Genomic DNA, 288358 nt, shown 5'->3' on the forward strand with positions numbered 1-288358 from the left:
GTCGGAGTATGTTTGAAGGGTGGGTTGGGAGAAAGGCATTTCCTCATTGTCCTAAATCAGTATGAATACTATATGCTTATATCAAAACCAGAAATTTGCACAGGTAGGAATTCTCTCACTTGTGGATGGGAGAAGCTGCCCCCGGAATCTGTGAGGATGGTATTCCGTGGAGCCTAGCTTTGAAAGATTTAGTTATTAGGTAGAAAGAGCAGGGGCTGAGGAAGAGGGAAGTTGAACAGAAACCCGGATTCACGTGTATGTCCTAGTCCTAGCAGAGGACACGGTAACTCCAGACTCGTCCCCGCCATCTGTCGCTGGCCCCGGGCTCCCCTTCCTTTTAGGCATTCCTTAACGCTCTTTGATGGGAACCCAGAACGCTTCTCACGTCCTGCTGCAGACACTCTAGCTGATGTCTGAGAGCCGCATCAGGGTGCGCGGTGCAAACACGATTCAGTTATGAATTCACACAGTGACACTGAAATCCTACAGACCAAAACCAGTGCGTCAGCAGGAGCGGTGGCCCGGGGCCCAGTGCCAGCGCTCGCTCCTCTGGCTCATCCGAGGGCTGCCGTGTCGGGCGAGGAGAGCCAGGCCAAGGGTCCAGGCTGCTTTAGTCCATCTGAATCCCACTCGGTTGGGGACAGATGGTTTTTCTTTATTGTAAAATTGTGGACTTTTAAAACCTGTTGACTAAACAGTAATTAATTTATATTTGTGAAAAATGCCACTGTCCTAGTGATTTCTGATGTAAATAATGTTGTTTATATAGTATGTATTAAATTTTCCTACATTGTAAAACTGCTGTACTTTTGATTCTTGTATATTAAAAAGTGTTACTAAGGATTTTTAGAATTGGGCGAACACGTTGCATTGCATTGGCGTGACCCGCGACTGTGCATGCCTCCTCGTCTCCCTTCCCTTGGTTGCTGGGTCAAGATTGACAGCTTGCGAAATGGAGCCTTTTAAAGTTGCGTCTCTTCCCCCTCCCCAGGCCCAGTTGTGTTGTCGGGTCCAGGTGCTTTCACCACACGTTCTAGATTTTCTCTGAGTAGCTGAGGCTGACAGTCCCCCGGCCCAGCAGCAGTCGTCTTAGCCCGAGTCCCTGCACTTGATGAGGAGTTGTTGCCAGTGGCTGAGCAGAGCCGCCTTCAATTTCCCACGTTGGTCGTGCCGGGCGGGGAGGATCCCGGGGAGACCCGTGCCGGTCAGGTGCCCATCAGCAGCGGTCCCGCAGCCCCCCCATCAAGAGGAAATCAGAACACCGGGTCCGCCAGCCTGCAGCCTTGAGGGTAGTTTTACGGTTGGGCTGCATATTCTTGAAGGGGGGAAAAGAGCACATTATAATGGAAACACTGACACAAATGTTAACTTGAGCATTTGGCACGAGGCTGGCCCAGCTCCTGCGAGCCCCAGACAGAGGAAGGGTGGCACAGCCGTGGCTGACGAGCCGTCTGAATAGGAGGCGGAGAAGTTTGCCAGACCCAAAGGGTTTTGCTAATACTTAGGTGACTCTGGAACCGAACTTCAGTCTTTGTGAAGGTCTTAATTGCTAATAACCAAATAAACCCGTGTGTCTGCTCAGGGCTGAGGGCTTAACTCCTGTGACTGTCAGCCCAGGACACGTGGCTGCAGGGAGCCTCGCCCGCCTGGTGGTGCCGGGGTTTTAGTGCATGCAGTGGGAGTCAGAGACTCAAGAGCTGAGGGGTCTTCCTGCCTATAAACTTAGCTCACAATCGTGTTGCAACTCACAGCTCGGCTGGAACAACTTTGGGAAATTTTAAGAACAAGTGCAATAATCAGCTTATGATTTACAATAGCAACCAGGCTTCTAAACTGACCGCTGCCAAAAAACGCCTGCGTTTTACTGGAAGGAGCAGGCCCAGGCCTCTCCCCGCTCCCTGGCAGGGCCTCACACATCTGGCATCAAGGCAAGTCCTTCTCAATTAGCGCCAACAGAAAGGTCACTTATTGAAACACAAGGCCCCGCAGTTTGCCAGATCTGTGGCTCTGGGTTCCAACCTGTGGCTCTTAAAGGAGCAGGACCAGGTTTGTCTTGGAGGCAGCCTTTCCATCACGTTTTGAGACTGGAAAACTACGGGGCTCATGTCACCTCCCAACCTGCATTTGTTCTGCTTTGGGAAGTGGGGAAGAGACATGGCTCATCGGAATAAATGCTTCTTATCCTGTAGAAACCAGGGCCCTGGTGGGTCTGCCTCTGCTGCTGGTGGTGGGGTCCTAATCTGGGCTGGGTCTTGGGGATTCCTGGTCAGTTCTGTGCCGTGTGACCGGGCTTTATGTGGAACACGGGCAAGTCTCTGACCTACAGACTTCCGACCTCGAAGATGGGCAGAATGACAGCCTCTTCCTGGGGCCAGAGCTGCCCCGCAGAGGGTTCATACGTGCTGTCTTTTTCTTAATGTCTTTCGTGATCCAAGAGGGAATTGTCATCACTAAAGCATGGTCCCCACTGACCCCATGCACTGGGTTGGCCTTGGGGGGCAGGGATGGTCTAGGAGGCGGGCAGGGAAGTCGGTGCCTTGTCTACTTTGGTCCTTCCCTGTGTGCAGTAGGGCAGGTGGATTTTTCACCTTCATTTGCACACGAACCAGGCAGCTCCTAGGGTTAATGTAGTTTGTAAGTGAGAGCTCCAGCTGTGGGAAAGGAAGAGGTTTGCAAGCCCCGGGGACCACCTGGAAGGAGACAGCATCCATCACTTCTCGGCTGGGGAGGGTGCAGGTAGAGGAGGGGAGGTCAGGGGTACCTAGGATGTAGCAGCCCTCACCCTGGAGCCGGCCAAATAATTGGAGCTGCCTGTCCTGGGAGCCCGGGAAAGGGGCTTCTGCAAAGCCTGCTCTGGGCGATTAAACCCAAGGAGGAAGGCCCAGCAGGGACTGGAACCATCTAAACACAGAGACAAGGCTCCCAGTCTGGTGGGGGAGACACAGCTGGGACTAGACAGTCATGAGAGAGAGGTTCTCCCTGTGGGCCGGGCCCTGTTCTAGGTGGTGTGGACACGCACAGGAAGGACGGGGCCCTGCCCTCTTTGAGTTGATTTCCTAGCTGGGGTGATTGGGGAGGCAGACCCTAGGCAAGCGAACAATAAGAGGACACAAGGTCTGACAAATACCGGGGAGAAAAGAGCCAGGAGATGAGTGGAGGGCAGGGGTCCAGGGAAGGTGTGAGGACCAATGGGAGGCGTGGGTCTGTGAGCTGCACAGACTTGGCTTTGAACCAGATGGCGTTCTCGGGCGACCTTGCTGCCTCTCCAAGCCTCAGACTCAAAGTCCGCATGAGAGCCCTTGGTCAGGCTCTGGTGGCCTGAGTGAGGTCCCTGATGGGCTCGGCACCTGTCGATATTATCAAAGGGGGATGTTGGGACATCCTGCGGTGCTGGGAACTGCACCTGGGAGACGATTCTTGCCACCCAGCTGGGGTCTGCGTTGTGTGTTTTGGGATCAGCTCCCGTTCTTTGATGGAGGGCCCTGAGCAAGTATGGTTCTAGAACTTTCCTGCAGGGGGCAGCAGATTTCCACTACAAACGGCCTGTCTCCGCCACCACCTGAACCCAACCCTGGGAGGGCTCAGCCGTCACTCCCCTGCCCCCTGGGGGCTGTTCTCCTTGGTTGTGAGCCCACACTGGAGCCAGAGACCTGGAGGCACCTTGTCCCTGCCGGAAGTGCGACGGGGCGGGGACACAGGAGAGGGCTAGAGGCTGCAGGGAGAGGCTGGCCTCACCTGCCTACACCAGCAGGAGGCCTGGGGGCCGTGCTGACCGCCACCACCCAGCCTCAGGAGGGGCCTCAGGCAGCCGGGTGGGCTCTCTGCCCCCCAGGGTTGACGGGGCAGGCCTGCTTCACGGTTACCTCCAGTCATCCTTCAGGGATACACAGGCTCCTCCCAGGTCCAGCCTCTCCTCCCTCCCACCTCCGTGTGGCAGGAAGAGGGTCCGCCCTGAGCCACAAGGCCCAGGCATCGCTCTGCTGCTCCCCCGTGACCTTCCCCTTAGCTCTAAGCTCACTGGTTTGGGTCTGAGGCCATGGGCGACAACTTGCCCTGCTGGCCACGCTCATCTTCTCTGTCTCCCTGAGCCCCCGGCTGCAGCCAGCCCAGATGTTTGAGGGTCTGCTTCTAGGCCACTGTCCCCCTTTTCTCCACCTCCTTCACCTCCGCGTGCCTGTGAATCCTGTTCAACCTCAAGATGCAATTCAAGCTTGGTTTCCTCTGAGCAGCCTCCTCTGACCCTGCTGTCCCTGTCCCGTTTCTGTCTGTCCCTTCCCAGTGCCCACAGATGCCATCAGAGCCCCTGGCATACTCTGTTGCCCCCATGTTCTCGTAGCCACCATGCCCCCCTGGAAAAGTGGGGCTCCCAGCGGGGACCAGGTTTCCTTCACCTCCAGCTCTGAGTCCTGACTTTGCATGGGCCCTGTGGGTGCTGAGCTCGAAGCCTTCTCTTGTGAGGTGCCCAGAGAGGGGACCCGGGGAGAGGAGGGCCGGGGTGCTCCCTTCCCTGGAGGATGAGCATGCTGGGGGCTCGGGCCAGAGTTCAGGTCCCAGTCGGCAGGCCTCCTGGACCAGGGGGACATTTAAAGCAGTTAGAAGCCAGTTCTGGGCAGTAGAACAACTTCCCCAAGGCTTCCTGGCCTGCCGGGCATTAACCCTTCATTTGCTGGATTTTTAGAATCTCCAGGGAACGGACTGGAAGCATGACGAGGCTTTAGAAGCCTGGGGCAAATATTAAGTAGAGGCAATTTACTAGCCCTGATGGTATTATTTCAGCATCGTAGCTCCTGGAAGGGTGGCTATGCTGCGGCAGGCATGCGGGTTCCTGGTTTCCGGCTGCCTCACCTGCGGAGGGAGGTACCCAGGCCCGGCCTGGAGCTCACTGTACCAGGCAGGAGGGTGAAAGAGGCAGCAAGGTCTGCGGTGGCAGTAGCAGGGTGGAGAGCCTAGTGGACTCACACAGGAGGGCCCCAAGGCCCGGGGAGGAGATCCAGGGCCCTCATAGCAGTCTGGCTGACAGCATGGGTACCAGAGAGAACATCTCGCTTCAGATCAGGCTGCACCCCGACTGCTGTGGCCTGGGCCAGGTGTTAACCTCTCGGGGTGGGGGTGGGAAGTGTCACCCACTTGATGGAGGAGCAGTGCCCGGCCGTGCTAAGTGCCATGCAGGGGGAGCCTTAACTGCTGTGGCCAACTCCTCGGGGCTGCTGGTCCTCAGCATGGACCAGCCTGGCCTGGGCCTGGTGATCTGGTCTGTCCTGAGGCCCAGCCCACTCCCTGCCCTGGAGAGGCTGGAGATTAAGGCTCTGCAGGCCTCCCTGCCTCCTTTTGGGGCCACCTCTTCCCACATTGCTCTGGGCTCCTGTGGTCCCCAACCCCCCACCCGGGGCCTCTCTGCCTACCCCTCTGAGCCCCGTGTCACGTCACTCTGTCCCCTGCACGGAGCCTCACAGCCCCCTTCACCTCCTGAGTTCTGCTCTGACAGTGGGTGTGGCTGGGAATCAGATTAGCTAACTGTCACCCAACTAGGTCCTAGTTCAGTGTTTCCTGAACTTGGAGCCAACAGATGTATGGTGGGGAGGGTTGTCCTTGGAGATTTCTAGAAGAATTGAAATTTTTGTATATTTTCATATTGATGGACATCTTTTTCAATCAACTGAAGCGAATCCTGGGTCATTGGGAAGGGCAGGAGGGAGAAAGGAAGCCGGGACTGGAGGGGTGTATTGGAGCCAAGGAATCAGTGCTAATTCCCCGGGGGGACAAGGGAACTCACACCCGAGACGGCCTTCCCAGGGTCAGAAGACTGAAAGGCAGGGGGACAGATGACAGGCAGCTGAGCTGGGGAGAGCCTGGCCTGGACGCTCCCACCTCCGCCCCCCTCCATCGCACGGAGAGGGCCCACTTAGGGTCTGCAAAACATCACGCATTTCTTAAATTAATGCTGTCCCTTTGCGTTTTATTGGTTTTGTAGTTTTGTATGGGCTTAATTAATAAATGTCTTGATTTTATAGTTGAAAGGAGCTATAATACAAAGATTCTCTCCCTAAACTCATAAATTACACAATGAACTCCAGCCCTGGAGGGCCTGGGGAAATATTGGCCCCTAGAAAGCATCCGTATGTCATGTACCTTTGGGAACCCCGAGCTGGTCCCGGCCTTGACTTGGGTGTGAGTGAATAAAGCAGCTTGAGTGATAGGCCCGTGAGCAGAAGCCACCACCTACAGAGGGTTGGTTACTGGGTGCCAGGCTCTGGGCCTGTTTATTGTGTTTTCTCGTTGAGTCCTCACAAAATTGCCATGAGGTCGGATTTATCCCCATTTTCCAAGTGGGGATCCTGAAGCCCAGAGACTTGAAGTAACTTGCCCAAGATCACACAGCTAAATGGTGGAGCTCAGATTCCAACGCAGCTCCTCCTGCCTCTAAAGGCCGAGCTTGTCCCTGCCTTGTTCAATGGCTTCTCCGACTGTCACCCAAGTGCCGTTGACTGGTATTATCTTATTCTCCCGACGGCCCTGTGACCCAGGACTAGAGAGAGAGGCTCAGGGGCAGCGTGTGGCTGCCTCAAGGCCAGAGAACAAGGTGAGCGACGTGAGGACCAGCGCAGGGCCATTTCCCGCCGCCATTCTCATCCCCTTCCTACTCTATTACACCCTCTGTAAGTCATCTGGGGAGGGCGGCCACACTCATCTCCTGGAGCACTGCTGTGTCCTCAACACGAAGCACAGCCCCAGACACGGCACAGGGCCTCAGTGAATGTGTGTGGACTAAATGAATGTGTCCCCAAACCCACACCATGACCGGACCCACAGGGGAAGCACCAGCTGGTGTCTGTGCAAGGACTGAAGAGAGAGAGAAGGGAAGGTCAGCACCCAGAGGGAGGGGCCTGGGTACTTCCTGGAGGGATTCACCGCCCACTTCCACCCTGACCATTAGCAAAGGGCAGGATGTGTCAACTCACCAAGGCAGATGCTGGAGTTGCGCTGCCCGGCTCCCCTTGGCATTGGTCCCTGGTGGTCCAGGCCCCCGGCCTTGACTTGAGGGCCACCTGGGAGCCCTGTTGACCAAGCCCCTCTGATGGAGCCCAGGATTCCAGTCCCCTGAGCGGCGGGAAGGGGGCTCCGCTGTGACAAATCAGTCCTTGGATCAAACACTTGGCAGGGCGCCTGGCACACGGCAGGTGTCCAGAACAGGTAGCTGTCATGGCACTGGCTGGAGACTCCAGTCCCCATGCATTTGGGAGTGGGGTCCACGCCAGCAGCTGGATCATGTCTGGGATTGCCAACAAGGCTGACCCCAACCTGGGAAAGCTGATGGCCGCCCCTGGACTGGGGTGACCCAGCCGAGACCCCACAGGCAGCCCGGGCTGTCTCCTCCTTCGACCCCAAGCCTCTCAGGCTTCAGGCCTGGCATACCTTCTTTCCCATCCTCTTTCACTTCAGGGTCTGTTGAGGTCCCCCTACCTGCCCAGACTCCAGATGGGGGTCTGGTCCCCTGCTTCCCCCAGGACCAGAGCGTTGGCTTGATGCTAGCCCCGTTTTGGGGCTCCTCAAGGGAGGAGCAGGTGGGTGGCATGGGGTTCACCTGGAAACCAGGTTGATGGCATCTGCCTGGTAGGGCTGTTGTGAAAATGGTCAAAGGAACTGCAAGTTCAGAGCAGGTGTGGGCGTCGCATTTTGTCTGCAGGAAGACCACGTGAGGACACGCGGTCATCATCCCTCGTGGCTGGGAGAGCTGAGGCTGACCACACGTCACCCCCAACCATGAAGATGAGGCAGGTACGTGATTCTCCCAACACAGGACTACTCCATTTAAATTATTTGACTGTTTCATTGAAAGTTCTCAAAATTCCTTGGAAGAATGTTTGAAGAGTTTAAAATCTTCACTCCCTCATTTCCTTACGTCACACAGTTAGTAGGTGGGTGACAGGGCTGGGATCCTGGGCCAGGTCTGGTCCTGGAGCCTGGGCTCTTCCCTCTGCCCGGGTGTCCCCCTGCCCACACCACTGCCCAACCCTGGTCATCCAGGCCCACCCAACCCAAGGCACACACCCCCTGCCCCCAGGTGAGGGCTTGGCCTTGGGCAGGGTGGGGCTGGTCCAATGGACCAAGCACTTGCACTGCCTCCTTGAGGGCGTGCTTTGGGGACGGCCTCTCCACCCATTTCTAGCCCTCTCACTCCCTTTAGAGGCCTGCTTTCAGGGGTGTCCCCCTCAGCCCCAGCCAGGTCATCCACGTTAATAAAGTGCCCAGCCCCGGAGACAGCGGCTACTGTGGCTGGACTTGTGCACAAAAGGAGCTTGGAGTGAACTTGAGACCCAGGCCCCAGACCTTTTCCAGCAGACCTTTCCGAGCATGTCTTTGTTCTCCCCGCCGGCAGATCTGCTTGGCCAGACAGTTTGCTCTGGCTAAAGGGGCCGGCCTGGGGAGGGCTCTGCTTCCTGCGGGAGGGAGGCATGAAGTGGCAGGAGGAGTTCAAATGCGGAAGAATCTGTGAGCCTTCCCAGCACTGCTCTGGGCAAGGATGGAGTGATGCCCAGCGACACGCCTGCCTCGGCCTCAGGGATCCAGGCTGCCTGGGATTGCGTCCCCCAGTTCCAGAGACACCCTCGCCCCCAGCACATCATGCCTTGCACACCTGCTGCCTGTTGCAGTTTCTTAATTAAGTCCATCCTTCTGGGACCTTCCAAGCGTGTTCATTTCTGTTCCTCTCCTTCAGGGCTCTTGCACCAAACCCACGTCAGAGGCAGGAAAGGATTAAATGGTCAAAGGTGCCGAAAAGCCTGGAAAGGTGGGGAAGGTAGCTAAGAGGGAGCTGTGGAATCAGGTGGTAGAGTCTTTGGTCCCACTGATTCAGGAGGTGATGATTTCCCAGGGACAACGGGCACCTCCCTGGGATTAGGGGTCCTTGGACTCCTGATTGGTGCTGGGGCTTCCCCCTGACCACTGGCCAGAACACCAAGCTTCTTCAGCCCGTGTGGGAGCTGCATGAAGAGCTCTTGAATTGTTTTAAGGCCAATCAGACCAAAGAGATGTGATTCCTGGGCCATATTCAAGAGATGAGCACATGGTAAATGACCGTGAACCAAGCAGGGTCCCCACCCTGAGTGTCTGGTGGGAGACAGGTATGTGAGGCTAAGGGTGGGCCTTTCCTTCAAGGCGCCCTCTCTCCGGATCTCATCGGTCAGCCGGGGAGTGGGCGGGTGCAGGGGCCCTCCTGGTGTGGGAGCGGCCCCGAGCAGGCTTACTGGAGGAGGGAGTCCGTGAGGTGGTGTGAGCTGGGGGCATGAGATGGGGAGGGGCTGACACTAGTGGGGGTCTGTGGTTTCGTTGGTGCTTCCTTCCGTGTTCTCTCTCATTTTTGTCTGTCTTCCCAAGAACCTCTGCAGCAGGACCACCGGCTTCATTTTGCAGATGAGGAAACAGGCCACAGGTCCCGCGGCCAGCAAGTGGCTGGGCCACCACTTGAAGCGGACTTGTTCCAGCCCAGAGGGGCTCCAGCACATCGTCTGGTAGCTGTGGGGAGTAAGTATGCGCCTCCCAGGCTTCCCTCCTATTCTTTTAACTTCCTTTTTTTCAAATTTTAGCATTGCTGTCCTCATCAGGATCAGAACTTTGGTCCATGCGTAATTGGGTGTTTGCCGTAAAGCCCAGTCTTAGTGAAGCCAGCTGTCCTGGGCCACCCAACCCACCAGGTTCCCAGGATTCTGTTGGGTCGTGGCCTTCAGGTGTCTTTATCCCCTGAGTGACAGCCGGGAGACCCCTGCCAGTCCTCTTACCAACCACGGCTTTGCAATCGGCTCATTCAGATGTAACACATTTCCCTTTGGGAGGTTTATTCTGTGAGCGTTGCACTTCTTAAGAAGTTTTTCTTGGAAGTTTTGTCATTTACATTTAAAAATTAAGAACAACCCAGCTGCGTGTGCTTTCTAACGTGTCCTAAAGTAAGATCTGGATGTCGGGGTCCCGGACCTGCTCCTCCTGTGGTCCTCCCGGGCTCGGTAAGTGACACCACAGCTTCCCCGGGTGCTGAGCCCACACACCTGGAGGCAACACCTTGGTCCGCTCTCAAGTCCTCTCGTGCCCCAGAGCTCCACCTTCACAGTGAACCCCAAAGCCCGTCACTCGTGCCACCTCTGGCTCTGCCACTGCCCTCCCACTTCTGGCTGGCTTTGTGCCGCACCCCCTGACGGCCTTTCTTCCCCGCAGTGATCTCGCTCTTTGCTGGAATGATTCCTTTAAAACCAGAGTCCAGCCCGTCTCCCCATGCTCAGAGCCTGCTAGCAGCTTCCTGTGGCAGCTAGAATAACAAGGCCTGTCCTGCTCCAGCTGCCTGTGACCTCACCCTGCACCCTGATCCATGCACCTGGCTTCCTGCGGTCCACACCCTCTGGGCTGCTGCTGTGCCAGGGCGTCTGCACTCACCGTTCCCTGTGGAGAACGCTCTCCCCAGATCTTTGCACGGCCCATTCTCTGGATTCACGCAGGTGAACCAGTGCGAGGTCCCCGCTGACCCTACCGGAGAGGAAAGCTTCTCCCCACCACCCCCCGATCCGGGGTGCATCTCTCTCGGGTCCTTTGACCCATGAACCTTTCCTTCATGTTGCTGTCACATGGGACATTCGCTGATGTAACTGCTTGGTTAGGGACCCGTCTCGCCCACAAGAATGCAAGGGAGCGTGTACAGATCTCTGTCGCATCCCCCCAGCACCCGCAATCACGAAAGAGTTATCCAATGAATCAAGGAACACGGGCAGTTGCAAAGGGAGGAGATGGCCATTTCTGGTGGCCTCTGCATGCTGCCAGGGCGCCAGGGCTCTGCGTGCAAGGCAATTTATGAGCGTTAGCGCATTGGATTTCTGTCATGGCCTTGGGAGGTAGGTACTCCTAATTCCATTTTACAAAGAAGGAATCCAAGGTTCAAAATATCCAAGGGAGACCACACAGCGACGGGCAGAGCCAGTTTGGATGCCAAGTCAGCCTGCCGTCTGAGACCAGGTGCCCCCACCCCCCGGCCCCAGTCCGTGCAACCTCTGGCTCCACCCTGCGCGCCGGCATTGCTCTGACAAGCCCCATTCTGGCCTGGCTCAGATGGGTTCTCGGTAAGCGGGGGTGGTGGAGCGCGGAGAGGGGCCCGCAGCTCCATCTGCTAATGCGTTTACCTCCAGGCTGACTGGCCTCGGCTGAGCTGGCACAGAAGCATCTCTGCTCCAAACCCAGCCTGCGGAGTAAGATGAAGCTGCTTCTTGGGAATCGTTTAGCTCACGACTCTGTGTTCCATATTCATGATGAAATGCAAATTTCCATGTTCACTGAGGGCAACTAGTAGCATGGTACTTGGAAAAGAATTCCAGCTGGTTAAGTTTAGGGTCCTGAACAAATTTCAAACCAAGTCTCTTTTCTGGCCAGTGCCGCAGCTTTTCCATCTGATGGTGAACGAGATTTTTTTTTTCTCTCCCGTGTGCCCTGGCCCTGGCTTCTCAATAATCTGTTCTTCTGCGCTGGCCAAGTGCCAACAGCCCTCGTTGGTTCCCCACCCCCTGCATGAGTATTCATTTCATCCCACTTTCTAGGGAGGCTAAGAGGACTATCAATTTGGGTGACTGGGTAAGATGCGTGGGGATGTCCCAGCCTTGTTTCGTCCCTTCCAGGATGGTTCTTCCTCCCAAGGCCCGGACTCCTGTGTTCTCTCTGGGAGCCTGCTTAAGAACAGGGCTCTAGAAAGTTCTCCCTTCCTATTTTTAGCTTCCTCCTCGGCTTGGGATTGGTGTACATGCTCACTCTCTGGTTTTCTCGGTTCACCTCCCCGCCGAGCTTCCAGGGTCCACGTGGCCCTCTCCCCTGTCCTTTCACCCACCGTCTCACTCAACCCCTCTTGCTTTGGGATACTAGTGACACCAACACTGGACACTCACTGTGTGCCAGGCCCTGTCCTTAGTACTTCACAGGAATTAACTCACTGAATCTTCAAACAACCCTATGGGATGGACACTCCCCACTTTACAAAGGAGGGGATGCAGGCTCAGAGAGGTTGACTTGCCCAAGGTCACAGAGCTAGGAAAGTGGAGTAGCTGGGACGTGGCCTGGCTTAACTGGGCTGCTATTCTGCTGCCTGGCGTTTAGTATGAACAGCAGGGACTTTGGGGGCAAAACAGGCCTAGGTGTACATGTTGGCCCTGCCCTTGCTAAGGAACCCTAGGCCAGTCAGTCCATCTCCCCGAGTCTCTCTTTTCCCATCCGTAAAACGGGCATGCATTTGTTCCTGACTCACTGGATAACTTTATTTTTATTATTTTTTTATTATTATTCATTATTATTATTTTTTTAATTTTTTGCGGTACATGGGCCTCTCACTGTCGTGGCCTCTCCCGTTGCGGAGCACAGGCTCCGGACGCGCAGGCTCAGCGGCCATGGCTCACGGGCCCAGCCGCTCCGCGGCATGTGGGATCTTCCCGGACCGGGGCACGAACCCGTGTCCCCTGCATCGGCAGGCAGACTCTCAACCACTGTGCCACCAGGGAAACCCTGGATAACTTTAAAAGATGAAATGTGAAGACCTGAAGCAAGCTTCAGTCCTGTGCACACTGATGGACCCTCTGCAGTGCCACCACCCTTTCCCTGGGCTGCAGGCAAGGAGGGGGACCTTTGGGGAGGGAGGCAGCCACAGTTCCAGATTTGGGGTCCTAGACTGATGGACTCCTCCCGGATCTCAGGCCAGCCCACCCAACCTCGCCCCAGAAGGCCCTTCATGTCCCTCCCTCCACGTGACCATCTGTCTCCAAGACGGTTCCAGCTTTGCAAGGGAACCTGGACCCCTCAAGCCCCAAAGGCAGCTCATCACAAGGAGAAAAAGTAATTTTAGAGAAGCAGGGGGCTTTGGTTGTTTAATTGCTTCTCCTTCTGCAGGCACTCACAACACTCAACTCACACACACACACAGACACACACAAGCGTGCGTGCGCTGCCCGCTCCCCTTTCTCTGGTAGATACACTGTAAGGGGGCAGCCACCACCAAAGTCAACCCTCCACCCCGAAAGGAACCAAAGTCCGTTCAGATAACAAACTCCAACACGTAGTCCAAAAGAAAGTAACAAAACAAAACTCCCAAACTTTACTTGCATTTAGCCATTAATAAATAATTTACAGTATGTACACGCGGTGACACTCCACACAGGTCGCAGACACGGGACACAGTGAGGGGCCCCCACTTCCAAGCAGAACGTGATCAAACACAACCAAAATAAAGTGCTTCACTTTTTACTTCCAACATAGGGACCATCTAAAAACCAGCAGGGAGGGGCTGGGGCTGCGCCTCCCACCCACCTGCCCGCCTAGCCCACGGCTTGGCAGAGAGAGGGAACCTCTCGGAGGGGGAGGCAGGGACCAGTCCGCAGCCTCCCGGGCCAGTGTATGAGAGGTCCCTGGGCAACAGCAGAGGGACGGTCGGGGACAGTGGGGCCTGCGGGGCTTCTGGGAGGATCGCCCTCCGGGACACGGCCGCGCTTTTAGGAGTGGAGCCCAGCTCGGTGCTGGTCCCCAGGGTTCTCTGAAACAGCAGCAGAGGTGGGACTGGTTCGGGGCTCCTCGGATGGGCAGCTTGGCTGACGTGAGGTGGGAAAGTCTCCTGGCTGTGTGGCCACGGGGCTTAAGAGAAAGACCTAGAAGGAGGAGATCCTGCCAGGGATGCTAAAGGCTGAGACACCTTCCAGGCCCTGCTCCTCTCCCCAGAATGCAGACCTGGGTGGACAGGGCAGGGAGCAAGGATCTGGGGGGCAGGTGAGGAGAAAGCAGAGGATCAGGGCAGGCCAGCTGGCCCCATCCGCTGAGTCTCCAGCCCGCACCCTGCGGCCTCAGTTCCCCTGCTCACCGCCTCTTGCCACCTGCTGGGGAGGAAGGAACAGAAATCAAGGGGGTGGCTCTCTGTTTAGACATTTAGAAGCAAAGACTCGACTTCCAAAGAACAGTGGGGACCGGGGGACAGGAGGATGGGCAGTGGGGGAAGGCGCCAGAGCAGGCATTGCTCAGAGCACGTGCCGACGACATGTGTCGTCCCCCACCTGCGGGGCCTGGTAACTGGGGCCTGAGCCTGTGCCCAGCCAGGGCGCACACGGTGGTCTCTCCTTGGCTCGCAGGGAGGCCACAGGCAGGAAGGCACCAGGAGGACACAACTTTTTGGCCGAAGGGTTACGTTAGTTTTCTAAAGATGCCAAGCAGCACCCCGGGGGTGTCCTGAAGCCCAAGAAGAAAGGATGCCCTGGCCAGGGGTCCAGCCTCGAGGCTACCTCCGCCCCCCGTCCTTGTGTGTGCGAGTGTGTACGAGTGTGTGTGCGTGGGGTGGGCGCAGGTGGCCCGGGATGCGCGTGCAGCAGTCAGCCGGGCCTGTTTCAGTGCATTGCAGGGGTGAGGGCAGGTCGACTCTGCCCACGCCCAGTGTCTCTGTTGGGGTGAGGGCTTAGGCCTGAGGGGCTCTGATTTGCACATTCACACGGCGGGGCAGGTGGAGAGGGGCAGCTCTCCCTCTGCACAGCTCTATGTCACAAACGTCACAGCACTGGTCACCACAACCTTGTCCCGGGCCCCGGGGGAGGGGAGGGGACGTCCCACGCCCCCAGCCCTTGCCAGCAGGCAGCCCAAGGCAGCGCGGAGATGCGTGGCCGCCGGGGCTCCGGACCCCTGCAGGGACTGCGGGGCCACCGGGAGGCCACCACCGGCCCTCGTGCAGCCGCCGACCAGTTCGGTGACGCCTCGCTCTCGGTCCTAGGTGGCCTCCAGCAGCAGAGGAAGCAGGGGCAGGAGTAGAAGGCTGCCGAGGAGGGGCCAGGGGGCCGGGGGCAGCCCTGCGGCGGCCGCCCGGCCCGGCGGCTCCCGAGTCCTCTCGTACAGGTGCAGCTTGTCCTTGTTGGAGTGGAGCATCTTGACGTCCTCCAGGGCGTAGTAGGCGGCCAGTGTGAAGTTCACGTCTCCTGTGGTGAGCAGGTCGAAGACGCAGGCCTGGTAGTAGAGGTCCTCCACGGGCAGCTTCTCCTTGCACTTGGCCACGGCCGTCTCGTATGGGAAGGTGTCGGGGGCTGAGGGGGCGGGGCTGGCGGCTGGTAGCCTGTGGGCGCCGGGGCTCTCGGCGCCGGCTCGGAAGGCCTGGAAGTCGATCTGCTGGTTGAGTGGGCAGCCCCTCAGGCAGAGGTAGAGGCCCTGGCTGTCCCGGTCTTCCACGGCGTTGACTACCTCCTCGGGCATGCGGACCGCGAAAGTCAGGTAGCCACCCACCTGGCGGACCACGATGGTGGTGCCGATGTACTTGGCCTGGATCTCCACGTGCTGGCCCGACACCTTCTCGGTGATCTTCAGGCTGTTGGCCCCGTGCTTGTCGCCGCCGTTCTTGGAGCCGTCGGCGAAGGCGGCAGGGAGCTCGTCCATCTCGGCCTGGTACACCTTCTGGTCCACGCACTCCTGGAAGTTCTTGAAGATGATGGTGAGCTGTGGGGCAAGGGGGCAAAGAGAGGGGGTGAGGCAGTACCAGGAACTGTGGAGGGGACAAGGCCCAGCCCCAGACTTACAATGCTCTGGACTGAGCGGAGGGATGGCAAGAGCCCCCAGGATGTCCCAGACCGCCCCTTCCCCACTGTGGTCACTGTGCAGTGCCACCTGCCCTACTCATTTAATATTTTTCTTTAAAACAATTTGCATTTTTGCTTAAAAATTTTTTTGACTTAGGGAACTTTATACTCCTCTCCTAAATAGAAAACCAGCTCATTTACTATATACAGAGAGGAAACATAACGAGAAAAGCATGGCTAGTTAAAAATGAAAGGTCGTTACCCACTGTAGTAGGCTGAAGAACGGCCTCCAAGATATCAGGCGCTAATCCCTGGAACCTGTAAATGTTACCTTATATGACAAATGGGAGCTTGCAGTTGAGATTAGGTTAAGGATACATTATCCTTAACTTATTAAGGATAAGAAATTATCCTGGTGGGCCCTAAATGTAATCACACGTGTCCTCATAAGACGGAGGCAGAAGAGAAGGCGGGGTTTCCACAGAGGCAGAGACCAGAGGGTTGTGGCCACAAGTTGAAGGATGCTGGCCACCAGCAGAGGCCTGGAAGAAGCAACAAACAGACTCTCCCCTGAAGCCTCCAGAAGGATCAGTCCTGCTGACACCTTGATGCTAGCCCCTTAAGACTCATTTCAGACTTTTGCCTTCAGAGGTATGAGAATAAATTTCTATTTGTTTGAATCACTTAGTTTGTGGTACTTGTTACAGCAGCAATAGGAAACGAATATGGACCACAACCAAAGGACCATAAGCCACAGGCCGAACGTAACAGCAGGTGGAAGAGACTGATGTTCAAAGAACGAACGAGCAGGCAAAATCCATGCAGGCAGGCAGGCAGAGGTCAGCAGAGGCCACCGCAGCAGGGCTGCCCTGCGGGGTCTCCCACCAGGCCTTGGCAGTAGCAGGAGGAAGAGGGAGGGGAGGGAGGTGCCAGTCAGCAAAAGGGAGACGGGGGCTCCAGATTAACGGGCAGCCCTGGCCAGGGGAGCAGCGAGGCACATTTCTGCTGGAGCCTGCAGCCGGGGTGAGGGGCTGCGCTGAGCTACTGGAGAAGCAGAGGGCTAAGCGGCTCCATCAGTAACCGTCCTCCTGCAAACCACAGACTTGCTGCATTTTTTACTCCTGGGCCTGTGCGGCGCTGCAGGGAAGGTGACATTACCTCGGATTTATAGACAAGGAAATTCGGGTTCAGAAAGTAAAGTGACTTGCCCAAGGTCACACAGCCAGCAAGAGGCAGAGCTGGGATTAGGCTCTTGGTTTCCAGTCCCTGGGCATTTTTGGCCAAAAAGTCATAGGGTGGGAGGCCTGGGAGAAGGACAAGAGACCAACAGTCCGGGGAGTGATGTGTTTCCCCTGTCACCCTGGGTGAGACGTCTGGCTGTTCTTTCCTCCGTAACCCTAACCAGGAAGATGGGGTAGAGACAGGAGTGAAACTGGGAAACTCGCCCCCGCCCTGTTCCTGCTGGACTCTCAGCCTGAAGCCAGGAAAGGAGGTGGGGCGATGGGGGCAAGATGGTGCCCAGGCATCTTGGGACCTCCCGCTAAAAGCACCCCCCTCCGGCCCGGCCGCAACCTCTTCACGGCCCCCAGCCACCATTCCCAGGCCCTGTCCCCTCATCCCCGCCACCAAGCCTGGAGAAGAAGGGCCTCACCAGCTGGGGTACCACACCTCCTCATAACGTCTGTAGGCCGAAGGGGCTCTAGCAAAGGGCGGGGGGCTGCTGACGACATGTATGGTCGGCCGTGGCTGAATTCTCTGCCTGGGCACCCCAGGGGGACGTGGCAGTTGAGGGACATGATGATGGCCTGGACAGCTCTCGGGGTTGAGGGCAATGCAGCAAAGCACTAGGGGAATTACTGGCCGAACAGTGGGTGTATGACAAAGGCGAGGCCCCAGACTTGCTAGAAACCAAAGAGGAAACCCAAAGCAGCTCCGATGGGGAAGGGAAGGCGGGGAGAGCTGCCACAGGACCTCAGCTCAGGCAGGAGGGTCAGGGAGAGGCCGGCCAAGACAGGCGGAGGGGGAGGTGCCGGTGGGGCATGGGCCAGGGAGTGTCTGGCTGCAGTTCCGGGGTGGCTGGGGACACAGCCAGGAGGGGGAAGCCGGCAGGGAGTGGCCTTGGCTGGGGGCCCCAGGAGCAGGTGCTGAGATGCCTAAGGACTGGAGAGGGGCAGCCTAGGGGCTGCAGAAAGTTCTAGGCTGAGCAAACCCACAAAGTAGCAAGAGCTGGGCTGGAGGTGTCGCCGGCTCTGTTTCACGGCTGCTCTGCGCGTCCCCTCACGCCAGTATAAAGCTCAGGGGTGACCAGGCAGGGAGTGTACGAGGGGCCCTCAGAGGGAACGCAGAGAAGACCCCAGCCCTTCTCACCCCGTTCCTGAGAGATGTAAGGATGAGAGGAAGTCTGAGAGGGGCAGGCCACAGTATGACTTTGGGGAACTCCAGGGCACCTGGGCCTTGCTGGGTCCCTTCCTCCGTCAGAAACATTAAAAACTACATTCGTGGCGGAGATTGGGATTGACATATACACGCTACTATATATAAAACAGATGACTAATAAGGACCTGCTGTGTAGCACAGGGAACTCAATACTCTGTAACGACCTATATGGAAAAAGAATCCAAAAAAGAGTGGATATATGTATAACTGACTCACTTTGCTGTACACCTGAACCTAATACAACATTGCAAATCAACTATAGGCCAGCAAAACTCTTTTAAAAGAAAGACGCTACATTTTGGGACTGCATTGGCGTAAAGATTAATAGTCTAGGTTGGATCATGTTGGCTTTTTCCTTCTGACTTTAAAAGGAAGGAAAGCCTTCTCGTGGCCCTAGAAGTCTTGGGGCCAAGGCACCGCGCCTGTGGGGCCTGACGGGTGTGCAGGGGGCACTCTGCGCGGTCTTCATGGGACACGAGGAGGGGCTGGTGCTCTGAGGTCGAGAGCCGGAGGCCCCGCCAGAGGCCACAGCGGGCTACAGCGGGAGGCCCGCGTGCACAGCTCCCTGAGCCCGGGGCTCTGCTTCCCCGTCTCCTCCCTGGAGGTCACAGGCTGGTCCCGGGACGAGGCTCTTCTGCTTCGCTGTGGGATGTCCAAGGTGGCTGCAGCCCCTCCATCCTGCCCCTAGCCCCACGCATCATCGAACCCCACGAAACTGCCGCTCCTTCACTGCCCAGACCTACGAACGTGGCGACTTCACAGGGATCCTCCTCCTGCTGCTTCCTGTCTCCATCCTAGGCTCCTGCCCTGATGAGGCCGCCCGCCTGCCTGCTTGCCTGCGGGGGGCCGGGAGGTGGGCCAGCCGGGGTGGTCTGGGCAGTGGGTGGTCCTGCCATGGGGGGAGGGGTGTGCAATGAGGGGCTCTGGTGTCCCTGCCTGGTGTGCAGGGCCACACAGACACTGGGGGCGGGGGAGTAGGGGGGTGGCGTTCCCAGTGCCATCGGCCTCCCTGGAACAGGAAAGGCTGGTTTCGCTCTAACCGCCATCTCTTGCGGAGACAGTCTCCTGGAAGGCTGACAGGCTGCTTGACTCTTCCTGGCACCGGTGCCAGGGACTCAACCACAAGGAACAGCATGAAGGGGGCCTGTCGAAAGCCAGGCGGCTCACTGCCCACACAGCCGCAGGCGTGGCTGCCGCTCCCGCCTCGGCTGCCCCCCTTCCCCGAGGGGCTCGTGCCCTCTTCACTGCTGGGCACAGGGCAGAGCCCGAGTGTCATCAGAACTATTCGTGGAGCGCCAACTGTGTGCCAGGCCTGGGGCTGGGGGCTGTGTCCACATGAGGGGAGGAAACAGCCCAAGACCCCTGTCCTCACGGTGCTCACACTGCGGGGGTGGAAGGTGATGTCACAGACTAAGCGGATGAAGGATGCCGTGTGATGGAATGGAAGTGCAACGGGGAACATGCGAGGGGGCCGCCGTGGGGGGAGGCACCGAGATCCGAGCTCCTCTCCTCCCTGAGGCTCAACACGGGGTGCCCCCAGCGCAGCCAGAAAGAGGAAGACAGAGCAGGGGGCGGGCATGGGAGGCAGTCCCACGGGAACAGGAAGTTGAAAGGTCAGCTTGGGCTGGAAACACTAGATCTCGACCCTCCACAAGAACAGAGGGCTAGGCAGGGTTGGACAGTGAGAATACCGTGCTCCTGGGCAAGGCACCACGGCTGAGGGGATGGGAAATCACAAAAGCCCAGGTTCCACCACCTCGGGGATAAGAGCCCACACTCTGCCTGGCTCTGCTGCTGCCCCTCCCGTCCTGTCCTTCGGGGGCAAGCTCAGGGCAAGGGCAGGCAGGAGGCCTTCTCCGGTGCTCTGTGCAGAGCCAGTGCCCCGCCCCAAGACCCTCAGCATCCTGCTGCCCCACCCAGCGCCCATCACCAGCATCCTGTGGCTATCTCTGTGCTCCACTATTAGCCTGGGAGCTGCTGAGACGGAGGCGTCGCCGAGCACAGAGGCTGGCACAGAAGAGCTGTTTGGTCAATGTTTTCTGAATCAGCGAAGGAACACACACACCTGAGTAATGGAGGCCCAAGAGAACAGGCAGAGGCAGGCCGAGGGCACTTGGGAGCCAGCCACCCATGTCTCTCACCCGGGTACCATGAGACCCCAGTCGGCCCTGAGGCCTGAAGCTGGCTTGGCCACAGACACGGACTCACTGCCCGGCCTCCAGCAGAGCCTGTGCTGCCTCCTGGCTGATGGGGCGATAAGAGAAGGCTGCTAAAACTCTTCACCTGCTGGGAAGATCAAGGTGGCCCTAGGTCACCGCAGCAATGGGTTGACTTGATCAAGGGGCTCTGCTGCAGAGCCCCAGACCCTTCTGGAAGCTTCATGCTGGGACAGGAAGGGAGGCGCTCCCATGCCTACTTGGGCAGTTCTGCTGGCCAGTGCCCAGCAGCGAGCCTGAAACAGAGTGAGCATTTGAAAAATGTGGGCTAAGTGAATGAATGGAATACAAGAACAAATGAATGAATAAGCCGTTTGGTTTGTGGACGGCCTCGCTGAGCTCAGGGTCCCACTGTGTGCCAATAGAGAGCTGAGGGTGGTAGCCAGGGGTTCTAAGCCCAGGCACCTCACCCCGGCCTGCAGGACCCACTAGTATGTGACCCAAAGGCTCCTTCTCTAGCTTTCACCCCCAGTCAAAGGGGCCAGCAAGCTCCCCTTGCTGGTCACTAACCACAACTCCTCCCGGGTCTGTTATCACATCTGATGCTTACACCACCCTCGTCAGGAGGGGTAGGCCTCCTGAGGTCCACAGCCCCCTCACGCCCTCAGACCTCCTGTGTGCCCCCCTGCCAGCTGGGGACAGGGAGGCGGGGTCCCCCTTCCCACAGTGTGTTTGCTGCTGAATTTGGAAGCCGCGGCCTCAGGCTCCAGACATTCATTTATCTTGGCTCTAGGGAGGGAGGCGGGTAGGTGAAGGCGGTCGCTGCACAGAAGGCGGCCGGCACCTTGATTCAGGCCCCCTTAGTCTGTGGAGGGCTGAGCGGGGGGAGGGGGAGGAGGGAGCCCTGGCCGCAATTTGCTGCCCACTGGGCTTCATGGCCTGCTGCCAAAGGCCTGTAAGAGCATCCATGGGGCTAAGGCCTGCTTGTTTCCTACCCAGCAGCTGGTCCCGGGAAGAGACCCCTGTGGGCACGCAAGGGCCACCGGAGCAGAGGGAGGTGGCAGGAATTTTCCTGGCTGCCAGGTCACCTCAGTGTCCTCCTCTGGGGCATGGAGGGACGAGAAGGAACAGAAACGCCCTTGTGGGCCAGCCTGGCACTACCCCACACACTGCCTTGCAACGTGCTCTTCCTGGGAAAACAGACCCGCTGCCAAACCGGAAACTCCAGGGGCTCTGGTGGCCCAGGCCCCGGGGAGGTAGAGTTGTCCCCACGGCCTGGACTCTAATCATCCACCAGCCTCCTGGACCTGAGACCACGTTCTCCGGCCGAGTCTGAATGTGAGGTCACGGGAGACCCTCCTGCAAAAATGGGAGGGAGAATCTGGAGTGGACAGGAATGTCCCATTGCCTGGGCCATGGGCCACGTCATGGCTGCCTCTGGCTGTGGCTCTGTGAGTAGGACTTGAGTCCTGCCACCCAGACACTGAAGCCTCCTTGGGTCAGAAGATGATTGGCTCTCGGTGGCCTCCGGGGCTCCAGATGGGAACCTCCTCTCCTGGCAGTGAGAACACGCTGGGCTCTGGAGTCCCCTGGCTCCGGTGAAATCCCAGCTTGGTTCTCAGCCGAATGCACTTTGGGTGGGGAGGCCACTTTCCCTCTTAGAGCCTCAGGTTCCGGAGCTGCCCTGGACAGACGGGCTGCATGGGTGGCCCTGGGTGTGCTCAGTGGGCTGATGCCCTGTCCTCACTTGTTCCATCTTCCCTGTGCCCAGACACCACGGCCCTCTCTGCTCTGAGGCTGCAGCCTTCCTGTGTGGGTGTGGGACAGAGACAAAGGGCAGGATGGTACCCTGCAGCCCCGACTGGCACCAGCAGCATCCAGCAGCCGTGGCCTCCAACCGGCGTCCTCAACGCCCTCCATGCTCCAGAATCACTGGGGGTTTTAAAAAAAGAACGCATCTGACCCCCACCCAGAGATGTGGTGTCAGAGCGGCCTGGGGGGTCCAGAACCATTATCTTCTAAAATCCGCTCGGTTCGTAAACGTGCAGCTACAATGAGAACCCCTGGGCAGGACCGTCACCTCCAGGAGGCTGTTGGGTCCGCTTGTCTGGGGCGGGGTTTGACTCCCACTGGACAGTAAGCTCCGCGATGATAACGACAGAAACATACCTGCATATCGGCTCCCCTTTATTGGGATTTGACACTGGAGTTCTACGAAAATATAGTTTGGGGCAAGAAAAGACTATCCCAGAAGTTTGAATGCTCTGGGAGTGTTTTTAAACTTTCTGGACCATTAACCCTAGTAAGAAATCCATCTTACTTATAGCTAGACCCAACGTGCACGCACGTGAACAAACGCACACAACAGAAACTAAGTTTCCTAAACGTTTACTCTTGCACTGGGAAAGCATTCACAAACTGCCTTAATATAGGCTAGGTTTGGCTATCCTGTTCTACCCTGCGCCCCGCAACCCAGACCCACCCCCAAACTATGCCTGTGTGCTAGCTTCTGACGCCAGAAGGCTGATTTCAAAGACCCCTAGTGGATGGTGTACAGCAGCAGTTTGAAAAACACCGCACTCTGGGCAAAGGGCAGAGGTGGCTCCAGGGTAGTTCACCTGACGACAAAGGACGTGCAGGACATTCCTTCCTAAATAATTTGCTCAGTGACCGACGAGAGGAACATGGCGGGTCAGGGGGCGTCTGGGTCGGGGGGAGGAAAGTCCGGGCCCTCCTGACGGCAGGGCCTGGTGCCGTGACCTGCCTCACCACCCCCGGCCCCGCCTCACCACCCCCGGCCCCCCTCCCCCGTACCTTGCTGGTGGCGGTGGCGGCTGAGCCAGGCAGCACCGGTGTGTTGGTGACCTGCACGTTTAGGTAATTATTGTCGATGAGCGGCCAGGCGCCCTGCACTTTGCAGGTCTGGAAACGGTCTGTGAAAGTCCGGAGGTGCGGGTCCCCGAAGAGGCCGCAGTGCGTGTAGTTGGGGGTGGCCGCGCGATTGTGGAAGCTCTTCTCGTAGTGGCAGATCTCGGGGCTGTCCGAGCGTTCCTGGCTGTCCCCCGCTGGCGGCGGCAGCGTGCGTAGGTGCGGCTGCGACGTGGGGCCATCCTTGGAGCAGTTGTGCTGGCTCATGAGGTCTTCGATGCCATGGACGGCAGAGTGGTAGGCCAGGTCCCCCCGGCAGGTGCGGGCTGTGCGCCGCGTGCACAGAGCGTAGGTGCGCAGCGCCGCGCAGAACTCGGGGGCGTCGTCCGGGGCCGGCGCGTGGCTGCCCGACGTGGCGCTCCAGAACTCAGAGTTGCACTTGAGGATCTTGCACGAGGAGGTGGCTGCGGATACAGGAAGGGAGGTGCTGTCACGTTGGGAGTGGTGAGCCCAGGCCTCCTCCACCCCCGTGGGCCAGGGCTGCGGGACACGTGCAAGGGACAAAGGACGCCTCATCTCAGGCGTTGGAAGAGTTCCTGCAGGCGTGGAACCTGCCTTTCCCACTTTCCTGATTCTTCTGTGCAGCCGTAATGACCCCGAGTGGCTAGGCCTGCGGACCTGCAGGCTGAAAGGCCTGGCGGAGGACTACCGGCGCCCCCCCCCCCGCCCCCCCCCACCCGCCGCAAGCTCTCCGCCCACCCTTGGGCCTTTGGCGTCTGTTGACACTTTCACAACTACCGCCAAGAATTTCGGCACAGCAAAAGAAATCTGGCAGGGAATTAAGCCCCACTATTCAGTATGTGTTCTGATCTCTGCCACTGTGTGACCTTGTACAAATCACTTAACTTCTCTGTGCCTCATTTTACTTATCTAGAAAACGGGGTAATATAGTATCCACCCTATGAGGTTGCTGAAAGTGTTAAAGGACTTATCCCGGCACCGGGCACAGAGCAGAAGCTCAATGAACGTTGGCTAGTGTGATCATTATATTAGCCCTGGTCACAGAGGGCCTGGTTCTGTCCCTTCGTCTGCAGATGAAAGGCAGCTTCCCTCTTGGTCTCCGGAGCTCCATCCCCCATTATTCTGCTCAGGAGAGCAAGCTGGGAGGCAACTGAGTGGCAACCTTGGATCGGCTCTAATTCATGTTTTTTTTTTTTTTTTTAAGGTCACTTTAAGCGTTGAGACCTTAGTGATAATTAGCTACAGATAATTATCATGCCTGAGAACTGTGACCTCAACACACCTGCATCTTGTACCTAGACACATGGAATCTGCCCTTTCCCGGCCTCCTGGATTCCTCTGCACGGCCCATAGTGACCACAAGTGGCAGCAGGAGGGACGTTTCTAAACAGGCTTCCAGGTGCGAAGGGGCCAGCAGACCAGCTGCGAGGTGCAGCTTTCGGTGTCTCAGCCCAATCAACAGAGGGGAAGGAGGCGCTTGCTCCAGCCACTCCTGGCTCGGCCACTCATCTGGCTCTTAACCTTGGAAAAGTCAGTTTACTTCTCTGTTACTGGCTTTTTACCTATAAAATCAAGTTGTGCCTGAAAGCAGGGACAGAAGTATATGAGGGCAGGCTAGCAAAAGAACCATCCAGGCAGCTGCCCTGCGAGGCCCTGGTCTGTGCTGCCAGGCCCCGTACCTGGATGCCTGGGCCACCGAGCTCAGGGAGCTCTCCCACCTCTGCAGGTGCGGGCGCCGTTCTCCTGGAACTGGTGTGACTTGCCCCAAGTATATCTGGTAAACACGGTGCTTGTCCTAAAATTCAGGCTTTTCCCCTAACTTGACCTGTATTTGTCACACCTCTGGTAAACAAGGTCATTTCAGGAGGTATCTGGGTGAGCATTTTTCTTTCCACTTGAGAAGTCACATACTTAAATATGTGTTAGGAAAAATAAAACAGATTTGATAGAAGAGCTACAGACTTCCCATTTTAAGTGGAAGCAGCATGCTGACCTAGAGAAGCAGACCTGGTAAACGATAGGGGGTGACCGCTGTGAAGAGGTGCCCGTCCGGGGAGACCCCCTGTGTGGTCGCCCTCCCAGAGCCATGTTCCTGGCCCAGGTCTCCTTTGAAAGGCGGCTAGAAGATTCTCCGGCCCCGTCATCTTCATGATTTCCCAACCTGTAGAAGATGCCCAAGGGCCTAACATCCCTGTGGGCGGCAAATGCTACTGTGCCCTGAGTGGGAGACGGTAAAGGGGGCCTCGAGGTGGGGGTGTGTGTGGAAAGGATGCCGTGGAGAACGAGCAGTGTGGAGGAACACAGGTCAGGGGAACTGGCCGCTGCAGCTGCCAACCCTCCACCTCTGGTCTGCGGCCTCCCCGTAATGCCCACTCCGGTAGCCTCGGTGATTACAGGCGAGCTGACCTGCCATTCTGCTTTCTCAGAATTCTGGAGGTAGGCATCTCAGAGGAAACTACCCCAAAGGGACTCGGGCCTCATGCTGAGTGGCAGCTACCTTGGCTCTGCCCACTGCCCACTGGCCCACCAGCCCTGGGTCCCCCTCTGGCCTTCACCTTGCCCAAAAGACAGAAAAGACAGTGCCCGTCCCTTTACAGCCAGACCACTGCAGCACACGCAGGGCTGTGCTGGCCTCAGCTCTCCACCAGAGCCAAGCTGGGGTGGCACAGACTGAAGTCCCAGCTAACTGACTCTGTTCCAGGCTCAGTGGCCTGGGCCCTGCAGGCCTCGCCTCATTCAGGGCCCCGGGCAGCCTCACAGGTGGGCACTACAGCCTCCCCGCCTCCCAGAGAGCAGAGCCAGGCTCAGCGAGACGGACTGAGGTTCCACTGTGAGGAGGAAGCAGGATGTGAATCGAGCCCCTCAGACCTGAGAGCCCAGGCCCTTGGCGATGCCAAGACCTCGGACAACCTTGGTGCATTCACGATTCCCTCCACCGGCCGCTGGGTGGTTCAAAGGCACACTCCGCCACAGGTGGGCTACAGCCTCTCCCTGAGGACCCCTCCCGCGACGCTGAGAGACTGCCACCCGCCAGGAGGCCCATGGTCCACACGCTCCGCGGCGTTGCCTCCACAGACTGGTTTCCAGGGCCTGTTTCTCAGGGTGCAGCCAGGGGTGGGCAGGGGCTTGAAGGCTGGGGTCGGGACGCTGCCCAGGGCAGGGCCAACCTGCACACAGCGTGGGACGCGTTGGGGGTGTCCCATTCCCGACCCCCGTCATGCGTGGCTCTATTCCCCCCAAACGGGCGACAGGGGGTCTGCTGTCTGCACAGCCTTGACACCTGGGCTCAGAGCAGTGTCTCAGCTAAAGAGCTCTCTGGTGTGTCTGGAATGCATGACCGAAATCCCACTCCGGTGCCCTCAGAGAGAGTCCCCGAAGTGCCCTGGGGTCATCGAGTGGATCTGTTCAGAGCCGCGCTCCTCGAATGGGCCCACCAACCACCGGGCTCTGCCTCCGCCGGGCCCAGTGGGCCTGAGGTCTGCACCGCTGTCAGGTGCTCTGTGGGTCATTTTCTCTTCAACAGCCCGTCACAGAGGGGCCAAGTTGCCCGTCACCCCCCCGGCTCCCCCGCAGGTCTGGAATGTGTGAACGGGGCATCTTCTCGGGGGGTGGGGGGCGGGGGGGCTGCAGGCAGAGAGGGCAGTGAGGAGACCGGCCTCCCGAGGAGCAAGCCCAGCTGCGACCCAGCTGCCAACACTGAGCAGCCCGTGGCACTCAGGCTGTCAGCGCTCGGAGACAAGGCCTTTCATCTCTCTGTTCACCGTGGCTCCGCCCCTTGCTCCCCCCGCCCCCTCCTGAGCCACAGGTAGCAACCGGCCACCCCCTGAGGGCGCATGGCAGCTCCGCCCACCACCCGCAGGCGGCGACAGGGGTTGCTCTCCCGCTGCCCTCGCACCCAGGGCCTCCCTCCAGCCTCCATCCCGGCGGGGCGGTGGCGGTAGAGGGGCTGAGCTTGAAGTCCTGCCAATCCCATTTCTCAACCCTCTGGAGAACATTCTCGATGCGATCGTCCAGGGCTGGGCCAAAAGTGGGGAAGTCTGAAGGCGACGCTGGTCGCGTGGGATGGCGGGCAGAGTGTGCGCCGGAGGGAGGGTGTCTGGCCCAAAGTCCCACTCTGTCCCCTACGAGTAGTTGTGGGAATTGGACTTGACCTCAGTTTCCTTAGCTGTGAAGTGGAGGTAACACCCACCTCAGAAGCTGCTGAGGATCGAGATGTACTTGGCATGCCTGGGACCCAGTGGGCACTCAACAAATAAGGTCCCCGACAAAGGTCTCAGAGGGGGACAGATACAACCCCCCTGTGAGGTCGGAGGTTAAGTCACCAGGCAGGGGACGGAAGGGCATTGGATGGGAGCCAGCCCCTCCCTCTGCCTCTTCCCTAGCGAATCCCAGGGACTGCTCCCAGCCCTCTACCCTCCTCCTCGGGTTAGGGCCCTGGCTGGCGCTCCGACTGCCCTTCTGCCTTGACTCAGATCAGCTGGGTCTGGCCAGCTCTTCCTGCCCACTGCCCACTCACACCCAAAGGCCCAGCCCCAAAGCCCACCTGGATCAGTCCAGGACCATGATGTCTGGGCCCACATTTCCCTGATGTCCTGGGTTTCCCCAGCTGTCCCGAACCCTTGGGCCTTGCACATCTTCCTAAGGGTCTAAGAGGAACCCCAGGCGCTCCCATCATAAGGGAGAAGCTTCAGATCAGGGTGGGGGAATGGTGTATAAGAGGCCACTGAGAGTAACGAGAGCTGGGACCAGAATTGGGGGATATCCCCTCTGCCCTCTCTCCAGGTGGTAACGCAGCTCTCCCAGGCCCGTCTGCCATCATTTCCTGGGGGCCTTAGGGAAGGGTGCCGGGGATGCCAGGGCTGGACAGTCCCCACGGGTGGCGAGCCAAGGGGCCCTAACCCCCAGGGCGGCAGGAGTCATCCTGCCGCCCTGTGTTCCACTCCAGTAAATCATAGACTGAAGGCTCCCCAACCCAGGTCAGGGACCTGAATGTAACCTGGCCCAGCATCAAAAGGAAGAGCTCTGGACTGTGGCGTCACCTGCCAAAGAGACCCCAGAGGGGCTGATTTTTATGTGCTGTATCTTAAAAAAAAAAAGAAAGACAGACCTGAATTCCAGGCAGTAAACCTTGGGCTTTTCTGATGTGAGTGTTCAAGAAAGAAGGAAGGAGAGGAAAGTCCGAGAGTTTGAAACATCTTACTGCAACTCGTATGAGTGGGAAGAGGTAGCAAGCTTTTCTGAGCGCGGCTTCCTTGGTGCTTTCAGTGCGACAGAAGGCGGCCTGCTGCCCTGTTCCTGCCTGGCGCCTGCAGACGGCCACCTCGCCACGGTGCCACGGCAGCCCATGTGCGCACGGCCAGGTGATTAAAGTTCTCCTGAGCTCCTATTTCCATCTCAGACGCTGCGTCCTCAGGCACCGGGGGCTCTCAAAGGGCCCCTCCTGACCCTTGGTACCTGGAGCTCCACCTCAGACACCCAGGAAAATGCAAAGACCCTTGCACAGACCTCATGCTCCTCGGAAGCCTGTTAGGCACGTTTGGATTTGACTCAAGTCTCTTGAGACGTAGAACTTCTGGGATTAGCTACTAGGGAACAAACAGAAGAGAATGCAGAGGCTGCAAAGACAGCGGCCAGCCAGACTCACCCCCAGGAATCCCGATTCCCTCCGGCGCCCCGTGATGCCGGACACTTGGCTCAAAAGGTGGGGTGCAGGCTGGGACCCTGGGCAACCACTGGACCCGCTCGCTCCCAACTTGTGCGGTTAGGGCCAGGCCTCCCACGTCTCTGTGCAATTGACTTTGTTAAGATCACTTTATCTAATGATCACCTGGCGACCAAACTCCATGTGGGCTTCCCGAGGCGCACCATGGAATTTTAGAACCTGGGGCCTGAGGGATGCCACAGGTCACCAGTTTGTACCTCCAGCCAGCCCCCATGGCAGGAAATCTGCCTGCAGCATCCCTGCCCGGTGGGCGTCCGGCTTCCACTGCCATTGGGACTCTGCTGGGCAGGGCTGGCCCCTCCTGCTCTGGACAGCTCCAGCTGTGGACCCACAACTGCCCCCCAGGGAGATCCGTGGGGCTTTGGCCCTTCTCTAGAGCCACACAGAAAAGGCTCAAATGTAACCCTGCAAATACTGGAGATGGCCCCTTGGCTTCCCTGTGTCACCTTCTTTGGTCTCACCCTCTGGCCACTCCTCTCTGTGGGGCTCACTGAACTGTCAACCATCGACGCCCCAGCTAGGGTGCCACCTCCTCCCTGAAAATCCCGAGAATCCTCTGACTCCCACACTCTACGCTCAAAGCATCTGTGCTCCGGCACCCCACATCTGTAACCTTTCACTTCTGCAGGAGGTGGGCTCCAGACTGCCTTCCTCACGGTCTGAGATGCAGCAGAGAGAAATCACAGCCACACACGGCTTGTCTGACTTAATTCTCTTCCTTTAAATAGCAACCCAGCTCCTCTCCGAGCAGAAAGACGGGGGAGGGGGTGGGCGGCGGCAGCCAGGAGCTGGAAGCTGCAGCTGTACCAACCCAGGCAGGATGAAAATATTTATGCACCAGCGCGGCATTAGCCGCTTTCAGAGACCTCCTTTGAACTGTTAATCAAGCCCAATCTTTCAGAATAATAGCCTGATTATTACCGGTTTGTTTGCATAACAAAGAAGCCCAATAAAACTTATTTTGCTGAGCGCCACGGGGTGTGAAGGCTCGGCCCTGAGAAAGGAGTCTTAGGAATGCAGGAGCCGTTCCTCAGCCCGAACCCAGGAATAAAGACAATGCAATTTGCCACCAAGAAAAGCCCAATAGACCAATAAATTACCCTCGTGCAAAGGGATTAGATCAGGTTTCAGTTGCCGGGTCGGAGGGGTGGGGTGAGCCGGGAGACAGAAAAACCTGCCTCTTCTTAAAGGAGTATACGGCTCGTTTGAAGGCAAGCCCCACAGTCACGTTGGTTTTGCCTCCGTGGTTCGCAGGGTCCCTGCCTGGATTCATGGACTTGCTGAAGGTTCTGGAGCCCACAAGGTGCCCGGCACGGTGCTTCCTGCCATTCCTCGAACAAGCCCCAGTTGGTTTCTGTGCTCAGGTGGAGTCAGCTACACAGACCCCCGGGATGCAGGGAAGAAGACACGGTTCATTTGAACACAGACTTAAGGATGGAGGCGTAGAGGGTATCAGGGAAGCAGCCTTTCCACCAGGTCCTGAAGGGCAGTGGGATTTGACAGGTGATGCAGGGCAGAGGTCCAGAAGCCCAAGTGGCTCCGGAACTGCTGGGACTGGCCGGAGGTGAAACGCCGGATGGTTGAGCGTGTGGCCGCAAGTTTGGGGCCAGGCACGGAAGCCCCGAGTGAAAGCCGGCGATGAAGCAAATGTCGTTCAGCTTCAAACTGCTTTTCTCCGCTCTGCGTGGGGCTGGGATGCAGCAAACCCCGGTTCCCCGTTCACCCAGCTCCCTGTTAGATTGCACCACCGGAGAGCACTAGACGAGGCCCAGCCAGGTTAATCTCAGCACCACCACCCAGCCCTGGCCCTTCTTCCCCTCCAGCCGCTGCTCCGAAGTAGCCAGACCAGCCAGGTAGCGGCCCTCCTCCGAGCCCTGGGCCCCCAAGGTCCTCTTCCCTTTGTGCCTCCAGCCCCAGGAGTGGAAGTCGCTTCCTGCAACTCTGTGTGTGCCTCCGTGGTCCCTTGTGGCCTCTTCCGTCCTCCCACGCCCATCTAGACACAATCCCCTGTATCAGGTTCCCTCTGTGGCAATACCCCATGTGGTTTCTGTTTTCCTGACTGGACCCCAATACGCCAGCCTAAGGATTTCAGACCAGATCCCGCTGACCGTGGGGAGTCCGCTGGATAACCTTCAGTAAGTACCTGGCATGATGAGAACACTATTTTAGGAAGTGGCATAACATTAAGAGGCGATGGCTTTAATTAGGACAGAAGCAGGCAGAGCAGAGGGAGGGCAGCTTCAAAGAGAATTCACTGCACAGCCTCTGAGGAAGGAGCAGCACAGAAGCCTGAGACGCCCCCTGTCCTCACTGCCCACCTGTCCCAGGCAGCGCCGATGCTGGGGCTCGCCTCTTAGCAACGAGTTGGGATGTGGGTCCCAAAAGAGGTGGGAAATGTGCTTGCGCCCCGTGGGAGACCCAGGCTGGGCACCAGCAGCAGAAGCAGTGGACAACTCTCCACCCTCTCCTGTCCCTTAGCACCGAAGCTGGGAGGGCACAGTGGATGGATCTAGCGCCAGAATTTGGCAAGCTCTTGCCGGGCCAGTGTTCTGGAGTCTCTTTGCTTGAGAGATGCCTGTGGCTGCCGGGTTTGTGTCGCTCCATCCAGGTGTCTGGCGTCAGATACCGAGAGGAACACACCCAGGTGAGGGACTGGATTTTTCACCAGGTGCAGCCGACCCTACCTTACTTCACCCACAGGCAGCCAGAAGCGATCAGCTTTCCTCAGAGGCATTCCTCCCAGTTCAGCCTAAGAACGTTCCAAGGAACCGACCTAGCCCGTGACTCCAAAGCGTCTCTCGCCCCTTGAGAGCACTGGGACTTTTCTCAGGGGCTTCCTATAGGGACCTGCCTACCCGAGAAGAAAGCCCGGGGCAGGAGGAAGCTTCTCAGAGAATCTGCATTGGCTTAGGGAGTGGAGGAGGGGAGATGGGGGAGCAGCGGTTAACTCACTGCTAAGTGTGGGCACAGGTGGCCGAGTGCCACTCACCAAGCTGAGGCAGGAGGCGCTGCCCCCTCGTCACGCCCAGCCAGGCTGCTCTGTCCCAGCCTCCACACGTGCCAAGTCGCTGCAAGAAACCAGGCCGAGTGCCAAGGAAAAGGGCACACCCACCGGGGCCACACAGAGCCAGATCAACAGCCACAGCTGAGAGGACGTTAGAAAGCACATGTGCTCACCCTCGGGCCCCAAGGCCACAAGCAGCCCTGCAGTCAGGCAGCTACGGGCTCCTCTGGGTTAGAAGGGCCCATGGCGGGCAGGAGCCAGGCACAGGATTCCATGCCCAGACCACCCTGCCTTAGGGCAGAGAACTAAGCGACTCTGGGTTCCACGAGAAGGATGGTAGGGGCAAAGACATCACTTTTCAGGTATAAATGAAGCTTGTAGGCGAGCAGTTGGGCTTCCTACTTGGAGGCATAACCCCTTTTCCTGAGTCTAGGACTGGCTCTAGAGGTGACAGTTTTCCATTCCGGTTCTGCCTCTAGTAACCCTGGGCTCATCTGCTTGGTCGCTCCGGGTCAAAATTCATTTGAAGTGGCTTTTCTCCCCCACTTCCATCTGCAGGCAGGCCTTCCTCCACCTTCCTCATGCACTGGGAAGGCACACGCCTGGCTGGTGCACACACGAGTGTGAGCCCGTGTTCATGGAACATTCCTCAGCATGGGGAACTATAATGGGCTCCTTTCTGCAGGGACTTGGGCGCAGAGGGATCACTTCAATAGGCGTCTCGGTATTCTGACTGCCCAGGTGAAGTAGTGAGTGAAATGAATAAATAAGCAAAACCCAAAAGACACAAATCTGACTTGGGAAAATTTGCACCATGACAGCTCTGCCAAAGTTGTTTTCCCAACCTACGGCTGGGTGGCATGTGCTTTGGAATGCTAAGCCAGGGATAGATAGGGAGCAGAGAGGGCCTTTGGGAAGAGGCAACAATGTGAGATCCATGGAAGAGCGTGGTCACTCTTCATTCTGCTGTCTAATTATATCTCCAAAGTTTCTTATTCTTTTCCCCCCACCTTAAAGCCTTATACGCTACATAGCTCCAAGTGTAAAATGCTACATAGCACGTTTAACGAGTGTTTACCCAAAACCTGGTATATGGAAAAGGGCAGGGGTCTGGGCTCTACTCCTGGCTCTGCCACTAAGTTGTGCAATGTCAGGCAACCTCTCTGACCCTCTGGTTCCTCATCGATACAGAGGGAATGATGCTCACAGGGGAGGGGTGACCATCTCATGAGGTGACATATTTCAAGTATTTAGCAGAGTGCCTGGTATATGTGGCCGCTCAATAAACGGAAGAGCTTTAAAAACTGTTGTTCTTCAAATGATCATATTTTGGAGAAAACAATATGAAGGTATTCTGTCTTGAAGGTTATTCATGAATGTCAATTAGTGATGGTAGTCTGTGGGAGACTGGAATTTGCGTTATTTTCATTTTCTTATTTATCCTTTTCGGTCTTTAGATTTAAAAATGAGTATTGTCTTTATAAGCAGAAACACATTTTTTGAAAAAAAGATTGGGGTATCTGGACATCCCCCACCCCAACCCTGTGGTCTCTGCCTGTTGAGCAGAAAACAAACAGACACACAAAAAACCCAAGGGTCCTGTAGTTTCCAGGACTGTGCCGGGTGTGTTTGGGGTGCAGAGCAAAGAGAAGGGTATAAAGAAACAGGACATGGGGTTCCTGCCCTTATGAACAGCTCCAGTGATTTAGAAGAGGACTAAAAACCCAAGACCCAGGAAGCAACAAGGCCAAGAGGAAGCACAGGCGTCAGCAGCCAAGGTGACAGGTACCCAGGTCACTGGAGGGACGGCACTGGCCTTGGGCTATAATCTAGTGGGCATTCCCATTCCAAACTGGGCAGGGGCCTCAGCAAGGCCTGGGGGCTGCCCACCGTTAAGGTATGGTGGGTGGTGACAGAGTATGGGGAGACCTGGAGGGGCCTGGAGCCTGGGGACATGCCAGGGAATGAGGCCAGGGATGAGTGTGGGACCAGATGCCAGAGGGTCCTCCCTTCTGGATGCTCCAAAGAGGGCCACAGAGAGCTGTGAGTGCCTGAGCAGGAGTTTTAGAGCGATTCATTTGGCAACTTGGAGCGTGAGGGTGGGGCACCTGGGAGGCAGGTCCAAGTTCAGCTGCCTGCAGGTGACAACGGGAACAGGCAGGAAAGGGTGGAGGAAGGAGGCCCAGTGCCGGGTGAACGGACAGAAGGGAGAGGCCACTTCACACCCAGGACTTAACGGTTCTGGGCAGTGGGGTCTAACAGACACAGGCCAGGCACTAGTCCAGGGGACAGGAGGACAGTCTAGGAAGACCCACCATCCTGGTGTGCCCAGGACTCAGAGGGCTTCTAAAAACACGGGACTCTCAATTTTAAAACAGTGGAAAGTCCTGGGTCCACTGAGATGAGTTGGTTACCCTAGAAGAAACAGTGCCTTCAGTTTTAGGCAGGTTGAGTGTAGCCAGGCATTACAACGGCATGGTACCCCCAATCACTCAACCAAACATAAATTGGGGTTTTCTGCCCACTTCCGCTGAGGGCCTTGCACATTGCACCCGAGAGGGAAATTTTAGCAGGAACCATATGACCTCCAACATGTAAAGTGGTCCCCACGCGATCCTCTCACCTCCACAGAGACCCGGGACCCCAGTTCCCCATCTCATGGAGCAACCTTATCTGAGCCCCTGGATCACCTCTCCCCAGTTCTCCTTTGGGCACTGGGGTGACTGCTAGCAATTCCTCCAACCTTGCAGAGGTTTCCCTTCTTAAACCAGAAGACCATAGATCCTCTCCTTACTCTCCAACTCATCCTCAGGGCCAAAGGGACCAACCATCTGCAGGATTTTACATCCCGCCCTCCCTGGGAGCCAGGGCTCTGCCCTGCAGGCCCCTTGGTGTGGCACACACCAGCCTACTGGCTGACGCTGCTGCCATCCGGCTCTTGCAATGGGACTCATTTCAGTCTTTCCCTCTGGGACACAAAGTCCTACTGGAAGGACAAAAACACGGTAAGTAGGTTGACTTGCTTGTACGTTTTTGAATAGCAGCTCCGAGATAAATATTCTCATCTCTACAGTGACACAGATGTACTTGCATACTGCAGAGGACTTGCGTCTCTGCAAGCCTTAGTTTCCCCACTGAGGATTAATCTTTCTAAAACAGCTGTGGTTTAAAAGGAAGGGGAAAGAGGAAAAAAGAAAGGCCCAGGGCAATGATTTTTAGAACAGTGGTCCTCACACTTGAGGTGCATCAGAACCCTCTGGAAGGCCTGTTACAGTACAGACTGTGCATCCCACCCCCAGAACATCAGCTTCAGTAGGTTTCTAACAAGTTCCTGGGCTGGGGGGCAGGGAGGGGGTTGGTGCTGCTGGCCCAAGGACCCCATTTTGAGAACCACCATGCTGGAGTATACCGTCCATATGTAGCCAATGGGAAACATGCCAGCATGTCTACAACACGTGACTTTGACGGGTTCCTCTTAGAAATCTGTTTTATTAAGCCAGGGTGGTTTCAAAGTTCAAAAAAGTATCTATTAATTGTGTTTTGAAGCAGACGCTATTAGTGAAAGACTCTCCTAAGAAGGCTTTCTCGGCCTCCTGCCACCCCCCCCCCCAGCTAGACCACAGCAGTGGCCACTCTGTCCATCTGCTGAAGGCACAGCATGGTCCATGCAGACACCCTGAGAGCCCAAGGGACACCGGAGGGCCCCTGTCCTTCCACCAGGACTGAAGGCGGACGCCAACCTTGCTCCGATGAGGGCCCCGAATGCTGTCCCTGTGTCAGGACCACAGGAGGTGTGCCACGCACGCTGAGTACATGTAAACACTCTCAAAAGACACAAACCCTCTCAGTCTAGCAGAGGTTAAGGCATCTTTCTCCACATAACTATGTCCAATTTAATTTGAAGTCCTATGGGTTTACTCCTGGAAGCCATTCAAGTCGACTAGCACTGAACAAGCCTATGCTTTCACGAGGCTGCTCCAGCCAGATTCCACCTGTCTTTAGAGGGAGGGGCTGGCACACAGGGCCCCTGACTGTCTCCAGTGCTTTCTTTTTTTTTTTTTTCCTCTAACGCCCACCCAGCTGCCCACCAGACCTGCAGGTTCTCTGACTTGATCCCCAAGCAGCCCCTCTGGCGACAGTCCACCTCTTTGTGGTGGAAATGACCCACTTCATCTCTAAAGAAACCGTCTTCTTGACCCAGGTTTCTGGAGCACACACGTTTTCAGAGCCCCCAGTGTATTATTTCATGCGGGCATACTGGAAGCTCAGTTTTCAGCAAGGTGGGCAATTTCGACTAAATGCGGCTGTCAAGGCCTCAAATTAGAAGAAACATTAGCCAGTTGGCATGACAGTGCAACAGCTATCTGCTCTATCTGCCAGGTTTTAGTTACCAGCCTTGAAGCCAAAAAGAAATGGGCTTCTTGGAAACAAGTGATGGAATTCGGGTTATGAATTCTATAACCCACCAGCTCTCCTCAGACGATGGGGGAGACTTTTAAAATAAAGTTTTTAAGATGGAGAAATGAAAACAGCAAAACTCCACCACCCAGCCCTGACAGCTCCCTCCTACCTCTGAGTACTTCCTGCCAGCCCTTCCCTTCCTCTCCCTCCAGCCCAAGAAGTTAACAAGTGCTGCCGCTTTAAGAGCGGGAAGGTGTTGTTTTAAGGGCTCCTAAGCCCCCCTTCTCAATTTCAGCTCCAAGCTGAGATCACATCCCCCATGGCAGCTAAGGAACAAAAGCCATTTATCAACCCATCTGATAAAACTTCCAATGGACCGGATCTTTATCTGGACCAAACCGAGATGCACACACCTTACAAACTTCTGCATCTCTAAAAGGGGGTTTTCTTCTTTTAAGAAGACGATCATTTCAAATTTTAGTTTCTTAGTTCTTGGGAAGGACCCAAATCAGCCTTTCAGCCAGAACCTTCTACAGGTCGGTAAACTACCTTTAAAAAAAAAAAAAAGGGAGGGAGAGTAGGACTCCCTGCTGCTTGACCCTCTATGGAGGTTGTAACATTCTGGGGCGAGGGTGCACGGGGTCTAAAGGCTCTTTAAGGCATTGACACCCCCCATTTTGTCTTTGGCCGGGGCATCCCCAATGGAATCCAGGGCTGCGAGCAGGTTGTGACTCTCCGGGGACGCCCTTGGGGCGCGCGGTGCCGGGTGGGTTTTGGGGGGCCCCGGAGCAGGGCTGGGGCGGGAAAGTAAACGGATTCCTCCTCCCTTACAGCTGCCTTGCATGTCCTCCCACCGGGAGCCCCAACTTACAGCCAGGCCGAGTCCGGACTGCCCAGTTCTGCCAGTTCCTGAAACCCAGCTGGCTGAGGAGCAAAACAAAACAACCCAATCCCGGTCTAACTCAAGTCCTTTCTTGCAGAGCTCGGTAGAGCGCTGCGGCTGCGGATCCGTTCCGCCTGCGGAGCGAAACAGGCTCTCATTTTTGCAAAAAAGACACCTCGGCATCCCGCAGCACAATGGAAACAGCCGGGAAATCTCGCCTTGCATCGGGGACCATTTGACCCGTGACGCTGGGTTTATTTGTATTTTTAGCAAGGGGAAAATGGGTACAAAGGGTTTAACTGGCATTTCGAGGCTGTGAGTAGCATATGGCAAAAATGGAATAAACTTTCTTGAAACATTAAAAAGAAAACAGACCCGGGATTTAAGTTTCGTGCCTTCCCCCTCCCCCTCCGAAAGGGGGGGAAAAAAAAAGTAAAGAAACTGGAGCGTTTGGGAAGGAACAAATGCTTCTCTGTGGAGTTGGTCTCCCTTCCCCCAACAAAAACAAGAGGTCCGGGCTCGGAGGAATTTGAAAGCAGCGATCTGCCAAAAACATTGTGAAAAACTATGGGGGATTCATTGGAAACAGATGGGCTTTTTCAGCTTTAATTCTGAAATTCTCTCCCTTTCTGACACAATAAAAACAAACAGGGGGCGACGCGGAATGTTATCAAACAGGAATAAGGGCCCTTCGAAGCCCAGTCCGTGGGCTTCCCCGCGTGGGCGAGCGCGGGGGGGAGGGACGGGGTCCCGCGGGAGGGGGCGGTCCGGGTCAGGCCTGGGACCTCAGGGGCGCCCCCAGCTCCACCCCTGGGCACCCGGCAGGTTTGCAAACTGCTGGGCGAGGAGCTGGAGAAAGTGCCCCCTGCTCCGAGTCCGTGCCTCCCATTCTCCCCCTTCTCGGGGGCCCCTAAGGGGCGCATCCCGGTACCCCCTTTTTCTCGGAAGTTGGGAGACGTCCCCGGCGCTGCGACCTCCCCGCCTGGCTCTTTTTCATTATAGCCTGGGAGGGGTTCCCCCAGGTCCCCACTGCCGCATCCATCGCGCCTTCGGCGGGACGCGGGAGAAACAAAGACGCGTGGAAATGGGAGGCGGGGGGCCGGCGAACTTGAGCTCCGACTCGCCGACCTGTGGCCCGGCGCTGCGAGGAGACCCGGGGAGCGGGCCCCGCGCGCGCGGCCGGCTGTCCCCGGGCCGGGGGCTGTGCCTTACCTGCGGGGAAGCTGCAGAGAAGGAAGGCGAAGGTCGGCCAGAATCCCAGGGCTGAAGGTCCTGCCCCTCTCCCCATACCCATCCATCCAGCTCGGCCTGTTACCACTAGCCTCTCCCTGGAAGAAGAGTTCAGAAGAAAAGAAGAAAATAAATCACGCTGCGGAGAAAGGGCAGCCTCGCTCCGCCGGCGGGAGCAGCGAGCCGGGAGGCTCGGTCCATCTCGGCCGCGGGCGCCCGGCGCGCCCCGCCTCCCCGCGCGCCCCTCCCTCGCCATCCATCACCCAGTTCGCCTCCAATGTCGGCGCGGCCCCGCTGCCCCAGCCGCCTCGCGTTCCGCCCCCTCGCGCTCGGGTTTCAGCGCGGCCCGCTGGGGGCTGGGGGAGAAGAGTTGGGCGGGGACCGAGGCGGCCGGGCTGCGGCGCAGGCCGCGGGGACCTGGGGAACCCAGGGCTGGAGGACGGTGGGCGCGCCCCGGCTCCCCGAACCCCGCGGCTTTCCACGCAGAAAAGGCCCAAATGCCCCGGGACAGTCAAGGCCGGCAGAGAGCAAGGACGGCCGCGCCCCCTTCCCCCATCTTCCCTATACGTATCCAACCCAAGTAGAAACTGAGCTTGGAGAAAAACCCCAGGATCCCTTTACAACTAGACTGCTGTCCCGAAGACGCCACCGACACCCCGACTCATTGCTCTCACTCAGATGTGTCCCCAGTGCAGGAGGCTGAAAAATCCGCTTCCGAGTTGTCCGTGGTTGGGCGGGATGGCCCAATGGATGTCGGCCACTAAAGCACCTCGAGGCTCCCTCCCTACCTCCCGCCCCTCCCTTGGCCCCGGGCCACCCACCCCGCCTGGGTTCGGCCACCTCCAGCATCCCCTCCAGGCACCTCGCTGCTGCCCCAGGACTCGTACTGGCCGCGCTCCGGAGTCGGGGGCCTGCGAGCCTGACGGAGGCGGCAGGGCAGCTGCCACCCCGGGAGGTGTGGATGCAGCGGGCCCCGCGGTGCGCAGGGCCTGGACGCTCGGCGCCGCCAGGGCAAGGCCACCAAGGCCGCTCTTGGGAGAGCATCAGGGTGGTGACTTCCTTTAACTTGGTCACTTATTTTTCCAGGAGCAAAATGTCTCCTCCCCAAGATTCCCTAGGCCCCGCAGCTCTCCTGCCGCTGCTGGGATATTTAAGACTGGCCACTTCCCCTGAGAAGCATCTTTTGGATGGAACACAAATACGCCAGAGCAAGTGTTTTTAGTCAAACCAATTGCTCCTTTGGCCCCCCTCACCTCACTTCCAAGCCAACTCATCTGGTTCTTTGGAAAAAATTCTGAGTTTTTATCCAATTTAGATGTTTCTTTTAAGCACTATGGCAGTCCTCACTTGCTGAAGGCCACAGAGGCTGCAGGGCTGCGTCTGCATTTAGGACTCTGCCTGCTGGGAGGGGAGTGAAGCTCTGAAGGAGAAAGCTTTGGGCTAGGGGAAGAGGACCCTAGGTCTGTAGATGGAACCCAAAGCAGTAGTACTTCTGAATCTGGCTTCTACAAAACAAGTACGAAAGGGGACTAACGCCTCAAGCACCGCACCATGGGGCAAAAACAAGCTGCTGTTTCCTTAAGGCAAAATGCTGTGATGGCTACTGCTGGCTTTACAATTTGGGGTGCCACCGTATTTCCCTCAAAAATGTGGGTCCCACGGGGCTTCCCTGGTGCCGCAGTGGTTGAGAGTCCGCCTGCTGATGCAGGGGACACGGGTTCGTGCCCCGGTCCGGGAAGATCGCACATGCCGCGGAGCGGCTGGGCCCGTGAGCCATGGCCGCTGAGCCTGCGCGTCCAGAGCCTGTGCTCCGCAACGGGAGAGGCCACGACAGTGAGAGGCCCGCGTACAGAAAAAAAAAAAAAAAAGTGGGTCTCAGTCCAACAGGCTCTGTCTAATTATCATTTCCCCAAACCGGGATTCATTTTAAGCCCCCGTTGGCAAAATGCTACAGGTTTGTCCAGTGAAAGGCCACCACCTCAAAATCCAGATCGCGGTTCGCGTTCCTCAGGCTTGGCCCATCCGGGAGCCAGATCCACCATTTATTCTCTAGAATCACAGGACAGCCCCGGCACACTGAGGCAGGCACAGAGCCAGACTGCACACAGGCACCTTTGAGGTCCACCAATGAACACCCTTTGCTAGATCCTGCCTTACACAAGTTAGTTCTAAAGCTTCTCGCTAATGAGAGAGAAAGGATCCATTAGCATTCCCAGCAGCCCCGACTGTAACTTCACCACCACCACAGCTGCAGCATCTCTGGGTCGTAGAACGTGGCTTAGGATCCAGCAGAGAGGCTGTGCAGGCTTCAGAAGGCCTGGAAGCAGGCCCTCCCGGTGCTGTCCTTGCCCAAGAGTGTGGACCTTTGGCTGCAGCTTCTACACCTCAGTTTCTTTGTCTGTAAGGGGCAGGCTGATAATACTGTCACCCCAAGACTGCAACTGAATACAAGCATCCCTTGGAGATCTTGAGGGTTCCATTCCAGGCTACCGCAATGAAGCAACTAATGCAATAAGGACGTCCCACACATTTTTTTTCCTTCCCAGTGCATATCAAAGTTATGTTTACACTATACTGTAGTCTGTTAAGTGTGCAGTAACATTATGTCTAAAAAACAGTATACATACCTTAATTTAAAAAACTTTATTGCTAAAAAATGCTAACCATCATCTGAGCCTTCAGCGAGCTGGAATCGTTTTGCAAGAGTAACATCAAAGATCACTGATCACGTAACAGACAGAACAATAAAGAAAAAGTTTGAAATATTGAGAGAATTGCCCAAATGTGACACAGAGACACAAAGTGAGCAAATGCTGTTGGGAACATGGCATGGATAAACTTACTGGATACAGGGTTGCCACAGGCCTTCAATTAAAGAAAAAAAAAAAAAGCAGTATCTACAAAGCACAATAAAACGAGGTGTGCCTGCACAATCTGGGAGGGGCACTGGGCCATGGGAGCTCCCCAGCCTTCCGGCCAGGGGACTGGCTGTCATTTTGGGAGGAGATCCAATTCCTACGGCATAAGCAAATCATTTGGGAAAGGGACGAAAAGGGCTTCCTTCTCAGAGGAAAAATGTATGAGGCTGAATTTGGACATCACAGAAGTAGAGATTTGGCTTTTACACAGTTTAGACTATGAAGAGAAATCCAGCTACAAATAGAGCAATATGAGGTTGTGTTGACCTTGAGGAATCTGTCTATACCGGCCAAACCAACCAGCTTATTGACAACTCCACAAATCTTTGCAAAAATAAGAAATTCTTGAAATGTTGGGTTTTGGAACTCAGCACTCTATTTGCCATAGAAACTCACTTAAATCAAAGTGTAGTTGACTTCAGGGCTTCCCTGGTGGCGCAGTGGTTGAGAGTCTGCCTGCTGATGCAGGGGACACGGGTTCGAGCCCCGGTCTGGGAAGATCCCACATGCCGTGGAGCGGCTGGGCCGGTGAGCCATGGCCACTGAGCCTGCGCGTCCGGAGCCTGTGCTCCGCAACGGGAGAGGCCACAACAGTGAGAGGCACGCGTACCGCAAAGTGTAGCTGACTTCAGACTGACAGCTCTCATTATAGAGTCTCACCACTTATGCACTTTCCCCTGGATGCACCCTGGGCGGAGGGGTAGAGACCTTTTCATGCTCCTGTTCCCTTTCCGCCAGTCCTGGCTGTGGAGGCCCCACCACTGAACCCTCGCCCCCCCATCTCTCCCTCTCCATTTTCGGGGGGTGGGGTTGTGTGATGAAGGAGCAGGGAGCTTCTGAAAGGCGAGGTTTACATAAGGTTGAAGCCCTCCCAGGGGCAGCGGTGGGGAAGGAGTCTGGCTTCCCCTGCCTCTGGGTATGAACAGGGTGTTCTCAAATGCAGGGCCTGAGTCATCAGTCAATAAATACATATTTAGGAGTAGTACATGCTAGTCCCTGGGGTATAAAGAAATCAATAAGACAACTCCTATCTTTGAACTGCTAGTAGAAACAGATATTAGAGGAAGGTGAGGGGCAAAACAGAGGCGAGGAGTGAACAACTACCTGGGGAGGGCTTTACCGAAAGGGTGGTGTATCTTGCGAGGTATCTTCAAGGATTCGTTTTCACTAAGAATGATAGTAATAATGGCTCATGTTTCAGCGTGCTCTTACATTATGTCAGGTGCTGGCTAAGTGCTTTACATTTCTAGACGCTTTAGGCTAAGGTGGGTTCTATTACTATCCCCATTTTGCAGATGAAGAAACTGAGGCTGAGTGAGTTTAAGTACTCACCCAATTACCAGCTAATGAACGGCAGAGCCAAGCACACCGAACCCCACCCCTGACGTGCTGTATGTGCCTTTCATTCCAATGGTGCAAGTCCACACTGGGCTTAAAGTCAAGACAGATAACTTAACAATCACTTTCAATAAGGCATAACACAGACGCTGTCGGGGAGGCACAGAACACGGGCACCAGGGGCCTCCAGCCCAGCCTGGGGTGCAGCGTGGGAAGGGAAGTTTTCCCAGTTGGGAATGTGCCAGGGGAAGGTGGTGGGCAAGGGAGGAGGAGGAGGGCAGGGCTTCCAGGTAGAAGGAACACTGAAGAAACCGTGTACCAAGGTGTGGCTTGCCTGAGGAGCTGGAAAAGCTTGAGGATGGCTATAGGAGAAAGAGGTGAGGCTGCAGAAAGAGAAAGCAGGAGCCTGGGAAAGCCTGGGAAAGGCCAGCACATGCTCTGCTAGGGTGTGCATTTTTAGCACTTGGGAGCCCCACCCAAAGCCTCACAAAGGAGAGGGGTATATTCTTTTGGGAGATCATCATGGGGGATTTAACAATAATACAAATGCCCAGGCCCCACTCGGAGCAGCTGAATCTGGATCTCGGGAGGTAGAGCCTTGGGTATCAGCATTTTTAGTCAGCTCTCCTGGGTGACTAATGTGTAGGGACTTGTAGGTTCTAAGTTCCATCACCCTCCATCAACCGTGGGTGCACATAAGACCCAGGATGAGTCAATCAGTTTATCCTCTTGGACTTAAAGTCCAGGCAAGACAGAGAACCTAATCATTGATTTCATTAAAGCAGTGACTGGCACATGACCCAAGATGACCAATCAGAATCTGTCCTGTTGCCATGAGGGAGCTCCCAGTTCTGATCTCTGATTCCTCCCTAGGATGGGTCTGGGGATAGTAATCTGACGGGAAGGTGAGTATTGATGAGTGTTGTGGGTTGAAGCTGTGTTTGCAGAGTTGGCATACTGTTTATACCAAAATTGCATTGTGTCTGGTGAGCTTTTCAGGGACCGATGGCGATTTTCAGGGCTAACCATCCCCATGCCACTCTTCAGCACATGATTCTCCCTGAAGCTCCTTCTTAGCTCCTCGGAGCTCCACGAGGACCTGCTCCAGCTATGGGAGCCAACAAAGTCCTTGTTTTGCTGAAACTCGTTTGATTTTGGTTCCTCTCACATCTGTGCACAGATTCTTGACCAATCAGGAGGAAGCTAAGGTCCAACGGGTCCCAAGAAGTATTTCAGCCATCCTCAGAAGTGCAGGGATGTGTTGTTGATGGCTCTTAATCCATTATCCATTTACTGGCAAAATTTCTTGAGCCTACTCCCATCCCCTCCACTCTCCACCTTTGAAAAAATTTTGCCCTATACCACATTTTGAGGAACTCAGTTGCTTCACTGACAACTCAGAGTGGGACCCAATCCTTCTTTGTAATTTGTCCCTCAAAATCCTCTTTCAAACTTCAAGGGCTACGCTGGGTCTGTCCATCTCAGATTTGATGAACCAGAGCTGCTCAATCTTTGCATAACCTTTAAGGTTTTATAGACTTTGATCATGTCACCTTTCTGGCTTCATCTTTCCACACTGACGTCCTTAAAGAACAAAGCAGCCCAGCTTCTCAGGAAAGCCTTCTGCCTGGGTGATTACTTACCTTTCTACAGTTTTGAGACATTTTTCTAGGAGAAGGTCATAAAACTGCCAGGTTTGGGTAGAGCCCAGGGAGAAGACTATTTTTGGCTTAGTTTCCAATACCATTTCTGAACGCTTGGTCCTGCACAGTCTTGGGCAAACAAACATTTTGCAAAGACCCCCAAGATCCCTTGGGGGCTATAAACAGACTGGACACAGTCCGTTATTTTTGTAATTTGGGTTGTTTTCCTAAATGTATTAACTGAGGCTTGCCCCTGCAAAAGCTTAATATGTATCTTCTTGCAAACTCATAAACTGGTCCTGCAGTTAATCACCATTTGTTTGCCATCTCTCTGGAGAGCCTGGAACCATTTCATCTGCAGGCCTGGAACCAGTCATTCCTCCAGATGATCTATGGACATTTAAACAAAGTCTGGGAGCACCAGTGATCCTTGGGGATCCCCACTGTTTATAATTCTTCATCTAGAAAAGTACCTGTTTATCCTCTTTTTTTTTTCCTGTCTCTAAGGACAATTCCGATCCATGGAGATTTCCCTTTATGTTTTGGAGGAATTTACTATTGGAAATGACCTTTGGGGTGGAACTTTGTCAGAAGGAATTTTGAACGTTTAAACATAATTCATCCCTGGGTTGCTCCAGACCTGTTTCTACCTCCTCAAGGAATGCTAACAGATTGGTCCAGTTTCATGTTCTCTTTTCAGAAAGCGTGTTGTGCTTTGGCCAGTTAATTAGGACTTTACAAAATGCTTGCTGATACTACTTTTTTAGTATCTATTCCACAAAGTGGTTATTAAAAGTGACCCTTCCTGGATAGGTGGGCTTCCTTTGTGGGCAGGGGGCCCAGCATGTACGCCCTTGGGTGCAGGCCAGGTGTGGAAGGAAAGTTGGATATTTTGGCCACAAGGATATGACTGCCATCTTTAATTGCCATTGCTCCCTTCTCTCCAGACGTTCCTGGGATAGAGGGCCACAGGCTGTCCTTGACCTATTTGTTTCCATGACAATTTAGGAATCTCCCTGCTTCTCTTCTTCCAAAGCATTTTTGGGTCTCACTGTCCTTACTCTGTCATCAAGGAACCTCTTTACTGTTGATTTCGGAAAGCCGTCCAATGTGTTCCCACTTTGGCTCATCTTGGTTTTGTTTGTTTGCTGTAGCTTTACTTTCTCTGTGTGTGCACACTACTTCCGTGGCTTATGAGCTCTGTCCCTCACCCTGAGGGACGCTTATTCTTAGTAATTAAAACATACAGATTTTATTCCAATATTTTAATGGTTTTTTGAAACACACATTTCCCTGACATTCCAACAGCTCTTCAGAAACTGAAGAGATATGTCACTTTCTCTTCGAACTCTCTCAATGGATTTAAAACATTAGCAGATTTTATTTGCTCTTGGACATGTCTTTTAATGTCTGTGATCAGGTTACTAAGATCCACCCCCCACCGACCTCCCCCCCCCGCCCCCGCCCCCCCACTCGCACATGCAAGGCAGATTCTTTTAATTTATTTGTTTTTCTGTTTCATTCATTCAACAAGCATGCACTGAGTATTAGGCTCTGAGTGGGTTTTGGGAGTTTTCGGATAAGCAGCAGACAGTTCGCCCAGGAAGTCCCCAGGAAGCCCAGGGGCGCAGGCAGATGTGGAGACAAATAATTCTAGTTCTGAGGACTCTGAGAGGGGTGATTGTGTGGTGTCTCAGGAGCCCCACGTTTATTCCCCATCCCTGTTGCCTCAAATTAACTTGGGACTTTACCAGGCTGAAGAATCTTTTAGAATGGGGGGTCTTTGTCAGTAGCTTCTTTAACGAACTTGACCACTGACTGCAAAGCAAGACTTCATTAGTACCAGATCTGGTGACAACTGTGTCACCATTGGCCTCATACTGTCTGGTACACATCTGTCAAAATTCCACCTTGTGGACAAATCACATCAGACTGCTCCGTGGGGTAGCAACATCCCTGCTCAGGAGTTCACTTTGGAGGACCAGATTGGCATGGGACATCAGCATGGAGTGTCCACCTCAGAAGCTTCCAGAAGCACACCCCTGCTTGGTAGGCATGGGCATATTCATGATGCTGGAAAGATATAAAAGGGATTTTTTTAAAAAAGAAAATGCTAGGAGAACAAATTTTCTGGACTTTCCGTTTCCTTCAATCTAACATCAAATTTGTTTCAAGAAATTGAAACAGTCATATGCACACATGTTCAAAAATCAATTTCCTGTTAAATGAAATCAGGTGAGTATCCCTGGAGGCCATAACTATCAACAGTTTCATGTGCATCTTTCTAGATATTTCCATATGCACATAAGCACACATAAAAATCAACCAATCAATCAATCAACCTATTTATCTATGTAGCTAGCTATCATTTTACCAAAAAGTATTAGCAAGCCCTCAACTGCTCCCTCCCCAGGGGGTATTTCCTTTTTTATTCTGACTTTCAGCGAAATAGCCCTATGAGTCCCTCCATTATGTCAGGAGCTGAGGACTCCAAGAAGAGTCAAAGGGGATGTACGTATGTAGAGGTAGACTTAAATATAAAACAGTCCATGTGAAAAAAGAAGCAGACTCAAAGGTACAGAGAACTAGGGGTCACCAGTGAGGAGAGGGAAGGGTGGAGAGGAAATATAGGGGTAGGGAATTAAGAAGTGCAAACTATTAAGTATAAAATAAGCTACAGGGATATACTGTACAACAAGGGGGATATAGTCAATATTTTGTAATAACAATAAATGGAGTATAACTTGTAAAAATTATGAATCCCTATATTGTACACCTGTAACATATAATATCATACATCAACTATACTTCACTTAAAAAATAATAAATAAATAAATAAAATAAAATAGTCCATATGAGGAATGCCAAATGCCTTTTAAAACTACATCCTAGGGCTTCCCTGGTGGCGCAGTGGTTCAGAGTCCGCCTGCCGATGCAGGGGACACGGGTTCGTGCCCCGGTCCGGGAAGATCCCACGTGCCGCGGAGCGGCTGGGCCCGTGAGCCATGGCCACTGAGCCTGCGTGTCCGGAGCCTGTGCTCCACAACGGAAGAGGCCACAACAGTGAGAGGCCCGCGTAGCGCAAAAAAAAAAATAAATAAATAAAACTACATCCTCTTCTCTTCCTGGACTTCAATTCTCATTCGAAAACACGTCTTGTCTCTTCTCTCATCCGTAAGTCAGACAACACTCATTTACCCCAACTTACACTGCAGAAGGCAAGTAACCTGCCTGAGGTGACCCAGCTGGCTTGGTGGCAGAGTGGGGTTTGGGCAGGTCTGGGTGACTCCCAGCTGTCACACCACCTCTGATGGGCTCACTAACTCCTTCCCAGGCATGGAGATGTTTGGTCTTCTCTCTGCCTCCACTGACCCTCGTGCATCTCTGTACTCATCCTCTTACTCAGAACAGAAGGAAGGACTCCCTTTGAGGTCCCCCAGCCTCAGCCCAGGCTGGGTTGGAGCCCTCCTGATGACATGCTAACAGTTTCTGAGGTCACATTTCCATAATTTAAGCCCCTCCTTCCGTCCTTCGCACCTCTCCTTCTTGACCTCTGAGATTCTCAGTAAGCTCCTGGGGCAGCCTCATTTATTCTTTTGATACCTCTCCCCTTCCTTGCTAACTGGGATTATAAGCTAGTACATAGCTGGAGTTTCATGTATGAAAGTCTTCCTCACTTTCCTCTTGAGCTCTTGTCTGCGACTCCAGTGCACACCTACTAGCTGGTCTACAGTTGCAAATTCTTCTGCCTACAAAGCCCAGTACGAAGTGATAGTATTTGTGAATTGCTTCATTGTCGGTGTTCAGATTGAGAGTTTTTAGACACTGCAGTGGATGTGGGGAAAGAGAGAGACCTGGGATTTGGAGCAGTTCTACCTCTAGCTGTGTGGTCCCTGTCCTTTCCTACCTCTGGACCCGCAGCTTCTCAATCTGCAGAATCGTGGCCTGGCTGCCCACCACATCCCACCGCCCACCCCCAGGGGGAGGGCGGTCTCCCAGCTTCACCGTCTGGTATCTCTAGGAATTCAGTGAACTAGTGTTGGCTTTGTAACTAACTGGCCTTGCCCATACCTGACTCTGAGGACCCATCCTGGGGCCTCATCTGGAACATTTCTGGGTTCTCCCAAGAGAAATGTTGCTGAGCAAGTAGGAAATGTTATTTGAAAAGTGACACTTCCGTGTTTTAGTGTCAGCATGAAATTCTTCAGCAGTCATACCCAGCAATACTACTGTATACCTGAAACCACACCTTGTAAACATTTAGTAACGTCTTGTTTTAAAGCAACTTCTGGGTACCCATACTGAGATGCACCAGGTTCCTGTGAGGGAGGACAGACCACGCAGTGTCTACTTCTCCCCATTCCAGTAAGTTCTTGGGAGAAGAACCAACTTGGACCCATTTATCCACCAAATGGCAACTATTTGAATTGATCAGCGAGTCTGCGTCTCTCTCCCAACCAGCAGAAGGCCGCAGTATTTGGATTAATGAACAAGTCGGTGCCGAGCACAAATACCACAGACATTTAGCAATAGGAACAGAGGACCAAGTTATTCATCAAATTCAAAATTGTTTAGAATGGCTAATGCAAAGCTGAAATGAAGAAGATCCCCAGCTGATGGGCGGTGGGGAAGGGTGCCAATCGAGAAAGAACAAGTGTGTTGCTTATGTGACATTAGCCTCTACCACGACGGTATTCTTTTCTTCAATTTGTTGGAGGCTGAGGGAATGTCTGCACTTTTACATTACAGAGGCAATATGGCACGCTGGCCAAGAACATGCAGTCTGAACAGACCGTCTAAACCTCAGTTATCTCATCTGAAAAATGGGGATAGACTCTGGCTCCCTCAGAGGATTACTGTGAGGATTAGATGAGTTAACACAACAATAGAAAATTTAGAGCAGATGCCTGGCATAGAGTAAGTGTTGATAAGTAGTTGCCAATGTTAGTTTTATATCATGGATAAGAACCATTGTTTTGATTGTAACAAAGTATCTACTATGTACCTGATTCTGCTACAGCCTTTGTATGCGTGGGGACGGTGGGGAAATCTGTAGCGTTCCCCAGGGACTTTTATTTAATTTTTTAAATTAAAAAAAATTAAAAAAATATTAATACAATTTTTAAAGGTTACACTCCATTTACAATTATTACAAAATATTGGCTGTATTCCCCATGTTGTACAATACATCCTTGTAGCCTATCTTACACCCGATAGTTTGTATCTCCCACTCCACCAGCTCTGTATTGCCAGCCCCTCCCCACTGGTAACCACAGGTTTGTTCTCTATACCTGTGAGTCTGCTTCTTTTTATTTTGTTATATTCACTAGTTCGTTGCATTTTTTTAAATTCCACATATAAGTGATATCATACAGTGTTTGTCTTTCTCTGTCTGACGTATTTCACTTAGCACAATGCCCTCCAAGTCCATCCATGTTGCTGTAAATGACAAAATTCCATTCTTTGTTTATGGCTGACTAATATTCCATTGTGTGTATGTATATGTCAGTGTGTGTGTATATATATCTCTATATCTAATCTATCTATCTATCTATCTATATGACATGTCTTCTCTATGCATTCATCTGTTGATGGACACTTAGGTTGTTTCCACATCTTGGCAATTTTAAGTAGCGCTGCTATGAATACTGGGGTGCACGTATCTTTTCGAATTAGTGCCCAAGGACTTTTAGATAACCTTGACTTCTGGGTGGGTTCTAAGTGCATGATCAGTTATACTCAAGTTTTATTGATCAACCACTATAAGACAAAGTCTCCCACGTAACTGTAGGGTGGTCTCAACTATGGGATGGGCACAGCTGTCTCCAATTCAAAATGAGAAGACTGAGACTCAGGGAGATTATGTGACTTGTCCAAGGTCACCAAGAATATAAATGGCAGAGAGAGGCTCAAAACCAGGGCTTGTGATGCCAAGTCCAATGTATTTCCCACAAAATCACAGCTACTTCTCATCTTCACTGGGGTTTACTTTTTCCTGTTATGCTCCATATGTATAATGATGGGTCATTCATTAGAGATGTGAGCATGTTTAGAGATACACTGTTTTCCATAAACAAACAAAAATATTAAAATGTTTTAAGGAAAGAAAAATTTTCCTGAACCATCTCCCCTACCCCCCTAAAAACTTATGAAGTTGAAATACTTATAGATTCTTCTTCTTTCTTTTGGATGTTAAATGGTATCTTTAGGTCAAGGTTTCATAGAGTGCTTACCTGACTTAATAGCCTCTGAGTGACAGGTAAATATAACACAACAAGATGTTTAGGTAAATCTATCTACAGTATCAATTCACCGCAGTCCGTTCAGACCTCAAGTTATTCAGAGCATGTCTTAATTAAATTCAAAGCCAGATGGGCTTCCACCCCTAGAGATTGGTCATTGACCCAGAAGGGGAGGACTTACGTGCCATCTTGGTTTGGGTGCCGTTTTGGCTTGGGTTTGCTTTGCCCTCGTTGACTCTTGGCCCAGGTGTGTGTATGTAGGGAGCAGTATGCTCCCTACCAATGAACCCCTGAAGTCAGTAGACTCTGCCAATAGCGTCCACTTGCTCATGAAGAAATCAGATGCTTGGAGTTTAGGGATCTCCTTTCTCAAAATGCTCTTAGCAGAGAAAAATAAAAGCAATGTAAACCCTCACAGCATTGAAGAGGGTGGCGTCTAGCTTTTCCTTACCATACGATCTTGAGATACCCAAGGATACAAAAACAAGTATGCCTCAGGATAGCAAGGGAAGCACTTTGAAATCAGTATTCCGAAATCTGAATTTCAAACTATTTTAGCTGCGCTGACTGATGTAAAACAACACAAATTAAACTCCCACGAATCCCTTGCTCTGGGGCAGAATGACCTACCAACCTTAGGAGTGAGGGGTCATTAGCAGGTCTGGACCTGTGAGGGGAAGCCCTCATGAGCCTCATCAGGTCTACAGGTGAGTCTGCACTCAAAGCTCTCTCTCTCTCTACTTTTTATTTTGGCCATACCACACAGCTTGCGGGATCTCAGTTCCCCGACCAGGGACTGAACCCAGACCACGGCAGTGAAAGTCCCGAATCCTAACCACAAGACCACCAGGGAACACCCATAAGCTCTACATTTCTTTTTGCTTGCATAAATGGAAGCCCATCTGAGAAAGTGCAATTGTATTAAAAATCTATTTATTATTTATATTCTACCTCTTTCCATGAAGGATATTAAATTAAATGTAAATGAAAGTTACGTACCAAAACTTCCAAACAAACATTAATTCTTATTCTTTCCAATTAATTCTTATCCTTTTCAAGGTACCAATTGTTTTGAAGAAAGCTGGTTGTTTTTACGATTCTGTGAATGACATATGCATTTCCACTTGCTCTTCTGTTATGAATCTGTCACATTCACACTTGTCAAGTGGAGCACAAGGTGCTGGATGGTGAGCCAGGGTTCAACTACAGACCACGAGAGAAACTGAAATAGGGAAGTTCATTACTCACAGGTCCTGGAGGAAGTACCTGATGCACTTCTAGGGGCCACGTGGGGAAGTCAAGGCCCAGTGCAAACAGAAAACAGGACCTGGGGCACATGTCCTTTTTTGTGTGTGTGGTACACGGGCCTCTCACTGTCGTGGCCTCTCCCGTTGCGGAGCACAGGCTCCGGACGCGCAGGCTCAGCGGCCATGGCTCACAGGCCCAGCCTCTCCTCGGCATGTGGGATCCTCCCGGACTGGGGCATGAACCCGTGTCCCCTGCATCGGCAGGCGGACTCTCAACCACTGCGCCACCAGGGAAGCCCTGTGGCACATGTCTTGATTAGGGTCTGTGGGCAGAGTGCTTTGGGGTTCCTGAGCTAAGGCCAGATAGGTCAATGCAAACCAAAAGAGTGAGCTTTCGGTGAGCCTGATGGAGGTCTTAGCTGACGGGTGCACAGGGGTAGGCCCTGGGGAGGAGGGGAGACTGTGGGTCACGAGGGCTGGCTGCTACCTAGCGCATGCACTTGTATGAGGGGGCTGGTGTCAATTTAAGGTCCTCACAGGCCACTTGGCCAAACAAAATGGATGCAGAGGCAGCAATACCATGGGGTAGCTTAGCTGCACCCTCAGCAGTCCAAGGGACTTGTTCTTGTAAGAGTCATCTATTCTATTTTATTCTATTCTATTCTGGGGCCGAAAATGCACGCTGGCAGCAAATTTCCAAGTCACTGCGATGGCCCAGCAGATGTTTCCTGAGCTAGCCTCTTTGACAGCCAGGTAAATGCATTCCTGCAAGGGGTAACCAGGAAGATGTGGTAGTCTCACAAGTGGATTGGACTTTGATGAAGAGGATAAAACGGTGAAAGCACCTTGAACAACTAGATATCATGGATTTTAAATAGCGAACCTGGAGGAAAATACACACTGTGGTCCAGATCAGTTGGGAAATGTATTAAAAAGTCTGTCAGGGGCTCCCCTAGTGGCGCAGTGGTTAAGAATCCGCCTGCCAATGCAGGGGACACGGGTTCAAGCCCTGGACCGGGATGATCCCACATGCCGTAGAGCGGCTAGGCCCGTGAGCCACAAGTACTGAGCTTGCGCGTCTGGAGCCTGTGCTCCGCAAGAGAGGCCGCGATAGTGAGAGGCCCGTGCACCGTGATGAAAAGTGGCCCCCGATCGCCGCAACTAGAGAAAGCCCTCGCACAGAAACGAAGACCCAACACAGCCATAAATAAATAAATTAAAAAAAAAAAAAAAAAAAAAGTCTGTCAGGAGACTGAATTCTCAGGTGGAGTGTTCACATTGTAACCGACAAGGCTCATACCATGACGGATGTTTAGGAAGCCATTATGGGTCAGTCTTTGTGTGTTCCTATGTTTCCACCTGGTCTCGTTTAAAGAAGTCGTCAAGGAGAAAACTCCTAAAGAGGACGAAAAATTGTTCGCATCCACCTTCAAGAAGAATACGTGTGCTAAGAAGAAGTAATGGGAGATTTCTCAAAAAACTAAAAATACAACTACCATACGACCCAGCAATTCCACTCCTGGGCACATACTTGAAAAAAAACAGAAACACTGATTCTAAAAGACATGTGCATCCCCATGTTCATAGCAGCATTATTTACAATTTACAACTGCCAAGATATGGAAGCAGCCATAGATGTGATATATATACATGCTGGAACACTACTCAGTCATAAAAAAGAATGGAATTTTGCCATTTGCAGCAACATCGATGGACTTGGAGGGCATTGTGCTAAGTGAAACAAGTCAGACAGCAAAGAACAAATACTGTATGCTATCACCTATATGTGGAATCTAAAAAACACAACAAACCAGTGAATATAACAAAAAAGAAGTAGACTCCCAGATATAGAGAACAAACTAGTGGTTACCAGAGGGGAGAGGGAAGTGGGGAGGGGCAATACAGGCATAAGGGATTAAGACATGTCAACTATTACGTATAAAATAAGCTACAAGGATATATTGTACAACATGGGGAATATAGCCGATATTTTATAGTAACTATAAATGGAGTAAAACCTTTAAAAATTGTGAATCACTATATTGTACACCTGTAACCTATATAATGTGGTATATCAACTACGCTTCAATAAAAAAAAGAATAAGTAATGGTACCGAGCCTCTTGCTGAGGACTGAGGGAGAATATCTCTGCTCACAAGGGCAGATATAGAGTGGGTATCATCAGGAACCAGGACAGATGTTGTTGTCAGCCAGGGCAAGCTGCTGCAGAGACCTTGAGCTCGGAGCATCTCCAAAGACAAAAAAATAAAACAGAAGTGGAAACCCTATCGGGTGGTAACTACTAAATGATACCCTAGTGAGATATCAATCAACAAGTTTTAGGGCACTGGTACTCATACCCACTCATCTCTGTTATGCCCTGTGGAGGACACAGAATCTGTAAGGATTGGTCTTGTTTTACCAGATTGTTGACAGAATCTTTTGTTTTCAAGTTTCTGCCAGATTTTCAGACTCTGGCAAACCCAGGGTCCTGATTCCTGGAAGTTCTCCATCTTGGAATGTTGCTTTAAACAAACAGTTGAAAAATGAGAAGTAAACTCAACCAGCAATTTTGTCATTATTTTCCACAAAAACAGTGCCTGCTACACTTTAATTTTTTACAGTAGTAATCTGGATATAGTAATTTTATAAGGTACATAATGCGTATTTATGTTTGTCAAGCAGCAGTGACTTTAAATCTTTCAAATGGGGCTATAAAAGGTACTTGCATTTAGCATTTTTTCTGATTTCTGCCCAAATCTCAAAATTTCTTCTTCCTCTTGCCCACAGATTATGAAGTTTCACACCTCAGTGGGTATTCTTGTCTCCTGACCCAGAGGCTCTAGTGTGATACAGCATTTTCTACTCATAGGTCAGACCTGGCTAAGAAACTGGCATCGTTTTAAAAGATGTTCATTTGTCACCAAGGAAACTGACTTCTGCCTGACCTTGTCTGCACACCTGGGCAAGACAGTTCTTCATTTTTTCCATTGCCCTGTTCATTGCTCTTCAGAGCTCTGTTGCTAAGGGAAGAGAAGCTGAAATTGTGGTGTCATTCAGTCAAAACAAGAAAAAGAGAAGCCTGTCATCTGAATGGGGCTGGATACCACAGGTGAGAAAGCCTGGGTCTCCTTCAAGTTAAGTCTATGTTATGTTTGCTGAATGGATAAACAATGAATGTTGTTTGAAAAGCAAAGCCGTTCTCCAGAGAGCCACAGGAACACTGCAGACACGTAAACGTGGTTTGAACTTACACTTGGGATGTTGTAAGTCAAGTTCTAGAACAGTGATCTTTAAGTAGGAGTGCCTCCTTGTTTCACAGAAATAACAGATTCCAATAAGCCTGAACTTTGTTTATGATCAGTTTCATTTGGGTATATCCTGTCTCTTTTTCTGGATGGCAGGCTTCTGGAGAGATAGGTGAACACATCTCCTATGGCATGCCCTATTTGGGGGCCATACTTGGTAAAACCAAGTGCTTGAGTTTAATTCATTTGGTAGCAAGGCTGTAGGGAAAAAAGCACTTTAAACTCACAGAACCTTGGCTATTCCTCTGCACCTCTCTGGGCATCAGTTTCCTCTTCTGAGCAGTGGAAATGCCAGCACCTCTTCCTGCCTGCTTCCTAGAAGCAGCGAGCATCACTGTGAGAGTGACTTGAAAAACTCCCTGTCCCAGTGTTAGGAATGCTGACTACCTATTCATTTTATTTTGCGTCTCCTCATCTAAGAACTCCTGTATTGGGCTCCTACAGGGCGGGTGAAGAGCCAAGTCAAGGGTCATATTAACCAGGAGCTTCTCATCCTCCATTCTGTATTATTACACCCACTGGGGATGGAGCGAGTCACGCCTTGGAGACGCTTGTAAGGAAAGAAAGCAGACAGAGGTTTCTTAGCAAAGGTCAGAGAAGCCCTCTCTGAATAAGATGCCAGGTTACTGCAAGACCCTCTTTGTCATAAATCTAGTTATTAAATAAACACCTGCAAACGGCGAGGCAGTTTGAGATAGCGTGGGGAGTGAGCAGATAAGCCACTCACCACTCCATATGTCTATTCAGAGCACAAGCACCTGTCACCTGGGAGGGAAATGATGGGAGCAGGGCTATTGAAAAAAGGAGGCTGGGACCTCCCTCACCGCCACCACAGCTCAGAGGATCTTAAGGGGGCAAGGGTCCTCCCCACAAGGAGAACACCACACTGCTCTACAAGGAAGCAGACTACACTTCAGAACAGGGAGAGTCCAGCTCAGTGCTAATATCATCTGGCCTGGAAGGTGGCAGCAAAAACCAGGCACCAAGGACAGGGAGCCCCACCCACAGTCTTTGTCGGCTCAGCTGGCTGTCCAGCGAAGTCCGCCCCAGTTGCTAACTGGAGACCATGTCCCTCTCATAAAGGAGGCCTGCTTGTCACTCGCTGTGGTAGTGGAACAGCAGGAAGCCTCTTCTTTGTGTAAAAAAAAATGCCATTTTGGTATATTATACCTTTCCTGTACAGATCTGCACCAGACTCTTTCCCAATTCTCTCCTTCAGCTGCCCTTTAGAGCACAGCCAATCCCTTTTCTAGGGGTTACGGCTCAAGATTCGCCTGAAAAATCACTCATCTGTGATACACGGGAGAAGACCACGGTCCGTGCATAGGTTTTTCCGATTTCTGGGACAGATGCCCAGAGAACAGGCACAGACTCACCGGCAGGCAACATTTTGCGTTATGTTCTTGCTAGAGGACCCTCAAGCCAGAAGGAGAAGGTGACGATCTCCTCGAAGTGACAGCCTGCCACTCAGTACGAGGTGCAATTCTGGCCCTTGAGCTCGGCGTGCGGAGCTGGGGGCGTCGCTGAGCTCCCGCTCAGCCGGACTGTAAATACACCTAGAAATACTCATCCCAGGACCCGCCTGCTGGTTCCTGCCTCCACGCCACGCGCCGGAATCTCCTACTTTGAGAACATCCAACTTCTCGGCCTAAAAGAAACGCGCAGCGTACCATTTCCGCTAGATGGCGCGATTTCCCCTAATCCGATCGCAAGACATCCGATTTATAAAATAAATACAATCCAACGCCTTCCGAAACCACACCACATAACAGCAGCTCGCAGGCTCCCATTAAAAAACTCAATTTGGGGGAATTGATTCTACCTCCGAGCAAATCTTATGCAATTACATTAAGAGGATGCAATCAAGAATTGCATCCGAGCGTCCCCCACATCGGCCCTCCCCCTAAATACACCTGTTCCCCTGCCCCACTCGTTCCCTGGGATGAGCCACGGCTCGGGCCACGCGCGCAGCCGTCGCGGTGCCCGGGCCGCCGGGCCCACCTGTCCACTTAGGAACGTCAGGGCCACTCGGGGATCCTATCCCTTTAACACTCACCCCAAGCCCCTCACCTTCCTGCGCACCTGCCCTCCCAGACGAAGGACCGCTCGGACCCGAGCTCAGACAGTGCGCCGCGTCGACGCCCCCCGGGGCAGGCGCTCCAGCCGCGACTCTGCAGCTGGTTAGGCAGCCGGGCGCAGAGCAGGAGGAGGGGGCCGGGCGAGTCGTGCCAATGGGGTTCACGGCTGGACAGCCGGGTGGCACGCTCAGTCCCAGGCTCCGCCGGCCGATTGCAACGGCCGCGCGGGAGAAAGGGAGCTCCCAGCACGCGCACAGTGGTACAGACGTTCGCCGGGTCTGCCCAACCACGCGCGCTGCCGGCTGCCCGGGGAGAGCATTTTAGGAAAAAAGAGCAAATACCAAACCACAAAAACTTTACTGCTGCCAAGAGCTAAAGGGATCGAGGCGCAGCAAAGCTCCAAATCTGGGCAAGATGGGAGCAAGATGAGACGCAGGGTTGGGGAGGACCACAGCGGTGTCGTGCCCCGAGCAAGTGGCGGCGGCGCCTCCGGGATGTCAAGAGCCGGGTCCGTCTCGCTCCCAGCCCGCGCTTACCTTGGCGGCTGCATGAGCCCCTGCAGCCCGCGGAGGGTGGCGCTGGCGGGGCTGCGGGCGAAGAGGGGGTGCCGGGGCGCCGCTCGTCGGCCCCGGGGCAAGGTGGGAGGGGTTCGGCAGGCGATGGTCCCCGCCGCCCGGGCCGGCTCAGCAGCGGCCCGGGGCGCGCCGCCTGCTCCCGGGCTGCATGCCTGCGAGCGCCTGGAGGAGCCGGCCCGTGAGCGAACGGCTAGTGCTTCCCCAGCCTAGCGGCTCGGGCGGCGCAGCCCGCGCTCGGGAGACTACTGCAGAGTCAGGCTGTTCGGGCTAACCCCCTCCCTCGCCCGGCCCCAGCCGGCGGCCGCGGAACGCGGCGTCGAGAGGTTCGTTTGTGCGCGGAGGGGAAGGGGCGGGCCGGCCGCCCGGGGCGCAGGCTGGGGGCGAGGCGGGCGGGGCCGGCGGGGAGGGGGCGGGAGAGGAGGTGGGGGTGCGGGCTCGGATTGCCCCGCCCGCCGCGGCAGCACCTTCACGCATCAGCACCAGTGCGGCGGTGGGGTACGCAAGCTGCAAAGTCAAGACTTCCCTAAACGCAGGGTTAGGGGGGCGCGGGCGCCAAGTGCGGCGACCCGCGAGGCGCCTCCAACTTTCCTAATCTCCCGCTGGGATGTCCTGGAGAGTACGTTTCCATCATCAGTTCCATGATGGTCCAAGGGTGGGCGGGCGCGGGGTGTTACTCTGAGGTTTCTGGAACAGACAGTCACATCCACGAGAAACGCTGCTGCTCTCTGCAGCGATGCACCTTTGTTGTACTGAGATGTTTGTTTAAGAATCTTCTTTTAAAAAATGAACATAAATGTATTAAATGTGTAATACGTTCTTGTGTACAATTTTACAAAGCTCAGGCATATCTAGAGTAAAAAGAAGACCATATCACATCCCCTCCCCATGACTGCGGCTCCCCAGAAGTAATCTCGGGTCAGGGTGTGCTCCGCTGCGGGTCTTTCCGGTCCTTGCTCTGCGATTTTACGTGCACACGCACGGATTGCGAGTGGATTTTCACGGACTTTTCAAAAGAATGTTTCGCCATGCAGCGCGCATGCACACACTGGCGAGAACACGGCCACTTCGGCCGCGGTAAATTCCCCAGAGGCTTCCGGAGTCCAGGGAAAGATCTTTGCAGTGAAACAGCAAAGAGCCACCCAATCGCCCTGTGCAAATCTGAAACTCTAGCCGGGGCATGAAGTCAGCCTGAACACACAGCTCACGCCTAAATTAGCATTGCACGGTTAGAGAAATTTGCTAGTGCATTTCAAACAGGGTTATGGCCTTCTCGTTCTCACAGAAAACAAGCTGTCTTGGATTTTGATACGATGAGAAAGAACTCTTTGGATTTGCAAAATAAAAAGGTATCATCTACATTAAAGCGCGATCGTTATTTATGCTTGTGGACTTGAGGGGTGTGGTTTTAACTCAATATTCTGTGTTTTATTGGCATTGAGGTAATCTATAGCTGGGATATAAATAAAATCCATGTGATTTAGCAGAAAGAGATTGGGTATTGGGATCGTTGGTTTCTATAATTAGCTCTGACCTTGGGCAAGAGTTTTAGCTCTGTTGGGCCTCAGTTTCCTCATCTATAAATAGAGGAGTTGTACTGGATGTTGGGGGTGGAGAGAGAGAGAGAGAGAGAGGTCCAGCCCTAATACTTGGTGAACAACAGACTTCTTCCTTTATCCATCTTTCAACTCAGCTCTAACCTCGCCTCCTTAGGGATGGCTCTCCCAGCACTGCATGCTTTCCTTCCTAACACTGATCTCACTTTGCAGTTATGCACTGGTTAGCATGACCCTTACCTAGTTGGGCCTCTCCCATCAGACTGTATGTGCCTTGAGGGCAGTAACCAGGACCGCCTGGGGTCATCATTACATCCCTAGCACTTATTTTAGTGCCTGGCATGTAATAGGCACCCTACAAGAATCTCTGAATGACTATCACCCAGATAGTAGATTTCTTACTGCTCTTCCAAATCCCTTGGTATTTTTAAAAGATCTGTAAGTGGAAACATTTTAAAATGAAACCTTTGGAAAGTACCCAGCAGGGTTTTTCCATCTCGGGGGCGGGGGGGGGGGGGACAAACAGTCCACTGTCTAGATGAGGACAGACGATTCTTAGCCTAACCACAGGCTGTGGAGACAGCCAGCAGCTATTTACCTTGATGAGCATCAGCTCCCATGGAGAAGACAACGAATATTAATGTTACTCATTAAGTGCTTGATTAAGTTGGAACCAGGCATAGGCAGTTGCAATGCATACACGAGCACTCAGAGTTAAATGAGGCCGTGGGGTGTGTTTAGGTTGCAAATTAACAAATGTACATGCTCTGAACCAGCCGTCTAGAAACATTCCTAATATCAAGCTCCAGGGAATGCTTGCCTTTCTTTACTGCAAAGGGTTTGAATTCCTTAAAAAGTTGCACAGGAAGTGGGCTAACCTGGGTTCAAGAGTTAAAAAAACGATTAAGGCTATTACGAAATAAGGGGTGGGGGGGAATGAATGTCTAATGCAGCATAAGACTAATATTTCTTAGTCTCTCTCTTGTCCCATGCAGAGTTGCCAAGGGAGAGGTTAAAATCTGGCTTCACATTTAAATAGGAAAACAGGAGTGCTGGGGTGTCCATTTCTCGGCCACTCTTTTCTCTTGTTTGGAAGGGGTAGGTACTGTCCCGGATGCCCCTCCAACCCCCTTGCGGAAGCCTTCGTTTTCCGCGGAGAGCTTTAGTCTTCCAGGAAGGATGCTGTGTCAATGAGGCTGATGGGGCTCCAGCTGGTGGGAGGAGGTGCCACCCCAGTGCAGGGAGCGCCTGTGCTACTGGCGGGCGGGGCAATGTGCTGTCTGTTTCCAACGAGAGATGGTACCTGCTGGCGAGAGGGCACCCTCAGAGAGTGGATTCCTGGTGAAATTGATTAAGGATTTCTTCCCAGCTGGCAAAACAACGTGAAGTGATTGGCATGACTCCACTGAGGGCTGGCACCAGGAGCTGTCCCTTCGGATTGGGTGTCACCCCATTATGTTTCTCTGGGTAAATTCAGGTTCAAAAGTAAAAGTGCAGCTTAAAGGAGAAGGTCAGGAGCTGTCGTAGGAGCCTGTTAAAGGGAGGGGCCGCCTGCCACATCCTTGGCTTCAGTCAGACGCAGCGAGGCAATGGGTGCTGAGGGCTTACTTGTTTTGCATAGACGAGAAGACGTTGTGCTAACTGGATGTGTCCCAGAGGCATCACCTGCTCTAATAAATCTAGTGTGTTTTGTGTCAAGCAGTTATTCTACGGCTGGCACTGTGCTTGACCCTGCAGTAGGCGTTTGCTTGAGGAACACAGCCTCTGTCTGTAAGAAAGACACTTGCAGTCCAGTGGAAGAAAGAAAAACAAAGCAAAGAGGTCTCAGTAGTTGGGGTTTGGAGGGTGCCTGAGCAGCTCCATTTTTCATCTCATCAGCCCCTCTCCTCATATATTGTGATTATAGTGAAACGTGGTGCTTGTGTAAATGCAGCTTTTTTTTTGTCCTGACTTTTTTTAAAAAAATTTTTGAATTTTATTTAATTTATTTTTTTATACAGCAGGTTCTTATTAGTCATCAGCTTTATACACATCAGTGTATACATGTCAATCCCAATCGCCCAATTCATCACACCACCATCCCCCCACCCCAGCGGCTCTCCCCACTTGGTGTCTGTACGTTTTTTCTCTACATCTGTGTCTCAATTTCTGTCCTGCAAACCGGTTCATCTGTACCATTTGTCTAGGTTCCACATACATGCGCTAATATACGATATTTGTTTTTCTCTTTCTGACTTACTTCACTTTGTATGACAGTCTCTAGATACATCCACGTCTCAACAAATGACCCAATTTCGTTCCTTTTTATGACTGAGTAATATTCCATTGTACGTATGTACCACATCTTCTTTATCCATTTGTCTGTTGATGGGCATTTAGGTTGTTTCCATGTCCTGGCTATTGTAAATAGTGCTGCAATGAACATTGGGGTGCATGTGTCTTTTTGAATTATGGTTTTCTCTGGGTATATGCCCAGTAGTGAGACTGCTGGATCATATGGTAATTCTGTTTTTAGTTTTTAAGGAACCTCCGTGCTGTTCTCAATAGTGACTGTATCAATTTACATTCCCAGCAACAGTGCAAGAGGGTTCCCTTTACTCCACACCCTCTCCAGCATTTGTTGTTTGTAGATTTTCTGATGATGCCCATTCTAACTGGTATGAGGTGATACCTCATTGTAGTTTTGATTTGCATTTCTCTAATAATTAGTGATGTTGAGCAGCTTTTCATGTGCTTCTTGGCCATCTGTGTGTCTTCTTTGGAGAAATGTCTATTTAGGTCTTCTGCCTATTTTTAGATTGGGTTGTTTGTTTTCTTGATATTGAGCTATATGAGCTGCTTGTATATTTTGGAGATTAATCCTTTGTCTGTTGATTCATTTGCAAATATTTTCTCCCATTCTGAGGGTTGTCTTTTCGTCTTGTTTATGGTTTCCTTTGCTGTGCAAAAGCTTTGAAGTTTCATTAGGTCTCATTTGTTTATTTTTGTTTCCATTACTCTAGGAGGTGGATCAAAAAAGATCTTGCTGTGATTTATGTCAAAGAGTGCTCTTCCTATGTTTTCCTCTAAGAGTTTTACAGTGTCCGGTCTTACCTTTAGGTCTCTAATCCATTTTAAGTTTATTTTTGTGTATGGTGTTAGGGAGTGTTCTAATTTCATCCTTTTACATGTAGCTGTCCAGTTTTCCCAGGACCACTTATTGAAGAGAATGTCTTTTCTCCATTGTATATCCTTGCCTCCTTTGTCGTAGACTAGTTGACCATAGGTGCATGGATTTATCTCTGGGCTTTCTATATTGTTCCATTGATCTATGTTTCTGTTTTTGTGCCAGTACCATATTGTCTTGATTACTGTAGCTTTATAGTATAGTCTGAAGTCAGGGATTCTGATTCCTCCATCTCCATTTTTTTCCCTCAAGACGGCTTTGGCTATTTGGGGTCTTTTGTGTCTCCATACAAATTTTAAGAATTTTTGTTCTAGTTCCGTAAAAAATGCCATTGGTAATTTGATAGGGATTACATTGAATCTGTAGATTGCTTTGGGTAGTATAGTCATTTTCACGATATTGATTCTTCCAATCCAAGAACATGGTATATCTCTCCATCTGTTGGTATCATCTTTAATTTCTTTCATCAGTGTCTTATAGTTTTCTGCATACAGGTCTTTTGTCTCCATAGGTAGGTTTATTCCTAGGTATTTTATTCTTTTTGTTGCAATGGTAAATGGGAGTGTTTCCTTAATTTCTCTTTCAGATTTTTCATCATTAATGTATAGGAATGCAAGAGATTTCTGTGCATTAATTTTGTATCCTGCAACTTTACCAAATTCATTGATTAGCTGTAGTAGTTTTCTGGTGGCATCTATGTATAGTATCATGTCATCTGCAAACAGTGACAGTTTTACTTCTTCTTTTCCAATTTGTATTCCTTTTATTTCTTTTTCTTCTCTGATTGCCATGGCTAGAACTTCCAAAACTATGTTGAATAATAATGGTGAGAGTGGACATCCTTGTCTTGTTCCTGTTCTTAGAGGAAATGCTTTCAGTGTTTCACCATTGAGAATGATGTTTGCTGTGGGTTTGTCATATATGGCCTTTATTATGTTGAGGTAGGTTCCCTCTATGCCCAGTTTCTGGAGAGTTTTTATCACAAATTGGTGTTGAATTTTGTCAAAAGCTTTTTCTGCAACTATTGAGATGATCATATGGTTTTTATTCTTCAATTTGTTAATATGGTTTATCACATTGATTGATTTGCATATATTGAAGAATCCTTGCATCCCTGGGATAAATCCCACTTGATCATGGTGTATGATCCTTTTAATGTGTTGTCGGATTCTGTTTGCTAGTATTTTGTTGAGGATTTTTGCATCTATATTCATCAGTGATATTGGCCTGTAATTTTCTTTTTTTGTAGTATGTTTGTCTGGTTTTGGTATCAGGGTGAGGGTGGCCTCGTAGAATGAGTTTGGGAGTGTTCCTTCCTCTGCAATTTTTTGGAAGAGTTTGAGGAGGATGGGTGTTAGATCTTCTCTAAATGTTTGATAGAATTCACCTGTGAAGCCATCTAGTCCTGGATTTTTGTTTGTTGGAGCAAATGCAGCTTTAAGGCCAGTCTCTGGCCTTCCCTTCTAATGAGACTGCTGGTCAGAAGCCCCTGTAGACTCTTTGGAGTTGACACTGCAAGGTAGAGGAGCAGAAGTGACAGAAGGAAAGTGCGCAATGTCACGGGATTTAGAAGGCATGTTCATTACTAGTTGGAAGGATTGGGAAAGTCTTTAGAGAAGTGTTGCTTGAGATGGTCTCTGATGGATGGACTTGATTTTAGTGTATGGATGATAGGGAAGGAATGAGAGTATTCCAGGCAGGGGCATGCCATGAAAAAAGGCCTGGAGATAGCAAAAGGTGGGCAAGTTCATTAAAGAGTGGTTAAATCTAGTTGGAATTTGTGTGCTGGAACAGAGATGTCATGGAGACAGCAGGTTAGGGTGATAATGTGGGAAAGTTTGGTTGCAGAATGACTAATAGGGAGCCATTGACGGTTACTGAGCAGAGGAATAATGTAAGTGAGGTCAATGGAAGATGGTTTGGAGAAACAAGAGGTGGAAGACCAGCCAGAAGTTTCTATTAATCTTGGCACGTTTTTGTGGGGAGCATGACCCAGGGTGCTAAGGGTGTACTGGGAGGTATGAGGCTGCTGAAAGACCCACATGCTTTGCAGAAGTGGGAGACAGAGGAGTATCAAAGTGTCAGAGGGAGTAAGTGCTCATTATAGAGACTGGTAAGGTATGAGGACAGTCTTGGAAGGGGGTGGATGGCTATTGGACCAATCAGCGTTGTCTCCACATGGGAGGGAGCCCTAAAACCATACTGAGAAAATCACCCAATTTTCCATATTTGATAGTATGTACATGTGTTTAAGCTAAAACTCAGTGCCTGTGCTCATCATAAGAAAAGAAGACTTAGTTCATTCATTGTTTCTCTGCAGCTTTCTTTCCCATAGGCCGGTCATTTGCTGTCTAGTGGTAAGGACCAAAATAAGGTAAAATAAAGGTTTTTTTTTTTTTGGTTAGATAAGCAAACTGTCAGCCTCAGGAATAGAAAGCAAACAACACATGTCTTCATTGCCGTTTCATGCATTTGGACAATGGAATAAGGTGGTGGGAAAGCAGGCTGTTCTGTGAGGTTTTGCTGGCTGGCTCAGCCAGGAGGAGAGCTCAAAGGTTTGGGCAGCCACAGCTGCAGGAGAACAGCTGGGATGTGGTCAGCGAGCACAACCACCCACCCCTCAGCAGCATCCACAGAAGCCTGTCCTTGACAATTCAGAAACCTTGGGGCCAGCTGGCATGCTGCGTTCCGTCACAGTGACGTGGCCAGGAGGGCAAGGCTTGCTGACTTCTTTATCTCAAGGCAGGATCAGTTTGGGTTTTGTTTTGCTATTGTTTACTGAATGCTGACGGTGCCAGCACATTCTATCTATGTTATAGATGCTTCCTTACTCCTCATAACACTCTCTGGGGTGGGTGCAATTCTCATTTTATAAAGAACTGAGATTCAGAGAAGTTAATGAGTTGATAAACACGTGGCAGAGTCAGGATTCAAATCCATATCCACCTGAGTCCCCAAACAGTGCATTTCCCACTAAGCATGTGGCCCATTTTCCTTACCGTCCTTCTCCACCTCTCCTACCTAGGTTTAAGCCAGAAACATCTATACCCACAGCTCTGGGGAGCAAGCTTGTGCCTTATTTTCTGCAGCGCTGGCAAGGCTGGTGGAGTATACAAGTAGTGCTATCACCTCCAGCCAAATGCACCTGATGTCCACAGAGCAAGTTCTCCTGGTGGGATGTTTTTCTGGTGGACTTTGGAAAGCTTTGTCAGTCTGTGAACCACAAGGAAGGTCAGGGAGACATTGGGTTCCTTTCAATATTTGGATGTGCTTCCTCCAAAGTGACTGAGTCACACCCATCTCTGGGGCTCTTAGGATGGTATTCAAATTTGGACCCTTTGGGAAGGAGGCCAATGGCTGATATAAATAAATTCTCATTGATCAACTAGGGTTTTCACCTTGCTCCTTGACTAATGTACCAAAATCTTTAGTAAAATGATTCTTTAACATATGAAAGCCAGATCTCATGACCCCCAGAGTCTGGCCCTTCTGGAATAAGCTTAATTAAAAAATCGATTTCTTTCCCAGTGGAATTAATATTAGATTGCATAATTTAAAATTTGCTTTATCAATTGTTTAGCATTTATTAAGAACAAGGAATACATACTTAATTCAAATATTTTTTATAAATAAATAATAGTATGTTAAAAATTCTCATACCTCATGCATGAAGGTCTTGTTGATTCTGTTTTCCAACCCAAACTGGGTTTTATTTTTATATATATATATTTATTTATTTGGCTGCATTAGGTCTTAGTTGTGGCACGCGGGATCTTTGTTGTGGTGCATGGGCTCTTCATTGCAGCACACGGGCTTCTCTCTAGTTGTGGCTCGGGGGCTCTAGAGCCTGCAGACTTAGTTGCCTCAGGGCATGTGGGATCTTAGTTCTCCGGGATCGAACCTGTGTCCCCTGCATTGGAAGGTGGATTCTTAACCACTGGACAACTAGGCAAGTCCCCCAAACTGGGTTTTAAAGGTACTCCTGGGAGAGCACCAGGCATTGAATCTAGTCCACTAATTAGACAAATTCAGCCAAGGATTGGAGTAAGGAGACTCAAGGATCTACCCATTGTCTGCAGGTATTGTTTATGGGGTTCAATTATTTTTTAACAAAAGAGGTGACTTGTATTTAAAAATAGATAGATCAGGGCTTCCCTGGTGGCGCAGTGGTTGAGAGTCCTCCTGCTGATGCAGGAGACACGGGTTCATGCCCCGGTCCGGGAAGATCCCACATGCCACGGAGCGGCTGGGCCCGTGAGCCATGGCCGCTGAGCCCGCGCGTCCGGAGCCTGTGCTCCGCAACGGGAGAGGCCACAACAGTGAGAGGCCCGTGTACCACAAAAAAAAAAAAAAAAAAGATCATTTAGGGTAAGACTGGACTGAACAATAGGGTAATCAGGAGACCGAACAATAATATAAACTAAAGAATAAAGTTTATATTCTTTTTCTCTCACATAACAGTCCAGGGCAGGCCCTCCAGGCTGGTGATCCATGTGGTCATTCTGTGATTCAGGTTCTTTCCAAGTCATTGTTCCATTATCCCCCAGAGCCTCATTGTGATCTGCATAAATTGAAGCCATAAATAAATGGTTTCTGCTTGCATCATCATTTCTCTTAATATTCCACTGGAGGAAGATATAGGTCCACTCCTAGCTGCAAGGGAGGCTGGGAAATTAATGTAGTTCAGCAGCCATTGTTCTGTTTCCATGGAGCAAGGGGGCTGGGCTTTGATTTTGGTGGACAACTAGCAGCTGGGTGTTTTGTGTCAATCTAGCACGTGGCATAGAGGAGGAAGCGCTAGCTCTGGACTCTGAAGATTTGGGTTTGAATCCTTGCTCTGCTGCTCTGAACTAGACAAGCTGCCTTACCTCTCTGAGCTTTGCTTGCTTCAACTGCTGTGCCCTTCTTAGAGGGCTATTGCTGCATGGCCTCCGTCAAGGTTGCAAGAAATGAAAACCAGCTTGAGTTAGCTTTGAGGAAAGGGAGATTTAGTTTAGGTCCAAGTCATCCCACAGAACCTAAGGCAGGAAGTGTAGATGAACCTTGGTAGGGAAGGACCAGAATTAGAGCTGGAGGCATTTGATGGGAATAGGAGGAAAGACGGGAAATCTTAGGAGTCATCCATCCATTAGCAAGTACTGTTGGTTCTAACTCCAAAGTCAATCCTGACTGCACCTACTTCTTTCCCTCTCCACCTCCTATCCTAATCCAAGCCATCCCCAAGCCTTGGCTAGACCAGCGCAGCAGTCCCGGTGACTGGTCTCTCTGCCTCTATTGTTATGCTCTCAAATCTATTCTTTCACACAGCAGCCAGAGAGAAGTTTAGTAACATTAATGAGATTGTCTCCTGTTTGAGATCTGCAATGTCTTCCCACAGCACATAGAATAAAATCCCAGCTCCTTACCCTGGTTTGCCAAACCCACATGACCCAGCTCCTGCCCAGTCTCTGACCTCATCTACCACTCTGCCCCTCTTACACTTTGCTTTAGCTGCATGACCCAGCTGTATCTAATCATGTCATCTAAAGCTCGCTCCTGCCTCAGGGCCTTTGCACTAGCTGTTTTCTATGCCTGAGATGCTCTCATTACTTTCTCTTCTTTGTTATTCAGATCTCAGTATAAAATGTCAGAAAGATCTATTAATTAAGTCACTAACTTTATAGTTTTCTCAGTAATTTATTCATTGTTATCCAATCCCCAGACTCCATCACTCCAGTAAATGCAATTTTTATAAGAGCAAGGAACTACCTTTATCTTTCATGTATTCCTCTTTTTTAGTAATATTTGTTGAATGAAACAATGAGTAAACAATAAAAAGTGTGCTTACTGTCTGTAGCCCTTTTAGAACAACAGTAAATTTTGAATCCCTGTCTATTTCAACACAACTACCATATCATTTAAGCTGCTCACTCTTCCACTACTTAGAGAGACCATAACTGACTTAAACAACTTCCCACTGTTAGATATTTAGTGAACATTCTCATAGAGGGACATCTTTGCGCATTCTCCATCATTTCCTGGAACACATTTGTGAAATCATGGAATCAAAGGATACACATGTTTTTGACATTTGATATGTAAAGCAAAACTGACTTCTGGAAAAAATTGCAATTTTTTTCTACTCTCTCCTATGGGGTGTCAGTTTCCCTGGAGCCTGGGAAACAAGACTATCAAAACTTGATCTTGCCAATCAGATGCCCTAAAAACGGTATCTCATTGTATGGATTCACAAGTTACCAGAGGCACTGAACATTTAAATTCTATTTGTTGGCCATTTGTATTTACATTTTTGATCCTTTTCTAATGGCCCGTTCATCTCTTTGGCCCCTTTTCAAAATGAGCGCCTCATCTCCTGGTGTTATTTCTTGGTTGTCAGCTTCCTCTTTCATCCTCAGAAGCCCACATTCAGGTGGGAGAACATTTGCAAGGATGAATGAAATTGATTCTTGCTGTGCACTCCAAGCTCCCAAGAGGCCCACCCCTTCCTCGCCATTAGAATACAAATTGGACAGTGTGATGCTTGGGAATGTGCCTTGGTGAAGGCCCGTCAACTGTGACTAAGAGTCCAGAATTATACAACCCTGGTCACGGGTGCATCCCCCCTTCAAATAATTCTAATCCCCTACAAATTGCTTTGGAATGATGATGCGGATCTCTCGCTTGGCACAAAGCTGGGGCATCAGTATCTTTATCAGAACGAAGGAGTCCATTTCTCCATTCTGCAGGCCTGCTCGGAGCCAATCAAACTGCAATTAGATAGGTGTCCATCAAGCACCAAAGCATCCCAGTCTAATCTGGGTCTAGAGACGGCTTCCTGGGTCTTTGCAAGTTATTTGGAGTGATTTAGGTCTAATAGTGGAATATTAGCAGATAGCACTTCCTTCTGCGGCTGACTTGGGAGCAGGCCACGCCACAGCTCCAGCCAAGCTTTGGGCCAGGCCTCTGTCACCACTGAGATGGAATCAGAAGTTTCAGACTTAAATTGACTTTGGAAACGCACACTGGAGTGGTGGTGAACAATGGATGAATAATGGGTACAAGATTTTTGTAGTTAGTCTTTTATCTTTCTGCTCCTTATCCAGGGAGGGGATGGCTTTCAGAGAAGCTGATTTATTCTCATGTACTGGAGAAGTTCACTGCAGAAAATTGGGGCTCTCAAATTCACTAATCTTTGCTGAGAGGTGATGTAGATGAAGCCTAGGTCCCCACGCACAGCCAAAGGATGAGACAGATACCCCACACCAGGCTTTCTCAGTGGTTGGCTTTCCAGAAAGCTCGACATTATCAACTGAAGGGCAGTTCTTTACTCTGAGGGTTTATCTTTCCGAGTGTGTGTGCATGCATTTATGTGCATGAGTTAAAGCACTCTTTCTTAAAAGAAATAACGGTAATATTAATATAATAGGAAGTAATTGTTTTAACAACATCGTTTCTTAAGGGAACCCTCCTACACTGTGGATGAGAATGTAAACTGGTGCAACCACTATGGAAAACAGTATGGAGTTCCCTTAAAAAACTAAAAATGAAAAAAACTCTAATTAGAAAAGATAGATGCACCCCAATGTTCACAGCAGCACTATTTACATTAGCCAAGACGTGGAAGCAACCTAAGTGTCCATCATCAGATGAATGGATAAAGAAGTTGTGGTATTATACATGGTAATATTCTAGTAATATTCCATCATATATATACATGTATATATATGATGGAATATTACTCAGCCATAAAAAAGAATGACATCATGTCATATGCATCAACATTGATGGACCTAGTGATTACCATACAGAATGAAGTAAGAGAGAGAAAGACAAATATTATATGATATCACTTACGTATGGAACCTAAAAAATAATACAAATGAATCTATTTACAAAACGGAAACAGACTCACAGACACAGAAAACAAATTTACGGTTATCAAAGGGGAAAGAGAGGCAGGGGAGGAATAAATTAGGAAGAGGGGATTAACAGATACACACACTATTATATATAGAATAGATAACAAGGGTTTACTATATAGCACAGGGAACAAAATTGAATATCTTGTAATAACCTATAATGGAAAATAATCTGAAAAAATATATAACTGAATCACTTTGCTGTATACGTGAAACTAACACAATATTGTAAATCAACTGTACTTCAATTAAAAAAACCCTCTCTTGGTAAAATAAAAAGTTAGCAAATGCATATTTGTTTCCCCATTTTTTTTCATTATCTGTGAACTCCCCAGATCATTGGATCTACTGTTTTTGGTGACAGGCTCTCCATGTACCTGGGGCTGTGTATTCTGTCTTAAGGGGAAGCTTGCTGTACTTTCTACAGTGAGCCCCAAAAGAATGACACCAACTTACTTCAAATGCTGGGAAGGCCTTTTCTTTACTCACAGTGGGAACTGGGGCTCCTCTGGCATCACCCTAAGGAGGCGGCAGTGCTGCCAAGTTCAGGTGGGGTTCACCTAGGCCACAGGGCTGGTGCAGCTGTGGTGGGGTGGGCACGGCTCAGCCCATGGGGGAAGCTGCCTTGGCACAGAGGAGGGTCCTCTGATCACAGGCCTGAGAAGATTCTGGAAGGAAAACTGAGGCAAAGTGAGAGCAACATCTCCTCCATTACTAGTTCTCTCCTCTTCCTCCCTACCTTGTGGCTTCCTCAGATGGATTCATTTTAGGAATCTCGGGGCCTCCAGAGAAATTATGTAGGAGGCCAGTTTATGCAGCGGAAGTTAACTATTGTAGCTTGTTTTTAAATAACCAGGGTCTGGACATGGAATTTTTAATTTTAGAAAACTCCAAAAATAAATCAAAAAGATAAATATAAGTAAAAAGAAAGCTTCACTATGTTCCCTATTGTTGGGGAAAAGAAATGGGTGGTGGAGCTTTTGGAGTCCAGAGCTGCATAATCAATTAAACGGATGCAGAACGATGGCAGGAGGCTGAATCCCCTTATCGCTTTCTGTGTCATCATCCTCGCTAATTCTCAGGGCAGGAGACTTTGGAGGTGTTATTAGGAAATAAGAGGACAGTCTCATATTCCTGGGAGAACAATCCCCCTCTCCCCTGCTCCCCCGTCCCCTCACCCCGCCGCGCGATTTGCAGTAAGATCTTGAATTTGACCTATGACTTCTGTGTCACAAAGGATCAGTGATTGCAGTTCGCTAATAGGACAGGACAAGTTCGCCGTTCTCTCCTTCCACCCTTCCCTCCCTCCCAAGGATAACCTCAATCTCTTTGGAATTATGTTTAAACAGCAACCTTATGAAATACCAGAGGCAAGCTGGAATCTACAGTCAATGTGTTTCGGGGCCCTGACTGCCCCCGCTCCCCGCCCCCCAGAGCTGTCTTACAGATGAATAGGCGAAGTTTCTAGAGCTGAGTCCCCACCGAGACCCCTTGGTTTGCATTTCTATCCATCCCGGGGAGGGGGGGCGGTGCTTAGCTTTCGATCATACTGAGTACCTGGGGGTGGGGCTGGGGTGTGTTTGGGTGTTGTACACTTGGAGATCAGAAGGGCTTGGGAAATGTAATTTAAAAATCTTCTTAAAGGTTGCAAAGGAGAGCCCGCAGCTGGGCTGGAAGCGCGGGGGACGAGAGGCGCCTGGCAGCTCTAGGGCCGCTGGCGCGGTCTCCCCGGAGGGCCAGGGCCCAGCCCTGAACTCCCCAGAGGTGGTCCAGGCACAACTCACCTTCTGATCGGCCCTAGGGCCTGTGGCTTTCCGCGAGGGGGTGGGCTAGGGAGAGGGATTGTCCAGTTCAAAGAGAAGGCTTGCAGGCACCTGTTACCCGCAGAGGAGGCCTGGGGGCGGGAGGCCTGGGGGCGGGCAGGAAGGCCAAGGAATCCTCCGGAAAGAGAGCAGGTGGGAGATCGCCTTCAGCAAAAGAATACCTAGGGGACACGAAAGACGGCAGTTCGGAGCCCAGAACCCTTGTCCCTGGGAAGACCAACTGGTCAGAAGTCACAGCTACTTCTCAATGATTAAACATTTTGCACGCTTTCACACCGTTTAACACTTTTATTATCTGGTTGAAAAATACACATAATGGAAAAAATCTATAATTAAAAATTCCTTAATGAATTTGTGAAATCAAAACCGAACCTATATACAAGTTAAAAATAGCACTTAGGTGTGTTAGGCGTGTCCTATGCTACGGAAAATGCTAGTCTGCAGGGGATTGGTGGGCCCCTGCAGCAGTGCCCAGACACTGGGGGGCGTGGCCTACAAGGGAACCAATAGACGAGCCTAAAAAATCAGGCCCCCTCCCCTCGCTAATTTTAGTGATGGGAATTGCCGAGTTTCCAATTCCATATCTTCAGCCCAGATTTGACCCTGATTTTGAATGCTCGTATCCAAATGCTTTGGGCTATATGGATGTCTTGCAGCCCAAACTCAACATTTCCAGACCAATTTTTTTCTCTGTCTGAGTTAGAAACCTGGAAGTTATACCGGATTCCTCCCTCTCTTTCAATGGTGCCTTTCCCTGTCTCACTGGTCGCCATATTTGGCCAACTTTACTTCCTAAAGCATTGCTGGAATCCCCCCGTCCACCCCTCTCTATCCCTTCACTCTCATGTCCTGGCTCAGGCCCCCACTGGTTCTTATCAGGTTTCAATAGAAACCACTTCCACATAGTGACCTTTCAGAAGCGCCCATTTGCCACACCACTCTGGGGCTTAACACTCCACCACATGAAAAGATGCTCAACATCAGTAGTCATCAGGGAAATAAAATCACCACGAGATACCACTACACAGCAATTAAAATGGCTAAAATAAAAAATAGTGACAACAAACGCTGGCGAGGATGTGGGCAAGCTGAATCATTCATCCGTTGCTGGTGGGAATGTAAAATGGTCCAACTCCGGAAAAAAGTTTGACAGTTTCTTAAGAAAACCTAACATGCAACTACCATGGAACCAGCAAGTGCGCTCCTGAGCATTTACCCTGGAGGAATAAAAACTTATGTTCACAAAAAAACCTATACACAAATGTTCATAGCAGCTTTATCATAATCCCCCCAAACTGTCCTTTGATACTCCAGACATCCTTCAAGAGGTAAATGGTTAAGCGAACTGTGATACATTTATACCATGAAATACTATCCAGCAAAAACGAGGGGCAAACTACTGATAAATGTAACAAATTAGATGAATCTCTGAGAAATGATGCTGAGGGTAAAAAGGCAAACCAAGAAGGTATATTTGAGTGATGTGAATGTACGATTCCATTTATATAACGTTCTTCAAGTGATAACATTTTGTTTCATTTTGTGTCATTGTCCATGGAGGACAGGGGTTTGGGATGGGGGAGGAGGGGAGGAGGGAGGTGGGTGTGATTATGAAAAGGGCAGCATGAGGGATCCTTTTGGTGTTGAAACTGTTGAGTAGATTGACTGCAGTGGTGGATACTGAAAACTACAGAGGGGACAAAATTGTTTATACTTAATACACGCACACACACACACACACAAACATGAGTACAAGTAAAACTGAGAAATCTGAATAAGATGGGGGTAGATTGTATTAGTGCTAGCATCCTGGTTGTACTAGAGTTTTGCAAAATATTACCATGGGAGAAATTAGATAAAGTGTACGCAATTTTTCTGTATTATTTCTTACAGCTGCCTGTGAATCTGCAATTATTTCAATTAAAATTTTTTGTTAAAATTTTAAATTTATTTCTATTAAATTTTTTGGTGGTAAAATATACATAACATGAAATTTACCATCTTACCATTTATAAGGGTACAGTTCTGTGACATTACATTTACATGGTTGTGCAACCATCACCACTGTCCATCTCCAGAACGTTTTCATCTTCATCAACTCAAACTCTGTACCCATTACACAGTAACTTCCCATTCTCCCTTCCTCCCACAATTTTTTTTAAATCTGGAAATAAAGAACCCCAAACAACCTTCCTGAGCATCTCATCAACCACAGAGCAAGCTCTCTCAGTGTCCTTGAACTACCTTTGCTCTGCTGTTGCCCGTGTACTGGCACTCCTGTGACCCCTGTCTTGCCTTATCAAGCCCCCCGGGGATTTTGTTGATGTTATCTCCTTGTTGGGACACTCAGCTTCTCTCTGCCTTGTAGATTCAGTTTCAGGGTCCTTCCGAAGTCCTGGGAGGGGTACTAGCAATATGTTTACATGGCCATAAGTTTTTTTTTTTTAATTGAAGTGTAGTTGATTTACAATGTTTCAGGTGTGTATACAGATATATGTATATTTATAAGTATTCTTTTTCAGATTCTTTTCCATTACAGGTTATTACAAGATATTGGATATAGTTCCCTGTGCTATGCAGTAGGTCCTTGTTGTTTATCTATTTTATACCCAGTAGTGTGTATCTGTTAATCCCCAACTCCTAATTTATCCCTCCCCCGCCCCCTCCCCCATAAGTTTTTGTAAATTTGCAAAAATAAAATATTTTATCTGCAATCAGGTATGACCTTGGGCATTTCTTTCCCGGTCCTCCTGCTGCCTCTACTACGCTTAAAGTTGTTGACTATTTCGATACGTTGCATCTGTTCCATGTTTTCTTTCCAGGTTGGCCAAGCTTGGATTTTTCTTTCAAGAGTTTAAGTGTCATGAGAAGATCTGCCCATTATGAAGCAATGCGAGATGTGTCTTGCAATGTGGGATGTGTCTAGGACTCTAAAATATATTTCTGAAGACTTGGGAGAGGGGCCTACACAGAAGCGAGAGGAAAAAGCTTATTCAAAAAGTCGATAAACCTTGAATATGCATTTTCTTGGAATTTGGAAAGATGTTTTGGAACATTTCAGTAGCAGAAGTGAGAAATTACAGACTCCTAATTTGGATGTAGATGAAAGTGAATCTATTTTGTCATCTTTAAATTAGTTTAATTGTTTATTTGAGAGCCAACAGATAAACTTAATGGACTATGAAAAAACATAATCAAAATAATGAAATCAATAGAAATCATTTAGACATCAAAAAATTATAAGAAAAATTTTTTAGATATTTCAAAGGCAGAAGTTCATCAAGAGAAATATATTCTATTTCTAATAGAAGGGATGGCTAACGCCTTCGATATTTTGATAATCCAGTTAATTAAGAGGAGTGAATCATATGAACACATTGGGAAAAGGTTTGTTTCTTGCTGATTTGCTCCAGAATACTGACGTCGATAACATAGTTTAAACTTATAATACCCACTATAATAAGGAAATCAACACCAAACTGGTTAATGACTTTCATCAATTCGAAGGATTTGAAGACTACGAGAGTAGTCACTACCTAAGAAAACTTGAAATACCCTGACATTTCACAGCTCATATATAAACCGAGAGGTTTTCTCAGTTTTGACAACAATCCTACAATTTACATGACCAAACCAGAGATTAGTTGGGAACTGGAAAGAATTCTTTCTAAACTGTTGAGAATAAAAATAAAATTTCTATCAACCATGTCAGAAGGAGAACTGAAGGATCTATTTTCTCTGTAGAAAATATTTCATTGTTAGAGGAAGAGGCAATCAAAGAACATGCAGGACAGATGCGTAGGGATAAAAGTATTGCTGAGGTGGATTAGGCAGTTAATAAAAATACTGGGTTTTTGGATAGTGTAATGTTTGTGATAGTTGATCAATTTTACAAATTTGCAGTTTGTAGAGTTTCTTTTTATTCTAAGTAAGCATTCATTTTGCACGTAATATTGTATTTATAACTTTATAGTTAAAGGAGAGCCCCCAAATTACATTAGCCCCACAAAATCCGGATCTATCCCTACCCCGATTCTCCCCTCACCTCTTAGTTGCATGATTCCCAGGCTCGTTCTAAGACCCCTGTCTAATATCACCCCTCCCAACACATTAAAAAAACAAAAACAAAAAACGTTTGTTTATTCTTTTCATCTTCCTGACCATAAACAGTACCATGTAATGGACACGAACACATACTTGGGAACAAGGCTGCCTGGGTTTGAATTCCATCAATCTGGTCTGGTAGCCTTGTGACCTCAGGCAAATGTCTTATGCTCTCTCTGCCTCTATGTTTTCTTCTATAAACCAGGGATGCTAATAGTATACACCTTAAAGTATCATTGTGAGGATTAAATGACTTTATACATATGAAGTGCTTTAAAAAATCCTGGCATACGTTCTCAGGACCTAGCAAGGTGTCTGGCAGAAATCCTGGCATGTGGTAGGTACTCAGAGGTGTGGCCTGGTTGCAGAGAGGGGCTGGGACACGTGGCTTAACAGGGTACAACCTTCATTAATCAGGGTACAACCTTCATTGATCAGGGGACAACCTTCATTGATCAGGGTACATTGATCTTTTTGGTCCCGGATTTTTTCCCCCCCGTAAAACAGTGGTCTCACATCGAAGTCCTTCATAGCTGTAAAATCCTATGACTTAGTGGAGATACAATAATATGCAATTTTATTACTCACTAGAGTGAACGTTCAGGGAAGCTCAATAATTTTAGTTCTCTTGACAATTTCTAGATTTTTGCTCTTGACTCTGATTCTTCAAATATTTTCTGTAAGCAGACAGGATATGAATAGTAACAACATCCCGACTCTAGACCTTGTGATTACAAGTTCATATGATTATGAACAGTTGTCAATCTTGAACATGCTTCTTCTCCTTCTCTTTAGTAGTGTCCATAGTAACTTCCATTTTTATAAATCTCTAGCTTCAGGAGGTATGTGCTTGTGGTGGCGAACGCTGTGTGTCAGCTCGGCTAGGATGTGGTGCCTGTTCGGTCAGACACTCGTCTAGATGTTGCTGTGAAGGTGCTTTTCAGATATGATGAACATTTACAATCAGTGGACTCTAAGTAAAGCATTTTATTTTCCATAATGTGGGCCTCACCCAACCAGTTGAAGTCGTTAAGCGCAAAGACTGAGGTGTACGAAGAGGAAGGAATTCTGCCTCAACCCTGGAAAATAGAAACCCTCCCTGAGTTTGCAGCCTGCTGGCGTGCCCCACAAATGTTTTGCCAGCCCCCAAATCATGTGAGCCAATAGAGAGATGGATAGAGAGAGAGAGAGAGAGAGAGAGATTGATTTTAAGATCTCTATCTATCATATATTTATAAATATATGTTAAATAAACATTCTGTTTCTCTGGAGAACATTGACTAATACAGCACTCCAATAGGTTAACTCAAGACATATGAGAAGCATGCATACATTCCTTCCTTCCTTCCTCTAGTCAGTAAGAATTTATTGAGATGAACATGTACATGGCACCGTAAAGGGCATTGGACATGATCTGTAAAATATCACGGGAAGTCTGATGGACTCACACTGTAGCTTCCTGAAAATACCCAGTAGAATCGTATTAAGCAACAGGGTAGTAATTGTTATAGGGGCTCAGAGACACACCGTAGGTTTGGTTAGACAAAGGCCCCTTTTCTGGGACCTGCAGAGTCTAAACTCCAATGGCTGAAAGATAAGAAGTGTAGCAGAATGTTTGCCGAAACGAGAACCTTCTTTTTCCCTGGGATCCTTGATGGCATCCGTCTTCAAATCCTGTGATTTTTAACCCTTTTAATCTGTGAAATGTTTTGAGGATGCCAAAAGGCCTTGGGACTGCTTTGGAGCTGGGAGGTGGGAAGGCGGAGTGAGAGGGACAGGACCTCACAACCAGGACAGAGGGATCTGGTTGCCAATCTTGGCTCTAGCATCAGCTGAGTGACCATGGGCAAATCACGCAGCTTCCCTATCGCTCATGTTCATATTTACAAAGTGGAGAGAATCTCTCCTTGAAACGCTGGTGTGAGGACTCTTTAAGATCACGCGTGTTCGATGACAAGAACAGGATTTTTTTTTTTTCCCAGCCTGCACCTCACCGCTGGTCCGCCTCCAGTGGCTCACCTCCTGAGCGTATGTGCTGCGGCCAACAGGGTCTTGGTGTAGCAAAAGGCAGCGAGCCTTTTCCTGTCCTTTCATCTTCTTTTTGTTAAAGACAGTGAGAAGCTGACCTACAGTTTTAAAAGCCAAACATATGCCATACTCACTGTTTCCAAGCTGTGAAAGACAACTTTCCAGAAATGAAGAAGCAGGTCTCTGACAGATGCTGCTCTCACACTCTGAGAGCCCACTCCTACAGCAGTGCCTGTGGGGTGCAGCCCTTTTCTCTCCTGTTACTCTTATCCCGTGGTGTTGGATGATACCCCGCGTGACCCAGGAGAGCTGCCACTGGTGTAGAGGAGTCAGAGGGCTTTAGTCCATGAGCCTAATAGCATGGTTTTTGGATAAGAGAGATGAGCTTGAATCCTGGTCGTCGAGCTGCAGTCTCCGTATTGTAAACAGGAAGATCAGATGTCCCCTGTTCAGACTCTTGGAGCTGACGTTTACAAAATGGAACTGTCTTTACTTTCATTGGGGTGGGATTGCAAGGGAACCCACCTGACTGCAAAGGAACTGCAAAGAGGACTCTGAGCTGGGATTAGCACCAATTGTTCAGGGATTCAGTTCCTTGTTTCCCAAACCTGGTCTGGCATTAGAATCAGCTGGAGGGGTGGGTCTTGTTAGAAACACAGTTTCCCAGGACTCACTCCAGAGCTAGTGAAATAAAATCTCACGAATTAAGAGTTGGGGATATGCGTTTTTTAAAAAGCTACACAGTTTGAATAGATATTTGTACAGCCATATTCATGGCAGCATTATTCACAGTAGCCAAAAGGTGGAACCAACCCGCGGAAGCATTCGTGTACGGATATCAGGATAAACAAAATGTGGTCTATACATACAATGGAATATTATTCCGCTTTAACAAGGAAGGACATTCTGACACATGCTATAACATAGATGGACCTTGAGGACATTACGCTAAGTGAAATAAGCCAGTTACAGAAAGACAAATATTGTATAATTCTAGTTAAGTGCGGTACCTAGAATAGTCAGATTCACACAGACAGAAAGTGGAATGGTGGTAGCCGGGGCGGGGCTGGCGGTGGGTGGGGAATAACTGTTAAATGGGTACAGAGCTTCAGTTTAGGATGATTAAAAAGTTCTGGAGATGGATGGTGGTGAGGGTTGCACCAAAGTATGAATGCACTTAATGCCACTGAACTGTATACTTTAAGATGGTAAATTTAATGTCATGTGTATTTTAACACACACACACACACAAAAGCAGCACAGGCTTTTCTATCGCAATGAGTCTGGGAACATAAAATTAAGAATACTTCACCATTCCAAATGCTTATTTTCTGTTCTTTTACCCCCAGTTTATCCTGCACCCTTCTTCCTGGCATCACCACCTCAAGGCATCTGTTTAGACAGGGATGTGGTTAGAACTGGAAGGGACCCTGTGAGTCCTGAAGGAAATACGGTAGCAACACTGGGAGGTGGAAATGATCAGCTAGAAGAGCCGCTGGAGGGATGTCCTACCAAGCCATAATCAGTCTCCCCTCCTGCCGTCCCATCCTCTCCACCATCAGGGTCCCTTTGGAGTGTGAGGACAGTAGTGCTTGGGGGAGGTGAACACCAGACCCATCTAGGTTTCGGAGACCACTGTTGGCTCAACCTTCTCCCCCATCACTGAGCTGTCATTTCTGACATCAAACAGCCAGAATGGCTTAGCCGGGCCATCTCATTCTCACCTCCTTGGAGGGTTAGGGGAAACAGAAGCCTGCAGCCTTCCTCCTGGGAGACAAAGTCCCATGACTGTGGGAGTTGAGAAGTCCAGAAGGAAGAGAAGGGCAGATCCCCAGGGACCTGCTGCTCCCCCAGCAGCCATCTGCTGCTGCCTGGGGTCAGAGCCACATTTTCCTACAAGCTTCTCACTTCTCCCAGCTCAAATGTTGCCCTTGAATCAAGATTGTGGTTAAATAGCTCAAAATAATTAATCAATCTCTTGAATTGCTGTTCTCGGCTGGCTTATGCTTTTCTGGTTGCTTTTGCTGTTCTTTTTCTCTTTTTAATTCAAAAGTGGTATTAAGAATTTATAAGCATGTCTGTGGTCACATATACCCAGGCCCCTCCGTCACTCTGCGAGTCAAAATCAATACAGGGAAGTTACAGCCTCCAACCTCAGGCTGTCTCTTTCCTGCTCTTTTTGGACCAGAAATGAGGACCGAGTCTATGTATAGAGAATTGGCCTGCATCAAGCTCGAGAGCTTTTTATTCTGTTCAAACAACTTTGACAGACGCTGGGTCCTGACAGACCTTAAATAGAACAATATACATTCTGTGACAAAGAGCACCGGGGGAGAGAAATTGGAAAACGGAAAATGCAACACTACTTTTCATTCAGCCAGGACTTCAAAAAAGGGGAAGCGGGGCTCTGGAAGGTTTGGATTCATTGCTACGGGAGTAGGCAGTCCTGGAAAAGTGGGAAATCAAAGCAGGGCTGGACCTGGTGCAATAGATCTCTGGGGAACATTTTAGGCTGGCAGATAAAGGATGTCCTAAAGAAACCAGGAGGGAAATAGAGCATATAGAAGGTCCCCAGTTACAAAATGACTGTGGAGGACAAAAGAGAACACACTAAATGGGATTGCTCTAGAAGGGGAACAGGATGGGGGATGGGGTAGGTGGGAGATTCATGTTTTTACTGAGTATGTTTCAGAACCTTAAAATTTGTTTCATTCGCAAGCATTACTTCTCCTGAAAAATCAGGAAACAAATACATGAGTACTCTAATTGGGGGCAGATTAAAAGAGGTTTATTTGTGATGAACAAAAAGAAATCAGAAAGGCATAGACTGAGAGAGGACTTTTTTCCTGGTTTGTAAATGTTTTTGTTACGTCCTTTAAAGATGTAAAACATGATTAAATGAGGTTGCCCTATTCAAAATGACTTTATTTTTAGGTCAGACATGGTAGAATATTGGCAATTTTACATGGCTTAACCCAGGGCTTTTCAACCTTGGCATTATCGGCATTTTGATAACTGTTTGTTGTGTGGTAGGGAGTGTCTTTTGCCTTGTGGGACGTTTAGCAGCATCTGTGGCCTCTACTCACCAGATGCCAGCAGCACCTCCCCAGTCGTGACAATCTTTGATGTTTTCTACATCTCCAGCAGGAGTGCCAACATAATTTGTGGGGTCCAGTGCAAAATAAAATTGAGGAGCCCCTTATTATATAAAAATTATTAAGAATTTTAAGACTGTGACAGCAGAGGATTAAATCAAGTGTGGGACTGGAGCCATTCTAAGTGTGGTACCCCATTCAACTATGCCAGTTACAAGCCCACAAAACTGATCCTGGTCTCCAGACATTGCCAAACGTGAGAACCACTGGTTTAATCTAATATATTTGGGTCTGCATATGCACATGCTCAGAGTCACAGAGAGAGTTCATCTTTTATTTTTTTAATAAAATTACGTGAAGTCTTAAGAAATGTTATAGCAGGACATCAAGTACCAGGAGGTTTGGATGGCAGCCAAATCTGGCCCTCCACCTGTTTTGGTAAATAAAGTTTTATTGGCACACAGCCATGCTCGTTTGTTTACACATTGTTTGCGACTGCTTTCCCGTGTGGCAGCAGAGTTGAGAAGTTGCAACAGAGACCATATGGCCAGCAAAGCCTGAAATATTTATTATTTGGCCTTTTACAGGAAAAGTTTGTTGACCCTGTTCTAGATGATTGAGTTTGCAACCAGTGCTTGTGGTGGTGGTCGTGGAACAGATGGAATTAGCTAGAAGCCCTTGGGTACGTGGTCCTCTATCTCTTGTTATCCACACAAGCTAGAACATTTAGGGTTCTTGTAGGGAGGAGATAGAAAACTACCCGGAGCTTATTTAAGCAGAGGTGAATTTATAGGAACGATATTGGGGGTACTCAGAATTGGTGGGTGGCTTAATTAATGCATGAAGTGCTGTGTGGAGTGCACAAGAAGTAATACCTTGGTTTCTTTTGGTTCAACTTCCTAACTCAGGTGGTAACCTTAGTGCATGTCAGAGAAAATGAACAGGATAGAAGCTATTTGAGTGTTAAAAAGTGTTGTATGCTGAGCAAAGTTAGTGTCTAGGTTAGTTTTTATTTTATCCAAACAGGTTTGTTTTATTCCTAATATTCTTTTGCATTGCAGTTACTTTCTTTTTCTTCCATGAAAAAAAAAATTACATTTCTCAGGAGACATGTTTGGCAAAAGTAGTTGAAAGGAAGGACGTCTGATGGAAACTTGAGTAGTTTTGCATGAGCAATGGTAATTATTATGATGATAGGTTTCCTGCCTAAGCCTTCTCGGTGGGTAGTATTTGCAAATTAAACACACCATGAAATATTCAGCCCCTTGCCACACATCTTGGTTGATTTGCATAATCCTCTTGCACAGGCTCTGGGGTGAGCTATTCCCTTATTAATTATTAAATTCCCATCTGTACAGTGTGAACAGGATAATGAAATTCCAGCAGGTCCCAAGAAAAGCGGAGCACCGCCTTCTGGAGAAGGCTCCTGGCTTTCCCGGGCTTGGGTCCTTCTTCCGGCCAAGGGTCCCTTCCCGTGCATCTCCCCCAAGGGCTAATTGTAGATTTGGCCTCTGACCAAAGCAGTTCCGACCTTCTTATAACCCAGGATTCCACGGTTCTGGTATCAGTCCCTTACCACCCACAGCTCGGCCACCGAGGAATCGCCATGTGACTTTATAAGGACATTCTCAAACCCATCATCCTAGGCTTGCTTTGTGGACGGCCCCTAAGGTTCATTGCTATTCCCCTATTACTTCATTTTTGGGTGCGTTTTTCCATGTGGCAAAAGATCAGTTTTCCTCTAGTTGTTCAGCAAGGAGTTTGAAAGCCATGACACACTCCCTGCTGCTCTGTGAAAAAACAGACCCAGAGCACTTGGAGAGGGGTGGGTGGGCATCTTGGGTGTAGAGGCGGAGTTGCCGTGGCAGACGATACTGATGGCTGGGGGCCAGGGGAGCTGAGGATTCGGGTGTAACTCGGGGTCCCCCAAAGTGGGCTCACTCACCTGGAAACTGAGATTCCCGAGACATTTCCTTGTGGTCCTCTCAGGCTGGTCTTGTTTGGGAGCTGTGTCTCTGGGTAGAGTTTTTGTATTTAAAAACCAGCACTCACTAGTCAAGGCTGTCTTTGGATACACCGAAGAGAATTGTCCATAAAGGGGCCGATATTTGAGATCTCTTGGGGTCCAGGGCTTCTCGAACTTTCCTGTGCATGCACATTACCTGGAGATTCTTTCAACATGCAGATTCCGATTCAAGGAGTCTTGGGGTGGGGCCTGAGATTCCACATTCCTGGGAAACTCCCAGATGATGCTGCTGGCCCATGGACCACACATCAAGTAGTGAAAGGCTGGGAGACAAGCTCATACTTGTAAATAGGGAAGAAATCAGACTTACAAATGAAGGGGAAGAGCCAACATGCTAAGCTCATGTGTGCTTTTCTTTTTTAGCTTTTTAATTAAAGGCACGATTAGCAGGGATTATAGCAAAGCCAGCATTAAACATTTTTCTTATGCTTATTATAATCATTTCTTCATTTCCACTAAGCTTGTGTTAAAATTTAGAAGTGGATCTAGAACTGCTCCTGGTGTAATTGCGAATCTTCTTTTTTTTTTTTTTTGCGGTACACGGGCCTCTCACTGTTGTGGCCTCTCCCGTCGCGCAGCACAGGCTCCGGACGCACAGGCTCAACGGCCATGGCTTACGGCCGGACCGGGGCACGAACCCGTGTCCCCTGCATCGGCAGGTGGACTCTCAACCACTGCGCCACCAGGGAAGCCCGCGAATCTTCTTTTATACCAGCTGGACTTTTAGGAAGTTTTGTAATCTCCCTGAGCCTCTTCTTCCATCTGGAAAAGAGGGAAAATAATAGGACCCATGAAGTTTGTACAGCTAGCATCATGGAGTGTAGACTCTGGAATTGCTTTGACTTGGGTTTAAATCCTACGTTTGCTACTTGAGTGTATTTTTCCTTCTCTGGCCTTGCTCTCCTCACCTGTAGTATAGTACCAAGCTAGGACTGGTCTTTAGAGGATTGTTTCAAAGATTTGATGAAGAATAGGACCTGGTGCCTGGTTGGTACTCAGTAATGATGGGAGCAGTGGAGGTATATCAAGCTTCTGGAGACCCAGCCTTTCAGCTGGTCTCAGGCAGAAATGCCTGCACAGGGACAGAGAAGAGAGAGTGGGCTGAAGGTTTGGGAGGGCTTTTGTTCTCCTTTTTCACATTTTTGAAATGTTCACTATTGCACAAATAGTGTGTGAAGCTTTGTAGGATTTTCGAGGAAGAATCTTAAAGGGATCCTATAAGAAAGTAGTCAAAAGGCTGATTGAAGCAAAAAAAAAGCCAAATCTGACACAAGTGAAAAAATAGTCTCCTTCTGGGAGGCTGACTGATCTGAATGGACCATTGGTTGAGCAAAATTAGGTGGTTTTTCTACTGTGAGTTGAGGAGAAAGATACTATGGAAAAGCAAGAAGTTAGGTTGAAGCAGGCAACCTTGTTGTTGAGGGTGTCATTTCTGGGATTGAATTCTCAGAAATGCCAGTCCTCCAAGAGAGGTAGCAACCAAAGTGATGCAGGAAGCATGCTAGGAAATCGGATATTTCACCCAGTCTCTGCCTGGCAAGATAGCGCCAGGCGGAGCGAGCAGGGGCGCTGGAGCTGAGTTAGATTAATTTACATTGGTTCATCCCAGGCCTAGGCAGTGAGCCTTCACCAGAGCTTACAATCTGCCACGTTTGGCTTGCAGATGTGCTTGTTTGGTCCTCAGTGTTTTTTGTTGTTTTTTAAACATATGGATTAGGTGCCAACAAAAAAAATATTGGAGATTTTATATCAAAGTCCAGATTTCCAACTACCAAAAAAAATTAGTAACTCTGCTCTAAATAAGCCCTGGGACCTGTAGGTGGACACACTTTCTCAGGTAGGTCACAGTCCCTACCTGGCTTGCTTCAGCCATTCACAGTCCCTGCCTGGCCTCTGTAGGCATTTAAATTTGTGACATTATTGTAGTTTTTGCACCTCTGCCCATGATTTATCATCCAATCTTCTGTTGGAAGGCAGGCAAGCAATGTTCTGAATTTTTGCCCTCCTAATATCTTTAAAAAATTTTTTTTTGCGGTATGCGGGCCTCTCACTGCTGTGGCCTCTCCCATTGTGGAGCACAGGCTCCGGACGCGCAGGCTCAGAGGCCATGGCTCACGGGCCTAGCTGCTCCGTGGCGTGTGGGATCTTCCCGGACCGGGGCACGAACCCGTGTCCCCTGCATCGGCAGGCGGACTCTCAACCACTGCGCCACCAGGGAAGCCCCTCCTCCTCATAGCTTCATTTCCTTAAAGCCTTGTTACCTGCAGCCACTGAGCTGTGAAAAGACAGTAGACTTGGAATCAGAAGATCTGGGTGTATGTCTACATGCTGATAATTACCAGTGTTGGTACTTTGGGCAAATACAATCTTTCCAAGTCTTAGCTTCTTTATTTGTAAAATGGTAGCTCATAATCGTAAAGGTTAAATGGGCAGTAAGTGAAAGATCTCTGTGACCCCTAAAGGGTGGTAGAGGTATAGTGTACCACGGGAGGGGAGGGTGGGAATGTGATACCTCCAGTCTAGAGAGGGAGATAGAATTGATATAGACAGTTGTATAAAATCATAAATGCTATTATACGGAAATGTTGGGAGCAGGGCAAGTGCTTGGTTCAGCCTCAACGTAGGAGGGAGTCCTACCAGGGCTTCTTGAAGAATGTGATTTGCTGAGTCTTGAAGGACTATTTGGCGTGGCCAAGAGGACCAGATAATGCAATGCTTCTAATGATTAAAGTGCACAGGCTTCTAAGAGGGTCTGTTAGGGAGTGATTCTAGAGCCATAGATCCCTCACTGGTAGTGGGGGAAAGAGGGCTCCGGGTAGACTTCTGGACACCCCTCAAATGTCCTGGGTAGAAGCTGCCCAGTTTGACGCAAGTTCAAACTGACAAACTGAGGTTTTCCCCACCAAACCTCATTTGTTGGTGGTGAAGAAGGAAAATGAGCATTTGGGAAGGAGGACCTTGTTGAGAAACTTTGGGTGATGGCTTAGTGTGAGAGTCAAGACAGAGTTAAAAATAGGAGTTTGGTCCTTTCGGTCTGGAACCATCACCACGCATTGATGACTGGAGAAAATAATGTAATTTGATTGTTCCATTGGGTGATTTCTGGGAATACGAAGACATTTTTCCAAAACTGGAAGTCCGCGTGCATTGGGAGAATACCTCAATGCTGGGTCCTGCGTCCTCCTTGGCATCCCCCTCCCTGGGCCCCTGCTCCATCCACGGCAGGCTTAAGTTCCCACTGAAACTCGACTAAATTAGAGGTGTGCCAATTTTTTCCACATGGAACTCTGTTAGGGTTGAAGATGCGTTTGGCTGGGCAAGGAATCGCCAGCCTGCTTCCCCTCCCTGCATTGCATTTGGCAGATGTTTTCTGCAGAAGGAATGTGGAGAATTTCCCTTTTCATCATGTCAGATCATCTGGCCTGGGCCTGGCCCTTCCCCAAGAGCCCAGTGGACACAGCTGGAGCCGGGCGGGGCCCAGGCGGATTGCTGAGCTGGGAGCTGTGGCCTTCCCTTGGCTTGAAGGCCATAGTGGAACAGGACTGACCAAGGCCAACGCGTCCCACGGGGTGGGGGAAGGTGCCCAGCCTGACGCACAAGTGAAAGGAGGTGGGGCACACAGAGGCCTCTGCCTGCCCCTCTGATCTAAGCTTTAATCTTGAGATTGTGGCCTGTGAACTCTCCCACAGCACCTTTCCCACAGCACTCCACTAGGAGATCTCCAAGAGAAAGAAATCATTTCGCCAGGGGTGGATCCAGGTTTGGGGTGGCCTGAAGTTCACATGATTTTTGGAATCCTCTTTGAGAAGATAAAATTATGAATACAGAATTAAATGCAGGGCCTTATAAGGGGTTCTTGCAAGGGAGGAGGCCTGATGTCTAAGCTACCTTAGTGTCACGGTGAAACTGCCTTTTCAGTTTCTGCTCTATCAGGCAGAAAATGCAATCAGAAAGCCTGGGAAGACATTCTGGATTGGGCTTTGGGTGTTCACTTAGGAACCTGTCATTGCTTGGTCATCTGATGGTCAGGGTACCCCTGACAGGTGGGAGAGGGTGGGTGTGAGGCCCAGAGGACCTGGACATGTTGGGACATCCATGGGGATAGGCCACACTGGGGAAAGTCGGGGAGACAGACAAGGTCAACCAAAGTGCCAAGTGCAAAGTAGCAGGATATAATTCAGAGAGGCCAGAGTTTTTTTTGCTAGATTTTGCACAATAGGTTAGAGGTTGAGAGTTATCATTTCAGAGCCTCACCGATCTGGATTTCTTTTCTTTTTTTTTTAAATTTTAGAATTTTATTAATATTTTTTATACAGCAAGTTCTTATTAGTTACCCATTTTATACATATTAGTTTATATATGTCAATCCCAATCTCCCAATTCATCACACCCCACCCCCCCACAACTTTCCCCCCTTGGTGTCCATACATTTGTTCTCTACATCTGTGTCACTATTTCTGCCCTGCAAACCGGCTCATCTGTACCATTTTTCTAGGTTCCACATATATGCATTAATATACGATATTTGTTTTTCTCTTTCTGACTTACTTCACACTCTGTATGACAGTCTCTATATCCATCCACATCTCTACAAATGACCCGTTTTCGTTCCTTCTTAAGACTAATATTCCATTGTATATATGTACCACATCTTCTTTATCCATTCATCTGTCGATGGGCATTTAGGTTGCTTCCGTGTCTGGGTTATTGTAAATAGTGCTGCAATGAGCATTGGGGGTGCATGTGTCTTTTTGAATTATGGTTTTCTCGGGGTATATGCCCAGTAGTGGGATTGCTGGGTCATATGGTAGTTCTATTTTTAGTTTTTTAAGGAACTTCCATACTGTTCCCCATAGTGGCTGTATCAATTTACATTCCCAGCAACAGTGCAAGAGGGTTCCCTTTTCTCCACACCCTCTCCGGCATTTGTTGTTTGTAGATTATCTGATGATGCCCATTCTAACTGCTCTGAGGTGATACCTCATTGTAGTTTTGATTTGCATTTCTCTAATAATTAGTGATGTTGAGCAGTTTTTCATGTGCTTCTTGGCCATCTGTGTATCTTCTTTGGAGAAATGCCTATTTAGGTCTTCTGCCCATTTTTTGATTGGGATGGTTTGTTCTTTTAATATTGAGCTGCATGAGCTGTTTATATATTTTGGAGATTAATCCTTTGTCTGTTGATTCATTTGCAAATATTTTCTCCAATTCTGAGGGTTGTCTTTTCATCTTGTTTGTAGTTTCCTTTGCTTTGCAAAAGCTTTTAAGTTTCATTAGGTTCCATTTGTTTATTTTTGTTTTTATTTCCATTACTCTAGGAGGTGGATCAAAAAAGATCTTGCTGTGATTTATGTCAAAGAGTGCTCTTCCTATGTTTTCCTCTAGAAGTTTTAGACTGTCTAGTCTTATATTTAGCTCTGTAATCCATTTTGAGTTTATTTTTGTGTATGGTGTTAGGGAGTGTTTTAATTTCATTCTTTTACATGTAGCTGTCCAGTTTTCCCAGGACCACTTATTGAAGAGACTGTCTTTTCTCCATTGTATATCCTTGCCTCCTTTGTCATAGATTAGTTGACCATAGGTGCATGGGTTTATCTCTGGGCTTTCTATCTTGTTCCATTGATCTATGTTTCTGTTTTTGTGCCAGTACCATATTGTCTTGATTACTGTAGCTTTGTAGTATAGTCTGAAGTCAGGGAGTCTGATTCCTCCATCTCCATTTTTTCCCCTCAAGACTGCTTTGGTTATTCAGGGTCTTTTGCGTCTCCATACAAATTTTAAGACTTTTTTTTTCTAGTTCCATAAAAATGCCATTGGCAATTTAATAGGGATTGCATTGAATCTGTAGATTGCTTTGGGTAGTATAGTCATTTTCACAATATTTATTCTTCCAATCCAAGAACATGGTATATCTCTCCATCTATTTGTATCATCTTTAATTTCTTTCATCAGTGTCTTATAGTTTTCTGCATACAGGTCTTTTGTCTCCATAGGTAGGTTTATTCCTAGGTATTTTATTCTTTTTGTTGCAATGGTAAATGGGAGTGTTTCCTTAATTTCTCTTTCAGATTTTTCATCATTAATGTATAGGAATGCAAGAGATTTCTGTGCATTAATTTTGTATCCTGCAATTTTACCAAATTCATTGATTAGCTCTAGTAGTTTTCTGGTGGCATCTTTAGGATTTTCTATGTATAGTATCATGTCATCTGCAAACAGTGACAGTTTTACTTCTTCTTTTCCAATTTGTATTCCTTTTACTTCTTTTTTCTTCTCTGATTGCCGTGGCTAGGACTTCCAAAACTATGTTGAATAATAATGGTGAGAGTGGACATCCTTGTCTTGTTCCTGGTCTTAGAGGAAATGCTTTCAGTTTTTCACCATTGAGAATGATGTTTGCTGTGGGTTTGTCATATATGGCCTTTATTATGTTGAGGTAGGTTCCCTCTATGCCCAGTTTCTGGAGAGTTTTTATCATAAATTGGTGTTGAATTTTGTCAAAAGCTTTTTCTGCATCTATTGAGATGATCATATGGTTTTTATTCTTCAATTTGTTAATATGGTGTATCACATTGATTGATTTGTGTATTTAAGAATCCTTGCATCCCTGGGATAAATCCCACTTGATCATGGTGTATGATCATTTTCATGTGTTGTTGGATTCTGTTTGCTAGTATTTTGTTGAGGATTTTTGCATCTATATTCATCAGTGATATTGGTCTGTAATTTTCTTTTATTGTAGTATCTTTGTCTGGTTTTGGTATCAGGGTGATGGTGGCCTCATAGAATGAGTTTGGGAGTGTTCCTTCCTCTGCAATTTTTTGGAAGAGTTTGAAAAGGATGGGTGTTAGCTCTCCTCTAAAAGTTTGATGGAATTCGCCTGTGAAGCCATCTGGTCCTGGGCTTTTGTTTGTTGGAAGATTTTTAATCACAGTTTCAATTTCATTACTTGTGATTTGTCTGTTCATATTTTGTATTTCTTGTTGGTTCAGTCTTGGAAGGTTATACCTTTCTAAGAATTTGTCCATTTCTTCCAGGTTGTCCATTTTATTGGCATAGAGTTGCTTGTAGGAGTCTCTTATGATGCTGTGTATTTCTGCAGTGTCTGTTGTAACTTCTTCTCGTTTCTAATTTTATTGATTTGAGTCCTTTCCCTCTTTTTCTTGATGAGTCTGGCTAACGGCTTATCAATTTTGTTTATCTTCTCAAAGAACCAGCTTTTAGTTTTATTGATCTTTGCTATTGTTTTCTTTGTTTCTATTTTATTTATATCTGCTCTGATCTTTATGATTTCTTTCCTTGTACTAACTTTGGGTTTTGTTGTTCTTCTTTATCTAGTTCCTTTAGGTGTAAGGTTAGATTGTTTATTTGAGATTTTTCTTGTTTTTGAATGTGGGGTATCGTTTTTTGTGAGTTCCAGTGTCTTCCTGTCGATGATTGTTCAGCAGTTAGTTGTGATTCTGGTGCTCTTGGAAAAGGGAGTGAGTGCACATCCTTCTACTTCGTCATCTTGAACCAATCATCTTGTGTCCTCACCGATCTGGATTTAAACACAGGCTGAATTGCCTCTACTTGCCCTGGCATCTAGATCATTTCTTCAGTTGCAGATACCGACTTCTAGAAGTCTGATTCCTTTTTTAAAAAAATATTTATTTATTTGGCTGCATAGGGTGTTAGTTGCGGCACGTGGGATCTTTTTGGCATGTGGGATCTTTCGTTGTGGCATGCAAGCTCTTCGTTGCAGCGTGTGGGCTTCTCTCTAGTTGTGGCATGCAGATTTTCTCTTCTCTAGTTGTGGTGCCAGGCTACAGGGCACATGGGCTCTGTAGTTTGTGGCATGCAGGCTCTCTAGTTGCGGCACACGGGCTAAGTGTGGGCTTAGTTGTCCTGTGGCATGTGGGATCTCAGTTCCCCAACCAGTGATCGAACCTGTTTCCCCTGCATTGGAAGGTGGATTCTTTACCACTGGACTACCAGGGAAGTCCCTGGATGACTGATTCCTTTTAAAAGCAGACAGGTGCCAATCCTGAGTCTGTCACTTCCCAGCTTTGAGATTCCCATTTCTTCATCTGTAAGACTCATTTCATACATGTTTTTTAAAAGTTGTGATGATCAAAATCACTGATACAGGTAAAGGCCTATACTGTAATTCTAAACATAATTATTTAGAAACCAGAGTAAGTGGACACATTTAGTAAGCATATGCCACTTACACGCTTGATCTAATAGACACATGTGGAACCCCAGAAACAGAGACGAGGCATACCTCTCAGGCCCACATGGAACATTTCCATAAACTGACTGCATTCCAGGCCTTAAAGTCTCAAGTCCTAGGATATATATCATGCAGACTCTATTCCTTGCAACTGCCCTTGCATTCATGAAATAAACACAGCAACGTTGCTGAACTCACTTATTGATCTACACTGTCAATACTCACAGTTCTTGAAAACTCAATGTCAAGTGAAAACATGAAGCTGCAGAATGTAAATAAAATGTGATATCAATTCCCTAAAATTTAAAACACACAATGCTATTTGCTTTCTATGGGTAAATACTTAGATTAGTAAAAGCATAGAGACACGGCAGGAAGGATTTACATAACTGTAGTGACTGTTTCAGAAGTTGCTTAAGTTATATCAGAAAGGTTTTGCTAAAAAATAAAAAGGGGTAAAATAAATGTGACGAACCTATATATGTGAAATCTAGTCCTTGTTGACCTAGAGGATTATCATATCCCTTACCTCATGTCCTTTATGCTCGAGATTGTTGGAATTAAAAAGAAAAGGCTTGGGGCTTCCCTGGTGGGGCAGTGGTTGAGAATCTGCCTACCAATGCAGGGGACACGGGTTCGAGCCCTGGTTTGGGAGGATCTTACATGCCGCGGAGCAGCTAGGCCCGTGAGCCACAACTACTGAGCCTGCGCGTCTGGAGCCTGTGCTCCGCAACAAGAGAGGCCGCGACAGTGAGAGGCCCGCGCACCGCGATGAAGAGTGGACCCCGCTTGCTGCAACTAGAGAAAGCCTTCGCACAGAAACGAAGACCCAACACACCCAAAAGTAAATAAATAAATAAATTTATTTATTTTTAAAAAAAGAAAAGCCTCAGTGTTGGACACGTATTGGTATTCAGCAAATGTTAAGCTTTGTCCAGACCAGGTTTCAAGAGAGCATTCAATGAGCCAGCATGGGTGAAACTTCCTAGGGCAGGTGCGCAGGATGGGTTTGCAGCCTCCTTCCCCGTCTTCCTGTTCTGGTCCAGCCTCTCATCTGCAGGGTGTATCCCACAGTGCCAGGCTGGCTGCTCCCACTTGTTTCCCCCAAATCTGTGCAGCTCCATGGGCACTGCTGGAAACATCAGAGAGGCAGCAGCAAGCCTCAGAAGCTGGGGAGACTGGGCATTAGTCCATGTCCAGCTCTCACATCCCTGCATCTAATAGGGCAGCAAAACACTCTCCTGCCCAGTCGTGCCTGGCAGGTCAGGGAGAAATGTACGCTCCCAGCTGCCCCGTTCCTCCATCATCTTGCTGTATTACTCATTAATACCCACCTCGATCTCCCTTTAGGCAGTGGGCTTTCTTACCTTTTTAGGATAATTAGCAAACCTATTACACAATAAAACATGGCTTGGTTTCCATGGTGATTTGCATGCTCTGTCTCATGATGCTTTCCAAGGAGCCTATCTTAATCTTCATCAGCCCTACCACAGCTAGTCTCTGCCATATCTCATTACGGGGAAAGTTTCCTTAAGAAAACATTGTATTTCTTAATGCTCCTTTTGCCAGGGCAAAAATTCCAATGTGCGGCATGATGATTATAGCGAACACTATTGTATCGCATACTTGAAATTTGCCATGAGAGCGGGTCTTCAGTGTTCTTGACATACACACAGGCACACACACACAATGGTAACTATGTGAGGTGATGGATGTGTTAACTGAATACAGAGTATCAGTGTATCAAATCATCACATTGTACACCTTAAATCTATACAATTTTCTTTGTTAATTGAATCTCCATAAAGTTGGGAAAAAAGAAAATTTGCATTTTGAAAACAAAGGCTTCTTGGGTTCAAGTTCATTGATTTGTCTCTAATGTAGCCTGTAATTGAGAGCAACTTGTTTCTCATCATGAGTTTAATTATGATCAGGATGGATTAAACACTTAGCATACATGCTGTTAAGCATCTTAGAGACACTTAGGACATGTGTCTGTGTGGCCACTCCACGAATATGTGTGGTGAAATCCTGAAGGCTACGTTCAGAGACCTGTGCGATATGCATGAAGGATTTCAATCTGCTCAAATGGAGATTCTGTAGAGTCGGCAAGCACCGTGAAATATCAGGCAGGTGGGAACAAATCATTCTGAGTCAGATCCAGTGGGAGACGTGCAGTGTGGGCAGCTTCTTAATGAATATAGACCCGCACCATCCGTGCATTATTCACCCAGCTGTGCCTGTTACTATTTCAATAATTTAAGGCAATTTGTTACAGGGTAGCTTGACTGATTGCAATCAATAATTAAGAAGCCCAGAATCCAATGTAAACTGCTCACACCAGCTGGTTTTCCTGGGGCAGAACAATGCCCCTCCCTTAACCCTTTCTGCCCCTGGAGCATCTCAAGAAGGGTATTAACAAATGGCTGTTGAAGCATCCTCACTGTGCCCTCATCCAGCTCCAGGATGCACTTGGCACGTTCCCTTCGCTGTTGCTATTCAAAGTATGGTCCATGCATTGGTTGCTTCAGTTTCAGCACCAGCATCAGCATCATCTGGACCTTAGAAATGTAAATTCTTAGGCGCCATGCCCCCAGACCTACGGAATCAGAAACTCTGGGGTGGGGCCCCATAAGCTGTGTTCTAACAAGCCCTCCAGATGATTCTCGTGCGCACTCAAGTTTGCCCACTGGACTAGAGCAAGACCAAGTGTTAAGATGATAATAGAAAGTGTAAGTAGAGTTCAGTTTTAATATCCATCATGTCTGCTGTATAGTGGTCCCCAAGATTATGAGCTGCAGAGCATATGACTTCTCCATCCCCGTCCCCTGTACTCCCCCCTCCCACCTTCCCATGTGTCCCTCCAGCATCCTCTCCACCATAGCATCCTGCATCCTTCTGGCTTTGCTCCACAGCTCCTGCAAGCGGAGCTCTCACTTTCACACCCCACGGGTAGAGTTCTGGTTTGGCACATATTGCAACTGCCAGAATTGACAGAAGTGACATTTATTATAAAATATGTATTTCACTTTATCACATCTCCTCGACAACTAGCTATGATATTCCTTCCAACCCCCAAACAAATCTAGGAATAAAACGAGTTCAGCAAGTAGTTTTTGAGAGCAACATTTCTTGATTAGTCTCTGCTCTCCTGACAGAGGAGTGGCTCTTACTTTAGTAATTGAGTTAATAGTCAGCATTACATTCATCACCATTTAGAACTGATCAGTATCTAGAGCCAACCCCCCTCTGTATAACAAATATAAGAGAGAGCCTCAGTACACTTAAAAAAAAATATATATATATATATATAAAACAGCTTTAGTGAGATATCATTCACATACCATACAATGTACCCATTTAAAGTATACAGTTCAGAATTCCTTGGCAGTCCAGTGGTTAGGACTTCATGCTCTCACTGCCGAGGGCCCAGGTTCAATCCCTGGTCGGGGAACTAAAATCCCACAAGCTGCGCGGCGTGGCCAAAAAAAATAAATTAAAAAAAAAAAAAACAGTTCAAGCCACTCAGCTAGCTCAGTCGATAGAGCACGAGACTCAAAGTACACAGTTCAATGGTTTTTAGTATATTCCAAGAGTTGTGCAACCATCACTACACTCAATTTTAGAATATTTTCATCACTCCCAAAACAAACCCTGGATCCTTTAGTCATCACGCTCCCCCCACCCCCAATTCCCTCTTCCCCTGTAGCCCTAGGTAACCATGAATCCACTTTCTGTCTCTGTGGATTTATCTATTCTAGATATTTCAATTATTTCATGTAAATGCACTTCTACAATATGTGGTCTTCTGTAGGTGGCTGATTTCCCTTAGCATAATGTTCATCCATGTTGTAGCATGAGTCAGTAGTTTATTCCTTTTATGGCCGAATCTCAGCACCGTTTTACTTCCCAACTCCCTTTTCACCCTGTCACTTTTTTTTTTTTTTTTTTTTTTACGGTACCCGGGCCTCTCACTGTTGTGGCCTCTTCCGTTGCGGAGCACAGGCTCCGGATGCGCAGGCTCAGCGGCCATGGCTCACGGGCCCAGCCGCTCCGCGGCATGTGGGATCCTCCCGGACCGGGGCACGAACCCGTGTCCCCTGCATCGGCAGGCGGACTCCCAACCACTGCGCCACCAGGGAAGCCCACCCTGTCACTTCTTAAGTTGGATTTTAGTTCCAGACTGTGTGTGTATGTTTATTTTATTTTTAGGAATCAATAGTTACTTACAATTAGTTTCAACATCAGCACCTTTCCCCTTTTCCCCTCCCTTGCTTCTCCTTCTCCTCCCCGGAGTTTCCCCCATGGTGGAACCAGATTCTTGCATTGGGTGATTGTCAAGGCGGTTTAAAACATTTTTTAATAGCGTTGTTTATTTAACTCAATATATCTAAAATATTATTTTAACATATAATCAATATTCAAAATTATTAATATTTTACATTCTTTTATTCATACAAAATCTTTGAAATCCAGTGTGTATTTTACACTTGTAGCACATCTCAATTCAGATGCGAAATCTGCACTAGAAATACTTGGCCTGCATTTGAATTTCATTGTTTACTGTGAAAATTTTTTTCATTGAATGGTATCTCCCATATTGCACTATTTATCTCAAGTTAAAAATAAGTACTTGCAATTTTTCAAATTTTGAATCAACACATCTTTGATGTTATTTGAAAGCTCTTATATGCTACAGGCAATGGTTTGGGTCTTAATTGAAGGTCTGTCACTTCTGGGGAATACATTTTTAATTTTTCTCTTCATAATTTTAAACAAAACTTCCCTAGCTGAAATAACAATTTCTTTTACCATCTCTCCATCTAAAAATGTTTTTCTTTTTGTGCAGAAACCCAAACCATTTTATAGCTGGCCAAAGTTATAAGCTCAGATCTGTTCAAAATTGTTTAAAAATGTTTGTTGGACACAATTCTGATTTCAGACAACTAATTTTCTTGTTTTCTGATTGTTGAGAATAAACTTCTTATAAAATTCACTGTGTATTTGTTGAACATGTATTATCCACTTAATTGTCCTAAATTTTCTTTTACATGACAGATATTCATTTTACTCTGCTGCAATAAGTTGCATTTACTATTCATTGTGAAATTTGCAACATACTTTCTTTTAGTCTCTTATTTTCTTTCTGCAAAAAATATTCATAAGCAAATTACAATGTTATATAAGTGTGTAAAAAAATAATTAGAACTGAGTTAGTTCATTGATGCTGAGAAGATTGGTGATGAGTTGTAATACTAGAAACGACACAAGAAGTTTGAATCTTGTTGCTGGGCTTACACAACCAAGACTTTATCAAGTGACTTTGTTAAACGCTCTCCATCCCCCGTCCCCCTTAGATGCCGTGTTGGCCTTGCCTACAACACAGATTGTAGCACACAAGACAGTGCCCAGTGGCTCTCAGCTGCCTCCATCACAAAGAGACATTTTCCTTTCCTCCCAAAGAGAGGAGTTTGCGCATCATCAGAACAACATGGGTCTATGGCTCCCTTAGGCAGGGATTGAGAAGGGGACAGTGCCCTGACATCATGTACCTTCGGAGACATTCACCATGGACTCTACTGCCATTCCTCACTCATGGTGGCGTCTCCAACTTTATGGCTGAGTTTCTTCATTCAGGAACCTTTCCAATACTCCCGAGCATGGCCCCAGACCCAGCACTGTGCCGGCCCAAGGGTGTAAGCACAGGAGTGATTTGGGCTCCGAGGTGAGGCGTTAAAGGGACTACAGTTACACCACTGAGACGAACTCTCATTTCACAGATGGGGATCCTGAGGCTTAAACAGGGGCAGTGACTTGTCTGAGGCCACAGGGAATATTGGCAGGACCAGGGATGGGGGGCAGATTCTACTGATGGATGGTTTGCCCACATTCCCACTTATAGGAAATCTGGAATTTATTGCAGAGGGTGATTCCTTCCCTTCAATACCCTTTCTTATTTTTACTCCAAAGCCTGCCTCAGTGGAAACTCTGGGGGCTATTTCATCTTTTGTGTTCCCTTCTGGGATAGACGATGTCATCACATTTCTGCTCTGCAGTCTTTGAGTTTCTTTCTGGTTCCAGTTCAGACTGGAACCCTCCCACCTCCACAGCCCCGAAACTCCAATCCCAGCCCCCGAGCTGCAGACTCACGTTTGCCTGCTCCCTTAGCATCACTACGCAGATGTCTCAAGCTTAAAATATCCAACACAAGGCTCTGATTGCCCCCTCCCCACCAATGGTTCCTCCCTATACTTAGTCTTTTCCATCACACAAATGGCATCACAGTTCCCTCACTGCCTAAGTGAAGAATCACTCTTCACTCTTCTTTATGTCATCCCCCACGTTGGTGGACCCCAAAGGTACACCTGAAGTCCATTCCCAAATCGCCACCTCCAGGAGCCACCCCTGTCTAATGCTCTCCCTCAGTTGCTGGATCTACTACAACAACTCTTTTTCTTTTAATTTTTAAATTTAAAATTTTTTATTTTTTTAAATTTTAAATTTTTAAAAATTTTAAAATTTATTTATTTTTTAACATCTTTATTGGTGTGTAATTGCTTTACAATGGTGTGTTAGTTTCTGCTTTATAACAAAGTGAATCAGTTATACATATACATATGTTCCCATATCTCTTCCCTCTTGTGTCTCCCTCCCTCCCACCCTCCCTATCCCATCCCTCCAGGCGGTCACAAAGCACCCAGCCGATATCCCTGTGCCATTGGGCTGCTTCCCACTAGCTATCTACCTTACGTTTGTTAGTGTGTATATGTCCATGCCTCTCTCTCGCCCTGTCCCAGCTCACCCTTCCCCCTCCCCATACCCTCAAGTCCGTTCTCCAACTCTTAATTGATCCTACAACGCATTGATTGTGTCCCAACAGTCCATCCTTTCCTTAACTGCTAGATGGCCCATTCAAAGTATGAACCAGAGAGTGTCACTTTCTAGCCTAAAAGCCCTTGACAACTTCTGGCTGTCCCTAGAATGAAATCCAAGCTCCTCTTGGCTGTAAGGCACCAGTCTTTTCCGCTGCCTACCACCTCTCAGGAGAATAAGAGCTCTTTGAGCAGGGACTATTCTGTCCTGTCTACCACTAATCCCATGTGCCTGGTGCATAGTGGGAGCTTAGTACCTGTTGATTGATCGACTGACTGACTGGTTCTATTCCTGCCTCGGCCTCCCCGCTGCCTTGTCTGGCCACTCGACCCAAGGTCTGTTGCTGGCCTTGGGATTCCAAGTGCTTTGAGCAAAGGCTGATGGCAGCGCAGTGATTTTTGTGATGAGTGCACTCATTTGAAAATATTAATTCAAGGTATGTGTGTTATGATAGCTTATGAGGAACTATCACATGGTAAAGTTTGGAATTTGTTGAGAAGGGTGGGTTCTTCCCCTTCGCTCCATCTCTAATTTCCATCTGATAGCTCAGCTGTCCTCTGATTTGGGGCCTCTGAGGTTTGAGGACCACATCCTGTGTTTCGTCCAGAGGTCAGGCTGAGGCTCTTGAACACGCTCCCGTGTAGATTACTTCCAGGTGAAACGACCCTGGGAATTAAGAATGCTCTTCACGGTAAGAAGCCTCTAACGTTTCTGCACGGGAGAAGAAAAGTAAGCATCAAACCATAAAAATTTCCTGGCTAATGAAACGGAAGGACAAAGCGCTGTGAGAGCAGCATTCCCTACACTCGTAAATACCAAGCTGTGTTCCTAGGTGACCAGAGAAAATGCATGGGGGATCCAGAGAAGTTTTCAGAGCATAATGGGCTCTCCAGGGAGGGAAGGGGCTTGTACCATTTTCTCTTTCCCGTAAAGGGCAGGTTGCTGATTTGCAAACTTTTGGGGCACTGTCCTTTAGCCCAGCAATCTGATCTGCCCCATGGGTTCTTGTCCACAGGGGTCTGTACACCGAGACTGGTGCTGCCTTCTGAGGTCAGTCTGGGGATCATCATGGGAAGAAGGGAAACATTATTGATGAGGCAGAAGCTCTCTTCCGATCCTTAATCAGGAGGGATTTTCTGAAAGTTGCTTAGATGCTGGGGATTCAGCCGGGGGTAAAATGTGGAGCTCACGTTCTTAATAAACAGACCCAGAAGTGAAGGACTAGAGGCATCCGATGAGTGCAACGTTAGAGCCAAGCTCAAATGACGGGGGACACAGAAGACGGGGAAATCAACATTGAGGGAAAGGAGTCAGGCAAGGCAGCCCAGATGAGCAGACAGCTTGAATGAGGGCCCGGGGGTATGAAACCTCTTGGGGAGCTGTAGACAGATCTGTCTGGTTGGAGCATTGGGTTTTGGAAGCAGAGTTTACTCTGGAAGGTCAGTGCTGGGCAGGTCAGTGTTGGGTCTGCATTTTAGAGAAGATCACTCTGGCTACAGGGTGAAAAGCAGATTGGAGAGGAAATGAGGGCTCAAAAGATGCATGCACCCCAAGGTTCATTGCAGCACTATTTACAATAGCCAAGACATGGAAGCAACCTAAGTATCCATCAATAGAGGAGTGGATAAAGAAGATGTGGTACATATATACAATGGAATATTACTCAGCCATTAAAAAGAATGAAATAATGCCATTTGCAGCAACATGGTTGGACCTAGAGATTATCATACTAAGTGAAGTAAGTCAGACAGAGAATGACAAATATCGTATGATACCACTCATATGTGGAATCTAAAATATGACACAAATGAACTTATTTACAAAACAGAAACTGACTCACAGACTTGGAAAACAAACTTATGGTTACCAAAGGGAAAAGGTGGTGGGGAGGGATAAATGAGGAGTTTGGGATTAACAGATGCACACTACTATATATAAAATAGATAATCAACAAGGACCTACTGTTGCTGAGTCCAAGTTTGCTCTGCTCGCTGCACGACAGGCCAGTAAATCGGAGAGGAGGTATTGTGGCAAGGAACACCACTTTATTCCAGGAGCCGGGCATCTGAGAAGATGGCAGACTAAAGTCTCAAAATAACCACCATATTGGGGTTTGGATGCCAGTTTCTTTTATAGTGCAGAGAAGGGGAGGAGATGAGGAATTACAGTAAAAAGGCCATACGTTTTGCAAATATTCCCTGGAATGGCCATCCTCAGGGAGGGGATGTGTTAATTTCTTCTTTCTTGTAGCCATCCACAGGTGGACAGGGTCCGGATGTTCCCCTGAACAAAGGCACTTTGGTTTAACATTCAGGCAGAGGGGCGGGGCGAGGCAGGCCATTATGTACAGACAGTATCCTTTTAGTGAACAAAAGCAGCGGAAAGCTAAGGTTAAAGTAAAAGAAACAGATCCAACATGTAGTCAGATTCGGCTCTTTCCTGTTACACTACTGTATAGCACAGGGAACTCTACTCAGTATTCTGTAATCACCTACATGGGAAAGGAATCTGAAAAAGAATAGATACATGTGTATGTATAACTGAACCACTTTGCTGTACGCTTGAAATGAACACGACAGTGTAAATCAACTATACTCCAATATAAAATAAAAATTAAATTAAAAAAAGAAAGAAGGCTGTTGTTCTAGCCATGGCTGCAGTGGGGATGGAGAGGAGTGGGTGACAGAGATATCAAGCATTTAGGATCAGCAGGTGGTGGCAGCTGGTTATAGGAGGAGTTGAGAATAATTTTCATGAATATGGCACGTAGCTTGTTCCATATAGATGGGGCCAGGAAATGTGGTTAGATGATCAGGTTTTGGGGGAAGATACAGAGTTCATACTGGACATACTGGGTTTGAGGTGTCTGCAGGTCACCTGAAGATGCTCTGAAGGTAGGGAGTTCCAGTTTGGGGCTCAGAGACGTTGTCCCATCAGACATAGGTTCAGACCCAGGGAACAGCCTCAGCTTCAGAGCCGAAATGGATGCCAGTAATGGCTGAGATTCCCCGGGGAGATTACAGGTAAATGGACACTGGGCTTGATTAGTCAACAGCATTTGCATTTGAAATTTCTCACATCCAGCGCCCCGATGGTATTGAGAGGCAGCTGAATCCCTTGTAACCAGGTGAGAAACTGTGTCACTCTGAGGGTCAGCTGTGGACCTGCATGCAAGCCTTGCTGTAATGCTTTAGGACACCTAAGTAAGCAGGGTTTCAGTTTCTTGGTAGAGGGACAGGGGTTTGAATTCAGTGTATTTAGTATCGGAGTGGGTGTGAGGGGAATGAATGTCTAAATGAGGAGATCCTGGTGGCTAAAACTTGGGCCCGTGGGACCCAGATCATTTGAAACAAATCACTGGAAACGAAGAAAATCTGTTTCTTGTGCCACATAGCTGAGCTTTCGTTTCTTTCCTGGGGTCGTAGCTGAGCTGGTACTGTCTGGAGTGGAAAAGGAGGCAAGCTGTTAAATCCTCAGAAGGAGGCATTGAGGAGCTATTGATATTCTAAACCCAAGGGGCCAGCAGCACATCAACAATCAATAGCTTTCCCCACCAGTTTAATCGTCCCCATTAGCTCCGTCTCAGATGCCCTTACTCTAGTGATAGGTGTGGCCCACAGTCCGGGCTGCGTGTCAGGCCCTGTGGAAAGAATGTTGCTCTTTTCTTCTGAGTGGATTGTTTCATTACCCATTCAGTCATCAAAGACAAATCATACTGAGCTCAGGGCTAGAAGGGGTGCCATTCTTGACTGCAAGATGAGCGTGGGCGGAGGAAGCCCTGAGCTTCCTTGTGACAATGGCCCCTGGAGGAGAAAAGGGCAGAGGATGTCCCAATAGGCAGTGGCCAGGAGGCAAGGTGCTGGGACTCCAAGCCAGAAAGCTGCCTGGGCAGGTAAGGAGCAAAGCAAGGTCAGGGACTGTTCAGCTGCTAAGAGGATCGTACTCAACTCCAGCTCCAACTGGTAAGTAAAGGAAAATAATGCCATTGGTTCATATTGCTGAGATGCCTGGCCAGCATCATGCATGATTGGATACAATGCTCCGATGTACCAGACTTTGTCTCTTCATCTCTTTCCTCTTTCCTTTGTGTGACTCCATTGTTGGACAGGTTTTTCTCATACAGTGGCTACTAGCAGCTGTGGCTTCATTCCTATAGCTTAGCAATATCAGTTGAAAGAAAGTTCTGGCTGAAGTTCCAGAACTGAATCTCATTTGCGTTGGTTGGACCACTTGTTCATGCCTGAACCAATCACCATGGCCACAAGGATGGATGTTTGGATTGGTCTGGCTTCGGTCGGGTGTTTCCTTGTTGAGATGGGGGGAGATGGAGTCAGCCCCATCCCAATGATATGGAAGGGGCATGAGAATGGGGGAGGTGTCCCCCCAAGGAATACTGGGACACTGGATGAGTTGAATCAGTAAAAGCAAAACAATGGGGGGCTTCCGTGGTGGCACAGAGGTTAAGAATCTGCCTGCCAATGCAGGGGACACGGGTTCGAGCCCTGGTCCGGGAAGATCCTACATGCCGCGGAGCAGCTAAGCCCACGTGCCACAACTACTGAAGCCCACGCGCCTAGAGCCCATGCTTCACAACAAGAGAAGCCAACACAATGAGAAGATCGTGCACCACAACGAAGAGTAGCCCCCGCTCGCCGCAGCCAGAGGAAGCCTGCGCACAAAGAACAAGCAACACACAACAAGCAATAAGCAACGCACAAGCAACAAAGAACCAACTCAACCAAAAAAAAGAAAAAAAAAAAAGGAAATCTTGCAATGAGACATGGAAGGGCCCAGCAGCAGAGAGGACTTTGAGTTTCATTCGGGGCCATCACTCCATTCACAATAGGGACCTAGTGTCAGGAGGCAAGGAGCCTGCTGGGGGCAGGTGGGGTCTCTGGAGCCCAGCTAAGTTATTGGGGTTCACTTAGGACAGTGGTTTTAGATGGGTCTGGGACAGCAGGAAGGATGCCTGAACATTTCCAGTGGGTGGGAGGAGGTCAAGCCCCAAGCCCAGACTTGGGAGGAAGGCAGTGGATTTTAGATCCTATGCCACAGAGCCGTGTGGCCTGGTGCAGATGCCTCGTGGTGGGGGTGTGGCCCCTGAGCAAGGGTGCATCTGGGCAACCCAATCCGGCTTCAACCAGAGTCTGCCTTGTGTCTATTTTGCTAATAGGCTCCCATTTGAAGAAAGTATTTAGTTGTCAAAAAAGCTTCAAAAAATCCACCGGACAAGGGTGATGGGAATTCTGCATCTCAGAAGCCAGACCTGGGTCTGCTCAGGTGGCAGCATGATTCACCTCCAGAGGGGATGGTGGTACCTAGGAATCCCCTGTGTGTCCTATGGCTGTTGTCATGACAAGTTCAGGCCCTGGGGTAACCTGCACGGTGACCACCTGAGAAGAAGGGTCAGGAGACAGGCAGAGACTGCCAGTTTCCGGGGCGTGCTCCTAGCGGCCGGAAGGGACGGTGAGGGAGCAGTGTGCATAGGTTGGTGACTGCTGTGCTGCCAGGGACAAACACTGGAGAGCAGGTTCTTGTAGGTGACCTCTGTCAGGTGCAGAGGATCTGATAAGAGTCATGATCTCCTGCCGGAGGGGTGGGGGAGGCTAGGAAAGGAGACACCCCCATCCCCACTGTATGGAAGGCGTTTGTCCAATAGCTGGTTTATTATCATCATTGTTGTTATACTGTCATCATCTTTTCTTTACTCGTGTCTTCTAAAACGATCGGAGGTGACTATGAGAAAAGATCCATCTATTGGTACATCTATTTTTTTTTTCTGGTGCCATTTTATTTATTTATTAATTATTTATTTATTTATTTTAGGCTGCGCCTGGTGGCATGCGGGATCTTCCCTGACTAGGGATCGAACCTGTGTTCCCTGCACTGGGAGTGCAGAGTCTTAACCACTGTACCGCCACAGAAGTCCTGGTACATCTGTTTAAAATGCCTTTACCACCAGGCACTGGGCGAGGTCTTGGGCGTGTAGAGAGGACACAGCCCTGGGCCCTCCACAGTTCAGAGGGGGAGATGGGCATGTTAACAAACTGTCGCATGGTGAGATAGCGATGATGACAGAGGGATGTAAAAATTGTCCTGGGAGGCCGCCAAGGGAGCCTGCCTGACAACTGGAAGATTTGCAAAGCGCTTGACATTCGCGGTGGGGCAAGCTGGAAGGAACAGGGGTCGGGAAGGGCATCCGGGCTTAGGGAAGAGCAGTACAGAGTCACAGAGGTCCCAGGAAGCAGACTCCAGGTAGAGAGGTGAATTCCTGCGCCTGGGACCTAAAGGGCTGTGTAGGGAATGGGCCAAGGCCAGTCTGTGAAGCACTTAGAAGTCTGGACTTTATTTGTTAGACACTTTATTTCTTAGACAGTCAGCGGGGTGGGCACTGAAGGTCTTGAAGCCAAGGAGTAGGATTGGCTGGTAGAGGATGGATCGGCTGGTGGCTGGAGGAGAAACCCGAGGTGGGGAATGAGATCTGGAAGCAGAGACAAGTCACAGGTTGAGAGGTAATGGAGCCTGACCTTCAATAGGTAGGAAGGAAGGGTCTCCTGGAGCTCAGAGATGGTCAGGAAGGGGGAGCCACATAAATTAAAGTCATCAAACAGAAAGAGTAAAGGAGCAAAGGGAGGGGGCATTGTTACTAAAGTCACCAAGGGTCCTGGATGGGGTGTGGTCAACAGGAGGTTACGGTGGATGTTTCTGCAGAGACTTTGGCTGCCACGGATACTCCACAATTAAGAGAGCTGCTCAGTCAGGCATCTGGGAATGATCTCAGAGCCCCGAGCCCCTCAGGACCTCCCTGAGGAGGTAGGAAAGCGTAGAGAGTCTGTGGGCAAGGGCTGTGAAGTGGGTGTCCTTGGAGAGGGCTGTGGAGATGGGCTGGGAAGGGGTACGGGAGGGTGGAGCTCCGCTTCCTAAAGCCTCATCAGAAGAGGGCAGGCCTTACAGGGACCTTCGGAGAGTCCACTGTCTCCTGGGTTTGAGAACACAGAGCAGTGAGCTCTGGGTCCTGACCCAGGGGGTGAAGAGTGCAGGACTGACGGCAGTTGGACAACGACAGGGATGAACAGGTCTGGGTCCTTCTCCCCTAACGGGCCTTGCCCCAGTGGGTCACTCAGGCGTTATGGCCTGGAGGAAGGGCAGAAACACTGGACAAGAGAAAGAGAAAAGTAGTGTCACATCCTCCCTTCCCCACCCACGAGCAGCCAGCCCAGTGCGGGAGGAGAGAAGGGTTGCCATTAAAAGTTCGGAGTTATTATCATTATTGGGGACTGGACATTCACATTTCTAAAACGAGGCTATGATTGTGATTTTATATGTGAGTACAATCCTCTATTAAAAGTCAGCAGAGGGCTTCCCTGGTGGCGCAGTGGTTGGGAGTCCGCCTGCCGATGCAGGGGACACGGGTACGTGCCCCGGTCTGGGAAGATCCCACGTGCCGGAGCGGCTGGGCCCGTGAGCCATGGCCGCTGAGCCTGCGCGTCCGGAGCCTGTGCTCCGCAATGGGAGAGGCCACAGCAGTGAGAGGCCCGCGTACCGCAAAAAAAAAAAAAAAAAAAAAAAAAAGTTAGCAGAAATGTCAAGGGATTTGCCCAAACTTTCATTCTGAGGCAACCTCTCTCGTGAGAGAGAACACTGTAGTTGATAACACTGTATTGTGTAATTGAAATTTGCTGAGAGAGTAGAACTTACATGTTCTCACCAAAAAAAGAAAAAAAACACTTTTTTTGGTGTGCCCTTTGGCCATCTTTATGTCTTTTTTGGAGAAATGTTTATTTAGATCTTCTGCCCATTTTTTATTGGGTGGTTTGTTTTTTTCATATTGAGCTGTATGAGCTGTTTGTATATTTTGGAGATTAATCCCTTGTGGGTCACATCATTTGCAAATATTTTCTCCCATTCTGTAGGTTGTCTTTTTGTTTTGTTTATGGTTTCCTTTGGAAAGGGAGGGGAGGGATAAATTAGGAGTTTTGGATTAACAGATACACACTGCTATGTATAAAATAGGTAACCAACAAGAACCTCCTGTATAGCACAGGGAAATACACTCAATATTTTGTAATAACCTACAAAAGAAAAGAATCTGAAAAAAATTTTTATATCATTGAATCACTTTGCTGAATACCTGAAACTAACACAACATTGTAAATCAACTATACTTCAATTTAAAAAAAGAAAACAAAAGGTAAATATGTGAGGTGATAGATGTGTTAATTTAATGGGAGAATCCTCTCACAATATATTTGTATATCAAATCATCATTCTGTATTCTCTAAATATCTCTCAATATTCTTTGTCAATTATACCTCAGTAAAGCTGAAAAAGCAATCCTCTCTTTCCCTGTCTCCCACTCTTCTGCTCTTCAGCAATTCCTAGAAAGAATAATCTACCCCCTTTCGCTCCTTTTTACTTTTCTTATTATACATGACATATGTGGCTACGTTCCTTAAAAACTTTTTAAATAAAACTGGAGCATATAAGTAAAGAGGGTAAACCCCTTCCCTACCTCTGTCCCCTCCCCAGTGGTGTGTATGTGTTTGTATATGCATTTGCGTCCACACATGCATACTTATTGAGGTGGCACTTGAGTTCACGTTTTCCCTCAGTAACTGGCCAAAAATCTGCTACTGGTTCTGCCTTGGCCTTAGTCTCATGCCTCTCTCAATATAAGTTCCCGCATTCTTGAACTTGTCTGTGATCAATGAGTGTGTGCTCATAAAAGTCCATCATCACATCTAATCAGAGGAATAATGTCCACATTATGAAAAAAGCATGGCACTGAGATGTGCGGCTGATACCCAAATAGTCACTTCAAACATAGGTAGGGATTTGAGTGGGATCTGAAATGAAAATCTCTTATGTGTTTCATGTAATGAACTGTTACTAAATATGTCAATGTGTATTTATTATTGCAGGACAAATTGTTGCAGTTGTTGAGGATTGTCAATGCTATTCACTTTATGTGCAACACAATTATTAGGAACTTTCAAATAATTGAATAGGAAAATAGATGAACAGTTAATTCAAATATTAAAAGAAAGTCTAGGATATAAATGTATTATCTTTGAGCCTACAAAAGTTAATAACCATTTAAATAATAATATAAGGAAAGAAAATAGAAATGAACTCATATTGTAATTCTAGTCTTTCTCAAATTGTTTAGTATATTGTTGTATTATTAGTTGACTGCAGGCTTGGCTGGGCCCTGCTAGACCCTAGATTTCAGATTGGGCTCAGGTCTGCTCCATGACTCCGTGATTCTGGGACCAGTGGCTACGCAGGGCAAGTTCTCACGCAAGTAGTAGCAGCCTCCAGGCCAACCCAAAGCACACAAGCACATATAGAGCCTCTGTGCCTGTTAAGTCTGCTGACATGCCATTGGCCAAAGCAGATCACATGGGTGGGCTCAGTCAGCTGGGGTGGGGCTCTAGAGGGAGGGTCTGCAAAGTCACATGGCAGAAGGTGGGCAAGGAAGGGGGCTTCCCTGGTGGCGCAGTGGTTGAGAGTCCGCCTGCCGATGCAGGGGACGCGGGTTCGTGCCCCGGTCCGGGAAGATCCCACATGCCGCGGAGCGGCTGGGCCCGTGAGCCATGGCCGCTGAGCCTGTGCGTCCGGAGCCTGTGCTCCGCAACGGGAGAGGCCACAACAATGAGAGACCCGCGCACCGCAAAAAAAAAAAAAAAAAAAAAAAAAAAGTAAAAAAAAAGGTGGGCAAGGGAGGAATAACAACCCAGTCTCCTCAAAGGCAGAGGAGAAGATGCAAGTTCTCTGTGGATGGTTACCATATATTAGAAAGAAGAGACTGTGTCACAGCCTGTGTCAACTTCACCATCAACAGTACTCCATTCTGGTAGAAGTAGATAAAAATTAACTGGCCTCCTAATAGCTTTAGTGTGTGTGTGTGTGTGTGTATGAATAATTATTTACCTATAATGTACACTGCCTATCTCTTACAATTTGGTTACTAAATTAATAGTAAAATGGTAGTTACAATTAATTTTTATAGACTTTGAGATTTATTTTTGGATCCCAGAAGTTCATTCCACATGGTGATACTTGGATTTGACCTCTTTTAGCTGAATGTATATATATTCTTTTCACTCTTGACCTTTCAGCATGTGGCTAAATGTATACTGGTGCATCTCTCCTATTTCTCTCTCTCTCTCTCTATATATATATATATATCAGACACATTTGGATCATATCTATATATTACATATATTTTTCCTGCAATTTGTTTTTTCACTTAATACATCTTTGAACTCTTTCTATACCAGCACATACAGACCAAGTCACTATTTTTAACTTCTACAAGTTGTTCCATTGATGTACAAATCCCTCCACTGTGTAATTTATTAACACATCCCCTATGGATGTGCACCTGAGTCCCCACTTTACCCCATCCCAGCACTGCTATTACGGCCAGTCCCACTTTAACTCACTACTGTCAGGCCCGCTGGAGCCAACAGTCTTCCGAGAGTTGTGGGGAATGTTCACTCTGCTCTGACCTTCCTTATGTCACTTGTCCTTTCAGGAGCATGTGACAGTGTTGGTCTGTCCATCCTTTGTTTATTTTGTGCTCCCTCTGGCCATTCTGCTTAGTAACATATGGCAACTCCTTTCCTTCCTGCCTATACGTACTTTCTCTGGATGATCCCCTCTGCTTCCTGGTCACCCACATCCATGACCTGATGCCTCCACGATCAGGTCCCAGCTCAGCCCTCTGCCCACCCTCCGCCTCCAGACACACCACTTGTGCTCCCACCCCAGGCTTCATCCTCCCTTGTGCTTGCTGCCTTGGTAATTGGTGCTGCCATCCACCAAGCCATCACGGCAGACCACTGCCTCACTCTCACATCTGGTTGCCACATCCATGTGTGGCAATCCTGCCTTCCGCCCCTCGCATTCTCTGCTCCTCTAATCATCACAGGCGTTGCTCTGCTTAACTTCACTGGTGGTTGCTCTGCCCGCTCCGTGGCCACAGCACATCCGAGCCGTCACATGATATCCAGTGCCCTGGACGTACTAACAAGTCCAGTGGTGTCAGACCCTGCTCTAGCCCTGAGATGCCTCCTCCTGCCCTGTCACAGTGTAATCAAAGTGACCACCTGCCTCCCAGGGCTCTTATTTAAAATGTATATTTTGGGGCCCCGGCGCACACGCAGGGAATCAGAATTCCTGTCCTGGGGCCCGGGAATCTGCATGTTCAATGCACTCCAGGTGATTTTTAAAAAATTTATTTAATTTATTTATTTTTGGCTGTGTTGGGTCTTTGTTGCTGTGCGTGGGCTTTCTCTAGTTGCGGCAAGCGTGGGCTACTCTTCGTTGTGGTGCATGGGCTTCTCATGGCGGTGGCTTCTCTTGTTGTGGAGCACGGGCTCTAGGTGCGTGGGCTTCAGCAGTTGTGGCTTGTGGGCTCTAGAGCGCAGGCTCAACTGCACCACTAGGAAGCCCTCGGGTGATTTTTAGCTTCACTAGTTTGGGATCCAGTGCTACAGAACATAGTCAAGATTCCCTCCTGGCACGTATAAGAAAGGCCCTTTCTGGAGCTTCAGTCTCTTTACCTGCAAATTAGAACTCAGTATTTGCTTAGAAATCTTGGGATCATGAAATCTTGGGATAAGTTCATGAGATCACACATGTGAAATGCAGTGCACAGTCTGGCCCTCGGAACATAACGAGGATCTCAGCGCCTCCGTCCTGGTTATGTGCAGTCTGCACGGAACCAGATCCAGGGCCCATGGGCCAGATCTGCTGTGCCAGCTGGCGTTCTAGGCGTGCAGGGTAAACCAGCCTGCCTGTTGCCCCTCGGAGCTTGTGGGGCACTGTAATCTGTGTTCCCTTCTCTCCGGGCTCTCACAGCCCTGGGCCTCCCTTCTCCACAAGGGAACCACCTGACTCTTGGGGCGGGGGAAGTCATTTTACTCTGACTCAGCTCCAACTTTCCAGGCTCATGTTGAGTTCTGAGCACAGAACTCAACTCCTCTCAGATGTGCACTCAACATTGAGTATGAACTGATGATTCATTGTAGATTATTCTTCCTTCACCCCCTGCCCAGGCCCCCTTCATGCCCTGGCCTTCTCTGCTCTGCTCTGGGTTCCAGGAGGCTGACCCCTAAGGACCACATGGCCACGTTGCTTTGCACGCTGACTTCCAGCTTTGTGGCTTTATTAGCTTGTTCAGGTACCCGGAACACATACCACCATCTGGTTTAGATGACAGAAATTCTTTTCTCACAGTTCTGGAGGCAGGAGAGTCTGAGATCAAGGTGTTGGCCAGGTTGCTTTCTCCTGAGGCCTCTCCTTGACCAGCTGAGACCATCTTCTCCTTCTTGTGTCTTTACATGATCAACCCCCAAGCCCCCATCTGTGTGTCTGTGTTCGAATCTCCTCTTCTTATAAACACACCAGTCATGGTGGATAAGAGCCAATCCTAACAACCCCATTTTACCTTAATTACCTCTATAAAGGCCCTATCTTCAAATACACTTATATTGTGATGTGCTGGGTGTTTGGACTTCAGCATAGGAATTTTGGAAGGCACAGCTCAGCCCTTGATAGCAGCCAGTAGGAGGCATGGGCTGGGGATGAGGTGGGGGGGAGAGGCAAGGACCATTTTCTCCACCCTCCTCCTGCCCTAGCATCTCTCCCCCACCTGCTCTTTTCTGCTAACATCACTGTCCCCCCTCTCCCCCCAGGGGGGGCAACTGCTTCCCTGGCATTGGCCTCTGAGTGTTTCAGCCTCCTTTGTTGGTTCTTTCACCCCTGCCACCCCTCTGAAACTCTGCCTTAAGTAGAGCCTCTCCATTCGAACCACCTGAGGTGGTTTCTGCCAGGGGGCTGATGGGTACGGTTTGTTCATTCACGGTGTGTTCGGCCCCATCTGTCTTCCGCCTGCTTGTCCCAGACACCCAGACATACCACCTCTACCCGATGGACAGGGATCAGAATCCATGCTGATGGAACGCTGAGAACCAACATGACACTAAAGGAGAGAGGGTTCCTTCCCCCTTTGATGGTAAGGAAGGCTTCCTGGAGGAGGAAACACTGTGACTATAAGGGGGACAGACTTTGGTGAATGAAGAAGGACGTGAGATGGGATAGAGGTTATAGCCAAAGCCAGAGCAGAGAGCTCTCAAAGCAAGGATGGCCCTCCCCCAGCTGGGGTCCCTGGCGTCACCATCCACAAGGTCACCCAGCTAAAGCCTTGGCACCAGCATCAACCCTTCTCTTCCCCCCCACCCTTCCCATGCTTGGCTTGTCACTGAGGCCATTTGATTCTCCTTCTGACACACTTCTCCCCTGTCTGTCTTCTTTTCTCCATCTCTCTGCCACTTTGGTGCAGTGGTCTGACATGCGGGGAGAGTGAGGTCTTATCTGGCCACTGCATGGCCGGAAGAAAGGCAAAGAGAAGAGTCTTTTTTGGGCATCTACTTGATGCCTTGCACTAAGCTAGGTAGTTTATCTTTGACTTTCATAACATTCCTGGGAGGTAAGTCGGTACTACCCCATTAGCAGATGAAGAAACTGACCCTCCGAGGTGCTCATGAACTGTGTTGTTTCCCCTGCTTTGAAGGTGCCTTTGAATTTGGACCTAGGGACAGATGAGGATTGGTGGCAGTCTGTCTCCGGGAGGCGACCAGGCAAGTTCCCAGGGTTGAGGGATTGCAGCGTGCCCCAAAGCTCAGCTGCTTAGAGACAGAACTTGTGCGCAGAATTTAACGGGCAGGTTCTCCAGAGCCAGTTGGACACAACCTTTCAGGAGATCTGGACGGTCCTTGAAGGGAGGTTTTGTTTCTCTGGGCAGCTCTAGGTGTATTTTCACCCAGTGGGCCCCAGAGAGGAGACCAGAGCAAACTATTTTTTGTCCTGACTGCTTGTGAAATGGAGAATATTTTTAGCAGGTTTGAAAACTTTGGAGACAAATCCCATTGCTCAGGGTCCAGCTCATAGCAGGCACTCAATAAACCTTTGTTGGATGTTGCTGAATGTTACTCATTGGCACAAATGATCCGTGGTGAATGTGCACATTAGGGGATTTGATGAAGATGTCAGCCAGCCTGACAGTAAAAAGTAATCTTTATGATGTCATAAAAAGGAACATGGACAATAGCTTAGAATGTCATTGGTGAGCACAATAAATATTTCCCTGAAGTTCCTTTGCCCATCAGGAAACCGCATTACATGCACTTTCAAAACCCGTGGCTTGTTTCGACGTTATGTAAAATGCCATTCTTTTAGTGGGAAACGATGGAGTTTGCAATTAAACAAAGTGCACAATAATCACGTCCACCTTGATTGATTTATGGGGCGTGGAGTTTGCTTTAGAGAGTTACAGGAGGGATAGTGAGTGAGCAGGGTTTCCAGTGCCACCAAACACAGTCACTTTGGCTTCAGGGTACTGTTCCCTCCATGGATTAAAAAACAAATGCATCTACGATGGATAATGAGGTTGCTCTATTCAGCCAGCCAGCCAGCTCTTGCTGAGCACTTGCTGTGTGCCAGGCATGGTCCTAGGGATGCGGAGTTGAGAGGTCAGAGGTTCTACTCCCACGGGACTCACAGCCTAGTGGCAGCCAATGGCGAGAAAATGTCATGTGGGCGGTGAGGGAGTCACTAGGGAGTTGTGCCCAGGTCACTAGGAGAGGACAGGGAGGGAACAGCAAAATGTGACTTGGATGGGTAAAGACACATTCAGGAAAACTGAAGGGATTCTTGAGGGGTGATGCAGGGAGCAAGGTGAGGGGGCCCTGGGCCCAAGCAAGGGCATGGACTTGATGGAGGACTGGGAATGTGGGTGGCAGCTGGAGGAATGATGGGGGTGCTGAGGCTGGACAGGGTCTCTCTGCCTGTCAAGGAGCCTGCACATTACCCTACCCCCTGCCTGATGGGGAAATCAAGTTGTAACTCTCTAACTTGGAGCCTGACCCTTGCTGGGCTGCCCTAGTGCATAGAAAGGTTTTCCTCACTTGGAACTGAGATCTGTCTCCCTGAGGTTGGAAATCAATGACCTTTGCTCTGCCACCTGCAAGATCCCAGAGTAAGCCTCTCTTTTCGTCAGGTATTATTATTATTATTTATAGTTTATATTTTTATGAAGTTGACTGTTACAAAGGCTACCTCTTTAGATATGTGACGATAAGCCTCCTTCCTCTAAATCTTCTCAAGGTCCAATATCACTGTCTCCTTGAAACTTTCCCTAAATGGCAAACTCCTTTCCACACAATCCACAGTGTCATTTTCAATCTTAAAATTTTTTTCCGTTTATAAAAGTGATATATGCTTGCTGTAGAAAATTAGGAAAACACAGACGATGAAAAGAAGCCAAATATAGCCAGTTTGTTGGACGCTTCTTTCAGCCAGACTCTCTCTGGATCGCCGCCCCTGCTGATTCTGGGGCACACAGGTTCCTCTGAGTGATTAAATGCAGCCCAGTTTAACTCTTGGATCTCAGATTCGGTATAAATCTTGTCTCCTTGCCTCCCTCTGCACAGGCTCAAGCCGGGACCTCTCGGTCTTGTGTTTCTCCTCCCCTGCCTTTCAAGTGCCCTGGGATAGAGAGCAGGGAGAGCAAAGTGACTTTTTCCTTTATTTACCTGGACTGCCCTGGCCTCCCCTTCTACCTGTCTGTTGGCGCTCCCTCTGTGGCAGGCACGAGAATGTTGGTGATCTTGTGGAGAACGTAGAGGAGTTATTTGGGGGAAACTGTGGAGCTCCCCCTGGCACTGTTCCCAGATGCAGGAGACAAGGTTCTTTGTATCCCCTGTCAAGTCACCAGCAAACTCAGCTCTGTCCTCTTGCTGGGCGGTGGGGTGGGTGATTCTCGCTCAGTGGGCTGCCTTTCTGGGTAAGGCACCATCCCCCGCCGCTCCCTTGCAGGTATCATTTGGCCCCCAGGAAGCATAGGCATCCTTACTGGGGCACATGGCAGGAGTGTGTGGAATCTGCGTGTCTCTCCAGAAACCGTCATTGTCTTTTGTTGTGTTGTTGAATTCAGCGTGCTAATATCGAATTAGGATTTCATTAGAAGCTTTGTATCTTTGTTTATTATTGAAATGAATTTACTCACTTTTCTGCTATATCCTTTTTTAGGTTTTATTCTTAATGCTGTGCTAGATTTGTAAAATAAATTAGAGAGTATTCCTTCTTCTTCTGTGCTTTGGAACAGTTTACATAATGTGAGAATTATCTGTTCCATGAACATTTGAAAGAACATGCTGTGACAACAGTCTGACCCTAAAGCCTTTCTTGGGGAGGGAATTTTTTGAAACTTGTTTGCTTCCTTCCATGCTTGCTGGTGATTGCAAAATTTTTTTCACTTCTCTTGGAGACAAATTTAGTAATTTGTGTCTTCCCAGAAAATGATCCATTTCATTGAGACTTTGATATATACTAACATGAAGTTGTACCATCTCATTCTCTTATAGTCCAAAAAAACCCCTGCATATCTGTTCTTATGTCTTGTTTTTCATTCCTATATATTTTCTGTGATCTCCCTCTCTTTTTTTGGTGTTAGAATTTTCAGAGGTTTTGCTACCCAAATGCAAGTTTGTAGAACCTGGTCTTGGAATTACTGATCATTTCTACTAGTGGTTAATTTCTTTGTGTTCTGCTTTATTTTTATCATGCCTTCTCATTTACTATCCTCGGGCTTAAAAATTCTCAAGTTGAATGTTTCTTTAGTATTTTTAAAAATAATACAAATGTTTAAATCTATGACTTTATTCTCAGACTACAATCTGGTCCCTTTCTTTTAGTCCCCCAGCTTTCAGCCACAAAGTGTACCCCATCTTGCAAATTTTTCCCAGACTCAGAAGAGCCCACTTTCCTCTTCCCTATTAGCAGCCCCTCCTTAGTGATTTCTGCTGCAGCAAATCCACCTCTGGTGAATGACCTGCTTGCTTTGGAGCGGCTGCTACTGCACTTGGTTGGTGACCTTGGGCACACTTGAGGTGTGTTTGATTCCTTTACACCTCCTGTAGGCTCCTCCTGCAACGAGCATGCCTTTAACTGTCCTGATTTCTCCTGGACTCTTGGTGGAACCCAACTGCCATAAGGTGGCACAAATTTTAGAACATTCCACCGTGAGATGGAAATGGCACCCAAGCTTGGCCTAGAGACTTTAGCCATCCTGAAGAGGTGGTTGTCTACACACTAGCCTGAAACACAGCCTCACCTACTGCTTGACCCAAACTGATGCTCTGCGGAGGGTCTTCTTATAACACTTGCTTCTTCTAACATTGACAAGAGAGCACGGGTGAAACAGCCAGCCCAGAGATGGGAAAATCCCCTGGAATGTCCCACCCACTCAACTGTAATGGTGCTAAGTAGCTGATGGCTCGTGGCAGAGGAAATTCTGCCCAAGGCGCTGACTTCGGGTCAGGACCCTGGCCATGAGATACACTGACCCCGAATTTACTGAAGTAACCTACATGCTCAGTCCCCCAGACACCCAGTACTGGAACGCTAAGGTCACATTCACAGGAGGTACCTTCCTATGGAATTGAATCCAAGGAGCCGATCACGAACTTGATCTTTGTTACCCATGTACACGTCCATATGAAGCAACAATACCTAAAGGGAAGCAACCCATCAGCAAGTGAGGCTATCGTCTCTACTCCAGGCCTGGATCTGTGCTTGAATCCACTGCAGGCATGGGGCTGGGATGCTGAAGGGGAAGGCCACCGTTCCCTGCAAAGGGGCTATACGCCACTGTGCCAGTGTCTCCAGAGACAGCTTCCACAGGGCCTGCTGGCCAATTATGGATACATTGTGCACAGCCCTGTCCTGCTGCCTGGCTGGGCTCCTGGACACCGGCGAGGCAGGGCTGGGGCACAGGGAGAACACGGGGAGTGACCGTATACTCTTCTCCTTTCTTTCGAGCAGGACACATTTAAAGAGGGGCCATACTCTCCTCTCTCTTTGTACCTTCTTTGATCTCAGCAGGTGGATGGAAATTTATGTGATGTCATCTGATGGTTCCTACTGCTCAGTTGCAGGACACCTGAACAGACATGAACTTGGACCCTGATTTTGCCTTGGGTAGTTCTACAGCCCTCGCCTCTGCTTTAAAATCACTTATGATGACCAATGGTGGCATCTGTATCCCTCTTGAAGTCATCTCTTGGGAGAAAGGAGGGACCATCTGGCTCATCCCCAAAGGGTGGTGGAGAGAGACCTCAGCTGGAAAGGTGTGAACATATCTGTCCTGGGCCAGCAGGATACGTGAATGACTCTCCTTTATTCAAGCATAGATATGCACCATCTGAAATGGCTTTCCATAACTGTCCCAGGCAGGGACTCAGTGCCAACTCCTCATGGTGGTAGGTATGTCCACTTTCTATCTGATGTACCTGAAGGGAACCTGTGGACACCTTGCCCCAGCAATGCTAAGAAAACCACTCATCTTGGTGTCGGCCAAAGCCTGTGGAGGAACTTGCAGTTAACAAGCCTCCAAGAACAGTATGGAGGTTCCTTAAAAAACTAAAAAGAGAACTACCATACGACCCAGCAATCCCACTACTGGGCATATACCCTGAGAAAACCATACTTCAAAAAGAGTTATGTACCACAATGTTCATTGCAGCTCTATTTACAATAGCTAGGACATGGAAGCAACCTAAGTGTCCATCAACAGATGAATGGATAAAGAAGATGTGTCACATATATGCAATGGAATATTACTCAGCCATAAAAAGAAACGAAATTGAGTTATTTGTAATGAGGTGGATGGACCTAGAGTCTGTCATACAGATTGAAGTAAGTCAGAAAGAGAAAAATAAATACCGTGTGCTAACACATATATATGGAATCTAAAGAACCAAAAATGGTTCTGAAGAACCTAGAGGCAGAACAGGAATAAAGACGCAGACTTAGAGAATGGACATGAAAACATGGGGAGGGGGAAGGGTAAGCTGGGACAAAGTGAGAGAGTGGCATGGACATATATACACTACTAAACATAAAATAGATAGCTAGTGGGAAGCAGCTGCATAGAACAGGGAGATCAGCTTGGTGCTTTGTGACCACCTAGAGGGGTGGCATAGGGAGGGTGGGAGGGAGACGCAAGAGGGAGGAGATATGGGGATATATGTGTACATATAGCTGATTCACTTTGTTATATAGCAGAAACTAACACACCATTGTAAAGCAATTATTCTCCAATAAAGATGTTAAAAAAAAAAAAGCCTCAAAGAGCCCGGGAGTGCACTGAGGAGGGACAAATCTGTGTGCCTGGAAGCTCCTTTCCTCCTCCCTTTGGCAGTGCTGCATCGAGCTGTCTTCAAGGGTCTGAGTTAGATCAGTGGCAGAACCGCTGGTGTCAGCCTCTGAATTTGGGGTGCTGCCCTCTTTCTCCTGGTGAAGGAGTTTCTCTTGTTACAGAGTTGCATGTCTATAGCTGCCCCATAGCCCTATAAATAGGTGGAGCTTAGTGGGGACCGGTTTCTCTCTCCTGGAGCTTTGGCATGCAGTCCATCCATGCCTGACCTAAGCTGGGGACAAGAGTGTGTGGGATCCCACGGACACTACCATGTGCTCCTGTTTTCCCCAAAGGACCTCAATTTTCTGTCTGCAGGACATGGCGCTAGTGTGCGTGTCCTTTGCATGACAGTGCTAAAATTGTTGCTGCCACCTTCTCAGACCAATCCTATTCTAGATCCTGCCCTTTCGTGACTGTGAGTGGGAATAATATATCTGGAGGGGGTATATAATTTATCATAGCAACAGCCAATAATTACTGACTGTTACTACAGGCTGGTCACTCTGCTAAGAGCTTTATATATATTAACTCACTGAGGGAGAGAAATACAATGATTTCTTCTTTTCTATTCATTTGTCTTTTTTCCCCCAGAAAAGGAAACAGAGGCACAGAGAGGTTAAGAATTTGTCCAAAGTCACACAGCTATACGTGGTGAGTCCAGGATTCAAGTTTGGGCCATCTGCCTCCAGAGCCTGGGCCATTAAAATCACCTGTGTTGATGACTTGCAAGTGGGCTGCAGGGGGTATTTGGGGGGTGAAAATAAAAAGTATTCTGGTCGTCTCTGAAAACAGCACCCCTCTGTCCAGTATAGTTGCATTCTTTTCTGACCCCCAAGAAGGATCTCCTTACTTCCTCTTAATCCACGTATTTGCTTCTCACGCAGAACAAAGCCTTTTGCCCACCACTGACTGTGCCCCAAAATACACTGTATAGGTCTTATATCCGATATCACTTCTTCCAAGATTTTAGCAGCAGGTCGGCTATGAGGTCCGAACTTTCAGGGGTGCTAGAGTTTCTTGGATTTTGTTTGTAAGCTTGCTTTGCTGTGTGTTCCTAGATTCGCAAGTGGGAAGTCGGGTGGGAGCAGCTGTTGTCCATCCCCGAGGCTGCTCAGGTGTGGGCTCCATCACCCACAGTCCTTGCAGCTAGGTTCTGGCTGCCCCCAAACACTGCAGCCCCTGAGATTTGGAAGGAGAAGGTGACCACGTGAGGTGTGGGCTGTGACAGCTTCACTAGAGGTCCCGGGAGCCCGAGCAGGGTGGGAGGTGACCCTGGCACTGACGGCCGAGACGGTGGTATCCTCATCACCTGGTCACGACCAAGGCAGCAGCTGGTTGTCTGGAGTCTTTTCTAGAAGCTCAGCTCTGGGTCTGCTCCTCCAGCCCTGCCATCAGTTTCATAAGGACCTAATTCCCTTTCTGTGTCAACTAGGTAGAGTGTTCCATGTTATCTGCCCCTTGTTGCTGTCACTTTGTGAGTTGTTTTTTTTTTTTTTTAACACAATTGGTTCAGATTGAGCCCACGATAAACTAAAACCCTCAGATTTCTTTTCCCATTAATGTTCTTGGGCATCCTCCATCTGGGTGCGTGGGAGCAACTAAACTTATCTGCATTGGGCCTAGCAACCCAGCCAGTGAGGTCCTTTGAATGCTTGTCTCTATGGGAAGCCTGCCACTGAGAACCGCACTGTTCCCACTGCCAAAACCTTGTACTGGGGCTGCAGGATGCTGTCTCCAACTGGGTTTCTGCCAAGGATTCTCTTGGCCTGTTCTCTGCTCCTGGGAAGGAATGGCCTGGGGAGCTCTTCAGTGCATCTACCTTTCTCTCTGTCTCTTGGGTGACCCCGGGGTTACTGACTCTGGCCTCCCTCCCCTCCCCTGGGGGTAGGCATCTCCATTTTTCCAGAGGCTGCCCTGCAGAGTCTTGCACATGCTTTGTGGGTGGGACCATAGGTATAGTCTGGGTACATTTTCCCTCAAGAATTCCTTTTAGGAAGGTGTCTTTTCTAATACCCAGACATCCCAGGGGAGTGTGTGAAGTTTTACTGTTGTTGTATAGTTTTTCAAACGGCAACTTATGACCCTTGAATAGGATATAAAATTGATTTTGAGGTCTGGACGAACATCAAATATGTAGAATCGAAATTCATTATAAACAGGAAGGATAAGTAGTGTCTTGGGCATCTATTGTTATTTGTAGGTGTGAACATATGGGTAGCAATCAGGGGTCCACAAGAGAAACAAAACCAGTAGAAGGTATGTATATCTATCTATCTGTGTATACGCATTCATATCTGTGTCTGTATATAAATACGTATCTGTATATATATCTATATATTTATATCTCTCTATATAGAGACATTGATTTTGAGGAATTGGTTTAGGTAACTGTAGGGTCTGCCTAGGCAGTTCTTTTTTTTTTTATAAATTTATTTTTGGCTGCCTTGGGTCTTTGTTGCTGCGCGCGGGCTTCCTCTAGTTGAGGTGAGCGGGGGCTACTCTTCATTGTTGTGCGCGGGCTTCTCACTGCTGTGGCTTCTCTTGTTGTGGAGCATGGGCTCTAGGCCCGCGGGCTTCAGTAGTTGTGGCTCGCGGGCTCTAGAGAGCAGGCTCAGTAGTTGTGGCGCACGGGCTTCATTGCTCCACGGCATGTAGGATCTTCCCAGACCAGGGATTGAACCCGTATCCCCTGCACTGGCAGGTAGATTCTTAACCACTGCGCCACCAGGGAAGCCCCCTTGGCAGTTCTTAAATCCATAGGGAAGGCCAGCAGGAGGAGCAGGCTGGACCTCTCAGTCACAAGTTGAAGTTTCTGTACACAGGTGGGATTTCTTCTACTTTAGGGAAGCCTCAGCTTTGCGCTTAAAGCCTTTCAGTTGATGGAACCAGACCACTCAGATTATCTACGGTAATCTTCCTTATTTAAAGACAAATATCATATGATATCACTTATATGTGGAATCTAAAAAAAATGATGCAAATGAACTTATATACAAAACAGAAATAGGCTCACAGACATAGCGAACAAACCTTACGGTTACCAAAGGGGAAAGTGGGGGAGGGTTGTATTAGGAGTTTGGGATTAACATGTACACACGACTATATATAAAATAGATAACCAATAAGGACCTGCTGTATAGCACAGGGAACTATACTCAATATTTTGTAATAACCTATAAGGGAAAAGAATCTGAAAAAGAATATATACATACATACATATATATAAATATATATTATATATAAATATATAATATATATTTATTATATAAATATATACTTTATATAAATATATAATATATACTTTATATAAATATATAATATATATTATTTATATAAATATATAATTTATATATATAAAACTGAATCACTTTGCTGTACACCTGAAACTAACACAACATTGTAAATCAACTATACTTCAATTAAAAAATAAAAGGAAAAAAAGGAAAACAATAAAGTAAACTGATGACAGAGTTTAATCCCATCTCCACGAACCCCTCACAAGGACACCTAGCTTGTGTTTGAATTCCTGGGGACTGTAGCCTGGCCAAGCTGATGCACAAAACTATCCGAATAAGTGTGTGTGTATACTGGATGGTGATTAAAAATGAATTTCTTACTGTAAAATATAATTTGAAAAACTCAGGGGAAATAAATCAGCCCTGCTGCCCTCTGTTTTGCGGGCAGATGCATTCAGACCCGTCCCCTTTCTTCAGTCACACTCTCTAGGCTTTTCAGGCCTGGTGGGTGAAGTGGGCAGGCAGGTGTTTACTTTAGCTCTGTCTGATGTTTCACCTTCCTCCAATGGCATGGGGTCAGCCATGTGGAGCAAAGGTAACTGACACCCTGGGGCACTGGCTCCCTGGACCGCGGGCAAACCTGGAACTAGGGACCGCTCACAGCCGGGCTCTGGCAATGAGCCTCACTATTGTCGGAGGACAGAGGAAGAATCTGCTTCCTGTGCCTTCAGGGTGAGTCGTAAGAGCCCAAGATTCACCTCCTTGTAAGAGGAAGTGGTGGGTAGTCCCAGAGCGGAGAAGCTTGCAGGCGCGCAAAACTCCCCAACCCTGATATCAGAAAACGTCTAAGGAGGCGATTCGAGAAGGATATGAGAATGTTGCTTCTCCTTTATACAGTTTCGCATCCCTCCTGCAGTTCAGCTCTCCCGGGTTGTTTTATAAAGGAACAGCTGACTCATAGTTCCCAAGCAGAAGATACTGGTGAGGAAGGAATATATGACATCATGGATAAACAGAGAAGTCCTTAATTTTTAATGTGTATAATAGTGTTGTAGGAAGGAGGACCCCTTCTAGGGCCCAAGAATGGACTCTTGTCTAACACTTGGAAATGAATTGCCCCAGGAGACACACCTGCTGACAAAGAAAGAGACTTTATTGGGAAGGGGAACCTGGGCAGAGAGCAGCAGGGTAAGGAAACCCAGGAGAACTGCTCTGCCACGTGGCTCACAGTCTCAGGTTTTATGGTGATGGGGTTAGTTTCCGGGTTGTCTCTGGCCAATCATTCTGACTCAGGGTCCTTCCTGGCGGCACGTGCATCGCTCAGCCAAGATGGATTCCAGCGAGGAGGATTCTGGGAGGTTGGTAGGACATATGGACTGGCGTTTCCTTTCTCCTTTTGACCGTTCCCTAATTCTTCCGGTTGACGGTAGCTTGTTAGTCCTGCGTTCCTTACCAGGAACTCCTGTTGTAAGATAACTCATGCAAGCGGTTACTACCTTGCCTGGCCAGGGCAAGCAGTTTCGGTCAGTGGTTCCCCTAACGATAGTAGAGCATCATAAGTGGGATCTTATTTAAATTGTGTGTGTCTTCCTTAGGGAGCAATTCAGTCGTTCCACGAGTAAGCCAGGTGGCCTGCAGGGAACTGGGCTATGAAGCGAAGATGAATGCCTACGAGGAGACAGAAGGGGACATGGAATCTCAACACAGTGAGAGTTCTGAGTGGCGAGCACACACGGTGGGGCAGGGAGGGCATGAGATGGTGAGCGCCAATGATGCGCCAGGCATCGTAGTTGGCACTGGGGATTGGGTAGCAAGCAGGACAGAGATTGAGCTGGGGTCTAGGTGGGGAGATTAGCATCATAACAGATGTTAACCAGTCACCCCAATGCCCATCCCTGGCCCTGCCATGGGCACACTGCCATGAGGTCCTGCTTCAAGTTTAGTTTCAGGTTTCCTGTAGAATTCCTGTTCTGGAGGGGCCCACTGGTACCCTCCCCACACCAGCCACTAGCCCGAATAGGATCTTACTTGAGAAAGTGACATTCCGCAAGTAACGTCACTGCAATAGAGAAATTCCTCTCTTTGACAGTCAATTCCCTGTGACCAACAGATTAGATGGATGAAGTTTGCGTGAACCGTTCTGTTTGGGTTTAGAAGCACACACGATAGTTTCCTTCTTTGTCCCTCCAAAGAGCTTTCTTGGCCCCTTGCATCTGAATACGTATTAGATCTTGCTCCTCCATCCCCCATCCTCCCTAACTGTCCTATTTATAACTTTCAGCTGTTGGCAGGTCTGCAGTGCTGGGCCTTCTGGGAGACATACACAGAGCAAGATGCCTGTGGGTTGTCTGGGAACACGGGTTGGGGTGATGTAGACACCCAGGCCAGTCTTTTCTTTCAGAATTTATAGGGAAGACTTGGCTTTCGAGAGCCAAGGGTTTTGTGATGGAACAGTCCTGTGCCTGGAGCACAGCGAGGTGGGGTGGGGGGCGCATCCCGCTTAGGCCGGAACTGGCTAAAACCAGCTTTTGGACTCACAAATTAGTCAATAACTCTCTAGCAAAAATTAGAAATAGCTGTTTTAGTTATAAGTTGTCTTAGCTACAATAACTTTTTTTTTTCTTTTTAAACAGAAAGTGAGATGTTTGGGACAAAATTTAAATAAGGGTTTTGGGCAGAGAGTGTTTTCTGGACCAAAGATGCAAATTTTGGTTTTGACCCAACCAAAGAAGTTGGGTCACTCTGTGGTGTGTAAATGGGTCTGGTGAGAAATGTGCCAGGAGGAGGTTAGTGGAGGTGGAGACTGATGGTTGCTTGGGCTGCCTTTACGTAGAAATCATCCATGCTAGGCTGGCCCCGATAAGTGTAAGTGTAAATAATTCCAGATTGACCTCTGATTTCTTTGCTGGGGTTCAGAAAGCTACACTTCCCCAAGGCTTTACCTGCTCATTGTCAAGGAAATAAACACCATTTGAGAACTTGTTTCCCCAAATCTGATTTTCCTCCTTCTGAGAAGCTGCTGGTGAAGTTCTTGTTTTTAACTCTTTCACCCACAATTCTATCCATCAATTCAGTTTGGATCATGAGTCTTTTTCTGTGACTGGAAAGATCCTGCTGGAGCATCATCATCATAAATTTTCCAGAGTTTTTTTTTTTTTTTTTAATTTTATTTTTTAAGTTGCTCTTCCTGGGATTTATGCCCCTTTAGTTTTTTCACTTCACGAGCCCTCAGATTAAAAAATGTGTTTCCGATGCTCAGTATCTTGGCCTGAGATGGGCCCATAGGGAGGACTTCTTCACCTAAATTTTTCTCGGGCTCTAACACCTCAAACCCGTTGTAGTCCAAGTCAGCAGAGCTCCAAAGCTCCAGGCTGGGGCAGTGAGGTGTGGAGTGTTGCTAACTTATCAGATGAGCCCAGGCACTCAGAGCAACCCTGGCTCATGGATGGACCCAGACAAAGTGACTGAGGTCAAAATATTATATCCCCAAAGCCATGTCAAGATGCATCTGTGTAAACTGGAAGGGGAGAAGTGGTCCATCTTTGTCTCAGCTAATATAGAGTCCTTGGTGTGAACAAAACAAGCATTTATTGCTGCCTCTTCAGTGTTCTTTGTTCATATGGTTGGTTAAGCTTTCAACCTGGAGAGTCACTTATTTGTTTGTTTTATTGGAGTATAATTGATTTACAATTTCAGTTAGTTTTAGGTGTACAGCAAAGTGATTCAGTTTTATATATATATTCTTTTTCAGATTTTTGCCCCCTTATAGGTTATTACAAAATATTAAATATAGTTCCCTGTGCTATACAGTAGGTCCTTGTTGGTTGTCTATTTTGTTCATGTATTTCTCTCTTTTGCTGGTACATATTGACCCCATAGGGCAGGGTCTGTGTTTCAGGCCAATCCTTAGTCTCCAGGCTGGTGAGGGAGGAATAGTCAGAATTGAGAGATGGTTGTTGAATGATGGAGTGAGTGTATGATGGTTGACTTTATTGTCAACTTGACTGGGCTAAGGGATGCCCAGATAGCTGGGAAAACAGTATTTCTGGATGTGTCTATGAGGGTTTTTCCAGAAGAGAAGCATTAGAATCAGTAGACTGAGTAAAGAGCATCCTCACCAGTGCTGGTTGGGCATCTTCCAGTCTGTTGAGGGCTTGAATAGAACAAAAAGGTGGAAGAAGGGCAAATCTGCTCTCTGCTGGAGCTGAAACATCAAACTTCTCCTGCCCTTAGACATTGGTAGTCTTGGTTCTTCTGTCTTTGGACTCTGACTGGAACTTACACCATCAGCTCCCTGATTCTCAGTCCTTTGAACTTGAGCTGGATTATACCATGGGCTTTCCTGGTTCTTCAGCTTGCAGATAGGCAGATTGTGGGAGTTCTCAGCCTCTGTAATTGCATGAGCCAATCCCTATTATCTATCTATCTATTTATCTCTCCATCGATCGGTCCTGTTTCTCTGGAGAACTCTGACTAGTAGAGAATCAGTGATCTGTCCCTGGTCTGTGGAGCCAAGGTTGCTGTTAAGCTGTTTATCTCAGTGGGGACTTATCCCAAACAGGGAGGTCTTGGGTGGACCTTAAGAGTCTGGGCCAGGCTGCAGGGGGCAAGGAGAACAGAGGTGGGTGCTGCCAGGTATGCACTAGGTGATGCCTGCCCTGACTTCTCAGGGCCTCTGTTTCTTCATTTGTAAAAAGAGCTAATAGAAGATGGTTTCACCAAATGCCTGTCCTCTAAAGAACTCGCTGGCCATCCAGTTTCTTTTTATATTCCTGTAATGCAGAGGGAGAGAGGGAAATTATCCATTTGTGCCCTGCAGTGGTGTATATGAGGTGGTGGCAATCCAGGCCAGTGACAGCCGGCCCTGCCAGCCCTGCCTGCCCTTTCCAGGGCAAGTATGTAGTCACGCCCTGTCTCCTCTGCTGAAATGAAACTTGTAGTTTATATAACCTACCCACCCAGATAACTAAAAAGAATAAGGCTTTCACTGTTATATATAGGAGAAATAGCGAGAAATATTTATAAGAAAATATTTTGTATTTAATAATGAAGTAGAAGTGTTTCAGTGAATGAATTCTGGTTTTTGAGATGTGAGATAATATTCAACTGAATAATTTTGAAACTTTAACAATATTTGACCTTTTAAAATCAGGGCTAATATATTTATACACATCTATAGGATTACCATGAACACAATTTCTTTAGATGTGCACCTATTCAGGTGTGCTTATTGGCAATCAGGATACTGTGATACAGTAGGTAATAGGATTTTCTGAAATGGTGAACAACTTTTGGCATTTGTTCATAAATGAGGAAAAGAATCATTTTTTTTTTCGTAGTAGTTGCATTCCTGGAAAACTATCTATGTAAAAAAAGTTCCTTGTTTTTGTATCTAAAATGGAGTTAGGTTTCAAGCTCAGTTATTATAAGCAGAATTTTCACCTATGTGACTGTCTCTAAGTACATGAGAAAATTGTACAGGACACAGGACACAGGACAATTCTTTATTGTGCAGAACAGTCCCTGCATTGAGACATCTGACATCCCTGTTTCCTGGCCGCTGAATGCCAGTAGCCCTTGGGCCCTGCCATCATTATGGCAATGAAAACCTCCCCACATTTCTAGCAAGTTCCCTATGATGAGTTTCTGCCCTGTTGGAAACATTTGCTCTGGATGGGCATGCAAAATTTCTAGACAGGATCGATTACAGACTCAGGATCATCTAGAAAAGAAAACAGTAAAATCTTTCAGTGAAGGACAGTAGCTAAAAGGGATAAAAAGCGATAATAGGGAACGAGAGGGTATAATACAATTTTTTTGTTGTTGAAGTGTATTTCACTTACAATATTATATTAGTTTCAGGTGTACCACATAGTGATTTGGTATTTTTATACATTATAAAATGATAACCATGATAAGTCTAGTTACCATCTGTCACCATACAAAGTTATTACAATATTATTGATCATATTCCCTGTGTGGTACATTTACATCCCTGTGACTCATTTATTTTGCAACTGGAGAGCTGTACCTCTTAGTCTCTCCCACCCATTTCACTGCCCGCCCCCCACCAGGAACCACCTGTTTGTTCTCTGTATCTCTGAGTCTCTTTCTGTTTTGTTATGTTGTTTCATTTGTTTTGTTTTTTAGATTCCACAGGTTAAGTGAAATCGTTTGGTATTTGTCTTTCAAATAATGAATACTTTTCTTGATAGCACTTGTATCAGTTAAAATGCCTTGGGCTGCAAGTAAAGAAAATTCACCTAGAGCCAGCTTAATCAATAAGGAAATGCACCCTCACATATGGGGGAAATTGAGAGGTATGGAATATTGCCAACTGCGAAATGGTGCAGTGAGTATATATTCTGGAGCCAGACTAGCTGGATTTGTATTCTAGACTCACGATTTATTAGCTAGTTGTATTGTCTTTGGCAAGTGACCTAACTTTTCTCTGTCTCAGTTCTATCATCTGTAAAATGGGGTAGATTGTACCCACCTCATAGGATTAGATGAGTTAATATAGGTAAAAGTGCAGAACAGGGCTTGGTGCTAGTGTTAGCTGTTATTATTGTCATTAGCATCACAAAAACAGTTCGGCCATTTAGAATCATCTTGATTTTCCTATGGTAAGACCCTGAGCAGAGAATCCAACCACACTGTAACCAGACTATAGAAACCAAGAGATAATTGCAAGTGTTGTTTTAAACTGTAAGGTTGTTGTATTTTGTTACACAGCAACAGAAAACGAGTGCAGCTGGCTTCCTCCTAAGGCTGTTTCCTTGGGCGTTTGCAAGAGGGCTACCAGGAGTAGTTGGTGCCAAATACACCTCCAGTGGGAGAAAAAGGGGCCACTTCATTATCTGCTTTTCCTTAAGGACACAGAAACCTTCTCCAAAAGTCCCCAGAAAACTTTCTCTCGTATCTCATTAATTGATGGAATTGGGTCAATGTACTTGCTTCTTAATGAATTGCTGACAGCGGGACTGGTATTACCACAGTTTGTTACGCAATGTCAAGTTTAAAAATGGGACAATTAAAAATACACTTAAATGGAAAAAAATTGGCAGTGAAGAGATAAGATAAAAAATGATCAAATACTTAAATCTTTTTGTACATTCCATATTCCCATCCGTGGCCCACTTTCCAAGCACATACAATGAAATCTGGATCCTTGGATTGAATAGAATTTAAGATGTTTAGGGAAGCCCGATCGCTGATTGCCTTTGGGAGATGAAGGAAGGCGGGGTGGGGCTGGGCATCCAGGTTCCGGCCTCAGTCTTGTGTATGTGGAGCTCTGAGGCACCTACGGGATCTCCAATGTTCAGTGGGCAGTTTGGAAATAGGAATCATGAGCTTAGCAGTGAATGTCAGTGGTGGACTTGGGGGTCCCTTTGGGACTCTCTTCTAAGTGATATTCTCTTTTTCTGTAGAGCTACCAGTAGGTAAGTGTCTGGCTCAATGTCTTTGTGGCTCTTGGGTAAGAGTAGAGTATGTCCTTCATTTGTAAGGTTGCATGATAGCAGATTTAAAACATCTATGAGAAGTTATGTGTTTACCCAGGATAAAGCCATGCAGTAATTCTACAACAGCTAACGTTTTCACCTATTTCATACTTGCTCTGATTTTTTTATGAACCATCATTTTATGTCTCATGAAGAGCAGGTTTTATTTCTAATAGAATAGGACAAAAGTAGGTGTGACTTGGGGAAGATTCATGAGGTTGGTGTGAATTGTGTATCTGTCAGGGAGCTGGCAGGGGGCAGATGGCACAAGCCAAAAGGTTATTTGGAAAGCTTTAGTGAAAGGACTATTTAAATGCGAGCAGTGATAAGGGAAACCCACTGGGGAAGGTGAAGCGCCCTGGCGCTAGCAGCAGCCAGGAGCTGTCACCACCCGGAGGGCATGGTTACTGGAACTAGAGTTGTAGCTATAGGAGATAGCACAGCCACTACCAGCCTGCGGTCCAGCAGGGAGGGTGCTGGAGAGTAAATGCCCTGACCTCTTTTTTTGACCTCTAATCCTCAGAGGGCATCCATCAGAGTGATGCAGTGGGGAAGTGGATCTGGAGGTGCTAATGGGGATTATCCAGCATAGGTTATGTAAAACACACTGTGTGTGATCATCTCCTTTTTGATTTTGTTTTGACACAGAAAGACATTTATGGTGTGTCCATCCATCCACCCATCCATCCATCCTTCCATCCATCCGCCATTCTATCTATTCTGTTTATCTACCTAATTTTTTTTAAAATAGCAGCTTTATTGAGATATAATTCACATAAAATTACTATGAAATGATCCTTTTGTACCATAAACTTTTCCCTTTTAATGTGTACAATCCAGTGATTTTTACTATATTTACAGTCTTTATTGATTTTTTAAATGTACATAAGGAAAGTTTTTAAAGACCTGCTATTTGCCCCAAAGTGTGCAGGAAGTTTGGAGAAACGAATAAGCTGAGAGATATAGCACCAAAACGGTGGTCTTCAAAGATTCTGAGCTGAAAGACCAGTTTTCACATTTCCAGTCCTTGGTGGACGGATATGTGGTCACAGTGCACAAGACTTGTTGTAGCCTGGGCCATGTACACCTCCGCGCGTGAGTCCAGTGATGTCCAAAGTGGTCTACATGCTGGTCGACCAGCCAGATCCCTTGATCTCATGCTTGGATATCATGGAGATTTCAAATTGCTGCACAAGTTCCTAAGAGCTCATTCCCAATTTGTGGACCAGTAAGAACAGGTCTCAGACGGGCACTGGTCTGTGAATCACATTTTAAGTAACACTACACTAGAGGAAACTTCTAGAAAATCAGTACCCTTATAGTTTTCTTCCTGGTTCCCTTTTTTTTATACACAGATTCTTTCCTCCTAGGTCTTAGTCACCTCCTGGGCTCAGCCGTGGCCTCTGAGCTTCCCCACAAAGCCACGTTGCCATCGGGAGGCAAGTCCCAAATGCTGCTGACAGGCGGGTTAGAACTGGAGTTGGCGCTCAGCCATGATCTCACGCCCTGCACAACCACACGTGATCTCCTCTCCAGTTTCCTGATCTCTGTGGATACTCCTGGATTCTCAGACACTCAGCCGTTTGGGGACCAGGGGAAGAAGCAGAGCTGGGAGCTTCCAGGCCCTCAGGCAGTATTTAAAGAGAGGTCAGCGGCTAGGTGCGGATAGTTACCCGATGCAAAACTGTAATAATAGCCGAGTACTGGGAAACCTTTATTGAGATGTAGCAGTCAAACCACACAGTTGTTAAGCAACCATAACGATGTTTTAAATAATCAGTTCAGCCGGTCTCTATTTAACATAATAGCTGCCTATTAAACATAAATTAAGTACAGAGTTAAATGTCTCCAGGACACAAAAACCCCAAAACGACTGCCAAACCTAGAATGGAGCCTCTGGCTGGAATGAGCTAGGAGAGCGGCTGCCTCGTCTGGGTGTGCTCTGGGCTGGATAGAGCAGGAGTCCCGTCCCCCTGCCCAGCTGTCTGTGCTTGAAGAAGAAGATTTCCCAGGGTTGGGGTGTGGGGGAGGACTGGCTTTGCAGTACACTTCAGTCCCGATTATGTTTCATAAGTCTTTTACTTTCATAGACATTCCCGAATATGCCAGAAATACAGAAATGCCTCCGAGAAGTCTTGTGAGGCCTCTGTGGCCTCGAAAATGCCAGAATGATTGTAAGTTCTTCCCCTTCTCCTCACTCCTACTCCCCTGCCATAGACAGGTCTTTATCCTGTGCTTGGACCACAGTAAGAGATTTCCAGCCCTCAACCTCCTTCCAAACCATTCTCTACCCTGCCTTATTCACCCTCCCTCCCTCCCTTTTTCCCTCCCTCCCTCCCTTCCTTCCTTCCCTCCTTCCTTCCTTCCTTCCCTCCTTCCTTCCTTCCTTCCTTCCCACCTCCCTCTCTTCTGGAAATACTTACTTTGCGCTAAACACTCCGGTAGCAATACAGTAGCAGCAAAAACAGACCCCTGGGGCTTCTATTTTGGTGGGAGAGGTAGCCATTGATCAGCGTGCTCTTTCTAAGACACAGTCTGACCTCAGACTCTTTGGATCTTCTCTCCCCTGATCTCTAAGTCTCCAGGAATAAAGACCCTGTTTATTTCCATGCTCACTTCCTGCATCTTCCACCTTCCTCCCTACAGGCCAGCCACCAAGTACACCCATTTAGTTATGTTGCTTAGGGCTCCTTCTGGGGACCACCTGCATAGAATTTACCTAGGATTATACTGATAATTTAGAATGCATATTCCCAGGATCCTCCCCAGATCTACGGAACTGGAATTTTTTTGTTGGTTGGGCTGGAGAATCAGCCTTTAATTTTTTAAAAAATTTATTTGTTTTAAATTTTTTTATGGAATATAGTTGATTTACAATGTCGTGTTAGTTTCTGCTGTACAGCAAAGTGAATCAGTTATACATATACATATATCAACTCTTTTTTTAGCTTCTTTCCCCATATAGGTCATTACAGAGTATTGAGTGGAGTTCCCTGTGCTATACAGTAGGTCTTTATTAGTTATCTATTTTATACATAGTAGTTTGTATATGTCATTCCCAATCTCCCAATTTATCCCCCCCACTTTACCCTCTGGAAAGCATAAGTTTGTTTTCTACATCTGTGACTCTATTTCTGTTTTGCAGATAAGTTCATTGGTACCCTTTTTTTAGATTCCGCATATAATGGATTGGAGACCTTTAATTTTTTATCAGGTTCCCCAGGCAACTTTGCTGCATGCCAAGATCAGTAAGTCACCACTGGTCAGCCTTTCCCCAGTTTTTCCTGCATCCAGGCCTTTGCTGCCAGCCTCCCTTGTCCTGGCCCTCAATCCTGTAGATCTGCCTGGGGACTCCCATCTGTCAAGGCTCAACTCAGTGTCTCAACCTCTATGTCTTTTTCTGACCCTCCCCCATAGCTGAGTTGGTGGCTCCCTCCTAGGGGCCTGCCTCTCTTTGCCAATGCACATACCCACAGAGATGGCTGGCAAAGGCCTAATCAGTTCAGAGCTCTGTTGATATAGCTGTGCCCTCTGGGAGAGTCCCCGCAGGCCAGCTCCTCTGCATAGCTCAGTCCCTGGATGGCTCACTGCTAGCTGGCCCCAGCTTCCAGTGGAGTAATGCAAGAACTGCAGTGTACAGTGATCAAGAGAAAAGGTTCAAGTCCTGCCCCCTTCACTCTCTGGCTCTGTAGCATTGTGCACGTAACCTCTCGGAACCTGTTTGCCCAAGTATAAGTGGGGATGTCGACTGAAAAAAATGACAACCTAAAAGTTGAGTTACGTTTCATTTGGTGAACAAAACTGAGGACTTAAGCCCAGGGCACAGCATCTCAAATAGCTCTGAGAGACTGCTCCGAAGAGGTAAGGGGGGAAGCAGGACATATAGGAGTTTTTGCAACAAAGACCAGGTAGTTGGAACATCAAAGGATTCTAATTAAAGAAACCAGACATCTCAAGTTAAAGAATTTAGTGTTTTTCTATGTATGGGAAGATGCAAGAGTTTGGGCTCACTGAAATCATTCCTTTGATAGCACCAGAGCTATCGGGCCAGTATCCTGTGCTTTCTCATCCTGAGTCTCCTCAGGGTGCACTGCTGGGATGGTGGTGGCTGCAGCGGCTGATAGCTTGGTGGCAGGATTTCTGTTTCCATCCCAAGTTCCCTCAGGGCTCACCGCCGTGGGCTGCTGTAGTGGCTGATGGCTGCAATATCCTTTGTTTACTAATACGGCAGGCAGCATTCTTAGTCCACAGGGATAATCCACCTGACTTGTGGGGTTGTCTCGAGGAATAAAGAATAAAAGCATGTAATAATTCTCCAAACCAGTGCTTTCACACTTGAATGTGCCCAGGAACCACCTGGCTGTCTTGTTGAAATGCAGGTTCTGATGACCAACCCCTGGAGCAGTGGCTCCAAAGGTTGGTTATGAGTAGTGTTATTGACATTAAAACCAGTGTGCATATGAAAAATCCCAGGGAAGCTTTTCATGAAAGCACAAGGAACTTCAGTTTGGAAAGGGAAACCCTAGGGGTGTCTGCTACCAGTCAGTTGGGCTCAGTGTAGAGGCCAGAAAGTGGCTCCCACAACCTGTCAGTTATGCACCTCCAGATGTGATACTGTCTTGTTCTCCCTTCCACCCCGGGGGGAAGTGGATGGACGGCTGTGAACATCGGGACGGGCGCTGGCTTTTCCCTGGGCGGTGGCGCAGGGGTACCGGGCGCACAGCCTGACCTTGCCCTGCCTCAGCCGGGGGCGCGCATGCGCAGAAACTTTGTCATGTATTCAAGGCGTCTAAATGCTATGGGAGATATATTTGGGGCGCTTTGCATCACCTACATCTTCATTTTCTTACTGCCACTCTTCATGCTCCCACCCCCCTCCCACGCCCCTCCCACCATAGAAACAGCTCTTGCTAAGAGCATTAATTACCTTCTGTTACTGCAAATACCAGACATTTCTTTGTCCTCTTTCTTGACCTCTCATCAGTGTTGAACAATGACGATCACTCCCTCCTCCTTGAAGCACTCTCTTCCTCTGACTATCCTGAGTGCCACTCTCCTGATTTTGCAGGATTGCCCTTTTCTATTGGCGTTAAGTGTTGGAACTCCTTAAGAACTGAATCCTAGGCTCTCTCTCCTCTCCTGTCTTTATCCTTGGGAAGTCTCATTCACCCCAATTGTAAGTCTTAAAAGTCGGTAAGTCATGTAAGTCTGGTACCACTTACATGAGAATGGCACAGTCATTTATTTGTATGTCAACTCCACAGAACTTCTGAATAATTGCCAAGCCCCTCTTAGAGCTCTCAAAGGCACCTGAAGATCAGAACGTCCAAAACCACACTTGTGATCTCTCTTGCTTCAGTCTGTCGATTTCCAGGTTTCCCAAATCAGTGACTGACCCCAGTTTATAGGGGGAACACCTAAATATCATCCTCAACACTCCCCTTTCTCTCACTTCCCACATTTTATGTGTGCACAAGTCTTTTTGATTTGACGTCTTAGAGTTTCTCTCAAAATCTGTCCACTTTGCTTAATCCCCATCACCACCACATCTGTAGGGCTGTGATTGTTATTTTGGTTTTGAGCATCACCTGTCTCTTCCTCTACTGGAGGAGACCGGGAAAGCCAAGTATCCCACAGAGTCGAGGACAAGCAATGGATTTCATCTCTTTTCTCTAAGGATAGTTTCATTCAATATGGTGGGAAACAATTCTTGTGGGATGGCTTGGACCACTGATGCAGGATGGCTTGGACCAAATTAGTCTAGGCTTGGTTTTCTTTTGTGAGGTGGGATTGGAGTTCATCTCTTGCCGCCTACCAGAAAACTCTTCCTAAGGGTGTAGGCACTGCTGTTTCACGTGGATGACCTGACTGTTAAGGATAGGAGCGAGAAATTGTATCAGTCTCTGTTGTACGATCAATTTTGCTTCCCACATTTTAAAAGTGAATTCATTTGCTCTACATAATAGTCTGAACACATGTTTTCTTTGTTCATCCATTTACTCATTTGTCTGGGAAGATCTGTTTTGGGTAGTAATTTTTGCTTTATTGAGGAGACAGTGTAATCCATAATGAGAAAATTTCCATCTTCATGCTTCTGCTGAGGACTGTGTGAGTGTTAAGAAGCGTGGTGATGAAGAATGGCAGAGCCTGTCCTGGTCCTTGACTTTGCCCCTTGTCTGAAGGGCTCCCTGGGAGCAGGTGTCAGAGCTCCCAACTCAACTTTGTGAGCTGAAACCTTGGCTTTTAGATTTGTTTATTTGTTTGTTTATTTATTTATAGAATTTTGTTATAAATCTAGATCCAAAGCACAAGTTTTAATCCTTGGTTTTCTTTTATTTAGCTGGAAGTCAGTGTACAGTGTTTGCACTCAGACTACTTGGGTTCAAATTCTAGTTAAGCCTCTTACTTGCTAGCTGTGCATTATGGGGCCCATGACTTACCTTTTCTTTGCTGTAGTCTCCTCAAGTGTAAATTGGGGATCATAATAATACTTCACCGTTAGTGTAGTGAGGATTAAACAGGATGGTGTGTGCTGTAGAGCACTTAGCTCAAGACCTTGTTTTTGGTGGCTGTCTTTTTCTTTTCTTTTTGACATCACTATCTTTGTTTTTTTCCAGTTTGTTCTTTCTCATCATCTTTTATTGGCATACTGTTTCTATCTATGCCTCAGACATGGGCTTTCCTGAAGGTTCTATCCTTAATCTGTTTCTTTTTTTTCTTACTCAACACATATTTTGGAGGGTGATTTAATTTAATCTTGTGGTGTCAACTCTCCTTTCTTTGGTTATGACCCCAAGATCTGGGCCCCCAGCCCAGCCCCTTTACTGCAAAGCTCAGACCACATTGCTAGAGACCTGCTCGGTGTTTCCACATGGATGTCTCTTGGGCACTTTTGAGTCTGAGCCCACCTTTCTGTCCCACCTCCTCTCCTTGACAACAGTAACTCAGCCTTCTCTTCCCGCCTTGGTGTCTAGATTCTAGTTCCTTAACATCCTGGACGTTGCCTTTGAACATGTGTCAGGCTCTCTTAATAATAACGATAATATTACTATATGACTTCAATAACTTTTAAAAAAGTAAATCAGATAATAAAACTCTTATTCTTAAAACATGGTAATGCCTTTTAAATGCAGAAACGACTATTTCCTTTTGTCCAACTTGGCTACAAGTTAGAAGTTCCCAAGACCCCCTCCTCAGGTTCTATAAGTTGTTCACAGAACTCAGGAAAGTAGTTTACTTACTAGATTCCCAGTTTATTATGAAAGGATGCAACTCAGGAACAGCTAGATGGAAGAGATGCACAGGGCGAGGTATAGGGAAAGAGTACAGGCTTCCATGCCCTCTCCAGGTGTACCACTCTCTCAGCATCTCCATGTGTTCAGCAGTCTAGACTCCAAAATCCTTAGGTTAGGGGTTTTTTTAAAAATATGTTTTTAATTTTTATTTTTTATGGAGGATTCATTATGTAGGCACAATTGATTGAATCATTGGCCATTAGTGATTAACTCAACCTCCAGCCCCTCTCCTCTCCTAGGAGGTCAGGGTTGGGGCTGAAAGTTCTAACCCTCTAATCTTGTGGTTGGTTCCCCTGGCAACCAGGCCCCATCCTCCAGGGGTCACCCCATGAGCATGAACTCAGGTGTGGTTGAGAGGGGCTTATTATGAGTAACAAAAGACACTTCTCTTTCCCCTATCACTCAGAAATTCTAAGGGTTTTAGGAGCTCTGTCCAGGAATTGGGGATGAAAGCCAAATATATAATATGCACCATATCACGGTATCACATCTTTTCTTTACATGTAAAATGAAATAAAACTCTTCACTGTGGCCAGCTGTGTGGTCTTTATTCTATCATCTTCCATTGGCTGAGTGTTGATAGACTCTACTGTTGATCCAGCCCAAGTGAAATAAGCACCATGTAGAGAAATGACTCTTTTCTCCAAAGAATAATGCTTTTCTGCCAAAAGCAGAGCTTCGAAATTGCTCACAACTTAGTACAGGACAAGAAATTACCGGCAATCAGAAATCAAGGTTAATTTTGAAAATGGACAGAAGAGGAGATAAATAGAACCATGAATAATGCCAGCATATCTCATAGCTTGTTTACACATCAGAAGAGTGAGGGAGATTCCCACAATTTCAGCTCATTGTCCTAATCCCTGACCTGAGAGTTAGCAGGGTCTGAATTTCATCTTGGCTTCCCCTTGAACAAGTCACTTTTTTTCTCCGAACCTCAGTTTATCCCCCTTTATAATGAGGGAGATTGGACTACATCATCACTGATGCTTCTAGGGAACATTCTGAAAATTTGTGGGAACATTTCTGATTGTCACAAGGATGGGGCTGGGTTCTACTGGCCTTTGGTGGGCGGAGACCAGAGAGTGACGGTATCCTGCACTGCACAAGGCATCCTGAGTCGTGTCCCACCAACTTTTCTCTTCTTCACCTAGGTAAAAAACTTGTCTGTAATCACCTGGGCCTTGAACTCAGCTCTGTTTTACATATACACTCAAGCTATTGTTTCATGGTTATGCTGAATTTTCTAGAAAGGCAAGTAACAAGTAGATGGAAGAAATCATGTACTTTCTCTTGTTTGTAGCTCTGCAAAGAGTTGTTCACCATTATGAAAAATCATGCCACTGATGACAGCATCATTCCTAGTGTCTGAGGTGCCAATACTGCTCTAACTCTGCACTTGTAGGCACTGAGTTCTTGGTGATTATATACCGATTGTTAATGTATTTATTTAGCTCTTATTTCAAAGTGTCAGCTAGAAAGAATAAACGTGGATAATATATCAAAACTAGATTTAAGCTTCTGATTTATTCATTATGTCTTCTATCTGTTCACAAATACTTGAATGTTGAAATTCATCTTATTTTATTATAAATTGCTTTATTTCTCATGGTTTATGGTATAGGGCATTATATTTATTTTTAAAGTTAAGTACTTAGGTAGGCTATACATCTGTAATTCCATTAAGACTAGCAAAGGGGATATTGCAAAATATGTGCTATAAAAATAAGATCTTGGGTTTAATAGGATTAGGACTCTTTGGACTGGGTACTTTTCAGTTCTAATAATTTAGGAAAATGAAATGACATCAAATAAAACAAAAAGGTCAGCCAGAGCTCCTAACAAAAAGAATGAACAGCACAGTAACCAAAGAGACTGAATATGCCCTTCATAGGGGCAAGTCTCCCCCCACCTGCCCCACTGAAACAAATGCCAATTCTATAACCCTTCATGTCTTCATCTCCACTGGGAGTTGAGTCCACCCTCATAATCTTCCCTGGCAACTGTTGCTAGGAAGATGCTGCCTCTCGAGCTGACCTTCCAAAGATTTGAGATCACAGCTGGTTGTTTCCCAGCTGCTGATGAGGAGATCAGATTTGCCCAGCCAGAGTGATGGAGAAACATGCAAACAGCACAAATAGCAACAACACATATAGGATGCCGGGGACGATATATAAGACTTGGTGATCAGGAGATATTTGATTATTGCTTTCCATTCCTGGAGGTTTGGGAGGGAAAAAAAAGACCATTACTAATCTCTGCATTGCATTTCCTTGTTATAACAGTGATGGAGACACTGCCAGGGAACTTGCTATTTTGACCCCTTTCATTAAACCTGTTGGCAGAACTCATGGCTTTCAGGCAGGCAGTGTCCACGTTGCACTGCTTCGGCTTTGGCTGTTCTGTTCTTTTGATATCGCTGAATAGTGATAATGATTATGATAATGATGATGATAGCTACCGTTCGTTGATACTTGCTTTGTTCCTGGCATTGTCCTAAGTGCTTTCCATGAATTGCCTCGTTTAATCCCCACGGCAACCCTATGACGGAGATATCACAAACTCCACTGTTGTACTAATGAAGAAACTGAGCAGAGAGAGATTAAATCTCTTGTCTAGTCCCACTTAGCCAGTGTGCACCAGAGTAGGATTTGATCTTGAGTCTGAGTGGCCCCTAAGCCCTCCACTCGTACCTCCTTTGTGTGCTGTGTTTTATCCACTGATTTTGATCATTTGCTTTTGTCCTGGCAGTGGCAGTGCATGCAGTAAGATCCATCCATCCATCCATCCATGCATTCTTCACCACATGTGACCCAAACATGTACTTACTGCCAAGCTCACTGGGAACTTGGGTGAGTGAGACCCATGCCCTTTCCCAGGGAGCTGAGGGTCCGGTTCTGTGCAGAATTGAGCTTTCATTCTTTGAACCTGTTGGGTCTATGAAGGTGGGGCTATGGGGTGTGGAGAGTGCCTGGGTGCACTCCACAGACTGTGACGAGATGTTTGGCCACACAGGTGCTCGTGAGACACTGGTTGATTTTTTTACCCTCCATCCTCAACTAGGGCTCCCATCCTAGGATGCTGACAGGCTTAAGGAAAGGGGCCAAAACAGCAAGTTCCCTGGTAGTGCCTCCATCACTATTAAAGCAAGAAAGTGCAATGCAGAGATTTGCAATGTTTTTTGTTTTTTTTGTTTTGTTTTCTCCCAAACCTCCAGGAATGGAAGGCGATAATCAAACCTCTCCTATCACCATGTCTTGTATATCATCGCTGGCATCCTATGTCAAGGGGCAGAACAGAAGTCATGCTGACAAAAGTCAGCAGCCAACATTGGGGTCAAGCATTGCACTTCGTCTCATTTAATCTTCAGAATGATGTGGACTTGGTAGAATAGGCTCAGGAGGAAGTTCATTGTTCCAAAGGGTCAGACTGGCAGAAGCGCCTACCTCTGCAGTACCTGCTGTCCCCTCTTTACACTCTGCTTGGGTTCAGTTAGGCCTTCAACCCAGGCTGCCGATTCTTCTTTCCTTCCTTCCTTCCTTTCTCCCTCCCACCCTCCCTCCCTCACTCCCTCCCTCCCTCCCCCCTCTCTCTCTCTCTCTTTCTTTCTTGTTAATTGAGATAGAATTCATATACCATAAAATTGCCCTTGTAATGGCTACAATTCATTGGTTTTAGTATATTCCCAAGACAGTGTAAACATCATTACCATCTAATTCCAGAATATTTTCATCACCCCAAAAAGTAACCCCATCCGCATTAGCAGTCACTCTCCATTCCCCCACCTCCAGCTCCTGCCAACCACAAATCCTTCTGTTCCTACTGGTTTTTCTACTCTGGACATTTCATATAAATGAATTACACAGGATGTGACCTTTTGTGTCTGACATCTTTCAGTTAGAATATTTTTAAGGTTCATCCATGTTGTATCATGTGTCAGTACTTCATTCTCTTTTCATTGCCAAATTATATTCCTTTAGATGGAGATATATATATATATATATATATATATATATATATATATATATACCACATTTTGTTTATCTGTTCATCAGTTGATGGACATTTGGGTTGTTTTCTCTTTTTGGCTATTGTGAAGAATACTGCTATGAACATTGGTGAACAAATTCTTGTGTGAACATATGGTTTCAATTCTCTTGGTTATATACCCAAGAATGGAACTGCTGTGTCATATGGTAACTCTATGTTTAAGTTTTTGAGGTACTGCCAAACATTTTTCCAAAGTGGCCATACCATTTTATTTTCCCAACAGCAGAGAATGAGGGTACCAAAGTCCCCACATTCTCTTTAATACTTGTTATTGTCCATCTTTTTGATTATTGCCATCCTAATGGGTACGAAGTGGTATCTCATTGTGGTTTTGTTTTCCATTTACCTAATGTCTAGTGATGTTGAGCATCTTTTCATGTGATCACTTAGGCTGCTGCCTCTGACTTCCACTTGTTTCTGTTCAAGAGGCTTTGGGTCTAATAGAAGAGAAGTTGAAAACTCAGGTGATTGTGGTAGAACCTCTGCCTGCAGACAGGAAACTACTTGATTAGACTGAGCAGAGGGCAACGAGTCAGGTGCTGGGAGATGCCTTTCTAGGTCTTCACTGAAGGTGCCCATGGGACAGCTCCCGTGACTTCAGGCTTCCCTTTGCCCACAGGCTCAGCACTAGAGGGTAATGCTCCGTCAACTTCCCCATCGGGGTCTCTGTCTCCATTTATACCCACACTGGACCCAGAGAAGTGCTAGAAGCCAGGCTGGCTCTTTGGATTGAGCAGGGCTGAGCTGCCCAATCCTGTGGTCCAGGCAGTGGTGCTTGTGTTTCTTTCTTTCTTTTTTCCTTTGTATGGACATTAATAACTTTAACAAATTTTTATTTTAAAATTTATATATAGTACAATTCACTTTTTTGGTGTATAGCTTTATGAATTTTAACCAATACCACAAGGAAGATCAAGAATAGTTCTATCAACACCCCAAAATATCCTTCATGCTGCCCCTTTGTAGCCAGTGCCTGTTCCCTACACCCAGCACCTGGCAACCATTTCTCTGTCCCTATAATTTTGCCTTTTCTACCGTATAATATAAATGGTGTTCTACAATATGTAAACTTTTGGATCTATTTTTACTTAGAAAATACATTTGAAATTCATTCATGTTGTATTTTTCAAGAGTTCCATTCCTTCTTATCGCTGAGAAGTAGTTTATTGTATGGATGTACCACACTTTGCTGGTCCATTCTCCAGGGAAAGGACATTTGGGTTGTTTCTAGTTTTTGGTGAGTACAAATAAAGGTGCTATAAACATTCAGGTATAGGTTTTTCTGTGAACATAGGTTTTTACTTCACTTGGGTAAATATCTGGGAGCAAGATTGTTGCATCATATGGTAAATATGTTTAATTTATAAGAAACCTTTCCAAAATGACTGTACCATTTTGCATTCCCACCAACAGTGTATGAGAATTCCGGTGGCTTCTTTTACTTCCCAATACTTGGTATTGTCAGTTTTAAATTTTAAAAAATTTAATTTAAGCCATCCTAATAGGTAAGAGATGGTATCTGTGGTTTTAATTTGCATTTCCCTAATGGCTAATGATGTTGGCTATCTTTTAATATGCTTATTTGCTATCCATAAGTCTTCTTCAGTGAAGTGTCGGTTTAAATTTTTTGCTCATTAAAAAAGTTGCACTGTTTATTTTCTTATTATCGAGTTTTGAGAGTGTTAAAAAACTATATATTCTGGATAGGAGTCAGATATGTATTCTGCAAATATTTTCTCCCAGTCTGTGGCTTTGGAGTGACATGTGTTATTTCCACTTGAGACCCATTGGCTAGAATTAGTCATGTGGTCCCATGCAATCCCCAGGGGGCCAAGAAATGCAGTTCTACCCAGTGGCTGGAAAGACAGAGAGCTGGCGATATCTGGTGAACAGCAGGGATGACCATCCCACACACTGCTCTTACTATTTCAGAGTCTGCTTAACAATAGTTCATGAACATTCTTCCATGTTAGCCAGCATTCCTTTACAGTATAGGGGCCAGCAAATGCAGACAATGGCCAGTGTTGGCCTCCTGTCTGTTTATCTTCAGCCTGAAAACTAAAAGTGTGCTTGTTACAGATGAATATTTGAAATCAATTTGATGATAAGGGAAACTGTCTTTGAACCCCAATTCAGCAAATGTTATTAGTCCAAAAAGAATTAGATTATTCTCACTCCTTGGCCTGTGTTACAAAAAAAAAAAAAAAAATTCAATAATTAATGCATTTTGGATTTGTCAATAAAAAATTTGTGGAAATTTGTTTTCTCTCATTATTATGAGTACTACGCAATATCTGTGATTTTTACCCTTTGGCCCACAAAGCCTAAAATATTTACCCTCTGGCACTTGACAGAAAATGTTTGCTGAATCTTATTAGAATGGTTTTTCAGAGCTGCGTGGAATTCCATAATGTTCTATATATGGGCCTATTGTAACATTCATGCATTCATATTGTTCAACTGCATTGTTTCTAGATTCTTCCTAGTTAAACAATGCAGCAATATGGATCCTCGTATACATGTCACAAAGATAAGCACTGATTATTTCCTTAGAATAGATTCTTAGAAGTGGAACTGCTGAGTGAAAGGATGGGTACATTTTGCAGGGTTTGACTCAACAGTTGTAAGTAATCTGCCAGAAAGCTGCCATTTCACATTCCCTCATCCAGTGGAAATTTGTGCTTATTTACTTTACTGTCCTTTTTCCAAGACTGTTCGTTTAACTCTATAACATCAGTAGTGATTTGATTGGGGATAAAATGGTTCCTTATTGTCATTTTAATTTGCTTTTTAAAAATTATGGATGAAGCAACACATACTTTTGTATGTTTTTAAGCCATTTGCACCTCTTCTTTTGTAATTGGCTTTTTCAAGTCCTTTATCTAGTGTTCTGTGGAATAATTTTTAATTCTTTTTTCAGCACCCCGCAGTGCCCTGGACAAGTAGCTGAAAAGTTATTTGTAAGGCTGAATTAAACCCAGTGCAGCCATTCTTCACGGGAGCCATCCAGCTACATTCTCAGACTCAAGGCAGATTGAGTCACTTTCCTCCGCTGTGTTAATCTGTACTGTGATTTTAAAAGAGACTCTCCTCTTCAGTCGGTGGATGGACATCTCCTACTTTGCAGGAAGACACAGTCCCATTGGCCTCAGCGGCCAAGGCTTGGGATTCAAGGTATGAACATACAGCTAAGAACGTTCGTACTTACAGATGTGCTGCAGAAAAGTCTTCTGGTTCGGGATTCATGAGAATTTCTTGGCTCCCAACCAGACCCAACTTCTAACAGTGGCAGATGCGTGGTGGAATGTGGGGAGGATTCTGAGAGCACCACGTGGGTATGAGAAGCGTAGGGTTTTTTCCCATGTGTTAGAAATGCAATCAAACCAATGTTTTCAGAAGTGGTGAGCTACAGATGGGGGTTAGGGCCGGTGTCCCCTTGCATTGCTGAAGATCCTGCAGTCCTCTCAGGAGTCAGAGATCATTAGTGGGGTGAAGGAGAAAGCCAAATGTCTAGAGCTAGCCTGGCCCAGCCGTACCCAGACCACCCTGTTAGTGGGAAAGCCAGGATCACTGAAGCATCTCCTTTGCAGGTTCTGATCCTTGGGAGACCCCAGATTCATTTCCTTTGATGCTCATGGTGTTTAAGGCCATGCGTGGGTAGAAGAAGACTTTTTCTAACCTGTATCCTTGACACCACTGATTTCTGGACTTCAGTTTAAAAAATTTCCAGGCAAAACGTCCACCTTTGTTTTGGGTTCTCTCTCCATCGATAGAGTTGTCACCGGCAATGCTGGAACGCTGAGAGAATGGATTCCAAATGAGCCCTTGACACCAATTAGCAGCTTCATTTCAATTTCCTCGGGTTCGGAGATGTGGAAATATAAGGAAAGAAAGCACAGTCTTTGCTTTTAAGGATCTCTCTGTGAGGTGGAGGGAACACGGCTTAACCAATGATGCTAGTACAGCGGGAGAGGAGTCTAGAGCTGTTGTTGTTCTGCGACCATTTGGAGGGAATGGGAGTGGAGGATGGTGGTCGGAGAAGGCTTCTCAGAAAAGGAAAACTTGAGTTGAGTTTTGGGAATTAAAAAAAAAAAAAAGTAATCAGCCAAGGCAGTGGAAGTTGCAGGTAGAGGGAAGAGTGGGTGGGTGAATATAGGCGTTCAGTTACCCAGCAATCAGCTAACCCAAATATTTCTCAAATTAGGACATACCAGACATTGCTTTGCATGCTATGTTACAATAATATTCTCTAAGTGAGTCTCAGTTGAAAGTTTTGGTGTTACTCGACTTCACTCTCTCCACCTTACCCCTTACAAATTTCCAGGCTGGTGGGAATGGAACTGTCAGAAAGGGGCTTAGTAGATGAAAAAAAAAAAAAATCACTCCATTCCTTGTTTTCCTGGAAAGTTCCCCAGGAATACGCTGCCAAGTCCAGGAAGATACACATGTATGCAAAATATTTGCTGACCTCCATCCTCAATGCACCAGAGGCTTCTGTTAATAACACTCATCCCAGATCACAGTTCAGTGCAATTCAGCCCTGACCCCCATGCAAGAGAGTTGACCACTGACCTCATTACAATTTAGATTTTCGGGAAGGGGCTTGAAAACAGAATGAGATAATGCCCTGGGACAGTTGGGAGCCACAGCCCTGCACTGAGGGATGAAAGTTGGGTAGTTCTAGAAAGACGTTCAAATGATTAGAAGGATAAAAAAGGCTCATCTTTGCAGAGCTCTTCACAGTTTAAAAACCAATCCCTTCACCCTGATAGAGACCAGCTTCACGTTTATCTCCAATATGCAATGTAGAAACTGAGGCCTGGGGGAGACTGAATGATTAGTTACTAAAGGGCCAGGACCTGAACCTAGGCCTCTGGTTCTGGGTCTGATGTTTCCTGCCTTTTATTAACCTTATTGAAATCTCCAGAGACAACATGTTTTCTGTAAACTTTGCTGGGACAGCGACTCTTCCATCTCTCAAGAACCTTCATCTCACTTTGCGGTAAAATGCCTTCTGAGCCAATAGTGTCTTAAAATTTGTTACTTATTTCTTGATCCTTCTCTTCTAAATCCAATTTGGTTTTGCAATTCTGAGGCTCACCTAGGTTTTTAGAGCTTGTTCTCTGAATGTCGAGGAATTTCCTCACGGTAACTTTGGGACAAGGCAGGAGGAAGTTCTTACTTGTATTGAGGGCAAAAAATCTGTATTTTGGGGGTTCACTTTGTGTTTCCCTAGTGCAAGATCTCAAGCACAGCAAACACCAAGAAATAGGTCTTCAGAGTGGATAGGGAGATGGGGAGAGAAGTAGGGGGAGCTGGTATAAAAGCCACACTGTGCTTGGAAGGATAAGCACTTAGGAAGCAGGAAATGGCAAGCACAGGGATGAGAGAGAGAGAGAGAGAGAGAGCGTCTTTATTCACGATGGCCCTCCCAGGGCCCAGCCCCGAGCCTGGCTCAGTACTCACCAAGGCGAAAGCCCCTTAGGGAGAAGCGAGTCTGAAAGCAGGAAGGCTCAGTCATGGACGCGCCCGGTAGTCCTAAAGTGCAAGTGGGTTGTAAAAACTAGAGCGACGACCAGGCAGATTCCACCACAATGACCTCCTCCACCGCCATCTTCACCACCTCTCCCATGCTCCCCTGCGCTACCAATGCATTACCACCATCACCATTGATGGGGCCCTTGTGACGTGCCTAGCACCACGCTAAAGGCTTTATGTGGGTTTAATCCTCACAACACTCCTCCACAGTAGGAATCATTGGTCCCGTTTTCAGTGGAGGGGACTGAGGCTCAGGGCAGTGAAGTCATTTGCACAAGATCACACCCTAGAAAGCCGTAGAGTCAGGATTTCACCCCAGGCTCTGTGTGCTTCTGATGGGCAAGGTGGAGTGGTCCGGAATGCTGCCCCACTGGGCACGAGGCGTGTGCTGGGGGCTGGTTTTATGCACAACTGGATCTGAGAGGCTTCTGTGGGCTGTGACGAGGCCTATCAATCTGTTCTTCCTTCCTTTTTTTAGTTTCCTTTCACACATTCTGGATCCTATGGTCTTTCAGGTCAGAGCATATAAAAATGCTTTATGTCCCTTCTTTTCTAAGCTTTGCATGTTACTGTTTGCACACTGTTCTGGAAACAGACGGAGGCTGATAGAAATCCCAGATGATAACTCAGACATGAAAGCTCTGTGAAAACACCCACGTAGCATAAATACCTCTGAGCATATGAGAGACAGAGAGGAGAAATACAGAGACAGAAACAGCGAGAGAGAAAGACAGAGAGAGAGAGAAAGAAAGAGAGAGGCTCAGAGACAGAGAGAGAAACAGAGACACAGAGAGAGACAGAGAGAAACTCAGAGAGAGTGATATATATATAGAGAGAGACACACAGAAAGACAGAGGGACAGAGACACAGAGAAAGACAGACTGAGAGAAAGAAGGAGACACAGAGACAGAGAGACACAAAGAGAGACAGAGAGACACAAAGAGAGACAGAGAGAGACAGAGAGAGAATGCCTCATGACACCATTCACTGTTCATGCTTTTGGGCCTAGTTGTGCCGGGACCACCCCTGGGCCTTCGGGTCACCTGAGCCAATGACTTCTGAATAGTTTCTGTTCCTTGCAGTGGAAAGAATATGATGAACAAATGTAAAGCACTTAGCTGGGTGTTGGGCCCCGAGTAAGGGCTTGAAGGATAGCTATTCTCTTCATGAACAAGAGCATCTCTTTGCCAGTCGTGACTCTGCCCAATGTCCCTGCAGTTCCCCAGCCTGTTTCACACTCAGGAGCGAGGGGGGCAGGTGCTGCCAGCCTCTCCCTCCCGCTGGGCCTTCTCCGTGCCTGGATGGGATGTGTCTCCTTCCCGAAGAGTCCCCGGCTGGAGGTCAGAGTCAGGTGCGAACACAATACGTTGAAGTTTGTTGCCAGGCACACAATGTGAATTCAGGGACATTACGGCGTGGGTGGAAAGCACCCTGGAAACCGCTATTTTAAAAGTAAAGCCCCCCTGCATTTAAAGGGAGATTCAGAGCACGGTGTTCCAGCGAAATGGGAGCTTGATTAGGGTTCTGACCCGTGATCAATCATCTGGAAAAAGGCTTTACGGGGGCATATTTGGCCTGAGAGGGAGGAGTTGAGCTGCCTTCCATTCTGGAGGCATAGAATCTATTGAGGTTGCTGTGTGGAGACCTCGCTGTGGACTCTGCAGCGGAGGAGGAATTGGAGGCAGAGACGCGTTGTCTGTGGTCCTCACCCTGCCTTTTCTTTCAGGACACTTCCCTCCTGTTTTTTTTTTTTTTTTTTTTTTTTTTGCGGTACACGGGCCTCTCACTGTTGTGGCCTCTCCCGTTGCGGAGCACAGGCTCCGGACGCGCAGGCTCAGCGGCCATGGCTCACTGGCCCAGCCGCTCCGCAACATGTGGGATCTTGACTGTTAATTCTATTGTTTTTATTTGGGGTTATTTTCCAGAGGTGGAGACAATCACCAGCAACTGGTGGATATACTGCAAGTGGCTCTTTTATATGATCTTGACCTCTGTGACCTTGGCCAAGTTCTCTGGAGCCTGAATACCTTTATCAATAAAATTGGGAAATAGTAATATCATTTCCTCCTGCTTATGACCATCTACTATCAGAGCTCAAAGTCAGGCTGCAAAGCTGGGTTACAAACAGGATGTCACCGACTAGTGAACAAGCTGTAGGAAAGGATCCAATCCTCTACAGGGCTGTTCTCAGTGTGGGGACATCATAAGCTTTTTTTTTTTTTTGACTATTTTATTTTTTTTATACAGCAGGTACTTATTAGTTATCTATTTTATACATATTAATATATATATATCAATCCCAATCTCCTAATTCATCCCCCTCCCCCTTCCCCCCCTTGGTGTCCATATGTTTGTTCTCTACATCTGTGTCTCTAATTCTGGGGGGCGTCATAAGCTTTTAAACATTTATTTTACTTCGTTTGTACTTTGCAGATTTTCCATAATAGCAACCTAAATTTCCCATAAAATGTTACCTTTATAATTGGGAAGATTTAATGAAAATTCAAATTTGGGTCTGCAGTCTACTTCCCAGTCTCCTTCTGCTGCCCACCAGCCTCCTTCCCAGGCAACCTTCCCCGACCCCTCCAAGCCTGGCTAGTTCTGCCTCGGGCTCACTTGAGGGAGGCCCTGCTGGGGTGGACAGACAGCATCTAGAGAGGATCCAGAGGGTCCTGCTGCCTGGGGCACTGCCTTGCTGGAGCACCTGGGCTGGGCAGTGTCTATCGGTTTGGGGTGGGGGTAGAAGACAGCGTGTGATGACAGAGGCTACCCTCTGCTCAGCTCCAATCCTGCACCACAATCTTTGTGAGCAGCGTCTTGTCCAATCTTACCATCAGTCCCAAGAGGAGTATGTTGCCGCCAGCCCTCTTGATCTTGCAGATGAGGATGCTGAGGCTCAGAGGGGTTAAGCAGCTTCCCTAAGTCACACAGCCCATGAGGAACTGAGCTGGGATTTGAACCTGAAAGACTTAAACTCAAAAAGTGGGGTTCTTTCCACCAACAGGAGCCCCTCAGGGAGTACTGGGGGGAGATGCTTAGTGAAATGCACTGGGTGGGGAAGGGGGAAAGGAGGGAATGTTTAAGGTGGGGATACTTATGCAACCCCACCTTGATCATGTGTCAGCAACAAAATATGGCCCCTCCTGGCTACACAGAGGACGTTAGTCTAGTTTTCCTGCAAACAGGAGCAGGTAGGGGCTTTGTGGATCCTGGTGACTCTGAGCCTTTCAAATCCCAAAGTACAAAGTACCCAGTCTGGGTAGAAATTTGACTTCTATCTGCAAATTGATTTATCTCTATCTCTTGTGAAAAAGAGGACTTTATTATTCAACACACAAGGTGACAATGTGATTTTGTTAAGAAACAGAAGTCCGGGTCACGAGAGGTTGATGTGGAATGATGTGGGGCCTCCTTTCTGGGGCAGCTCCCCAAGGACAGGGCTCCACACTGAGAGGGGAAGGTCACGTGGGAGCATGATGAATGGGGTCCCTGGTGCTTTTTTTTCCCGTGGTGGTCTGGGCCCTGTGGGGTGGGGTGGGAAGGCTGTGGCACTGTAGTGTGCCCCCGAGGTGCTGTGCCTTTCCGCAGACTCTGCCACCACATCCTGACCGGATCCTCGCTGGGGTGGCTGTGTATCCCCACCATCCACATGCAGCCTCCCCTCCTTCCAGAGGAGGGAAGTTACAGGCAGCTGAGAAAGGATGTGCAGGATTCGAACCCACAGCTCTTGGGGTCCAGATCACTTGCTGGTTCTGCACTAACTTGTTCCCCCAGGCAGAGCGGGAGCCCCCAGACAGGGGAGGTAGTCTTTTTGAACTAACAGTAGTGAAGGGGGAGGAGAGAACAGCCCCGCAAGCACAAAGTTTCCTTTGACTGCACTGCTAGGACAGGACGCGGTCCTCTCTCCCCACCAGGACAGGTCACCGCAGGCGTCTGCCTTTGATTGGAAAGGGCTGCGGCCCAGCAAAGACAGGACTCATACCTGTGGTCTGGGGCCTCTCTCACACCCCCAGAAATGCCATTTGCAGATGGGGAAGATGGGGAAAATGTGAGAAGACAGGAAGAAGAAAAATCAACAGATGTAGGGCAGGCATCCTGGGAGGTCAGGTCACAGCCCGGGAGAGAAAATAGGCCTCAGCCATGGGTCAGGGCATAAACACAGAGGCCCCAGGGCCTGATGTGCTGGAGGGAACCACGCTGGGCTGGCTCGGGGAGAAGAGGTTTGCCATGTGTGTGGTGACTTCAGAGGGAGCCCAGGCTTCTGAACTGAGAGGAAAGAAGAGTACCTTTCAGGAGGCCGGGCCGCAGCCTGCATCTGCCCGCAGAGGCTCCCGTCAGGCCGTTTCTGGCTCAGCCACACCCCTCCCACAGGCCAACCCAGGCCTCAGTGTGGGGCAGGGGAGACCTGTGTCCCTGTCAGAGAGGAACATTCTGGCCAGGAGGAACCCAAGGAGGAGACTCACAGGTCCTGGCATACGCAGGGGAGTGAGGGCCTCAGACCGTCTCTTTTTTTTTTTTCTTGTACGCGGGCCTCTCACTGTTGCGTCCTCTCCCGTTGCAGAGCACAGGCTCCGGACGCGCAGGCTCAGCGGCCACGGCTCACGGGCCCAGCCGCTCCGCGGCATGTGGGATCTTCCCGGACCGGGGCACGAACCCACGTCCCCTGCATCATCAGGCGGACTCTCAACCACTGCGCCACCAGGGAAGCCCAGACCATCTCTTTCCTTTCTGCCTTTTATAGGTAAAAACAATACTGTTGACCTGCTGAGGCTATGAGTGCTTGTTCTGGGTGTGGAGATGGCTCCTAGTGGCTTCTTCCACTTCCAGTCTGGGGACTGGCTTACTGTGCACTGGGCAGTGCAGGCCTGCTGTGTTCCAGGGCAGCACTGTGTGCTATGGGGGAATGGGAGCCCCGACTGGGGGCAGGCACTTGGCTGGGTCGGCTTACTTAGCCCTCAGGTGACTCTTTCCTCAGCAGGAGTGAACTGTGCTTTCCAGGTAAAAACACTGTGAAGAGTTGTTTGCTGAAATGTTCTGTGCTGGGTCACAGAATGACCCTGTGACACTGTGACTGGAGAGACCCTGCCCGGCTCCCACCCTGAGACTTGGTGTTACAGCCCAGGGGAAAAGACACACTTGAGACCCTCCTGTGCTAGCTTGTAAAACCAAGTGGAGGCACCAACAATGCCATTCTGTCCCCATGCCATGCAGATAAGAGAGGACATGGTGTCAGGAGGCTTGAGCGGCAACCCCAACCCTGCCTATTATTCCCTGGGTGAAGCTGTAAATTTTATATCGGGAGGTGGGGGCCAGGGAGGGGAAGATGGTGACGATTATGATGATAAGAGCAACAGTAATAATAATGCTTATTCTCCTTACTGCCTGGGTTTACTGTACAGCCAGAAGAGGTAACAAATGTGATTCTTTTCTGTGGACTACAGGTCATGATTCACATATGTTATGGGCTGAATTGTGTCCTGTCCAAATTTCTGTGTTGAAGTCCTAACTCCCAGCACCTCAGAATGTGTCTGTAGTTAGAGATAAGTTCTTTAAAAAGGTAATTAAGGTAAAATGAGGTCATTAGGGTGGGCCCTCATCCAATATGACTGGTGTCCTTATAAGAAGAGGAGATGAGGACACAGACATGCACAGACAGAAGAAAGACCATGTGAAGACACAACTATAAGCCAAGGAGAGAGGCCTCAGAAGAAACCAACCCTGCTGATGTCTTGACCTTGGATTTCCAGCCTCCAGAACTGTGAGAAAATAACTTTCTGTTGTTTAAGCTGCTCAGTCTGTGGTATTAGTTACAGCAGCCCTAATACAATGTGTTAGTCATGACTGTCACTAGGGCTCCACAGATAGACAGAGATGAAGAATGACACGTTGGGGCCTGGGGGCGTGGCTATGACAGGCTCCAGAGAAGGGTGGGAAATGAGAGGAAGGTGAAAAACTGTCAGCTGGGGGCAGTCAGGATAGGCTTCATGCAGGAGACAGATTCAACTTTGGTTTTCTAATCTCTAAAATGGGGATGATAGTAGTTCCTCTCTCAGAGCCATAGGGAAGATAAAATGAGGGAATGCATGTAAAGTGGGGTATGGTACCGAGGACAGAAGATGCATTTGGTGAATTTTACTCTAATTTTTACTACGAACATTATTCAAGGATGCTGAGATCTAGGAATGGAAAATGAAGTAGCGTGGGAAAAGCAAAAATTAGGGGGTGGACAGTTAGAAGCCCAGTTGGCCTGGGGAGGGCAGACCTCATATGGTGGCATGGAGAGTGGAGGGAAAGGACGGGGTTGTTATGTATACCGGGAGGGTGGTGGTGACATATATATGGTGACATATATCCTGTCATCTGAGCAGAACTCCCAAAATCAGTCTTAAATGCTCCTATCTGATCCAATTCCCTGGTGATAAAATCACCCATTAAAAACTGTAAGATCTTGGGACTTCCCTGGTGGTCCAGTGGTTAAGATGCCGTGCTTCCACTGAAGGGGACGTGGGTTTGATCCCTAGTTGGGGAACTAAGATCCCACATGCTGCATGGCCTGGCAAAAACAAATAAACAAACAAAACAACAAAAAAACAAACCAAACAAAAAACAATTATCCACAAAACGAAACAAAACAACTGCAAGATCTCAAAAAAGCAGAGAAAGAGTAAAGCCAGGCCCCTCAATTAGCAAAGGGTTGTGTAGGGGTGGACCTGCAACGTCTCCCTAGATCCTCTGCTGTGGGAGAAAACCCTTATTTGGGACTCATCAGCCATTTTATATGAAGGTCAGTGGGCCAGGCTCATTGGAGCCTCTGTTTTTCACTTGTCACTTGGTTGGTCTAATACCAATTCACTCCTTCCTCCCTCCCTCCCTCCTTCCTTCCCCTCTTCCTTTTTTCCTTCCTTCCTTCATCTCATAGGTATTTATCAGTGCCTTTTGTGTGCCTAGCCTTTCAGCTGTGCGCTGGATACTGGGCAGACAGCTGTGTACAAGGTGGACACGGCTCCTCACTTCCTGTGGCATGTATCTTACTTCAGTCTGTCTAGGTCCTCTGGCTGGGCTAATTCCTGCAGAGTGGGAAGAGGAGTAGAAAGTCTGTCTCACTAGCACTGCATCCCAGGCCCCAGTGCTGAGTTGCTGAATGTGCGTTCAGTAAGAAAGTGAGGTTTGCTGTGGACATCAGTGAGGGAGCTGTAAGAAGAGGCTGTGAAAAACACAAAGGCAGGTCTGGGATGGTTGCCATCAATAACACCTGGGCTTTTAATCCTACTCCAATCTTAATGACTGCTGTAACGGAAAGTTCTATGATGCATGCTAATAATAGTTAGTGTCTAATGGAAGGAGTGTAGCTTATTTTGGTAAGATCTCTTGCCAGAAGTTGCAGAAGACTGATATCTTGCAGTATGGAACAGCTGTGAAGCTCATCTTGGGCCTTGATCAGGGTCGGCAGATACACATCAAGCAGACCCTTATTCTTATTCCTGCACCTGTGGCAGGCAGTACTAATCAACGTGCTGATCTTGTGATCACTCTCAGGAAAGCCACTACCCACTGAAATTAGCACAGGCATCAAACCTATTTATTATCTCACCTGGGCCCTAGGGGCTTGTGTTAGTCCATTTGGGCTGCTACAACAAAATACCACAGACTGGGTAGCTTATAAACAACAGAAATTTATTTCTTACTGTTCTGGAGGCTGAGAAATTCACCAGGGACTTCCTGGTGAAGTCCCTCTTCCTGGTTCATAGATGGTACCTTCTCTCTGTGTCCTCATATGGTGGAAGAAGCTAGGGAGCTCTGTGGGGTCTTTTTTTATAAGATCACTAATCCCATTCATAAGGGCTTCCCCACCTCATGAATTAAGCACCTCCCAAAGGTACCACCTCCTAATACCATCACCTTTGGGAGTTAGGGTTTCAACATATCAGTTTTGGGGGGACACAAACATTGAAATCATAGCAGGGCTTTTATGTTGACCTAGACCCAAGGTCCCAAGGTCTCATTTCCCAACTGGTGGTCCTTGAGCCAAGTTTATCAGTACCATTAGAACCCTGACAGCTTGTTTAACATGTAGATCCCTAGGCTCCACCCCAAAGCTATGGAATTAAAATATTTGGGGTTGGTGCCTCATTTCAAAGAAGCTGCTCAGGTGATTCTTCTACAGATATTGCTGATCAGTGTTCTAGGGACCGAGACTCATACTAGTTTTTTTCTTTCTTTTTCTTTCTTTTTTTAATTTGATTGTGCTGGGTCTTAGTTGCGGCAGGGGGGCTACTTAGTTGCGGCTCGCAGCTTCCTTAGTTGCGGCAGGCAGGGTCCTTTGTTGTGGCAGGCTGTCTCCTTAGTTGTGACATGTGAACTCTTGGAATCCACAGTGTGGAGCCCTGAGGCCTGGCTCCCTCACATGAAGCAGCAGGAGAGGACAGTCATCAGAGCCTGGGCTCTGGAATCAGATGAGCCTCGATTTCATCATGGCTTCACGACTTACTGCATCGAACAACCAAGGGAAAATGGTTTCCCTCTTCAAGACTGCAATTTTGACAAGGAGGTATCACCTCACACCAGTCAGAATGGCCATCATCAAAAAATCTACAAACAATAAAATCTGGGGAGGGTGTGGAGAAAAGGGAACCCTCTTGCACTGTGGGTGGGAATGTAAATGGATACAGTCACTATGGAGAACAGTATGGAGGTTCCTTAAAAAACTAAAAATAGAACTACAATATGACCCAGCAACCCCACTACTGGGCCTGTACCCTGAGAAAACCATAATGCAAAAAGAGTCATGTACCACAATGTTCATTGCAGCTCTATTTACAATAGCCAGGACATGGAAGCAACCTAAGTGTCCACTGACAGATGAATGGATAAAGAATATGTGGCACATATATACAATGGAATATTACTCAGCCATAAAAAGAAACGAAATTGAGTTATTGGTAGTGAGGTGGATGGACCTAGAGTCTGTCGTACAGAGTAAAGTAAGTCTGAAAGAGAAAAACAAATACTGTATGCTAACACATATATATATGGAATCTAAAAAAGAAAAAGAAGGTTCTGAAGAACCTAAGGGCAGGACAGGAATAAAGACACAGACGTAGAGTGGACTTGAGGACACGGGGAGAGGAAAGGGTAAGCTGGGACGAAGTGAGAGAGCGGCATGGACATATATACACTACCAAATGTAAAATAGATAGCTAGTGGGAAGCAGCCACATAGCACAGGGAGATCAGCTCGGTGCTTTGTGACCACCTAGAGGGGTGGGAGGGAGACGCCAGAGGGAGGAGATATGGTGATATATGTATATGTATAGCTGATTCACTTTGTTATAAAGCAGAAACTAACACACCATTGTAAAGCAATTATTCTCCAATAAAGATATTAAAAAAAAACCCTGCAATTTTGCAAGGGTAAAATTGTAAAAGTTGCAGTAGTAATGATAACTCATCCTAAGAATGTGCTGTAAAGCAATGCATATAAAACATTGAATGCAGGGCTGGACATATTAAAAATGCTCAATAAATGTTGCTGATGAAGAAGATGATGACATGGTCGCCTACTCATAAATATCTGCTCTGGTTGTCTAGTCTGGTTGTATATACATACATACAGGACTGCATGTATATGAAAAGCTGCAATCCATACACATATGTGTATATACACACATGTATATGACACACATACATATGTATGCACACATATATGTGTGTTTTAGCTTTTCATGCACATGCAGTCATGTCCTGGAGTTGGCTTATGTGCATCTATCTCTTCCCGCCTCTGGGCTCTGTAACATCATGTTGGTAGCTTGGCCATGGTAGGAATATTTTATAGCATGGAAATTGGCAAACCTACACATCAAGGTTCCCCAACCACACCGCCCCACCACTGGAGAGCCAATTTACTGCAATACCACTGTGTCTGTGTACCTTGCATCTCCAATTAGACTCTAACCTCCTTTAGGGCTCGGGATGTGCTGTATTCACCCTTTGATCTCCACAGGGTTTTGCATGTACCTTTTGTACAGCAGTCTTCTAAGTATGGTCTGAGCCAAAAGCACAAAGGGTGAGTGGATGAAAGCAAAGGAGAGAATATGCAGAAATGGAGTTAATAAAAAAGAAAAAGTTGTTTCAGAAAAACCGGTAGATGAGTAGCCAGGAAGGGAGTGAAGGATCACGAGTGGAGTGTTTGGATGGGTAAAATGATTTGGTGGTAGGAAAGAAGGACTCTAAAAATAAAAAATCCAGAGAGAAAATGAAATTCAGGGTAAGAGTAGACTCCATACTATTTCAGACCACTGCTGGTAGTGTAGTGTTGGGGTTCCATTCTTTCAGATGAGTGCATTTGTTTAGAATGTTGGGACAATTAAGGAATTGTTTATAAGAGCAAAAAATTGGAATCAATCTAATGTCCAAGAGGAGGGGATTGGTAAAGTAAATAGGATACATTCATTTTATAGAATACTTTGAGGTCATAAAAAGTGATGGAAAGGTCCAATAAAGTACAGTCAGAGCAATGAGAAAAAGCATGGAAAACTTGAACAATGTTATTCACAATGTTAAGGGGAAAAAGCAGCTTAAAAGCAGCATGTATAATCACCCTTTTATAAATATGTACGTATAGAGCAATATCTGGAAGAGTATATATTAAAACACTAAAGCCAGTTACTGCTGGCAGGGGATATTTTCCCTTCTCTTTTTTGCTTATTGCATTTTCTGTTTTTTTTCCTTTTTATAGGAAATTAATTAATTAATTCTAATTTAATTCTGTAATTAAAAAAATGAAAACATTTAAAATGTGTTTTCCACCCCTCCCCCTCCTCTGCCTGTCTGCCCCTCTCTCTCTCCAGACGTGTGTGTGTGTGTGTGTGTGCGCGCGCGTGTGTGTGCATGTGTGTGTATATATAACTGACTTTTAAGGTCATGGCTTCCTGAATATTGTTAGCAAAGTGGCTAAGAAAAGATCTGTGGACTAACAAAGGATTTTCTCTTACTTGCGAATTTATCTACATAAAAAGTCTTATATTGACTTAACAAATCACAGTTATAACTCTTAAACACTTAGTAAATTGCTTTAATTGAGAAAAAGTCAGCTTTATGAAATTAGGATTGTCCTAAGGAATTATGCAGTCTGCACCAGTATTGGGGGCAGGTGTGTTGCATTGTTGAATGGTGACTCCCCAAGAGCAGCTGGAAAAGCTAGAGGGTTCCAGCAGAATGACAAGACAATTCCAAACATACTAGCCTCCCAGAAATGTGCTGGCGATCTAAAGAGCTCCAGACCCCACAACAGCTCCACTGGATTCAGTGGCTAATGAATGGCAGGTGTTAAGATGCAGGCAAGAGTTTCCTGTGGCAATCCTGATTCACAGATGGAAGATGCATTTCTGCCCGCAGAGAAGTAGTTTAGTGGGAAGTAGACTAGTAAGCTGAGATTTCCAATAAAGTACCATCAGAGGCGTGAATGAGCAGGCACAAGAGAGAGAGCTTTGTTGGGGACTCATCTTCCAGTAGAAGAATGGATGAATTGGGAATTTTCTCCATATTCCATTTTCCCAAGAGGCAGAGTGGTGTAGTAGCAAAGAGCCTGGACTCTGGCGCTAGAGGGAAGGGGTTTAAGTTCTGGCTCAGTGTGCATCTTGGGTAGGTGACATAACTACTCTGTACCTCAATTTATCAATCTGTGAAATGGACATAGTATGAGTCCCTGACTCATGAGGTTATTGTGGGAATTAAATGAGGTAATATATGTGAGGCACTTAGAGCAGTGCCTGGCACTCAGGAGGTGCTGTGGAAATGTTTTGTGTGTTATTATTTCTTGGTCTCCTTCTTCCTTTTCTCTCCTCCCCTTCCCCCCACCATTCCGTCCTCTTTTTCCTCCTCCTCTTTCTACTCTTCTCTGCCTCTCTCATCCTCCCCAAAATTTAGATTTCCATAATCGTTGGATTAATCCCTGCCTTCTGAAAGAAAATTGAATTTTTCTTAGAGATTTTTTTCTTCCAGGATAAGACCTTTTGATACTGGTGCTAACAGCAACAATTTGATTCTTCACACAATGTCCTAAGTGAATTTACTGAGTAGATTACTTATTTGTTTACTAAGCAAATACCTATTTATTTTCCTCAGCACCTTCTCTACGCTAGGCATGAGGTTGTTTAACCTACATCGTTTCATTTCATTGCATTATCATCCCAACCTCAGAAAAGAACTGACCCATTCAAGGTCCAACAGGTAATGGTTCCTGCCATTTGTAGCCAGGTGAGAACTGGCATCACACAGTTCTCTATAGTGCAGATGACCTTGACCTTGCATTACAGTGTGGATCAATCCCAAGGCCCCTGGATGATGTCACAGATACGAGCATCCTATCTTCCGGAGCCAGCCAATGTTGATTTACTATAGCTCTTAACAATTCACCAGCACAGAAAGTAAAGAAAGAATTCTCCTGCACCAGAAGAGGGATCTTTCATTATTTTTATGGCAGTCTCTATATGATAGGAGCAATCTTGCCATTGGAAAACTCCACGTTGACTGTAAGATTATTAACTAAGTGAGAACGAATATTATGTGTGCCGGGTAGTTGGTGGGTGGGTGAGTCATGGGGCAGTGTGTGTGCATGTGTGTGTGTGTGTGTGTGTGTGTGTGTGTGCGCATGTGAGATGGGCTTACACCCTAGGAATACATACGGACTTGTGTAGGACACAGGAATTACATGTGGTGGATCCATAGTTTCAGATGAATTTAGTCATGTTGCTGATGATTTTTTAGGGGAAGAGGAGGTGAAGAGTCTTGGAAAAGGGACACATCATAAAGTATGCCCTCCTTTATTTTGCCCTTCCTTTCTTCCTCCTTCTTCTCTGTAACATTTTCTCCTGTAGGCAGATGTCTGTGAACATTCAGGTTTGAGAAGCTCAGATCCTACCCTTAAATGGTTTTAAGCAAAGAATTTTCACTTTTTCTCAGAGAAGGTATCTCCCCACAAGGATTCTTTTCCTGGCTGCCATGACACAAAGACAAAAAAGGCACATTGTTATTTTTGTTGTTTATAAAGGTTAGGAATTTATAAAGTACTTTTACATTTATCATTTTAATAAACTATCAGAACAAATATTTTAAGACATTCAGAGATATGTCTTGTTCAAGGTCATGTTCTCACTGGGTCAAAGAACATATGCATTTAAAATTTTTATGTAGTCAGTCAAAACCTCTTCTGCAAAGGCTGCACTGATTTCTATTCCCATATCCATGGTGCAAGGGTCCTCATTTTCTTATACTTTGTCAATATGGTCTTTAAGTTTTGCTAATTTGATGAATTTAAAATATGTCACCATTTTAAACATTTTCCAGTTTACTAGTGAGGTTGGTCATTTTTCATATATTTATAATCCACTTATAGTTATTTGTATTCTTTGAATTTACTTGTTCATATTCTTTTGTCATTTTCCTATTGGTGTATTAAATTATATATTCTAGTGTACCATTTTAATTCCCTTGTTGCTTCTTTTACTGTATATTTTTTTGAGTTATTTTCCTAGTGGTTGCCCTGGACTTACCATTAATATCTTAATTTACAACAATCTAATTCAGATTAATACCAACTTAATTATAGTAGTGTATACAAAATTTTCCTCAGCGATATGTTCATCCTCCTTCCTCCTTTATGCTATTACCACAAATTAGATACACCCTGTGATCATCAGAGTAGTACATTTATAATCATTTTAAAATAAACTTTTAATATACTTTCATAATTTATAGAAACATTTATATTTTATTCAGTTGTCTTTTAAATCATATACAAGAAAAAAGGACTTATGAAAACTAAATTTATACTGTCTTTTATATTTATACCTGTAGTTACCTTTATCAGTGCTCTGTATTTCTTTGTGTGTATTTGAATTACAGTTTAGTGACATTTTATTTCTGCCTGAAGGACTGACTCTCTTTATTATTTCCTCTAGAGAATTTCTGCTAGTAAAGAATTCTCTCACTTTTTGTTTATCTGGGTATGTCTTAATTTGTTTTTCATTTTTGAAGAACAGTCTTGCCAGATGGGGAATTCTTGGTTAAGTGGTTTTTTTTTTTTTTTTCCCTTTAGCTCTTTGGATATGTCATTCCATTGTATTCTGGCCTCCTTACTTTCTGATAAGAAATCAGTTGTTAATCTTACTGAAGATCCCTTGTACATGAGTCAGTTTTCTCTGGAAGATTTCAAGATTCTCTTTTGTCTTTTGACTGTTTTATTATGATATGTTTGGGTGTGGATCTCATTGAATTATCCTATGTAGATTTCATTAAGCTTCTTGGATATACAGATTAAAGTTTTGGATCAAATTTGGAAAGCTTTTGGCCATTACTTCTTCAAATAGTCTTTCTACCCCTTTCCTCTGCCCTTCTGTCCCATTATTCTTATGTTAGTACACTTGATGTTATCCCATAGGTCTCTGAGGCTCTGTTCATTTTTCTTCATTTTTTCCTGCTTCTTATATTAGATGATATCAATTGCCCTATCTTCATGTTTTCTGATTCTTTCTTTTACCTGCTCAAATCTATTGTTGAGCTCCTCTAGTGAATCTCCCATTTCAGTTATTATACTTTTCAACTCCATAATTTCTATTTGGATCCTTTTTATACTTTCTATCTCTTTATTCATCTTCTCTACTTGGTGGGACATCATTCTCATACTTTCCTTTAGTTCTTTAGATATGGTTTCCTTTAGTTCTTTGAACATATTTTAAAAAGATTATTTAAAATCTTTGTCTAGGCTGACCTTCCTCAGAAAAAATTTCTGTTAATTTTTTTTTCCAGTGAATGGGCCATAATTTCTTATTTGTTTATAGTTTTGTAATTTTTTTGGTTAAAAACTGGACATTTAAAATCATATAATGTGGCAACCTTGGAAATCAGATTTCCCCCCTCCACAAGTTTTTTTTTCTTTTTTCTATTTGTAATAATTGTTGTTTTTTTGTTTAGAAACTTTTCTGATCTAAATCTGTAAAGTCTGTTTCCTTTGTTATGTGAAGTCATTGAAGTCTCTACTTAGTTAGCTTAGCCGTCATCTAATGGTTGGATAGAGATCTTCTTAAATGTCTGGAACCAATAAATCTCCCAGCATTTGCCAAAGTGCTCTGTGTGTGTGCTGGGCGCATGCTTCAGTACTCAGGCTGGCAGTTTATGACTCTGCCTTAGCCTTCACCTCTTGTGGGTGCAGAGCACCAGAGTCAGCCAGAAGTGAGCACTTGCAGCCTTCTCAGGTATTTTATGGATGTGTGAATAACCACAGATACATGCACAGCCCTATGCAGGCATGTGGCCTTTGAGAGTCCCAGGAATATTTTAGACATTTTCAAAGACCCTATGGACATCTCCCTCCCCACCTTTTTCGTTTAATGAAAAATTTTTTTGATCAGATTTTTGTTTGTCCCAACTGTTATTACTGCCTCAGGCAGCTATAATGTTAAACAACTGCTGCTGTTTTTTTTTCCTAAATAAAAGCTCAGGGGAATCCTATTCGTACTGAGCAAGCTCTGAGTCAGGTCAAATAAAGAAAAGCTCTGTGAGTGGAATTTTCCAGGGGAGGACCAGAAAGGACAAATTATGACAATTCTCTGGGAATGGGGCTTTGGGGGAGTTCCAATTTCATTCTGTCTTTTCCAATGGCTGCTAGGGTGCTGTTTCTCACTGTGATTGCAAGGGTGTTGATTTTCAAGGCTACTGCAAGTAGGCTGGGGAGAAGGAGTTGGGAATAGGGCAAGTTAAAATGTCACAAAACTCACTGTTCTTACCGAGATTCAGCCATTTTCCTGGAATAACTGCTTCATGGACTGCTACAAGATTTTGGTTAATTTCCAGAATTCTGAAAAAGTTAATTTTAACAATTCTTGCCAGATTTTAATTTCTTTAGTGGAGGGGAGGAACTTCAGAGGTCCTTATTTCACTGTTTTCACTGATGTCACTCCTTATTAATTTTAAATTGTGTGCATAGATGTGAGTGAGTTTTATGCAAACACACACACACACACATACACACACACACTCACACACACAGAGCTATATATTTCCTCTATAAACTGCCTTAGTTATACCTCATGAGTTTTGATATGTGTCTTCATTGTCATTTATTTATTAATATTTTTAAATTTTCTTATTTTTCTTCCTAATCACTCTCCTCCCATGTTTTTAGTACCAAGGGAGTTTACTATTTCTTCTCCTTCATCTTCCTCTTCTTTCTGTTCTTCCATTATGCTTCAGTATTTTTTTAGTTTAAATTAAAACCTTTATTCATTCATTTGTTAAACATTATTTCTCAAATTGCACATCTTTCTGTTTCTTAATTAATTTTTCATTTTTCCATCTAGTACTTCAGTGGGAGTCTTTTTTTTTTTTTCCAGTGGGAGTCAATGCAAATATCCTGAGGGTTCTTTTTGTTTGATTTTTTTTTCTTCAGTTAAGTTTCTATTTGTTTTTAAAGTATTGAATATAGTAAAATTCCATTTTGGTTCAACAAAAGGTTTTGACAGTTTCTTAGATTTGATTGGAATTAGGCTTGAAAATGTTTGCCTTTGGGACCAAAAAACAATTACCCTTGCATAGCAACTATTCATCTGAGTCTTTAATGGCTAAAAATGTCTTTATTTATGGTTATTTGTTTTGCTGCATATAGACTTCAAGGTTCAAAATAATTTTCTCTGTGCATTTGGTCTTCTTGTCTTCCAAAATCCAATGTTGTTGAAGAGGAGTTTTATGTCAGTCTGTTTCTTGTTTCTTTATCTTATTGAGATACTTTTCTTTTTTTTGTGTGGTACGTGGGCCTCTCACTGTTGTGGCCTCGTCCGTTGCAGAGCACAGGCTCCGGACGCTCAGGCTCAGTGGCCATGGCTCACGGGCCCAGCCGCTCTGCGGCATGTGGGATCTTCCCAGACCGGGGCATGAACCCATGTCCCCTGCATCGGCAGGCGGACTCTCAACCACTGCGCCACCAGGGAAGTCCCGAGATACTTTTCTTTATGAACATTTTAAGGAATTTTTTTTTGGATCTTAGGTACACTAAAATTTCATCAAGCACATAGCTCCATTAACGCTAGTTGTATGAAATTGGGCAAAGGTTTTTAGTATTTCTCTAATCAGTTGCCTCATCTGTATGTAACATGGGGAAAATGATGGTTCCAAACTCAGGTTTACTATGAGGATTAAAATATATATTGCGTGTAAATCACTTAGCCCAGTGCCTCACTTTGAAAGAGATTAATTTTTTTTGATATTATATTATTTACTCTGTTTTACTCAGTGGGCTATTTTAATCTAAATGCTCACACCTTCTTTCCACTGAGCATGTTTTCTATTACTTGTCTGATTCTTTCCTTTCTCATTTTCTCTCTTTTCTCCTCCCAGTGAAGTTAGACCTCTTTGATAGATTCTTCAAATGTCTTAACTTTTCCCTCATATTAAAAAAAATCTACCTTTTTCTTATATAGTAAGAGATTTTAATCCTTATACTTCACATGGTTACTTTTCCTTAAGTCTCTAGGGATCTCATTTGCTTTCTATGTTTCAGGAATTTCTTACTGTATCTAGTCTATAGATGATGTGCCTTCTTGTTTTTCAGCACTTTTATGAATTTATTCTAAAAACAACAAGAAAACTCACGAAACTATTCTTTATTATTTTTAGAGATATGGGAACAGTGTAAGTAGTTAATGTCTTAAATTATCATTTTGATCCCATCTATTGCTTTTCTGTCCCTCCCAAATATCATTTTAAGGTAACTTTTGGTTTTTTATAGATTCCAAAATTCAGGTTCTCTATAGAAATTTTGGAAGAGTAAAGGTAAATAATGTTGCCATTAATTCCACCACCGTTATAGAGATAATATTAACATTTTATTGTTTATAACTTCCAGTTTTTTATGCATATGAAAAATGGAATCCTACTGTACAGTTCTTGTAACATGCTGTGTTTATGCACATATATTGTAAACATATTTATGTTATTAATCTTCTAAACATTATTTCTCTGTAAATGTATAACATATATATACCGACATTGACTCAATCACCTCATAGTTGAACATTTCTGCTTTATTAGTGCAGCCACTTGCATCCTTATAGATAATAGTTGCACAAGTCTATGGTTATATTTTCAGAATACTGGAGTGAAGGGACTTGTAGAGATTTTTCTCTCCCATTATTTGAAAAGGATGTCCAGAGAAAGTCATATGAAATCATATCCTACCAGCAACAAGGGGCTGGCTGAGATTTCATGTAAGAATTCCTAAACTTTGGTGGTGGATATGAAGAAGTAACACAACTTCATGAAATACAGTGCTCTCCAAAGCTAGCCAGTCATCAAAGTCACCTGGGGTGCTTATTTAAATCACAGATTCTTGGACCCGCCCTTGGAAATTCTGATTCACTATGTCTAGTGCTGGCCCCAGGAATCCATATTTTTAACAAGCTCCCAGGTGATTCTAATGATTAACTGAGTTTAGGAAACAGGATCTGGAAACTGAAGAGCCTGGGGAATGGGGGTAGACAGGGTGGATGGTGCAGGGGTGTCCCAGGTGTTTCCCAGTAGGGGAGGTAGATATGGGAACAGAAAAAGGGAGTTTTGATAGTAGGACTGACCACTTTGGGGACTTTTTCAACAGGCAGAGCAAAGGCACAAGCTCTCAGTGAGGACAAAGATGTGAGACGTGAGACTGCAGCAGCTCCCTTTCCATCTCTGGTCCTCAGCGTTTGTGTAAACTGAAGGGGTTGGACCCATCAGGGACTTTTCCAACTATGGGAGCCCAAAGCCACAATGGTGGAGGGGTGGCTGAGTGGGTGGAAGTCCAGGCTTTCCCCAACCCACCCTCCCCAGGGCCCCCAACTCTGCTTTATATTGAGGTCTCTTAAGATTTTGTTTGGAGAACCGTTTTCTGCTGCCAAGAAGTTTGAAAATCTCCAGACTAGATGACCTTTCAGTTCTAAAAAGTCACATAAGTTTGTGAACAAAAGCTAGGGGGAGGAGGAACAGTCCAGAACATGGGGTTGAATGGATTAGAAGGGGAATCCAGAATGGACATTTTAGACCTCATTTTAATCTGAGGGCTGACCCTTTGGGTTGTGGCATTAGCTCCCAATTTTCATCTCAGAATCAGTGTACTGCCTGAGTCAACTCAGAGTGACCTCCAAGGAAAATTCTGGCTGCCTTCCCATCAGATTTTTATATTAAATTTGCAGGGGAAGTCCCTCCCTTCACAGGACCTGGAAGCCCAGAGAAATCACGGAGGTTCCTCTGCTAATACTTTGGTCGTGTCTTGCTTTTTGAAAGTGTTTCAACAATGGGGTATGTTTGACCTTCTTTCAGCCTTCTTTCAAGCTGGGAATTTAAGGTGTTCTCTGAATGCAGAGCAAACAAAGCTTTGGCTAACTTGCTGCTTTGATCTCTGAGAATTCATAGGAGCACAAGGGAGGAGATGGGCCAGGGGCCCTGGAGGAATTAACTGTGAAAACCTGGCCAGTCTTTGTTGGATGGGGAAGCTGGGGTGGGGTGTCGGGTGTCTGGGGAACAGATGTGAGCCTGACTTGATCTTCTGCAGCTGCAGACAGAGTTTTGCCGGAGGTGAATGTGAGTTCCCACAGAAGCCATAAGTGCTCTCAGTGTAGCCCACCAGCGAGTGGTCTGTTTTTCCCCCCAGAGTTGGAGTTAGTGCAGGGCTTTTGCAATTTGATTCCAGCGACTATGTAACAGGTTGGATGGAGAAAAGACTTATTTTGAGAAACCAGGGATTTGATGGGTTTTACCTCTGTGTTATTATATTCATTTCTAAACATTCCAGAGAGGTGATGGAGGGATAAAACCAGCCTTCCTCAGTAACCTTTTACTGCTTTGTGATCTCAGCTGAAATGATGGGCAGGGCAAGGTGGGGCTGAGTCAGAAAATGAGCGACTTCCTCCAGAACAGCATGCCTCTGAGTTTGTTCCGTGGAATACTAGTCCCAAGAGATACTCCAAAAGGTTAATGATCAAATAGGTTTGGAAAATTCTGCCTGTCGTGTTTTCTTCTGGAGTTTCACAACACACATTTGAATACTTGAGGCTCTGAAATATCCTATAGTCAAGAGTAAGTCGTCTTTGACTTTGTTGAACTGAAAACGTCTTCAACTTAATTGAACCAGGGAACCATCCTCTCTTTTGGTGAGGCAGAGGCACCAATTAATATCAAGTGAATTGCACTTCAGGAAAGCCTGGTCTACAGGCTGGGGAAAGAGAGGGTTTTGCTTAGCATCTGCTGAGAGGGGGTTCCTGAAGCTTCTCCTTTTGTCCTTGGTGGGAACCCACCAAGGTGGCTTCAACCACCTGGGAGTTCTTCCTAGGGAACCCACTGCTCTGCATTATTCTAGTTAGAGTAGCTCTGTTTTTTATTTCATTTGGAGAAAAAAAAAATCTATAAGCTGAAACATGGTTGAGTCAAATTCCCATATAGAGGAAAAAAATTCAGAACTTATAATGAGGCTGTTTCTAATCCCCAGATCCATATTTTCTTCCTACAGAAAGAGCCAGAAGTGGTGACAAAGTGGCATCTTCTTGGCCATAGTAAATGATTCAGGAATGGGTAGTTGACCCATTAACCAATCAAGTCCCAATAAAGCTTATCTTGGGACTTTTGGTTGAGCAACTTATAGGCAAGTATTGTCTTTTCCACTGCACTTGTGAGGATGTGAGCCTGTTGACATCTATCTTGTCATGAGGGAATCAGCCAAGAGACAGGGAGAGATTGGATCCCCATGAGTCATTTGTGTGCCTGGATCCAACCAAGCCTGAAGTCTGTGCTATTTGTTTATGCCAATATTAGTGGCGTTTTCTGTTATTTGAAACTTGAATTGCCTTTACTCATACAGTCCTCATCAGAGATCTCTTGGAACTACACATCTCAGATGACAAGAATTCATTTCTCTCTCTTCTTTTTCAATTGAAATATAATTGATTTACAATGTTTCAGGTGTATAGCAAAGTGATTCAGTTACATATACATGTTATATATATTATATATCATATATATATAAAATATATATAAATTCTTTTTTGTATTCTTTTCCTTTATAGCTTATTATAAGATATTGAATATAGTTCCCTGTGCTATACAGTAGGTCTTGTTGTTTATTTTATATATAGTAGTGTATATCTGTTAGAATCAAATTCCTAATTTATCCTTCTCTTCTCCCTTTTCCCTTTGGTAACCATAAGTTTATTTTCTGTCAGTCTATTTCTGTTTTGTAAATAAGTTTATTTGTATCATTTTTTTAGATTCCACACATAAGTGATATCACACGACATTTGTCTTTCTCTGTCTGACTTACTTCACTTAGTATGATAATCTTTAGGTCCATCCATGTTGCTGCAAATGCTTTATTCTTTTTAATGGCTGAGTAATAACCCATTGTATATATATACCACATCTTCTTTATCCATTTCTCTGTTAATGGACATTTAGGTTGCTTCCATGTCTTGCCACAATGAACACCGGGGTGGATGTATCTTTTCAAATTAGAGTTTTCTCCAGATATATGCCCAGTAGTGGGATTGCTGGGTCATATGGTAGTTCTATTTTTAGTTTTTTTAAGGAACCTCCATACTGTTCTCCATAGTGGCTGCACCAATTTGCATTCCTACCAACAGGGTAGGAGGGTTCCAACAAGAATTCATTTCACCACATCTTCCTAGCTTACTCCACCCTTAAAACCAGAGCAAGCAATATTAAAGAAACGAAGTTATAATAATCATCATTAATTAATAATAATTAACTTTTTTTCCCTAGAAGGCACATGAAAGTTTATCTAGTCCAAAGCCCCATCTGATTCTTCAGATTTGAATTCTGCCTGCCTCTCATTTTACTTTCTGGTCCTGGACTGACTGCAGACCAAATCTAATCCCTCCTCCATAGAAGAGTTTCCAGATTTTTGAAAATAGCTAAGACGTCTCTCTTACATACCAAAACACATCCCCTGCCTTTCCTAGTAGAGCCAGTTTGGGTTTTCCTCACTGTTGCCCTATGAACATACCCTAGATGGCTCATGAATTTCTTTCGTCTCGGGTTGCTTTCATGTATGAAGCCTAAGGCAATGTATGCCCATTGTAGAATATTTAGAAAAGCAGGAAGAAGAAAATGAAAACTCACCAGCGATCGAGCTGCCAAGAGATGGCTGTTGGTGACCATTTTGGGTGACCATTCCTTCATTTTTCTTTTCAAGTATGTAGATGAGCACACGTATGTCTGTGCTGGACCTTTGCCTCCTTTCCCTTCTCTTCTCTTTGCCTGGGAAGCTGGCCTTCAGTGGACCACCTGCAGCAGATCTTCTGTGCCCGCCAATTCCAGGTGGGTTTGGACAATGGGACTCTCTGGGCATAGATCTTGCAGAGGAGAGAGGTCAAGGTGCTTATGTCTCTGTTTCCTCCCGGGAAGTTGTCTGGGGCTTGTGTGTCCTTCAGCAGTTCACTGCCCATTCCAGGGCATCTTCCAGAGTTGCTTCTACTCGTGACCTTCTGCTACTAGCTCTGGCTATCCTCATGGTTACATTCTCCCACCCCTTCATCCATAAATCCATAAATTCTCCTGTAGGTGTCCTATTTGAATGTGCCATCTTTTTCCAGTAGGGATTTTGACTGATAACAATTGTATTTTGCAAATATGAAACATACTGTGCAGAGTGATTTATAATCTGCGGTGGCATTTCTTGAAAACCTCTCTTTATAGTGTTTAACATTCCTCTACAACATTATTATAAATGGCTGAGTAGGTTTTATTTTTTTAACAAATGTACCATAGTTTATTTAAATCTTGAGAATTAGAGAATTAATTTTTTCTCCAATTAATTTTTTTTCCTATTACTTTGGAAGTACTTTGATGAATATCCTCGTAGGTAAATATTTACATGTATTCATCATTACTTCCTTAGGATAAATTTGTAGAAATAAAATTTCTGGATCAATAGACATGAACATTTGGAAAGTGTTCTCTGTAAGTTGCCAGATTGCCCTCCAAAAAGTTTTATAGCAATTTGTACTGTTTCCAATTGTGCATAGGAAGACTGTTTCTCATACTCTTTCCACTGTTTAATATTACAGTGAAATAATACTGTTTCCAGTATAATAGGTGGTCTCTGTCCCTTTTAATATGTAGTGCTTAGGAGTAAGCACAGACTCTAGGATGGAGAGGAGTGGAGTTATCACCTTCTTCCTCCTGAGCATAATACCTTTATCGATATATCCTAAGATGATAGTCACTGTGGTGGGCAGAATAATGGCCCTCTACAGATGTCTATGTCCTAATACGTGGAACCTGAGAATATATTACCTCACATGGTAAAAGGGACTTCGCAGATGTGGTTAAATTAAGAATCTTGAAATGGGGAGATTATCCAAGTGGGCCCAATGTCATCATAAGAGTCCCTATCACAGAGAAAAACGTGATGTGATGATGGAAGCGGAAGGAGGCTGGAAGACGTTATGCTACTGGCTTTGAAAATCTGGAGGAAGGGGTCACAGGCCAAGGAATGCATGTGGCCTCTAGATGCTGGAAAATGCAAGAGAGTGGACTCACCCCTGAAGCCTCTGAAGGGTATGCAGCCCTGTACCACCTTGATTTTAGACTTCTGACCTCTGCATTTGTATTGTTTTAATTCACTGAATTTGTGGTAATTTGTTGAAGCAGCAGTAGGAAACTAGTATGGTCACTTTCTTGTTTGCTCTTGGTTCATGTTGAGAAGAACATCTGCTAAATCCCATGACCAAATGTGTATATACATTTTTTTTTATATGTTCTACTGTGAAGCCATATCAATCCTCTCTTCCGTCATGCCCTTGGTTCCAGGACCTCCGTGTGAACTCCCTTTGTCTCTGTTTGAAGTAGGGGCATGAGAGCAATCACATAGACATGATGTTGGAACCCAGCCACAGGGAGCCGGGTGGAGAGTGTTTAGGGAAATGGCACCCCACTCTCTCCATGGCAGGAAGAAGCCCTTTGTAGATCCTCCCAATTTTATGCCTAAAGCATTCTTTTCAAATTCTATAATGTGAATTCCTTTCCCACACTTTCATTTTTCTTTTCCATACTTTACCACTTTTTCAAATTGATCATCAGAATATAGTAAAATAATACAGCTCCTCATACTTGTGGAAGGATTTTCCCTTACCAAGTGCTTTCACGTAAATGATCTCACTGAATATTCCCAGCACTGTGCTTGGCAAGTAGTAGGTGTTCAGTTAACGACAATGCCCACCCTGCCCTTCCCCACAAAGAAATGTATTTTTACCCTCAGGGTTTCTATCACTATGAGCACCCACATGCACAGTCACACCCACAGATATGGGTGTACACCCATGGGTCTTCTCACTTATACTTGCACATGGTGTGTTACTCCTGTGGGCTCAGTTAGTACAGTGTTTTATTTATTTAAAAAAATGTATGTATTTATTTATTTTTGGCTGTGTTGGGCCTTCGTTGATGGGCATGGGCTTTCTCTAGTTGCGGCGAGCAGGGGCTGCTCTTCGTTGTGGTGTGCAGGCTTCTCATTGCGGTGGCTTCTCTTGTTGTGGAGCACAGGCTCTAGGTGCATGGGCTTCAGTACTTGTGGCATGAGGGCTCAGTAGTTGTGGCTTGCGGGGTCTAGAGTGCAGGCTCCATAGTTGTGGCCCATGGGCTTTGTTGCTCTGTGGCATGTGGGATCTTCCCAGACCAGGGCTCGAACCCATGTCCCTTGCATTGGTAGGCGGATTCTTAACCACTGCGCCACCGGGGAAGTCCTGTCAGTTAGTACAGTAGTTTAGAAGTGACATCTTTATTCATGCTACCAAGATAGCCATCACCCTTTTGTAAACCCCTGGACAGAAGGAGCTCCAGGAAGTCCCAAGTCCATTGGCGTCCTGAAAAAGGAAATCACAAACTCTGTCACCGGTACACGTGCAGCTGGTGCATCCCCTGCCAGGGCTCAGGTTTAGTTTGAGTTCACCTTGAGGATGGAGGGAGCAGGAGAGGGTCTAGTGGAACAGTCCAGAACCTGCTACCTCTGCCGGCTGCCCCACAGCTGGTGCTGAACATTCTCCAAGGCTCCTTCTTGCTCCTGTGGCTTCTGACTTGAACTTAGAGGTGACACCCATAGCACCTGAGTTCCCACGGTCTGTACCAAAAGGAATGACTGAAAGCTGCATTTCACCATCTCAGCTCGCCTGGGAAGTCTCCTAGAAAACTGAATGTTTTGAGTTTGGAACATTGGACCTTTCATTACTGCTGGCTCCAGAGGGCTTAATCCAGACCTGGCTTCCCCATGGACTCTCAGTAAGGGCCTACTGATGGATGGGTTACAACACCCCATCACTTTCAATGTTCTGTTTTGTTAGCGATGTCCAGAATGCTGTTCTCTGGTTTTATTTTTATTGGAGTTTAGGAATCAGACGATGACGCTCTCTGGTCCCCGGGGCCTAGAAAGGCAACTCCTTAAGCATTTCTCACAGGCTCTGCTCCATGTGAGACCCAGGCAAACACACAGTGTGGAGACCCACCCCCACGTGATACAGGTTTCCCTGGGGCCCAGTCACCCCACAGGCTCTCGGCCAAGGTGTGAGCTTTCAGAGGTGTAGAGGGAAGCTGATTGCAGAGTTTTCTGATGCTCTTAACTGCTGAATTGGGCTGAGTTGTTTAGGGAAGAGGCTTGTAGTTAAGTAAGAGCCACGAACAATGTATTCCTAACTCATACGATTTATGCTGGAGAAGCTGTGTGGTGAAGTGGGAAGAGTTCTGATTTGGGGTTTGGAAGACCTGGGTCTAAGTGCTGTTGCCTCTCTGTACTAGCCGTGTGATTCTGAGCAGGATACTTTGTGTTTCAGTGTCCTCACCAGTAATTGTAAAATCTCACAGGGTTTTTGGGAGCCTGGAATGAACTATGCATCTGAAACGATGTTGTATCTGAGTTTTGGTTCCTACTAAGTTTTGATTTTTGCTGGTGGGCATATCCTGCTTTACGTAGTTCCAATAGGGAGCACCTAGTTGAGTGCTAGCATGCGATGACACAGTAAGCACTTACTGACCCAAGAAAATTCCAGATTAGCGAAAAACTGAAATTAGGATGGGTTGTTTGCTTTTAAAATAATTTACTTCTGTGTTCTTTTTGATACCCTAATCTTTTAGAGAACAGTGACTGACCAATAGAAATATATGTAATTTTTAAGGTAAGAAATTCATTGTGTTTTGGAAATCACAACATAATACAAACTTTAAAAAACTGAAAAATACCATGTATATTATGATAACTTAATATTGGTATTAGTCAGCTATCTGATAAGTCTCTACAATAATTTCTCCTACATTTTTGGCAGCCTAGTCTTTGATCACCTGTTCCTGTGACAATGATTTTGCAGTATTAGTTTTTATAGAGGGAATGGAAAATATAATTTAGTTATTCTTCTAGCATCATTGATAGTTTAGAAAAATTTCTTTTACTTTGCTGTTAATTACTGGAAATGTCTTCTCATATATGTGTTAAATGCTATAAGTTTCCCTGTAAACACTGCATTTGCTGTATCCCACAAATTTTGATAAGTTGTATTTTCATTTTATGGCTGCTTTTACTAGGTCTTCTTTTTCTTTTGTTTGTCGGCCATCCCTTTATGTTTTGTAAAGGTTATCCTGCTTGAGATTTGTTGCAATTCCTGCATCTGAAGTTTAATGTCTTTAAACAAGTGTGGAAAATTCTGACCCATTATTTTCTTGTGAAATATTGCTTTTACCCCATTTTCTCTGATGTAAATATTTGTTAAACTTCTTGCTCTATCTGCCATGTCTCTTAATGTTAGGTTCACAATTTCCAAACATGTTTCTCAGTGTTGCACTTTAGATAATTTATTTGTATCTATCTTTCCATTCTCAAATTTTCCATTTGGCTGTTTCTCCTTTTCTGTGGAGGTTTTAATTTCAATTGCCATGGTTTTCATTTCTAAAAGTTCTTTTTGTCAATTTTGCTTGGTCTTTTAAAAAGTCTTTTACTTCTTGTTTGTGTTTCAAATTTCTCTTTTATTCCTTTAAATATAAAATTTATACTCTGTCTGAAATTCTAATGTCTGAAATATTTGTGAGTCTGATTCAGCTATTATGTGTCTGCTGATATTCACATAATGCTTTGTTTCTACGTGTCTTTTGTTATGTTTGGCTGTGAGTTGTTAATTTTCCCTGGAACACAGATAGATAATCTAAAATCTTCTAGTAGCTATATTAAAAAAGTAAAAAGAAACAAGTGAGATTAATTTTGCTAATATATTTTATTTTACCCAATATGTCAAAAATATTATCACTTTAATATGTAGTCAATATAAAAATTATTGAGATATTTATATTCTTTTTTTTGTATGCAGTCTGAAAAATCCAGTGTGTATTTTATACTTCCAGCACATCTCAATTCAGACATTAACTTTACCAGAAACACTTGATCTATATTTAGAGTTCACAAAATTTACAGTTGAAAAAGTAGATTCACATACCCAAGATATTTCAAAAGGTTTTCCGAAAATTAAATTGAGTATCAGTCTTTAAATTTAGATTGAGTAAAATAGAGTAAAAAAAATTAACTCTTCGATAGCACCGGCCATATTTCAAGGGCTTAACTGCTGCATATGGCCAGTGGCTATTGTATTGGACCGTGTAGTCTTAGAACAATTAAATTTTGCTCTTGACGTTCCAGTTCAGACCTGCTTTCTAGGGTCCAGTCTTTGGCAAATACTGAGGAATAGTTGTACAGGTTAGACTTGTGGTTCTCAGGTCTGGGGATCTATTAAAAATATCATTTATGGGTCCTCTTGGACTAAAGGAAGTGAATTTCTGCAGGTGGGATCTGGGCATGAGTGTTTTTTTTTTTAAACCTTCCACATGATTCTAATGTACAGCCCCAGCTGGAAGCTCTGGAAGATGAATTTGGCTAATATTGCAATATGATGCTTCTTATTGTCTGAGCAACCTATGGAAACATGGAAAGGAATAAATTGGCATAGAAGGCTCTGGTACTTTTTATTTTTTTTAATGCCTCTGTCAGAACTAAAATCTTTTTAAATTTAGATTTTGTTAGTATTCTTACCAAGTGGGAGAACTCTATCAATACATTTTCAGTTGCTTTATTACTTTGGAAATAAAAAATATTTAGCCTTTTAGTCAACATTAAGTTGATGTGTTCTTGGGGCTTTTCCCAAGAACGTGCTGTTGCTATTTTATTTAAGAGTGTTTAGAGAAGCTTTCCATTCTGGATAAATGCAACTACCTATACTTATTTGAGAACTGTAAGATTCTAGTGAGATCTTCATGCCAAAATTATAGCACAGCTGCTATACACAACCTATATTGACATAATAGCTATCACTCCATCATGACTCACCACTGTTGATGAGCCAGATTGGTTTTAGCAACATGTCTGACCTAACTTCAGTGACATCATTGTGGCTGAGCCAATTTGGGTGAATTTCATGAAGATCTTCCTGTTCCATGTCTGAATTTGCCAGTTGGTTGTTTAGATACCTGTCCTAGTTTTCATAGTTGGGCATTTGTATTACTTAATTAATTTACCATTCTTATTTCCAGAAACCTAATGATATTTTTTCATTTCACTAATGCAATTTTTTCATTTCACTTATTCAATCAACAAAATTTTATGGTGCAGCTACCCGGCTCCAGGCACTATGTTAAGTCTGATTGGCAATTAGGCTTCAGCTCGTGTGCCAACCCTAATCGTTGCTTGCATGGTGTTGAACAGCATTCTGAATTTCTGCCTAGGCTTAGTGGGAAAGAAAGCCATGGATAATTAGTCATGTCTGCCATATACATAGGAGGAGAGAGTGGGGTCCCATATGCAAGATTTTTAGCACCCTGTGCTAGAAACTGGGGATATAAAATAATTAGCATTTGTTCCAGCAGGGAAGACAGACAAAAAAATAAGAAAATCATGTGGTAAGTTGTATGATATTGGTTTCTAGAAAGTTCTATCAAAACATAGATGAGGTAGCAATTAATATAGCCTGGGAGGGTGCAGCAATGGTGGTGGGGAAATCAGGGGAATGTGAAGAAATTGTTACAAAGGTAATATTTCAAGGGAATAAGGAAGGATTTGTAGGAATTCAGCAGAAAATAAGGAAGGGCATTCTTTCTGTGTGTGCATTTTCATCCTTTGATAGGTTACTATCAAAGTAAATGGGATTGACTAATGTTATCAGTGAAGTTTGGATACATTAAAAATATCGTACCTAATATAAATAATGAAATCTGATAAACTGAGAACACTGAACAGTTGGGAACAGTTAGGCACATAGTAGGTGATAAATATTTGCTGAATTAATGAATGAACATATTTCATAGTCATATTCATATAGTTAGCATAAGTAACCGAGATCCTACCTTATGCACATTTTTACATGCAACTTGTAAACATATCATATGTATTTTCTACATCATAAGTATTCTTTAACATAGTTTTAAAATACTTACCATATTTTAGCTAGTGCATATGCAAAAATTTGCTACACGACTCCCCTGTTCCTAGGTGGTTTCAATCCTTTGCTGTTTGGAAGACTGTCTTGAATCTTTTCTTCATGTTCTCTTTTCCTGTGTTCCCAGAAGCAGTCTTGTTGGATTAAGAGGCGTTGAATAGTTGAGTTCTTGATCCACGTGTCAAACTGTGGAGCTTCATTTTGAGGTGGGATTGCTTCTTCTTGTCACCTGGTCTGGTAAGGGGCATGCTCTTAGTTTTTGGGAGGCACAGACCACACAGCAATAGCTAAAGGGTCTATGGTGAACCCCTAGGTGTACTAGGGCTAGTGACTGGGGATCTGGCCTTGGGGCCATGAGATGAGTGACGGGCAAGTAGGGGGCAGGGTTGAATGTGGCATTGGGTGGGAATGACTTAGTGGTGAGCTGCTGTGCTCATCCAGAAGTGGTTTTGTGATTGCGATAGATCCCAGACATCTTAGAGTATTGAAAAGAGCATGGACGTGGATCAGAACACCTTGGTTCAATCCTGCCCTTTCACTGACCAGCTCTGTGGCTCTGAGCAGGTGACAATCTCTGTGAACCCCAGTGCCCTCCCTGTAAAATGGAGGTAATAACACTTGTGTGGGTGAAGATTATTGACCTTGACTATTTGAATAAAATCCCCAGTCACCCTCCTGTTTTGGTCCATTCCAGCTGCTATAAAAAATATCATAGACCAGGTAGCTTATAAATAATAGAAATTTATTTCTCAGAGTTCTGCAGGGTGGAAGTTTTCTTCCAGACTGCCAACTTCATGCTATGTCCTGGGTTGCAGACTGCCAACTTCATGCTATGTCCTCATGTGGTGGAAGGGAGCTAGGGAGTTCTGTTGGGTCTCTTTTATAAGGGCACCAATCCTATTTGTGAGGGCTCCACCCTCATGATCTAATCACCACCTAAAGGTCCCACCACCTAATACCATCATATTGGGCTTCAGAGTTTCAACATGTAAATTTGGGAGGACACAAACATTCAGACCATAGCCCTTCTTAAGGAAGACCTACCTCCAATTCCTGAGTTTGAAGATGAGTTTTGAGCCTGAATTTTCTATATAGTACAATCCCTTTAGTTGCAGATTCAAGTATCTCAGAAGAGATGTCAAAGATTCTGGGTCCAGACTTCTCCCTCTTTCTCTGTCTCAAGGAAGAAGAGATGTTTCTACACCTCCTTTGCATGTCCTGACAGGCCCTTGGGGAGCAGGGTGTAGGGAGGGCAGCAGGTCTGGCCAGTGTTTGCATGGGCAGCTCAGGTTCTACAAATGAACGTGGCCAGTTGATCTCCCATGAGTGCCAACACAGTTATGAAGCCAGGAGACTTGTTGATTAAACTGGAGAACTGCTATTCTTAGTGGCAAGCTGTCATCCAGCCCTTTTGAAAAAGGAGAGAAACCACTCAGCCAGGATCTAAAAATACTTAGGGACTGACAACCAACTCTGGCCAGAACTTGGGTCTGGAACCTGGTTGGGATATACTGCGTAGGCAAAAGCATAGTACATCAGCAGAATCTTGCAAGATCACAGAGCCCAAGGCTCAAACAAACAAAAACACTTTTGTTTTTGTATCTATGGCACTTTATTATTTATTATAATTGAAACAAAATTTGTAAATATTTTATATTAAGAATAATAATGATAAAAGCTGCTTATAGAATATTTCCAACGTGGTATACGCTGTTCTAAGCCATTGTGCACATTATTTGATTGAGCCCCGCAATATCCCTGTGGAGTGGGTAATGTTATCATTGCCATTTACAGATGAGGAAACTGGACCTTAGATGTGAGGAATCTGCGTCAGTCTAGTTAGCCTGAAGATAGTCTAGTATGTGGAATGGCCTGGCTCGGCCTTTGATTTCCATCCCTCCTCTTTGACTGCTGTGGGTTGCTTGATAGTTTTTCTAGTTGTTCACAAGCTGCTCTCTTTCAACATCTCCAGGGAAAATCTTGGTCGTTGGACCTCTTAGGAAAAATTCTCAGTGGTGACTTGACTTTGGGTCTCCTTGTGGAATTTATGCATCATGTTCGGTTGAGCACAGTGGTCTGGTTTAACGATGCCTGCTTCAATTTGCGTAGAGACGACACTCCCCTTCCACTGACACAAATGTTAGCTGAGTTACTTGCAGTGTTGCTCGTGGATTGACTCAGTGCCAACAGGCACCATTCCCTGTGGATATGTTTATAGGCTTTATCTTTTTTGAGCCAATTAATTTTCTCCTCCTGTACTGGGCCCTAGGCATGGTGGAAGCCTCAAAGGCTTTAGGGCAATACCAACATGGGTTCAAGTCTAACTTATTAGAGTCCCCATGTGACATAGCTACTATGTAGGCATGTCCATTTCTATCTTTCTACATTTGTATGTCAGAGATTCTTGGGAGGGACAGAAGATGTTGGGTGGATGAATTTCAGGCTGCCATCTTGAACCGAAGCTGGTACCTCCTAATCCAATTTATATTTCTGTGGTTCTCATACTTTTCACTTAACAGTTTCTGTTTTATGGTTTTCTTGTAGCCACCTCAAATTCTCTGTGGCAGGGGCTTGGGCACAAGTTAATAAATAAATACCACAAACAAACAAACAAACACAAAAATGGTGACAATGCTTCCTTAGTCTGAAAAGACTGCCTGCCGCATCCATGCTACTTTTCTAGCAGGGGAAGAGAGGGAGGAAGGAAGAAAGGGAGAAATACTTCACTAATGCTTGTAACAGCAGTAAGTCAAAGCCCCCTTCTCAGTGTCTCTGTGTGAGTAAGAGCTGAGGAGGTGAGACATAAAACAAGATGGAGCAATTGAGGTGGCAGATGGCATGCCAAATGGATTGCCTCTTGCCCTGTTGTTTTTTGCCTTTTTCTAGTGTATGGCTAGAGCCCTTGTTGACAGTGGCTTCAGCTAGTTCATCTTGTAGTCCTTTGGATTACAGTTTGTCTAGGGGATACTGACTTAACAAGCCCAGAGGAATCAATGGTCATTCTCTGCAAATCAGCCCAGATGAATTCTTCATTAGCTGCTTCCCTCATTGTGGACCCATTGGCAGATCCTGAACAATGGGGCCCCAGTTAGAGACAACCCCCATCAGGGAGGGGCTGGAGCTGAGAGGAGCAGGTGTATTTTCCTTGGGTCCAGCTGCAAAACACACCACAGGGCTGCCCTCTTTGGAATGTACATTGCTGTCTGAATTTTGCCATCTATAAATGCCTCCTTGGACCAGCCCTCACCCACTCTGAATCCTTGCTTCTCAGAACTGTTTATAAACTAAGTGCCTCAGAGGTGGGCCCTGGGTGATAGCTCAGCAGAACAGGACAGAAGCTAGTTTGGCCTGTTCTTCTAGAAAGAAGAGAGGGGCACAGCACAGAAGTCCAAAACCAAGCTTTCTGAAGTGTTGGCCAAGAAAAGGGAAAGAATGCAGACATCTTTCATAACCCCCAGATGTGTCAGCAGTCATAAAAATTACTGTTTCTGGGCGACTTTTAGGGGTTTTTTTTCCCCACGAAGGAGGAGAAATTTCCAAAAAAAAAAAATTAATCTTAAATAGGTGGTGTATCAACAGACTCTTTCTTATAGCAACCTGTAGGGCCAAAACCTAAAAAACACTGATTAATTCAGGACATTTAGGCAGCTTATGAATATTAGAATAGTTGGAAATATCCACAAAGCAATAGTCTAGCACTTGGAATATCTGTTCTCTGAGCATCTTCAAGGGCCTTCTGTAAGATAAGGCCAATGGGTAGCAACGTGGCAAGTCAGTGATGACTCTGGTACTGCTGATCACATCTCTGGCTCCTGTATTCCTTTTTTAAAAAGTCCTTTTGTTTCATTCAAATGCTCAAACTGTGTTTAGGAGTGACAGTGTGCCAAGGAGAGGGAGCCTGCATTCCTAGCTCTAAGGCAGATGTAGCTTCCAAGTGTCCAGCCTGCTGCCATCAAGGAGTTGAGGGATACAGCCAGTCACCATCGCTGTTATTCTAGGATCTCAGAGAATTCCTCTGGTGGCCACACCGTCTGTGTAGAGCCCAAGCCAGTAGCCTGGCAGTTGGCCTCCGTGCCTCCCTCCCTCCCCCCATCCTCTCCTCCCAGCAGCTGTGTCCAGTTGATGCTACTTATCCAAGGTCCCAGGATTCATCCTGGTCCTGTCTTCCTCATTGCAGCTCCCTGAGCTCAGGCTCCCATCATATCTCACCAGATGGTGGGTCTCCCACCACCAAGCTCGCTTGCCTCCCATACATTTTGCACAAGGCACGTGGTGTGGATTTTCTGGGGCTCACAGCAGCTCCTAGCATCACCGACTCTAACCCCTTCAGGGGTTGCTTAGATGCTTGCAAATTCCGAACCTGGTGTATGTGGACCTTCATGATCTGGACGCTTTTGGCTTTTTTATCTCTGGACAGCCCAGGCTTCCAATCACCTCTCCCTCCCCCACCCCCCTAGTCGTTTTGAACTACATTCGGCCACTCACTAGCTGGGGGATCTTGGGGAAGTCAGTTAACCTTTCTGTCCCTCAGCTTCCTCATTTGTAAGCTGGGGATAATAGGGGTTGCCAGGGGTTGTTGAGGATGAAATAAATTAATACAGGCACGGTGCTATGATCAGAGCCAGGCACTGGCTGTGCCACCTTCTCTTGCTTCTTTGTTGCGGAAACATCGTTGGATGGACATAGAGATTATCACTCTAAGTGAAATAAGTCAGACAGAGAAAGACAAATTTCATATGGTATCACTTATGTGTGCAATCTAAAAACATGATACAAATGAACTTATTTACAAAACAGAAACAGACTCGCAGACATAGAAAACAAAGTTATGGTTACCAAAGGGGAAAGGGAGGGGAGGGATAACTTGGGAGTTTGGGATTAACAGATACACACTATTATATATAAAATAGATGAACAACAAGGGCTTACTGTATACCACAGGGAACTATATTCAATATCTTGTACCTATAATAGAAAATAATTTGAGAAAGAATATATATGTATATACATATACATATATATATATATATGTGTAACTGAGTCATTTTTTGTACACCTGAAACACTGAATATCAACTATACTTCAAAAACAAAATAAAACAATAAAACTGTTTTTAAAAAGTGTAAAATCTAGGCACATTAGAATGCAAGCATATTGTTTTTCTGTAACCTGAGTAGTAAGAATAAATCTCTCTATTTAAAAAAAAAAGTTCTACCTTAAACTACTTCTCACTTTCTTTAGCTCCCTCCCACTCACCCTGGAGGTCTCAGCTAAATAGTCAATGCCGTGATAGCTAATTATCACCCAGAAACCCCCATCCCCAACTGGGCAGGGTCCCCTGCAAGGTGCTTGTGTAGTGTAGTGGTCAGCACTTCTGGGGAATGGGCCCCATATACATTGTGTCATAATCATCTGCATCCCAGTCTGTCCCTACAGCAGACTGAAAACTTTGTGAGGGCAGGGACTTTCTCAGGTACCTGTGGCCTCTTGGTAAATAAATATTTGCTAATATATATTTAAAAAAAAGAGCAAAATTGGCTCGGTTGGAGAGACCAGGCCAGCCTCCAGGTGGATGCTTGTAGACCCTGGGAGGGTCATATTTCTTTTCATTAATGGATAAATGGTTAATTCTCTTTTAATGAGCCAAAGGAAAAACAAATTTACCAAGTTGACATTTAGCAAAAGCCATTTCGACATCTAGAGATGTTCCTGGTTCTGGAACTCAGAATGACCTTACACTTTAAAATGTCAGTGCAAGTTTGCTGGGCTGATTAGGTTTGCCTTTTAGCTCTTGCCTCTAATCCCCTTCCCTGCCCATCTCTTGCCTCAGCTGGGCTTTCCTCCAACACAGTCCAACTTTGACTAGCATGCCATGCTTCCTGCTCTCCCCTCAGCCCGAGTTTCTCCTGGGTGCTGAGAACAGCTGGAGAAATAGACTCTGTATTTAGGTCTCATGTGGTTGTGACTGGACACAGGGTGGTGTCCTGGGGAGGAGGCATCTTTTGCCTCCCTGGACCAGCTGTGGCAGCATTGACATGGCTGAAGGATTCCGTCATTCCAGTTGGCCATGGCTCATTAAAATGCGTGGGCTTGCTGGGGGCTAATATTTCCAAATCTGTGCAGCTCACAGGACAATGGAAACAGATTATGATGGGTCTTTTCCAATGTGTGTGATTTGTCCATTGTCACATGCATTGGAGAGGGGAGAAAGGTGTATGATGCACAGAGCTGTTTCCCAAAATCTTGCACTGAGAACCTCCTTCTGGGAATATGTAATCTCTTACCTCTCCTCATCCTATAGGAATTAAAAGAAAAAACCCAGTTTGTCACTTATGTGTGTTACAAAAATTGAATTTAAGAATTTTTAGACACGTTTTTCCCATTTAATAAGCGATGCATGCTGTTCTATTTACTTTAATTAGGTAAGAAAAGCATGATTTGTCAACAAAGACATTCATGAATTACATAGTTTATCATACTTGGTCAAGAAACACAATTTTAAAATGCAAATGGAAATTTAATTATGTGTTGGCATTGAAAATAGGCAAGACCTGCTTTTGCAACCTCACGTTTGGAATTTCTGCATTTCGACTTAAAAAATTCAACTGCGTAATTTTGAGTTTTATTTTTAAATATTGACATAAAAGAGGCGAATAGGCCACTTGCCATTATTTCTTTAAAGTATCCCATTGGTGCAGTGGATAGCTTCATTCCCAGTAAAGGAAGAAGCATGGATTTAATTCTCATTGTAGTTTTCTCACTTTAACATTGGCTTCTGGAATGTTGGAGATAGCCTGAAGGGCTACTAAGGCTTTTGACTAGATACATGAAATTTAGAGATTAGGCTCAGAAAATGTAGGAGTGATTTGGCAGAATTATCATTTTTAAGCTTCTTGTGTAGGAGGCAGCTTCTGAGATGGTTCCTTCTTCTTGAGTGTGGGCTGAATCTAGTGACTTGCTTCTAATGAAGAAAGTGATGGGATATTTCTTCCAAGATTAGGTTGTAAAGGACTATGACTTCTCTTTTGCTCTCCCTCTCCCTCTCTCTTCTCACTTGCTCACTCTGATGAAGCTGGCTGCCATGTTGTAAGGAAGCCTCCACACACACCCTCCAGGGCAACTTCCAGCCAACAGCTAGTAATGACCATCTGAAGCTCTCAGTCCAATGTCCCGTGAGGAGCAGAATCCTGCTGCAACCACGGAGTGAGCTTGGAAATGGATTTCTTCCCAGTCGAGCCTTCAGATGACTGCAACCCCCTCAGCACCTTGACTGCACCTGTGAGACATCTTGAGCCAGAGGACTCAGGTAAGCTGTATCCAGAGTCACAGACACAATGTGAGATAATACATGTTTTTATTTTAATCCACTAAGGTTTAAAATAATTTGTTATGCCGCAATAGAAAATTAATACACTTTGTTACTTTCTTGTTGATTTCAACATCACTGTTCCTTATGCTTCTGGTCTTTAACCAGTGGCTACACATTAAGGGAAATCTGGTATACATGGCATAGTATCAGAAATACAACAAGGTCATTCAGAATCAGCCTGGGCAGCTGAGCCCCAAACCACCCAAAGGTCTGAATCATGAATGTGCCCTTCTGCCCTCTCAAACAGTCCCACTAAAAATACACAAAGAGAGGGCTTTCCTGGTGGCGCAGTGGTTGAGAGTCCTCCTGCCGATGCAGGGGACGTGGGTTCGTGCCCCAGTCCGGGAAGATCCCACATGCCGCGGAGCGGCTGGGCCCGTGAGCTATGGCCGCTGAGCCTGCGCGTCCGGAGCCTGTGCACCGCAATGGGAGAGGCCACAACAGTGAGAGGCCCGTGTACTGCAAAGAAAAAATAATTACACAAAGAGGCTCTCACATAGCTTTGTTTGTTTTAAAGAGAAAATATATTTATTTCCTAGGTTGATTTAAAAAAGATGCCATTGCCACCTTTTGTGATGTGAATCCAGGTGATGGCTAAGGGGAAAAAACATCCATCTGGCAGCCAGGAAAAGAGAGCATGTGGGGGACCCTATGGGAAGTTTGGATAGGTCAGAACTGGAGGTGGAAAATAGCCCCTCTGCTCACATTTGATTGGCCAAAATTAAGTCACATGATCATGTCACACTGCAAAGGAAGCTGGGAAATATAATCTAGAACTGTGCCCAGAAGGTGGAGGAGACAGATTTTGGCAACACATAGCAGTGTCTGCCAAAATGATTAACTCTTATGAAGTTGAATTGAGCCTCTAGGACAGTGGTCCCCAACCGTTTTGGCACTAGGGACTGGTTTTGTGGAAGACAATTTTTCTATGGCCCAGTGACGGAGGGAGTGGGGGAAGGTTCAGGTGGTAATGTGAGCAATGGGGAGCGGCAGATGAAGCTTTGCTTGCTCGCTGCTCACCTCCTCTGTGTGGCCTGGTTCCTAATAGGCCACAGACCAGTACCAGTCTGCAGCCTGGGGTTTGGGGACCACTGCTCTAGGATGTACAGACACCATGCTAAGCATTACAGACACAAACAAGGTAGAAAAGTGTGGTCCTTGTTCTCAAAGACATCACAGTCTAGCTGGAGGAGTCTGTTGATGAAAAGTGGTTTGGAAATCAAGTCTTATGCCAGCTTTCACCATCCCCATGTGAAAAGCAGCTACAGAGTGTTCTGTTCATGGGCTGAACAGTACGTGTTCATCCTGCGGAGGTTTTATCCCCAATGCCAGGGGGCCACAAAACCACTCACCTTAAGACTCTCTTTGTTAGAAACTACGTACATGACAAAACTTCTCCCTCCCCTGGTGGAATGTTTGTGACTGTGAACTTGCAAGTGGCATGTGTGGGAACCAATTCGGCCAATGGTCTGAAACTCCAACAACACCTATTTGCAGGAATGATGTTTTCCAGGGTAGTTTTCAATGTTTTTTGCCAAGAATTGGGGAATCAGGTATAAACTGGAGCAAGCTCTTTGGAAACATAATTTTGGACTATAGACTGAAGTTGAAAATATGCGTAACCTGTGACCCAGCAGTGTTCTCTCACCTTGGGGAATATTTTGATCATGTACACCAGCATAAGAATGTTCATCGCAGTGATGTCTGTAATAGTAAAAAACTGGCAACTGCACAAATGTTCATAGACAATAGAATAACTTATGGTATAGCCACATAATGGAATATTATACAGCAGTGAACATGAATAATTTATAGCTTCATGCATCGCCATGAATGAATATCAAAAACATAATCTTGAGTGCAAAACACAAGTTACATAGGAATAGATAAAGATGGTTTCATTTATATAAAGTTCAAAAACATTCCAAACTAAACAGTATGTTGCTTAGGGCTGTGTATATAGTGCTGGTGATTCATGCTAGCACTTCTTTATGCTCTGGGGGGCAAGGGAGAGATCAAGCATGGAGGGATCAAGCTTCCATTATTCAGTCTCTCTGCTTGTTTCTGCTCTTTTACCATCAGAAAAATTAATGACCTTGGCCCTACTTGCCCAGCTTCTCACGCCAACCCCAGCATTATAGTGAAGTCCCACCCAGCCAAAGCTGAGAGGGAGGATGGAGGAAGGGACAGAGAAAGAGAGAGGAGAAGAAGAAGAAAAAGAAGGAGAAGGAGAAGGATGGGGAAGGGGAGCAGGGAGAGAGAATGAATATGTGTGTGTGGAGGGTAATATGGTTTGAGAATGGAAGAGAGATCCAGGTTTTCTGACCCCACTTACATGTTCATAAAATGCATATGTGGACTGGACATCTATTGAATAATTTTATATCCCTTTCACTGTGCAAATCAATTCCGTATATTTCATGTCATTTCATCCTCACAGCAGCCCTGCGAGGGCATGTAGTTGTTCCCATTTTCCCTATTAGGAGTATAAAACTCAAGGAGGTTAAGGGATTTACCCAAGGTCATCGTGGTGGGGATGGGAACTTTGGTGTTCAGTCTCAAAATGTATAGATGCAGAAGTTCAGGGAATATGCTTGGAAAAATCTAGTGGGAAATAACCTCATCTAAACCACTGCCCCTTTGAATACTGCCATCTCAGCCTGGCAGCCCCCCTTCCCCATTTTAATTTATTATTTTTGCTCCAGGGTACATCATTTGGCGGGCAAATAAAGTGCCGGCAGCATTCTCCCTGCATTGGCTCTGGAGGCCCACTCCTTTGAGCAGGTGGCTTGGTCCTTGCAGATGTGGTTGAGCTTACACATCTGGCAAGCATTAGTTAGCGGGCAGCACATGCTATTTCACAGCCCTAATGAAATTTGGGTCTGCTGCCTTTTAATAAACCATCCAAGGAAGCAAGATCCCTGGCATTTCCTTGGCAGTAAGGTTCTGGAAGAAACAGAAAAATTTCTATCATCATGATGGATTTGGTTATTTTCATCTTGTACAAAGTTACTCACAGTTGAAAGGTTGGACAAGATAGCTCTTGATTAAATGAAAACTGTGTCTGCCTAGTACATAAATTATGTAGTGGAGGAGCAGAAAAATCAGAGTGTGCTTTTATTAGCTCAGTCCCCATAATGGTTTAACTCAGACAGGAGAAGCCCTTCTACCTTGCAAGTATGTCAATAGGTACACGGTTGAAACATGTCCTTGAAGAAATGAAAACTCTGATTGGAGACTGAGTTTTGGTAATGGGCACTAGCTGTTGTGGATATTGTCATTTTCATCTTTGCAGTTGTACTACTTTGTTTTGTGCTTATTAATCCGTTAGTCCTGCCCCTACCACATCCACACCCAAGGGTCCTATTTCTATATCTTATGGTTTATTTGCTTGGCCTGTGAGCCCTTGAATTGCCTTCCTCATCCTCACGCATCCATCCCATGTTCCTAGACATATATTAAATGTACAGTTTTGTCTTTCCCCAGGAGTCACTAAGCTAGCTAATTGAAATGGGGAGGACAATGCAGTCAGGTGGTGTCAACTGCATTTTTTTTTTTTTCCTCTTGGGAACTTGAATTTAGAAGGGAATGGTTAAAAAAAAAAAAGAAGAAGAAGAGAATGGTGGTAAATAATGCTGTTCAATAAATATTCCTGATTCTCCTTCTGAGCACATGGTAGGACTGCATTTCTTGGCTCCATTGTGGTTGGACAGAGACTTTGAATAGCTCTGACCAAAGAGTTGTGAGCAGAACTGACATGGGTTATTTCAAGGATACACAAGACCCCTAGAATTCGTTTCCCCTTTGTCATGGCAACCTGCTGGAGCTCCATAGAAGCTCTGATGAGCAGAGCCCCTACCAATACACCATGGATTCTAAAATAAGTGAGAAATAAAACTTTGTTTCTTAGAGAACAAACTTATGGTTACCAAAGGGGAGAGGGGTGAGGGAGGATAAATTAGTAGTTTGGGATTAACATATACACACTACTATATACAAAATAGATAACTAACAAGGACCTACTGTATACTACGGGGAACTCTGCTCAATATTTTGTAATAACCTAAATGAGAAAAGAATAGATATATGCATATGTATAACTGAATCACTTTTCTGTACACCTGAAACTAACACAGCATTGTTAATCAACAATATAAAATAAAAATTTAAAAAAAAACCCTAAGAAAAAGAAAAAATAAATAAAATAAAAGGCACTGAGATGGAATTGTTTATTACTGCAGCATAATCTAGTTTATACTGACTGATACAGAGGGAGAGAAAGAAAAATACAGGTAAGCAAGAAAAGGAAGAGTGATGAAAGAGAGAGTTTTTATGTCTGTGTGCAGGGATTGTAATATATGATCTTGGGAGTGGTGGTTGTCCATTGGTTGTCCATTCATACAGTATGTAACCTTTTGTTTCTGGCTTCTTTCATTGAGCATAATGCATCTGCAATTAATATATGCTGTTGCATGTATCAGTAGTTTGTTTCATTTTTTTGCTAATTCAGAATAAGTAGCTGAGAAAGCTACCCCACAGGAAGCTCACCATCATTGCCTTGTCAAATTTTCCACCCTAACCACTTGCAACCCCAATATAACATGGACACCTTATTTTGCTATCGGCAGAAAAGAGATGTAAAATTTTTAATTTGTTTTTTTAAAAAATACTAGGGGGTCTTCCCTGGTGGCGCAGTGGTTGAGAGTCTGCCTGCCGATGCAGGGGACGCGGGTTTGTGCCCCGGTCCGGGAGGATCCCACATTGCCGCGGAGAGGCTGGGCGCGTGAGCCATGGCCGCTGAGCCTGCGCGTCCGGAGCCTGTGCTTCGCAGCGGGAGAGGCCACAACAGTGAGAGGCCCACGTACCGCAAAACAAAACAAAACAAAACAAAAACCAAAAAAACCCCCTAGGAATCCAGAGGTTTCAGGGTAATCCATGAAGCACTGGAAAGAACCTGTCATTTCCCAGAAGATCATGAAGATTAGTTAACATTACTACAGTATATCTCGAACTGCAACACATATGCTCATGTGTGTCAGAGGTTATTTGAAGCTCCCAGGGTATTTTTCTGGAGCACTTGACTCAACTCTTTGGAATAAATACTTATAACGTTTTTACTTAAAAAATCACCTGGGGCTTCCCTGGTGGCGCAGTGGTTGAGAGTCCGCCTGCCGATGCAGGGGACGTGGGTTCATGCCCCGGTCCGGGAAGATCCCACATGCCGCGGAGCGGCTGGGCCCGTGAGCCATGGCCGCTGAGCCTGCGCGTCCGGAGCCTGTGCTCCGCAACAGGAGAGGCCACAACAGTGAGAGGCCTGTGTACCGCAAAAAAAAAAAGAAAAAAAAATATAATAATAATAAAAAAAAATCTTTCCTAAGTGCAAGCTGATAATTTCTGACTTTTAATTGGTGTGTTTAGGCCACTTACATTGATTATTAATATGGTTGAATTTAGGCTGCCCTTTTATTATTTGTTTTCATTCCTCTGTTTCCTCTCTTGCTTTCTTTTGGGTTGAGTAGTTTTTAGTCTTTCATTAAATTTTTTCTGTTAACTTTTTGGGTTTCTCTCTTTGTGTAGATTTCTTTAGTGTTGATCTAGGGATGATAATTACATATTAATTTTTACAGTCTAATTAGAGTTAATATTTTATCACTTCAAGTAGAGTGTGGAACCCTGACAACCATTTAAATCCCTTTAGCCTCTGTCACTTTAAGTTTAGTTGTTATATGCATTATATTTACATACATTGAAAATCTCACCAGACAATATTGTAATTTTTGCTTTTAATAGTCATAAATATTTTTAAAAACTTAAGAGGAGAAAAATAGTTCAATACATTACTCAGATATTTATCACTTCTGTTGGTCTTCCTTCCTTACAAAATTCCACATTTTCTTTGGTATCATTTCTCTGCATAAATAACTTCCTTTATCATTTCTTTTTGAGCAAGGCTGCTAACAATGATTATCTCACTTTTCCTTCATCTAAGAGTATCTTTATTTTACACTTATTTCTGAAGGAGATCTTCACAATAGAGAATTATGCATCAACAGTTCTTTTCTTTCAGCATGCTATAAGGATATTTTCATTCCTTCCAATACACATTGTTTTGAAAACTAATCTTCAGTAACTTGAATTTTTGCTCCTTTATGTGTAATGTGTCGTTTATCTTTGATTTTCCTCAGGTTGATTATGATGTACGTAGGCGCAGTTTTCCTTGAGTTTCTCTGGTCTGGTGTTCATTGAGATTCTTAAATCTTAATTTATGCCTCATAATATTTGGGAAGTTTTTAGCTATGCTTTTTCAATTATTTTCTTTCTGCACCAATTTGTTTCTTCTCTCTTCTGGAAATCTAATGACACATATGTTAAACATTATTGAATTGCTCTACAGGTCCTTGAGACTCTGTTCATTTTTTAACACCATTTTTTGTTGTTGTTCAGTTGGACAACTTTTGTTGATGCATCTTCATGTTCACTGACTTGGTCATTTCCATTATTCTATTTAACTCAAATAGTGAATTTTCTATTTTGGTTATTATATTTTATGGTTTAAAATTTTCCTTTTGGTTCTTTTGTATACTTTATACCCTTTCTGCCCAGAATTTCTATCTTTCCATTTGTTTCAAGAGAGTCCTAACTTACTTTCTAGAGCATAGTTATCATACCTGTTTTAAAATCTTTGTATGATAATTCCAACATTGGGTAACCTCAGTACTAGCATCTGTGATTACTTTATTATGGTTTTTGTATGTCGTGTAATTTTGAGTTGTATCCTGGACATTTCAAATATTATGTTATGAGATTCTGTGTTCTGTTGAAATTCTCTGGAGAATGTTGATTTTTCTTTTTTTTTCTTTTTTGGCAGGCATCTTCTTAGTTATAGGCTTCAAGTATTGAGCTGTCTCTCATGGCTTACGGTTCCAGTGTTAGCTCAGTTTTTTTCTTTGATTGTCTCTCATTTTTTATTTTTAACTAGACTTTATTTTTTAGAGAAGTTTTAGGTTCACAGAAAAATTGAGTGAAAAGTACAGAGAATTGCTAAGTAGCTCTTGCCCTCATACACACACAGCCTTCCCCATCACCAACATCCAGCACCAGAGCAGTAATTTGTTATAATCAATGAACCTACACTGACACATCATTATCACCAAAAGTCCATAGTTTACATCAGCGTTCAATTTTGGTGTTGTACATTCTATGGGTTTTGACAAATGTATAATGAAATGTACCAACCATTGTAGTATCATACAGAATAGTTTTGCTGCCCTGAACAAGCTTCTGGGTATGAGTCCAGTTTTCAAATGTTTGCTGCGCCATTTTGACCTGCTGCACGTATGTTCCTTTTGGGGACAAGTTTGGGACCTGAGCGATAATCTGGACCTAAGTTCATTTCTCAAAACCTTTGGTATGCTGTTTGAGGTCAATTCCATATATTCACAGTTCAGAAATGGATGTAGAACTTGATCCACATCCTTTTGCCATCCATTTCTCAAAACTCCATTCTCTTCATGACTCCTCCAACACTCCCCAGATCTTTGGGTTCCCTTTTTCTGGTTCTTAGGCTAGAAAGGTGAGAGTTTAACCTCTCAGTGCTGTTGTGCATTTCCCATGACTGGGTCTGGCTCCAAGGTGAAGCAGCAAGAGGGAAGAGAGAGAGAAAAAAGAAGTCATGATTCCCACCTGCTTTTTCATTCGTATGATCAGAAAGGAGGATTTTCAGGTGACTTCGTGGCTGCTGCTGCAACTATCACGGGAGCACAGTTCTGGGACATTTCCCAGGGACAAGACACAGAGAGAAAGAAAAAACAGCGGGTTTTCCTCACTCTCTCTGTTCCACAGGGCCCTCTTTGCTGGTCCTCTGACCATAAAAAGATGACTTCTTGTCATCCTTTTCCCTCCGTGACTGTTGATCAGTCTGGGATTTGACCTTCCCCAAGTCTGAGATGGGAGACATGGGAGGAAAGAAACAACCAGAGACTCCTGGCCATGTCCATCTGCCCTTGAGTGTTAATCCTCCCTCCATCTGCCCATTATCATTTCCTTTTCAGACTTCTCTGTTGATTGCTTTATGTATCCTGCCCAGGGTTTTAGTTGCAATCACTGGGAGAGGCAGAGTGGAGTGAGGTTGCTCCATCATACCCAGCTCTAGAAGTCTGCTTAATAGTTTAACTGGTAAGGAATTCTAAATTTTATTTTTATATGAAAACATGCAGAGTAAGACTGCAAGATTGGCACGAACTTTTCAGATAAAGCTTAAGTGTTTGAATACATTTAAGATTGTAGGGGACTTCACCTCTCTGCTTAGAAAGAAGACAAGCTGGAGAAGGGGCGCCCCCATTGGGAGAGATAATAGGGTTAACAAAGACCCCTGTTCCTTGTGTGACTGACCAGCCCTGTGAGAGTCTGCAGTCCCTCTTTCCTCATTAAGACTTTTAAAAAAAATTTTTATACAGCAGGTTCTTATTAGTTATCTATTTTATACATATCAGTGTATATATGTCAATCCCAATCTCCCAATTCATCACACTACCACCACCACCCTTGCCACTTTCCCCACTTGGTGTCCATACATTTGTTCTCTATATCTGTATTTCAATCTCTGCCCTGCAAAGTGCTTCATCTGTACCATTTTTCTAGGTTCCACATTTATGCGTTAATATACGATATTTGTTTTTCTCTTTCTGACTTAGTTCACTCTGTATGACAGTCTCTAGATCAATCCACATCTCTACAAATGACCCAATTTTGTTCCTTTTTATGGCTGAGTAATATTCCATTGTATATATGTACCACATCTTCTTTATCCATTTGTCTGTCAATGGGCCTTTAGGTTGCTTCCATGACCTGGCTATTGTAAATAGTGCTGCAATGAACATTGCGGTGCATGTGTCTTTTTGAATTATGGTTTTCTCTGGGTATATGCCCAGTAGTGGGATTGCTGGGTCATATGGTAATTCTATTTTTAGTTTTTTAAGGAACCTCCATACTGTTCTCCATAGTGGCTGTATCAATTTACATTCCCACCAACAGTGCAAGAGGGAACTCTCTCCAGCATTTGTTGTTTGTAGATTTTCTGATGATGCCCATTCTAACTGGTGTGAGGTGATACCTCATTGTAGTTTTGATTTGCATTTCTCTAATAATTAGTGATGTTGAGCAGCTTTTCATGTACTTCTTGGGATCTGTATGTCTTCTTTGGAGAAATGTCTATTTAGGTCTTCTGCCCATTTTTGGATTGGGTTGGTTGTTCTTTTAGTATTGAGGTGCATGAACTGTTTATATATTTTGGAGATTAACCCTTTGTCCATTGATTCATTTGCAAATATTTTCTCCCATTCTGAGGGTTGTCTTTTCATCTTGTTTGTAGTTTCCTTTGCTTTGCAAAAGCTTTTAAGTTTCATTAAGTCCCATTTGTTTATTTTGTTTTTATTTCCATTACTCTAGGAGGTGAATCAAAAAATATCTTGCTGTGATTTATGTCAAAGAGTATCCTTCTTATGTTTTCCTCTAAGAGATTTATAGTGTCCAGTCTTACATTTAGGTCTGTAATCCATTTTGAGTTTATTCTTGTGTATGGTGTTAAGGAGTGTTCTAATTTCATTCTTTTACATGTAGCTGTCCCGTTTTCCCAGGACCACTTATTGAAGAGACTGTCTTTTCTCCATTGTATATCCTTGCCTCCTTTGTCATAGATTAGTTGACCACAGGTTTGTGGGTTTATCTCTGGGCATTCTATCCTGTTCCATTTGTCTATATTTCTGTTTTTGTGCCAGTACCATATTGTCTTGATTACTATAGCTTTGTAGTATAGTCTGAAGTCAGGGAGTCTGATTCCTCCATCTCTGTTTTTTTTCCTTAATACTGCTTTGGCTATTCGGGGTCTTTTGTTTCTCCATACAAATTTTAAGATTTTTTGTTCTAGTTCTGTAAAAAATGCCACTGGTAATTTCATAGGGATTGCATTGAATCTGTAGATTGCTTTGGGTAGTATAGTCATTTTCACAATATTGATTCTTTCAATCCAAGAACATGGTATATCTCTCCATCTGTTTGTGTTATCTTTGATTTCTTTCATCAGTGTCTTATAGTTTTTGGCATGCAGGGCTTTTACCTCCTTATGTAGGTTTATTCCTAGGTATTTTATTCTTTTTGTTGCAGTGGTGAATGGGATTGTTTCCTTAATTTCTCTTTCTGATCTTTCATTGTTAGTGTATAGGAATGCAAGAGATTTCTGTGCATTAATTTTGTATCCTGCAACTTTACCAAATTCATTGATTAGCTCTAGTAGTTTTCTGGTGGCATCTTTAGGATTCTCTATGTATAGCATCATGTCATCTGCAAACAGTGACAGTTTTACTTGTTCTTTTCCAATTTGTATTCCTTTTATTTCTTTTTCTTCTCTGACTGCCGTGGCCAGGATTTCCAAAACTATGTTGACTAATAGTGGTGAGAGTGGACATCCTTGTCTTGTTCTGGATCTTAGAGGAGATGCCTTCAGTTTTTCACCATTGAGAATGATGTTTGCTGTGGGTTTGTTATATATGGCCTTTATTATGTTGAGGTAGGTTCCCTCTATGCCCAGTTTCTGGAGAGTTTTCATCATAATTGAATAAATTATGATAAGAATTTGAATTTTGTCAAAAGCTTTTTCTGCCTCTGTTGAGATGATCATATGGTTTTTATTCTTCAATTTGTTAATATGGTGTATCACATTGATTGATTTGCATATATTGAAGAATCCTTGCATCCCTGGGGTAAATCCCACTTGATCATGGTGTATGATTCTTTTAAGGTGTTGTTGGATTCTGTTTGCTAATATTTTGTTGAGGATTTTTGCATCTATATTCATCAGTGATATTGATCAGTAATTTTCTTTTTTTGTAGTATCTTTGTCTGTTTTTGGTATCAGGGTGATGGTGGCCTCATAGAATGAGTTTGGGAGTGTTCCTTCCTCTGCAATTTTTTGGAAGAGTTTGAGAAGGATGGGTGTTAGCTCTTCTCTAAATGTTTGATAGAATTAACCTGTGAAACCATCTGGTCGTAGACTTTTGTTTGTTGGAAGATTTTTAATCACAGTTTCAATTTCATTACTTGTGATTGGTCTGCTCATATTTTGTATTTCTTCCTGGTTCAGTCTTGGAAGTTTATACCTTTCTACGAATTTGTCCATTTCTTCCAGGTTATCCATTTTATCGGCATAGAGTTGCTTGTAGTAGTCTCTTATTATGCTTTGTATTTCTGCAGTGTCCGTTTAACTTCTCCTTTTTCATTTCTAATTTTATTGATTTGAGTCCTCTTCCTCTTTTTCTTGATGAGTCTGGCTAATGGTTTATCAATTTTGTTTATCTTCTCAAAGAACCAGCTTTTAGTTTTATTGATCTTTGCTATTGTTTTCTTTGTTTCTATTTCATTTATTTCTGCTCTGATCTTTATGATTTCCTTCCTTCTACTAACTTTGGGTTTTGTTTGTTCTTTCTCTAGTTCTTTTAGGTATAAAGTTAGATTGTTTATTTGACATTTTTCTTGTTTCTTGACGTAGGCTTGTATTGCTATGCACTTCCCTCTTAGAACTGCTTTTCCTGCATCCCATATGTTTTGGATCGTCGTGTTTTTGTTGTAATTTTTCTCTAGGTATTTTTAAATTTCTCTTTGATTTCTTCAGTGATCTCTTGGTTATTTAGTAACATATTGTTTAGCCTCCATGTATTTGTTTTTTTACATTTTTTTCCCTGTAATTGATTTCTAATCTCATCGCTTTGCAAGAATTTTCTTTAGAGTTTCTCTGCTTCTATCTTTTTTTGCTGATAATGGGTCCTGTCAGAAATTTTACCCAGACTTATTGATTCTGGTAAACAGTTGAAAATACCCCTGGCTTCACGGAGCACTGGCATTTATTGGGAGTGTTCCTGTATCCCAGCACAGTCATCCTGGGAGATGGAATCCCTGGGAACTCCATTTCTCTGACATCCTTACCTGAAGGGGAAGAGGATGAAGGGGATCTCTCGCCATAATGATGAAGGGGATCTATTGCCATAATCATGCATTGAAATTATGCTTTGAGATACCATTCTTGGGGAAAAATGTCATTTTATTTTACAGATGCTTCTTGTTGAAGAGCAAGTTGGAGATGAAAGATACTAAGGGCTGAGAGGTGCCCTCCCAAGGTGGAAGCAGGAATGAAAGTCTTCTCAGCCCTGGTCCGTTGGGAATGAGTGAGATGGCTCTGGGACCTGATAGCGGTAGAGGGAGTGGACTGGAGAGAGCAAAGGAGAGAGAGAAGGTGAGGTCTGCAGATACCTGATAGAGGCTGACTCTGTAGGGACCAAATGAAAACCAAAAGAAATCAGTGAAGCTTTTCTCATTGTCTACTGGCTTCCAAGTGTTTTTGTGGCTGGCCACCAGTGAGAGTGTACTAACCAGTGACCTTCGTAACCAACCCTGAGTACCTTGAAGCAGAGTGGATTTGTCAGGAGTATAGAATTTCCTCATTTTTATTCTAATCTTATTGAACGATTTGAGGGGATAGGGTGAGGTGAAAAGCTATTTGGACCTCTTCTCAGGCTTCTCTCAGCTTCAGAATATACAGGACAATCTCAATCTATTTTTTAAAAAGAAATTATTGAACTATAGTTGATTTACAATGTTGTGTTTAATTTCTGCTGTGCAGCAAAGTGACTCAGTTATACATATATACATTCTTTTTTTATATTCTTTTCCATTATGATTTAATCACAGGATATTGAATATAGTTCTCTGTGCTATACAGTAAGGCCTTGTTTTTTATCCATCCTATATAGAATAGTTTGCATCTGCTAACCTCAAACTCTCAATCCATCCCTCCCCCACTCCCCTGCCCCCTTGGCAACCATAAGTCTGTTCTCTATGTTTGTGAGTCTGTTTTTGTCTCATAGATGTGTTTATTTGCATCGTATTTTAAACTCCAATCTATCTTTTTTTAATGCCTAGTATTCTAGGATCAAAAAGACCTTGCCATCCCCGAAGCCTGGCTGCTGCTTCTGTAACCTGCCATGAAAGGTTATCAGAACTTTGTGAACCTCAGTTGCCTCAGTCATTTTTGTAAGATGGCTATTTTCTCTCACTGGGGCTGTGATTTGAAATTGGATAATCTTAGGTGTTGGACCCTTGATTGTATTTAATATTTTGAGTCATTTTGTGGAATCTCTTAATGTTAGAATGCAACCTTTGTCCCAAGATTCTGTCTCCTACTTGCCCTCACATCAGCTTATTGTTATGGTTAAAAACAATAACTGTTATTTAACAGTTACTGTTGCTCTTATCTTTAGACGTCAAATAATGCCTCCCTCACAGCATCCCATTTGCTATGTCCTCCTGTTTTTCTCTTCTTCCTCTTTTATACCATTCATTACTTACCCATGGGTCATGTAGAAAGCCATGTGCGGGTGAGGAGATGGTGCTGTCAAGACAAGAAAAATAAAAGCCTATCCTCCTTTCATTTAATGCTTCTTATTGTGGAAACACTTGTACTGAAAACTGCTAAGAAACGAAAATGGCGGAGAGAGGCCTGGAGGTGGGGATAAGCCCAATCCCCAGATAAAACAGGGAAATGTCAACTACAGGATAAAGAAAGAAATAAGAAATTCCTGGGGTCGGGGGAGACCAACCTACATGTGGTTGGCTGGGATAAACCTCAGGGAAGCAGGAGTGGGATGAGGGAATTTTTCACAGTTAACAGTAGACCCTCTTGTGAGGGATGAAGTAGGGATTGGCTGGTTTGGTGCCTAGGACTTAGCAGTGGCTGGCAAGAAGGAAAGACCACTGATAGAACTTAAGTGGGGGGGTTCTTAGTCTTGGTCCAACATTTGGGGAAATTAAAAAAAAAAACCAAACGCTCCTGGGCTTTACTCTAGACCAATGCTTCTTGAGCCCTACTCTGCATTAGAATTATTTGGGAATCTTAGTGAAATACAGATTCTGATTAATGAGGTCTCCAGTGGGGTCTGAAATTCTGTATGTCCACTGAGCTCCCTGGTGATGCTGCTACTGCTGGCTTGAGGACCATACTTTGAGTAGCAAGGGTCTAGAACAATTAACTCATAATCTCTTGGGGGTGGATCCTAGTCATGGATTTTTAAAAAGACTCCCCAGATTTATAGGGTTGAGACCCATCACCTTAGAGCCTAATAAAGGATGGGAGTTCAGGAACTTGCTGGCCACCATGATGAAAGTTCACACCACTGTGAAGATGTGACAGATGGTCTGAGAGGGATCACCGCCCCTGTGTGGAATTAGAAGGATCTCCAAGTTTGCCTGGGGGAGCCAGAGATAATTCATCATCGCAGGTGGCATTGGCCTCTCCTGGAGAAGAGGTTCACTGTGTGGTGTCTGGGTGCTCTCAGCAAATCCGTGTCAAGGATTTCTGTGGTCAACATGTCCCTTAGTGGTGGGAGACTGTTACAAATCTCCCCTCACTCTGGATCCTCCTAGTTACTATTGTTCTCCTTTTAGAGGGATACTTTTTGGACTTCAGAGACTTCTCTTTTACCCTCAGAATGGCCCAGTCAGGTCTGGGTCAAATATATTTTTTACCTGATGGAAGATGGGACCATATCCAGAACTGTCAACCTAGAACTCAGTCTCAGATGAAGCAAAATTAAAAACACTTTGAGAGAAGAAGGAAGTAAACAGAATACAAAAAAACGAAACTGTCATGGCTGGTTGGGGTCAGTTTGTAGCCCATCATATGTCCCCCTAAATTACATGGCGCATCATCCATTTCTGGGCTAGTGTTTGCCTTGTAAACGTATCGTTATTATTCGTTGAGCAATTTAAACTACTGGCTTGGAGATTATTCCTTTGATTACCTGCATGAGCCTAATGCTACTCCTGCAGAAGCCAGAATTTACCCACCCTTCCTCCACCTTCTCGGGCCCTATCATTCATTCTGATTTTGATTGCCCTGTCATTCTGTGACTTTGGATAATAGGCCATTATTCTACGAATTACCATTATATTTTATTAATAAGAGCCAGGAGAATTTATAGCAGTGAAGTGCTGAAAGATTTGCAAGTGCAGCCCTCATATCTGTTGTCAAGTGTAACTCCGTTGGCCAGTGATGGATGAGGACAGTGCACGCTCCCTCCCTGCCACCCACCCTTAGCAGCCAGATGAGTACCAGCCAGACCCTGGATCTGGAGACTGTTGGCTGAGCCTGGCTCAGGGCCCCCCTGAAGGGACAAGAGTAGGAAGGGAGGGTGACACGGAGGACTTACTGTGAGTGGGGTGGCCAGTCACACCTGCAAATGGGGTCATGGTCAAAACTCCAAGCACGGGCTGACGAAGGAGAAAGCTATGCATATCTCACATGCAATATTTTTCATGATGTTTCCCCTGATGATCAAAGAAATATCTGCTTATCATAATAGACACGTTTGGAAAGTACTGAAAAGTGAAGAGGTAAAGAAATGTACCATTTAGAGGCATCCACAAAGCTCACATTTTGGCATATTTCCCTCTCATTATACATTCTTGTGCAGACTTTTCTTTCTGTAGTTAAGCTCATTCTATCTACATAATTCTGTATACTCTTCCTTCCTATGGCATTGCACTTACCCAAATTGTTCAAGAAAACTCTTCTTAAATATCATTTGACACTGCTTTAATGTACTACCATAGAGTTGAATCATGGCTTACTAGTGCCTGGGCATATTTACCACCGATCAGGAGGGATCCTTTCTCCACTGATGGATTCCCCTATAAAGCACGATGCTTGGGGAAATTCTATCAGTCACCTCGGTCATCCAACATTTTCTAGATCTGTGGCCAAACTCCCCTGGTAATTGTGAGTAAAATGGGAGTCATAATAATTAGTGGTGCAGAGTTGCTGTATCTCTGAAAAAAGATCATTGCTGTAAAGCATCTAGCATAAAGGCAAGGGCTCTTGAAATCAGTCTAAATTAGTTGCACCAGAATTTCGAGTGTCTTTGCACTTGGTGTCCCTTCCATCTGGAATGCTTTCCCCCTAGAAACCTGTATAGGAACCTGCTTGGTTTCCTAGTCAGTAGGAATTTCCTACCCAGCTAATTTGCTCAAAGATGACAATGACAAGAAAGCCATTTTTTTTTTTAGTGGAGAAAGGGACTCACGTGGGTTCCTTCAAGGGCCGTTATTCTGCATGGACACAGTGCTTTGACTACACAAAGGAGAGCAAAATAAGGCCATCCTTTTTTTAAACTGAGGTGTAGTTGATTTGCAATATTATATTAGTTTCAGGTGTACAACATAGTGATTCTATATATTTATAGATTATATTCCATTTAAAATTATTATAAAATATTGGCTATATTCCCTGTGCCATACAATATATCCTTGTAGCTTATTTGTTTTATACATGGTAGTTTGTACTTCTTAATTCCCTACCCCTATCTTGCCCCTCTTCTCTTCCCTCTTCCCTCTAGTAGTAACTAGTTTGTTCTTTATATCTGTGAGTTTGTTTCTATTTTGTTATATTCATTCCTTTGTTTTATGTGTTTCAATTCCACATATAAGTGATGACAAACAGTATTTGTCTTTCTCTGTCTGACTTATTTCACTAAGCATGATACCCTCTTGGTTCATCCATGTTGTTACAAATGGCAGAATTTCATTCTTTTTAATGGCTGAGTAGTATTCCATGGTGTGTGTGTGTATATATATACACACACACCACATCTTCTTTATCCAGTCATCTGTTGATGGACACATAGGTTGCGCTCATATCTTGGCAATTGTAATAGTGCTGCTATGAGTGTTGGGGTACATGTATCTTTTCGAATTATTGTTTTTGTTTTCTTCGTGTATATACCCAGGAGTGGAATTGTTGGATCATATGGTAGTTCTGTTTTTAATTTTTTGAGGAACCTCCATACTGTTTTCCATAGTGGCTGCACCAGTTTACATTTCCACCAACATTGTACTAGGGTTCCCTTTTCTCCAAACCCTCACCAACATTTGTTATTTGTGTTCTTTTTGATGATAGCCATCCTGACAGGTGTGAGGTGATATCTCATTGTGGTTTTGATTTGCATTCTCTGATGATTAGTGATGTTGAGCATCTTTTCATGTGCCTGTTTGCCATCTGTATGTCTTGATTGAGAAAATGTCTATTCAGGTTTTCTGCCCCCTTTTTAATCAGGTTGGGTTTGTTTGTTTGTTTGTTATTGAGTTATATGAGCTGTTTATATATTTTGTATATTAGCCCCTTATCAATCATAGCATTTGCAAATATTTTCTCCCGTTCCATAGGTTGTCTTTTTGTCTTGTTGATGGTTTCCTTTACTGTGCAAAAGCTTTTAAGTTTAATTGGGTCTCAATTGTTTATTTTTGCTTTTGTTTCCTTTGCCTTAGGAGACAGATCCAAAAAAACACTCCTTATGTCAAGGAGTGTTCTGCCTACGTTTTCTTCTAGGAGTTTTGTGGTTTCCAGTCTTACATTTAGGTCTTTAATCCTTTTTGAGTTTATTTTTGTATACGTTGTGAGAAAATTCTTCTGATTTCATAAAGTGAGGCCACCCTTTGTATGTTTCATGCAAAGCTCTTCTCTTCCCTCTCTTGGGCTCTCATTCCCTGACCTGCTCCTTCCGCTTTCCTTCTTCCTCACTCTTGATAACTGGGGCTACTTCTAGTATCTTTTACATTCTAAAATCGTCACAACTGATAAAGACCCTGGACCCAGGGTGTGTGGACTCAGGCTCAGTTTGGGCTGGATTCACATGGGAGGCGTGGAGCCCAGTGGTTGAGGGGATCTAAGTGGAGCCCAACAGACCTGGGCTCTCTTTTCTCTCCCACACAGCCTTGCATTTGTATAATGGGTACACTGAGAAAATGTGCCTCATATGTTGTTCTAAGGCTTGAATAAGATAAAGCAACTAAAGAGATTAACTCAATGTTGCTCATTGGAATTGTGGAATGAAAGAGAGTGAGTCCTGTTTTCAAATAGTGACATGAATTCCACTCCTTTTATTTTCTGGAACAATCCATTGTGGAGGTTGCATTCTTTCTGTGATTCCTTTGTTCAGCAAACATGTATTGAGACCTTTTTTGGGATAAGCATTGTGCTAGGTGCTGGGGTACAAAGATGGTACCTCGTTCCTTTCATGGGACATCTTAGCAATTTTAATACAATGTAAATTAAGTTACATTTCTATGGTTATAGGTTTTTGGAGCAGAGTTAAATCTTACTATTTTTAGCTAACTAGGGAAGGCCCTGAATGATAGCCTATTTCAAAATAATCAGTCTCATTACTTGAAGTATTATAGGAAACTTGGTAAGTGCAGATTTGAATTCAATTGAACTTAATCTTCTTTAAATACATACTGTAATAGAAACTAGGTTAACAAGTGTTATCTAATAAAGAGATCCTTGGTGAGAACCAGTTAAGAATGACTATAATTAGTGATTGTTTGTCATTGCCAATTTAAATCCTTGGGTATTCCTAAAGTTCTTAGAAGTGCTTAAAAAGTATTTGCACTCTTAAGAGGCTTTAAAAACATTTTCACTACAATCTTGTTGACACAGTTAATTAACAGTTGGAATAATAGACAGAAATTCTTTCTTCCCAGGTTGTACTGGGGTAAAGCTCAGTCACAGCACAATTATTTCCAAAATTCTGGTGTGTGAAATGCAGATGAATGAGTCCTGGACGGGGTCTTAGCTCTGGTTGGTAATGAGCTGAAAAAACATTAACTCCAGGCATCTTCCCCATCCTCAGTCCAGCCCTACCTAATGGGTTTTGTTCAAAATGTTTCAGATTTCTCAATTTTTTTCTATGGAACTCCTTTTACTTGTAATATCTGTGACACGGGAATCTCAATCCTGAAATGAGCCATTAACTACGGATTTTTTTTTTTTTTTTGTGGCCACTGTTTCTGAGAAGAAAGTCAGTATGCATGTCAGATCTGTGGTTTGGGACTTCAAAATACAAACAAACCTCACAGGATGAAGGTATTAATTTTCCGGGTGAAACCAGCTGTAAATGATACAAAATCTGTACCTTTTGTTTTCACAGGCCCAAATGTGCATTAAAGATATGTGCAGGCTTGTTCACGACAATTAGTTGGAATACACAGAAGGGAGAAAAAAGTGGAGAAAAGGGGATTTTAAACAGATGGGGGTCTGGAAGTGTGGCTCTGGGAATCTTCTGGCAATCTCTGCTGCTGTAGGGAGGACTGCCCCTGCCCATTTTTCTCCAGGCAGGATTTCATGCTTGTCTCTTTTCTGGACACGAGTTAGGTGTGCTGGGATTGGAGTGGGCCTGCCAGGTCCCTTTGCCACTTGGCTGCCAGTATATTTGGAGCCTTTGCCAGCCCCCCTGGGGAGACTGAGCTTGGCCACAGCTGGGATCTCTCTGTCAGCAGGGCCATGGGGAGAAAGGAGGCCCTTCTTAACGCTGGGACGAACACCAGATTCTAACAATGTGAACATAACCTTTGTATAAAAATTAAAGAAAAAAAAAAAGAAAGGAAAGAAAGAAAGAAAGATAATAAAAGAAAAAAGACAGTTCTTAGGTTAAAGGTGGATTTGAATTCACTTTGGCTTTTCCCTGTCACTGAATGCACCCAGTGGCCAGGAGAGAGGGGAGCTGGGGCCGTGGTCCTCAAGGGCCTGGACCTGCAGCATCCGCGTCTGTGAACTTGACCCAAGCACAAATTCTTGGGACCCTCCCCAGACCTACTGCAGCAGACACTCTGGGGCTGAGGCCCATTGATTTGTGTTTACCAAGCCCTCCAGGTGATACTGATGTAGCAGAAGTTTACAAATTGCTGGCTTAGAAGAGTACTAACATCTGGCTTTGAGTATTTCTTTGTTACACTCCGAGGGATCTTAGATTTAGCATCTCTGAGTCCTCATCTACAAGGTGGAGGTGATACTGACCATCCCTTTATTCAACAGATATGTACTGCAAAGCTACTGAGCCAGGACAGTGGAAAGGAAAACCAGGAAGGACTTGAGATCAGAGACCTTAAAGCCTGGTGGGGGAAACAGACATTTAGTGAATCATCAGAAAACAAAAGTATATCGACCAACTGCAGTGAGTGTTCTGGAGGAAAGAGTCACAGGCTCTGAGAGTTTGGAACAGGAACACCTGGCCTAGTTTGGGGACTTGAAGAAGATTCCCTGAGACAGTGACGTTTGAACTGTCAGCTGAAGGACGAGAAGGTTGAGAAGGATGTGGGTGAGGGAGGGAGTGGGGGGGTCCAAGCCTGAGGAAGACCTCATGTGAAGCCCATGAGTGAGTGGGGAGAGCACCATCTGGCTAAGGAAAAGTGGTTCCCAAATTTGTCTGCACCCTAGATCACCTGGGGAGCCTCAAAAAATACCGATGAAGAGGTATGCAGAGGAGATGAGGGGCCAAGTGAAGGGTGCAGGTCTTTCTCTTAAGTGCAGGGAGTGCTCAAGTAGGGCTGTAAGAGTGGGGGTGACCCGAGAAGATCTGTACTTGTAAAAGATGACTCTAGTGGCATGGGGAAGAAAATGAATTTGGGGGAGTGAGGTCAGTTTCAGGAGGAGGAGGAGATAAAGACAGAGATAAGATCATTGACCCATCTCAGCACAGAGGTCAAGGAGGTAAGGAATTCATGACGGCCCTTATTTCTGGCTTGCAGATGTGCAGAGGCTGGCTGGGGACCAGGTTTGGGGGAAATCATGAGTTTGGCTTTGGATGTATTGAATTCACTGCAAAGTGGCAGAAAAATGCCATAAACAGTGGCTTGAACAAGTGAGGGCTTTGTGTGTCATGTGTAACAAGAAGGCTTGATGTAGTGGGTCCAGCGCTGGAGTGGTGGCTCCAAGGTGCTTTGAAAAATGTAGACTCTTTGCATCTTTCCGCTCTGCCACTTTGGGCTTATGGTTGTGGCTTTGTGGTCCTAGGTGGTTGCTGTCTCCCCAGCTTCCCATCCCCATTGCAGGCAGGAAGAAGCAGGAAGGGGGCCGTGAGGGGTGTGTGTAGGAAACAGGAGCCTGTGTCAGGAATGTGCAAGCTTTCCCCCAGACCCTACGCTTGTGTCCTGTTGGCCATAACTGTGTGCACAGCCACCCTTATTGGGAAGGCAGTCTGGGGAGCATACTACACCCTAGACAAAACCAAGGTTCTGGTCATAAGGAATAAAGGGGAATGGATAGTGGGTAACTGGCACAATGCATACACCTAAGATGCTTTTTACAGCCAAGGAGAGATGTTGCGTAGGTAGCCGAGTGGTAGCTCAGAGGCAGCAAGTGAGAAGCATTTCATGGTCATGATTATAGCAATAGCGTTGGGATCCTTTCCAGTGAAAAAGGGACATTTTCTTTGTGACTCCTGCTGTTACCCCACTGAAGAGTGTTCAAGTTAAAGAAATTTGTAATCTTGATCTAGGTCTTTCTCCTAAATCATATCAAGAATCACATGATCCTTGGGCTTATAAATGTCTGGGCAGCTGACAGGGCAACTTCAGTCTTACAGTAGAGGCGGTCATCAAAATAAATGTCTGGGTGTCTACTAGATGAGGCACTGCCTTAAATTCCTGAGCACTGTAAGCCTGTGTGTGTGTGTGTGTGTGTGTGTGTGTGTGTGTGTGTGTGCACGTGCACGTGCGTGCGTGCATGTTCACCTCTGGGTATATGGGATAGACTGCGAAAAATAGCCCCCAACTCCCCCCATCCTGGTATGCCTGTTGGTAATATGGCTTTGCTCATCTTCCTATCAAGGTGAGGAATCTATTTCTCCACTTCTTGCATCTGGCCTTGGCTGTGTGACGTTATCAAATGTGATGTAGGTGATATAGTTTTCTAAAGCTTCGTTTTTAAATTGAATTGTAATTGATCTACAATATTATACTGATTTCATTATAGAGCTTCTGTGAATTGAGGCCTGCTCTCCTGTTGGAGAATCCTGGATCATGGCCACATGAATGGGTGTAGGCTAGCCTTTCAGGTGTTGAGTTTGCTCCTGTCACCCTAGCTGATATTGTGCCAACGCCAGACCCAGAAGTTGAGACCATCCTAGACCACCCAGCTGTGGCTGAGCCAGCCCAGAAAGACCACCCAGAATCATGAGAAACAACAAATACTGTTTTAGTCACTAAGCTGGGTTTCTGGGGTAGCTTGTTACACAGCAAAAGCTAGGTGATACATGCATATCTCACAAATTTTTTCTTTCATTTTATTGTATATTATTTCTGGGAGGCAGTATTGAGTAAGAGCTATACATTTGGATTTTAGGCGCTTGACCTCCTGGGTTGAAAATCTGGTTTACACACTTCCTAGCTGTGAGACTTGTTAGTGCTGTGCCTCATTTTCCTCATGTGTTAGGTGGGAAAATAAGAGTCCGGACTTCGAAGGGTTGCTGGGAGGATTAAGCGAATGAGCTGACAGTCCTTCACGTGTATCTGGCCTGTGGTCGACACTCAACCATGTTCTTTACCCTTGGGGCTGTGATAGGTGTTAGAGGTGGCATAGGATTTTACTGCTCAGTAGATGCTCATGATAATAGGAATTTTTGTGAGTCAGGGTTGGGTGTAAATCAGACTCTGCTGGGTTCCTTTCACACATTCACATTTTATTTTGGGGAAATAGGGTTTCATCAGGGAAATGAACGTCGAAGGCAGCTTATGAGGGGCATAAAGTGATAAAAGAGAAAGGAAGGCCTGGTTGGTAGTACCCAAAGGAATGTTCTCTTCTCCAGCTCCCTGGGAGCCAGCGGAAGACAGGATAATCCCAGCCAAACCTCCGCTCTGCACAGAGGAGGAGACGAGGCCCTGCAGGTTAAGCATCTTCCTGAGGCTGTCTCCCAGGGTCCATTCCCCCAGCCTGGCACACGCTGTCACCTTCCCCTCCGCCCCCCTGCTGAGCCATCATTCCTCAAGCAGGGCTCAGGGAGAGTGAATTGCAGCTTTTTTCCCTTAAATCGATAAAATCCACAAACCTCTTTAGACCATGAGGAATTATGCCAGAACCTGCAAGCAAGGCTGTGCCTTGTAGTGGGGCATGTCATCAAACACTGCCAGTCTCCACGGTTGCCTTCCAAGTGACTCCTGGAGGTAGCTTCTGACAGGCTGAGGCTATGTGCGTGCATTCATTCTGCACCCCCTGGCCACGTGTGTGGCTTGCTCGGGGTTCCCGGCCTTGGTTCCCCCTCCTCCATTTTGCACACTGCCTTCACCTCTGTGTGGACCCGGAGTTCTGCTCTCCGGCCTGTCTCCCCTCTACCAGCAATCTGTCTGTCAGCTTAGTCAGGAATACAGCTCTCCAGCAACATCTCTTTGCTGGGTCCCTCTGACCGCCCCCTTTCTTCACCAGGACCCTGGGTATTCCCTACTGTCCACACTACCCAGGGTACAGCCCAGTTTTACCATAAGTGCCTCCCCAGGCCTGTGCCCCGGTGCCTAGTGGCTGATGCCTGGTGTGAGTGAGTGTAGTGCCGCTCTGTGGCAATCTGACCCCGCTGACGAGGGCCACTTGGGGTGCCAACGACGGGTAGCCCCTCTATGCAGCCACTGGAGTTCCCTTGGGCTTGCCTTGCCTCCTGACGGGGGTCTTGTCTGCGGGTTTTTAATCACCAGCCCTTTCCCATCATTAGGAAGGACATTAAATCAGTCTGGCTGATTGCCAAGGAGATGTTGGCCCTTCCGGACTGAGGAGAGAGGGCCCTTCTCTTTTCAAGTTGTCGATCTTGTCTTTTTCCTGGGGTACAGGACCAACTCTGAAAACAAGGACAAAACACAAACAGACAAAAACAACTGACACGTTGAGCTGACCAACGAAGCCCAGAAGATGGGAAGGGGTGGGGTGGGGCAGGCTCATTAATAGCTCTTTTGTCTGTTGGGGGCTTTTAACACTCTAGCTTTGAACAAATAAAAAGTTTGCTTTCTAAGCATCCAACTCTAAATGGGCTCAGAAGTTATAGAGGAATTTCTCTGGCTGTAATTAAGCTGTCCCGAGATTCAGCAGGCTTAAAGCCCTGAAGAATTTCAAGCTGATGTGTCAGACACATCCTGGGCTTGAGCCAAAGCAGAGGGCACTGACAGCTCATCAGGACCCCGTCCTTGAGAGCAGGTGGGTGCCCGCACTTGGTCTGGCCGCCTGGGCCCTGTTCTGCTGAGGCTGAGGCCAGGGCATGTGTGCATGTGCTGGGCTCTCCCCTGGTAGCCGGCCCGCCCCTTGCCATGTTCAGCCTTTCTACAGGTCTTGGCCTTTGCCCTGGTTCCTACTCTCTCCGTTGCTTAGTAACAGTGCTGACAACTGCCTGGATCTTATTCGCCCCTTATTTGAGGGCTGGATCCTCTTTCCCCATCCCCACTATCTGATGGTTGGGCTTCCTTTTCAACTGGGCTCCCAGACTGTACCCCCATGTCCACTTCCTGGTCCAGTTCCAAATCTTGAGTTTATTTGAGCCTCTTAGGTCAGTGTTTTTAGTCCTGGCTGCACAGGAGAGTCAGATGGAGGAAATGAAAAAAATACAAGGACCTGGTGCCTCCCAAGACCATTTAAGACAAACTCTCTGGGGTGGGAGCTGGGCTTCTGTATATTTTGAAAGCTCCCCTGTTGCTATAATATGCTGCCATGTTTGAGAACCACCACCTTAGATCAAAAGGAAACAGCGTGTTTCCTCGAAGGTCATTCAGATTAAAATAGATATATATGCGAAGGCTTTGAAAAATGTTAACATAAACATAGAACTAGTTTTGATTCCTGTGGGATCATTTATTCAGCAGTCATTGCCTCGCATGTGCCCAGCCAAACTCTAAAGATACAGAGGTGAACAGAATAGATGCAGTTATAACTCCGGCAGTTTCCAGTCTGGAGGTGGAGACCTAGGTAAGAAAAATTACCCAAATATATAATTAAAGACTGTGATAAGTGGCAAAGATGAAGCGTATAAGGTGCTAAGGGAGCAGTTCCACTCTGGAGGGTTGGACAATTATGGAGTAGGGTCAGGGGTCATTGTCAGGGAAATATTCTCCCTGGGGAGGACATTTGTATGGGAATCAGAGAGAAGAATGGGAGCTCTCAGGTAGAGAAAGGAGAGAGTGAGAACAGGGTCTGCAAACATCTGAGGGAGAGGGACCCTTCTTTGCAGGTCTGTTGGAGGGCCCACAGGGCAGCAGTCAGGAAAGCAAAAGGGGATGAGGCCTGAGAGGAAGCCGGGGCCAGGCTCCCCAGGCCCCACCTGATCCCATCTTCAGCTATGATAGAAGGATTTCTGAAGGAGTGATGTGATCAGATGTGCTTCCTGGAAAGCTCACTCTGGCCGGAATAGGTAAAGGAGGAGATGCAGAGGAACCAGCCTGGAGGCAAGAGAGGATGGTGTTCTAGATCAGAGCCGGAGGAGGAACTTAAAAGCTCTGTAGGGCCTCCCATAGACTCACAATGTGCGACTGGACCAGGGAGTGGCAGTGGTGTCAGTAAGGACTCCCTGGGTGCTGAATCCTGGTTGGATGGGTGCTGGTGCCACTCACTGAGCGAGGGGACCATAGGTAGGGGAGCAGCAGGGCTGAGGTGGCAGAGTGTATGTGTGAGCGCGTGTGTGTCTGTGTCTGAGGTATGTGTATGTTAATGACGAGCCCAGTTTGTGGTCACTTGAATAGAAGAAAGTGAGAAAAAGAGAATTTTTCCCTTGATTCGCCATCAAAGATGGTAACTGGCCATATTGGAGAGGAATGAGACAGTTTCCAGTCTTTTGTCTCTTGCTGTCGTGTAGCTTTTGACCGAGCTTCCCTTGCATTATCCATTCTGTTTCTTACACACCCCAGAGGAAAGTATGGTTGTCACAGTTTTCAGAGGGAAACTGCGACTCAGAGAGGTAAAGGGCCTTGTGCACGATGGCAGACAGGACCAGGATCCCGGTGAGCATTCGTGCCCTCCTTCTCTAGCATCTGCTGAGGGCTGAGCCTGTGCTGGGGCACATTTCTAGGTGCCAGAGGGCACTGAGCTGACCCTGGGGTGAAGGTAGGATGCGTGCCATTCCTTCTCTCCACGCCTGCAGGTTCTCTTCTCCCTGGGGTGGGACAGAGCAGACCCAGCTGAGCTGAAACGTGCAGAGCAGTCCCAGGGCTGCCACCAGGTGTGTGTGTGGCGTGTTTTGGCGGCTGCCAACCTGCCGTGTGCAGGTCTGATGCCCTGCCGCCACCCTCCCAGGTTCCAGCCCTGGCCAGTGAGGGCTTGGCCACTCATTCCCATTCTAAGGAGACTTGCCTCCTCTCTGGAGGGCACTGCCTGGAAGCATTTGTCTCTTTCTGCTGTGTGTGAACTGAAAGGCAAGATACAGATGCACCTGAAAGCCTGGTCATCCGCCTTCGAGCTCAAGGTCCCCAGCTGTCCTCAGCTGACTTGGGCAGCTGGCTTCTAGGCTACTGTCCTTGTCCTTGGCCCTGTCCTTCTTATAGTCTAATTCCTTCCTCTTTGCTGTCAGGCCACAACCCCCAGGCAAAGTCCAACAGTGAGTAGGTTTCACTGATGCTTAGATTGATTGTCTAAACTGGTTGTCATGAAGGGGCCAGATGACCACACCGTTGAGTCTTCCAGTGCTGAGAACAAGTAAGTCAGAAACATGCTCCCTGAGGGCACCTTCTAGTGTCCTGAGGTCTAGTCCTTCTCCAAGGGACCAAAGGTCTTAGGATCATGGGGCTGACGTTGGGCTATGGCAGTGATGGTGTCAGGTTCCCTAGTACCTCTGAATGCCCTTTCCATTCCTGATTTCTGGAATGCCTCCTGGCAAGGGTCTTTCTCCCTCATCTTTTGTCAGATGGCCTGAGGAATTCACTCTCTCCCTGTCCCTCTATCCCCAGTCTTAGTAAGGCTCTTGGAGGTCTGTATAGGGGGTCTCTTGATGCCTCTTTTCTAGGTTTCTGTTAGGCTGCACCCCACATGCCTACAGGACATGCGCTTGCCCAACTTCAAGACAGAAGAAAGAGCTGGGAGCCAGCAACGGAGATATCAATGGTTTAATGGTTGTTGGAGCTTACACATCTGAAGCAAGGTCCTGGAGTGACACCCCACCGTGTGTGGTGGATGGCAGGCTGGACATGGTGGCAGTCTTTGCTCCTGTGGGTGGCGGAGGGGGAGGTTACCAGTTATAATAGGGGGAATTGAGGTCAGGTTAGCTCACTGGTTACCAGGGAAACCAGTAGAGGGGCACACCCCTCACCACCCCTTTGATAAGCGTAGTGGAGAGTTCTGATCTAAAGCTAGAACAATTATTAGCTGGAGCCTTGGGACAGGCATGTAGGAAGGTCAGTTAGGTGGGTAGTTGTAGGTGAAGCAGGCACTGATCAAGCAGGGGATGTACAGAGAGCAAGAGAACAGCCATCCTGAGTGGCCTGACCACCATATTTTCATCCTTTTATTCTAATTAATTAATTAATTATTGTTATTTTTAATTTTTAAAATTAATTGAAGTATAGCTGATGTGCCACATTTTAGTCTTTATTCCAGGCACTTTGTTCCCCAAATAGATATAAACCTCACAAGTTGGGGCGATTATAGGATCTGACTTTGCAAGAATGCCTTAGCCAGGCCCAGGCAGTGGTTAGAAGTCTTAGAATGGAAGTAGGGGAATTAAGAAAGGGGGTATTCAACCTGTGACATTTTTCAGTGTGGGAAGTGGAAGCACAGAAAGGGGACTTGTGTGACCCAAGACCCCACAGCCAGTACGTGATGGAGCCCATTCTCCTCCACCCTGGCCCCCTGCATGCCAAGGGCCTGTAGTTTGTCATGACAACTTGCCGCGAAGGGGTATACATACACGCTAACCACTGTCATCATATGTAATGACCATGTGATGTTGGCCTCAGCCCAGCTCAGAGAGGCAGGCAGGCAGATCCCGGATGGATGGGTGAGAGCTGATGCAGTGCCTGCATGAATTCAGTTCTTCCTCACGACTGCCTGGGAGGGAGGCGTGACAGACCAGGAGGCTCGGCACAGAGAACAAGGATTCGGACCCACACAGTCTGACTCTGACAAGATGTTCTTCTAATTTGATGCCGTCTCTGAGTCAAGACAGCCGGTGTTCCAGAACCTGGAGAACCTGGGGTCCCAGGACACTGCAAGAGGTTCTCTTGTTGGCAAAGGCTTACGGACAGGAAGAAACACGTGAGACACTTGCTCATTTTTCTGATGATGTTACACCAAATGTAGATGCATTGTGCTCTGAGCAAAATAATCCTCCCTGTCAGACAGGGACTCGCTAGCTGATAGAGGAAACCACCTTCCCTCCTGGAGGTTCCCTGTCGTGGACTCAGCCTTGTAACCCTGCCCTGCCCAGTAATTTGGATGAACAGCTGTAATGATGACAACCAAGCCAGTTGTATCCACAGCTAGAGTCCTAGGAGGCAAACTATCATTATATAAATTAAACTCTGAGGGGGACTCGAGTCTGACAACCTGATGTTCTCGGCCACAGAAAGCAGTGCTGCTAGTGGCTCTTTTTGCTAAGGGTGTGGCTTGCAGCAAAGTGCCTCGTGGCCAATGTCAGGTGATTCCTAAAACAGTACTCTTTGCTAAAACCTACTCAGAGAGTTCATTGTATCTCAGGATGGTGGTGTTTGGGAGGGCTGCTTCTAGAAACTTCTGAGAGTTCCCATGTTTGTGAAGGAAGGCTCAAGCTTTCTCCTAAATTACGTCCCCATCAAGAAGCATATAGTTCTTGCACTTTTTTACACCTTAATCACTCCAACTTTCCCATGAGGTGCCTGTGTGTGTTTCCCACTTCGTGGCACATTTCTATAAAGTGATTTTTAAAAAATGGCTTGTATGTTCCTTCACAAGAGTTCCGGCTACCTCAGGACCGGAGGAGACCTGGGACGCTGAGGGCAGCTTGGTGGCCTTACCAGCTAAGAGCCTCCCTCCTGCTCTTGAGGCTCCCACAGGGCTCATTCCAAATCAGCACCTCAGCAAAATTACAAATACCAGCCAGAAACAAGGGTTGAATTTGGGCTTTGCGGTCAGGCAGGCTTCCAGTTAAATCTAGGCTTTGCCTTGTTGCTTATGTAGCCGTATGTGCTTGACCTAACCACTGGGATGCCTGGACAGTGAACTCCCTGTAGCACAAAGGACTTGGCCAAACACCACGGCTAGGAAGCTTTGGCTTCCATCTGCACTAGGTCACCTCAAGGTGATCCAGCCCTTGGGCTGAGTTCTTGCTCAAAAAAGCGCAGTGCTATCAAATTGGAAAATGCACATTACCCCAACCCACTTGCCAAACCATTTCCAGTAATTCTCCACTCACCCCCTTCTGTAATTGCTCCTTTTCCCTATAGCGCACCTAGTCCCTTTTTTCTAGTCCCTCTTTTCATTTCCCATAACTCCCTCTTTTGGTTCCCTCTCTGTTCCCCCTTTTAAAAACCTCAATTATCTTTGTTTTAGCTGGAGTTGACTTCGGTTTATGCTGGAGTCTCTCTCCTCTATGGCAGTAGTCTGAATAAAATCTGTCTTGCCATCGGTACCACATGTCCAGCACTGTTTTTCTTTGACAAGACTCAGCTTCCTGACCTGTAAAATGGAGATGTGAGCATTCCTTCTTCTTCTACACATTACTCTATGAATATGACTACACTGACAGTAACAGATCACGGGCCATTAGGACTCTCTCCCATAGTGGAAACCACACTTGTTAAATGTGCAAATGTTGGTGCACTGAATAGGAGAAAAAAACCCAACTACTCAAAAGCAAAAGCAACAGTTGAAATCGTCTTTGCATTTGCCTGCTAAGAAGGGGGATGTGGGTCTATTGATGTGTGGACAGTATATGCAAGGCAGTCTAGTAGGAGGGGGCTGGGATGGAAATGGGGGCTAACATAGCAGAAAAGATGTAGGAATGTTTAGGATTAGGTTGGAAAGGGTCCTGCATAACAGAGCAAGGTGCTTGGGTTTTATCTTTGAGCCAGCAGGAGAGTTGAAACCACAAGCTGAGTTTTACTTGCCAGGATGGAATACTTACCATGGTGTAGGGCCAGCTGGAGTGTGGGGACCAGGTGTGGGAAGTGAGGAAGATCTAGTGGAAAGTGCAAATCACAAGGCAGAAAAGAGATGAATCTGATTACATCCAAATGCAGGATCTCTGGTCAAGTCACCATGGACAAAGTTAACAGATGACAGAGTGGGAGAGGATATGTCTAGGCGATGCAAGAAATCCTCAAATCAACAAGAAGAAAATAGCAACTCCTAACAAGATGGGAAGAGGATATGAACACATAACTGTCAGAAGAATTCCCCCACCCCAAGTAATAAACACACAAAGAGGTGTTTCCTATCAGTAGAAACAAGTTAGATGAAAATTAAACAATAAGATATCCCTTTATGTGTATTAGACTACATCTTTATATCTATTAGAAAGCTGGATAATGCCAAGTGTGGTGGGGATGGGAAATACAGGTGCCTTCCCCACTGCTGGGAGGAAGTTAGGCTGGAGAACAAGCAAGCTGAGTACGTGCATACCTTGGAAGCCAGCTTGTAGCTGTAGCTGGAGGTCTGAACAAAGATGTTCACTGCAGTGTTATTTGTAGTGGTAGGGGGTTGTCCATCAAGTTAGAAAACCAGGCTGGCAAAGTGCCATGGGTGCACGTGAAGTTCAGCGTCGCAAATAGTGGAAACAGATCCCATATACAATAGCAACAGAGCTGGACCTTAAGAACATAATGAGAACTCTAGAAAGCAAAATGAAACATTAAACAATGCCATTTATGTAAATGAAAAATATACGTGGGCAAATATATACAGCTTTTAAGGAATATGTACGAAAGCCTATAAGTTAAACAGGATGAAATAGTTGCCTGTAGGCAGGGAGGAAGAGAAGGGGAGTGGGAAATGGAGCTGAAAGGGAATAAATAAATACTAAGAGTGGAAGCTTTCAAGGGTCAAGGTGATCATACTCTATGGGCTGAGAAGTGAGATGATTTCAGCACACCTGAAGTTAAAATAAACAAGCAAAGAAGGCCATCATCTTGAGGAAAAGGATTTCCTTTTATTTGTGTATGTGCTTTAATGGGTTCTGGCAGGATGCCACACATGCTTAAATAATTAGGAATTTTAATAATAATCCCCTGTAATGTTTATAGAGTCTTCAGAGCTCTTGCCCATAGGTGGACCCATTTGAGTGTATGACAACTATATAAATATAGTTGAACAGTAGACATATTTTTAGAAAATGAGGAGATGGAGCCTTGGATGGGTAAAGTGACTTGCTTAGAGTCCCACAGCTGGGAAGTAGCAACATTGTGAGTCAGACCTGGGACTTGGGACCCCTGTGCAGGGTCTCAGGTGCCCAGGGAGTATCACTGCACCAAATGGGAAATATTTGCTTCTTTGAGGAAATGAGAATGGAAAATATCACTTGGCTGGAATTGTTTTCTGTTTCCACTGCTTTTCTTTTCACTTAGATTTTTTTGTTTTGGTTGTTGTTGAAGGAGAAATTTTCTTATTCACTGGACAGCCTAAATCAATGGTTGTTAGCTTGCCAACATGCTGTAGTGGGTTTAACAGAACCACTAGGAGATATTTTTAATTTAGAAGTACCTTTATTATTATTTTTTATTTAAAAATACTTTATACTGCAGTGAAACCCTCCTTTATCCTACCATCCAGAGATGGACAACTACTGTTAAGAGTTTAAGTGAAATTCTCCCAGATCTTTTTTCCCCTAAGAAATTGAAAGTTGAATTTCCTTCTTCAGGGAGGAAAAGAAGTAAAATCCATGACTGGGTTAGAATCTTGGTGATGGTAATTTTGAGGAGTTGGGTCCAGTTTAGGCATGTTGGAGCGTATGCCTCCTGAGGCTGGAGATTCAGAAACTGTTGACTTTTTGCCTTCACAAAGGAACTTTACATTTTTAGACGCAGCTGGGCTCTATGGCCCGGAAGTTGAACTCCCTGGAGGGTAAGGCTCTCAACATCTTAGACACGTGTGAAGTCAGAACAGTTGGGGAGGTTGTGAATTTGCCTGAAGAGAATTCCAGTCTTTAGGCTTGTTACAAATTTAGCTCTGCTTCTAAGAAGGATTCCCATTAAAAAGAGATTCCTGGTTGCTGTAGAACTGGGTTCCCTGTGGAATTTCCCCTGTGCGGTTAACTAGGCACAGTGGTTTCTAGGCAGTGGGAAAACAGATTTGCTTAAGATCTCCTCTATTTTGATGATTTGATGATTGGTAATTCATGTGGTATTATGGATATCTGTTGGTTTGGGATTTTACCTGCCAAGCATATGCATCCTGTTGTTTCTGGTATTTGTACCCGATTTTCTTCTGGTTTATTTCCTGTATTGGGTTGAATGGTCTCCTCCCACCTGGAAATGTGACCCCCACTCAGAATGTGACTTTATTTGGAAACAGGGTCTTTGCAGGTGTAATAATTAAGATAAAGTCATATTGGATCAGGTGGGCCCTAATCCAATGACTGATGTCATTCTACAGTCATGTGAAGACACAGAGAAACAAATAGAAGATAATTTAGGCAGAGAAGAGAGTGATACAGCAAAACTGCCTCCCCCCGAAACTGAGTTCCTCTGCCGAGTTTATGATTAACCTTTCTATCCAAAACTTTATTCCCTTTCTTGTCCCATACCTGTTCCCCTTAAGATTGAGGAGAATCAAAGAAAAGGGGGGATTGAAGCTGAGCAGGACCCTGCAGGGCCTTCTTGGGTACAAAAGGCCCTCTGTGCCCCCCAGTTTCTTATTTGTAGAAAAGGCTTTAGTTTCCTAGTCCTTCTCTGAGTTCCAAAGAGCAGGCTCAGGCAGTTACTAAGTAGGGAAGGGAGACAGTGCAGAGAGAAAGGAGAAGCAGTTAAACTCAAAAAGTAATGACAGGGCTTCCCTGGGGGCACAGTGGTTAAGAATCCACCTGCCAATGCAGGGGACACGGGTTCGAGCCCTGGTCTGGGAAGATCCCACATGCAGTGGAGCAACTGAGCCCATGTGCCACAACTACTGAGCCCGTGAGCCACAACTACTGAGCCTGCACTCTACAGCCCGTGAGCCACCTACTGAAGCCCCCATGCCTAGAGCCTGTGCTCCGCAACAAGAGAAGCCACTGCAATGAGAAGCCCGTGCACGGCAACAAAGAGTAGTCCCCACTCTCCACGACTAGAGAAAGCCCGTGCATAGCAACGAAGACCCAATGCAGCCAAAAATAAACAAATAAAATAAATAAATTTATTTTTTAAAAAAAGTAATGGCAACAGTTCAGTGCTAAAATAGAGTCCCAGTTCCTCCTCAAGAGACATGCATAACCATCTGACAGATAGCTATGAGTTATTCTTCAGGATCCAAGATTCCCTGTCCCCTCCTCCCCCCCAAGTGGAAGATGGTGACAACTGAGCAGAAGCACATAGACTCCAGACTGGTTGGAACCAGGAGGTTGATGATTGAGATTCCCAGAACACCACCATGTGCCCTCACCACCGACCACTCAGAAGAAAGTCACACATCCTGCCACCCTCACCCCCAAATATTGCCTTTAAAAACACTTCCCTGAAAACCATCAGGGAGTTCAGGTCTTTTGAGCATGAGCTGCCCTTACTCCTTGCTTGGTGCTTGCAATAAACACTGTATTTTCCTTCACCATAGCCTGGTGTCAGTAAATTGACTTTGCTGCACGGCAGGCGAGCAGACCCAAAGTTTGGTCCAGTAACAACAGTTCCAAGTGAAAGAACCCCAAGGACTGCTGGTGACCACCAGCAGCCAGGAGAAAGGCATGGAATAGTCTCTCTCAGAGCCTCCAGAAGGAACCAACTCTGTTGACACCTTGATTTTGGTCTTCTGGCTTCCAGAGCTGTGAGAGAATAAATTTCTGTTGTCTAAGCCACCACGTTTGTGGTACTGTATTGTGACAGCCCTAGGAAACTAATACATCACTCTTCTACTCTGTTGAAGTGATTGGGTGGCCTGCCTCCAGGGTGACATGTCATACAGGACTGAGCAGGTTATAGCAATTTACTCGGGGATAGGCACATCACTTAACCTGCCAGTAAGAGTCAGCTCTGGGGCTTTTCCTGGTTTGTTCAGGAAAGAGGATCTCTTTTTCTGCCAAGTCTGTCAACCTGGAGCTGCTAGAGATAATTTTTGTCACCACATGCCAAGAGCCAGCCCAAGAATGAAGCCAATGCCGAGGAAAGCAGAATAAAGAGGTAGAGAGACAGACAAGTTCCTGACAATATCACTTGGGTACCTAGATCCAGCTATGCCTGAGCTCCACCCGACATTTCAGTTAAGGGAGATGTAATATCCTTTTAAGCCTGTTTAAGCTGGGGTTCATGTCACTTGTAACCAAAGGATTCTGACTAATAATAGTAATTTAGAGATAAGCATTCATGCTAATGGTCTTGAATAATTTCCCCCAGAAGCCCCTAGTGGACTCTTGGTTTGTAGTTGCATTTTCTCTGGGAAGATAGGAAAGTGAAAAACTAACACAGGAAATAAGGAAACTAACATAGGAAAAAGGAAACCAACATTTATTGAGTGCCTCCTATGTAATAAACCTACATAAAATGTGATAACATTTTAAAGATTTTTAATTTTAACTCCCTAACAACAAAACCTTCCTACGTCTTGGTGCCCATAAGTTACAGAGGCATTCCTGAGACTCAGAGAGCCAGTCGAGTCCATTTGATTCTGAAACTCATGCTGTCACATGGCCCCTTGGAACTAATAATGTTGCTGAACCCAAAACTCTCCTCAAACACCCTTACTGGGCCTGTCTCTGCTTTACAGAAGGCAGAGCCTGGACCTGAGCTCCACTTAATCACTCACTCACTCAGGAGCTTAGTGTCGCCCTGTGGAGTAGGTGATTATTACTCCATCTTGCAGACAAGGAAACAGAGGCTCCCAGAGTTAAATACCTTTCTCAATGCCGTGCAATCAGGAATGGTCTGGGAAGTATTCAAAACTAGCTGTGCTGAGTCCTCACTATTCAAAGTGTGATCCAAGGACAAGCAGCCTAAGAATTGCCCAGGAGCTTGTTAGAAATGCAGAATCTCAGTACCACCCAGAAATGCAGAACTGGGTCCTGCATTGGAATGAGATCTCTCTCCTACTCCCCCGAGTAGCCATTAGAAGTCAGAGCTCAGAAGTCTCCAGGGCAGCCCTGCAGGTGAGGACCCTCACAGGCTGCCTGCCCAGCTGGGACAGGCTTCCAATAGCAGCTGGCCTTACCGTTATAGATGGAAAGGAAAAAAAGTCCTATCCTTGTGTCTGAGGTTCGCCAACTGAGGGGCCAGCACAGCCTGGGCCGAGGAGTGGGGAGCCCTTGGCCCCTTTCCTTGGGGCTGGGGGAGTGGAGGGGTCTGCTGCCATAGGGCTCATCCCAGCCCCTTGGGTCTGTGTCCTCGCCACCTGGGCCCAGCTGGAGGACCAGCTGCTTCCTCCACCAGGGATTATGCCCGGATAGCTTCCCACAGAGGCTCCACGGATTCTTTGCTAAGCTGTTCTGGAAACAAAGGGCTTGTGAAAGGTCTGTGGTACTTTTGGGAGGGAAGGATAAAAGTGAGCGCCACATCTGTCATAAGAAACGTGGGAACAACTCTTTGCCAGGAGAGATGGGGGGAAATACTCCATCACAGGCTGCTTTGCTACTTCAGGGCTGCTTTCCATGACCGTTGGGTCAGTAGCTGCTGCTGTTTACTGAAGTCTGCTCTGCATGGGGCTCTGTCCTTCCTATCATCACCTGGGCATCACGGCCACCTGGAGAGGCATAGGTGTTGGTCTTGTCAATGCCAGGACAGACTGGGGAACCCAGGTTAGAACACTGAAGTGACTATCACATAGCCCAGGATTCACACCCCAGGCCTCAGGCTCCAGACTACTGCTTCTACTGAGAGACATTCTCTGATGTCATAGAGCAGCCTAAGCAGAAGGGGGTAGTTCCCTGTGTATCGACACTTTTAGGGATAATGGGAAGGATCAAATAATGTTATTAAAGAATTCTGTGATCCATTTTGAACAAGCTTCCAGAGACAGCTGGTCTGGGGACCACTTTGAGAAGGAGGGGTCAGGCCAGAGCTAGGAAAAGTCGTTTACCTCTTTGGGCCTTTGTTGCCTTGCTTGTCAAAAGTGGATGATAGTAGTATCTACAGGGGCATCACGTCAAAGTCATCATAAATGACCAGTGGTGCTCTCTTGTCCTAAAGCTTGGGTTCTCAACCCTGGTTGCACATTGGGACCATCTGGGGAGCTTTAGAAACTACCAAGGCCACGGTTCCCCCTCCTCAGACATTCTGATGTAACTGTTCAAGTTATGTTCTGGGCATGGGGATGGTTGAGGCTCCACAGGGATTTCTAAGTGCAATTGAGAACCATGGTCCTGAAGCAGCTCTGGTAGAAAAAATGGCAAAAATCCCCACCATTCTTGGAGCATCTGAGACACTTTATGTCAATTCTCCTCTATGTGTGGTCCATGGACCTGCACTGCCTGAGAGCTCTTTGTTATTGGTTGGCGAGAGAAGTCCAGATCAGGAATGTTCAGGACCTTCTAGAGCATCTTCACACTGTCAGATTGCAAATTCTTAAGACTCAGCCCAGACTTTTGTTAACAAGATTTCCGAGTGACTCATAAGCACATTCATGTTTGAAAACTCCTGCTCTAAGGCATCTTCCTGAGGAATTAGTTCAAATATTGGGGTCCATCATACAGAATCATATTTAAAGACTTCTGGAGACAAAAGAATTTCCCAGTGTCTTAGCTTAAGGTTGGAAAAATCCTATTTATCCTTCAAAACCTTGCTCAATGTCTCCCTCTTGGTTACACCTTTCCTGATCTTCCCAGATAATCACTCTCTCCTTCTCACTACTTCATCACATACAAACTTCTATCATTGCATTGATCACATTGCCTTACAAACATCTGCTTATATCAACAGGTTAGTCTTATCTCTTGGGCTGTGAATTCTCAAGGAATGAGAGCCTTGGCCCAGAGGAGGATGCCGATGGCAATAGCAAAGATGATAAAGAGGATGTGGGCTCCCACTTCTGGGGTCTGATAACAGGGCTTGAGGATAGAGTTGCCTTGTGGCTATTCTGGAACCCCTAGCACCCAGTCTCTGCCCAGCACTATTAGGTCCTCAGAAAAGTTTGTTGTGGTCCTTGCTCAGCTGAATATTTGTTCATTTGCTGAGATAGACGTTCCTTTTTTTGCCAGTGCTGGCTACAAAGTACTTCTGGAGGGAGCAGCAATTCCTATCCTGCATATTTGCAAATTTGGTAGTTTGGGGACTTCTCATCACCCAGTTCTCACATGGAATTTATGCATGTCCTCCCCTTTTGGTATTCTGGGCTGCTCAGCCCAGCATGAAAGCCATTTTGGGGTGAAACCAATTCTAATGTAGGGGAAAAAAAATCTAAAAAATGTTAGATGTTTCTTTCAACTCTCACAAATATGTTTTTACTTCTTTTTTCTCTCTTGCTATTGTTTTTTTTTTGTCCTTCGTGGGAACTGTGTCATATAGCATGCCCAGCATTGACTAGAATCCCTGATATAACTGCCTGTTCATGCCACATTATCCCCTGGGACTCTGGGACCAAAGAAGACCCCCTAAGAGTTGAGGTTGAGGAGGAGACAGTGCTCTGGAACAGAGAATATTGTCATTTTTATGCAAGCAATTCATTTTTCATTCATTCTCAGAAGTTCTCATTCATCAATTATTCAACAATTGTTTGAATATTTATTAAACAAATATTATGTAGCTGCCTGAGGGGTCGATTAGAAGGGGCTCCACACAGAGAGGGATGCTTCATTGGAGGCTTCAAACATGACTACTGGTTCACCACGTGGAGAACTGGAGGGAAAGAGTTCTTGACAGAGAGAACAGTCATGCAAAGTCTCAGTGGCATGAAACCGCATGGCTGTTGTATCAGATTTTGGTTTAGCCGTCTAAAAGAGAAAACCAAAGTGGCTTAAAATAAATGAAGGCTTACTTCTCTTCCATGAAGAAATCCAAAAGCAGGCAATTCAGGGCTGGTATGGAGGTGAATTCTCACTCTCTGCTTTGGCCATCCTTGGCATGTGACTTCTATCCTCAAGGTCACAAGATGGCTGCTGGAGCTCCAGCCAGGATGTCTGTGTTCCAAGCAGAGAGAAGGAAAAGGGGAAAGGGGCAAAAGTTATTCCTTCCATCTCAATAAGCCCCCTTGAAAGAGATTTCTTAGTCTCTGCCTGGATTCCAGGGAGGCAGTAAAATATAGTCTTTAAGCTGAGCACATTGCAGCTCTGAATAAATCCCAAGGTCTGTTATTAAGGAAGAGGGGAGAATGAATACTAGGTAGGTTGCCATGGTATGCTTGGAGGAACGTCAAGTTCTTGGTTCTCGGTATTGCCAGAGCCTAAGGTGCCAGAGGGCATGTCGGGGAGGAACACGGTGCTAACTAGCCAGGCAGCAGCAGTTCAGGACAAGGGAGGGCACCGCGAAATCCTCCTGCCTGAAGTGGGAAGAGAAATTTCAGGGAAGTGGTGGAACTTGGACTGAGCCTTACGTGTGACCCTGTCTGGTGGAGACCATGGTGCTGGAGTCTCCTGGTGCTCTCCCTCCCTCCATCCCTTCTCTCGCTGCCCCCTTTCCTCCTTCCTTCCTTCTCTTCCTTCCTGACCCCTTCTCCATTTGACTCTCTCTTCTTCCTTCTCCTACTGTCTCTCTCCTTGCAGGATCCTCAGGATGTGGGTAGGTCAGAAGGAGGAAAGGTGACGACTTTCTAGTGAGAGGTGGGGAGGAGACGGAGGGCATGCCAGGGAGTGCCAGAGAGAGAGTTTCCATGGATGGAGAAAGTCTGGGAGCCAGGCTAGAGATACTCACTCAGAAGTGGTAGGGAAAAGAGAGACAGCATTTGTTCTGGGCAGTGAAGTAACATAATGCAGATTTAAGAAAAGTGAGTCTGTTGGGAATGGTGCTTCTCTAAATTGCATCTTAGAGGGAAGAAACCTATATAAAATCTGCTGTTGCATCTTTAGTGAGTGATGCTGCTGAACCCTTGGTCCCTTGTGTCTCTCATTGCCCCTACATGAACTCCTACAGGAGTCATTTCTTAAGGTAGAACTGGAGAAAAACCAATTTCCCTTGAGAAGTTCATAGTTATCTTCTCCATTAATGAAATTTACACAACATATCTGACTTCCTTTATATCATGTTTTCCAAGAAACATTGAAGCACATGGCTGGACTACTTGTGTTTCTCTGTTCTTTGGTTCTTATGTTCTATTTCTAGTGGCATTTTATTTTATTATTTTATTTTATTTTTGCGGGGTGAGAGGCTTTATTTCACTCTCTCTCTCTCTCTCTCTCTGTGTGTGTGTGTGTGTGTGTGTGGTCTACTGGTATTTTAATTGCTTCTTTGGATGTATTTCTATCTGTGAAACATGGCAGGAAACAGAGTTCTGTTCAGTAGGTGAGAGGAGATGCATGTGTGGCATAGTCTAGCTGATGGTGCTAAGGAGTCTTGGCCTGGTGGGGACCCAACAATGGTCATGGTCCAGGTGGGAGGCAGCAGGATCATGGTGGGAGGGAAGTTTGGGTGAATCTGGGAGAAGCCCATAGCATGATACCTGACCATGTCGATTTCACAGAGGGGATGGTGGCTGGGCTTGTCCAGGCATGTGTGTCCACCAGTTGGGAAGGGAGTTTGCTAGATGTGTTTCATTCATACATTTATGATCTTAGTTGAGAGTCTGTTGTTTAGCTAAAGTGGTGGATTCTGTGATTGGCTCTTCTCATTTTCCTCTCTGTATTCTTGGGCCTGAAAAGATACAAATTCTGTTTCCCAGGCTCCCTTGATTGCAGGTGTATTATTTATAAGGGCTGCCGTAACAAAATCCCACAGACTGGGTCGCTGAAATGACAGAAATTTATTTATTTATAGTTGTGGAGGCTGGAGGAACGAGACCAAGGGGTCAGCATGTTTGGTTTCTTCTGAGGCCTCTCTCCTTGGCTTGCAGATGGCAGCCTTCCAGCCATGTCCTCGCATGGCCCTGGTGTCCCTTCTTCATCTTTTAAGGACACCAGTCATGTTGTAATAGGGCCCCACAATTATGACCTCATTTAATCTCAATGACCTCTTTTAATGCACTATCTTCAAATGCAGTCACATTGTGGGGTTAAGACTTTTACACATGGATTTGGGGGTGGGGCACAACTTAGTCTATAAAACAGAGCGATGCATGTGACCTAGCTTGGCCTAACAGGTGCATCTACTTGAGATCCAGATGCTGAAGTGAGCAAGGGGAGGTGGTGAGCTTATGCGGGTATTCTGACAAACATGTGGTCAAGGTATCTGTTCTTCTAGGGTCGCTGTGAGATTTTAGCATCCAGCCTAGCATGGCAAGTGTCAAGTGGTAGGTGGTAGAGGCAGTGGAGTTTCCCTAGAACAGACCCATGGAGAGGTTGGGTGTTTCTCCTGGTTCTGTTATCCCTGTTTGTGTCACATCCAATCATTTTCTGCTCCTTCTGGGGATAACATAAACTATCTAATATGTTTTAATAATCATCTTCTGGCTTAAACTGGCTAGAGTGGATTCTGTTGTCTGCAACTAAGAATTCTGATTCAGGGAAAAGATCCTCAAATAGATCAAATAATAATATAGTAAGTTCTAGGTTGCCCAGGATTTTTATGGAGGCTTTGAAAAGAATACCTGTCATCTGCTAACTCCTGGCACTGCCCCACCACTTGAGTGTTGCTGCTTCCTCCGTTGCTAGACCTATCTAGTAGTCCATTGATCAAAGAATGACTCTCCAATTGAGTAACCTAGTAATTAGTAACTGTAGTAACTCATTGGCTAATTAACTAGGAAGTACATTTATTTGTACCCGAGAAGCGATTCCCGTTACTGTGGACTGAGACTCGGGACAACGGAGGTCCAGTCTTGGCTCTGCCTCTCTCTAGCTGTCTCACCGTCAGCTGGTCGCTTCTGCTCCATGGGCCATACTTTCCTCAATGGTTATATCAGAATCAACAATCCCAGGGTCCCTCTCAGCATCGCCATGCTGCATGGCTTATCAGTTCTCTAGTGGAAACCAAAGCATGTTGACCTATGTGTGGGAATGAGGGGAAAACTACTGCAGAATGTGCCAGTGGTTGGGATGAAGGTCAGTGTACCATGTTAGAAACACAAATATCCAGAGGCTGCTCTGTCTTTGTGACAAGGGGGAACGGTGAAAGGAGACGCTGTCACTAAAAAGGGTTTTACGACGTGTGTTCTTCAGGGCACTAACCCCACGGATTCTCCTTCAAAACGGGTTCCCTGGTGAGCCAACTTTAAGAAATGCTGCATAGTCTATTGCCTTCGTGGGCATTCACAGTGATCACTAGCAGGTTGAGGGCCCCAAGCAGGCTTGCAATGAGGTACCCCATTGATCAATCCCCTTCCCAAATATATTTGGCCACTAAACCCTTTGTTTTCCACATAGCACCCATTAGCATCCCAGGCAGCACCATTCTGGGGGGCAACACTGAACTCAGGTGGTCTCAAAGTCTTGCAGAATAAGCACAGACCTTGAGAGGCCCCATTTGGGATGTGAGTTCCATCTGTGGCTTCCCTCACTCCTGACTAAACCAGGGGCCTCCAGTGTTCTCAGCAGCAGGAGGCAAGGTCAGAGATCCACACATGTGGAGGCCACACGGAGCTGGTGCTGATATCAGGGGTGAGTCACGAGCACCCACATTTGGGACACAACCACTAGACATGAGTCATGGCCATATGGAAACCTTATTCACATCTACCTTCCTTTGGTCCTTAATCCTTTGTAATGCCCTGGTTTCATGATGTAACTTCGGGGGAATTAACCTTGGACATTGAAATGATGTAATTAATGTAACTCAGCTTCAATTAAAGTCTTCTGCAAGCATGACATCTGACCGTGTCAGTTTCACAGGGAGGATGGTGGCTGGGCATGTCCAGATATGTGTGTAGGCCAACTGGGGAGGGAATTTGCTAGATGGGTTTCATTTTGGGTTTTATTCCAGTCCTTGGTTTTGAACATCTAGGGCTTCCCTGAAGACACACTTTTTCAACATTTCCTGGCTCAGCTATTAACTCAGGATCAATTTGGAGACTTTAAGGCACCCGGGCCTGGGTGTTTTCCAGTCTTTGAATCCCACAGCTAGTCCTTTCTGCCTATAGCTACTCTCTCCAAAAAGAAATCTCCTTTTCTTAATTCAAAACTAATTAAAAAAATCTGTTTTGATGAGCAGTTATTGGTTATTGTGTCACCTTTAAGGGGACATATTAACTTATTAGGAGGGTTTTCTGGGGGCAATGTTTTGATCTAAAAGTGATATAAAGAGTGCGGGTTGAGCAGAGCAGCCTCAAATTTGTAAAAATATGCTCTTTCTCTCACTTCTGGGGCCACCAGGTACAAACATTTTCTTTCCTTCTCAAAGCTCCAATGAAAAAATCTTCTGGAAGCTGTAAGCATGTCTTCAGCCTGGCACATACCTGAGCCAGCCTTCACCGCTCTCTTTGCCCAACTGCTTCCCCTTCCTCACCCCCTTGCCCCCTTCTTTCTTTAACCATCCTGCCATCTGCAGCTTCTGACCTCGTGTCAGGGCCTGATAGCTCTGGAGGTGCAGTGCAGGGCCAGAGCCAATGGGGCTGGGGGGAGGGTGTCACGGGCCCTGCTTGTCCCCTGATGCCTTTGGGGAGGAGAGTGGCTAAAGCAGCGTCATCAACTTGTAACCTTCAGTCAAAGTGCGGGGTGCCCTGGGAGCAGCCTTGCTGTCCCTCTGGGCTGGCTGCCAGCGCTTTCCTGCTGTGCTGGATGCTTGGCTGGGTATTCTGACCCGTTCTCTCCTAGACAGGGCTGCTGCAAACTCCCACCTTTCAGTGTCAGGCACTGGAGCCTTTTTACTCCTTCTTCCATCGCTCACATGGTCCTTTTCTGAGCTCCTCAGAGAAATATGAAAATAGCTAATGAGAGTCGCTAACCTGTATTGAGCCAGGTTGTGGCCAGTCCCGGGAGTACCTCACGGCACTGCCTTGTTTTGTCCTCATTTAGACCATCTGGTGAGGAACCATCATCGTATCCAGTTTAAAGTGTGACCATTGAGACTTCAAGAGGATAAATAAATACCTTGCCCAAGGTCTCCCATCTAATCAGCTGGGGAACAGGGACTCACTCAGAGGACCACGTATGGAACATCTGCTCCGGCCCAGTCATGGCACGAGCTTCAGGATCAAGACCTGAATAGAACCAGACCCAGGACTTCAGTGGCAGAACAAGACAAGCGGGTAAAGGATGATGTAAAGCAGGATGAGGCTTTGGCTCAGGGCCAGGGTGGTGGGTGTGGGCTGGGTGGGGCATCTCAGCCAGACTCTGGTTCAAGGTGAAGAGTGACACCTGGCATAAGTCTGGAGGATGAGCACGAGCAAGGACGGCAAAGGAGAGAAGAGGGAACCACATACGCAAATAAAGAAAAAAGGCAGAAGGCGACACAGCCCACTCAGGAAAGCACAGTGCCTGCTGCAGAGTAAATGCTGAATGATCCTTGCACACCAAATGAATGATGTCCAGCCTCTTGACCCATTTCCAGTTCCACGAGGGCAGGATCCTTGAAGGGCATAAAGCAGAGAAAGGCATGTGCAGATCTGGGGTTTGGGAAGGTCATCTGTCAGGATGACGAGGATGGGAGGGGCTGGAAAGGTAGCACAACCCAATTTTCTTTCTTCTCTTGCTGGAAAAAAAGACCATTTTGTACAAGGGTCCTCTTCGCTAGAGTTTTAAAGGTAGAAGGAATTTTTTTTTTTAACATCTTTATTGGGGTATAATTGCTTTACAATGGTGTGTTAGTTTCTGCTTTACAACAAAGTGAATCAGTTATATATATACATATATCCCCATATCGCTTCCCTCTTGCGTCTCCCTCCCTCCAACCCTCCCTATCCCACCCCTCTAGGTGGTCACAAAGCACCTAACTGATCTCCCTGTGCTATGCGGCTGCTTCCCACTAGCTATCTATTTTACGTTTGGTAGTGTATATATGTCCATGCCACTCTCTCACTTTGTCCCAGCTTACCCTTCCCCCTCCCCATACCCTCAAGTCCATTCTCTAGTAGGTCTGTGTCTTTATCCCTGTCCTGCCCCTAGGTTCTTCATGACCTTTTTTTTTTTTTTTTAGATTCCATATGTATGTGTTAGTTTGTTTTTCTCTTTCTGCCTTACCTCACTCTGTATGACAGACTCTAGGTCCATCCACATCACTACAAATAACTCAGTTTCATTCCGTTTTATGGCTGAGTAATATTCCATTGTATATATGTGCCACATCTTCTTTATCCATTCATCTGTTGATGGACACTTAGGTTGTTTCCATCTCCCGGCTATTGTAAATAGAGCTGCAATGAACATTGTGGTACATGACTCTTTTTGAATTATGGTTTTCTCAGGGTATATGCCTAGTAGTGGGATTGCTGGGTCATATGGTAGTTCTATTTTTAGTTTTTAAAGGAACCTCCATACTGCTCTCCATAGTGGCTCTATCAATTTACATTCCCACCAACAGTGCAAGAGGGTTCCCTTTTCTCCACACCCTCTCCAGCATTTGTTGTTTGTAGATTTTCTGATGATGCCCATTCTAACTGATGTGAGGTGATACCTCATTGTAGTTTTGATTTGCATTTCTCTAATAATTAGTGAGTTGAGCATTCCTAGGTAGAAGGGATTTCCTATGAAAAGCCAGAGAGAAAATTCTAGGACACCAGAAGTAGTGATAGTCCAACTTTGGAATACAAATGTCAACAGACAAAAAAAAAAAAAAGAAAAGAAAAGAAAGGAAGAAATAGAAATGCCATTAAGATCTCACCCTTTTGTAGAGGGGTGATTAGTTTTAGGGTGTCCATTGAGCTCATAAAAAACCCTGAGATAGGGCTTCCCTGGTGGCGCCGTGGTTGAGAGTCCACCTGCCGATGCAGGGGACACGGGTTCGTGCCCCGGTCCGGGAAGATCCCACATGCCGCGGAGCGGCTGGGCCCATGAGCCATGGCCGCTGAGCCTGCGCGTCCGGAGCCTGTGCTCTGCAACTGGAGAGGCCACAACAGTGAGAGGCCTGTGTACCACAAAACAGAAAAACAAAAAACCAAAAAAACCCTGAGATAATCTCTGTGTAATTGGGACTTCCCAAACAGCTGAAAGGTTTCTGATACCTCACTCTGTCATATGGGTTTAGAGTCAGGAGTTTATCAAGTCGGAGGGGTTTGCAGGAGAAGGTCTTGAACGGAGAGCAGGGAGGTAGAGCCCAAGGGCCACTAAGACTCTCCAGGTGGCTGGCACTGACACTTGCACTGCCATATTTCATTAAAGCCTTGCTCTGGTAACGGGGACCTGGATTGGAAGTAAGCATGGGCTTTGGAGTCAGACCAGCTTGAGTCCCAGCACTCCTGCTTACTAATCATATAGCATGGACAAGGCCTTCAACTTCTCTGAGATTTTCTCATTTATAAAATGGGGATAAAATTAGTTCTTACCTCATAGGTGGTGCTATGAGAAAAAAAAATGAAATAATGGTCATAAATCTTCTGACCCATTGTATTAGTCAGGGTTCTCCAGGGAAACTGAACCAATCAGATAGATCTCTATACGTCTATGTAAGAGGAGATTTGTCATAGGGATTGACTCTCTTGGTTATGGAGGATGAGAAGGCCCACGATCTGCCACCTGCAGGCTGGAGACCCAAGAAAGCCAGTGGCAGACTTCAGAGTCTGAAGGCCTAAGAACCACGAGCTTCAATATCTCAGGACAGGAGAAGATGGACATTGTAGCTCTATGAGAGAGAGAGAGAGAGAGAGAGAGAGAGGGAGGGAGATCCCCCTTCCTCCGCCATTTTGCTCTAACCTCAAAGGATTGGATGGGCCTACCCACATTTGTGAGAGTGGGTCTTCTTTACTCAGCTACTAATTCAAAAGCTAATGTCCTCCTGAAACACCTTTACAGACTACACCCAGAAATACTATTTTACTAGCTATCTGGGCATCCCTTAGCCCAGTCAAGTTGGCACATAAAATAAACCATCACAAGTCCACCCCTTGTCAACTTGACAGCTATACACATCTCCTAAACCATACGTAATCTCCAAATAAAGGCAGAAAAGAGGTCATACTTCCACCTAACATGATACAACCATACTGGTGCAACTGAAAATGCACTAATCCCTTCCCCAAAACAGGAGGTAAAGTCCTTGGGTGATGTTTACTCTCCTGATACCCTATTTACTCACCTTGAATACTATGAAGTAAAACTGACAATCCTTAAGTACTGATACAACGTCAATACACCTTATGTTACATGAGGGGAATAAGAGAGGAAAGAAAACAAAGCTATTTGCTTAATATCTTAAGATATTAGTATAGACACACAAATGTATTTATGACAAAATAAGGTGGAAATATTCATGACAATTACTGTTCTAGCTGCCATATCAGGTCATGTGGTTGTAGCTGATATTTATAACTATCTTCTACTACCCATTCTGTATTCCCTTTGCCCTCAACAAGCACTGCACTTGGTCATGATTCTTTACCTGGTAGGGTGACCCAAACCTTCATTCCTGGATTTGGTTGACCTTAATCACAGCGCATGGTAATTGTAAGAAGGGCCCTAAGGGATCTCCTATCCTCCATACTCTTCCTTACCTCCATTGTGGAGTAGTTGGGATTAAATAAGCCAACACCATAACTTCCTGCTTTGCCTGTTGATTCAGAGGCATATGAAGAAAACAAAGCGGTTTGGTGTCTTAACTTCCAGTTCAGTGGAATCATTGTTGTGTCTCCTGGTGAAAGCATTCCTTCCTCTGGAACTAAGACCTCTAGGCCAGCGGAGCATAAAGTTGTGTGAACAGGAGCAAAAAGTTTGCTAGCGGGTCATGAGAGGTAAGTGTGAGCGGTGCCACTCCCATTTCCACCCCAGCCTCTCTGAGATTGTTCTTCATCCAGAGAATGGAGATCAAATTAGTACCCATCTCATAGGTGGTGGTATGAGAAAGAAATTAAATATGTCTCAGAAAGCCTCTAGTCCATAGGAAGTGCTTAATGTATGTAAACTCTTAATAGAGTCACCTAAGAGGAAAGTGGGGCTCAGAGGGGCTGAGGACTCAGCTCCAGTTCTGGATTAAATAATGGAGGAAAGTACTTGAGTTGAGATCAGGAGAAGGGAGCTTAGGTCCCTGTGTTCAGAGCCATTGTTGGTTGGCAGCGGTGGACCCCCAGGCTTGGTGACTCAGCTTCCTCCTGCTGTCCTCGTCTATCCCTTACTAATTTGATCATGCATTCACTCTGATAACTGACCTAATTACGAAAAGAAAAAAAGGTGGGAAATTGGGGGTGGCTAACCATTACAGGTAGAAACACAATAAAAAGATGATAAAAAAAACAAAAAACAAAACCCCACAAAGATATGAGAACAAGAACCAAATGGTAGAAAGGATGGCTATCAAAATCCTCAACTAAGGCCTTAGCAAAAACATTAAACTCTGAACTCTCAGGAACCAAGACAAAAGGGAAGCACACTAGATTACCTGTGATGGGGATATCTGTGGTAATTTTTGGCCACCCAACCGCTGAAGCTTTTTCTGTTTGGGGAATTCTCCACCCCATGGGACCGGGAAGCAGGGCAGGCTCTGTCTCCCATCACAGAAGCGAAAATGGCTCATACTCCTTTCTTGGCTTCCCCTGTATCCGGGGAGCAGAAAACCATCAGACACGCTTGCCCCAGAGTCTGAACTGGGACTGTGACTGGTCCAGGAGGAATGCTCTCTGGGATGTGGCTGTGATAAATGTGGGTTCTCGGGCCTGAAATGATGGGGGTGCTAGTGGCCATGACAGGTGACCAGGGCTGGTGGGGTTGGTGGCAGAAGCCAAGCTGCACTGGTTGTGACAGAATTCCTATCACCACCTACCCCACTGCCCCCGTGGGCTTCTGCATTCAGACTGGGAGTGTTGATCCATTCACACAGTGTAAGTTTTTCCTCCAAACTCTAATTTTGAAACATTTCCAGTTACAAGAAAATTGAAAGAATACATTGAAAACCATGTATCTTTCTTCAGAGTCAACAATGTTTCAACATTTTCCATCTTTGTGCGCACAAACTCTCTCTCCATCCACATAAACAGATTTGCTGAACCATCTGAACCTAAGTTGCCCACATCATGACCCTTCCCATCTAAATACTTCAGCACGTGTCCCCTAAGAGGAAGCACATTCTCTAAGTCCATAATTCCCTTGTCACTCTTAAGAAAATTAACAACAATTCTTTAATATCATCTAATAGCTGCCCCTTATTGAAGATTCTACAATGCCTAAAAATACTTTATGTCTTTCCGTTTCTTTAATATTACAAGAGTCACTCCCTTTTCCAGCCATTTTCTGTACGTGATGCATTTGAAACATACTTTGTTTCAGATTCTTTTAAGAAGTTCCTTTTCTGCTCAGACCAGCCCCAGTCTCTTCCTGTTACAAATCTGGTCTGGTCCACACAGCTCTCCTTCCTGAAGGAGCACATCCACGTGCACAGGAAGATGACTTTCCCACATGCTCAGAAAAGAGTAGTGATTCCGAGAATGGGCTATGGGAATTGAGCCCCATCACTAGCTGGGTTAGGGCAAATTACCTAACCACTGTGAGGGTCAGCTTCCCAAACTATTATTACTAATTACTTCCCAAATTATTACGTGAAAACACGTAATAGTAATAATAGTCTCTACTGAGTAGAGTTGTTGGGAGGATTAAGTGAGTTCATGAGTGTAAGGGGCTTAGAATCATTGTCTGGATACACTGTAAATGCTGTGCAAAGGCTCTCTTTAAAGATGCAACCTCTTCCTGGTAAGTTCTCCCAATTCCTCATTAGTTTCCTAAGAAAATAGCCCCTAATGGAAGACATTACAGGCATACTTCATTGCATTGTGCTTCGCAGATACTGCATTTTTTTTTTTTTTTTACAAATTGAAGGTTTGCGGCAACCTTGCATGTAGCAAGTCTATGGGCACCAATTTTCCAACAGCATTTGTTCACTTCCTGTCTCTGTGTCACGTTTTGGTAATTCTTGAAATATTTCAAACTTTTTTATTATTATTGTATTTCTTATGGTGATCTGTGATCAATGATTTTTTGATGTTACTATTGTAATTGATTTGGCATTTTTTTTTAGCAATAAAGTATTTTTAAAATTAAGATGTACATTGTTCTTTTGCACACTTAATAGATTACGTAATGCTATTGCACACTTAATAGATTACAGTATAGTGTTAAAATAACTTTATATGCAAAAAATCCTTGTGGCTTGCTTTATTGTGATATTTGCTTTATTGCTGTGGTCTGGAACTGAACCCACAGTATCTCTGAGGTCTGCCTGTAGTCTATGACCTATTTTCCACCATAGGGTGATAGTACCAGCTGTCTCTCCTTGAATGGTCCTTTGGAATTTTTATGAAGAAGAAGCAGTTTCTGTAGAATGATACATTTAGAAAGAACTCCCCCAAACTTTAAACATATCAGTAGCTGTCATGTGCTTAGCACTCCTGTAAGGCCAGACACGGTGGGCAGGTCACTCCTCAACTGCCCTGGGAAGTGGGTGTAACCACCGCCATTCGACACACAGAAACCAGGGCTCAGGAGTCAAGCCACTTGCTCAAGTTCACACAATTAGTAAGGAACAGCGCTGGCATTAAAACTTCAATCTGGCTGCCAAGCACAGGTCTTTCCAGTAAACCACGTTGACTCCCTCCCCCAGGGTGGCTGGGTTCTAGTGTATTCGGCTGATCACTCCCCAGGTCATCAATTAAAAAACATGAATGTGGAAGGGTTATTGCTCTGTAGACAGGAAAACTGGGACCCGATCACTCTTAACTGGGGGCAGTATCAAGTCTTGTTTTAAGAAAGAGAAGGGAGAGGTAATTCTCAGGAAAACACTCAGCTGGCTTCTGGGGCTGCATCATTTTAAATCCAACACTTCAGACAATTGTGTTGGCTGGTAACTGGGAGGGATTACTGTTGCCTGGTGACTACGGGTACCTCCAACACAGATGTGAAACTTCTGAATAAGGGGGAGAGGTGGAGTTTTTACCTCTTGTGCACGCAGGACTTTAGGCCATTCGTGTCACCTGATTCAATAAGGAAATGGGGTGACACATCTGAAGACAAGTTAGAGAACCAGCTCTTCAAGTTCACTTCTGTTTAGTGGCTCATCTGGACTTGCAGGTTTCATACCTGAAAATGATCTTCTCTTTGACCCAGTATTTTCCCTAGGGAAAAGCGGCAGGGGGTGGGGGTGGGAGGGAAGTTTTCCTACAGAATATTTTTTCCTCCTTTTTAAAACTGGGATCTAATGGAGTCATTTGTAACCTTGGAGTAAGGTTGTCAGAAGTTAAGGGTTGGTCACAGTCAACCAAGGCCAAAACGCCTTCTCTTTCAGAGTGTTTCAAGTTTTTTCTTTTTAAATAAGTAAAATGATTTTCCCCCAAATCTATGTTATATGGATACTCAGAATAAGATCTGATAATAGTGGGGCTACCTCGTGGGATGAAATCAGACACTGGAACCCTACTCACTGCCTCATTTCTCCCGAAGCCCTTCCAATTCCTTCCTGGGACCCTACAGCTTTGCAGAAGACAATTTGAGGCCCCCTGATATACCCTATCACCTATTTCTTTAACATGCAGATGCTAAACTAGTAATTTCAGTCTACATTTAACAAGTGATCTGTTCCAGATCTTCCACGAGGAAGAATTCCAAATAATGCACGTAGATACTCTGTTCTTAACAAGGTGGAACATATCATCCTACTCCTTAAGAGTAGGCTGTGCAGAGTGATTTCTTTCCAAAGAAGATAATGTGGAAGGAGAGGAAGAAAGAGTAACTTCACTGTGGTGAAATCTGACAAGCACTCCCTCAGCCCAGTGACCAAGGTCAACATCAACAGTGACAAGTCATGTTGACAGTGGATACCCTGACTATGATTGGGTGAGAATGGCACCTTACCTCTGAGATCTTCTTCCCAAGACACATAATCCTAGGTAAATTATGAGAGAAACATAAAGAAATCCCAATTGAGGGACGTTCCACAAAATTCCTGATCAGTACCGCTCAAATCTGTCGAGGTCATGAAAAACAAGAAAAATCTGAGAAACTGTCAGTGCCAAGAGAAGCCTGAGGAGATGGGATATCTAAGTGGGATGTGGGGCTCTGGATGGGATCCTGGAACAGAAAGAGGACATTAGGTAAATAGTTAAGGACATCTGAATAAAGTTAAGGACTTTAGTTAACAATATGCATTGACATTGGTTCATTCAATTGTAACAAATGTATTAACGTCGAACGTAAGATGTTAATAACAGAGGAAACTGGGTGAGGGGTACATGGGAACACTCTGCACTACCGCTGACAATTAAAAAACAATCCAAAACCATTCTAAAATTAAAAGTTTATTTTAAAAAAAGGTCTATTCCATTACATAATATTTTCTACTGTAGGAAAGGTTATTTTTAATTCAGTCTAGTCCTTTCTGGTCATACGTAGAGGCTAAAGGGATTTAAAAGGCTGTGATGAGGGTCTAGACGTTAACTTACATAATCCATATGTCTTGCTTCACCAGCCTGGGGTACAGAATAAGGTCACATCTTTTTTAATATGCATGGTGATGGGCTCGCATTCCCCTTTGGTTAACTGGAGAAACTTCTCCCGCCATGCCCTTGGCCAGGGCAGCCTGGTCCTGTCCTCACTGGGGAGGCGCCATGTGGCTGAGGTGGGCACTGCCTGTGCAGGTCTGGGAGAGCTGGGCAGAGGCCACCTTCTCCATCTACCTGTGCAACTTTGCTTCAGGCCTGGGTCCTTGATGGTCCTGGCTCCTTGTACCCAACTCTCGAGGCCGTTTCCCCTCAGATGTCTTCAGGGTATCTGGTGGTTCGGAGACCTCGTCAGCCCCAGCCACCCAAAGTCCTTGAGGACTTTAGAGTGAAAACATGGTCCTTCTCCCTCAATTTCAAGCCTGCCCATATCCTACTCCAGTGGGAGGGATACTCCTCTGCCAGGGGACCACTTCACTTGATTTCCCTGCTATTTTTGTTCTGTCGTGGGTGGAGAAAGCCACTGCTGCTGGTGACTGTGACTTAGAGATGTGACTCCATCTCTTTTAACACTAGTGGGAGGTGGCAGTGAGGTGGGGGTGCTCCTTGCACTGGAAGAGAAAGGACTTGAGTTCTGAGCCTGGTTCCCCCCGCTCTGTGAGTTTATCATCCTTCATCTTGCTGGACCTCACTTTTCTCATCTGCAAACTGGGGAGAGGAGGGATAGAATTGGAAGAGACAAACTTGATTGTTAATTGTCTTCTGCTCCATCCAGGGGTGTTCCCAGAGGCCGAGGCTGGAGCCCAGGTTCCAGATTCCCAGGCAGTATTTCTGGCCTGATGGTGGGTTCGGGGCGATTCAGCCTCAGGGACAGGTGGGGAGAGGCAAGCCTGGCTCTGACCCCACTAACCCTAAACCCCACTCCGAGGTATTAATGCTATTGATCTCTGAAGTTAGCTTTGTGAGAACACCCTTCCTTGGCCCTCTAAGATCCTTTCCAAGGAATAAGCGATTCCCTCCCCCACCAGAGAGCACATTCACTGGATAGGGTTAGAATTTACTTTTTTGTTTGCAAAATCCAAGTCTTTTCACTTTTCCCCTCCAAAGCCATGAAAAGGAATCCAGCTGCCTGGACAAGTCCCAAGGAAGATGAAAGCAGCTTTCCTGAGGTTCAATTCTTCTAGAAACAATCTTCCTCTTCTCTCCTCCTCCCACCCCTCTCCAACTTTCAATGCACCCAAGTGTATATTGTTTTTAAATGTCAAAGGAAAAAAGAAAAAGGAAGAGTGAGAGGGAGAGAAACCCCTTTGCTCTGACTGTCACATTCTGGTGAGAGGGAAAAAGGCAGAAAGAACAAGTGGCAGAATTAAAGAGATGCAGATTTTTTTTGTCTCCCTGCCCCTATTCAGGTCTCTGGGCAGCCCCTCCGCTCTCTCTATCCCCTCTACTCCCCTCCCCCGGGTCGCATTGAAATGTCAAAGGCAGCAGTTTGCAGCTGAAAGGGGGGTCCCTGGTGGGAACGGACTGCCCTTCTAACCTGCAGGTCCAAGCTCTTCCCTTCTGCCCTTGTATTTGTTTTTCCCTTTCTTCCGGATCTCTCACTAGCAGAGGTTGTTTGGGATGGTGGAGGCCGGGGAGGGGGCGGGAAGCACAACGCTTCCACCTGGGAGTGTGAAGGAGGAACGCTGTGACACCCTCGGCCCCTTCTTTCCCCCAGTTCCTCCAACCTCCAGTTGGCACAAAAATAGATGATTCCCCTGGGCCTTTTCATTTTCTGCCCTGGAAGAGAAAGGCTAGGAAGATGGTGCTTCATGTGCCCAGCGCGCCTGGCTCTATCTGGTCATGTCGTCCCCATCCCAGGGCTTCTAGCCAGTCATGCCGGAGGTCAAGACAAAGCTGAACTGTGATGTGCTTTTCTGAAAATTTGTACGCTAGGGTTGAAACATTTTATGAAACCCAGAGTGAGTGAGGGTGTGGGAAATGGGTGTTTTCTTAAATTGCTGGGGGAGGGCAAAGTGGGGAGATTTTTCAGAGGATCAACAACCTTAGAGAAAGTGCAAAAGCTCCGTTCAGCAATTCCACTTCCAGGCATTTTCTTCCTAAGAATATAATTAGGCAACTGAGCAGAGAGTTCTGCACGCGGGTGTTTACCCCAGGAATGTTTGTAAAACAGCATGATTGGAAACGTCCTAATTTTCTCTCAGTAGAGGATGAAGAAAAAACGCTGGCACATCATCTAGTGGAATAGCATAAGGTCATTAAAAATGATCATATAGTTTTATATTTGCTGATGGGGAAAGATACCCACAAAAAGCACTAAAGAAAATAAAAGGTTATACAATGCAACAAACAGTTCTTTCTCATTTCTTTACATCAAATGATATATGTGAGTAGAAAAATCTAGAAGGATAGGCACCCACATGTTCATATCTGGGTGGTAGAATTATGGATACTTACCATCTTCTTTAGGATTTCCAGTGGTTTCTGGTTTTTTGACATTTACAAGTATTCCTGCTATGATAAATGCAACAACAACAAATTTATTCTTTAAAAAGAGTGTAAGCTAACTTTTGCCCCTTAGGTACAGTAATCCTATGTTTTCTTTCTACTGTACAAATAAAAATTTCCTAGTAATTAAAATGCTCACATTAAAACACACAGGCAGGGCTTTCCTGGTGGCACAGTGGTTGAGAGTCTGCCTGCCGATGCAGGGGACATGGGTTCGTGCCCCGGTCTGGGAAGATCCCACATGCCGCGGAGCGGCTGGGCCCGTGAGCCATGGCCACCGAGCCTGCGCGTCCAGAGCCTGTGCTCCGCAACGGGAGAGGCCACAACAGTGAGAGGCCCGCATACCACAAAACAAAAACAAAAACAAAAACAAAAAACACACACAGGCAGAAATTCATTGTTTTTGGTATGTCAGAAGCAAAGCGACTAATAACGAATAGGTTGTAAAACACACAGTGAAGTTTCATAATTTTTCTTTGGTTACGCAATGTTCCATAATTTTTTCTTTGGTTACACAGTGTTTCAACGTGATGGCTCTTTTAGTAAAGAATGATTGTCTTCTCCTGTGCTCCAAGCTGGGTGACTCCCATTTACTAAACTTCTCCCAGCCTACAGTCAGCCTTCCTGCTGATATGCTTTGCAAAACCACTTCTAAACCCCACATCAGGATACATCAATCAACCTGTTTAAAAGGAGAACTGTCCTGGACAACCCGGGATATGAGGACATCACTATAAAACATACTTTCCTTAATAGGAGATTTTTGTAAGCCTCTCAGCTTCCCCTCCCCAACATCACTTCCCAAACGCTCTAAAGTTATTATTTGAATTCTATGTGATTCTTCCCTTTAGAGTCAAAACTCGGTCCCTTTCCTTACATGTCCATGGTCAGGTGAGGTCTTGGCTTTGGATACCCCATATCACGAAGGTCAAAGTCCTGACTCTTCTCTTCCAAATAAAAGATTGTATTTCTAGGAAATATGCCACAGGATTGACCTGAATTTCCAACTTGTGCTCAAGGGGGAGTGGCTGAGGGAAATAAGGAAGAGACTCAACATTAGCATATGGGATATCAGCCACCATATTGGGAAGTTGGAGGCATGGCTTGAATGAGTGGGGTTAACTCTTGGAACTCATGTTCCTACCAACCTTGCCAAACCCCCCCCCCCCGCCCCCCAGAGCTGGACAGTAGTTTAAGTGGTAAAAACAGCTTCTATTCAGGAAATATTGCTATAGGGGAAAAGAAACTTCAGTAGAGAACTGAGCTCAGTTATGAATATAACATGGACAGGTGAGATTTGATAGTCAGTGAGCAGGATGGGGGAGCGGGGATCAGTGGATTACTAAGAGGAAACATCAGGGATAAGGGGAGATTCTTGCTAAAGGGACCTAACAGGATTCTTGCTGAAGGCAGGCCAGGGTGATCAGATATCACCTGGGGGATGGTGAGGGATGTGGAATGATCAGGTATCTGGAGTGATCAGATACTGAGGGTGGGGGATTCTGACTAAACCAATTTAATATGATTCTTGCTAAAACTGGGCAATGCAAAGTCAAAGTCCAAAGGTCAAGGTCTAGTTGGGAGGAAAATTGAGAGGAGCCTGCCTGGAGTTTGGTCAAGGAGAGACCAACGTTTCCGGTCTGGCAGTCTGCAGACTGACCTCTCACAGATGGTGATGGGGGAGAGGATGAAAGCAGAGAAAAGGCAGATTTTATTTGTGCTTATTCTGCAGCTGGGGTGAACGTATCTGAGGCCTGTAACGCAGATCACATGGCTTCAGCTGCTGTTGGCTGGCCATCACTTGCAGAGAACAGTGTGTGCACTTGTGGATGTCTCTTGGCCATCTTGTCCTTGCTGGGGAGATGTTCCCTGATGGCCACGGAATGGAAAGATTAACCAAGGAAACCCTCTTAAACTCTCGCAAGGATGCCTGAGTCTGTGACCCACTCAGTGTTCAGGATGACCCAAGGTCAACCAGCCTCTGGAATGTCTCTTTTGTATCAGCCCCGATGTCTGCCTGGTAATACAGATACAGTTCAGTGTGGGGAGGACAGAGCTGGAGGGAAAGAGCCAGCGGCTGCTGCTTCCCTGGCAAAGAACAGTTTTGGGGAAACAAAAGACAGCTGGGTAGGAAACAGCAAGTCGCTTCCATGGAGGCTTTCATCTGTTAACACAGGCCATGCTAAGCAACAGTGTGAAGGAGCCTTGGGCATCCGGGTCTGGCCAGAGAACAATTCTTCGTTTTTCACCATAAATACTGGACCCTTCTCTAGGACTGAGATGTATTCTCGAAATTTGTCTTAAGTTAGGGTTTCAGTTGTCTTTTCTCACTCTCTAGGGTTCTTGGTCTTTACCGTGTATTGAGGGAAAATACACCTTTCAAAAAACCCAGCTCTAGTGATTATAAAACACATGGTCTTAGATCCTCGAACTTCACTGGTCTTAAATTTTCTTCACTTTTAAAATAGGGACTGGGATACCTTCTTCAGGGGGTCATGGGGCTCCAATGTCTCGTCATCACTGATGTGGTCCTGGGCTACCCTTCGTGCCCTATGTCATGTTTCCCAGCATTTCAAGCCACATAGATGCCCTTGCTCTTCCCTGTGGGTGGGCCCTTCCACACCTTCTGGTTTTTGTACTTGCCTTCCTCTGCCTGAAATATCAATCTCCCGCTTGTTAAGCTCTCAAACTCAGTTCGTCCTTCAAGAGTCGTCATAGAACGTGGTCCCTCTATTCATTCCTTCTGGAGCTCATCATATTCTCTGTTGTTTGGAAAGCTTTCTTAAAAATTGTCCCTATTTCCCACTAGACTGGGAGATTCTTGAGGATGTGGAATATTTGTTGCTGGATGAATAAACAGATGACTTAAGTGCTGTGTAAATGGTAGCTGCTGTTCTTTTTATTTTTCTGCTTTTCTCCAAGTCGTCCCTATTCTAAAGGGTCCTTAATCCCAGATGAACTGAAATGACTTGATAAATAATTCTATCGGGAGTAGATGTTCTGACTCCCTGTCTCCTACTTCTAATGAAGCCCCTAGATCAGTGGTTGTCAAAGTTGTCCAGAATATTGCAGAAATTTGGAAGTTACTGTATTCTTTGGGGGACACCATGAAATATTAATACAATCATTTTCATCATATGCACTAGAAATAAGTTATTAGTGGAATAGGTGGTAAATGTAAGCAAAATAAGATTTCAACCAAGAGCATGTATATGTGCCCATAAAAAGTAAACAAAAACCCGAAATCCTCCCCAAATTCAAGCCCTCGAAGAAATCATAATCATATTCCTCCAACTTTTAAATTAATATTTATTTGCCACTTGTTTATTTATTCATCGATTTGATCTGTGAGTGCTCACTAGTGTAGACACAGCAATAGGTGATAAATATTTAAGAAAAAAATTGTTGGAGAACAACTTAAAAATGAGAACATTCAATGGATTAGTCATGACTTGATTTTGACAGTTTAATAGTCTTGTTTAGTAATGCTAATTGAGTACTTACGGGGGGGCCAAACACTGTGCTAAGGGCTTTACATGGATTATCCCATATATCTTCACTCCCACGCGATGAAGTGGACATTTACATTATTTTCATCATACCGATGAGAAAACAGAGGCTTAGCGTTCAAGGATACGTTTTCACAAAGTAAAATTATGACTCTCATACAAATATAAAATGAACGCGTGTCAAAATTTTTAGTTAACCCATTAAATAATGAGAGAACCAGTAAGATGCTATAATCAGTTCAAAGGAAAATCCAAAGACCAGAGCAAACACCCGCCAGTAAAGAATGATGAAACAGATGCGAAGTGGTCAATATATCCACCAGACGATAATCAATTGTCTTTCCACAGGACATGTCTGTATTTCTATGGGCAGGAATAACTTGAGTTACTGTACGTTTTCTATAACATACAGGAATTGTAAAATAGCTTTGTCAATGCAAGGTGGAGGTAACCCTGAGGATGTACTAGTCGGAACACCCAGGTGTGTTTTTGCCCATTTCTAAAAGTCTTGCCCAGGTTTTCGTGTGGTTAGAAAAGGTAAAGATTTGCGTAAGGTCACGTAGCCAAGATGCAGATCCCAGCAATACAGTGCCAGTGTCCTCAACAACTGTTCTGTGGATGAAAACTTTAAGAACTACCGATGAAAATAGAGATCAGCTCTCTTTTGGAGTTGCTATTCTGCTACTGTTTGGTTTCCCTGGGTACATATTTTTTGTCCATGTAAAAACACTGTGTATGTTTAAGTTTTAGGAAAGGAAAGGAACTCATATCTATTGAATTCTTAACAGGTGTCAGGTATCGTGTCAAATGCTTGAAGCCCGAGATCCCGTTTTATCTCAACAGCCACATGAGGGAGGTATTAGTAATCCCCATTTTACAGATGAGCACTTAGGTTTGGACTGATTCCTGGAGTTAGAAGGCTAGCGTGGAGCTGTGATTCAAACCCACATCCCTCCTAGCCAAGGCCCATGCTGTCCCAGCCGGTGAGCCAAACAACGTTTCTAACAAACGCTCACACTTCTAACAAAGAATTTTCATTGTTCCCACCTTTTGGAGCCTGTATCATTTACTGTGGGGCTGCTGAGCTGTGCTGAGGACCGGGGGATGGTTCCGAAGAAAACGGCATTGAAAAGAAACACCTTGTTTTTTGTCCCCTGTGCTCAGTGGACCCAGATTTGTCTGTGTGCAGAAACCTCAAAGAGACACAGGTTATGGCCCCAGCCCTTGACTTGTGCCAATCCTTAGATGTTGAGTAGGACCTTGATTTCGATGGCAGTGTGCTTTTCTCGTTGCTCATGGGCTAGTTTACCAGGACAGAGAAATTCTCTCAAGATATTAAGAGTAGGTATTCTTAAAATGCCACAGGCCACTGAATTTACTACACCTCATCAGTTATAAGCTATCCCCCAAAGAAATCCTGCAATGTTTGCCAGCACTCACTATGCCCTGCTGATACCCCAGGACTGACACTGATGAACATGTACGTACAGGCTTCCTTCAGGTCTCCCAAGCATGGTGCCTGGACCACTTTCATCAGAGTGACCTGGGTGCTTGAATAAAATGCAGTTTTATCAATAGCACTTGAGACTTAATGAATCAGAAACTTGGGGGGGGGGGGCGCGGATAAGGGCTGAAAATGTCTATTTTCAAGCTCCATCCTAGGGGGTTTGGAGAATCCCACAAGTATAAGTGCTTGGGCTCTGGACTCAGCTGGTCCTGAATGAGCATCCTGGCCACACTGTGTGATATTGGGCAAATTCAGTCCGCTCTTGAAGACTTGCTTTCCTCATTTGAAAAATGGGGATAACTGTAGTTGTGAGGAGATAATCTACGGGAAGCATTTGGCATGGGTCCTGGCACCGGCTACGTTCCCAGGAAGTGTCAGCTATGAATGTATTTCACTGATCCTAAGATGCTCATTCCTTTTGTTTTCGGCGTAGTAACGTCTCTGATATCAGTCTGCTTCTTAAAAGTGATGGTGTGTCAGGGTCTCAGGGATGGCAGTTTTTCCTTCTAGTGGTCTCTAAAACAAGGTGCATCTCACCATAGATGGTGTCATAGACTGGGTGAAATACAGTGTATGTAAGGGTTCCTGGGATGCAGTGCTGTCCAGCATAAGGACTCTGGAAGAGTACTGGAATTTGGGGGATCTCAGGCCTGTCTAAGCTGTGGCCATCTAGCCAGTGGCCCCTGCTAGTGCAGGAGTAAGTCAAGTGAAAGTTGGATAAACAAGGCAGTGGGTTCACCCCTCTCTCTGGAGGGGTTTCCATGATTTGGGAGGTACTTGACGGTCTCCCTTCTTCAGGCCCCACTTAGGTTTCCTACTGGGGCAGGGCAGCTTGAACTGGGTGGGGCTGGTGTGGTGGAGCATTTTTTACCTCCTTTGTTGGTTCCTTCTCATCTCCGGACTTGCCTTGTTGGGTGTCTCTGGACCATCTGGCCACTACTTTCATTTTTCTTTTCCTTTGGGTCCCCTTTTCAGGGAAGGATTTTGAGACGGAAGGAGGAGTCAACAATAACCTTAATCTACTACCTGCCACAGAATTATCAATATTATCACAGCGAATCAGGAAGAAATCTGCCCCCTCCTGCCAACGATCCCACTCGCTCATGGCTCTTGTCTGCTCAGCTGTGTGACCAAAATGTGATTTGGCAGTGAGACAGCTGTGGGGGAAGGTTTGCTTCTTGTTGTTTTTAAGGTGATCTATACAAAGGAATCAGCTCAATGAGTGGTTTGCTTCCTTTGAAAAAGCACCATCTGAGTTTAGATTTTGCATTTACTATTTTAAACCCTTCCGATTAGACCCATGGGGTTTCCCAGGCTTGCCTGGGGGAGTTTTTTCCAGTCTTCCTTTCCTTTCTTTCCCAAACCCTGGGACAAATATTTGTTTTTCTCACATACTCATCACAGCCCCCGGCCTTTAGAAAATCCTGAGCAGCCCGGCAGTGACATGGGAGCCTGGTGCCTGGCTGGGGAGCCTTAAGCTGAGAACAGCGCTTGGCAGGCTCGCTTCCTGCCCCAATGCCCTCATTCACCATGGAAAGTTGCGGGGTGTGTCTTGGCACATTTGCTGAGCTCACTGGAAGCTCTCAATTTTGAGAGGGAAAGGGACTTTCTCATGGGTTTCCCGCTCCAAGAGTATCAATCAGCCTCAGAGAAACACTAGGGAGGCGAGAAGTGGTTTCCTAGCAGGAATCGTGATTACAAAGGCCACCGGCTCCCTTTGTATCTTTTGTTCCTGCTGGCGCCTTGGTCAGAGTTTGGGGGCCGCCCCAGTGTAGTCTTTGCTGGCCTGGGTCTGCTGATCCTGGAGGTTGGGGAGGAGGAAAAGGAAAAAGTGTCTGGAGGAGCAGAGAAAGGAGTCCTTGCTGGGGTCCCGCTCTCTCTGTTGCACCACAGATGGCTTTCTTTTGGCTTTTTGCAAATCTCTGATCTGTTGGTTCTTGGCAAGCCAACAGGGAAGGATCAGACCTATCTCGTGGGGTTGTGACATTTGAGTGGGCTACTGTAACCTGCTGGGCACTGAGTTGGTGCTCCTTAAATATTCCTCCCTGCCTGCACTTTCCCTTTCCTGCTTTCCTTGGAGGGTAGAATTCATATCTATATCATTTAAATATCATTTTTGAAATGATAGCTGAAGCAGGGGAATGAGGGAAGGAAACAGGAAGGAAAAAGTAATTTCATATTCCACCTCCTCCTCCATTTACCACCCGCCCGCCCCCTCAAAAAAAAAAAACAAAAAACTTCTTTAACCCTGCATGTGTTATTGGAAAGAAGATGCACAGCTGTGGCTGGTGACTGTGTTTCCTTGCCTGAAGCCAGCCTCTGATGGAACCCCTCCGCCCTGCTGGTCTGTTGTTTTGCTCGGCTGAGCTGTGGGGCGTGGGGTTAAAGGACCCTTGCCAAAGTGACCAGTTTTATCTGGCTTTCTGACAGCTGTGAGAAATCCTGTTTGACAACAGGGCAGCTTCTAAGCAGGGAGCTGGGAGGCTGGCGTGATGTGACGGGACCCGGAAGCGGGAGGCAGGTCCCCACGTGTCCGTCTTGAGTGGCACTATTGGTTTCGGATAGATTTCATTCCCGTATTGGAAAGGAGTGCTTCTTTAACATGGGATCGAAATACGCTTCTTTAATATGGGAATGAAAAATATCTAAGGCTGTAGTGAAGGACAGTCGCTCCAGGGCAGAGAATGGTCTGTATAAAAATGACAATCCAACTGCCCAGTGGAATACACGGGCTTAACGCTAATAAGAGTAACTGAATTTAGAGCAACGGCTGTGTACTGTGAATGGCTTTCGGAAGCCAGCAGCTTCTGGGGAAGAGACGCAAAGGGTTTCTAATATGCAAATGAGGCTGGGTATGAAGCCCCCAGGATAAAAAACATCACGTGAATCTCACTCATCATTTTATTAACAGGCGGGTTCCTAGACTGATTTTGAGTTTTCATCAGTGGGCAAATTAATTAAGCTGTTAAAAGGTGGTGCCGAAATAGGCACAGGTATCTTTGGCCTCTTCTTTGACAAGGAACATGCTGCTCTGGGTCTAACCGTTGGAATAATTATTTTCTCCCCTGTAAATTACCGGCAGCAAATTCAGTGCAGTGCACCAGTATGCTTTTAATTATCCACAGGCTCTGAGGATGGGGGCTACATGGGACAGGTATTTATGAAATATCTAGGTTTGTATATGTGTAAAAATACCTATGAATCCTTTCCAGCTGGGTTCGTTTATTTTAAACAAGTCACGGTGACCGGATATTGATTTGGGGCTTGGGGGCTCCAACAAGGAACATTTACCTTCATGATAAGTGGATTTCATCCTTACTTGTCTGAGTGATAAAAAAAAAAAAAAAAAATTGTTTCAGCCTTTCTCAAACTGCACTTGCTAGCTGCAAGCCAGGTTTTTGTGGGCATTGTAGTATTAATCGGCATTAGCAAGACATTTCAAAATATAGGCTGAGGGCCAAAACAGAGCAATAGAAGAAGATTAATCTGTTCTTCGGAAATGAAAACCATTTGGGCTAAATAAGCAAGTGTTGTGTTACAGTGAAAACAATACAGGTAGCAACGCCAGAATGTCTTTCATTTGTTCCGAGCTTCATTCATTCATTTGGTAAATTGTTGGTGGCCCCTAACATGTGCCAGACTATGGGGATATAGAGTAAATTGTCTCAGAAAGAGCTGGGTAAGTATAATTGGAGAAATGGCTGGGAAGCTGAAGTACAGGAGACCTAATACAGAGGGGCAGAGGTGGTCGGAAAATGGGTCCCTTGATGAGTAGGAGAAATGATCTCCTACTGAGGATGAAGTGTGGGCGTGCATGCATGCTGGTAGTGATGGTGGTGATGAAGTGGAAACAGTGTATTGAGAGCCTGAGATGGAAAGGCGATTATTACATATAACAGTTTGTTAAGGCTTCTATACCAAAGTACCAGAGACTGGGTGGCTTAAACAACAGATATTTACTTTCTCACAGTTCTGGAGATTAAAAATCTGAGATCAAGATGTTGGCAGTCTTGGTTTCTTCTCAGACCTCTCTCTTTGGCCTGCAGACGGCCGCCTGCTCCGTGGGTCACACGTGGTCTTTCCTCTGTGCTTGTCTATGTCCTAATCTCTCTTTATAAGAACACTAGTCCTGTTGGATTAGGACCATCCTCATGACCTAATTTTAACTTAATTACCTTTGAAAAGACTTTACCTCCAAATATGGTTACATTCTGAGCTACTTGAGGCATATGAATTTTGGGGGGGGGGTGTACAATTAAACCCATAACACTTTATAAGGAAATTGAATGTAAATTTCCAAGATTCAAAATTGTGTGCTAATAACAAACATAATTTATGAGAGAGGTTATAGAGTTTAAAGAAATTTAATCCTTCTCACTACTAATTATTATGAATGGGTTGTAACCCCAACTCTGCTAAAGAAACACTGGAGAGAGTAAGAGTCAGATAAAGTTCTCATCTTCTTCAGGAAAATGCAAACTTTGATAAATAGATTAATAAAGTGAAAATCCGCTTTATAAAACTTAATAGAGGTGGTGGTTGCCCACATTTTGAATATACTAAATGACATTGAACTGTTCACTTTAAAATGGTTAATTTTGCCTCAACAAAAACAAACCAAAAAAACTCAAAAAGTTTAAAGCAGCCACTGGTAGAATTTTTTAAATGATGAATATAAAGCTTACAGCTTTAGAGTAGATTAAGAAACAAAATATAGACCATAAAAGCAAATGAAAGAAAACAGATACAGCATGAAAACCTTACAGCCGAAATGCACAAAATGATAAGGTAGGCATGAGACAACTATAAGCCAATAAATAGAAATAATTTAAACTCTTTCACAAAGGCTTTAAAATTGTATTTAAAAACCAGTGAGTTATATCCTGTCAACATGGTGTACATCTAAAATAAAATGTGGTGAGATTGAAAATAAAATAACGAACTAAGATTGAATAGGCAACACAGATTCAAAGAAGGCAGGGCTGGCAGTGTTACTTCCAAAAAAGTGATCTTCAAAGCAAAAAGCATTAAATGGAAAACAGGGAGTCATTTTATATGGATAAGTTGTATGTTCTACAATACATGTTCTTTTTTGGGGGGGGTGCTCTCAGAATCACTTTTTATTTTGAAAATAATAAGATGAAAAAGAAGAATGATATCCTGTCTTTAGAAGAAAAGAAGGAAGACATTGTATACCTCTTATCAGACTTCATAAATAGGTACACACACACAAAAAAAATCACCTTTCGAATTTCAAGCAAGTATTTTCATTCCAAACTGATTAGGAAGTCCAAGACAGGAAATATTTTGACAAATGTGACCAGAACTAAAGTAAAACCCGGGAAATCTGGAAAAATCAACTCTTTGATTCACTTGCAACATTTTGCTACAGAAAATGTAATAAAACCCTAACCTCTTTCTTTCACAAGCCTTTTAACAAAGGATCTCACTCAGGGGAAGCCCATGATAAAATGACTCTCTTCCATATACACGGACCATTTATTCTGGGATGATGGCTGTATGACACCATGATGTAAACACACTAATCCTACAAGTCAAGTAGTAGCAGCTACTATCTTCTTCACCTGACCCTCAGTATCAATAGATGTTATTATCCCCATTTTACAGATTGGGAAATAGAAACTTTGCTAAAATCACAGAGCAAATTACAAACATTACTTAAGACAGAACCCAAGTAGCTTAAAAACACCTCCCACCAGCACAGACTTTGCCACCTTCCAGGCCAACCTATCACACCATCATGAGTTTAGATATTAATGCTTTGTAACAATTCCTCACAAAGGTCGAGTGGTCAAGGCTTAAAAATCACTTATTATAAGTGAAAGATCCTGCCAAAATTGGAAATTAGAAAGCAGTGCAATATTCCAGGGATCTATATCCTGCACTGTTTATACCTGGGGTATACCAGGTCTCCATGTGTGAATTTCTTCAGCAGACATGAAGCCAAAGCCCCCCGAGAAGTTAAGGAACAATAACACCCTCTTGGAGGCTCTATTCATTCCATGGTTCCGAAGAGCTTCTTTCGAACAGTCTGGGAGTCTCAGCTACGAGCTGAGATGCATCAGGAGTTATTCTCCCCTGAGGGAATCAGTCCACAGTTTCTTATCTTCATGCAAGTTTTCTTTAGCAAGAAACATGCATTTCATGTTATCTTTGATGTCGAAGGGCACTTGAATGGTAAGGACTAGTGTTTGGATGTTACAGTCTATGCCATTAAACATTTGGTGCAGAGCGTCCGATGCCAGGACACAGCAATCCGAGCTAACCCAGTCTTCACCTGTCGCTCACACCTCAGAATCTGGCGGGCCAAGCAGTGAGAAGCAGTGGGAAAGACAGGAAGCTTCACTATTTCAGACGTGAGCATTTTCAGCGGGATGTCTCATGCAGTCTTGACTTGTCCAATTCCTTCAACTGCTCATATGTCACAAAGAAAATAATATTCCAAGGACCAAGTCTCAACCAATTTGGCCAAAACCCTTTATATAGAGCAAAAAACCCTTCATTCTTCCATGTCTGTAACAAACAATCCAGGAAACCTGTGTAGCCAGGGCATCTGCCATCTCAAAGGACTCTGATTCATCATACTTGTTCTCACCACATCGACAGGGTTTGAGGCCAGGGCCCCCGCCAGCCCACAGGTGAAGCCTGAGAGGAAATGGGTATACACAGTGTCTCCCATCAAGCCCGAGAGAATGAGATGCTTCTTGGTGAGGTCGTAGACGGGCAGCTCCACACCAACAACAATAGCGGCCCTCTGAGCAGTAAGGGACACGCCCTTCCAAAGTCCTCTCGTTCCCTCTTGCTGGTAAATGTGAATGAAGTTGCCTATCATTCCTCCTTGAAGGGTGCTATTTTGTGCTTGCATCCGAATTTTCAAAACATCAGTTGGATTAGCAATGGTTGAGGATATGACTCCAGAGAGAATTCCACAGACGACATTCATCAGAAGGGTTTCATCTTCCGGCGCTCGACAAATAACCGCTTCAAGCTCTGGTAGACGCCTATCTTGATGGTGCCGTAGGAAGCCTGGCGCAACATCGCAGGAGCAATCCCTGAATACAGTGCTTTCAGGCCTTCCTCTCTGCCTATCCTCACTAACGCATGCAACATTCCTCGATACCTGATTTCTTTAACGTTTGCATCATTCTTCTGGCCTTGAATCTGGAGCCGTGTCTTGGTTAAATCAGTTGGAAAAGTACCGCACTCCGCTGTGATGGAGGCCAGGCCTCCGTACACGAAGGGCTTCCAGTTCAGGGCTGACATGCTCACCGCTGTCCCTTCTCCTTTGTTCACAGACGCATAGCCTCCAACAGGGTTTTTCGGGACCAGGGTTCAATCCCTGGCCCCCTGGACGAGGAACTAAGATCCCGCAATCCGCGCGGTACAGCAGGTGGCGGCGGCCCTGCACCCTCCTACTCCCCAGGCACAGCAGCAGCCGGCTCCAGCGGCCGCACGGGATCTGGAGGAAAGCCATGTTCTTTTTCTTTCTTTCTTTCTTTCTTTCTTTTTTTTGTGCAGTACGCGGGCCTCTCACTGTTGTGGCCTCTCCCGTTGCAGAGCACAGGCTCCGGACGCACAGGCTCAGCGGCCATGGCTCACGGGCCCAGCCGCTCCGCGGCATGTAGGATCTTCCCGGACCGGGGCACGAACCCGCGTCCCCTGCATCGGCAGGCGGACTCTCAACCACTGCGCCACCAGGGAAGCCCCATGTTCTTTTTGAGTGTGGACAATGTCTCGGTTAGTATTCTAGGCACTTGTCATGCATTATTTCTCAGCAGTCCTTAGGGGTATGTGTTGTTATTTTCGTCCCCATTTCAGAGGAAGGGAGGTTGAGGTTTAGAGAATCTCAAGTAATCAGGGGTCGAGGAAGAATCTGAACTCAGAGTTTGATGCTTTTCCCCCACACACCCTGCTTCATGCACCCAACAGCGCAACAGAATCAGGGCTGGCAGTGTTACTTCCAATCAGATGTTCAATCTAATGTTGTTTACACTAGAAGAGGTTAATGGTAAAGTAGTCTATGTTTTTAACAATCTTTATCAGCCTTTGTCAGATTAAAAGATATATCGCACAAAGAAAACATCAACAGTTTCCCAATTTATTGTGGAAATTGTACGGGCCATGTTCTCTATCTCTGATGCTATAAAAATTAAAACCAATAATAAAAATTAATTTAATTTCCAATTAAAATTAATTAGAAAATATCTATCCAATCACTTAAGAAATAAAACAATAAAATTCCAAAAACCTCTCCAAAACTCAAACACATTTTTTTAAAAAATTGAAATATAGTTAATGTGCAATATTATGTTAGTTTTAGGTGTACTCCATAGTGATTTGACATTTGCATACATTATGAAATGATCATGACAATAAGTCTAGTAACTGTCTCCGTACAAAGTTACTACAGTATTATTGACCATATTCCTTATGCTGTATATTATATTCCCATGAATTCTTTATTTTATAACTGGAGTCAAACCCATTTTCTTAATAGTTTGTTTGGAAATTAATAAAAAGAGAATACTTATATCAAAAACATGAAATGTGGCTAAAGTTGTCCTTAAAGGCAATGTGATAATAGCAAATGATTTCATTTTTTAAAAAGAAAGAATAGAAATAAATGGATGATGAAGTCATCTCAAGAAAACAGGTAAACGAACAACAAGAATGCAAGTCAAAGAGCAGAAAAGAAATTTTAATTGAATCAGAAATTCTGATTTAAAATGGAGAGACCCCCTCCTAGTGTAACTGACTAACAGACATAAGAAAAGGTTTTCTGGCTGAATTTCTAGAAAACTTAAGAACAAAGAGAAAACAAGAACCTACTGTATGGCACAGGGAGCTATATTCAATCCCTTGTAATAGACTATAATGGAAAAGAATGTGAAAAAGAATATATGTATGTATATGTATAACTGAATCACTTTGCTGTACACCTGAAACTAACACAACATTGTAAATCAACTATACTTCAATAAAAATAAAGATTATGACTCCTAGATTTATTAAAATTTGAACAAATTTTCTCTCCTCTCTCAGTAATGCTATAAGATTAGAACTCTTTAATTACATTTGCATCACATACACCTTTATTTTTACTGGTTTGTGCATTTTGATTAAATGTATATTTTAAATAGCAAAAAAAAGAGAAAACAAATTTAGAAAAAATAAGCAGCTATAATCATAGATTTGAAGTAGATTTTAAAATATAAGAGAATAAATGTTACGGAAAAAATAGAACCTTTCAATGAAGTGAGTGTTTCACTGGGAAAATTCAAAATTGACCTAAGAATAAAAACCTCAAACAAATCAATGCACATGAAAGAAATGTAAAAATAGTTAAAGAATTTATTCTAAAATTTATCCTACAACCAGACAGATTTCTGTTTTTATTTTTAACTTTTAAGAAAGAGGTCACTTCCATGCTGAAAAAAAATCATGGAAAAACATTCCAATTTTACAAAGCTGGCTTAATCCTGATCTTAAAACTTCACTGATAGCACAAATAGGATAAAGGCACATGCTCCATGATGTGGATGCAAAATTTGAAATCATGAAGGTTATATAAAAAACTAGGGTTTACATAAAGAATTCAAAGACAGTTTTGTGTGAGGAAAATTTTCTGATTGGTCATGCCATTAAAGCCAAAACAACTTGATGGTATCCATTAAAACTGAAATATAATTGATAAAACTCAACACACTAACTTATGATTTTAAAAGACTATTCCCATAAAATTTACTAAAATTAATAGCTTTGCCGTATATAAGCAAACAACAGTTGGAAACCATAATAGAGAAAGCGCTCATATTAAACTAGCAAGAAAAATCACAGAATACCTAGGAATAATGCTACCAAGAAATGTGTGGAAACTTTATGGGACAAACTCCCAAATTTTATTAAGAGATATTAAATAAGATTCAAAGGATGGGAGACGCATCATTCTCTATGACTTAATGATGTAAAGATGTTAATTTGATTCAAGTTAATTTACAAGCTTCAGAAATCTCAGTAACAATTCCCAATGTACTATTTTTTGGAGGAATTTCATAAAATAACTCTAAAGTACACGGGCTATGAAGGAGATAGGAATATGAAGGAGATAGGAATAAAAGAATCATGACTAGATATGCAAAATGCATAAAGCTACAATAATCAAACCAGTAGACCTATTAGTGATAGACTGAATGACTAGTCCTTAACCTCAAACCTACATGAGAGCTTAACGTATAAACACGGGCACATCATACACTGGGAAATGGGTGGAATCTTTCAACAAATAGTATTGGTTCTTTGTGAGAAAATCAAGTCAGAGCTGCTCCTTATTACAAACACCAAAATAAATTCCAGATGGAGTCAAAATTTAGATGCAAAAATATTCTGCTGCATTAGTAATCAAGCAATGCAAATTAAAATTAAATGTTACTTTCTTTTTTTGTTATATTGGCAAAGATAGTTTTAAAAATCACTTGACTTTGGGAGAGTGTGGTGAGGAAGTCCCTTCATACTTCCGATCTGAATTTAAAAGAATTCAGCTCTTCTGAAGAGTGATATTTATTGGAAACCTCTAAAAATTTCAATTCTATGACCTGTAGATCCCATGTCTTGGCATCTCTCCAGGGAAAAGATAAGACAGGTAGACAGATGGATAAGGAGACAAAGATTTACCTACAAGTATTTTTATTTCAGTCATATCTGTAGTAAAGTTTAATAATTGGGAATTTGTTGAATATCATGTAGTCCCTAGGATGAAATATTATGCAGTCAATGCATAAACATTTTGAAGACTATTTAATAACATAACAATATAGTTACTATGTAATGTTAAACAAAAAGGGTGATACAAACTATATGTACATAAATATGCATATATAAAATAAACTCAATTTTATTAAAAATATATAAAAGTATAGAAATTGCAAATAAATAAAGGAAAATGTTAGCAGTGGCTATCCCTATGTGTGAGATTATAGAGTTTTAGTGATTATATTTTTCAAATTTCATAAGTTGAAAATGCAACAATTTTGTGAATAGAAAAAGAGTTAAAAAATCAAATAAAACAATAAAAAAAGTTAAAGGTAAAAAAATGAAGTAAAAAAAGTGGAAGAAGGAGAAATCAATATGTAACTTTTCAGGCATGTGGAAGAAATTTGAAGGCATGAAAGAAGTGGAAAAATCATGAATACAATTGTTCATAGATTTAATGCTCATAAATTTGCTTTTGCTAATTGTCTGAAAATCAAAACCAAATTTAAAAGCTATCACTAAGCTGAAAAAGTATTTGCAATAAAATTGACAAGACCACAGTAAATAAAAGAAAAAAAACAACTCATCTTTAAATAGAAAATGGTCAGATTATATTAACAGATAATGGTAGAAAAAATAAAAATATTTAATGAACATAAGAAAAAGATGTTATCAGAAATCAAAAAGTACATATTAAACTACATGGAAGTATTATATCTTCAAAAAATATTTACTGATACGACAACCATTTACAACATAATATTAGGTGATAACGAAAAGCTGAACACATTTTATGCTCAATTTTATGAAAATAAATGTATTGCAAAGTGAATGGAAGGCAATACACCAGATACAGTAGCAATGGCCATTTCTAGGTAGGTAGATTGGAGGTTATTTTGAATTTCTTCTTTAACGGTCTTCTATGGACTTTGTACATAGAAATATTGATACTACTTTATTGAAGCAGTGATGAACAAAGGATTTGAACATATACAAATGCATCCACTAGCACTGCCTTTCATAGGAAGGACACCTCTTGAATTAAGGACAAGCCTTCTTAAGAACAGAGTGTCAGAGATGAATGGATAAAAAAGATGTGAGGTGTGTATATATATATATATATATACACACGATGGAATACTACTCAACCATGCAAAAGAATGAAATAATGCCATTTGCAGCAACATGGATGGATTTAGAGGTTATCATACTAAATGAAGTAAGTCAGAAAGGGAAAGACAAATAGCATATGATATCACTTATATGTGGAATCTATGACACAAATGAACTTACTTACGAAACAGGAACAGGCTCACAGACATAGGAAACAAACTACCAAAGGGGAAAGGAGGTGGGGGAGGGATAAATTAGAAGTTTGGGATTAGCAGATACAAACTACCATAAACAAAATATATAAACAACAAGGTCCTACTGTATAGCACAGGGAACTATATTCAATATCCTGTAATAAACCATAATGGAAAAGAATATGAAAAAGAATGTATATGTAGGTATAACTGAATCACTTTGTTGTACAGCAGAAACTAACACAACATGGTAAATCATCTATACTTCAATAAAAAAGGAAAGACCAGAGTGTCAGCATCCTGAGAGAAATCTGCACCAACAGGCAACAAAGCTTTTACCACTGGTCTAAAATTTTGTGCTTTCCAAAAGGGCTTTCTGAAACCTTAGCGGTTCAGTGGGTTTTACACCGGGGGAACAAGGATGCAGAAGAAGCCCCAGCCCCTCTCCCTCCTGCATCTTCCCACATCCTCACCTCCCCTTCCTCCACCTCTCCCCTTCTTTCCCACATCATCATCACTAGGCTTCAACTACTGCATCTTTAAAAGATAAATATCTTTTTTTTTTTTTTCGGTATGCGGGCCTCTCACCGTTGTGGCCTCTTCCGTTGCAGAGCACAGGCTCTGGAAGCACAGGACCAGCGGTCACGGCTTACGGGCCCAGCCGCTCCGCGGCATGTGGGATCTTCCCGGACCAGGGCACGAACCCGTGTCCCCTGAATTGGCAGGCTGACTCTCAACCACTGCGTCACCAGGGAAGCCCAAGATAAATATCTTTTAACATCTTTTTAAAATCTGGGTTCCTGAGTTTTTAAAGATGGAAACTGGAGTTAAAAACCCCACTGGGTTTCTCCTTGGTAAGAATCAAAAATATCTCCAATATGTGGACATCCACCCTCTACTCGGCCATGTCTTCTGAAAGTGGACTCACTTCTTCCCATCCCGTTATCCTACAGCCCTAATGGTAAAAATTCTTTCTCACATGAACTGAACTACTCCCTGCTATCTCCATACAACAGTCCTGCCCTCTGAAAACCCACAAAATAAACTTTATCCCTTTCCTTTTCCATATTATAACCTTTATCCTTTAGAAAAAACAGATAAACAAAAGGAAGAAAATAAAAACCACTTGGAATCCAGCCACCTATCTATAAGTCATGTTACCACTTTTCATGTTTGTACTCTGTGCAATTCCACATGTGCTTTTCAAAAAACAACATAAGGTAATGGTGAACACACTTCTTTTTAAACTCTTTTTCCCCACAATTTGACAATACATACAGACATCTCACACTAAACTTCAGTTATCTCTTAGTTGAAATCTAAAGTTCTGCACAAACATGCTAATCAGAAATATATTTCTCATTATTTTAAATGGAAAAAGTTATAATGGGTTACTGATCGACTCCAAACTTCCAGTCTCTCTCATAGGGTTGTTGTGAAGATGAATAATCACTGTCAAATGATAAGAGAGTGGTACTAGAGAAAGCCCAGTGCATGTCAGCCATAAGGTTTCTCCTGGTTGCTTAGACGTCACACGGAGAATAAGGCAACATGCTCATTCTAGTCATCTTTGGGGAGGGAGGAGTCATGGGTTCTTTGAGACTGAGTTGATTCTCTCTATCATGAATGTGGGAGGTCTTGTCTTTGCGACATGTGGCCTCAGTCCTGGGCCCTGGGTTGCCTTTCAGATAGTCACAGGTAAGAGTTTCCTCTCATCCTGCACAGATAGTTCTGAGCAAAGGAGGGTGACTCCAGGGGACAGGGTAGGTGAGTCTAGTAGAAAGTATAATAAAAACTTAAAAAATTTTTTTATTGAAGTATAGTTGATTTACAATGTTGTGTTAATTTCTGCCGTACAGCAAAGTGACTCAATTATACATATATATTCTTTTTTTTTAAAATTTGTTTTTTGATGGGGACCATTTTTAAAGTCTTTATTGAATTTGTTACAATATTGCTTCTGTTTTATATTTTGGTTTTTTGTCTGTGAGGCATGTGGGATCTTAGCTCCCTGACCAAGGATTGAACCCTTACCCCCTGCATTGGAAGGCGAAGTCTTAACCACTAGACTGCCAGAGAAGTCCCTACATATATATATTCTTTTTCATATTCTTTTCCATTATGGTTTATCACAGGATATTGAATATAGTTCCCTGTGCTATAGAGGAGGACCTTGTTTATAATCCATCCTATACATACTAGTTTGCATCTGCTAATCCCAAACTCCCAGTCTTTCCTCCCCCAACCCCCCACCTCCTTGGCAACGACAAGTCTGTTTTCTATGTCTATGAGTCTGTTTCTCTTTCACAGATAGGTTCATTTGTGTTGTATTTTAGATTCCTATAATGAATACTTACTCAGTGTCTCGGTACCTACTGAGGCAGGAGTGCTGCTGAAAAGGGATGAGTCTGAGAATGTGAGCATTTCCCCCTTGTCTCTCTCCGCAGTCTCGTGGGTTTAGAAATTCTGCTTGGAAAGCCCTGATGTGACATTCAGTTGGAAGGTCTAGAAGAGCAGGGTCCAGGCCTGGTTGGCTGGCAGGGAAGCCAGGTTCCCATGGGTTTTTGTAACAATGCTGGCAGGCACCTGGGCCTCCTGGTGAAACATGCTTATTGTGTAAGCGCGTGTTGGTGGTGGGCACTGTGTAAGAAGTCATGGCTGTGGTATGCACGCACGGTCGGCCCTTCCTTGCCAGGCCTGAGTCAGCGCTTGAAACCATCTGAGGCTACCCAGGGGTACAAAAGTCACAGGCCATGGCACATGCCCGTCTAAGTCATTGCCACCAGCTGAGATCCTATGAATTTTAAAGAAGGGAGAGTCTATGGGAGGGCCCAGCTGGGGCCCAGCCGGAAGACATGTCGCTTTCCTAGGAACACGGGAAGACAACTCTTTGAGTGGAATCTAACTTGATTTTTAAGATGAAGATTGCAAGCTCAAGCCAAGACTTCAAAGAATCATCTTGGTAGCTCTGGTTGGCCTCCACATTCTATGTGTCGTGTCTTCCATGCTGCAGAGGCTTGGCTTGAAGAGCAGCGACCCCAAATCTGATGGCTGGATGGGGCCCCCAGCTGCCATCCAGTGAGTCCGATAGTCTCTGGACAGCCCTGCTCTTAGTGTCCCAGTAAAATTTGTAGAGAGGCCTTGCTTGACAATGATTTCTAACATCTCTGGGACTATCAGAACAGCACAGGAGCTGAAGGCTCCCGAGGGCTTGGTAGGTGCCAGGCACTGGGGTAAACATTTACATGAATGCCAAAATAGGATGGTGGTGAGACACAGGATTTGTGGTTAATATGCCTGGGTTCAAATCCTGGCTCTACTGTTTGCCATTGGGTGATGGTGGGCATGGCATGTCTCTGTCTCCTTTCCTGTGCAGTGTGTGTGTGTGTGTGTGTGTGTGTGTGTGTGTGTGTGTGTGTGTGAGACAGGAGTCACTAACTCATAGAGTTGTCATGAAGCTTAAATGAGATGAACGTGGAGAATGTTTAGAGTAGCAACCACAGTGCCCTAAACACTGCCGGTCCTGGTACCTCACTCCAATGATATGCTGTGACTTATGTGGTGGCTGAAGCCTGAGACTCTGGGGTCTTAGGCCCCGACCTAAAGGCGGGACTCTTGTAAGTGCTTTGAATCAAAACTTAAGTCTGAACAGTTTGACACTGCGTGAACTTTAAGTCCCAAAGCTTAACTGAATTGAACAGACTTAAATGTTGTCACTCTTTCCATTCTGATCGATATTTAAGCTCAGCGTTGTTTAAGACAACTTAAGACCTTTATCACTTATCTTGCCCTTAATGCATAAAAGAAAAGTCCATTTATCTTGCCCTTAATGGATTAAAAAAAAAATCCACCTATGCCATATTTTATTCCCGTGGAGAGTTTACTAAAATTTGACCTCAGCATTTCTAACCTCTGGTACAGATGGTTTAATTCTCTGCCACTAGTCTTGAGAAGGGTCACCCTCCCCCACTCAGAGCCACCTTGCCTACCTCCCCAATGTTCATCACTGGGGGAGAAGAAAGAGCTGCCCCTATCGAATCTGCTTACTTGGTACCTTAGGTACCCTTTCCGTGAAAATGTAACAGGGAGAGATTCCACACTCAAGGCACAGTTAATTCGGCTTACTGCCAGATTTCCATCCATTCAACCTGATTTCCTTAGTCTTGGGGAAAAGGGCTAGTTCTTGTTTACTTTATTGTGGTTCAGGTCTTCCCTCCAGGCTTTCCCCTTCCGACTGCAAGGGTCTTAATTGTGTTTCTATATACCTGAACTCTCTGTGTCAGACCCCAACTCACCACACTACTGGGCTGATGGTGAGAACCTAAGCAGGCACCTTGCTGTGACCACGAGACCTCGGACACCAAACCTTCTTAACTCCAGCTGTGCATTGTTCAGTCCCTTATATTCAGTGGGAGTATGTTAGGATCTCCAGGGCTTACTCTGAAGTGACTCCAGCTGGAAAAAAATGATGGCTATTGTCCCCCCATACGTATGATCTTACATATGTCCCTAGTTGAAACTCATTCATAGATTCTTTCTTCTGCAGCTGGAGAATTGATATTTGTTTTTTGGCTGCATTCACTGAGATGTGAGCTACCCCAGAATTAATTAAACCTGCCTGTTCATCATCAGTCTGGTCAGCTGTCAGTGACGAGAGGCTCTTAAGAAGTTTAGGACAATGATGGGTGAGCACAGTAGATGGGAAAGTGCAAGCGAAGCTTCAAATTTCAAGACTATGTCTGTGCCAGTCAACCTGTCCGATGGGTGGGTGTTCTCGGTCAAGCCCTCTCACTGTTTCGGGCCTTGACCAAACATATTGATCTCTAGAAAGGTCCTTCCCAGCAGTAAAATGCTGTGATCTAGGAATTGGGGAGAGCCACCCTTTCAGTTTATTCTGGAAGTCATAGGCCATGACTTTTGAGCCAGAACTGGGTTTTAATCCAGCTGAGGCTCGCTGGGATTTTGCAGCTCTGGGCTCTAGATCCTTCGTCTTTCATGTGGGGATAAGGATGCTTATTTTGCAGAGATGTTGCAGGAACAGTGCTCATGTACAAAGAGCATCTTGCACGGTCTCAGCACGTGGCAGGCACCCAGTGCACCAGGGTCTCCTGCTCCAGCATGGTGTCCATCTGGTAACTCATTTGTATCTACAAATGCCCAGCAGCATGGAGGCAGAGTGGCCGCTGGTGATAGGAACAAAGGCAACTTTAGAAAGAAAAAGAAAAGATTGTTTTCAGTGCCCTCCCATGGGGCTCCTTAATCAGAGTTGGCCACTTTCTCCCACATGTGCTGTTGCTGGGTAATTAGCGTCCCAGCAGAGCCAGGACCAGGGCACAGTGAGGGCCTTTGTTTTAGTCTTGTAAATTTCAACACAGGTTGGAAGGAACAAAAGCCCAATTCATTTAAGAGATACTCCCAATCTGATTCCATGCACTGAGCCAGTGGAGAGACTGCTTGGCAGCTCTGGGAATGGAGGGTGAGCTGGATAACTCAGACAGTAGGACCCTGAGGATGCTAAGAGATGTGGAAGGGTAGCCTTTTGACTATAGTTGGCAGACGCTGGCCAGTGTCAGTACCCTGGAGATGTGGTCTGTGCTGGGAAGTGCCCAGGAAGCCTGTTGTAGAGTAGACCTTAGGGCATTGCTTTTTTTGTTTCCCTTGACTCTTAGTAGCCTGATATCTTCCAGACTGAATGCCTTGAGAGCCACTGAATTAAAGTTGGCAAACACTGCAGGTCTATTTCTCATGTCAATTATGGGAGGTACAGAGCTGAATCTGGATTGATGTGCAGGAATTTGCAAGGTGAGACAATTGGGCAGCAAAGGAGAGTTCTAGTAAAGAAAGCAGCATATGAGAAGTTCAGAATTTGGGGATATATGGTATGAGGGTAGGTGGTACATGTGGAGATGGCATTCCCTGTCCTCGTGGATGGTGCGATCTAGTATGACTGGGTTGCAAGAGGAGGGGTGAGGAGAGAAGGAATTACCCTTAGTTGATGCTCTTGGCTAGGTTTCAATTTGGGAGCCTCTGCACAAAATGAAGCTGGATCACTGGGGCCCACAGATGCCTGGGATGCCTGACAAGCTGGTGAGGAGATGCGTTAGAAGTATATTTGCAAGAGGATTAAGGCGCCTCCTACGGGAGAGTTTACCTTAAGGGAAGAGGGAGTCGGAAATGACAAATGTGATTAGGAAAAGAACTGGTTATTGAATTCAGGAGGAAGTGATTATGAGCACAGTGTAGAGTTTGTCACTCAGATGATCTCCTGGCTAGACCTGCAAGGAATAATATCTGTGTTCTATGGACATGTAGCACCTGGGTTAAGCCAGGGGGCAGGGGATGTGATAAATAAAATATGAAAGTTATGTCTCTTAACAAATCCTGATGTTACACTGTGGGTCAAGCTGTACTGCTTTGTTGTCTTCCAAATAGAACAGGCAACATTCTCCCCATGTTGCAACTGGCCACTGAACATGGGCTCTGGAGGAAAGTGGACATGGCGGTCAGGTACAGAATTACCTGGCAGGACTGGCAGCAGTGGACAGCAGACCCCTGGAACCTAGCAGGAAAGAGCTGCAGATGCCACTGGTAACTCGCTGGACTTGCCTATAAACTCGTGAGTTGCTTCCTGGACACTCTCAGAATTATCTGGAGACAGAGTTTCAGAGAACTAATTCTGTATTTGCATGTTGGGGAAAAGGCAGCAAAAGACAGATTATACTTGATTTAGGTGTGTTAGGAATTCTTTTTCTGTAGTGCAGCATCGAAGACATTGTTGATTGTTTCCTTAGCATCCATTTCTCATTTCCTTACTTCTAACAAAATCCTGATTTTGTTCGGGTATCCTCTCTTCCTTCATGCATGGGAGCTAATCCCATTCATAGGGTTCAGGAGTGAGCCTAGTTGGTTTAAGAGTCATTCTATTCCTCTCCCCAGTGATTGGCTGGGTTGGCCATATAACTCAATTTGATCTAATAAAATATGAAGAAAGACTAGCTATGGGCAATTGAAAAATTTATCTGCATTCTTCTAGGACAGTGTCTAGAAGCAACTCGCTCTGCTTTCGTCTGGAAATGGTCATGCACCAATTGAAGGGCCAGACCAGCTGCAACTTTCTTGCTATCCAGCTGCGATGAAAGGGGGATAGGCCAGAAGATGGTTGTGAAATGTATGCAGAGCCTCTGAATTAAGCCAACTCTAAAGACTGAGGATCTTCCAGGTATATGAGTCAAATTTCTTTATTGTTTATGGCAGTTTGACTTGAGTTTTTTGTTACATGAAAATGTTTCCTGATAAATGTGGTTTGGCAGATACCTTTAAGTTCCCAGAAGGAGAGATATCTTGGGCCAGATGGACCATTTCTTGTAGTCAAAGTTATTTACATTCTAACTGAGAAGATCCCTCTCTATCACTTTTAAGTGGGAGGCACTGTTTCTCCCACCAGAGCTTGGCATGGATAGGTTCAATGTTTGGGAAAACCAGTTGCCTCTGGCCATTTTCAAGCCTTCCATTGAGAGATGGAGGCTCTGTTCCCTCTCTTTGAACCTGGGTTGAGTTTAATGGCTTGGTTTTCATCAACTGAATGCAGTGGAAGTGATGCTTTATAACTTCTGAGGTTAGGCAGAAAATGTTATGCAGCTTCCACTGTTTCTTGGGATGCTTGCATTGAGGGAAGCAGCTGTCATATAAGAAGGCCAGTTACCTGAGGTGACCATGCCGGACAAATCATGCACAGGTGTTTTGTTTGATGGCTCTAGCTGAGCTCCGAGCACATAGCCTGCCTCAATTGCCAGCCAGGTGGGTGAGCCATCTTGCATGTCCAGCCCAGTGAAGCTGGACTGAAGTCAGGTGACTGTGGCCCCAGTGCACATCTAGATGCAATAGCACGAGAGACTCCCACATGAGAACTGCCTGAGTTTTTCCTGAATTCCACAAATTGTGAGCAAAATATAATGGCTGTTTTAAGCTACTAAGTTTTACGATAATTTGATATTATAACAATACCAAGTTGTTCATTGTTTTGTTTTGTTTTGCTTTTGATTTGTACCATTATGTGGAATGGATTTCTTCTTTTCCTCAGAGGTAGAAATATAGAGCATTAGTCTCAGAAATCCATCTTATTCCAGGCTCTTTTGGTTGCAAGTCATAGTAAAACATGCAAACTAGCTTAAGTAAGAAAGGGGAATGTATTGGAATGACACAAAGAATCTCAAGAGTGCCAAAGGCAGGTGGTCAGTCTATCTCTCACATCCTTGTGTAGTACCCTCCCATACAGGGTGGGTCTGTGAGATCTGTGGAATAGGGTAGAAGCGGTGGCACGTCATTCCAAGATTAGGTTATAAAATCTCTCTCTCTCTCTTGAATCACTCACTCTGGGGTAAGCCATGCCACCAGCAGCCCTCTGGAGAAGCCTGTGTGAGGAGCTGAGGCCTCCTGCCAACAGCCATATGAGTGCGCCATCTTGGAAGCAAACTCTTCAGTCCCCGTCAAGCCTTCATGTGACTGCTACTCAGGCCAACTTCTTGACTGTAACCTCATGAGAGACCCTAGGCCAAAACTACCTAACTAAGCCTTTCTGAATTCCCGATACTCAGAAAACTGTGTGAGGTACTACATGTTTGTTGCTTTAACTGCTTAGTTTTGGGGATATTTCGTTATGCAGCAATAGATGCCATAGATAAAAAGTCTTGGAACCCTTCTTGTCTGGCAAACAAAACAATATGGAAATCCCCAAAGGAGTTGCATCTGGTGTCTTTTATTCAGCTCTTGGTACATTTAGATGGTGGAGAAAAAGCAATCTGTTATTTTTATCACCTTGTCCTAGGTGGTGTTCCCCAACCCAATTCTGTCCCCTCTTCTCCCATACATGCTCCAGGTGGAGAACTTCACTGTGGGCAGGTGTGTGTTCAGGAACCACATGTGCAATATATATTGTTATACATGTTGGTATTTTGTCTGTGTTTCTTTTGGGGAAAAGTCATGGAAAGGAAAGCATGTATTGGTTATTTTTTAATGTCAAGCAGTATGATTGATGCTTTATATATTTTAGTGGAGAGAAAAAGCAAGTCAACCCCAAAGCTACTGAAAGTGTTTCTGTCTTCTAAGGGGGAGGTGGTGACATAATTTCTATCAGTTGGACACTGAATATATAATTTTCTGGGACAAGGAGAAAGTGTGTCTGAAGCTCTGACAGTTGTTCTGGGCTTCTAAGAGTGAGATATGGAGTGAAGGGCCTTTTGTGTAACAAAAACTTGAAGTCTATAACCATGGAAATGTAAGCATCAGGGTGATGAACTAGGGTGTCCTGTTTCAGATGGAAGTGAAAATTGAGCTTCTGGGGGTGTCTTGAGGATAAAGGGCTCCAGGAAACAGAGAAGATGGAAGATGTGAGGGGAATTCCAAGAAAGGATGGCTACAAATGGAGAAGTGGGTTGACATGGAAGAAGGCTGAGAGGCATGGCAGAGGGCTGGAACCTTCAGGGAAGTGTGGCCAGTGGGAAATTGCTGGTGGCTGGACAGCCATGAGAGTGCTGGAATGAGAGAAGCTGGCTGCCCATTTTTAAATTGTTTGAATTTTAGCCACATCATCCCCTCCTCAAGGCTCCAAACCACCAGCAAAACCTGCTTCCCACACAGTGCCTCCTGTGACTTTGTTTAGAGGGAGAGATAGCGGAGTTACAAAGTCCTTGTTGGTACCGAGCAGAAAGACCAGCTGAGGACTGGGGAGATGGGTGAGATCACAGTTGGGAAAGAGCTGGAATTTGAAACCAAAAGGACCAAGAGGATGCAAGGCTCTGGGAATGTTGAAGAGGACATGGGACTTTGCCAGGACATGACATTGAACTTAAAGCAATGCTGTTTAAGTCTCAGAGGGTAGGGTGACCTCAGTGGACATCGAGTTGAGTTTCAATTATACCGTTTCAATACACGTGATCTCCATTTTACCGATAAGGGAGCCAAAGCATGGACACACTCATGAATTGGCCCAGGTCACACAGCCCCTAAGGGGTGGTCCTGGGCTGGGGTGCTCCAATTTTCATGTCAGTAAAATGGAAGGCTTTCTTTTGTAAAGGGCCAGATAGTAAATGTTTTAGGCTTTGCAGATGATACCATGTCTGTTATGCTTAGCTCTGCTGCTGCAGGGCAAAAGCAGCCTCAGACAATTTGTAGACGCGTGGCGTGGCCGTGTTCCAGCCAGACTTTACTTGTGGGCACCAACGTTTGAGTTTTATATAATTTTCACATGTTACAAAGTATTATTCTTGAAAAACTGTTTTAACTGGAAAAATTTTTTCAACTCTTAAAAAATGTAAAATCCATTCTTAGCTTGTGGGCCATACAAAACCAGGCAGCGGGTTGTATTTGACCCACAGACTGTACTGTGTGGACCCCTACACTACACCATTCAGTTAATCAGACTTTTGTAAGTGAACAAATGAGTCAAAAAGAGAGCTTTAACGAGGACAGATGAGTGACAAGTATTGACAAGATAAAGAGGGGTCATTATGGTCTTTTTTTCCTGAGGAGACTTTTGCTGAAATTTACACAAGGCTCTTTTCTGACAGGTTAGTGTCTTGTTGTTTTCCACTCCTTTTAACCTATAGGCCTGAATGAAGCATCCATTTCCTTGGACAAATCATCCCCCTTTTGCCCTCCCTTGCTCTGTGTGAGTGTGTGTGTGTGTGTGTGTGTGTGTGTGTGTGTGTGTGTGTGTGTGTGTGTGTGTGTGTGTGTGTGTGTGTGTGTGTTTAATGAGAAGGTCTGACTAGTTATCTTCAAGATCCCCTCTGGCTATGAAATGCTCAGATTTCATAAAGACATTTCAGATTTTTGCGGCAGGTTTTTCCCTGCCCACTCTCTTTCCCCCTTGCCCTCTTCTCTCCAATCCTGTGAACATCCTCCCCGCTTTGACCCTGCTTCCTCTCTAATACTCTATTTCAAGGCTGGTGGGATTGTCATATCCAAAAGCATCCCAGGAAAAAACAGTTGGAATATCCAGGATAATAAAACAAACCAGTAAAAGGTGAAGGGGTGTGTAATTGTTGTTCTTTGTGTCGACTCTTAAAGCCACATGTTTTACCCGTCTCAGGATGGCAGGGATTTTTCTGCCTTTTTGAGAGGCTGATGTAATACCTTCATGTTTTCCTTTTTTTTTTTTTTCAGGGAAAAATAAGAAGGATTCATTTTCATTGGGATTAACGAAATCTTTCTTCTTCTTTTATGTTGGCAACACAAGATCTTAGCAGATCTCTGATCTTGTGTTGAATAAAAAATATAGCATGACAATGGGACACGGAGGCTGGGGCCTTGAACCCAATTTGGATTACTGTGCAGAGCAGCGGGCGTTCTGTGACTAATGGGGGGGGGTCTTTGGAGCTGGTGCTGAGGATCAGCCCTGAGGACTGAGCCCCACATGCCCTGCCTCTTGTTCCGCTTTAATTGGAGGCCAGTTGCTGGGACCCTGAGACCACAATCAGATGCTCTGAGGGGTGGGATTTTGTCAAGCCGTCAGCCAGGTAGATGTGACGCACTGCTGTGCAAAAGCAGGAGTGGCGCTGAGCCGGGAAATTTCCTTAAGAAAGTTGGGATTTTGGTTGAAACGTTTAACCTAAGTCTCAGTTTTTCTGTCTATAAACTTGGGTCAATCATTTATATCCCAGAGTGTCACCCACCTGGAGGTATGGAAGGGATCATGGTGATTGCCATGGGAACTACTGCCTGGATTGAAATAGAAGAGCTCTTCTGAGGCTCTGAGGGCAGGGGCGACTGAACAAGGAGACAGAAAGAACAGGGAGGTCCAGCTGGGGGATATGGTAGCCATCATCTCTTTGACAGTTGGTGTTTCTCAATACCAGAAGCCCTCTGAGTCAGAATTACCTGGGGTAATAATTTAAGATCCTTTGGGGTGCTAGTTCAAAAATATCCCCATGAAAGATAGTAAGGCATCAAACGGAGACAATAATTCCTACTGTGTGGGACGTTGTGAGGGGTCAAAGGGCAGTGGATCTGGTAGAGTGAAGATGGTGATACTAATGGGGCTCTTTCCTTAGAGTCCCCTTAAAGGGGTTCTACATTCTTCATTTCTCGTTCTACTTTATTTCTTAAAACCTGAAAGAAGTCTTAACATATTCCTCTGACCACCTGCTCTGAGACCCTTATTACTCCCTAAAGAATATCAAATGCCAATATCCACAGCCAGGAGCTTCCTGACTTTGGCCCAAACTACTCTCCCAGCTCCATTTCTTATTTCTCTTCTATACAATCACCCTGTCAAGCGAAACTAATTCTAACTGTTGTCCTCATAATAATGCCTAATATTTCCTTTTTTACTTCTTTGTGTCTCTGTCCCTCATCTACGTATCATATTTATAATGATGATTAAGTCTGGTAATCCATGAAAAACACTCAGGATGTGTCTGGCTCACGGTAAACACCTGTATGTGTTAAAAGTGACTCCCAATGTCTCTGAAACTTTTAAAATTTATTTTTAAAGCTTTTCTTTTTTTAAAAAAATTATTTATTTTCTTTCTTTCTTTGGCTGCTTTGGGTCTCATCGTTGGGGCATGTGGGTTCTTCGTTGTGGCATGTGGGATTCTCTCTAGTTGTGGTGTGTGGGCTTCTCTCTAGTTGTGGCATGCGAGTTTTCCTTCTCTAGTTGTGACATGCCAGCTCTCTCGTTGAGGTGTGTGCCCTCAGTAATTGTGGCGCGTTAGCTTTGTTGCCCCCCGGCATGTGGGATCTTAGTTCCCCGACCAGGGATCGAACCCATGTCCCCTGCATTGGAAGGCAGATTCTTTACCACTGGAACATCATGGAAATCCCTGAAACTTTTTTTAAAAAGAAGATCTACCTCTGTCTTTATTGGTCAATAAATGCAGGTATATTTTTTCTAAACGGACGCAGGTAGGCAAGGGCCGTGCAGATCTATTTCATTCTGGAATCCTGGGGAAAGAATCTGACAATTCAGTTTATTTTCATCAGTATGTATTTTGTGTCTTCTTCAGTTCTCAGTGCATTGTGTGAATGATTACGCTGGCTGGAGGTTAAACATGAATGCTCGAATTCTCGTCCTCTGCCTCCAGGACGAGAATAATGGCTTGTGTTCAACCTTCAAGACTGAACAAAAGTTTGCTTCTTCCCCAATAGCTCTCTCCAACTATCTGCCTTGCTTATACAGCTCAGAGTTAGAACTACCCAATTCAGAGCCTACCTGTTTCATCGTAGTTTCTCTTTTCCTGCTACACTTCCAGCTCCCTGAAGGTCAAATGTCTTCTGTCTCTTGAACAGTCCTGGCAATCACCTCTCCTTGTATCCAATATGATGTTTACTGTCTAATATCAGGTGGCCTGCATTCAGGACATAGTGAGGCATATAGGTGAAATTATTGCTACGTGTATGGATGAACTTTCCATTACATGGAATTAACAATTTGGATTCAGGAGTCTGGGTAAGTTTCTGATGTTCAATGTTATTTAAAAAATAAGCATGATAAATATATTTAAGAAGGTGAGGAAATGACAACAGCAATATGAATCAAGAAAAAGTATCATGAAATTTTGATGTTCTTGTCTGAGATCTAGTTGTGTATTCAATGGATGCTTCCAGATACTTCCTTCTGTTCTTTTAGGAGAAATTAATCCTGTGTGTAGTGCAAACAAATACGAGAATTTTAAGTTAAATATTTTGTTTATGTGGCTACTATAAATCACCCTCTAAATACCTGTGTTTATCGTTTTAATTTTTATGTCTTGCAGAAATATTGGAACAATGTTAAAATGGAAATTAAGGTAAAAAACATCTAGTCCCATTACTCTAAACAAATCAACATTTTTTAACTTTCTGTGACTCATTCTGGTTTCTTTTAACATACACACCTATGATTTTTGCATAGTTAGAGCCCTAACAGAGCCAAGAGTAGTCATCTAATTAGACAGTAAAGCCATTGTTTATGAGTACTTAATATTTGCCAGGCAAAATGGTTCACATGTATTTTTGAATCCTCACGCCAATCCTGGCAGATGGATGTATGATTATGCCCATTTTATAGATGAGGAAACTAAGTATGAAGGAGGTTGACTCACTCCAAGTCACACACCCTGTGAGCTTGTATTTGAGCCTTTCCTCTCCACTGTATTGGACAGGGCTGGCCAGGCTGGGAAGCTGCATCGACATGACTGATGGCTCACACCCAACCCTCTCTTACCACCCCAGCGGCCCCTGGGTAAACTTCCACGCTGCCCAGGGTGAAGAGTGGAGCTTGCTGGCCCTACTAAGTGCAGGACAGGCTGAGGGAAAACTGGACCATCCTTGGAGGTCAGATCATCACCTGGAAGGGTTTATGGCATTTGTTCCAAATGTCTGTAAGACCAGCGAGCCGGGGAGCTCCAACCCATAGGCAGCGCAGAGCGAGCATGGCGCCGTGAGCCCAACCTTGCCCTGGTTGTCCAAATGCAAACAGTCTTTGCGCTGTGTCCTGGCGTTCAGGCTGCATGGCCAAGTGTTGGGCCATGAAGGCACGTGGAGGCCAAGGGAGGGTCTCGGGGCCCGTCCGAGTTCAAGCAGCCTGGCAGACACGAGCCCATGGCTGGTGGCCTTGCCTGGTGGCTCTTCGTGATGTCAGTGTTTGGCCCATATTAGATCCTCAGCCAATGTTGTTGGTTGATGGATGGATGGACAGACGGTGTTGCTTACAGCAAGCAGCTGGACTCCCTCCTGCTTGATAAAGACTAAAATAAGACATTCGCAGTCTTTCATTTTAAGTCAAAGATGGAAAGCTGAGAGTGGATATATGTATATGTATAATCGATCCACTTTGCTGTACACCTGAAACTAACACAACACTGTAAGTCAACTATACTCCAATAAAACTTTTAAGAAAAAGGAAAGCTGAGTGTGTGCAAATAAGTGTGTGGAAGTATGTGAAAGTGGGAGAGAGTATGAGTATATATGTGAGAGAGTGTGTGTGCATACGTGTGAATGTGTGTGCCTGCCTAAGTACGTGTGATTGTGTGTACATATATGTGAGTGTGGCTTTGAGTGTCTTTGTGTGTGAGTGTGAGTGTGTGAATGCTGAGTGTGAGGATGTGCACGAGAGTATACAAGAGTGAGTGTGTGTGTCTGTGTGAATGCCCGTGACGTGTGTGTGTGTATGTGTGTGATAGTGAATGAGTATGAGAGAGTGTGAATGTCTGTGTGTGAGAGTGTGTAAAAGAGTGTGAGTGTGTGGCTGGGGAGGGGGTGGGTGATGGAGAGGCGGCCAAGGGCGCTCTTGCTGCTGGGGTGCCTGCTGTAACTCAAACATGGTCTACTTTTTCTCACTGCACAACCTCTACAAGGCTACGTGGTGGATACTACAGTCTGCATTGACCAGATGTGGAAGCAAGATTCAGAGAGAGTAAGTACCCTGCCCAAGGTCATGCTGGAGAGTGGCAGAGCTGAGTCTTGACCTGCGGTCACTAAAGCTGGTAACCTCTCACCATACGTTGCTGGACAGCTCAGCAAGACAGTGCAGGGCCTGATGTGGTTTCAGGGAAAAGAAGCTGGGAGACAACCTCAGAGGAGGACTGAGCTGTATTCCTCCTGCTAAATCCTGGAGGAGGAAGCAGGGGCAGCAAGCTACGAGGGGTCTCTGGGGGGTTGGGGAGGGCACGAAGCTGGGACCTTAGGAGACAGCCTGTGTGTGAGCGCTCCTGGGAGAATCAGAAGGATGGGAGGAAGAGTTCAAGGAGAGAGCTAGCCTTCAGCAATGTGGATGGGAAGATTTCAGTGCATGGAAATTTCCACGAATGCTCAGGCCTTTCTGCCTGGTGTGGGATGGGAACGGACTTTAGAGCTACTGGCCGATGGGTCCTTTACAGAAAGCATCCTTCCCTGACTCCCCTTCCCCAGCCTCCTTGCAGGAAGGCTCAGAACGGAACGTCTCCAACCCGGGTGGAACAAGGACACAGGCCAAGTGAGTGAAAAAAGCACCACTTGTAAAGTGTAAAGAAAACCCTTCACCCCCTCACTTCTAAAATCCCAGTATCCATGACAACTGGACCGAGGGAGGAAGATGGTGGTCCCTTCCCCGCTTCATTGTTTAACTTCTAGTTGCTGCAGCAACTGAATATGCGGGCGGCCAGATTCCCTGGTGCTTTTCTTCTTTCTCAGTCTCCCTTTATTTCAGGCCCTCCTCCGTGCCAGCCTGGCTTTGTCTTTCGTTGGAGAAGTCTGTGAGAACCAGGATGGGCAAAGTGTCAGGCTCTTGGTGTTGTTGAAAATCCTTTGAGATGGGAAAGGTCACTGGAACAAAGAAGCGGGAGAACAAAAAGCCCTGAACTGCTTCGCCCCTGAGAAGGAGGGTCTGAGGGTCTTTATCATCTTAAACCTTGGGATTTGAGAGTGTCTGACTTTGCCTTTCCCAGGGATGGTCTGGCAGGGATACAGAGAGAGTGTGTCCAGGAAACTGGTTGGATGGCAGTCTCCGAAGAGGGGACTTCTCACGGAGACAAGGACTCTTTAATTTAGGTGTTGGTCTTTCTCTTTTTTCCATCGTTCTCCCTTTTTTTCCTTTCTCTTTTTCTTTCTCTCTGTCCTCCCTCTCTCCCTCCCTCCCTCCTTTCCTTCCCCCCTCCCTCCCTCCTTCCCTTCCTTCCTTCCTTCCTCTCTTTTTCTCTTTCTCTTTTTCTCTCTCTCTGTCTTCCCTCTCTCCCTCCGTCCCTCCTTTCCTTCCTTCCTTCCTCTCTTTTTCTCTTTCTCTTTTTCTCTCCCTCCTTCCTTCCCTCTCTCTTTTTTTTAATATGTTTCTGGTTAATACCCTTCCCACTTGAAGAAATTCTAAACAATTAGCTAGAGGTTTAAAGTTTTGGAGCAATCAGTTTCTTTCCATAATTTGTGATCCATCACAGTGTTGGTATATTTCTGAAACAATGGAAAAAGTCGAAATGGCCAGACGTAAGATTGGTCAAATACATTATGGCTTTTTTATACTGATCAACAAACTGTTCATTTTTCATTCATTCTTCCTATAGCTGTATACTGGCCCGGTGCTGACTGCTGGAGATCAACAGGGAGCAAAACAGACATGGTCCCTGCCCTAAGGAAGCTTGAAGATGTAGTCAGATAATTCAGCAATAAACATGAATCAGAAATCATGGCCAGTGCCATGATGGAAAATGATGGGATAGGAAGAGAGGGTGGCTCTGTGGCACCGGACCTCATCCAGGGATGGGGGAAGATTTCTATAACAGCCAATGATCTTTGAACTGTGGTCTGAAGGATGAGCCAGAGAAACATGGCAAATGGATGGAGTGAGGAAAGTGCAGGTTGGGCAGAGTCCTTTCATTTTCACTCATTTTCTTAAAAGGAGACTTGTAGGTTATTAAATTGAAAAATTATTGTTAAACCTTTCCTAGCTTAAAGGAACAAAACAAAATATTTGTTGACATAAAATGTCCTTTGCTTAAGGTAGACTAGTAGAGGCCTTGTTAATTTTTTTTTTTTTTTTTTTGCGGTACACAGGCCTCTCACTGCTGTGGCCTCTCCCGTTGCGGAGCACAGGCTCTGGACGCGCAGGCGCAGTGGCCATAGGCTCACGGGCCCAGCCGCTCCGCGGCCTGTGGGATCTTCCCGGACCGGGGCACGAACCTGTATCCCCTGTATCCGCAGGCGGACTCTCAACCACTGCGCCACCAGGGAAGCCTGAGACCTTGTTAATTTTAAGATGATATTCTCATTGCCTGAAGTTACACTTTGTCTGCCTGCAGGTGAAATCTTTGCTTCCTGGTGCAGATCCAATCAATGTCTGGGAGAGCAGCTCAGCCCTGAGGGCAGCAGTCCTGGGCCTGCTGAGAGAGCTAACTTCCCAGCCCACCAGTGGCATCTTTGATAACTCTGTTGATTTCTATTAGGAAGATAATTCTTTCAAAACTGTCCGGGCTTGAACATGTTACCTTACTTTATTATTTTTGATGATAGTAAGTTATTAAATGTTGTAAATTCATGCTTTTAGTTTTGATAACTTGGTATCTTTTCAAATGAGTTGAGAAGAAAATGCTTTGCTGCAGCTTGGCATATGGGCTGTATGAGGGTGTGTGAGCTGCAATAACAAAGGACACCATAGATTTTAGTGGCTTAACACTTAAAGTAAGACAGAGAAGTTTAGTAACTTCTCAAGGTCTCACAGCTAGGAAATTAAAATGCTAACATTTACAGTGCAGGCAGCTTGACTCCAGAACACCTGTTCTTCACTTCTCTGCTATGTTTCCATCCAACACTCTATGATTACTCCAAACTGTTATTTCTTCCCCCACTCTCTCATACATGGGAGGGTCATCTATTTATATTCTTGGGAAGTGTGCATCTAATTGGGGATGCAGAGGTGGTGGATACATCAGATCAGGTGATGTGTTAGAGATTGCTATAGAACTAGTCTTGTCCTAAACAATATTGGTGAAATGACAGGTGAGCCAGGACATGCTGAGCTAATACATATTACAATAAATACATAACTGCCAGAGAAAATGTTTCCATTTGTACCATCCCAAATCATCTCATGCATGACACACTTGGGGAAGTGAGATATTAACTTTAGAGCCTGGGCAGTGTGTGTGCACAGACTGCGTTCTAGAACTCTCCTTGGGGCAGATCACACAGGCTTGCTTCAAGCACAGCCTAGCTCTTCCAAAGGACGCACATGGTGAACTTCCCAGAGCTCCCCCGGAGCAGCACAGGGCATAAACCTGCAGTTAGTAGGGCCTGACCAGATGCACCAGATGCTGGAGCCCACCTGACCGGGACCTCTACCTCTGCCCTCCCTGGGTGCCCCAGCCAGGAGGCAGAGGTGGGGGGCAGGGAAGACGGAGACTTTCTGAGATGACACGGGAAATCCCGACAGGAGAGCCATCAGCCGTTATAGCAAAATGCCATGTTTGTCCATATGAGAGGGAAGTATCCTGGCTGAGGTGAAGCTTAGGATCTGACCTAATCCTTACATTTGGCCACATAAAGGGATACACAGGCCTCCCTCTGACTGTGAGCCTTGGGTAGCAGACAGACTTGGTCTGGTGTTGGCTTTGTCACTTTGTAGCCACGTGCCCATGGCTACAAATTTCTGTAACCCTAATTTGTCAAAGGGGCTAAAAACACCATATGTACATGTACATGGTTCTCTTTCCAGAACTTCTGCTTTCAGACCCCAAATTTATTGGAAAATAATGAAGAGTGAGAATAAGTCAAATCATTCCACCAGCCTGTGGTTTTATTCAACATTCTATTACTAAGTTAAGAAAGTGCTCATGCAAGAAATGTTCTCTGACTTTGGAAAGCTTACAGACTGACTGGGCTCATTTTACAATATTCCATTTGTGTGACACTTACCCGATATCAAAATTCTTTCCCTTAAATGATCTCCTATGCCCTAATAAGTTTGTCTTCCCCCGCCATGGCATCTACTATAGACAAACTCATACCCAGGGTCCCTTAAACCCAGCGGATACCAGAACCATCCTTTGTATTTCTCCTGTTTCTCCAGCTGAGCTGCTAAGGGAAGCAGTTAAGTGATGTGGGATAGGCGTGGAGGCGGCTTGACAGGAAAGTCCTAAGAAAATTCAAGAGCTGAGTCAGAGGAGAGACTAGTGTTCCTTAAGGTCGAATCACAAACTGGGGAGACAAATGTTTGCTGTCTGTCACCCCAGCTAGATTGATGGCATCAGATCCACTCCCTACCCAGTCCTCCTGGTCTCACTAGTGGCTGACATCTTCAGCAAATCATGGGAAGCTCCTTTCTTACAGAATCATGAGAAACCTTTTGACAGTAAGGATGCACTAGGCTACTCTAATTTCTTTCTGAACATAATAGATGGAGAAAATACAATTACTTGCCTGCATTCCATTTTGTACATAGTGAAACTAGAGCGTTTGTAATTAAAATCACTTTAAGTGGATCTAGTAAGTTATGAAAATGTATAGCCAGTGAGGCAATATTATGACCACTCATAGCTAGAACTATTTAACCAGGGGGCAGGGCTCCTTTGGTACAAGACTGAAAAAAATCTTAATTTGTCTGAGGCAGAAATTCCCTTGGCTTATGTTTCTAGGAAAATGCAGCAGAGAATGTGAAACTGGAGGAGTTGAGGTTCCCTGAGTCATAATAAGAGATGGCGCTGCTGAGGGCTCCCTGTGTGCCAGGTGCTGGCCTCAGCACTTTATCTGGGGATTGTCCACTTATCCTCAGGACAGCATTATAAGGAAGGTGCTGTCGCCCATTTTACAGATGAGGAAACTGAGCCACATGCAGGCAAGACTGAATCCAGGCAGCCAGACTCCAGGCACTGAAAGACCGCACTCTTTGCCAAGTAGCTAAAAGGCAGGCAGGTTACAGAGGAGAAAAATTGGGTCTAAATCTTTATGTAAAACTCAGTGGAGCAAAAGAATCAAAGAGTCCTGAATGGCCCCTGAGAACTGAGGGGCCCAAGCTGCTGGCCCATAGAATAATGTTGCCTGGTACTTGCATGCAAGAGAGTCTGGATAAATGAGGACCTGAAATCAAGCACCATTACATGAACTGTCAGCCCTGTCTCCTCAGTTTACCAACATTTTTCTTATTTCTTTGATCTTCAACTGAGTAAACCATAGAAAATGTATTTTCCTTGAAAAAGATTATCTAGACCATGGGAAACTACAATTAGATAATGTGAGAAGCGATCTTGCGAGTGTTTAACTTAAAATCCCAAGATGTGTGTTCTGAAGCTGGAGGTGGGCGCCATTGCTCATTCTTAGAGCTGAGTGAAGAGGCGCCCTCCCCCCCATCGCCCCTCCTATCCCGACCACCCTCTGGCTGCACCCTGGTGAAGCATGAACTTCTTCATACTGAAGTGTAAGTCTAACTGTGACACGCTCACTGCCCACAAAATACACAGGACTCCAGTGAGCAAATACCTTGCCCAGAGTCTACCCGACCTTGGCCACAGGTATGCAGCAGGAACTCGGGGCTGGGGGGCAGGGCTGGGCTCACAGGCATTCAAGATGGGGGCTGCTGCTAGTGAGGTTAAAATAAGTCATCTGGAGCTCGGGGTGGAGCCATCTCTCCCTCTGCTTTATATGATGAGCTGCGTCGCTGTTTATCTTCACCTTTCTGATACATTCTGTTCTTTTAATGCAGGGGTCCCCAACCCCCAGGCCATGGCCTGTCAGGACCCTGGCCACACAGCAGGCAGGTGAGAGAGAGAGAGCGAAGCTTCGTCTGTATTTATAGCCACTCCTCATCGCTCACATTACTACCTGAGCTCTGCCTCCTGTCAGATCCGCGGCGGCATTAGATTCTCATAGGAGCACGACCCTCCTGTGAACTGTGCATGCGAGGGATCTAGCTTGCGCGCTCCTTATGAGAATCTAATGCCTGATGGTCTGAGTGGAGCTGAGGCGGTGATGCTAGTGCCGGAGAGTGGCTGCAAATACAGATTATCATTAGCAGAGAGGTTTGACTGCACAGAGACCACAATAAATCAATTGCTTGCAGACTCATATCAAAACCCTATCCGTGAGTGGCAAGTGACAATTAAGCTGCATCTTATGGGGTAGACTGGACATAAACAACACACTTCAGGTGTCACTGTCTCCCATCACCCCCAGGTGGGACCATCTAGTTGCAGGAAAACAAGCTCAGGGCTCCCACTGATTCTGCATTATGGTGAGTTGTATAATTATTTCATTATATATTACAATGTAATGATAATAGAAATAAAGTGCACAATAAACGTAATGCGCTTGAAATCCCAAAACCATTCCCCTGCTGGTCTGTGGAAAAATTGTCTTCCTTGAAACTGGTCCTTGGTGCCAAAAATGTTGGGGACGGCTGTTTTAATGGTTGGGTGTCCAGTGGACACAGCAACAGTTCTTGGGTCACCCATCCCTGCTGGGTGGAGAGGGGCTGGGACAAGACAAGAGGAGCTGAATGGTAGCTGACCAGACTGGGCAGTGTACACACTTGACGGGTGAGCCTCTCCAACCAGTGTCAGAGAGTGGCTTACCCTGATCCATAGGCACTGCAGGGCATGATGCTGCTGCAGTAGAGCGTTGGGTCAGCAGGCTCTGGACACCCACAGCTCAGGCTCACAGCCCAGCCCAGCACAGTCCTGTCTGTTCTCTCAAGCCTGTGAAGGTGGGGATAAAACCACCATTGCAAGAATAGGAATTTGAGGTTTAGAGAGGTCGAGTGATTTGACAAAGGTTACTCAGGAAGTGATAGCATCAAATTTACATCTAGTTCTTGATCATAGCATCTGGGCTCAGCAGGGATCGGGGTAGAGAAAAAGGAGGGAAGAGGGGGGATTATATGAGCGTGTGAGTGAGGAACGTGGGTTAGAGGTTTTCCCTGCATGAAGAGAGATACAAGGCAGTTCTCTGGCTGTACTTGAAAATGCATCTTGCTTTGCAGAAACCTGGCTTACTTAAAAAAGGTCCCAAGCTTCACCCTGGGAGGGATTGGTCTCCTGGTGATATGTGAGCTTTTCTGCCATACTCTGATGCAGCTAGAGTCAGCGTCTCTAAGTCTGGGACTCTTGATCATTGCCTCTGCTTCTATGGAACCCACATTTGGGACAACTGTGGGCTTGGTTCAGCAGAGGCAGCTAAAGGGACCCAATCATTAGCAAGAATCCCTTCATGAGGCTTTGGAAAACTGAGAGTTGGGGAGATAACGTTTCCTAAGTCCTAGTGGTAGTTGGGAGCCAATACATTTAATTTTGTCTTTCACTGATTTTTTAAAACTTAAAAAGAATAATTCTGAACTATAACCTACATACAGAAAAGGGCACAAAACAAAGATGTGAAAGCAAACATCCATGGGGTCAAGAAATAGAACATTCCAGCATTTCCAAAATCCTTCTCATGTCCCTTCCCTTTCATCACCCCCTTCCTTAGGCCGAAGGTAACCATTACTCTGACTTTTGTGGTAATTGCTTCCTTGCATTTAAAAATAGTTTTACCTACTAGACATTCATTCTAAAACACTATAATTGAGTTTTGCTCCTTTTTTATACATCAATAAATATTCATATGAAATAGTATTTCATCTTATTTCCTCTATTAGCTTTTTAGTTATCCTCTCTTTGTATCATGTTTTGTATTACTTACTCTGGGGATTATATTACACGTCTTTCATTTATCACAGTCACCTTGGAAGTTATACTGTACCACTTCAGATAAAATGTGAGAACTTTACAGTGGGATAAGGTAACTTCTCCCCATTCTTTGTGTTATTGCTATCTTATATTTTAATTCTACATATTTAAAAAATTCCACAATACACTATTATTATGTTGCTTAAAGTGGTCAGTTGTCTCTTAAAGAAAGTTAAAAACACTATGTTATATTAACCCATGTGTTTACCGTTTCTGGGGCTCTTCACTCCTTCCTGTAGATCTGAGTGCCCATTTAGAATCATTTCCCTGCAATTTGAAGAGTTTCCTAAAGTGTAGGTTAACTGGCAATGGGTTCTTTCAGTTTTTTTTTTTTAAACCCCAAAAGCCTTTATTCTGTCCTCAATTTTTTTTTTTTTTTTTTTTGCAGTACGCAGGCCTCTCACTGTTGTGGCCTCTACCGTTGCAGAGCACAGGCTCTGGACGCGCAGGCTCAGTGGTCATAGCTCACGGGCCCAGCCACTCCGCGACATGTGGGATCTTCCCGGACCGGGGCATGAACCCGTGTCCCCTGCATCGGCAGACGGACTCTCAACCACTGCGCCACCAGGGAAGCCCCCGTCCTCATTTTTAAAAGATAGTGTTTCTAGATTTACAATCTGGATTAGCAGATTTTTTTCTTTCAGCATTTAAAATGTTAATTTATCAAAAATTTATGTTAACATCATTTTTAAACAGTATTTTGATATTAAAATGTTTAAACATTTCAGTGTTTTAAAAATATTTTATTGTCTTCTAGCTTTTATTCATTCTTCTGGTGCAAAATCGGCAGGCTTTAAATCATTATTCCCCTTGAATGTCCCCTTTTTCTTGTATTAATTACTATGAAGATAGGAATATTAAACATCATGATATATTATTAAGATATAATTAATTAATATTATTAATATATGTTGGTGGACTGGCAGCAGAAGGGAACTTTTACTTTTCTCTTCACACCCATCCAGGCTGCTTCACTCAAGTCCATACTAAATTGGCCACTGGAAGCATGAGACTTTGTACCCTTGGTGTTGGAGAAAGAATAAAGAAAAGCAAGGAAGGCATGGTTAATTCTGTGAAGTGTCTGAGAAGATGAGCAATGAGAAGATGTTTAATGAGCTTGGAAAATGGTACTTGGGAAAAATGAAAGGGACCATGAAGTTAGCAAGACTTTGACGTTGCTTGGGATGTTCCTATGGTCAATTCGGAGGCTAAGGCTTCCATGCTAGAAACCTGACTGGTGCCCTTGCCTGTCTCATGCCCCGCATCCATATCAAACACCAAAGCCACTGAATCGTCCCCAAGAACCCCTCTAGTCCATGCCCTGTTCTTCTCCCCTCTACACCATCCTGATTCAGGACCACATTCTCTCCACCTGGAGAACTTGTCTCATTCTTTAAGGCCTTGCTTCTCAAAGTGTGGCTTCCAGACTGGCAACATTAGCATCTGGAGTCTTTCTTAGACAGGTAAGATCTCAGGCCCCACCCTAGACCCACCGATTAGGAATCTGCAGATGAACAAGATCTCGAGAAGATGTCTATGCACATTCAATGTTTTTTTTTTATATCTTTATTGGAGTATAATTGCTTGACAATGTTGTGTTCGTTTCTGCTGTACAACAAAGTGAATCAGCTGTATGCATACATATAACCCCATGTCCCCTCCCTCTTGCGTCTCCCTCCCACCCTCCCTATCCCACCCCTCTAGGTCATCACAAAGCATCGAGCTGATCTCCCTGTGCTATGCAGCAGCTTCCCACTAGCCATCCATTTTACACTTGGTAGTGTATATATGTCCATGCTACTCTTTCACTTCACATCGTTTTTTGAGGCAGAAACTCAGTGTGTACCCCTTTGCCTGGCAAAGTAATAAAGCTATACTTTTCTACTTCACTGCTCACCCCCCCCGCCCCCAGAAAAAATTCTACGGCCATACCACCCTGAATGCACTTGATCTCGTCTGCACATTCAATTTTGAGATGCATTCTTACAAGCTAGTGGTTCTTGAACTTGTCTGCATATAACAATCACTTGGGGGGCATTAAAATAATTCTGGCCACACCCAGACCAATTAAATCAAATCTTTAGTGGGTAGAACCAGATATTGGAGTTTATTAAAATGCTACAGTTGATTTCAATGTGCAGAGAATCAGTGCCTTAAGACAGAGGTTCTCAAAATTGGCTGCATGTTGCACTCACCTGGATATTTTGCGCAACTTCCTAAACCAAGCCACCCCCAGACCAGTTAAGCCCCAGGGTCTGGGGGTCCATGGGACATAGGCCTTCACATTTGTGAAACTTCTCAAGTGACTGCAGTGTGCAGTCAGAATTGAGAGCCAGTGCTTTAGGGCTCAGCCCAGATGTCTCTTCCTCCTGGAAGCCCTTCATAATACATCCCCTCCCCCAAGGATGGGTCAGGAGCCCCTCCTCAGAATTCCCACAATGCCCTGTGCAAGCCTGCACTATCTCTCTGTCTAATGATCTATGATGTGTCTGTCCTCACCCACATCATTAAGCTGGGAGCTCCTAGAGAGTAGAAATTGCTTTACAGTAATTTTCTTTGTCTTCCATGTGTCTCCCACAATGCCTGGCATATAAAACGTACTTGAGAGTTTATTATTATGTTCATTGTTTTTATTCTTCTTCTGATCCTGAGGGTCTATGGTCAGGGCTGTGGTGAGGAAATCTCACTCTGGTGCAGTGGACATTTGAGGCGGGGAAAGTTGGGAGGCAGGCAGGGTAGCTAGGAGGCTGCTGCGATGGTCCAGGTAGGAGGTGACGAAAGACTAAATAAGTGTGGTGGCAAATGCAGACACAGGGAAGGGGCCCGTTGGGAAGGACATCATAAGGTAGAATAGGAAGTGTGTTACTTTGCTGAGTAACTGTAAATAAACAACAGAAATGTATTGTCTCATGGTTCTGGGGACTACAAGTCCAAGATCAAGGTGTAGGCAAGGTTGGTTCCTTCTGAGGTGTGAGGAGGAATTTGTTCCATGCTTTTCTTCTAGCTTCTGGTGGATCTCTGGCCATCCTTGGTGTTCCTTGGCTTGTAGATCATTGCTCTGTAAATCTCTGCCTTCATATTCACATGGTGTTCTCTCCAGGTGTGTGTCTGTGTCCGTATTTACCGATTTTATAAGGACATGAATCATATTGGATTGGGGACCCATCCTACTCCAGCATAACTTCATCTTAATTAACTACATCTGCTACAACCCTATTTCCAAATAAGATCATATTCTCAGACACGGGAGATTAGGATTTCAACATGTGGATTTTTGGGTTAGTGGGAGGCCCAATTTAACCTATAACTGTAATATAAAAATTCTTGTGTGAACTGTGTCGTGCGCAAGGACTTGGATTTCAGGAATTTTTGTTTCTCCATTTTAGAGATAAACCAAATTTTTTGCTGTGAAATCAACACACCAGTTTCTAAGTTTTGGGCAAAATCATAACTTACGCAAAGGAACTCTGGAGATGTTGACAAAACTGGAAAAACTGTTGTCTCTAGCCAACTGGAGATCCATGTGAGCCAAGGGGAAGCTTGGTAAATGCAGGTGAACAATACATAAATAATGGCTCTGGGTTGTTTTTTTACTTGCTGTCTACTTTCACTGTCTAATTCACTCCTGATGCTTTTGGCAGACTTAAGGCCCTGAGATTTCACAAGTGAACATTCACAGGATGACTGAGAAGCATAGACATGATTTAAAATAACTGCATACATGCTCCTGACAAATTATAGAGGACTTAGTCTCCTGCCTCCCTCCTTCCCTGCTTCCTTTTCTTCCTTCCTCCTTCCTCCTTCCCTTCCCTCCTTCCCTTCCTTCCTTCCTTCCTCCCTTCCTTCCTTCCTCCCTCCCTCCCTCCCTCTACTTCTTTCCTTTCTTTCTAGACTCAATTGATAACATCTGCTTTTGCTTGTTAATTGTTCTTTTGTGATTTCCTTTGTGGCAATTAACTGTAGTGGAGGTTTGGTAATTCGCTGCTATAATTAGAAACACCTTCTGATTAGAAGGGTGTTTCCCTTTCCTGCTTTAGGAGCTGTTGCTTGCATTTCCTTAAAAAAAACACCTGTACTTGGCTGGTGGGGGCTGGAGGGGAGTCACCGGCTGCACAAAATTCACAGCAGAAAAAAGGACTTCTGCTAACGATGGCACCTTGCATCCTGCCTTCAGAATCCTCTCTTGCAGCTGCGACCAGAACTGCAAAGTGTGAAGGGTTGCTCTGGAAGTTAATACATCCCAGATCTCCCACAGGCCCCTCGTGCAGCTTTCCAGGCTGGAATCTGGACAGTGTTATTCTGGACAATTCAATGCCTGCCAAAAAGGGATCATCTCCCCAAAGGTTGTCTGTCTGCTTTTTTTCCTTTTTTGGGCCAAAGGGACTTTCAGGAATTTATTATTTTTTTTAAAATATAGTTTATGTTCCAAATGGGAACACCTGTAATCGCTTGTCAAAACAGAAGTTCAAAAAAAAAAAAAACCCCAAACCCCAGAAACTCCCAAACCTTTGAATGGTCTTCTTGATAAGATTCTCCATCTGCCTCCCCAGACAAAAAACAAAAACACACCCCAAAAAACCCAAATCACACACACACACACACACACACACACACACACACACACACACACACACACACACACACACACACACACACACACACACACACACACACACACACACACACACACACACACACACACACACACACACACACACACACCCCCCCTTACAGGGTTGAAATAAAACCCAAGTGAGAATTTCCAACTGGAAATGGTTGCCTCCTGCTGACCTTATGCACGGGATCAGCGTGGAAGAAGTGGAGGGCTGTGTTTGTAATCCATTGTTACCAGAAGTCGCGCTTCTGGGAAGAAATAAAAGGGTCTTAAGTTGTGATTTGCTGTTCTGCTTTTTCAATCTTGATTCCTCCTTTGCTTCCTGCGTCTTTGATTTGCGGGCTTTGGATTTTGATCCCACGAAGGGGGCCTGCCTTCAAGGGAATAAGAGGAGTTTGGGAACGATCTTCCCGGTTGGATCGGTAACTAGCAGCTGAACTCCAACACCCCTGAAAACAGTAAGACTATTTTCGAAGCCTCCCCCTCTCAGGCCCCATGGCCAGTCCAGTGTGGACTCAGAGGTCCAGATTCATGTGTGGGGTTCTTCCAGTTTCCCCAGAAGTACTCTGGACACCCCAAACAAGCAACCATTTCATCTCCACTCCACCTCAGGATCTGAGGAGGGGGCTCTCTTTGACGTGGTTCAATTAAAATTGTTTTTTATTAAAAAGAAATCCTTGTGAGTCTGGTATTTTATTTCTTAATATATCTATTTTGGTTTTAGGACTACAAATGAGCTTTTCTACCAGATTTTTGATTAAAATGGTTGCTCCTGTACAGATGGTGCGTATGTCCCCTAAGACCTGGAAATAGACAGGTAGAGCTGACAAGCAGCAGATGTAGGGATGAAAAGAAAGCATTTGAATTATCATCAGACCTGAGCCGCCACACAGAAGGGGCTCAAGAACCCTTTGGCATCCATTTGGCATGACGGCTGCCTCAGATGCTTCTGTTCCGATGTCCAGTTTCCAGAGGACAGTTTTGTGAGGCTCCTGCCCTGCCCCAACTCCCTAGGTGCTGTAGACCCTCCTTCCTCAGACACAGGGGGTGGTTGTGTGACCACCTGGCTTCCTAGTAGGGGACTCAGTCTACCCGGCTGTAGGTTTGCTTTGCCCTTCTTACTTCACTCAGAGACTTGGAGCAGAGATATTGAAGCTGGAGGGCGCCCCCCTGCCACCCAGCCAATACCACCGAGCATCTAAGGTCAGATATAGCATGCTCCTGTTGTAGGCTTGTCAAGGAAACCTACATGTCTGGTGATGACTGCTAAGTCTCTTAACAACAAATGGAGGATGTTCGTGGACTTGGGAAGAGTAGCTTGCCCACGTGTGCACTCCCTAAATCTCTGACAATCCAGAGAGCTGGGACGAAAACGCAATTGGTATTGCCTCCCCCCTGAGGTTTCCTTCCATGCAATGATGTGAAGAGTAGGAAAGCAGGGCCCTCGTGGACTCTTGGACACCCAGTTGACTTACCGGGGTCACCGGGAAACCACAGGGAGAAAGGCACCTTGCCAGGAAATCTTGAGCAAGAAAACTCAATGGAAGCTCTTTTTTTCCACTTCAGACCTTCCTCAGAGAAAGAGACTCCGATTTGCCCAAGCTACTTTCCAAACTCAATTCTTCCCTCTCACTTCATCTATAATTCCTGCTTCTTCATGGAGACATATTCCTCTTGCTGACTGAGTTATGGTCTTTACATTTAAATCCCTCAACCCACTTCACTTCTACTCAAAATCTCAAACACAAGATATTTCCAGACATACGTGTCTACCTCCAGTGCCATTTGGAAGATCAAATGTTCTCAAATATATTTAGTTTAAAATTTCCCTCTCATTTAAGTGGCATGCATTTTCCCCCTTAGTCAGTACTCCTCACGGGTTGGTGTAGCCAGAATTCTAGGAAAAGTGCTAAAATCTCAACAGCATCTGTGTTGTTATTGCACAGACCTAAGTTCAAATGTGAGCTCTGCCACCACAGAGCTATGAGGCTATGCCACCAAGTTCAAATGTGAGCTCTGCCACCACAGAGCCTTAGCTGTCACATCAGAAAACTGAAAATAATAATAATACCCCCGTCACAGTGGTGTTGAAAGGACTAGGTGAAGATGATGAACGCTGTTTCTAGTATGGTATCTGCTATGTCTGAAGTCCTAAGCAATTTGAGTTCCTCTATTTTCTTTGAAAGAACAAGCTTGCTAAACGCATAAAGCACCCCACCACTACCGCCAGCAAGAGTCTGTTTAATTTTGGGATAGAAAACTCATTGAAACCAGTAGTTTAGGGACTTGGCACATTTTACATAAATAAATGAGTTTGGATTATATCCTTATTTGCTTGAAATCCAGCTGTTATCACTGTTGTTGGGCCCGAGTCTTTGTAAAATAAATGAAGGACTTATATTGAGGAAGAAATGTGTGAAGAAAATCTGTGATCTAGATTTTAAAGCAAAAGACCAACCTTGAATTAAATATCAAGATCTGATATATAACATTTGCACTGTTCCACTCAGGAGTCTCATAGACTTTCATCTCACTTTATTCAAATTTCCATAGGTCTATAATAGTCCTTCCTTCTCTCATCCAGTCTTGAATCCCCATCAAAGATCTTAGTAATAATAAACCTAAGTTAGAGAACTGTCATGAGGATTAAATTGTGTAACGGCAAACACTTATCTGGCATGTAGAAGTCATCAGCAAATGTAGCTCTAATTATTTCTGCAACTTGTAATAGAAGGTGAAGAAAGCAGAGGTAGAGTGTGTTAAATGTATTTTAACCTAAAACTGCTCTAAGAATAAAGTCTATTGAAAAAAATATCTAATGTGAAAAAAAAGTCTAATAGAAAAGTGATGATGCTCAATGGAGATTTATGATTTGTCTGACTCTTTCCTAAGTGTAAAGTTATGGCCAAATGAGTTCCAGGAATAAGACTTATTTCAAATAAGATTATTCAGTTTCTTCACATCTTTTCTAATCATTGGATTAACTGGGAAAAAAAATCTCATTTTGATTTAATCAGGTATGGGAATAAAACCCACAGTTATCATACTGTCCAGGAGATTGCAAGTCTTGAATATCTAGGTCAAATTAAGGGTCTGTATTCTTAATCCTTTTGCTACACCCCTGAGGGTTCTGCACTTATGACTTTATTGATCATTTAACCATGTTAGGCCTCAGTTTACCCATCAGAAAGATTAGGGGTCAGACAAGCAGCCTCCCTAGTTCCTCATGACACTGAGATTTTATGCTCTTGTGAAGAGTTCTTAAGTGTGTATGTCTAGTTGCGTTGGAAGAGGAGACATATTTTGGGTGGGGGTCACTATATAGGGTCTTTTTCAGACATGAACATGCTGGGTGCTTGTGACCCCTAGGAGTTAGATCTCTGGAATTTGTAAGTACCACAAAGCAGTCAAGTCCCCTTTTGCTCTCCCAAATATCTACCAAGTCCCCATGGATGTGTCTTCCTCAGCACCTTCTCTTTTCCTTTGTTCTCCTGGTTTCTGGGCTGTGAATGACTAGGTGACCTGACCCAAGTACCTGCTTCCTGACACTCTACAAAGGCAGCCTGTGAGAAGGGCTCAGGCTCTATCTTGACCTGACAGATCCTTGTTCCAGGAGCTGGGGTAGCTTTGGAGGCTTTGGCTGTTAGCAGAGATAACTCCTGCCCCAGCCCCTAACTAAATGTGGTTCCTCAGTGAAAGATGGAGACAGATGGAGGGGGAGAAACTCAACAGAATCTAAATTCTTTATCCCAGTCAGATCTGGGATAAAGCAGAGAAGAGAGCTATGCAGATTGCTACAATAATAGCCCCTATGAACACGTATCTATGATATCCATGCCCTGTATAGGTAACAACCCATGTGTATCCATGTCTTCCCATGTTGCTTTGGGCTTGGCCAAATGACTTGCCATGGTCAATTGGACACTAGTAAACATGACATAAGCAGAAGTTTGATAAGTCCTTGTGTTTGGGACTTGCCCTCTTGGTACTCTGAGATGATACAGAAAGAGAATCCCAGGAATCAGCATCCACAGTCTGGCTGTACTAGACCATCCCACCCCAGCTGGGCCACTAAATGTCTGCAGACATGAACAACCCCAGGAAAGATCACAAAACAATGGCTCTGCTGAGCTCAACCCAAGTTGCCAACCCACAATATTGGGAGCAAAAATGACTGTTTTGGGTGGTTTTTTTAAATAAAGAAATTGATATTAGAGCTGATCAGCCCAGGCCTCTGCCACCCTCTCCCTTGTCAGCTCCCTCTTTGTTTGTGATGATTTATATGCTCCTCTTCTGTGCTCCCAGAATGCTCTGTGCCCATCACTCACTATACTGCATTCGTTTGCTTGTCCATTTCTCTCCTTGGTCTGAACACCTCAAAGGCAAGGACTGCCTCCCTTTCAGCTTAATATTCCCAGGGTCTAGAGCAGAAAGTTGGTGCTCAATTGGACAAATGGAGAAAGGGGTCATGAGGCACAGTCATTTGTTCACATCACAGAAGACTTGTGGTGACTGACATAGCCTTGACCCTGAAGCCTTTCCAATGTGCCAGCTAGCTATGCAGCTGATGGATGGTCCACTAAGTTAAGCTGTGGAGCTAGTTATGGCAGTCAATCAGAACCCTCCCTCTGAACCTCACTCAACTTCCATTTTGCCTCAGTTTCCATCAGCTCTTGCTTTAAGTTTTTTTGAAACTCCTAGCCTGGGTTGCTAATTCTTGTTTAGGTCATGGCCCTCACCAGTGACTTGCCATCTGGCCCCAGCTCATTTGGGGCCTCCTGCAGCAGGACACGAGCTCCGTCCTCTGCCTCTCACCTCATCCAATTCCCCATCCCTCCCTGTGCCCTGACCTCTGGGACTTGGCAAGGGATTGTGTAGGGGCAAAGCCCACAGGTCGCCGTGTTAAGTGGTTTAACCAAGGGAAGAGGAGGGATGCAGACACAAGAGAAGGCAAGGGCTGCTGTGTGCTCTGGACTCAGCTCTGTTTTATCTCTCTTTATTATATTAATTTTTTTCCTTCTTTGTCATGACAAAAAACCCCTTAATCTTATTAAGTTGCTTTATTTGAATGGTGACCTAACATAATATCAACATGGAAGAATATCCCAAGGTTAAAACTAATAAATGGCTATAGAGTTGTTCTGTGTTATGGGTTGGAACGCCCCACTTTGGTATTTGTCTGTAAAGGAGGCAATGGTTTTGCATCCAATCAGGCTGAGAATGTCCAGGAGCTGATGGAATCCCTCTGGAACATTGAAGGATGTGAATCTGACCTCATTTACACTAACATCATCTATTATCATTTCTTCAGATTCAAAGATTATGAAAAATCTCATAAATGATTGATTTCTCTGGATCCATTGCAAATATATCTGTATAACTCCACATAAGAAGATGGTAATTTACATAAATACCCTCTCCCCAAAGACATACATAAAAAATAATATCAACAAAGTAAACCAAGCCAAACAAATGTGTTTTATTTCAAAACTTGAAGTTCTTTCAACTTGAGGTTTGTAGAATTAAAAGGAAGAGAGGATGTTTAAAATGTTTTCAAAGACAAGTCTTTTCTAAAAGTTTTAATTTAAGCCTTGTTATAATCTTAATAGTTCCATGGATCTTTAAAGAGACTGGATTTATTATTTATTTGAAACAGGGTTGAAAAAGTATTCTGCTGATTAAAATAACAATTTCCATCACAAAAGCTGAAACATTTGCTAGCAACTGCTAGCATTTACTTGGCATTACTATGGGCTAGACACTGGCTAAGCACTTCAAATGCATGGTTTCATTTCATATTACCAATAAGTTGAAAAAGTAGATATGAATATCCTCTTTTTAGACATAGAGAGTCAGCCTGAGAGGTTAAGTAACTTGCCCAGCTTCATTGAGACAGTAGTAGCAGAACTTGGATTTATAACTGGCTTGTAGGAGTCCAAAGTCCATTAGCTCCTGTCACTTCCCCAAATGACAGTGAACAATCTTTGGAAAATCTGTATCATGCTGCAAGGGACAAATGTGCTGCTTAAGGAAGAGACACCAGACTTTTAGAATAACTGGAAGTTTGAGAACTGTCCTCTGTCCTGTGTGAGGTATAGTGTTTGTGGCAAAGAGAGCAATTGTCCCCCGCAAATTCATAGGCCTGTCAACAGTACAAAATTCTCCCTGGGAAGTGACTTCCCAGGCAGGGATGTTGCTTAGTTCCCCTATGAGTGGGAAAGATGTTAGTGGCACCAAGGTGGCAGTGATGTGTTTAAGCAGTATTTATGCCTCCTACCTACCCGTTGGAAGGTGTCCCCAGGCAGGCTTGGAAAGAACATGTAGGAGCCACCTACTGGGTCCCTGCACAGGCCTCTCTGGTCCACCCCAACCAGTGTCAAAGATATTGAAGTGTTCAGTGAGTGAGGACTACCTTTCCATTGTCAAGCCATCACTATTTGGGGTGTTCTTTGCTACAGCAGTTAACTAACATACCCTAACAAGAAATATACTTCTCTTTGAGTTTCTTTCAGGAGTTAAGGGTACAGTGTTAACTGCAGTGAAGTTGTCAGAACAGCTGGGAAGAGGGGTGATGTGCATCTTCACTTTCCCAAAGGATTTTCCAGTTTTCTAGTTAAGAAGAGCTGTGTTAATGGCCAGACTTATTTTGACTATGAGCCTGGGATGAGAGGTGATGCAGAAAGGGTCCGTGGGGGTTGAGGGGAGGCCTGAGTCTAGGGGCAGTGAGGTCCAGATTTTCCTCTTTTCTCTGTGGCCCCTTCAGCACATTTTCAATTATATGAGACTCCAAGGAGACAAATAGGGGATAACTTCAGATCAAGAGAAAAGCGAACTCAAGTCGATGTCTCTAAAATGAGGGAGCAGGGGTACCCTGAATGCATGACTCTTTGAAAGGGTTTAACTTGATGTCTGGTCACACTTCCTGGACAAGGTATATTTGTCTTTCTGTGTTCAAAAGCCTTGGGTTCTCCTCTGTAAAGAAAAAGATTAGGAGCACATTTTTTCCCCCTCCATAACATAAACCTCAAATCTCTCCCCTTCCTTGTAAGGATGTGCTTTTCTGGCACTGAGGTGACTGAATATTGATTCTGTTAAGAATGGAGAATGTCTCTCTGCTTAAATAGTGCAGTTCATCCTCCCTCCAGGTCTCCACGTAACTTCTATTATGTTTTCTGAAAATCAATGGAATTAAACATGCCACGTATGGTTTATTGAATTTCCTCTAAAGAATAAATGATAAGAAAAATTATTTGGTCCTATATCCTAACAAATATATAGTTGGATATTCAGTTTGGGAGAGAAATAAAACTAATTGTTTAAACATC

At 45.6% G+C, this 288358-nt stretch overlaps 1 protein-coding gene, 2 long non-coding RNA genes and 1 pseudogene across 5 annotated transcripts; 2 read left to right on the forward strand and 2 right to left on the reverse strand.

Moving 5' to 3' along the window:
• Positions 1 to 13080: 13080 nt before the first annotated feature.
• On the reverse strand, positions 13081 to 57931 carry RGMA (repulsive guidance molecule BMP co-receptor a). 2 transcript variants are annotated; one of them, XM_030873180.2, is made up of 4 exons: positions 57583 to 57931; positions 38255 to 38370; positions 22958 to 23475; positions 13081 to 15471 (listed from the first exon to the last, which is right to left on the reverse strand). In XM_030873180.2, the coding sequence occupies exons 1-4, from the start codon at positions 57594 to 57596 to the stop codon at positions 14755 to 14757; spliced, it is 1365 nt and encodes a 454-aa protein (XP_030729040.1). In that variant the 5' UTR covers positions 57597 to 57931; the 3' UTR covers positions 13081 to 14754. The 2 variants fall into 2 exon arrangements, with proteins under 2 accessions (XP_030729040.1, XP_060149875.1); XM_060293892.1 differs by lacking the exon at positions 57583 to 57931 and adding an exon at positions 57039 to 57213.
• On the forward strand, positions 57688 to 194378 carry LOC132596828 (uncharacterized). Of its 2 annotated transcripts, none has more exons than XR_009562884.1 (5): positions 57688 to 57944; positions 142673 to 142926; positions 174912 to 174990; positions 181857 to 182090; positions 194256 to 194378. It is a non-coding gene; the product is annotated as an uncharacterized lncRNA (long non-coding RNA). The 2 variants fall into 2 exon arrangements; XR_009562883.1 differs by lacking the exon at positions 194256 to 194378 and adding an exon at positions 184236 to 184320.
• A 53228-nt stretch (positions 194379 to 247606) lies between these two features.
• LOC115861954 (kidney mitochondrial carrier protein 1-like) lies at positions 247607 to 248499 on the reverse strand (annotated as a pseudogene).
• Positions 248500 to 259702: 11203 nt separating this feature from the next.
• Positions 259703 to 268052, forward strand: LOC132596827 (uncharacterized). Its single transcript, XR_009562882.1, has 3 exons — positions 259703 to 259875; positions 260293 to 260478; positions 267014 to 268052. It is a non-coding gene; the product is annotated as an uncharacterized lncRNA (long non-coding RNA).
• Positions 268053 to 288358: the final 20306 nt, after the last annotated feature.

Source organism: Globicephala melas, chromosome 2 (genome assembly GCF_963455315.2).
Source record: "Globicephala melas chromosome 2, mGloMel1.2, whole genome shotgun sequence".
In the NCBI taxonomy this organism is placed as follows: domain Eukaryota; kingdom Metazoa; phylum Chordata; class Mammalia; order Artiodactyla; family Delphinidae; genus Globicephala; species Globicephala melas.

Excerpts from the sequence above, each read along its gene's own strand:
- RGMA (XM_030873180.2), bottom strand. Across the intron at positions 23,476-38,254 it reads TCTCTGCAGCTTCCCCGCAG|CCACCTCCTCGTGCAAGATC; the intron begins GTAAGGCACAGC and ends CTGTATCCGCAG. Across the intron at positions 15,472-22,957 it reads CCGCCACCGCCACCAGCAAG|CTCACCATCATCTTCAAGAA; the intron begins GTACGGGGGAGG and ends CTTGCCCCACAG.